This window comes from Corvus hawaiiensis, chromosome 15 (assembly GCF_020740725.1).
Source record: "Corvus hawaiiensis isolate bCorHaw1 chromosome 15, bCorHaw1.pri.cur, whole genome shotgun sequence".
NCBI classification, from domain to species: domain Eukaryota; kingdom Metazoa; phylum Chordata; class Aves; order Passeriformes; family Corvidae; genus Corvus; species Corvus hawaiiensis.
Window position 1 is genome coordinate 10,546,229 of NC_063227.1, and position 288,358 is coordinate 10,834,586.

Consider the following 288,358-nt stretch of genomic DNA (forward strand, 5'->3'; position numbering starts at 1 on the left):
AAGTTATACTTGTGCCATTTCCTTTCATACAAAACTTCTGTTGGCTCTGTGCAAACTGTGCACTTTCAATTAATTAATTCCTAATTTTGGCTTTGTTCTCATTTTGGTCCCTTCCACTCCTGAGTAATCCCCAGCAGTGTGACCCTGCCATTCCTAAAGGTAGAAGAACGTGAAACTGAAGTTTCATGTATCCTGAGGAGATGAATAAGAGGCAGGTGGTGAGAGCTGTGTTCAACTGAAAGGATGCTGAAGGACAAGGTCTTAGCCTCATGGCACAGTGGCTGTGACAGCACAGAGCTATGCACCAGTTCATGGTGCAAACAAATCCTTATTTTTGCTGGGCTGGGGTTTCCAGGCCTTCTCTCTGTTCTGCAGTGCTGCGGCTGTTGGGGCCTCCTTTAAAGCAGCTTAAGTACCTCCCTGTGACTTGTAGTGCCATATTTGCATTGTAGCACAGATGTACCCAGTGTAACATCGCATATAACTCTACAAAGACAACATCTGGTCCCATTAAATGCAGTAGAAATACTGTTATTGGTTCCAGTAGGCCTGGTAGCTCATTTATTTATTTTGCACTGTCTTCTGGAGAAAATAAAAGTCACTCATATGATTGAATGACCTGTCTGAACCAGTGAGAGCTCTGACCCATAGGTTGAGTTGCTGAGCAATAACATGGCTGCTTGAGTGACTTTCCCAGACTTCATGCTTTCTTCCAGGTCACTTTCTATTATTTTCAGAACAGAAAATTCAAAGATCTGAAATCACCTAATAGGTTGAGGGAGACAATGCCTTATAAAAATGTCATTGCTATTGACTTAGTGGAAGATTTGCTTACAATGAATTGGCAGGGAAATGATTTAATATTAAACATTGGCAACTGTAATATCCAAGTGTAATTCTGAACAATAAGAGACAAAAGAAAAAATGCATTCCCTTTTATTGCAGCAGAGGCTGTTGCTAAAGGGATAACATAGACTCAGTGTAGTAACTACTAAGTGATATGTTTGTGTTGGAAGAGTTACAGTAGAATTTTGACCAAACATGAAAAATAGATAAGGAAAAAATAATTCCATAAGCAGCTGAAACAAATCTAAAACTAATTTTTTACCCCTTAAAACATTTTATCAACAACTACTACAAATGAGTTGGTTTGCCATATATAAGGCAAAACAACTAAAAATCACTTATCTACACAAGGTCCCAAGACAAATTTGCTGAAGCCATTTAACACCTTGCTTTCTCATTGGTGTGTGCTTGAGCCTTAAGCATGAGGAATTTTGACTACTGGCTCAAACTATGGTACCAAAAATGCTCTGTCATGCTTGATAATTTCCCCACTTTCTCTCTTCTCCCTTGCATTTTGTCCCAGCCAGAGATTTATAACCCGTTGTTTCAGTTCAGCTCAAGATTGTGCTTCAGAGCAGCCAAATAGCTGTCCATAAGAAAGTAAAAATCTTAGTGCGATTCCAACCAGAGACTCTTTATCTTTAAAATATGGCATTCTGAAGCCTAATGTCCTCTGGTTTTATTAGCTCTTCTAGAGGGATGCTCAGCTGGCAAGTGCAGCATCTGCCACCAGCTCCTCACAGCTTTAACAGCTTCAGTGCAAACTTCCCAGCCAGGGCACAAATTTTACAGGGCACAATGGTGGAGGTGGGTTTTGCTGTTCCCAGCATTCCATTTCCTCCAGGATCCAGGCAAAGCAGCAGTGCCCAGGATGCAACCCTTTCCTAGGCCAAGGGGAAGTTGGTACCTCAGTCCCTGCAGAGAACAGTGGACCCTTCCTGTCTCTGGGAAACCATCCTTTTTTGAGGTAAAACATCCTTTTTCAAGGTAAACCATCTTTTTCACCCCCCTTCATGGGAAGAGGAGGGGCTGCTGTTGTGGTTCAGAGCCAATTCTTCACTTGAGCACAGCAGGTATAAACCCTGTACAGGAGCCTGTCATGCAGAGGGGACTCTGCATGGCCAGTGACACTAATTTAGCATGAGGGGAATATTTCAGCCTAAGTGGTCTCTACTGTGTATAAAACACTCAGTACCAGTGACATTTGCTTCTTCTCTTAGTAGTAAAATGTATTTATTTGTGAAGTGGATCTTAATCTATCTCAGAACAGTGTTTTTAGTCTTCCACAGTAGCATTTACAATGATTGAAAGTGTAGGCTGGAGAGGACATCTTTCTGTAGCAATGAACAAAAATAAGAATAACTTTTCAGTATTACCATATATCAATAGCCAATTATTTTTGTAAGGATGGGTTCTGGCTGGCTGCTAATGGACTGACAAAGAGATAAGTCTTCCAGGAGAGAAACCATCGTTTTAAAGACGGAGTGGCTGGCCTTTTAATTTTAAGGCATTACCAAAATCCCACCTTTCACCTTTAAAAATTGTAAATGATCACAGATTTGTTCTAAATCATTTAATTGCTCTTTTAACTGAGCCTGGATCATGCTTTGCAGGGGTTTGTCTTTCTTAGCACTGATGGTGCCGCTTAATTTCTTAATTTTTCTTGAAGAACAACACCCTCCTTGCTTGTACTCTCCCTCCCAGCTGCTTGCTGGCCATCTGTCTGCAAAGGCAATTTTAGGAATCTGCAGACAATTCACCCTTGCTCATATGCATTTCTAGAACCTGATACACATGCAGTTATGCACAGGTGCAAAGTAAAACCTATTAAATGAGATAAGATGTAAAGATGCTTTAGAAAGCTTTTTCCAGTGTTTCAGATAAAGCAGGCTCACATTTCTTGCTGTTTTTTCCTCCTGCTTTTTATTTCATCTTCACCTGTTTCATCCATCTGCCTTTTTCTCTGTGACACAGGGAGTTTTGATGACATGGATTAGGAGTCCCTTGTCTCTCTCCACTAGAGCTCCTCACTTTAAACTTCCTCTTGAAAACAAGCTTGAAAGAAAGATCACCAAATGCTCTAGAATATGCACCAAGACTTGCCTATGACTTGACTGTATTTACAAATAGCCAATGAGCTTGGGAAAAATCTAAACACCTTGTTTGTTATCCATGCTTATGGATCAAAGCTCTTTCTTGTTTTCAGATGAACGCTGCCCACTGCTTTTGATGGTGTCTGGGAGAAGAGACCAACAAAATATTCAGACATGAGGAAAAAAATGAGGAAAATTGGTGGCATTCCCAAAGTCACAAGTTGGGTCAATGGCCACGGGACCTGTTCCCACTGGTCCCTCCACTAGCCCTACATTTGGCCATATGTCTGTGATTCTGAGAGCAATGGAGAAGGAGGGATCTGCTCAAGATTGCCACATCAATTTGAATTCAGATCTGTGGGGCTATTTATTTGAACACTCCACATGTTCCCTACGCAGCAACAAGCCAGGTGCTCTGACAACTCCCAAGAAATAAGAAATGTGCCTTGAGTTCCTGTGACATTTTATATTCCAAACTTTGCCCAGTGGCTGATGGTTCCTTCCTCAAAGTGACATATTGATTGTGGGTACACATAGGGTGAGCATGATTGTGTTCAGTATTTTGAGCTCATCATCTGTTATCCCATTCCCATTGTCATCCAAGGCCCAGACACTATCAAATTGGAAGTGGTAGCGTACAAAATTATGAACAAATCAAAAAAGACTACAGCTCTGAAATGAATCAAACCACTGTTTCTACCCTTTGTAATTCCTTTGGAATAAAATTTTTTTTACAATGTATTTTTTTGTATTTTGGACTTACAGCTATGAAGGCAGGAATGAAGCACTGCAACCCAGCACCCACCAAACAGAGCAATCACTTACTAAAACACAACAAAGACAGAGGATGGGTCACCAAGGCCAGCACCTTACCTAGATCTGTGCCTCAACCCATCTTGACCACCCAAAGAACATTCCACTGGTGCAGAGGCTTATCCATAGGTATTCCAGCTTGCGTGGGAGAGGAGCATCCACAGAATCCTCTTGCATGTTTGAAGCTCTTGACTTTGGTCCTCTTGATTTGCTGGATCTTAAGCAGGGTGATGTGATTAGGAAAGTTCAAGTCCAAGCACCATGTCAGGTTCTCAGAGCATCCCCTCATTGCGTGCTTGCTGTACCCCGAGAGCAGGGTCTGAATATGTGTGTGTTTGTATGAAGATGACCACATTAAATTTAAGCAGAAATAAATGGTAATTTAACTGGCACAGATACACAAGGCTGACATAATCTCTAAAGGTTTGAGGCTGCTATTAAATTTGTTCTCCCTATTAATTTGTGAGCAAAAGGATAATGAAAAACTGGCAACTCTAAAGTTGACATAAAAAGTAAGAGATATACAGTTGGCAGGGATAATTTTATGCACTGTCAAAGTGAAAAGGCTTTGCTAAATGTATGTAGGCAAAGATACACACTGTCATCTTAATGAGTAATTAAAAGATGGACTTCTAATAATTGAATCATGACTCTTGTCACATTTGTATTTTTTTAATATCTCTAGTTTTGATTGAATCTTGTTTTGAGTTCTGATCTTAATCAGATCTGATTTAGGCCCTTGGTTCAAATAACTCAAAGTGATGAGCATGAATCTTTTTGTCCTATTACCTCCTCAGCTTCTTGTTTCTAGTGAATACAATGTTCTTTTGAAATCTCATTATTAGTTACTGCATTTAGCTAGCAAGACTGGACAAGTGAGGTAGGTAGGTGACTTGCTGACGTTAAAGGTTTGAATTTTTGAAGGGGAAGCCTTCTCTTCTTCTTCTGAACATCACTTGCTAGATTTTGGAAGTACTTCAAATGGCTGACATGGTTACCAGTTAATTCCTTTGCTGGTGGAGCTCAGGGAATCTTGGCTATGTGCATTGCTCTGTTGTGCTGGTTTTTTGTAAATTAAAAAAGAAAAGCTCTGTGAGAGAAGATCCTCTGTTCTTTAAAACTCTTTTCCTTAAACCAGCTGTCATGGTCACCCTGGAATGTGACTGTCTCTTCAGTGACACAGAGCTGTGCCTCACCAACCTGTTTAAAATTTCTCATCAAATTCCTGAAGTCCCATCAGTCAAAGCTAACAAGAGGTTGCACATTTCCAGCTCCTCTCACTGAAGTACAGAAGGCTGGGACTGGCCCAAGTCTCTCCTTCTTCACAGTCCTCAACTTTGCCCATATCATATTAACCTATTGTCTTTGCAGCTTCAATTACCCTAAATTTTCAGAGTTTTCTGGTTCTAATATATATTTTTTAAACAAAAGGAATGGGGTGATGCTTAATTCCCATTACAGTGAACAGGTTATCCTGTGTTTCCATGGAAAAAAAGTTCATTTCTCCCCTTTCTCTGCCTAAGAATTTTTAGGTGCTCAAGTCTGTCTTTAAAACCATCCATTTTTCTCTTCTTTTTAACTACAATGTGGGTTTTTTTGGGCCTCTTCAATTCCCAGTTCAAAAGAAAGCAACAATTATTTTGCTTCAAACTCATCCAGCCCTGAAGATGAGGAATTTATCACTTTTTCATTGCCAGCCTCCTCAGTTTATTCCTCCAGTTCTCTGAGAAAGCTGTTTTCTTCGCTCAACTTCACAAAGGTGGGTGAACCAGAGCGGGGAGACAGCAGACTCCCTCCCTGAAAAGCTCCCACAGCATCCATTCAAAAACACCTCTTGGGATGTAGACACACCTCCACAGGGCTTTTAAAGGTCTCAGGACAGATGGAAAGTGTTTGAAGAAGCGGGGGGATGGAGCTTGCTGGAGTGGAGGGTGCGAGGAGAGGTGCCTCCATCTGCTTTTTATAAACAAGATTTTCAAAAGGTTGGAAACATCAAAAGATTTTGAACCAGAATACCACAGAAATGCACAGGACCCAAAGGTGTGAGAAAAGGCACTAAAAATGCCTGTTGGTACCTACTTCTGTAAATGGTGGGAAAGGGAAATATGGCTTGGGAACATGGACACCCTGAGCACCTGAGAGCTGATGGAAGAGCAGACTTTACATGGGCCAAGTTGTCCAACACTTACACTGTGCAGAGTAAATACATTCCTTATTTAGCTGTTGAGATGCTCAGGGTGATTATTTAGAGGTTCAGGAACAGGTGGGAAAGCAGCAGGACCAGCACTGTTGGTGCAGGAGGTGGGTGAGCCCCAGGAGCTCCACAGAGGGACCCCACAGCCCTTTGGGGGTACACAGCTGATGGCACAGGGAGGTCATGGCAGGCTCAATCTCCCACCTGCCTTGGCTGCCAGGGTCTTGAAGAAAAATGCCTGTGCATTGAAAACTGCATCAGTTGATGTAAAATGAGCAAAATGTTCCTCCTGCTACAAAAGTGAGGTGGCAAATATCACCCAGGCAAGCTGTTGGTGGGGAAGAAACTCTGTATCCTCCAGCATGTGGGGATATAAATAAACACGGACTGTGCAGATACTTCAGATGTCTACTAATGCATCTTGTATTTATGTCTGACTTGAAGAGATACAGAGAGATTAGTAAATACTTCAAATTGACAGCATGGACATATTTTTATAGAATAAATGATGCTGGTAAGTGGAGAGACTTTTCTTCCTTCCCTTCAGGAAATGAAGAAGAGTTGTCTCCACTGATATAATTTCCAATTTTTTTTTCTCCCAGGAAAAAGAAAAAGATCTCACTGGAGATATCATATTTGTCACTGATTAGATTTCAGTGTTATTTTTTTAAAACCTCAGATCTCTTAAACCTACAGGGCACCTATGAAATACACAGTCATTTCTTCCAGGACACTCAGCAAAGACCTCTGTTAAGTTGCCTGGGCACAATTCACAGTGGATACTCCTTTTTTAGAATTGCATTTGTGATTTCTTTTTAAAATCCAAACCTTAACTCGGCAACTTCAGATCTGCCTAAAGAAGGAAACCACGAAATACCAAACCTCTACAAGCCTTTGTGCATAGTTTGGGTAGAACAAGCTCCATTTATTTGCAAACACTGAAAATATTTCAGTGGTATTGGATTTAACAGGCCAGAAACAAAGGTTCTGGAAAACCAAGCAGTCTGATCACTTGGTATTTCCTGCCAAGAAAATAGAAAATACAAAATAAAATCCCCCAAAGTTAGTCATGAAAGAGCCTCTTCTGCAACCTCATGCCTAATTTTGTGGAAGGTTTTTTTACGAAACACATTTTCTCCTTGACTTAGACCCAGTTTCCCAGAGTAGCCCGTGTTTCTTTAACCATCAGAACTAAGGGGTCCTGTTCTTTTCATGCTGAAGTCAATAGCAAATCCAATTTAATTCTGCAGGGTCCAGCTGTAAGATTATTTATAGGAAGAAACACAAAATTTGACATCTTTTATCAGGTCTTTTAGACTGTTCCTCTCTTGTTGCTAATTCTGGGTGCTTCATCGCCTTTGCCTAAACCTCCTCACAGCCTTTGGAACAAATACCCCACATACTGTGGTCCTGCCATGCCTCCTGCTTGTGCAAACATCCTTGTTAAAAACTAGGTAAGAAATTATTATATTGATTTTTTTTTTTTTTTTTGGAAACGAGATGAAGAGGAAGAGGAGAGTGAATGAATTTTAATGTTTGCCTCTCTTTATAAACATGGTTATGTGGGAATAGAAGACACACCTCCAGAACAGCTCAATGCCGTGCAGTGCTTGCTGTGGCGGGTCACGGAGTCCCACCGCAGACAATCGGGTGTCCCACGATGACATCCCCGTTTGACGGCCACACGGCGAGGGCCCAACGGTCCCGTCTCACCCAGCTCCGGGCATACGCCCGGGATACGCATTGCCCAGTAGCAGCTCTCCCGAGCACGGGGGCTGCGGGGGAGCTCAGAACGAGGGGCTCAGCAGCCGCACCCCGAGGTACCACCGGCCCCACGAGGATCTCTCCGTGTTCCTGACCCCCCCGATGGCCCCGTGCTTCTGGCACGGCGCGGGGACGCTCCAACACAGCCCCCACCCCGTCCCGTCCCCTCCGCCCCGCCCCGCCCCGCAGTGCCCCGAGGGGGCGTCCCCGCTGCCCCCCACCCCCCGGGGGCGGTCCCGCCGCCCGCTCAGGTGCCGGGATTGGGCGGAATATGCAAATGCAGCGCTGACGTCAGGCGGCTATGGCCCGGAGAGCAGAAATAGGGCCGGCCCGGCCCGCGCCGCGCACTGCCCGCGCCGGCCCCGCCGCGCTCCGCCCGCCCCCGCCCCGACCGGCCGCGCCGCCCCGGCTCCTCCCCAGGTGAGTGCCACCGGGAGCGCCCCGCAGGGTTCCGCTGCGTCTCCGCTGCGTCTCCGCTGCGTCTCCGCTGTCCCGCGCAGCGCTGCGTTCCCATCCCCGCCCGCTCGCGGCATCCGCGTCGCTTCCCTCCGCTGTCCGCTCCGCGGGCGCCTCGGGGGCCGGGCAGCCTCCCGGTGCCGCCGCCGCCCGCCGCGCCCCGCCGAGCGCGCACTCCGCGCCCGCGGGCCGGGCGGTGTAACAGGTGTGCGTCCGCCGCGGGGCCGGGAGCCGGCGGGGCGTGGGGGGGACGGGCTGCGAGCGGGGAACCTCCTCCTCACCTCACATCTCGCACCGTGGAAATGCCACCTGTGGGGTGGTATGGAGCGGACGTGACTGCCGCCCCTGGGGCGCGGGGGCCGTGCTGCCGCAGTGCCTGCCCTGTGGGGCCGCCGTCGGTTCAGGCGCGGGTCCCGCCGCGGTCGCGCGTGGGACCGGCGGTTCCCGGCTTGGCCGCTGGGTGGCGCCGTGGGCCGGGCCGCGCAGCGCCCGTCGGGGCCCGCGCAGGGCTGGGGCCGGGACCCCCGAGCCGCGCCGGGAGCCGGCCTGGGCTTGGCGATGGCATCCTCAGCTGGCCTCTCCAGTCCTCTGAAACGCTGGGAATGCTCGGCTTCCCGGCGATGCTGGCCGCTCGCTGCCCAGCGGAGGGTCACGGAAGGGCTAGAATGGGACTTCTCCGAGTTGTTATCTCGGAGCAAAGCTGTGTTTGAAACGTGTCGTGGGGGCAGCCTTGAAAACCGAGGAGTAATCTCTGCGAGGTTCAGGAGCTTCTTGGTAGTCCTGCATCCCTGTTGGTTTGATGCTCCCCAGATTTCTTCTGGAGCACTGAAGTGTCTTGGGGAATTTCATAATCAAATGAAATATTTTTAAGTAGCTTTTGCTCAAATGCAAAGTCCGCTTTGTACTTAAACATCAAAGCTGATTCTAATGAGTTCTTAATGCACCCAAACTTTCCGTATTTAACTGCAGACAGATGACTGAAATAATTATTTGGTTTCTGTATGTTTTGCTGAAAGAATGGCTTTTCTACTTAATTTTGTCGCTTGTTTTTGTAGCACTTAACAAGAAATTATGGATGTCAAAATTATTTTGCCAGCAATAGAAATGCTGTTTAGATAAGGCCAGAGCAATTGGGAAGGTTGATGGCAGGAAGTAAGGACCAGATTCTTATCTGATTTTAATAGGGCCAGTTTGTATAGAGGTAACAGTTATGTCCAAATGCTTTCTTTTTGCTATAGCAACAGTCAGAACTTCAACTAATTAAGTTCAGCCTCTTTCTGATGTGAAGCCTGTTGGAAATTATTGAAAGCTATTGCAAACCAGTAATTTCTCAAATAAGCTGCAGTTTAAGTAGCCCTGAAAACAAAACCAATAACTGCTTTTGGCAAATTCTTTAATCTCATTACAATCACCATAATCGAATTCTTAAAGCTTTTGTGTTGTGGAGAAAAAAGTCGTGGGCTCACTGCAGGATCTGGCTGTTGCATGTCATAGAAATGCTTTAAACAGTTTGTGCTGTTCTCCACTCAAATGGCCAAGATGCTTAATCCCTGTCCTTTTTCAAGGTGACCCTTTTTGCTTGAGCAGCTCCAAAACCTGTACCCTAAAACCTGTGCTTGTCTTTATCTTGCATCTGCTTGCTGGTCTTCCTCTTCCACTGGGGATACTGCACACATATGCTTTAAATTTGGGGCTCTCCCTGTGTGTTGGTGCCTGCCCAGACCCATCTGGCCTCGGCATGGGTGTTTTGCTGTTGCCATTGTTTTTGAGCTGCTTCAGATAACAGTGCATAGCCTGGTGCTGCTGTACTTGTGGAGTGTTTCTTGCTAGAGCAGTGTCAGCTGGAAAGAAAGCTGGAAGGCTGCTCTAGCTCAAAGGAGGAAACCACAACCTTCAGGTAAACTTTTTGACTTTGCATAGTATATTCTTTATCACAAAGGCCTGTATTTATTCTTTCTTTTGAGTACAACTGCTTGTTGTATGCAAACCTTTCCTGTGCAAGGTTTGATTTATCTGGGCAGCGATGTCCATACAAACTCAAATCCAGCAAATCTGTCCCTCCTGCAAGCGAGGAAAGGAAATGGATAGTAAAACTTGTCTGAGCTTACAGTGGTGGTCTGGATCTATTCAATCAATTTGAGTTTTTCTGTTGACTTCAGGGGACTTTCAACCTGCAGTCTGGTAGCCGTATTGTGTGGTGTAGCTGCAGACCGGGTTCTGCAAGGAGCCTTCCCTTCAGCTCAGGGTAAGGCAGTGCTGAGCTGTGGTTTAGGATGCCAAGTGACATGAAAATGCTGTGTGACTCCAGAATAAGCTCTCACTTGATATTTATGGTATATGTTTGTTGCTTGGATAAGGCTATTAAGATATAAAATGTATATTAATGTGTCCTCCTCTTGCTGTGACTGAGAGCAATTAGTGTACTGTCAGCGTGCAATAAAAATAAGTGACTTTTAAACTGTCTAAAGATGTTCTAGAAATTCTAGTTATAAAGCAACCAGAGTTTCTATCAGGTAGAGTTTGCCCTTTCAGTTTCATCAGTGTAACAGATCGTAATCCAAACACCTTCATGCTTTCTGTCAGTTGTTTACTAAATATACATTAAACTATTGTGTTCCCTGTTTTGTTTCAGTTCCCTGTTTTTTAATTTCAAGCAGGATATGAGTCAGAGGTCTCTAGAACTGTGATGTTATTTGCTGTGAGGGCATCAACTGAGCATACAAAATACCGCTATTAAAGAAAAAAAAAAACAAAACCCTGTGAGAAACAATGTTGCTGTGGAAGAGCAATTCATAAAGTAACAATGTACTTGTCGCTTATTGATAGAGTGACTTTGGTTTATGAAACATTTATTTGTAGTCCCAGTAACATTACATCTGAGGTTCATAATTGGAATTTAGAAAGCCTAATAAATTTTGATTTCATCCTGAATGCTTTCCATTCAGTGTGTTTACATTAGTGCTGAGAAAAGGCATTGCCTGAGCTCTGTGGGTGCTGTATACTGTGCTCAATCTAGTGATGGGGTGTCTTTGGGCAAACAAAATAACCTGAGACTGTCACTGCTGGTGTAAATGGTCATGGCTCCAAAATTAGGAGTGATGCACCAAGGCTTGGATAAACTCCGTAGCAAATACATGGCAGGAAAACACTATAAAATGAGTCTTGTCAAGACAAGATATGTCATGGTGAGTTAATTCAGCTTGGTTGAATTTTGCTATTAGCAGGTAACCCTCCTTGTTGATGTGTATGGCTCAAGCCAGGCAGCAGCCTGTCCCTCATCCTATAGAAATGCTGTCGCTTCATTAAGGGTCATTATGCATCATTAACGGTCCATTTTAGCCTTCCTCAGCCATCTCAGAAATGGTTCCAGGCTTGAATATTCCTTTGGTATTTTAATTGTAAAAAGTAATGACACAATCTTGTGTTATTTTAAGTTCAGAGAAAGGACAGCTCCTGGCTTAGCTTGCAGGGCACCAGCACAGGGCTGTGATGTGTGAAACACAGGAGTTCCATCAGACACCACTTTGAGTAACTGCATTGGTGTTCTTTCCAAATTTATTAAAAAACTACACATGACAAGAACCACTGCTCAAAGTGGATACCGATGTAGTGGAAATCCCTCCAGTTCCCTACAGGTGATGTGGGCTATGGTAGCCTGTTTCCAGGGATGTGGTGCTGCTCTTGAGTGGGGTGAGTGTGGGAGGAATTGGAAATGTCTCTGTTTGGGACAGAGGAATATGAGTGCAGAAATCACAGCCGCAGGTAGGACTCACCTCCATTATGGTTGAAGAAACATGTCAGCCCTCTTCAGCAAAGGGTTTGTTTCATGTGTTTCAAGTTTGGGTATGTTTGGTGACCATCTGGGCAGATGTCCTCATCTGGAGGACGAATGACTGTCCCTGTGTGCTGGGTGCCAGCCATCAGCCCTGGCTGACCCTGCACACCTGATTGTAGCTGAGGGGGGTGGCAGTGGCTGTGTCTGCTCAAGGGAATGTCACCTTCTGAGTCAGAGGAGAATAATGATATTTTCTGTCACATTGCTGGGAGCCTGCAGTGGTCAGAGAAGCAAAGGTGGGTGTCTGGTGTTTTCCTGAAGATCTGCTGAGGTTACAGGTGTGAGTCCCTGACCGTGAGTGACCCTGTGCTGCTGGGGCTCTGGAGAAGGGATAAAATTCACCCTTTGGCTTCCTGCAGTACTATAAGACCGTGTTTTGATATGGTTTGCTTTTGGCCACAGTAGTTACAGAAATCCCAAGACTTTGGTTCTGCAGGTGTTGTGCGGCAACAGGGTGGGAACAGCACATCCTGAGGAAGATAGTTTTGGGGTGAAATTACTACAGTATGGGAACTCATTGCCAATACACTGGAGAGTGTAGAGCTCCATTGGCATTGACTGAGTGTGGATGGACATTGTCAGCTGAAGCCTCTGTGTTACTGAACTGGAGCTGGGTTTTGTTGTAAGATGAATGTTTTATAACTGTTCTCTCTTTTTTTTTTTTTTTTTTCCCAACAGACTTGAAATGATGACATCAAGGAGCTTTTGGTGCTCTCTTGTATTGCTGGGGGTTTTCCCGTTGGTCACAAGGGGATGGATGGATGTGGACCGGAGCAGAAAGCTGTACTCGGATGCAGGGAGGTTGCATCAAGAGGTACTGTACTCCCTCTGCTGCTGCAGCTACAGTTCCTGGGTTTCTGTTCTTGGGCTGTGTTCAGGCTCTCCATACTGCAAACAGAAAGCAAGTGTGGGCTTATCCATGTATATTTGTATTAAACACCTGCTGAGCAGGTCAGTGAAAAACAGTGAAGCAGAAATTCTTACACTTCTTGTATATACTGACATCATCTGGAAGTGAAACTGGGCATCTGGCTGTTGTGGAGATGGTGTCTTTGCCCCAAAGACTTTACAGTATGCTGTGTCCTGGGGCTGCTGACACCAGTGAAGCTAAATTTAACAAGCAAACTGTCCTGGCTCTTCACTTGGGTCAGTGGACCTTTAGGTGAAACCTAAAAAAAGCTCTTTTGAAGGAAAACTGAGCCATAGGCCATTCGGAGAGAAGCAGCAAAATTACTGCCTGAAGTGTTTCCCTCCAGACTTACTGATGTGAAACCTCTCTGAAGCACAGAACAATAGAAAAGGGAGCGGCAACAGTGACTAGCGAGGGGTGATCTCCTTCCACCCCAGTGCCCGTCTCAATAGGGCTTTGGGACTGGGGCAGGGCAGCAGTGCCTCCTCAGTGCTCAGTCCTGGCTCTGGAAGTGGAGAAGCAGCTGAGCCTGTTTCCAGTGCTGAGGGGTGACAGTGTTGGCTGCTGTCACAGGGGTATGGATGGAGCAGTCCCTGTCTCAGCAGTGTTGGAGCAGGCTGTCCCAGCAGGATACTGGATTTCTGAAGCAGACCTCAACACTCCTTGTGGCACAGATGTACACTGAGATTTTCACAAGTCTGAGACATGTGAATAAAGACACAAAAACCTAGAACTGTGACTTTGAGCTGTAAATGATGAATGAATGCTGAAACAATTTTAGTTATTTAATTAGTTCCTTATTGTTGTATGTTTGCTAAATGGTTGCTCAAATGTCTGAAAGTGGGAGATGGTGCAGGAGGACAGGGAAAGGACACTTGGCAATTCTTTTAGCTGCCATTGCCTTGAACACTTATGTGCTGGCAGACACATCAGTCAGTGCCAGTCTAATGATAAGCCCTTGATGGATTCATGTTGCAATTGGATCTATTTAAGCCTTAGGATTTGGTTCTAGTTGGAGAATCCCATTTCTCCCAGTCACATCTCGTCTACAAATACCCAGTTATCTGCATTATAGTTTAAGCCAATTAAAAAGGTGCTTTTTGCTGCTTAGCAGGGCTCAAAAGTAATTTCAATGGTGTTGGATGTTCTGCAGTTCTGAGGTCTGTTTCAGGTGTATTTTGTCCTTGAGGTATCCAACCTCTGTTTTGTAAAAGAGAAGGGAAACAGTTCCCTTCCACACCTCCACTCCACAAAATAACTCCACACAGTTATTTTGCTGCTGTGTAGGCTCAGGTAGTACACTGGCACTCTGTTAAACCTGTTCTTGCAGAATCTCTGATCATTTTTGCTTTTTTATTAAAAATTATTAAATATTTTGCATTCTTGTGCAGTTAAAAAATCTTATTCTTCACTAATGCACATTAGTTTTGATTTTTTTTAAGGAAGTTGCGCTGAGGAATTAAATTCATTACTCAATTTACTTTAATGTTAATCATAGAACTATTATATTACTTGAAAGACACTAATTCATTTGATCTTTCTCTAAAGACCGTAATGTTATTGTACCAATTACTTGATCTTGCTTGAGGTGGAAGGATCTCAGCTAAAAGCATATTTACTCAGGTTTGCACAGAATTTAACAAGTGTGAATATTAAAATTATGAATGTACAAAGAATGCAGTTAAAATAGATTCAAGAACTGTAAGTTATAATTCAGATTTTTGAAAAAATATCTCTGCAATATTTCTTGTTTCCACAAGAAATAGTGTTTATACAGTGTGGCACCCAACACCAAAATTAATCTGAAAGCCATGAGCATAGCTTTCAGGTAGGGTCAGTAAAACTGAGATAAGCACCTTTTGAGAGTAAACAGAAGTTACTTTCTCTTGCAGAAAATAACTTAGCCATAATTCTTTTTTAATAATAACAGTTACTGAAACCCTTTTCTAGAGTATTGGGCTTTGTTCAATTTGGAGCTCCTTATCCGTGAGAAGTTTGTTAGGTTCCAAATTTTATGGTTTAATTAATATGTAGATCCATTAACATGCATTTAAAAAATATTGAGTCACAACTAGAAATGCTCCTAGCAATTCTCTAAAACCGCTTTAAAAATGAGCGAAGTGTTAATTTACAGGTCAAGTAATTTTGAAGTGTGCTCTGATGGAAAATTCTTGTGAACCTCATCAAAGCAAATATGTAGGTATGGGTCACTGACCTTCACTAATACTTGTTCTGATCTACATAGGAACAAGTTTACTGAATCAAAAACTTTGCTTAATTTATGTTCGGATTGCTAAATCGATTTCTTCATGGTAAGTGGGAGAATTATTGCAGTTGTGCTTTGAATTTATTAAAGAAAATAAGACTACAAGTCCTTCTGATCAGAAATCAACCCTTTAACATAACAATGGTGTGTGTTTTTCTTGATGCACAGCTTTTCGTCCCTCAAGTTTATGGGGTGTTCCTGAGAAGAGGTTTGTTTTCTGGATTACTTTTAGTCCTGATTAGAATAGTTGATAAATGTGTATATGCATTATGAAATTCCAGTTTCAATGAAAGAGCTAAAATAGAACACTTAATTAAAAAAAGGACAGCATTAGTATTTGACTGGAAAGCTGCAACTTGTCTGGTTTGTATTAATTTTGGAGAATACTGCTGTGTTCTGTGAAACTTCTCATAAGCTGTTTCCAGGGGTTGCCAGAAAGCTCTTGAAGCTTCTGGGCATTGCACATGAACTTGGGTGCATCTTCTCAGGGTTGAACCATCATGGGACTAAATCCTATTCAGTGGAATATATGCCAAAATACCAGATATATAGAGCTCACCACTCTGGGATGTTGTTTTTGGACAAGTTTTTTCCTCTGCCTTCAGCAAGTCTGATTGCATGTTCAAGTTGGAAGTTCTAGAGGTGCCTAAAATTCATGGGCAGCTCTGTGCTGGCTCAGAAGGGCTTTGGGTGGTCCATGGTACACCAGATGATGTGATCTGGGGTCACCTCTTCCTTCTAGAAAGGAATTCTCAAAAAACATAGCTTTCTGAGTCATTGTCAGTGGTAGTGAAGAAAGTTTCCAGTGTGAGCAGAAAAGAGACAAACAATCTGGATCTGAAATAACCCTGGAGTTTGGGGTTGGAGGAGAACTTGGCCAGGAGGTTCTGACGGAAAGCCTACGGTGCTCGTCCGCTCAATATCTACAAGGTAATCCACACTAGTAGCTCAGGCTGATTTTTTTTCAGCCTCCTGGGGTAATTTGCAAAGCATCTTAATAAATACTGAAATTTGACAGCCAGCTTCCCTTCTCCCATTCCCTGCTTTCTCTGTGAGAGGCTGATTTCCTGTGCATGCTGAAGCCAGGCTGGTTTTGCCATGGTTCTTGGGGCAGGCTTTGCATCTCCTTTTCTGAACCTAAAATGAACAGAGCAGTGCTGCAGGTCTTCTTCAGCCCTTCCAGCAGCAGAGTTCCTCTAACACAAGTCATCACAGAGCTGCATTTTGGAAATTTAAATTGTGTTATGTTTTCTGGGGCACTGCTGGTGGGTAGCTTGAATAATATTGTCCTGGCTTGATAGTGTGAAAGTGGAGAATAATCCTGTGTTGTGGTACATGGAGAATTGTTTTGTGCTGCATTGTTAAGTATTTGAATGTCACCAAGCTCCTGAGCAGTGACAGTAAAGACTGGCAGGTGTTCTGTGGTCTGCTCAGGTCTACAGAACTGCTCTGTGGTTTTCTAGAAATACTTAATTGCTTTAATTTGGCTTTCATGCCATGCTTTTTTTGCCACCCATCCTCCTACTTGAGAAGTCTCAGGAGACTGTGCACAGCGCCCCCTGCTCCTGTGGGGAGAATAGCTGTGTCCCTGGGCAAGGTCCTCTGTACAGAGCTCACAGGTGATGCTCCATGTGCTCATTTTTCAAGGCACCATAACTTTCTTCTTGTTGGCATTTGGCAGGTATTGGCTCTGTTGGCTATCTATTGTTATTGTTCATTATTACTTGAAGGAGAGTGTAGATTCCCATCCCTGGAAGTGTTCAAGGCCAGATTGGATAGGGCTCTATGCAACCTGGTCTAGTGGAAGGTGTTCCTGCCTGTGGCAGGGGGTTGGAATTGGATGATCTTTAGGGCCCCTTTGAATTCAAACCATTTTGTGGTTCTATGTTTCTATGGCACCTGAACTGCTTAAAATCCCCAAGTATAAATGTACTGCAAACAGCTGGATCAGACCAGCCCTTCAGTGCCCTCCTGCCCAGAATAAACCATTTCTGTGGAGTCCACTCACAGCTTCAACTTTGCTTGTCTAAGAGTATCAATTATTGCCGAAATTCCTAGTTATAGTCAGATTCTTAAATGTTGCATCACTTACTGCTGCATCTGAACACCACAGCAGGTTATTCAGAGCAGCAGAAAAGTAATATTTCCTAATCTGACAGACTAGGAAATAATTGGTTTTGGAAGGTAAAAAATTGCAAAGGCTTTTGATACAAGCTTTTTGCTTCTAATTCAAATAGAGACACAATTTCAGATGATGAGCTTGGAATAAAATAGGCACAGAGTATCAATTTTATATACAGTTGAAGATCTAATATCCTGGTATTTATTTTAATTCTTAATAGTAGTAGTATATTCTCTACCATGTGAGTGTTCTCTCTGCTTTTCAGTTTGGAGAAAGGAAAAGAATCAGATTTTAATTTAAATCTATACTATGCTACAGCCTGCTCCTGTTTCAAGCATTAGTGAAAGTACAGGGAGACAAGACTTAAGTGTATTTTTGTATCACTTTGGTATGTAGTGATAATTCACTCCTTGTTACCTGCATTTATGTGGTATCTCTAACAGCAGTAATTGCTTTTTTGTAGAGCATCCTAAATCTTAACAGGTATATTGTCTCTGTGGAGATGAGAAGCTTTTGCTCTGAGTGCTGGCTACCAGAGCATCTGCAGTTCAAGGTGCTGTGGAATGTTTTGATAATATTTGTTATGCATGTTGAACTCCTTCCTCTGTGTCCCCAACCTCCCCTCCACTTTCTTCTGTGTACTCAGAGAGCTTAATAAATGCTGTATCTTATGGGATGCTCTTGTGCTTGAAGTACTAGAAAATGTGAATGTTGGAACAAGGCAGGTACTGTATACTTGAATAACACCAGAAAATGAGAAGAACTTTGGTTTACATAAATGGTTATGGCTCAATAGTGAGTGTCAGGGATCATCAAGATGCATCTAAAGCACAATATGAAGATGAAACCCACTTGTTTGTAGTCCCCTACAGAACAAAAATCCTGCTTCCTTTATGATTTTTAAACTTCTGGTAGGATGTGGTGTGTGATACCTCGTGGTGGTTCTGCACTGCCCAGTTTGCTGGGGACTGTCACCTTCCAGCCGAGAGAAGAGGCCCCCCCTGCTGCATGGGAGCAGTTTGTGGTTTATTGGATGTTAATGACCTTGAATTTTGGGTGCGTGGGTGCTGGCCCTGGGGAGCAGAGGGACGTGGGCTCGCGGTGCCTGGCTCTGTGCTGAGCTGTGGCACAAACTGACTGCAGGGATCAAATTCCAGTAAGTTTTTCTCATGTCACAGTTGAGCAACTGTGAAAAATTGTACTGAGATGGGGAAATGCTGGTATGATTTTGAAGAAGAGAATGGGACCAGAGTAAACCATGTTGCAATTATAAAAGGAATCAAGGCAATCTTTACTTGGCTATGATGTGGCAGAGGGTTAAACTTCCTGATATTCTGTTTAGAAGCCACTCAGCCTTAAAAGACTAAATGTTGAGCATTTTTTTTCTTTCAAATGTAGCATATTCTTCCTTTGAAACAAAGGCTGTAGCATTAGTTTTTAGAGGAAGACAGTTCTATTTGAAGTACTTTTGACTGCCAAGCAGGGGAATTCTCAGTTTTTTAGATTAGCAAGGGTACATCGACAAATTTGGGATTTCTAAAAACAGCCATCCCACAAGCTTCCCCATGACAACGTGGAAATTTATGGAGCTATACCTGGGTTTCTCATCTGGAGTCCAGAAATAGTAGTGAGTAAATCAGAGATGCAGCAATTATCTCAATTAGCTACCGTATGGATGAGCAGATGATACTGTGTGATGTGAGACATCAGAATTTCTCTGTGTTTCTACTAGACGGGACAAATCTAAATTGCCAGTGTCTGTACCGATATCAAGCTTTCTCTAAACAGTAGCATGTGATCTATTTTTTTCATGCCTGATCAAAAAAAAAAAGTGGATAATCTCTGCCTGATTAACATGGGTTTTTTAAAAAAATATTCTGTATTCATGGCTGTAAACAGAAAATCCTGATTGTCAGAGTCATACATTGTGCTGATGCTCCAGTCCCCATGCAGAGTGTCTCACCAGCCCTGTACTGGGTGCCATTTCATAGAATGATTTGGGCTTGGGTTATAACTAATCTAATTCCACCCCCCTGCCATGGGTGGCACTAGACCAGGGTTGCTCCAAGCCCTGTCCAAACTGGCCTTGAACACTTCAAGGATGGGGCAGCCACAGCTTCTCTGGGCAGCCGCAGCCTGTGCCAGGGCCTCACCACCCTCACAGGGAGGAATTTATTCCTAGTATCTAATCTAAATCTACCTCTTTGCTTGACCCCTCACTGTAGATAAGGAGGAGAAGGCTCTGAAGGGAGGAAAAAAATCCATGGCATGGTAGTCTATTAGTAGGAACAGCCACTTCTTTATTAATTTGCTAAACGAGTTAGGACTGTGTATTTACAAATTGTACAGCAGTTAGGATGATCCTGAGAGCAGGTCCCTGGAGACCTGGAGTGTGCAGAGGTAACATCTGATTTATTGCGAGACCCAGCATGAGCCCAGCTGCAGGGACTGGGTTTGATTTATCTGCTTGCACTGCTGTGTCTCCCACGAAGGGTCTGGTAAGGTCAGCAATGCAGGGAACTTGTGGATCTGGAATGTTACCTGTTCTTCTGCATCTCTTAATCTGCTGCATTAATTGTTGTTTTGCCGCTGATGGTGGTGGTTTTTTAGGTTTGCTTGGTTTTTTAAAAGTTTTGGGGTCTTTTGGGAGAGTCTGCTATATTAAATTTTGGTCATAAAAAGGGGTGCCTTCTGACTAAATCTAAATCAGTATTAAAGGGCAAGAGGCTGAAACCATTGCAAGGTTATCCAATGGGTTATGGTGCTTGAGGTGCTTGAGTTTGGTATCTGCTTTGGTGATCCATGCTGAGCATCATTCTGTACTGGGATCAGAGGCCAGTAACAAACAGGGATGGGAGATGCATAGCCATGTCCAAATTTCTAAATACTGAATTCATCCCAGGAAGTGTTCAAGGCCAGGGTGGATGAGACTAGTGGAAGGTGTCCCTGCCTGTGGCAGGAGGTTTGGAATGAGATGAGCTTTATTGTTCTTCCCAACCCAAACCATTCTGTGATTCTATACAAAACAACCTGAAAGTGGTTTTTCTGCTTGCATCTGTTGCTAATGACCATTGGTAAACCTGTTTGTTGGCTACCAAGCTCTGTCTTACGTTGTGTATTCCCTCCATGGTGTTGTGTTTTAACTCTGCACAACAAAGTTCCCAATGCTCTGTGTTTGTTCTGAACGAAATCAGATTTATCACTAGTGCATCATTACTCAGGAGATAATAACATAAACTAGTTATTATGCCTTGGCATTCCTTTTGTAAGAGCAGAAAAGGGCTTTGTGCAAAACCAGTTGTTAAATCGCATCATATTGACACAGGTGTTGGTACAACACACTGCAGCTACAGGGGAGTGAAGTGTGACAGCAGGTAGTGAATTCTGTTTGATTTTGGTTTTCATCCCTCCTGTTCCAGGTAGAATTATTTATCATACTTGATGACACTGGGGTGCTTGGTCTTTTGGAGATGCAGTTTTTCTTTAGCTACATGTCTGGTGAAAGGCAGTCCTGAAGCAAACATACTACATTGATTTCCACATAATGATTAGGCACTTCAGATACAGAACAGAAGGACCTTTCATTCTGTACTCAATTGACTAACATTAAAAAGTAGGAAATAGGTGCTAAAAGTGAACCTTGACAAATAAAATTGTTGTATTGCACTAATGAAATGCCATTTAAAGCAGTACATGAGGAAGCTTTTTTAGAAGGAATGGAAAATCTAAAACAATTTTTTCCCTTCAAAGCAGATGATTTATGCTCTGATAAAATTAGATTTTTAGTTAAAGGAATTTGCAGTCATTAAATGGTGCCCATGAAATAAGTCTCATTTATAACCATCTGCTTTATGGCTTCTACAGAAAAGTATTCCTCAGGCAATGCATTCAAGAACTTTAGTGTCATTTTTATCAAAATAGTTTAGTTCTCTACTGGTAACACTATTAAAACCTTTGAAACCTCTGTGTGATTTTTTCTTTTTTTAACTTGAGATCAGTATCATCCTCTTCAAGAGAAGTCTGCCTGGAGCTGGTACCTTTTTGTGCTGTACTTTAAGCCCTACTGTGATTGCCAGATATTTTTCCTTTTTTTTGTGTACCTTCCTGAAATCTTGAGCATTCTCAGTTTCATTGGAGTTTTCTCCATGGAAGGGATGTTTTGGGGGGTGTACCAAGTGCTGCTGTTTTCCCCAGAATGAGAAGTGATGGCATGCAGCCTGACCTCATGTTCTCCCATTGCAGTTCTAACAGGCTTTTCTTCTGAACCCTTCATGTGTTTTTTGGGATAGTTTATATTCATCAGAGCTTACAATTATAAGGGGAACAGAGTAAAAGAAGGGAAACTTTGAAGACTGTCCTTTGTCTTTCACGATGTCTGTGCAGACATGGAAATAACAAAAGGGCGTTTTATGAAAGTGAGCTTACACTTGGATTTTTTTAGTAGAGTCTTGATAGTCGATTTCCTTTTGATCAATATAATAGTTGTGATTAGTTTTAGTGTTTCTAAGCTTTTGAACTGCAGAGAATTCAAACAGCTTGTTAGTGTGAGGGACTCTGGGGGACTTAAAAAGTATTCTTCCCTTTTGCATCTATTGCATGTACATAGGCCTAATAATAGCAGCTGTAGCTGAGTTTTTTTTTATCCTGTGCCCCACCTCTCTAATATTTTGAAAAGCTCAGAGAGGTCCCTGGAGTTTAACTGGCTGCACAGCTTGGAGCTCTGCTGCCTAAAGAGGATAGATGCTTTGAAGTCTGTACTAATCTTGAATGCCATTTTACATATTGCTCAAGATCACTGAGGTAGTATCCTACAGGGAATAATGACAGTATTTTTATAAGCAAATACCCATTTTGGGTTTATCCCCCTCAGCTGACTTGAAGGCTGCCAAGGAGACCATTTCTGCTATTCTGATCCTTCTCGAGTTTGGTGAAAGCTTTGTTTTGAGGAAGGCTGCTCGTGGTCGTGTGAAGGAAGGAGAAGCAGCATCTGCTGCCTGCACAGGTGGTGACAAAGGACAGTATAAACTGTCACCATGTTTGGGCCAGGACGTGGGTGATGTGAGGTGGCCCCTGGGCTGGAGGAGACCTCAGCTGTGGCTCTGTCCTGCCCTGGACTTCCCAGGAGGTTCTGGGAGGGGGCAGGAGGCAGAAAGGAGCATTTCTGTAGGCAGTAAATGGGTACCTACAGCACTGTAGTGTGTGGTGCCCAGAGCCTTCTCTTCTCCAGGCTGAGCAACCCCACCTCTCTTGGCCTATCTCCACAACAGAGGTACTCCATATGGTCTTCACAATTCCACTATTTCTAATACTGTCTGCAGGAAGTAATTCGAAAGATGGAAATTTGGACATATTTGTAATTAACCCATAAAGAATGTTACTGTGTGGAATTAAATATTTATTCCTCTGAAGTCTCACCATTAGTATAAGCAGATGGTGTCTGGGAATGCAATACCTGCTACAGTGAGGATTCTGTAACGTGATGTACCAAACAAGGAGGCAGTGGAAAAGAAATATATATGGACTGATTCTTGATAGCTATTTCAGAGATGTTTATTTCTCCAGCTGCCTGGCCGGGATCTGCTGAGGAACTGCTGCAATCACGGGACCTGAGGGTCCTTCCCCACACAGGGGAACACGAAACAACCAATGGGAACGAGGCTGAGCAGGGGCAGGGAAACCCCGTGCCTGTGCCCTCAGGGCCCCTCTCCCAGGGCTACGTGGCGGGGGGAGGGACCCTGACAAATACCTTTTGACACAGTGTCATTTTAATACAAGTTTCTATATTAGAGATGGTTCTGATGAGTTGCAAAAAATATGGCAAATTATGTAGTGTGTATGGATTGAAATGAGCCCTCAGCTTTAAGCATGGGTAGTCCAGTGGCTTTGAAATTATTCAGATATTTGAAGAAGTCTCTGCTAGAAATATCTGTAATGGCTCCTCCCTCCTCAACCCTAAATCTTTGGTGTAGTAATAATGCTCCTAACTGTTCCCTTTTTACATCAACAGAGAAAAAAAAAAAAATCCATTTTCAAGACAAATGTCCTGTTTTACAATGTAATTTATTGCACAGTGAGGAATCATTCTAGGTGTTATATTTATCCATTAAATATCTGTGGACAAACTGAAATGTGAGCTTGTAATTACTCCTCAGTTATTGTATTGAGCTTCAGAGATGCTTCCCTGGGTCAGTGACTAATGTTTTTAGGGGGGTTTGGTCATCCTGCCTTTGAGCAATTCTTATATTTAATAAAAAACACCACAAAAAATTCTCTTTTCCCTTATAGGACTCCAGAAGGTTTGAAGTTACAAGAAGAAAAGGTAGGAAAACCAGTTTTCTTTGTGTATGTGTTGGTGTTGAGTATTCTTGCAGTAACTTTTTAAAATGAGCATGAGTTCACACACTTGAAAGGTTGTGCTGCTGTGGGATTTCCAACAGTCTGTGCCTGGCGGTTGTCTGACAGTTCTTAGTGTTGCAAATTGTAGATTTTTTTTTCAATGAAAAGCTGCTCTTTTAGCACAGAATTGCATGATGGTGTTGGGTGTGCACCTCAAGGTTTGGGTGCTGGCAGGGCATCTAAATGGCTTTAAGCTGAAGGAAGATAATTTTGGTTAGATATTAGGAAGAAATTATTCCCTGTGAAGGCACTGGGGCCCTGGCACAGGCTGCCCAGAGAAGTTGTGGCTGTCCCATCTCTGGAAGTGTCCAAGGCAGGTTGGACGGGGCTTGGAGCAACCTGGGATTGTGGAAGGCATCCCTGCTCATGCCAGGGGTTGGAACTGGATGAATTTTAAGGTCCTTTCCAACTCAAACCATTCTGTGATAAACTCTGACCCTGGAGTGTTTAGGGAGAAAAAGATGCAGACAAGGCTTTCCATGCATCAGCACACCACAGATCCATCCAAAGGTGCATTGATGCTCCCAGCTCAGATCCAGCTCCTGGGAACTCTGCTGCCTCAGTAACTAATTGGCTGCTGCCAGGAGTGGCTCTTTGATGGCTCCTGGCAGCTGGGGGAGAATAGGCCATCAAAGAGGTCATTCTGGTTATCATTAATTTTGATTTTGTTCAGCAGATGTTTTCTGGATCAGGCCATTGCTTTCCTCATCTGTCTTGGTAGAATGTGAAGCGGGTGGCACTCTCCTGTTCAATGGATTAATGCATTCCCTGTTCCCTTCCAGTAGCTTCTTGAATTGCTTCAGGCATCCCATATGTTGGGAAGAGGTTATAACTACAAACGTTTTACTGCATAAGCAAAAGAAGGTCAGGTCCAAGGGTAACTTGTCATTTGGGCAAATCTCCTTTTTTTTTATGGTTGTGTTTTTGTGGTTTTTTTTTTCTTCTGTGAGGCCAAGGCAGCAGAGAAGCTTGAATGAATTAAAGATACATCTATTGCTAAAGGTGAAATCTCTTTAGATGTCCAGTGCACGTGTGTGTTTTATCAAACTTCTGCCACTCTTCATGAAGAAATCCAGTTTTATTGTGTTTCCCTCAGTCTCAAACTGAGGAAGGCTTTTGGGTGGGTCAAGGCTGCTTTGAGATGCAGAAAAGCATCTTGGCATTGTGGATGGGGACACATTTCAGTCATGCTCTGGCTGTAGTTTGTGGTGCAGTTCATTATAGGCATGGAGACTGAATCCAGTCCCGTGGATGTACCTCTAGTCCTGTTTCAGATATGAGTTCTATTTCCAAAGTTTTCTTCCCAGAGAAAGTAACCAACACATATGAGAGCTTAAAGATAGCAATTTTTGAAATCAGGATTGAGTTTACAGATCATGTGGGTGCTTGGAGACTGTTCAGAGCAATAACTGTATTCGGTGATCAGTGCCTCAAGGCACCAAATTTCCAGGCTAAGTGAGGCTGATTTCTCATTGCTTTCAGAGGATGGGTAAGACTTAACTTTCATTTGGAGGGCTAAAACCATAATTTTTTTTTCAAAAGTGAATTCAATATTATGGACTTCTGTTAGACGCTTCTTAGACCCATGGCTGGAGTGAAGGGGATGGCAACTGAGGGAGTTGAGGTGTATAGATAAATTTGGCTTGTGCCCAGCAAGGCAATAATATGTGAATTATCAAGTCTGTCTGAAGAACTGCAAACTCCTCAGAAGTCAAGAAAATGTTAACAAACATGGTAAATACCTCTTGATCACAAAAGCCTGTGGATTTGCAGAGCTACCTGGGGATTTTCAGCAATGTTTAAGTATCTTCCTCTCTGGAGTTATTCCTCAATAGTGCCTATAAAATAATTCAACTAAAGGCTCCTTCAGAAACCTCTTCAGTATTAAAATGTGCATGGAGCAGGTACCATTCCATGCCAGGAAAAAATAACGGGAGGGTCAGAATGTTTATTATGCACACAAAAGGATTTTTTATAAATTTTGTGATATGGTATGAGGTGACATTAAGATTGAGGCCTTTTTCCCCCTTAAAATGGTAATTTTTGTGGGTAATGGTTTTTACCTGAGGAAATGAGATGATTGGAAGAGATCGGGGGTTGGGGGCTTATCCTTGTTCTGTTCCCTTGGTGGAAATTTTCGCATTCTCTTGAAAAGCTGAAAAACTAAAAAATATCTTATAGAAACACCCACAAAGGTTGAGAGCTCAGCAGATTAACTCTGTATCTGCTCTTATAATCCCAGGCTCATGGATGATCCAAGGTGATTAAAAAAAGGGCTTTTGGTGAAAGGTGGGGCAATCCAGGTTTACACTTTTCAGAATTTTTCTTTATTTTGGGACAAAAGGTTTGAGTCCTTTAGATTTAAAGCAGACCCTTTTCTTTCAGAGGGAGCAAAGCCTTGATTTTTGTTAAGCATGAAAACACTTTTTTCCTATTTTACTTGTGGGTGAGTGTCGTTAGACTGGGATGCTTTTGGTTTCCAAGGTGTCAGGACTACATATACTGGAGAAATTTTGAACCTGCTCCAAAGCCCATTACAGTCAATGAATGGTTTTCCTTTGACGTCCATGGCATGAGATCAGCAGTAATTACATGATGTTTTAATTGCTGTGGTATGGAGGAGAGATGCTTCCCTGACTGCAGCTGGCAGCCACCTCTCAGTGATGTTTGGAGACTGATTTTCTTCTCAATTGAAATGAAAATGGCTGCAGAACTGTTTTGTTCCTGGGATCCCTAACTAGTGTGCAAATATTACCCTTTTTGACTAAAAATAATTTTTTAATCAAAAAACCCCTCAATCTAGGATTTGATTAGAAGCTGCAGGAATATTTTCCTAAATTCACTTGAAATTTGGCTCAGAGTTGGTCATACATATGACCCACTGTGTCATCCATCTGAATTATGCTCATTCAGTGGAAACCAGAATATTGAGTAGGGTGCCAATAGGGTAGGTTTTGTGTTGTGCTTTGAAAACAAACAAACTCCCAACCAGCCAGAAAACCTCAAAAAACACTCAAACTTGAGCATGTGATAAACAAGCACAGGATTTGAATACCACCCCTCTATATTGCTCTGTTGAACTAAGATCAGGGGGCAAGTTTGAGTAGGCAGACCTTTTTTCCACTAACTGAATATTTTCTCTTTTCCCATTTTTGTTATTTTTTCGTAATTTTTCCTACCATTAGTGCACAGGAAAGGGGAACTGAGCCAAAAGGTGAAGAACCTGCACAGTCCTATCAGCTGTCCAGGGCAGTGTAATACTGCAGGAGAGCAGACGGGGAAGAGCAAAACAGGAGTAGGGAGCTGAGAAAAGCAGCAGTTTGTGCAGATCATGTGGACACAGCAGGCATTTAGTGAAAAGGCTGAAGTGTCAGAATGGTTTGGGTTGGAAGGAACCTTAAAGCCCATCCCATTCCACCCCACCCCCGTCATGGGCAGGGACACCTTCTGCTATCCCAGGTTACTCCAAGCCCCATCCAACCTGGCCTTGAACACTTCCAGGGATGGGCAGCCACAGCTTCTCTGGGCAACAAGTGCCACGGTCTCACCACTCTCACAGGGGAGAATTCCTTTCTAAAAATCTACATAATCTGAGGAGAAGACCCTATGCAGGAAACTGGGAGACTGAAGGGTGTGTGTTAGATTGGAAGAAACACAGGGCCAAGCTTGTAGACAGCACCTGCAAACATTAGGCTGGACAGTGGCAGTGTTTAATTTTAAAGATTACACAGGGAAAAGTCACCAATGAGTGTACATGAATGTATAGTACTTACCTGTTGCTGTAAATTACACCATACAGCTTATATATGTAGAAGCCACATACATTTATGTCTATCAAATTCCCCATGTCTGGCAGAAGAGAGCCTCCAGTGGTTTCCCAATTATTTTAATGGCAAGAACACAGGAACTAATTCTGCAACTTCTGGAGCTGACAAATGTTCCCATTTCTGTTGGCACTGTGGGGCTGAAGGATGCTGAGTACTAGAACAAATTGTCTGCTGTGTAGAACTATGCCCAAGCATATGTATAGTCACATTAAGCGTAAAGAACCAGGTCTTCAGAAGATACAAACAAGCAAAGCTCTGCTGAATTAATGGACCACCTTTGCTTTTTATTAGCTGAGATTCTCACCCAAGCACTTAAAACTTTTAATTTGTTTTTATGTTGTTCACAATCATCTGTTCAACAAATTAGTGTCAAAAGATGCTTTTGAAACCATTCAGCCAAGAAATGTTCAAGCAAATTGCTTCTGCTCTGACCATATAATCTTATTAAATGAGATGCAACTCTAGATTTATTCAGACAGATGACATCACACTGCCATAAAGATACAAAGTTTAAGTATCTGGTTTGAATTAAAACTTATTTGAATTGACAGTTCTCTGAAGTTTTCACAAGCTCTGTGTTGTGGATGTACTGTTTGTATTTGTATATATTTATTGCAGATACACAATCCTCATTGTTACACTGTGATTCCTAATCGCAATGAGGAACAATAGAATATTATAGTACACCCTGAGCTTTCTCAAGTTGCCAGTGTTACTGAAAAATCTTTGCATCAATTAGCAGTGGTAGAGGATCTAGCCAACAGCTTAAGAAATATTTCATTATTCTCCACTTGACATCAGTTTTTATGTCCTACATGAAAAACTGACTCATGGTTATAAAATAATAATGCCCTTCAGAAATTCTGTTTACTTTGTCCTTCCTTTTTGCCCACTTCAAATTTTTGCCACTCCATGGAGGATGACAGGCACTCTAAAATTGGCGTAAATGATAAGTTGCTCTCCTCAAATCCTTCAGGAACACAAAGTGGTCAGCTGTAATTACTTTTGTAGTAAATCACCTATTAATTTCCCATTATGTTGGTTTTTTCCTTATTACTGGAGTCCAAAAACTTTGTGGTTTTTTTCTTATGACTTGGTCAAAACCTACCAAAAAATCAGTAGCCGTGCCTGTGTTGCTCTTTAGAAGCAACTGGCTATCTCAGTTACATCCAGATGATACGATATAAAAAGAAATATTTGTATGTATATGCTCTGTATAGTGTTGGATGTTCAGAAACACACTGGCTGTATTTCAGGACATTCCTCCAAAGTTTGAAGGACAGCTTTTACATTAAAAATACCTGTTTCGTTGAATCACAAGTTGGAATATTTTCCATGTTTTTTAGACTGGTTTTAACAGTTACTCAGTCTTTACTTTGAACAAAGTTTTTGGTCTCTGTCCATCTCAGGTGCCTTATTTTCATAGAAAGTTTTATTATCTCTGGCTTTGCCATTGACTGACAACATATGCTTTGAAATCTGTTACCCAGGGAAGGACATTTGGGTCAAAATATTAATCTGATGTTTAGTGCCTGTGTTTCTAAGCTTGTGAAACCACAGTTTCTCAGCTTTTTTTATACTTCATCCCACTTGAACAGCCTAGCCCTAGTTGGGAAGGGGCAAAGTTGTTTGCTCCCACACATCTATCAGCAGTGGTGTTTAATTATAATTTGGCATATTTTGTGCTTTCAAGTGGCAAGAATTAAAAGAGGGAGTAAAACCATGTGGTGGGGGAAGAACCTCAAATAATCAACACATTAACCAGTAGGCACAGTAGTAAATTAAACAGGAATGTGAATGCGCCTGGGCAGTCTTAACATTGCTGTTGGTATTGCACATGTGTCTGGGATGAGGAGCAGAGAATTGCAGCTTAACCAGGGAGTTTCTGGACAGCTCCTGAACCAAACAGGGCTGGTCCTGGTGGTCACATTTGGCTGACAAATGACTGTTCATGGAGATGGATTCCTTCTGAAAATGTGAATGCAGCTGTGGTTTAGCCCAGCTTTGCCATAGCCATAGCAAACTCCTTGCATGCTCAGCTCTCTGACTGGTGGAAGCAGAGTGGTTTTGCAGAGTTAAAGTTCTTGTAAATAGATCCATCAGTTTCTGTAGTTAAGTGCTTCGGGGCAGGAGGAGGAATGAATTCTCTTCATAGCAGAATGGGCATGACTGTTTAGTAAGTAAATATAATAGTGTGGCTTTGCTAGAGCAGCAGATTGATGGACCTGAAGGAGCTGAAGTGAAAACTTGAGTGGCTGTTCAGGAAGCTGTTTCCAGCAGTAGGTCGGATCAAGGAGCTTGTAGGCAAGCTTAGGAAGTGGACAGACTTCAGCTCCCAGTGTGGGAAGAGGGAGAAGATGGGGATGAACCAGAAACCTATGAGGCCTTGTGAGGACTTGGAGATACAAAATAACTTATATATGTATTCCATCCCACCATACATCATAAATAAGTATCCCCAGTGCAGAGTGCTGAAGTTGGATGTGCCTGAAGGCATCTCTTTTTCCATCTGAAATCAGAACAAACTGTGCTGATTTGGCAGCTGAAAAAACTGCTTGTGCTGTTGGCTTCCGTCATCCCTCGACTCCACAAGCTTCTCTACTTTTTCCGTTGAAACCGGGCAGTCTTTTGGAACATGCCACTTTGTCCTACAAACCTTGTTTTGGCTGCATCTTCAGCCCCCCCAAAGCACTTTTCTCCAGCTGACCCGGAGCTGTAAAGCAGGACTGGTTTGCACTGGTCTTCTAAGGTAACCTGTCTTTAAGAATAAGAGAACATGTTTTCAGACAAATGGGCTTTTCTTAAGTATCATTAGCAGCAGCCAGGTTGAAATACAGTGAGACTCGAAGTCATGTTGGATTTGATGTTTTGGTTGTTTTCAGTGGTGCATTATTCTTTCTATGAAATACTACTTTTGTGTCCAGCCACATACCTCTGGTGAAATGCTATTGTTACAGAGAGCATTGCATGATGTGGAAGCCATTCTCATATGAAGCAGACATGTGATGCTTGCACATGATATCGAAAGGTGCAAATGCACTGTAACCCCAGAGCTATAACATAAACTCATTTGTAAGGGTTGAATAAAAAACTGGCAGCAGATGTTTCTGATAATGGCAGCAAACACTCTCCAACAAATCAGTTTATTTGGCATGTCGTAGATATTAGAAAAATGAGTAAACTTGGACTTTGAGACAAAAGACCCAAAGTCCAGGATTGCTTCTGGGTCCAGTCAGGGTTTTGAGTCATGATTTTTGAACATGCTACTGGCCTACTTAATATGTATAAGAGCATGGTGTATTTTCAATTTCAGACTTAATAGATTTCCACATGCCATTTTTTCCTTAACTGAGCTTTACTTTAAGGTAGAGCAATTAGGTTAATATTTTCAGAGCTTCAACTCACTGCTCAAATATGAGCTAAAAATAAGAGAGGAATAACCATCTTTGTGTTCTCTTAGTTCAGGTACTTACTCCCAGGTGGTCATGGCCTTGGCCTGTGGAAGATGCAGGTGTTGAGCCTGTTACTGGGTTAGCCCAGCTGGGGGTGGTGGTTTATGGCAGGGGAGGCTCTAAGGGGGCTGTGGTGGTCTCTCCTGGAGGTGACCAGGGCAGTGCCTGAGACCATCAGCGATCCTTCCAGTGCTTATCTGTGGGGCTATTATATTCTTCCACCACACCAGCTCTAGCCAAACCCTGTGGGATCATAGAACCCCAGAATGGTTTGGGTTGGAAGGGACTTTAAAAGTCATCTCATTACAGCCTCCTGCCGTGGGCAGGGACACCTTCCACTATCTCATGTTTGCTTCAAGCCATGTCCAAACTGGCCTTGAACACTTCCAGGGATGGGGCACCCACAGCTTCTGTGGGCAACCTGGGTGCCAGGGCCTCACCACCGTCACAGGGAAGAATTTTTTCCTAGTAGGACATGAAGAATGAACCATTCAGGTGTTTGGTGCCATAGCCATGTCCCTGGCTGCTGCCATAGCAAGTACTCTGCTTAAATTAGTGGTTTTCAGGGGGCCCTGCTTTGCACGTAAATGGTTCTTTTGGACTTTACATTTCTAAGCAAGATTTCATTTCAGTAATTAGCATGTGTGAGTATATTTTTTAATAAGAACTTAGGAGCCTGTGAAATGGTCCAGTTGTTCTTGGTGCTTGGGAAAGAAAAATCTGCTCTGTGAAAGGTAATGTAATTACTTCTCTAAAGGAGTTTTTATTATGCACCTAACTGCACATTTACTGTACTTGATAGACCCAAATAAAACCAAAACAGAATGAATAAGCCATTTTGGTCCATTGGGTAAATAAAAGAGCTAAAGCATTTATAAATATGTATTTAGTCAGCAGAGCTGATTGGCCACTCCACAACTGCTCCAGTGTCTCAGTAATCCAAGTTTAATAGCCTTCCATAAATATTTCCTTGTTTGTCATGAGGAAGGAATTATTTATCCATGCTATGCTGCTTGCTTGTGTTTGATGAGATCTTTTGAAGAATACTAGACAAGTTTGTTGTTTTACATATAACATAATGGGCACTGTGTATTTATGAAGTAGCGTGAGAGTGATCCTCGTATTTTGTACCTGTCTCCTCCTCATTATTATGCTTGCCTCTCTCTCATAGGTGGTATGTCTTTTTGTCATTCTTTTTTGTTCTCTTTCAGTTTTAGTGAGGTTAAGATGTGCCTTCTTTCTGCTGAACTTCTGAGTTCTGTTTGATAAAGTGTCTCCAACAATGTGACAGTCATTAGGGCTGAATATCAGCCCAGATGCTTTTTCTAATTGAGGGTAAAACTATTTGACTCATTTTGTATATCATGAAACTCATCTAGTCACATGTTTTACCAGGATGAAACTAGCATATGTGAAAAGTGATTCTGGACCTATAGACTTCAAACCTGATTCCTTCCAAAGGCATAGGTTGGATTTTGGCTTTTAAATTTGTTCAGCACAGGGGACCAGCTCTGTTGAGGTTATCAAGGTATCTGTTCCTGGGGTTTGTGTACACAATAGTTGTTGCAAAAGCTGAAATCTATCTTGCGCAGCCAGCAGATAATAGCATCAAATTATGCTCTAGCTTGGAAAATAAAAAATACAAGAAAAAAGTGTTGTGTTTTCCATCTGAAGATTTGGAAATTTTTCAAAATGTCACTTCTTACAAGATTTCAATTTAGTTTCTCATTGCAACTGCAAAGTAGGTGACAGTGGCATGCAGTACCCCTGCTTCTAGTTGTTTTGCTTTTCCCATTGAAATTCTGTGATGTGAATTGCCTATAATAAGATCTTTTTCCTTTACTTTTCGTATCTGAGTGCTTTAAAGAATTAACTTTTCTCTCAGTTATTGAAGTTAGGTTTTTTTATTATCCTGGTTTTTATTCCATAGAATTATTTCTCCTTTACCCCTACTTGTTTTTCAAAAATTATTAGTTTTCCCTAAGTTATATAATAGTCATATTTAGCTTTGAACTCCTATTGCCCATTAAATGCAGAAGTTCATCAGCTGCTTTTAACAGAATCGACATTGTGGCAACCTGTATTCCCTGGGAAATAGGATCAGTGAAGCCAGAAATTGGAAGCAGCCCTATGCAGCTTCTCTGCTGTTATCAACGTGTCCAACTCTGTTGGCACCCATGGCAGTGAGGGATGATCCATTGCCAGAGACATTTTTATGGGAAAACACCAGTTTGTGAAAAGAGAGGGTGGCTGTGCTTTGAGCAGTGTCCCAGCCTGTGAGGTGCCTGTGTATGCACCCCAAGATGCTGATAGGACTTCCCTGGTGTGCAGAAGTTGGGATCCAGGCGACATCTGAACACTGTGCAACGATGAAATAACTGTGTGACCCACAGAAAATTCTGATAAATAAAGAAGTACAGTCTCCTAACTGTGTCATAATACTTTAAGCAGTGACACTCATCAGCAGACAGGATGAGCCTGAGTGGGTCTGTCAGAGAGCGGCTTATGGTCTCACTGCTCAGGTTGACTGGGCTAGTGTGCCTGTTCCCGATGCTGATTTTGGAATGAGCAGCTGGAGTCTTAGGAAAGTTGGAGAGAAGTACAGGTTTTTACATGCTTGTAAAACCAAGTTGGGTTTTGCTGTCACGATGGTGAACTGGCCAGCCAGGGCTGCAGTGTGTGTGCTGGATATAGGACTGTAACAGCTTCCAGTGGGCTGGGGGTCTCAAAACCAGTAAGGAGCAACTCCTTACTGTAAGGCAGAGGATTCATAGCCTTTACCAGTACAATAATTTATCCTGAAAGCCCTGACTGCTCCTCAGTACTACAAGGTGTCCTCATTAAAGCTAAGTCTTCACATAAAGGTAGCAGTAAAGGAGCAGAGACAGCAGAAAGCTTCTCTTTTCCTTTTGGGTGTATAATAAATGCTTCCTGCATGGGGAAGTTTGCATTTGGATGATACCTCTGAATATATTCCAAGCAGGCTGTATTAGAGACAGTGCTAAGTGATCATTTTTGGTGAGTCACAGAGTTTGTGTTATCACTGGATCATCCTAACGTGCCCTGGGAAGCATGGAGGTGCTGGTGAAGTAATTGGGCCCTGAGTGAACTTCAAAAAAATTTCTGTTTGAGACAATGCTGAGAATGACTCTTTCACCCTTTTAATGTTCACCCAATATAAATAACATCACCAGAACGAGTCCTGCCTGATCTGTTTGTCAGTGTCTTGGGGTGACTTTGTGATTGCATTGCAATTCCTTCTTCAAAGGAAGTGTGTTCATCAGGCCTTGCTTATCACATCTGAGCTGTGTTCCCTCTGATTAGATGGTCCCATCATCATTCAGACATCTTTAACTGAGCACCCTCTAATATTCTAAAACAGAAATAATAATTGCAGCCATCCGTCTTTCCTTTCACCCCTCTGCCTTTCCAGCAGGCAGAAGCGCTAATGTGATTATTTCTCAGGATGCTCTTTGTTCACTGGAGGGTGAGAGGCTGGTCTTGTTGGGAGAATGGCACTGCTGGCCTCGCTGAACGCCTCTGCACAAACACGGCTTTCTCTCTGTTTGGGAAACCTGGGGGATTACTTTCCGTTTCAAATGTCACACCAATTAATATTTGGAATTACATAACTGAAATACATTTTATTGTACTCATTTAAGAACAGGAACATGATGAAAATCGTTAGAAGTATCCAACTTATTTTCCTTTGCATTGAGGAGGTAATTTTGACTCAGTCCTCTACCGGTGGAGTTTCCATTTCACTCTCCTGATTTTGTAGCAATAATTTTCAGGCCTTCCTTAAACCAAGCCTGTTGTTCGTTCTTTCAGTCTATTCCCAGGGGACAAGAGGATTTCTGTCAAAACAGCAGAACAATTCCTTTCAGGAAGCTAACTGGAAGCAGGGAGGAGCAGGGAGGGGGCGCGTGGCTCGGTGCGCGCGTGCCCCCGTTGCTGATGTGCTGATCAGCACACGGCTGGTGTGAGCAGGGCTCTCCAGAGAGTCAGCTCCAGCGGGAGAGCCATTAATATCCAGCCGTTCTTTCAGTGGGAGCTAAGCATAGTGCACTTATTTAATTTAGACATTAAATCTCTTTCTTAGCACAAACAAACACTCCTTTGCTGGCTTAAAATTCTCCTCAGCAGCTGTGCAGATAGAGCTTTTGTCTGCAAGTCTGCTCTTTTGGGAAGGGCTCGGAGGGGGAGGTGATCACAGAAATATAGAGTTGTTAAGGTTGGAAAAAGCCTCTAGGCTTGTCAAATCTAAGCAGTAACCTGGCACTGCCATGTTCCTGGGAGCTCTCCCAAGCCATGTGCTGACCCGTGCTGGCTGGTCACTGCTGGGGTGAGGGGTCTTTGTGTCTTTGATGGCTCCAAGGGCTTTAGATCATTAAGTAGTTACAGGTGGTTGGTCAGAACTGCTCTATTGAGTTTTCAATTGAAATAAACGGGCAAACTAGATGTTTTTAGCTCACTTGAAAAATCCTATCTCCAATGTGTAAACGGGCACCCTCTAGCATTATTTACAGGTAAAGTCTATTTGAGCAATAATGAGATGAGCTAATAATTATGAAAACTGGGATTTGTGGTGATTTAAATACAGCAAAGTTGGGGTTTTGGGGTTTTTTTTGACTTCTGGTAAGAAGGAGTGAGTTCAGATTTTGCCTCTTCATGAACAGAGATGAAGTTAAGCATTGTCTAGATCTGCAGTGAAGCAAATTCCTCACTATTTGATGCTACACATGCTGCAGCAAAAATAAATGTTATTTCCCACAAATACCACCTATGTTAGTATTTCTTTTTAATTACTGGAAAGATTGCTGGTACTACCCCTGGTTTCCTACAGGCAATGCTGTTTGACAAAAAGAAGATCTGAGGTTTCCAGGAACGTATGCGTGAGCTACAGGCAAAGTTTTCTAAAGCCAAAGGGTTGGGTTTTGTTTAATAAGACTCATTTAGTCCCTGAGAGAACACACAAACTTTCTTTTTTAAGGTCAGATAAAAATCTATTTTCTGTGCTGGTTATTTATCAGGCACTAGAATATGAAGGTCATGGTTTGTAGGAAGTCTTTTACTAGGCCAACTGAGAGAAAAGGAAATCTGGGAAACTGTTGAGCACAGGAGCTATTTGTCAGGTCTAGAACGTTAATGGCAACTGTCAGATGGTGAATGCACTCCCTTTATACTCAAACAGAATTTGCTGTTTTTAAAGTTAGTGTAAACACAGTCTTTTTACACAGTCTATCAGAATCTAATGATGTGTGTTTGCCAGCTATTAGGACAAAAATGGCTTTCAGGTCTACTGTTCTTATCTCCTTTGTCTTTTTTTTGGCAGGTTTGTTTTTTTGGGTTTTTTTCTTGGTTTTTTGGTTTTGTACTTTTTTTTTGTCTTTTCTTTTTGAAGGAAAAGATTAAAGCTAACTTTGGAAAGTGTTTCCTGTGATGCCAGCTGACTGTAGGACTTGGATAAGAGTGTGATTTGGCAGCAAAGGCTTTGGGGGTACACTGTAATGGGAGGAGGGAATGACAGTGGAGTCTGAGATGGGCATATTTTCTTTCTAATTTATTTACTTTCTAGCTTACAATTTAGATTTGGTATTTTGGAATTTTCTTCGTTTTGGTGGCATGGATGTGGCCTGCCTGCTGTGAGTGTCCCCTGTGGTCCTGATAGAAGTTCATTCTGTCCTCTTGAGAGTCGGGCCAGGGTTCCCATCTATGTAAGAGTAATGTGTGCCATAAGGAGTGCTGCTGTCTTCATGCTGTCACATGAAATGGTTTAGATTGGATATTAGGAAAAATTTCTTCACTGAAAGGGTTGTCAAGGCTGCCCAGGGCAGTGGAGCCCACATTCCTGGAGAGATTTAAAAGGCATGTAGATGTGGCACTTGGGGACATGGTTAGTGGTGGGTTTGGCAGTGCTGGATCAATGGTTGGACTCAATGATCTTACAGATGTTTTCCAACCTCAACAGTTCTCTGTTTCTATGCTTCATGTTTGGATGACAGCATGGGGATTGCAGCTGAATGCCCAGTGTGTGACACAATCTCTGCATTAGCTGTCTGGGGGTATTATTTTGCCCAGAGCTAGACCTTATTTGAGAGCTAGGTTGTTAGAAATTAAAATTCATGGAGCAGATGACATTTGTCAGGGTGTGATGCTGCATTCCCAGATCCCAGCTCTCTGCCTGTGGGTGCAGCCAGGCTGGCCAGGCTGCCAGCTGGCACCGAGAGGTGAGGGTTTTAGCTGCAATTCCCTATTTGTTTCTTGCACTGAGACCTTGTTCAGGATTAAATAGGAATTCATTTTGATAGAAGAAGGTAAAAAGTAATGATCACTTCAGTGATGCATTTTTCCCCTCAAGATTTCCTTCTTCTGCATCCTCTGGTAGGAAAAAACATGAAAAGAGGGTTCACTGGTGTGCAAACATCACCAAAGCTGGTGTGATTTCAGAGATAAAATCAGCTGAAAACTAATTATCATAACATTTAACTGTCTAATACTGTCACAAGAGTCAATATCCCGTAATCTGATAGTCATGAGGTGCCTTGTTCCTTACAGAATGCTAGTGAATCCTTTAGGTCTTGCTCCCTGACAGTGGCAGTCTGTCATTGTTGCTGATCCACCTCTATCGACTCTGAGCTCTAAATAATTAAAATTGTGTGCTTATATACGAAAAAAAGGCAAGAAACGTCAGTAGCAGAATATTCTGCTACACTAGAGTGCAGCTTTTAGCACTTCCCTCTGTAATTGCTGTGTCTTAGTTTGCAAGAAAGATGTGACCCTCTGAGTGAGATGGGCTGGTATTAGTGAGATTTGCAGTCCCACAGTAGTTTGTGTAATTGCATAATTATTAGTCTGAAAAAGTGAGGGTTTTTTATATGGGGAGAAGAAAGCTCTCCTCTCTAGGTGGAACTAATGTGGAGCATATTTTTAGTGTTTCACCTGGAGGAGGAAAATGCACAGGAAGGAGCTTCTGCTGTTCTTTCTTGCTGTTGTTTGTATTTTGTTTTTAAGATCAGCAAAGTGGCTGATCATTGAAGGCCATGAGCCAAGACCCCATCCCTGACATGTCATGTCTTACTAAAGCTTTTGAGGAAGCAAACCAAAATACCATGATCTAGACTCTCTTGGTGCCTGAGAGGCTCCATCTATTCTGGTACTTCAGTAGCAGAAGCAAAGAAGAAATTTTATGAGAGTGGTTAAAAATAGTCCTATTGGTTCCTGGAGCTTAGTTAGTCTCAGTGATTTCTCTGTATGCAAACCTCGTTCAGTTGCTATTTTCTGCCTTTGTCATGATTTCAGTGAGGCAAGTGTAAAGGAAAGGTACTATCAATTGACCTAAATACAACCTGTAAGTGGAAAAGCAGGCACAGCTTTGGAAAGAGCAACAGGGAGATGCTGGCTCCTCTGGGATGCTGGTGCTCCAGTGCTTTGTCCTGTATCAGCCCTGCTTGTGCTGAGTGTATGGGTTTGTTTGCATTAATTCATCAATTAGTTGCTTTACTTTGGCAAGTCAGGGTGTAACTGATAAACCTGTTATTTGGTCTTAATGGGTTTGGATGCCCTAAGATGTATCTTGACTATCATGAGTCTAATACCTGTAGCTGAGTGACTTGGATGCAGTAATAATTTAACTTCTAGTCACACCATTTTGAAAATAACAGGAATTCTTTGTATATTTATATTGACTGTATGTATGTTCTCAGATGGGTTTCAGCATTTTATATTGAATTTTATTGACTTGGGTTTTTACCCTTAAAGTCACAGTGTTATCTTAATCACAGCAAGTAACCTTTATCATGGGTGAAATGGGGATAACACTGGGTAAACTTAGGAATGTTGCGTGGGTTGGTTGAAGTATTTTGCTCTCTTTAAAATAAAGCTGTGTGCATGTGTGCCAGCAATGTACTTTGCTTTCTGCCCAGGTTCAGTTGATGACACTTTGTGGATCAGTGACAGAGCCAGGTACAGAAAGCTGCTAAAATTACTGATGGGTTGAGGGCCACTGTGATAGTTGGGTCAGAACTTGCCTGGTATTGATGTGTGGGGTTTGAGTGTTCCTCAGCAGCATCCCTTGCAAGGTCTGCAGGACATCTCTCTCTTACTTAAGTTACTGAGAGAGGAGGGGTGGACAGGCTGTCACTCAGACTGTCATCCCCCACTGATGGATGTGTAGAAGGAAAGGCCTGTAGCAGGACCACGACTTGCCCATCAGAAGCCTGGAGTGGGGACCTCTGTGCTTGGTGAGGGCATCATCTGCTGTGCTTCTCTGGTCCTTTATCCAGTAGGGCTCCTTTCTGCAACATAGTTCAGACCGAAGTGTGCCTGATTCTGTCAGATGTTAAATATAAAATTATATGGAGACATTACATCTTTGGGAACCTCATTAAAATGTCTCTGGTTCCCGCTGCCCTTGCTCTGCAATACTGCATCGTGTGCAGGTGGGCAGTGAAAAGGATTCTTCAAGTCCCTTAAGAAAGAGCTTCAAAACTCTTCTCTGGAAGGAAACTTAAGGGCTAAAGGAAAGTTGATGGGATCCCCAATGAAAACAGCAGCAAAGTGGAAAGGCTGCCAGGGACTCTGCTTGCTGCAGGGAGGAAAACTAGGAGGGAGGTACAGGAAGGTGAGGGAGACCTCAATTTCTATCCTGCAACAGTTGGAAAGGGTGAGAGGGAAGACTGACTGGAACAAAAGCGGGAAGCAAGTACTTGGGAAGGCAAAAGCCCCAGGTCTAATCTGGTTTACCAACCTAAAACCCTGATTGACTTACTTATTCATAGAGGTGAGGCAGTGACTTCCAGGACCCTAGGAGATGGATTTGCTTTCTGCAAAAACTATTTTCTGGGCAGTTACTGGTGCTTACTGGTACTTTCCAGTGCTTTTCCTGTGTGCATATTTGTAGCCAGTGGTTTTCCTGTTGAAGAACTCAAAAGAATAAAGCTAGACATCCTTAGGTTCACTCTAAAGGGAAACACAGGGAATTTTAGAATGGCATGCCATGATAGGTATTGGCATGCTTTCAATGCTGAAAGCTTGCTCTGTGCTCTGGTCCACAGGGTATTGCTGGCCTCACTTCTGCATGGAAAACTGTCCTTCTGCCCCAAATATCCCTGGAAGCCATGGCCTCCTTACCACAACCCTGTGGCATTGCTGTGGGCCGGGTCTGCTGGCTGAGCTGCCTTCAATTCCCTCAGCCCATGCTGCTCACTCCGTGTCTCCGGCAGCAGCAGTGGGAGTTGTGTGCTTGGCTGTGTTTGCAAATTTGGCCTTTAGCTGCTTGGTCTCCCATTTTGTTGACGGCTGGAGAGATCATACAGAACATACAGAGGGATGTGGTTGTGTGCCGTGAATAATGATGAAATGCCTGGTTTGTGTTACTGCTTGAGCACGGTTTGAAAGAGAACCTTCATGGTGTTTGTGTTCAGAGACTCTCTTGAAGCAAGGGCAAGCTTAAAGGGAAAGAAAAGCTGACAGAATTTCACATCCCAGCCAGCACCTCCAGGAGCAGCACCCCTCTGTCTGTCAGACATCACTGTGCCCCTTCCAGAAACCCTCCCTGCCTTTAACAAGTAGCACTAAGGATGCTGGAGGTGAATTATCTTTAGAGGAGAACTCTGCTGTCAGAGTGGGTATGACTTTTCTGTTTAGCTGTGCTGAATTATTTTGAATAGATGTTTTGTGGTATGGACCAGCCCCCAATGACTCTGTAATACACAGCTCTGCAAAACAGCTTCTTAGAGCTCTCTCTGGGGAAGGCAGTGCTTTCCACTGAGTGAGAGATGAGATTGTAAGGGCTGCACTTACCTCCCTTAAAAACAAATAAACATTTCAACAGCCTGAGGTAACTAAGTGTTATCCTGATATTTTGTAAGAACTTTCTTTGAATAGAGGGAGACTTTGTTAATACTGTAGTACTGGAGCAATACTCTGCAGCTGACATTTGCAAAATCTCTTCCGTTTTGTATTTCATTATTTAAACAGTTCTTACTCATCCCTAGAGGTTCTGCTTTAGTAAAGGAAGAGCAGATGTGTGTACATGTGATCCAGACTCATGAAAAAAGAATATGGGTATGCACACTTGCTTTTTTCTTACAAATAGAAGATTCAGACAGAAAAAAGGGTCTTAATTTCATGGCTATCTGTAATCCTCCATTCAGTTAAACCAAGGTACCCCAAATCCTGGGAGTGCAGAAACCAGGGATCAGGAACCTATGCATGCATTTAGTGTAAATGCAGTAATGCCTGAGCCAGGCATGGCAGCAACCCACCAGCTCATCCCATTTTCTGTACTGGCTGTCCTGGATTTTGTTCCTGGTTGCTTACCTGTAGGAGGTGAGAGAAGACTGAAGCCTTTACAGATTTATCTGTGGTCATGGGGAACACAGGAAAGGGCGCATGGTGTCATCAGCAGGAATAGATCATGAGCACAGTGCTTTATTTAGAGCTAGTGAAGATTTTACCACAAATAACTCATCCTGCTCTGTCCTTCTTATCTCTCCTTAGGCCTTGCAAAATGTATTTCACGTACACAGTGTCTCCCTGCTTGAGCCAGTTATCTGCCTCTCAACAGCTACTTATTCTTCCAAAGTACTCTATTACTGCTTGGATTTGATGTTTATATATATACACAATCATTTTGCTATTGTGCTGCTTGTATGTGGATGCAAAACTGCCTTAGCTCCCTGCACTCCATCTCACTGCAGTATTGATATTACTATCCATGGTGGTAAAATTAATTAAATTATGTTCTCTACTTATGAGCTAGTTTATTACTTTAATTATTTATTGCTACTACAGCTAATTTGATATAGACAATATTGAATTCTGTTTCAGTAACTTTTCCTTTTAAAAACAAACTGCTAGTTTGAATTCATTGGCATTAAGAACCTGTTATTGATTAGTTTGGCCTCAAACTGTGTGATGAGGAAATAGTGGCTGTGTGCCATGCTAAGCCTTCAGCCCAGAATGTTAACAGCAAGCTGCAGTTATTTTTCTGGGAACATTTCTTTGGAAAGTGTATGAAGACTTGCAGGTATGTGAGGAAAGTCAAAGCCCTTCAACAATTTCTGTGGCTTGAGCTTAGCTTTATAAAAAGAATAAAGTAAAGAATGCAGAACTGAATAACTGCAATGCCTCCTCCCACTTTTGTACCTCAATCACAGTGTTCAGACATGCCCTTTACTACAGAGTTTTTTGTTGGGAATTAGTAATATCACCTGTAGTGGTGACATTCAGTCTGTTCGTCTGTGTATCTCTTCAGTTCTGCTCTCCAATTTGAAGAGCTTAATTCAAGACCATTAAAATCAATTGTAAGGCTTCCTCTTTCTCTTGTACTTTATTTCATACCATAGCTCCAATAATGACTCCCTGGCTTTTCTCTGTGTTGCTACTTTCTGCTGACTCTTCATGATTTAAAGACGAAGAGGTTAAATGGCTTCTCTTCTACCATCTCCAATTACCTGTGATAAAGCTCAAGGGTTATACTTGAGAACAGAAAACAAAGGTCTTGTTTGTAAATTAGAGTTCAAGGCCAGTTTTCAGAGTGTTCTTGATCCTGCTTTTCCATTCATCCCATAGTGACAGTCTGTATTTGGTGACCAGTCCTGCTGTGACCCTGCAAGGCTGTGTCCAGAGGTGAGGAAATGATCTTGAAGACTTCAATGTCAGTTCTTTTGCTCTACAGTAGCTTCTCTGATCACAGTCCTTCTCTTTGGAAATGAAGAAAGCCAACATGGTCCAAAGGTCAGGGGCACTTTTCAGGTGGTCAGCCACAGCATTGCCACCACATTGGGTTTGTTTACAGGCAATTTGAGTATGTGCCAGTTCAGATCTCTCCTGTGGCCAAGCCAAGGAGGTGGTGCTGCTGCCCAGACAGTGGAGGCTGGGGCTCTGCTCCACTGCATGGTCCTTGCGCTGGGTCTGCACAGCTGCAGTTTCAGGTCTTTGCCTCAAATGCAGCATGTGCTTCCCAACAGATATAAAATGCTGTGGGCCCTTGTGGTTTTCTTGTCTCCTAGAGATGCGCATCATCCTTTTTTATGTTCTTGAGCTCTTCTATGGAAAAGTGAAGGGCTCAGGGAGGCTTTTCTGTAACCTCCTTACTCTGATAAGTATCCTTTACTTATTCTGTACAACAGTGTGTTGTTTACAGCATATGCAGTGATATTAAACAGCTGCTACGTCTCAAGCCGGAGGTAACTGCAGCAGGCCTGGAGTGCCTGTGTAAGTGCACGTCAAATCCCCGTGGATGAAGGGCTCTATTAAAATGTAAAATCATTATCACTAATCTGGAAAGTGGACCAATGCATTTAACATATATGATTATAAACTTTGAAACAAGATGATTTCATCTGGTGGAGCATCTGGGAATTGTGTTTTCATTATCACGTTTTAGAGAGTGAAAAAATCTTCCCATTCTCTCAGAGGATTTTGTGGGATTAGTTGCTGCTGTTTCCTGTTGCGTATTCCTGCAAATGTTTGTATAATTATGTGCATCTCTAGTTCACTCTGCATCCTTCTGGGGGGTTTTGCATGGCTTTCCCCAGAGATGTGCTGGGATGGTTCCCTTCAGATGGCAGGGAAAATAAGGAGAAGCTTTACCCATGATCAGTTTGAAAAATGATCTGACAATGTGTGCAGGAGTTTACTGATGTGGCAAAGTACTTTCTTGTGCAATCAGTTTCGGAATAACCATACTGACTCAGAAAAATCACCTGATAAAGTGATTTACATGAATGATATTTTCAGTATGAAATGCAATAGCAACTACGCACTGGTACTTTCACTGAAGGGTTGTCTGAATTCCCTTCTAAACCCCTGACAGCAGGTCCCACTGTCTAGCCAGCAGCTCTGACCACACATTTGTGGAGGTCTCTGGTCCTGGTGATTGAAAATTTTGCTTATGAAGAAAGTGCTTCCTCAGCTGGATTTTAAGATAAGTGATACAGTCAAGTCACTATGAGAACGTGTTTTTATCAGATAAGGACAGCTCATCCCAGTATGGATTTTCAAACTATAAGGCTATTTGCTATTGTGACAAAAACTGGTCTTAGACTTTTCTATTAGAATAAAGCCCAGTAAAGACAAAACCAAAGCATCTAAATTTAAAATGAGTAAAGACTTCATCAATTTAGCTGCCTGGTTGTTGCTCCTCATTTTCAGGAACTTTACTAGAAAGGAGATGCAGAGGAGGAGAGAGAGGTAAATAGTGTGAGAATGGGAAGGGAAGGGGGTACTTGGAGATGGTGCAAATTCTACACTTGGCTGGGATCAAGCTGATGTGTTCAAGAGGTAGCAGCTTTTTGGGAGTGTGGGACCAGGCGAGTGTAAAAGTGGTGGAAATATCTTGTAATGGAAAATGCTCAAGTTCCTACCAGGGAAGGACCATGGTAGGCTTATAATTTTTTTTGCAAAAATAATCTGCTTCTGGTCAGCCAAGCATGTTTAAAGTAGATCAGTGCATAAGGCTCTTAAATCACATCCTTTCACAGGATGTTTTAAGAGTATTACAAGTTTTTCTTTAGATGTTGCCTTCCTGTTTTCAGAGGTAAGACAGGAGATACTGATGGAGGAGCAGGCAAAGCAAGGTTACTTGGGAATAAGGATACTCCAGAGAGTTTTAAAGAATGAAAGTTCAATAGGAAGTTTCTCCCTGTTCTTCTTGGATAGAAACAGTACAGTACAAGCAGAAAGAATGACACAAAAAGGACAAACTTCTAAATAATTTGAGCAATATGAGCATATAATATAATTTGAGCATATGACCTCTCATTATTTCTTGCCCACATTTGAAAGACACCTTAAGGCTGTTGGCTTTACTCCAAGGTCTCAACCAGCCTCAGGTCTCGGTGTCTTAAATCTTAATGATCTTTTCACAAAGAAGATGTGGATAAAATGGAGTCTTTTGGCAGACTTTTAAAACTTAATTATTTTACAAAGGTAAACTTAATTAACAGAATCAATTTACACCTGCAGTTGAACTGACTAACACATTCTCTTTCCTCAAATGTTTAACCACTACTAATTAATACTATTGTGCAGTCTGCTGTAGCATCCCTAACTTTGTTCAGCCATGTGGAAGCCAGGGGTTTCTTTTTTAAGAATTCAAAGTTTGGACTTAATGGTCTTGGAGGTCTTTCCCAACACAAATGATTCTGTGATTTAACTGTAACATAAATTCCAAATGCCAAATCTACACTTTTCCTTGGAGATAGGAGTGTTTAAGAAGCATTTCTTACTTTTCAGTGGGGCAGTGTAATTACCAAACCTGATTCCACCAAGCTCATCTCTGTGACTCCACATTGGGCTAATTCATTCCTCTAGAAAAACCATTTCAAATCTTGTCAAAGTCACAAACTTAAGAGCACGTACAATATGTGAAGCAATTCAATGATTTAACACTGTTTAAAACAGAGGAACTCCTGTTATGCCTCTTACTTTGTTTTTAAACCAATTCCATCAAGAGCATTTGAAATCAAGGACTTTAAACTCCTCTGTGCATCTGCATGTCTCAAGGAAGGACTGAGGATGTTGCTGAAAATTTGAATAATGACTTTGGAAACCAATAGCAACATCTGTCAGTCACTGCAGTCCCTGCGTATGGCAGCAAAGAAGGCTTTAAAATACACCTGGTGAGATAGTGCCCTTCATGACATTGCACACTGAGTTGTACTCCTCTTGATAAAGGTAATTTTTAAGGGTTTTTTTTCTGTAAGCAAAAAACAGGTGATTAAAGTCAGGTGAAGTTTTGTGCTTGTAAAGTGGCTTGATTATAACTTTAAAACGGGATGGTTAATAAAAAGATCAGAAGTAAAAGGGGATGTTAATTATACTTGGTCTTTAATATTGCAGCAGTTATGTTCAATCATTTGTGAGACAGAAGGCTGTAAAATACATCCTGTAATGAGGTTACAGTAAAACCAAACATTATCATCAATAACAAAATCTCACTATTTATTTACTGATCTCTAAATAAAGTGTGATTGGAGTAAATATGATGGGAGACGTTTAATTAAACTGAATGAAGGAGTGTTGTAAACATCACATAGCAATGAAAACAGAAAATTAATGTGTTGGCAGACCACATAGTTAAGACTCCAAAATGCATTTATAGCTATGTCCTTTTGATGAATCTTTCAGTACATCTGTGAATGCCTTCAAACTGATTCAAGGATGTCCAAGTGCCACAGTACCTTGCCCAGCCTCTGTCAGGGCTGTTGTCCTTCTTATTTTCAGTTAAAGCATTGCAAGTAAAGAATGTTTTCCATAAGGAAACCTGGCTAATACCCACAATTCCATAAAATAAAATACAGCTTGCATTGGAAGAATTAATGAGTGCATTTTCACAGATGTAAAACGGTTATGGTCTTGATGTAAATCTTTCTGAGGATTGCTTCTTTTCTCTTTTTGATATTTTCTGTAAAAACATCAAAATACATTTTAATTGATCCAATATTGGCTTATGGGGTTCTGCTCCATTCTTCTGTTTTGTTTTGAAATTGCTGGATCCAGAAATGAGGATCCTGTGCCACGGAGAGGAAACTTTGTCTACAATGCAGTTCCTGTTAGAGGTGTTATTTGGAAGAGCTGATGAAAGCCCGAAGTCTTCTGCCTTGCTGCAGTAGAGTTTGTTACTTGTATCCACCATGCAAAACTACTCCATTGCCTCTATGTAAATCCCTCCTCCCTTTATGTGTCCTTTTTTTTACTTTTTGAGGGTGATCTAGTCACTCATGCTCAGATTGCATTTTCCCACTGGACAAGCTGTTGTTGTCCTGTGGCTTTATAGAATCACCACAGAGGAGCTTCTCAAGGCACACTGATGAGTCTGACTCTCAAACACCTCTGCCTTTCGCAGTGAGAGCAAAGCTTAAATTTCTTTGCTGCTTTTCCAACCACACCAGTGCCCAATTAATGGGAATCCCATATGCCATCTACAGAGCTGTGTTCATCAAAAATGTCAAAATTCCTTATTACATACAAAATAGATGCTGGGAGTTAGGATTCATGGGAGAGGTGTCAGAACCATCAACGTACCAAGCTGGTAAGTACTGACTTTGTGCTTTTGGAGGACTTTCTCCATAAAACAAGGTGGAAAGGAGTTGAGGTTGCAACACCAAGTACACTGCACAGACAGATGAAACCAGAGACCATTAAAAGCCCTATCTCTTGAAGTGTACTTTGTGATAGAAGTACATTAAATCCCTCGCTGCACATCCCCATCTGTAATGGTGTTAATGGAGCTTTGAAATGCAGTGCACCATGACTGCAGTCCCACGGTTTTATCATCCTTTTCCCATTATTCCTACCTCTTCTCTGGGAACCGGACTCATCCTTTCTATTCTTTCTCTTTTTCCAGATACAAAGCATGCAGGATGCTGCCAGGATGGCATTGATGTGTGTGCAGGCACACTGCACTGTCCTGTGCAGCCTCACACACTCTGCAGCACGGATAGATCTTGTGACTAGCAATTGATTCCTATTTCTGTGCTCCTTTCCTGCCATTCCCCTGCACATGGGCTGAGGAAGATGTGCCACACCCCTGGGGAAGCTGGAAAGCATAGCTACTTGTTTCTCTCTCCAAGTGTATTTAAATAAGTTGGGAGCAGAGCCCTTGCACTTGACGTTTTATCAATACTGCCTTCATTAGAAGTTCACTTCAGTTCATTAAAGTTCCCTTTTTAGACATAATGTGTCACTTCTGCCCAAGTGAGAAGAAGGGTATCTATAGGAGCGGGGTTGCTGCATTATTTTGATGATGTCGATTCACAAAGAAATGGGTGATATCAGCACATTGTCTGATGCTCCCCTCCCATTGCTGGAGTTCATTCAGGTTCACATTAAAACTCCACAGGTTAAGACCCCTCAGCAATTTTGACTGGTACCAACCATCTGAGCTTGTTAACTGTGGGTTCTGTGGAGCCAAAGCATCCTTCTCTTCCCTACCCACATCTTCCATTTGACTTGCCAGAAAGCAGCTGTGGACATCACCTCACCAAGGCCAGATTTCAAATTCACTACATGTTTGTAGTGGAAGGTTTGTTTAGAGTCATGTTCTTTGCTTAAAGCCAGTCTGTGAAACTTCAACTGATGATTCCTATAGTGTCTTTTCTAATCTGCACATCAATGTGATGACACATAGGCTACTGAACTACTAAGGAAAATCCTAGGAAGATATTCAGGCTTAATTAAATGCTTCAAGATACGCTACATGTTTTTTAGGTGTAAAGGAAGATGTAGTTGCTTTTCTCTAAAGTGTAAAACAATCAAGCTGAATGTGGAAAATTGGATAAAAGCCTCTTACCAATAAAAACTTCCATATTTGCAGTGGTCTCAGGTTTCCCATTCTGTGCAAAAATGAGCTATTCGAGGTAGGTGGTTGATCATCCCAAAATGTAAAACTGAAATAGGTCCAAACTGCTGGTGATGTGTATAAATGCTTAAAGGAAGGACCCAGCTTTCCTTGCTCTCTGAATTGACTGTGCCTTGATTCATATTTATTCAGTTGTGATAGAAATTCTTGGTGGCTTCTTGAGAAACAAATACAATATTAATGTTGGCAATTAACCCAGTTGTTCTACCATGCAAAAGGTGCAATTTTCCTCTTAATGAAAAATTTAGATCTGCTTTGATCATTTGGAAAGCATGAAGTAAACTAATGAAGCAACTTCAGGACATGAATTCCAACATTCTTACTAGGTAACTACACAGCATTGCTCCTCGTAGGCCCAGAGGATCTAACTACAAACTCAAAATAGAAAATCACAGAAGAAATTGCAATTAAATATGCAATGCATTCAAAGAGCTGGAAGAAATTGTGTAAGGCTTGAAAATGTATCATTTATTCTCTTTGCTGATGGCACCAGCTCTCCAAGTAAGTAGAGAAGCTGGCTCACAAACATTTTCTAGGGCATTAATAGAGTCAAGCACAGATTCAACATATTGATAAAGCAAACTGCAACATGTGCAGAAGGATGTCTGGGTGTGCATTGTAGGAAAAGCTGTGGTGGTGATCAATAACATGCCCAGGATATGGATTCCTCTGGTGAGAAGAAAATCCTGTGTGGGCTGTCCTAGGGGTAGCTGAGATAGGTGATGAGTTGGGGGGTTAATCTACATGTTGGTTTAGCAGAAAAGTTAATGTCTTGAAAGGGAAAGGTAAATGAAAGGGCAAGTCTGGCCGAGGTGTTGCTCATGGTGCTGGCACAGAGCTGCAGCTCAGGCAGCCTGTGAGCAGCTTCAGATTCCTGGTTTGGGACTGCAGGTTGCCAAAATCCCTGTAATGAAGCCGGGCTCTGCCTTGTGTGGCTTTACATGACTCCTTCAGGCATGTATCTGCTGCATCTGTTCAGGGCAATAAAAGGATGGTAAATCGCAATGGTGCTAATTAATTGTTGTGGAAAAAGTTTGTATCACTTTCATAGAATCACAGAATCGTTAAAGGTGGAAAAGACCTTTAAGATCATCAAGTCCCACCATCAGCCCAGCACCACCACCACGGTCACCACTCAACCACGTCCCCAGGTGCCATATACACATGTTTTGTGAACACTTCTGGAGATGGTGACTGTACCACTTCCTTGTGCAATTCAATGTTTGACAATCTTTTCCATGAAGAAACTTTTCCTAATATCTAGTTTAAACTTCTCCTGGTGCAACTTGACACCATTTTTCCTCGTCCTGTCACCTGTTGCCTATTTTGTTCTGTATGTCTACAGTTCAACTGCTGAAGTAATACCAAAGTCTGCCAAGAATGAGGAGCATTCATACCCATCAGCATTTGAGGGCTGTGTTTATTTAGAAACCTTTCAGGAGATACAAATTATTGCTGCTGTGAACCTTGCAGTAGGGCTGTGAATAACTTCTTTTTGACATCTAACTGCATCAGAATTGTGAGAATTAATAAAGCAGACATGCAAGCACAGTAAAAAAGCTTTACAGGCAGCTTCCAACACTCCTGCCTTGTGAAGAGCAGCAGCATCAGATGAGCTGGGATGAGTAGATGAAGCTGTGATGGGAGGACCTGCAGTACCCAGCTGTGCTGGAAACTGAACCCAAGGTATGGTGTGACCAGGAGCCTCCAGGATCAGTCTGGGATGGAAGAGGTGCCCATGCTGAAATAAATACTGCTGTCACCTAGTCTAGAGAGAAAAGCCTCAGCAACAGAAACACAAGGCTGAGGTGACAAGATAGGACAGAGGAGCAGAGCAAGGAGGGTACAGTTCTGAAAAGGACAACCCATGCAAAGACTTTTTTTTTTATACTTCGGTATGTGCATCCATGTGTCTAATTGAAAGAGAAAGGTATTAATTACATTCAGAGAAAAGTGCCAAGATGTGTTTTGAAAAGCATTCAAATATGTTGATAAGTTCTGGAGCACTTCAAGGTGTGGCTTGTTTTTTTTCATAGCTTGGCTTGATGTGAAGAGTATCTCTGCAACGTGAAAGGAAATTGTATCTTGAAAAGGCATCTAAGCTTGTATTGGCTTGACTGTCATTTTCGTGCTAATAGGTTATTAGAGGCTGAGTTAAATTGAAGACAGGAAACCTGTAGGGTCTGTTTAAGCCATCATAAATATGAATACTGCTGTCTCTTCATGTAACTATTTTTATTAAGAAAAAAACCAGAGCCATCATTTATCTTGTAAAGACCTTACTAAAAAGAATGATCAGCATGTTGGGTTTATTTTGTGATATTTTTTGTATTCTGGAAGTTAACACACTCAGTGACGTGGTCTCACTCTCTGTGCTTACTTTGCACCAAGGTTGCTGACACGAACCTGACCGATGGAACCTGTGCTGCGGGAGGTCTGGTTGTACTCTGAACCGTGGGAGTGGGGAGGGCTCAGCCTTGGGAATCTCTCCCAGAAAACCAGCAGAGAAGCTGTGCACACCCTTCTGCAGGAGGTTTCATTTGTCCCCGTACTTTGCAGTGTCAGGACCCAGCAATGTCAGTTATATGACATTTGCCATCCACTGTCACTGGGCATAGTGGAATTGGAAAGCAGAAAAACACATCTTAAGAGACAGCTAAGTCTTACAGCATTAGTAGAAAATGTGGTATGGAGACCTGTTCTTTCAGCTGGCAAGGACAGTGTTTCTGTTTACTTCTTGTCATTAATGTTTTTTTCTTGCTTCAACATGGAAAAAAAACCCCAAAGTCTGGGCACTAGAATAGTTTGGGATGAGAGAAGCAATCCCCACGTAATGCTTTAGATCGTGATTTCCAATCTCATCACTGTGCCAAGAACCCAGTTACTATTAAGCACTGAATTTTGATGAGATGTTTATGCACAGGGCTGTGAGGTTAAGTCTGTTGTCTCAAAAAATCAGCCCTCCTTGACATTGTCTGAGTCTTGCTCCTCCACCTTCTTCTGGCACAGCCTCGAGTAACAGTTTTGATTATGTGACAGGAAAATGTGAAGGATTTAGAAGGATCTGTTCACTTTGGCTGCATACAGAAACCTCTTTACATCAAGGAAAATGTTCATTAACACCAACTACACAGCAATTAAGGGTAGTTAATATTTACATGGAATTTTGAAGGGGCATGGTGATAAATTCCTATGTGATTTTCCAGAGGTAAACTTAATGTGAAATCCATGAATAAACAACAAGCCACAAACAAGACAAAGTGAATGGGTATCAGCATTTTGCATCCTTATCCCTTCTGTCATTTATCCTTCTTACTCCTGATGTATTGCAAAGCAAAGGCAGTGGAAATTGGGATTCTACATCAAAGAAAGTTTCTTACTCTTTACTCTGATTTCTTTGCTCCATATTGACCATGCTCTGTCTCCTAGACTTTATATTAATGGATATTTGTCCATTCTTCCATAAATAGATCATGTAGGTGATAAGTAGCTCTTTGAGAGTGCAGGTCTACACACTCAGCAAGACTTGCCAGAAGCGAGACTTGCCAGAAGCAAAATCAATCTGTTAAACTTTGAATATTTCAAAGAAGTTCAGTACTGCATGTGAACGAAGATGCTGTAATGCACTCAAGCCATTTTTTTGGCTACAAAAGCATACCTGGTGAAAAAATAGCACTGCTCAAATATGCAGAATTAAAGAATGCCACCCAAAAATCAATTGTTAAAATGCCTGGTCTCATCCCTCTAATAATCCAGCTCAGATACAGAGCTTTGATAGTCTGCAAACTGTTGTAATGTGACTGGGCGGCAGAGCTTCAAGGAGAAGATTAAAGCTTCACCCATCCAGAATGCATTCCCAGTTGTCCGAATTAGTTGGGCTTTAGCAGGTCCTGGCAGTGCTAATGCCAGTGCTGCTGTCAGCGTGGCTGTGCCCGTACAGGGACCTCAGCCTGGCAGCGTGTTTCCAAGCCAGAGAATCTGCATGTCCGTGCTGTGGCATGAGTGAACCTGCTGCTGCAGCATTCAGCTCCTCCAGCGTCTGTGGTGTGAGTTCAGCAGGAGCAGGACCTGTGAGAGCATTGCTTGGATGCTGGGCCTTTGGGATGAGGTTCTGGCTTGCAGCCAGAGGGATTCCCCTCAGTGCACAGCCAAGATGATGTGCTGTAAATCTGTGAAAATCGCATGGAATTTTATTTATGGTTTCTTGAAGGCCCTGTAGGTGTTTTTTTAAGAATTATTTTACATTCTTTATTGGTCCTTAAGGTTTATTAAATATCAGCATCCTTAAGGTCCATGATGCACAGGAAACAGCTATAAGCTCTCCTGTCCTTCAGAAAAGCTGTTTCTGTTGTATTCGAAGGTACATTCCTTTCTCTCTCCACAGCCTATTGCAGTGTACTCTGGTTAGGGCTTTAGGAGAGCTAACAGGGAGAATACATTGCCATGGGTTTATGTTTTAATTTAGGTATGATAGAGGACCTTAGTCTGCAAATCTCCACTGTATTTTTTATGTGTATGTAATGTTCACTGCTTTTGTGAACACTCTTTTCAATCTTTGCTACAAGTTCTTAGCTGCACAAAATTTTAGTAATAGAATGTATTTAAATCATCTTTTGTACAAAGGGATTAATTTTATTCCTTATAATCTACTGAAAATTTATTGGAGAAGACATAAAATAATTTTGCAGACTTTTCTGAATTTCAGTGGGATAACATTTGCTTACCAAATGCACTGGTTTTCGAGCCTTTCCATACTCATCTCCCTTTCCATACAGCTGTATACATCTTCTCCCTCCCTATATCCAATTGGTTTTCAGCAGCAAGGGATTACATCATTCTATTCACATGGCTTCTGCTGTTGCTGTCTATAAATTCTTGACTGTGACACTTTGACCTGTCCCTCTGGCTTTCAGGATTCCCAGGGAGCCCAGCAGTGACCAGCTCACATAACTGTATAGATCTGCAATTAAAGCAGTTTCAAATGCAACTAAACACATCAGGAAAAGATGTGCATAAACCCTCTATGTTTTTACTGTCTGTTTTTGATGTTTCCTTGTAAGTGCAGTTGTATTCTCCTGAAATGAGTTAACCTGATCATGAAAATGCTGCAAACAAGTCTCACCCATTAACCAGAGCTGATTAAACAGTGGCAAATAGATGCCACAGGCTATCAGGTTTTTGAATACCGTGGGGAAGTGGCTGCTGCACTTAGGAGAATTTTCTTTGACAGCACAATGTTGAATTTTGGCTCAATATTTGCTTGGAAATGTCCTGATCTGGTGCAGAAAGCAGAGTCTCCCAGCTGGGATCATCTTCACTGATGAGGAAACTAATTCTCCATCCACCAGTTGTGCTGTAAGGAAATCCCTATTCTCAGTGTGGATACGTTGAATGGTTTGGGTTGGAAGGGACCTTAAAGATGATCTTGTTCCAACCTCGTGCCATGGGCAAGGACACTTTCCTCTAGACCAAGTTGCTCTAAGCGCCATCTAATCTGACCTTGAACACTTCCAGGTACAGAGCAGCCACAGCTTCTCCCTCCTAGTTCTTGTTTCCAGGGGCAGGAGCCCTGCCCAAATTACAGAGGAGATGTAACACAAAAAAGATCCTGGGAAATTAATAATTTTCTCTTCCCTCTTACCTATTTCCCTTTTTCACTGAGAAAATGCAACAGTTCTGGCAAAGGCTGGTGCAGCCTCGTCTGATGCTGATAGTGTCTGACGTAGCATTAATGTGGAGTCAGACATGAAAAACAATGCAAGTAGCATTGATTTGTTGTTTTCCAGGTTGGTTAAGTTGCTTCTGATTGAGGAAAGGGACTTAAATATATCTTGGCAGTCTGGAGGGAATACATACAACCAGGAGTTGTGTTTCCACAGATCTTAATGGTGACGCTCCCACACGACTTTCAGGGGATTCTGAAATTATTATTAAGGTTGGGACACCAATAATGCTTCCAGAAAAAAAAAAAAATGGGGTTCTTAGTTTCCCTTGGGTCTCAGTGATCCTTATAGGTCCCTTCCAAGTCAGGATATTCTATAATTCATTGTGGTAGGTTTAAATGCAGCATCTGCTATCCACATTCATGCTTTAACTCCACTGTCATCAAATTCTGCAGTTTACAAATTGCAAATTTTGATTTTTATGTGAGGCAAAATGCAGGTGAAGATGAGCAGAGGTATTAAATGCAGTCTTATATAAATAACCAGAATTCTACACTCTTTTTGAAGGCACTGCTGGTGCTGCTGTACTGCTTTCTGCCAGTATCTGAACATCGAGCTCTGCTGGGCAGGGGGTTGTGCTGAGGCCTCGTGTAAGGGCTGTGATCCCCAGGTGTTCTAAATGGGAAAGGCATTGCAAGGCTCAGGAAGGGAAAGCCTTCATAAGGTGATTCTCAGACAACCCATTTTAGAAGGAAGGGTTTCATGAGTAGAATTGTTTTGTCCCTAAAATATTGTGGATTTAAAAGCTCCAAAAATTTTAAATACAATTTTTTAAAAGGAAAAGTATAAATTTTTCTGAAGTTTCAATTTTTTTGTGCTTCATTTGAAGTGAAAAAACCCTTTTTGCCATGTAACCTGGCTACACCCTGACTCCTGGGAACATCAGTCGGATTAATGTGATGGGGCTGAGGCATGGGTGGGAATAGGTGAAGGAAGACTGAGTCCTGCTGCTGCATTGCACCTGCTGGTGCTGACGGAAGGTGGGGTGGGGAACCTTCAGTGCTGGTAAGTCTCTGTTCCCTTGAGTTGCTGCCTTGGTGTGCCTCTAGTCATTTTGAGACAGTATGGAAGAGGATTAGGAATCATGAGCAGGAGGCAATGTACCAGGCAGAGGTGGATGTCCCAGGTGAGCAAGCTCTGGTGAGACGATTCATGTGGTCTGATGTTTGGCATGACCCAGCAGGACTTTGTCAGGGGTGCAGTGTGGGTCCTGGATCCCCTCCAAGGGCTGGTGCTCACCCAAAACATGTAGCATGGGAAGGTCAAGTGTGCATTTGTTCTGTGCTCCGGGGGACAGGCAATGCCAGGCTCCTTACGGTGGCAGAGGAAAACAGAAACGGGTTGTGTGTGCTGGAAAGCATCAATTTTGCTCCCCCTAAAATACAACACTAAAATAAGCCTGGGACTGGAAGCTCACAGTTGCTGGAGGAGCAGTTGTGTATCCTGGGCTGCGCTCCCTTGTGCTCCTCAAGCAGGTGAGACAGAGCCTGGCTTGTTCGTGGTGGGGGCACATCCAAGTGGGATCAAAATACTTTGTGGAGTAATTCTGATTGTAATTGTAATGAAGGACTTCTTTTCCCCCAGGTGAGTGAGAAGTGCTTCTGTAGCAGGGATGCCTTGTTCTCTCTTGAGCATGATTTTGAGTGACTGTACCATCCATAGCCCTTGAAGAGCCCACAGGGATCATTGCAACACTATCAGCTGTTGTTGATAATGAGGCATCCATTGCTCTGCTGTTCCACATGGCTGTGAGAGGACTTGGGAAAAGATGATGGGATCCTTCAACAGAGAACAAGTTAAGGAATGTTTTAAAACCTTCATGCAGAGATACCCTTTTGTGCCTAAAGGAAGCTGCAGAAGTCCTCTGTTTGGATGTTCAAGTTGGAATACAGGATTTTGGTGGTTTTTTCCGCTGTTTTCTTGACTCGGCCTTAGGCTGTCTAGCTCAGAGAGAAAGATTTTATCAAGTTGCTCATCTTATAAATTTCTTTGAAATTTTTTGCTACTTCCACATATGCCACTCATTTTAACACTCTGTCGGTATAAGGTGGCAGCAGGGTTGCATACACTGTGTTTTCTTAGTCAGGGATAATGTAGTCCAGGCTTTTACTGAGCTTCATGGGCATGTAGTGGTTCAGGTGTTCAGAGAAGCGCTGGAAATGCCTATTTAAATTCTTCGCCAGGTACTGGAATAAAGAAGATAAATCATAAATAAACTTAAATTATGATCTGCCTTCTTTGCAGATTTCTCTCCCCACCTCATGTAGCAGAAAAATCCATGTTGTAAATCCCCTGTGAAGCGCTTTCTGCTGGCAGTTCCCGTGTCTGCGTTAAAGGGATGCTCACTGCCATATTTCAAATCTTGGACACCTTTTATTTTCCTCACACAAATGTGCTCCTGGGTGCAACTGGGAGAGAAAGACAGCAGTTTGTCTAGATGATGTGCTCTGCAAGCTCAGATAAGAATATCGTGTCCTAGAAAAGAAAAGAAAAAAAACGGTAAAAGAGGCCAGTAACTCAGGGATTCTGGTTCCTTCAGATAATATGAAGCATGCTCAGCACACCTGGGGATGGAGACCCATCTCTTGGGAAGCAGTGAAATTAAGAAGTGCTGGTGCTGCTGAAGGTAAGAAAGAGAGATTGAGGTCCTTCGGGTTTTTCTTGCATGAGGCTTCAGCTCTCCACTGAACTTCCATATTCTGTTCTGAGAGACAGAAGGGAGGAGCTGTGTCAGTGTTACCTCTTGCCACCATACCTGCTCCACTTTGTTGCTGACGTTGTCAGCTGAATCATGGCGGGGGTGTGTGTGGGGGGGGGGGGGCGTGGAAGCACCTTTTCTTGCTGCTTTCTGCTTACCAGGTTGTGTTTGAAGATTAAATTGGGACGTGTCTCTTCATCTTTGTGCCATGGACATGGATGTGCTGAATCTGCACATGGGATGTAAAAAAGAACTTTTTGACCAAAGATTCAGGCTCTGTGCTCATGCTTTATTTATTTTTTCTTTTGGCACAGCTTAGCCAGACTTGTCAGCTCAGCACAACAGGAAGGAAGCAAAAAAAATCCCTGAAAATCTGGTATTACAGCATTAACTGCAGAAAAGTGGTACTTAGAGTGGTGATGGTGTCCTGGTAAGTGCAGGGTGCTGTGAAACCAGGTGAATTTTCATTAACTCCTTTTACTTTAAGGATTCCTGTTTTCAAGTTCTCATTTGATTTCTGCAGAATTCCTCTGTTGAGAAGAGTTTTTCTGAAGAACAGGAGCTGTAGCCAGACTGTAGGCTTGGCTTGTTTCTAGGTTGTGCATTGCCCCAGTTTAATTCTGCATTTGTGGATAGTATAAGTTATATTATGCCTCTTCAGAGTCTTGCTATGACTAATTGCAGAGGGACTGATGAGACAGAGAATGGATTGGTTGAAAAAGCTGATTTGCAGGTGGGACTTCTGGCAGCCTCATTCCCAATGCCTGACCCTCATGGGATCCCTCATTTCTGTGAGTTTAGGTTTTCCACTGAAAACAGTATACTATGGGTGAGCCTGAGAATGGTGGGACAAAGCAGTCACTATTCCAGCTTTCTTTTGTTTCCATAAGAAATATTGACTGGTTTAGACTGAATGATCAATTAATACCCCGCAGCATGCACACACACTGAATTAATTTGATAATCCCTTGTGTAAAGAAGAATATTTTTTGTTAGTATACAACAAGAAGAAATCATATCCTGTAATGGTAAATGTCATGATATTGATCAAAATTGGCAACAGCATCTCCAAAACTTGTTGCCACTGCTCGATACATTTTTCCTTTCTTTTGCCTTTCATTATAAAGGTACCTTTCAAAACCCACTGCATCACTAAATTTTTCAAGGTATGGGAATTTTGTTGGTTCTTTCTTCCTTTTTCTTTTTCCTGCTGTTAGTACAAAGTGGTTTGTGCTTGACTGATCATTCCTGGTGAAATCCTGTGTGAAGCAAGCTGTTGGTGGGGCAAGGTGGGGGTACCCAGCTCAGGGAGGGGTTGCTCCATGGCGTAATGGAGCTAATGGCAATACAGCTGTGGGTACATCTGATATTAAACTACCATTATTTAAACTTTATGATGCGAGAGACTGCCAACTCTCCCACTTGCAGCATATAAATTATGTCAATTGCTCATGCACTTTTTTTAACCCTGATTTCTCTTGAATTATGGATGATAGACAGGGCCAGAATTTGCTTTTAGTGTTCCCTTGTGACTGTGTGTGTGCTGAGTGCACTGAACAATCATAATCTCAGTGTGTGCAGTCAGGGGATGTGTAATATAATTTGGGCTATGACCATATAGCTTGTACCCGTACCATTTAGGGAGTTACGACATCTGAAACTCAGAGCTATTTTGGGGCAGGGTGGGTGCTTTGATGCCAGGTTTGACCCACCGAGGCTGGAAGGTTTCATAGCTGTGAACTCTGCGTCCCTGATGGGTTTTTGAAAGCCAGTGTGATGTTCCCTTTCAAGAGAGTCCTCCGTTGTGGGGATTAGAGCCTGTCTTCCAGCCTTCATTGTGGGGAGGAATAATAGCTCCTGTCTGTAATGAAAATATTATGATTACTATGCTTTGAAGTTTTCCAGCCCAAATGTGTGGCGGTGAAGTGCATTCATCAAGTCATTCACTTAGTTGACTGAATACTCTTGTGTGGGTAGGGAATGGGTTTGCCTGGAGCAAATTAAAGCAGCACACTCCAAAGGTGATAGGGACCTGCCAAGCTGCTGGCCTTGTTGTGATTTTGATTATTGGTACTGCTCCTCTGCAAGGGAAACCTTTTAAAAGGTATCAGTGCTGTGTGTGGATATCGTAGCACTTTTGTAGAAGCAAGTCAAGGCAGTGCTGCTTTTAAGATAATTTCTGCAGCATTTATTGAATAATGTGTGTTTTAAGGTGTACAAACGGCAGGTGGTTTTAAATTATATGGGGCAGCTACAAACAGTGTCTGCACTCCTGTTGCTGCATCTGGATTCAACATTAAATTAAGACTCTTTTTTTTCTTGCTTAAATATGAAGAAAGCTTCACTCCCTGGCATATTGATTTTACAAGCATTAGCACTTTAATCAAACAGCTCTGAAGTGTTGCACTTCATTAACTGATCTTTAGGAGGAAAGTGCAAACTGTTTGCATTCGGTGAAGCCTGTCCTTGCTGATGGCACTCGAAATGCCCCGTGCTGGAAGACATTAGGCATGAGTCGTGCTTGGAGTGGAGGCAGCAGAGCTCAGAGTTGTGGAAATGGCTGGGTGGAAGAAATGAGTGTAGTCAGGTGTTGTGGCAAGTGTTACTACAGGAGAACCCACAGCACTGTCAGGCAACAGGCTGCCCAGGGCAGTGGTGGAGTCACCATCCCTGGAGGGATTTAAAAGACATGTAGATGTGGCACTTGAAGAGACAGTGTAGTGATGGACTTGGCAGTGCTGGGGGAACAGTCAGACTTGATGGCCTTGGGGGCTTTTCCAACCTAAATTTTTCTATGATTCTGTGATTTCACAGAAAAAGTCTTCTAGGCTTGTGAAGCCGTACAGAAGCAAATCCTGGTTTAGCTCAGAGGAGATGGAGATGGGATGTAAAATTCTTTTATGTGGCCAAATGAATCTTCCTGCAGATCCTTTTGCAGAATGAGGTGCTGCCGTAGAAGCTCATGCAGCAGGACCAGCCAGCAGGAGCCAGTGGGAGTCTGGGCTGGACACTGCTTCCAGCTCTGCTGCCCACTGCTGCACATCAGGCTTCTGTGGGCACTTGGCTGCCAATATTACATTTATTATACTGTAATACTATTTACACGCATAATTATGAGGTCTTATTAATAGCAAGCATTGTATAATGAACACTTTTACAAATAATGACTTCATGATGTTGCCTCATTGCTTTAAAAGTGGCTAGAACATTACCTTATTAGAGTAATGTTTAAAATCTGAAGTATGCCATCAAAGTTTCATTTCCTTTAATATTTTCCTTATCCTCCTGTTTTCTTCTTTTTCTTTCCACGCTTCTATTTTTGACATTTTGGCATATACAGACAGTCACCAATAAGATATACTTACCAAAAGTACTGTGGAAGCATTTCCAAAGTATTGAGCCGTGTCTCTTCACAGCTGCAGTCTGTCACTGGCACACATACATGTAAAATACTGTTATGAGACCATTTAATGGGTGCAGTTCATTAAGAGAGGAGAGAGGGGTGCCTTCTTTTCCCTGCCAAGAGCCATGTGGTCCCCAAGATGCTTTGTGAGCACAGACCTCTCTGAAGAAAATCCCTTAATCCTTGGGTGAGCAAATACGATAGGAACGTTCTGTGCTTTGTTGTGTGCTATGATCTAATTGAGATTTAATGCATTCTGTGATGTCCCTGCTATGGACTCCCTTTGGACCCTCTGGTACAAAACTCGGTGTTGGCAGGTTTTTTTCTGTATCCCAATTTATGCCTTCCAAGACTTTCAGGCTTTTTTTTTTTTTAATTTGCACATGTGGAATAGTTGTGCTGGGAGAGATGCCCAGGAAGGCAAGAAATGAGATCCTTGGTTTTCCTCTCAAAAAACAGTATTTGCTTTAAGAGTATTGAATTATGATTCTTTCATACTCCCATCCGTATTTGCTACTGATTGTGTTAGATACATTTGCACCTCACACAATGGTATCTACGCCCACAGCAATATTTCAGTATAAATTCAACTGGAATTGCCAGTACAAATGTGTGTAACAAATCCAGCAGGAGGAAGTTTTGGACAGCTTTTGGGGCCCAGTAGCTCTCGTCTCATAAGGGAATTCAAACCCACAAAGCTGTCTCCTGTCCCACATTGTGCCTTTCCTTGCTGATCAGGGACACACACTGGGGTTTTGACATAAAATATCCAAGAAAAATGGTCGTTCTCCTCACCCCTGAACTCCATCCCTGTGAATCCAAGCCCTGTTTCTAATGGAGAGACATTTACATGGGAAGAGATGTTGTAATTTTTAATTGTTTTATATGTTTTAGCCACTAAAGTGGGCATTGTTGAGGCAAATAAGACTTTAACTCAGTGAACTTTGGGAAACTTGACTGCAGTTCAGGATCACTCCTGCCATCACACAGAGAGCAATTTGCCTTTTTCTCATTTTCCTTTTTCATCCCCTCTCCCCTCCTTGCCAGCTGGTCATTCACTCTATTTCACTGTGAGACCCAAGGGGGTTTTTTTTTATTGACAGTCTCAGACCTCTTTCTCCCCCAAATGGGCACTGTGCATGTTCTTCCACCTGAGTAACCTGGAGGCAGTGATTTAGCGCCTGCAGGTCATGTTGGAGTCGGTAAATCACCCTCCAGGATCCCTGTGGGGACCTGCTCTGCAAAGGCAGCTCCCATTGGTGTCAGTGAGGATTATGAAAATTAATAGTTGGCAGCTCTGGTTTGTCCATTAGGTAGACACAAATATTTCCATTGAGAAATGCAAGTTTTTAAGTCAAAGCTGTGCTACATTATTTAGTGCAGAAAATTTTCAAATAACACCTTTTTCCCTTTTTTTTTTTTTTTAACATGAGTTCTATATCGTGAAAAACCTCAGCTTGTAGCAGCTCTGAAGTTGTTTGAATCTCACATGCTGGGTGTTAATGGGAACAGGAGCAGCTGAACACATGCACATCAATAGGAGACTCGGAAGCATAAAAATTGAATTCTCTCCTGCCTTTTCCTTTCCTATAGAGAAAATAGGCCCCATTAGTACAGAAAGCTTTGGCAAGGTGGTATTTACAGTCCAAGGCTGGAAAGCAGCTGCCATCCCCAGTGTGTTGTTCAGCAGAGGACTTCACTTTTCATTGCTGCCAGTAATCCTATTTACTGTGAGCACAAAATGCCAGCTGGATTTTGGCTGCTGGATGTGATGTTCTGTTATGAATGGGTTGAAGTAGTTTTGTGCTGCAGTGGGTCTGATGGAGCCACACATGGGGACGCACTGCCCCGCCATAGATGGGAACTGTCAGCCTTTTCCAAGCCATGGTGTGATGGGAAGAGCCAGGCAGGAGGGGATCAAACACAATTTTTGTCTCTAAAGCAAATGTTTTTGGAAGTGAACTTTTTTCCCCAGGCATTTCCAGTCATCCCTGCCATGCTGCTCGTGTATTTCTTTTGCAAGCTTTGGGCTCTTGTACTGCTGTACTGAGCTGCAGAATATTCCAGCACGCCAGACTGGCGGGGAGGCATTGGCAGGTCCCGGATGGGATCTGCAGAGTGGGGGGACCTGGGTGTGTTGTCAAAGGGCAGTACCAGCTGTTTCTCTGCTGATAAATTCATCACTTGAGCTCTATGTGCTTATGGAAAAGAGCTGTGTCCTTGGCATAGGATGTTCCTATTTACTATTTGTATGTATGTATGTATGTATGTATGTATTTATTTATTGCCTTTACTCCTGTAGAGTCAAATGTAGTGACTCTCACTGCTTTTTTCCTTTCTGGTCAGTCATCCAAAGAGATTGGTGGAAACACTGCCCCTCTTTCCTTTCTTTTGGTCTGATTCATCATTGCCTTGTTCCCTCCAAGCTGCCTGAGAGCTCTGTGTGCTGATCCAAAGGGACAAGTGGCAATGACAGAGACTGGAGTGACAGACCACGGAGTTTCTTGAATTGTCCCCCCTTTTTACAATGAGGAGATTTACTTCATTTTTCTAAGGCATCAAGGAAGGAGCTTGAACTATAAGCTGGTAGAAAAGCCCAGTTCCAGTGTCCTATCAAAAATATGGTGCCTACCTGTTCTTGGCTCGTGCCAGGCATCTCATCTCTCCTCTTTGAACTGGTGCCACTGGTTTTCTGGGGTTTTCATGGCATTCACCATCTCACCTGTGTTCAGATGTAACCACTGTCTTGAGCTCCCAGGTGTCTGTGCTCACCTTGTGCTCCTCTCTTGGTGTAGTTGTGCCATATCCATGTGGATCAGCCCAACAACATGCCCTGCACCAAAATGCCTTTTGTTCTGTTCCCTTTCTTAAAGGAATAAAAAGCCCCATAATGCTGCCTTTGCCCAGTGTACTCTGATGTTGATGACTGATGATTGCTCCTAATTCCAGCTTTTTATCCCAAGCTTTTCCTCTTCTGCTATTAAATGTGACCCTCTTGTTTTCTTTTGGTACCTTTGTATTTGAAGGGAAACAGTGTTCAGTTGATTTTATCAGTTGTTGCTCATTTTTATTCAGTGTACAGAGCACTTTCAAAGGGAAGGGAGTGAATACATGTACTCTTATTTTACATCGACCCTTTCAGATCCAGCTCTCCCCACGCTTTCCTGGTGTGGGTGACTGAGGAGTGCTCCCACACTCCTCAGGCTGCTGTCTTTGTTTGGCAGCAGGATAAATCCTGGATGGACTCTTTGCATGGCTGTGGATGAGCACCGATGCCATGGAAAGGAAAAAGCTCATTGTGGAGTGAGGGGAAGGGGCTCTGCCCTCCTGGGTAATTTCCCAAACCAGATGCCCAGCTGTACAAACTAAGAAAATTCTGATTAAATTAAAACTGTTTGAAACAAAAATACAGCCATTGCAGAAACCCCTAATCAGTTATGGATTTTTATGTATTTTTTTATCTCCTCTTAATTTTTCTTTTTAGATTGTGAGTCTCAACCTGAAAAACCAGTGATATATTCTACTCCTAACAATAAAAAAAAAAATCAGCTAATCTTAGCATTTTGGTACTAATGCTCCATTTCTGCACTGATACCTTCAGAGCCAGTTTTAACATTATATGAAGTTTAAAGGCTTTTCACTTTCAAAATAGCTTTTTAGTAGTTTTTTTTCATCTTACTGTGTTATCCTTTCAGTAGTTTTGGTAGCCAGTAACTCTTCCATCAGGTAAATGCACTTCAAAATGCTTTCTTCAGCACAGAGCAAATACAGAGAGAGTAAAAGGTTTGTAATGCAGGAGAAATGGCATTAATTCTGCTGTCCTTTGTAGAAGAGCACAGGGAAAAGTAACTGCTGGAGGGTAAGTGGGGATAAAAAAGATGTCTTTTTGTTGAATTTAGGAGTTTAAGATGTTGATGCATATACTTAACACTGCTTGGTGCAGGTTGGGGTGATGTGGCAGGACTGGGAAAAGACTGTGAAGGTGTACTGGGCTATTTACTTCAGGAGTAGGAAGTGATCTTGAAATCTCATATTCAGAGGAGATAAATCTTTAATCACAGTCAGGGTAATTTCCATTATTGATGCAAAAGTGAAATTCTCAGGGAGGGGGTGAGAAATAGATTTGCCCTGGGGAGAGAGCCTCAAAAGCCTGGGTATTAACAATGGCTGTTAGGTCTGACGGGCACTTGCTGACAGACTCAAGGGGTTTATCCTATATGAGATGAAGGTTTCCATGTGTTAACATTGTCTTCAGATGGAGTTAAAGAAAATGGTGTGTCCACAAAATACCGGTGTCCTGGAGTTTTATGGCGTGCTGGATTAGACAACAAATAGAAAATTAAACAAGTGGAGAATTACAAAAGTAGCACTAGGTGCACAAGACATGCATGCAGTTGCTTTAAAAATAGTGTTTCTCCTTATTTCTTAGTCTTGGAACAGAAATTCATTAACAATAACAGAGAATGGGAAAGAGGATTGCAAATTGTTATTGATCGGTGTTGGCCTGTGGAGATGTTTCGGTCTGGTTTCAAGCTCCTGGAGCATTTCCTGCTCACGCTCACTGACCAGCACTGAATTAAACCCTGGAACACTGCAGTCTCTTGTGCTAGAGCAAGGGGAACTGCTGGGGCACGTCTGGAGTCAGGAATTTGGGGGGGATGTTCGTATTTTTTTAATATACGTTGGTAACATTGCAATTAAAAGCAACTTGCTCTGCCCAGCCATGCACACACCTGAGTGCAGCTTTTGCTCCATGGCTTGGCTTGAGCAATGATCTGAGAACAACCTTTGAGTTGCTGAGCAGATGCCACCATTGAGCAGAACTGGGTTCATTTTAGGGTTATCTGCAGTCTCAGTGCAATATGTACATTTGTCTTCATGACTGTCCCATTGGAAGATGTTGAGTTTGTTTGGATTTGCTATCATTCAAATGTGTTTTGTTCCTGAGTTTTTATGAACCATAACAGACAAGCACTGCATAATGTATATAGAGAACATTGTAAAGGCACATCCTGTTCTTACTAATTTTTAAAGGCAATCCCAAGGTGGGATGCAGTCCTGGACATGCTGCCAGCAGTGTGCCTCACATGTCGGCCTTGCACCATCCCTGGAAGTGTTTAAGGCCAGGCTGGATGTGGCTTGGAGCAACCCGGTCCGGTGGAAGGTGTCCCTGCCCATGACAGGGGGGTTGTAACAAGATGATCTTTAAGGTCCGTTTCAACCCAAACCATTCTATGATTCTAGGAAAACTATTTTATAAGATATCCTTTCTTCTGTGTCCCAATGCAGATATAAAACATCTTTCTTCAGTATTTGTGTGATTGTTATTCTCCCCATAATGGACCTATTTGGCTCCTGCCTCACACTTGGGCTATATGGTAACGCTCCGGCACTCATAATCGGTGAGGCTCTAAGGCATCTAGTTGGGAAAACGTAAATGAAATGTCTTGGGGAAAAAAATGTGAAAAGACACTGTGCAGCCTCAAATGTTTCAAGCTGGAGGTTTATGCTGATTTAGGTGTGATGCAGGAGGGGCACTAATCCTTTTGCTGGGGCTGCTCCTCAGTCAAGGAAAGTGTCCATGAGTAAAATACAAGTTTTGCTTTACCCAGGAGAAAAAACCACCCAAACACAAAACACCTGCACTAATACAAATCCCATTACAACTAAATAGCTTTAATATTTTGTCCCCTTTTATTTCCAGCAAATGTCAACTTCTACAGAAAGGCATCAGTTCTCAGAAACAGACTCACAAAGTGAATCCAGTCCCTAATTTTCACGCAGAGCTGTCTGCCTTCCTTTATGTGTAGTAGTAAATGACAGAAGTGTTGCAAGTTGTACATAGATGCAACTATTGATAGATTCCATCTGGAAGCTTTTACCCTTGTAAATTAATCTGCTTGGGATGAAGGGGCAGGAGAAGGAAGTGACAGTAAAAGACTCTATAGATTCATTTTCTCAATAGACCTGAGTTGTTCTTTGAAATTACCATCCTAAAGATTTTTTTCCCCCTTCATAGTATGGTCTACCTTACTCCAGTGATGGGATCAAGCAAGGAGGGCAGATTTAGATTAGATACTTGGAAAAAAATCTTCCCTGTGAGCATGCTGAGGCCCTGACACTAGTTGCCCACAGAAGCTGTGTCTGCCCCATCCTTGGAAGTGTTCAAGGCCAGGCTGGATGGGGCTTGGAGCAACATTGCCTAGTGGAAGGTGTCCCTGCACATGGCAGGAGGTTAGAACAAGATGAGCTTTAAGGTCGGTTCCAACCTGAACCATTCTGTGATCCTGTGATTTAATTACTTTATATTGAGCTTGTAGCCACTGCCAACCTCCATCCTTTTCTATCTCATGTTTCTACCTCTTAATACAGCTTTGGGCTGAGTTTAAACAAAGCTTTAAAGATGTTCATCAAGAACATGACTTCATTTGTAAGGTTGAAGTGTGTGATATGCACCTCTTAAAGAAAAGGAAATGCTTCTGGAAGTGCTGACACTGTGGTGACACTAATGGAGGGTTCTAACCTGTCATGGTGAAACCTCCTGCAGTGGCATTTGAACAGTTTGGTGCAAGTCAGATGATTTTTTAATTTATGTAGAGCTGAATTCAAGAGTAGTGTAATAAGGAAACTGAATGGGTATTAATTATAAATATCTTCCAATTAAAAAGAGATAATCAGGATAATGTTCTTTTTTTTGATACAAACACAGTGATGAGCTGTCTTTCTGCTTCTGTTCTTGGGCCTCAATGAGCATTATAAACTGATGTCTGAATGAGAAAATAAGTAGGAAAATAGAAAGGTCTATCTATCCAATCTGAAATAACATTATGTTTGTGCATATATAAGGGTAAAATAGGCACACAATAAAAAAATTTATTTATTTTCTGATAAATGGTCTTATCACAAAGTAGTGAGTGAAAAAATAGAAACGAAGAGATTTCTGTGAGACTGAAGAATGCTCCTCAGATGGGACCTAGGTGTCTTTTGGTTTTGAACCACTGATAATACTACCAGATGTTTTTACATAGGTGTTGTAAGTGATGGCCAGGCATGTTCCCTGCCATTGCAGCATGTCTCACTACACTTAGTTTATCCATTTCACCCTCCTCCAAGTAGAAATTATCCAAATGAGGGTAAAATTGTGAAAATTGTGGAATCAGATTTTGAAAAGTAGGTGGAAGCGAGAGACTTCTGCTTGGTTCCAAGGAGCTTTGGGGGCAGCTGTGCAAAGGTCTCTGGGTTCATGGTGATGGTGGAGGAGCCAGGGGACGTGTGAGCATCTTGTGGGGGAAAGCCTTGGGTTGTGTGTCCAGGAGGAGAGGGGAGCAGGGAGCAAACCAAAGGCAACATCCATGGCCAGATTTAATGGTTAACAGCTGGGAAAGATCCAGACTGTTCAGCTTCCCTTCAGGAGCTCCACTGGTAATGTAATTGGAGAAATCGACATGAAAACAGGCAAGCCAACTATAGTTATTTTATTATTGGGTTGTAACCTCCCCCTAGTCTCTGTCACAAGAATTTCACTGAAGGAATAGCATAAAGATACATGACACAAAGGATAAAAGCCCACTGAAAACAAGGAAGGGAAGCCGGGCTGGTCCTGAGAGTAGGAGTGAAGAAATGGGACAGACACAAGATTCATGAGCAAGATTAAAGGCAGCAAGACTGATTTTGAGCAGTGACCCATGGGAATTTTATTGCCTTCCTTCCAAAGAATCTATTCATTTGATATGGAGTATCATACCAAAGGAACCAAAGTATTAATGTGATCTATTCCCTCCAGATCTGAGACTGTAAATTTTCAGCCTTTTTTTGGGCTGTGGAATACTGAGAAAATGAAAACCACAATCAAGTAAAATACATGTGAGTGCACATGTGCACGTGCATAAGCACGTTGCTACTATGCTTCACTGGGTTTCTCACAGCACTGGAAATATGGGTGCCCAAGGAAACATTGAATTAAATCACAGAATCATGGAATGGTCTGGGTTGCAAGGGACTTTAAGGCTCGTCTTGTTCCAACTCCTCTGCCGTGGCTGGGTATACCTTCCACTAGACCAGGTTGCTCCAAACAGTGTCCAGCCTGGCCCTGAACATTAATCCTTCTGATAAATGCAGGAAATATATTAATCTTCTGCTAAAATTGTGCTGTTTCTTGTCCAGCTGGTTGTGAGGACCTGCTAAGCAGCTCACAAACGCAGGGAGAGGTGTGATGCCAATGAGGACTGCACAAATTTATATTTGTGTCTATACTTGCTGCACAGGAGTAATGTAGTAAAATTGCCTTCAGTGTGCAATACCTATCAAAGATAAATTAAGATAAACATTTAATAGAGAGCAATTCTATGAATTGCCTCTTTGTCAGCTCTTTTGAGAAGAGAACAATCAGGAAAATTGTGCATGGTAAAGTTTCATGGCAAGGATCTAAATATATATGGTCTCATACCTGGGTTGGTGTTTCTTCCTCAGTAATCTCTGTGTATGTTTTACATAGTTTGGATCTTTTCATCTCTACGTGTCTTTTGTCTCTTTTTTTCCTGTTAGTACCCTCGCAGATCACAATACCATCCAAAAATAATATTTGATTAAGCTTTTGATCTCATAGTGGTTAGATGGATTTGAAATGGGGCAAAATTAGGCTAATCACACTAAGAATAGCATAGTTACTTCTGATTTTCAAATGCCTTTTCATGATATGACCTCCAATGGTTTTCAGAGTTCTAACCGATACAGAAGGTAACATTAGTTCCCATTTTCAGATGTAAAAATTGATACAGAAAATTTTTCTATAGTATTGAGTGCTTCCTTGGTGTTGTTTGCAGAATAACTGCTTGCTGTTATTGAGCTTCTGCTGAGCAACTACAATTTGTTTTCATTTGATATTAAACTGCAGAGACAGATTAAGCAGTTACCTTCATTGTGGTGTCCTTGGTGCAACTATTTGTCACAACCCTTCTTTCCAGAGTCTATTTTCCTTTCCTTTTGGGGTTGGTTTTATTTTTTAAAACTCTGTGAATCCTCCTGAAATCACATGACTGTGTGGGAAGTCTTGCTAACTTTTGTTGCGAGGAGGATTTCCGTATTATCCTGCCTTTTGTTTCATGTAGAGCCTTTAATATGGTGAAATGATTGATTCTCTGTCTTCCTCTTCCAAGGCTGATGTGTCCCTCTCCATCCTGCTCCAAAATGTGCACAAACACACAGAGTTGTCTCGTGCATCTCGAAAGAAAATAGTTTGTATCTGTAGCAATCATATGCTTGAAACATATTTTATTCTCTGTGTTATTCTCCAGGACAAGTCACCATTTTTGCTTTATAACAGAGACAATGAAATTGCTGTTGCCTTGCCCAGGTGATTTACCACGGCTTCTCTGCCTCTCCACTCTCATGTCAGGCATGCAGTGAAAAACCCAGAAGCTCAAGAGCAGACAATTATGAAATTCCTGCTTTGTTTCCTTTCTTATTGTATTGTGGCAGCAGCAACAAATGCAGCACACAATTTGCTTGCTGATCATAAGCCAGGCTCAATATGCAGCTCAACTTTGGTTGCTTCCAACCATGAGGTACTCAAGATCTACTTAAGATGTGCTATTAAGGAAGGTTTAGGAAGCTGTGCTGCAGCATCTGACTTTGTGTCATCAGCAAAAATGAGTTTTGGCAAGGGAAGTGTGTGGCTGTGTATAATCTGTGTGTGAATAGATGTATGTAAATACACACTTGAACTATACATCTGTGTGTATCACTGTCATAGAGTTTGATTTTATTTTTATTTTAATGTAACACTTGCAAGGTGCAGCATTGCCTTGGAAGGACTTGGTACAGAAGCTTCCAGTTTCAGTCATATATAATTAAAATTTCTAGTTTTAGCCCTGGCTCTGATGTAATGTCTAAACTTCTTCCTTCAGCAATAAACCTGGATGCCCAGCTGCCTGCTGGAGCTCACTGTTACTTGAGGGCAAAATTGCTTTTTACATGTAAAGGTAGTAATTTACACTTCTGCTATAAATGAGCAGTGATATGATAGAGCTGTTTGGTTTTTGAGTTTGCTATCTGTGGTGGGTTTGTCTGGTTGGTCCTAAGTGAAACCAGTACTTGTCCTGAACCCAACCTTCCTTTGGGAGTTTTGAGGAAGTAAGGAATAGGTTTGTATTTGGGAGTGAAGAAAAAAAAGCACGTGAGCCTTAGTTTGATCTGTAACACATTTAGTGGTGTGCAAAAGGTAGATGAGGTCCTTGTCTGTAAGAATTAATGAGCCGTTAGAGGATGTGCATTCTCCAGCGTGGCAGGAACATCTTAATTTCCTCATTAAAGTCTTTGAGATGCAGGCAGCCTGTTAGCCAGCCTTATGAAATTCCTGAACTCAGTTATTTCCTTCCTGTACCAAACTCTTGTCAGTTTTCCACTGGAACTCCAAATTTCTCAGGGGCAACTGGGAGCTAATTTGAAAAGTCAAGTGTGTCTATGGATGTATGAGACTGGGCTTCCTCTGTCCATCCTTCTGGCTTTAATACAGTGTAACACCTCAGACTCTAGCCGTGTTGAGTATAGTTAATCAGTGTTGAAGAGTGGCTTGTTTTGCAAGATGATAAATTTTTAACCTATGTAAATTACTTTCTTTGCAACTAATAAATTGAATAAATTATGCCTTTTCCATGCAGTACAGTGGGGCTCATAAATACTTTGTGCAGGTAGTTGGTAGTTTCACTTGATTACCTTTCCCATTTCTGTTTTTGATAATCCTTGTAAGAGTGAGGAATTCAGATACTTTTAATAGTTCTAAAAAAAAGCAGTGGAAGGCATGTTTCATGCCTGTGAGGTGCACACCAGTGTCCTGCCTGTGGGATCCACCTTGATGCAATCAAGGAAAGTCCTTTTCCCTGGCTCCTGGTGCTGCTCCAGATTAATTAGTTACTTGGATAAAGATAACAGTGCTTGTACAGTCAAACACTTCCTTTCCTCTCCATTTACACTGCTCTGTTCTGTTTCACACCCTGTTGCTGTCCTTGCTGGGCAGAGGGTCCATTGGTACAGCTGAGTGAGCTTGTGGGGAACTTCACTTCTTCAAAGGATTATGCAAAAGATAATTGCATTAAAGAGCTGCTGTCAACATTACGGGGTTCTGGCAAAGAAAACCCATGTTAGCACTCTGCTTGCAGACACACAGATTTCAGAGGACTTGGACTAGGAGAAGTACATCAGGATTCCCGAATACTTGAATATTTCCTTCCTGGCTGTTTGAGGGGTATCTTTCTTATCTCCTTACCAAACTAATCTGTTTAACCAGGAGTTGTCTGTCCGGGAACACAGAGTAAATTAAACTCTGAACAAAATGGATAAGGCATAAATATAGCCAGGGTTTCTGGGGTTTTTCCAAAGTAACCAGGATGGATGAAGGAAAGAATAAGTATTTTATATTTTTTTATAAGCTGGTTCTTTAACAAATTTTCGATGTATCATTAAAAAACTTAAAAATCCCATTCTAATAAAAAAGTTTGTCTTCAGTTATGCAAATTTTATATTAAAAATCAAAATACCAAAAATACTTGAGTCTCCTAAGAGCGTTTTTGCTGCTGTCAGGGCAGGGTGCAGCTGTCACCTGCTCAGATGTGACCTGGTGCATTAAATCAGAGCAGGCCACCTTGAATGAGGAGGCAGCAATAACCTTCAGTGAGATGCGTGACACAGTCCTTGGCTGGTGCAAGCTCTGAGAGATCAATTTTTAGTGATCAAGGCAGCCCACAAAGGTCTTTGCTGTAGTTTTACCTCAATTACATTTATACAGATAATAATAGCTCCTGAATCTTGATTTTTAAATAGCTCTCATATCAACAACAGTCTCCAAAATATGTCTTTTGAGGCACATTGAGATGGAAAAGGCGAGTGCCTGTACAGATGCAGGTCCTGCCACTGAGAGGAACAGGATGCTTGACCAGAGCTTCCTCATGTCTTCATGCTTTGGGCTGCTCTGATTTAGAGCAGGCGCTAATACAAAATATGACCTTTACAGATCTCCCTGAGGTCACAAATTTCCATTTCTGAGGATAATTTGCAAAACTTCTGGAACAATTAGTAAAGTAAGTAAAGAATAGTCAGATACTCTTTCCACGGACTGTACTTTTTGCACTGCTCAGAGATGCTTTGACCTTCTAGTTTATTACAAGTCAGGAAAAGTCAATATTTCTTAGCTTGCCAAGTTGGAGGAATTTTAATGAGTTATTGAGTCAAATAGTTAATCCTCCAATAACAGACTTTTTTTTCCCTTTTAGATTTACAGTGATAAAAACAAAGGCTTATTGGGGAGGAGGAAAAATGGGGTTTTGTTAGAAACTCTTGCTTGTCTCTGTGCACATGCTTTAACCCCTTGACCATGAGTAGATGAAACAGAGCTTCAACACGGAGGCATTTTATATTGGCATGAACTGCTGGGCAGGCAGGGGCTGTGTTGATGTTAGCAGGGAATTTAACATGATAAAATGGGATTGAAGTAGCTGGTACTGATGCTCCTCACTCCTTTTACATGGGATGAGGTGCTATGGATGAGATCTGGTCTGTGCTCCTATGCTGAACTGTTTGGCTGCTGGAAAAGTCTGTTAAGGGGAGAGCCCTGGGTGCTCCAGTTGTTGCAGGATGTGTTCCACTGAGTGCTGCAGCACATCTGGAGTAGTGCTTGCACTTGAACATCCTCTGAGAGCTGACACAACCAAAACCTTTCCAAGAGCCAAACCTGCATGTGGTAAATGTAGAGAAAAGGGATTTGCTTCCAAACCATCTTGCTGGTCCAGACTGAGTCCCTGGCTCAGGGGCAGCCAGTGTCTCTGGCTGTTGGAAGGCTGTGCAAGGCTGGCAGTGGGTTTTGCACAAGGAAATGCTTATTCCTGCTATAATTATGCCTTTTGCAATTCCGCTTTGTAATGCTCAACTTGGTGTACTCCAATTAGCATAGAATAATCTAATTTCCTGAAACTCTCTTCGTTGAGTGTAATGCTAATTATTGCTCTGAGTGGCTTTTTTGGAAGCACCCTGTCCTGTGTGAATTATAGTAATGTTCTCCGTAAGCCTTTAAATGAGGAAACTTCATAAGCAGAAAATGTTACAGCACAATGGCAGCTTCCTTACCCTTTTAATAGTATCAAACAGCAGATAGCACAGTAATATTCAGAATATCATATCCAGTGAATTCTTAAAAGTAGTAGAAAGTTATTTTTCACTATATGTCATTACTCAGAGTGTAGGAATAGGTACCGATGGTCGTTTTTACAATGACTAGCATTTTCCCATAACATTCCCTTCACTGTATTCAGTAACATTCCTTTCAGTAATGGTCTTTCTTGGGGGTTATTTTTTCAAAAGCTTTCAGCAGTTTTTTGTCTGAGCTTTCCTTGAAACCTGTGTGAATTTTAGCTTGGAGGATACTCCGCTTCCGGGTGGAAGCTTTAGACTCCCAGGGTGGGAGTTGGACTCTAAATGTGGACGGGAGCTGAGTGCTGGCACTTGGGCACTTTGCTGAGTTTTGTGGCTGGAGTAGTGTAGGGTTTCAGAATTGCTTTCTGAATGTAACTCACAGTCAAAGTGTGAGCACGAAAGTGCTCTCACTGGGTTTTATTCTAGGCTCTAGCATCGTGAAGAGCTAAAAGAACAGAGGGCCATGTGTCCACCACTTTCCAGTAAAGCACTTCGAGCACATGCTCAGTGTTGTGATAAGGGAGAGCTGGACGTCTGGGAGTGCAGATCTGAGCACTCCCTTCAAGCTGCTGCTGTTCAAAGGGGAGCATTTTTTACCTCCAAAACCTTTGTCGCTTCTGCTCCTGTCAGGGCTGTGGTGCTGCAGCAGCCACGTGTGGTCTGTTGAGGCAAATGTGGCTCACGATGGCATTTTCTGCTCTTCCCAGTGTTCTATGGACAGGATGGCCTGCATGCATCCTGTGAGAAGAAGTACTGCGGGCGGGGCAGCAAGTGTGTGGTGAACAGGGACACGAACCAGCCTGAATGCAGGTGTGTCGAGGATTGCAAGTCCAGCTACATGCCCGTCTGTGGATCTGATGGCAGGTTCTATGAAAATCACTGTCAGCTGCATCGAGCCTCGTGTCTGCAGAGGAAGAAAATCTACATTATCCACAGCAAGGACTGTTTCTTCAAAGGTAGGCCATTGTTGAAAATAAATACTTCTGTAGAGCTTTCATCACTTGTCGTAATCCTCGTAAATGGCTGAATGGTATGTTTTATTTCTAACAGCTAAATTTTTCAGGGATGATTTATTCCAGGACAGCAGAGAACATACACAATGTTTTATGCAGCTATTAAGCCCCTGAGTGCCATCACCATGCAAAATGTAATCATACCGGGAACTGGTAAATAATTAACATCACTGTATGCATTGTGTGCACTGTAGGTGTGCTGCTCAGTACTTTCAGCTGCCAGTGTAGTAACTTTTTACAATCCAATTCGTTTGAAAAGGCTTTGAACAAGACAAAGATGTTCAGAAAAAGTAGATGGTATAAACAAAATTTTGCTGCACCATTAAGAAACAAAAACCTAGTTAGGCAAATGACAGGCAAAGGAAAGGATCTGTTTAAATGAAATTAGAGGAGTGGGGACAGATGTTAAATAACTTTAAAGACAGTTCTGGTTACCAGTGGCATGCATACATCGGGAGCTCTTCTACCAGTTCAATAGCAAATTTCTTTGTCATCATTGCACCAAATCCAGTCCATGTCTTTCCCATTAATATTTTGTATGCCATGTACCATCCTGTCATCAAGAGAGACTGCAGGAGTAGGAGCGTGTGATAAAATGCCAGGGAATGGAAGAAGTTGTAAATTATTTTACTTGAAAGCTCATTGTCAAATATGACTCCATACACCTACAGGAAGATTTAGGTGGGTTGTTGCAAGTATATCCAGTGACATTTACGTGATCAAATATGAAAATAATTCCTTTATCTTCAGTTCACTTAAGCCCCCAAGGAGATTGGCTGTATACAGAGCTACCCATCACTAGTTCTTCTTTACTAACATGATGCTAGAAGAGCCTGTTTAAGAAACAGGAGCCCATTTGAAGAGTCTCATTAATATGTCCTTGTGATACCCGTTGGAGATAGAAAAGCATTGTTCTTCTTGTGTCTTGGGGAAGACTTGGAGACTGTGACAAAAATTTTTCCAGAGGTATGTAGGCACTGCTTTGCAGGGCATTGCGAAGTCTCATTTGTTTTGAAGATCTGGATGTAGAGAGGACAACACAGCTGGTCAGAGCATTGACTTGGTGAACACCCTGGGTTAATTTGTCACAGGCAGCCTCTAAATTTACCAAAGCGGGTAATTAGAATCAATAGACCTTATATGAAGTTAATCATAGAGAGGGGTCACCCAAAGGCATATTTCAAGCACACGAGCATATCAAGGCAAAGAGGAATTTTTTGCTTGTCACATTAAAAAAGAGCATTTAAAAAGGACAGTTGTGCCTTGCTCCAGCTGCTGTGCTTCTGCCTCTGGGTATCAAGTCAGATCAGGATAAGGATCAGGCTGGAAACAGTGTCCATCCCTGAGTAAGATGCCGGCGGGCTTCTGCATCATGACAAACCTTGCAAAGAAAGGGGAAGTCTTAATTTCAGAGATGCTCAGCACCCCCCCACTCGATTCAGGGGATTTTCTTCCCCTGACTACCAAAAAACAGTCTTCGGGTTTTACATTCTTGACATTACCCACCTTTTTATGACAGTGCTTCTGGCCTGGGTTTTTATTCATTCCTTATTGCATATAGTGTTAAAGAAAATGAGTTCTTATTGCAGTAATCAGCCCCTGCAGTGGCTGTATTATACCTAATGATACAATGTCACGCATGAATACCTCCCTGAGCACACCATGAAATGATGTCAGAAAGTAGGAGTTTTGTGTCCCAGTTTAAAGTAACCCTCGAACTCTTGCCAGGGAGCACTGCTTAAATCTGTTTTTCAGCAGAATAACAGCTTTATGGAAGGGAAGAAAGAAACAAGCTCACTTCTCTTCCCACGTGAATAAATAAAAATGTACTTCACACCTCTGTCTGCAGAGATAACATACAGAAAATGTTTACCTTAAGTGGGGAATAATCCCACAGAGTGGGACTCCATAGAAATACTTGGCTTCAGCCCTTTTTTCTGACATGCAGTTCCTGAGTAACCTTCTGTGTATCACTCTGTTTATTGGTACTTTAGTCTCCTATTTCTAAATCAAGAATGATAGTGGTTTCTTTTAAATCAAAATTTTCAGTCAGCAATTAAGGTACAGGTTTTTAAGCACCATTATAAGTGTAACATGAAGTGTAAGATTTTGACTGGAGAAAAATCTTAAAGGTGCAAAATCATAGAATCCCAAAATGTTTTGGGTTGGAAGGGACCTTAATGAGCCTCCTGTTCCAACCCCATTGGTGTGGTCAAGGACACCTTCCACTAGACCAGGTTGCTCAGGTGTACATCACATGTTTTCTTTCTGCTTTCGATCAAGTAGATAATTTAATTATTTGAGTACAGTCAGACAGATGAGTGGGTTGCTTCTTGGTTTTTTGTTCCAGTTGACTTGTTCAATTAAGACTTAAATTCCTGTGTAGAGCTGAGGAGCACTGCAGACTGGATGTTTGTGTGTGCTCTGCCAGTTTGCCCAGTTATCAGTGACAAACTGGATGGTCTTAAGGTATGACAGAGATCAAATACCTGATTCTACATTGTCTGAGCTAGGTCTCTCCACAGTAAATTGATAATAAAGCAAACAGCAGAGATTTGTTTTCTTTTGTGTATTTTGGGAAAGGATTTTTTAGTCTTTTAGCATAATTATCAGATATGAAGTGCTTTGTAAATACTAGTGGATAGCACATACCTCCTGTGTGAGTAGAAGCATTGCTCCAGTAGCCCAAATTTGCATTCTGTACCAGCAATAGTATTAGGAAGAGCAGAAGAGAATTTGTCCCTGGGAAAATGACTGATTTCTCCTTGGCCCGGCCTAGAATGAAGTAGCTCCTTGAAATCCCGAGAGTCCAAAACATTGAAAAAACTTACAGAAATGTGGAAGAAGCAATGAGACATCTCAGCAGGAGTTATCTCCCCAGGCTTTATCCTGCAGCCTCTGTTGCAACACAGTTCCCCATACACAAAACTATAAATGCAGTCCCTTTTCCTCAGTTGACAAAGCAAATGATAAATAGGTGGGAAACTTCACTTGGGAGTTTGAAGTCCCAAGGGAAATACTGTGAAGCAGAAGTCCTAAATCCAGACATCTCAGGAGAAATGTCAATCCCACTCATCGCCGTTCACATTCTCCTTGATCTGATTGTCTTTCCTGGTGTGAAATACAGTTTGGTTTTCCCATAGGAAAATGTTCTGTTTAGGACTTCTCTACCATGTGGCAGATTCTTTTCATTTTCTATGTTTTCACTGTTTTGTGAGTTTCCATAGTCATTTGATTTAGGTGTTGGTGAATTTTACAAGGTAAGAAACTACTTAAAGATAAAAGTGCTTTTACTGTGTGCCAGACTGGTCAAGGAAGGTTTTCTTCCCCAAAAGCTCTCCCAGTACCCATGAACACTGGAAAGATAGCTGTGCTTATAATGACAACTGTCCCACAGATGTCCAGAATGAGCACTTGGCCTGAAGATGTTCCTATTTGAATAAATGTCTTGGATAATGAGGTTATATCATTTTAGCACAGTATTTTGGACTATGCTTTGCTTTTTCATGGCACTAGTCCCCTTTTTTCCTCTTCTGTTCATTTTTCTTTCCTTTTGACTGTTTACACCCACTCTGTCTCTTCACTCACTTTTCTCTCATTATTTTTGGCCAGCAAAAGCTGTGCAGACACTGTATAATAGTTTTTCTTCCCTTTCTTCCAGAAATACCAGCAATGCACTTCCCTAGCAGTTCACATACATTAGAGAAATTCTGTTTAGAGCTGCACTTTTCCATTTTCAGGATTTAGGGAGTAGTTTTTTCCCTTCTTTCTTTCTTTCCCTACCTGCTTTTTTCTGCTTGATCAGCAATCTCAAAGCTCCTGTGCATCAGCCAAGCCCTTGCTAGAGGAAGGCAGCCATGTTTGCTTGCCCAAGCTCATTCGTTATTTTCTGTGGTTCTGACATCCTCCCTTTATCCAGGTGGATTGAGTTTTTTATAAAAATCTCAGCTTTTCTTGCCAGCCTGTACAGCAGCTTTGTGCTGCAGCTGGTCAGATTGAGTTTGTGCTCTGGCATGAATTCGATCCAACTTAGTTGACCAAATTCTTGAACTTTCCATTATGTAAGTGCACTGTACCTGTATCAATTACTTAATGTATTGTTTTTTGTCCATTCAGTCCAACTTGTACTAAAGCTTTAATTTTATGAAATCTGACAGAATTTTATGCAGAGAGACGGTGTGCTTTAAAAGCATCTTCATGTCTGGTATTCTCCTTCTTCTCTGCTGAAATGTCAGTACTAATTTTTCAATAATTTTGTCCCATTGCTTAAAATATATATGTCTTTTTTAAGCAAGTATCTGACAGTAATTTTCCTCCTTATACAAGGTCATTTCTTGCCCCATAGTAAATAATAATTTTGCACAAATTCTGTACATAATTTCAAAAGAAATCTCTGTGGAAAACCACCTGTCTTTCTCCTTTCTGTTACACAATACAGTCCCACTGTTTGGTTTGAGGCTTACACTGTTGCTCAGAACAATATTTCATGCCATTAATTTATAAATAAAGTCTTCCAAAGTGTGCATGTGCACACATGTGAGTGTGTTTGCACATTGAAAGAGCCAGAATAATGTGTTCTCTCAGGACATACATGCACAGGTAGCGTAGTAGAGGATGGAACCTGGCTCTGCATGGAGAGAGAACGAAAAGCAAAGGGCGCAGCTGAAACAAGATGTTCAGCGTGATATAAGGAGATGGCTTTCCCTTGGAGATTGGTTGAGTGCTGGAACAGGCTGCCCAGGTGCCATCTCCATCTCTGAGAGCTTTCAGAACCTGACTGGGAAACAGCCCTGAGCAACCTGGTCTGACCCTGCACTAAATGTTTTGATGGAAGCCTCTTCCAGCCCATATCATCCCATAATCTTATGATTTCTTGACCTTAGGTAATGGCATCTTTCATTTTCAACTACTCTATCTTTCTTCCAGTTCTGAAAAAGTTTTTTTCTAATTAAGGAAAATTATAATCTTCTGCATGTTGACAGAAAATTTTCTATGCTTGAATGTAAATAAATTACAAACCTGGGAAAAAAGCAAACAAGCAGGCTGATAACTCGTATCACTGCAGTAATCTCAAATGCATATGAATTCAGCCTCAGGTGGTGGTGGTTTATTTCCTCTGTACTTTATTTGTTGTCCATGTGTTAGATCTGTGCTTTGTTACTTCCAGGAGTAATTTGTTCTGCAGAATAGCATTTCAAAACATCTCTGGGAAGGTGTTGAATGTTTTGCTCATTGTGTGCTTGCAGAACAGGCAGACCCGCTCCACTGCTGGTTTGGAGGCTGGAAGGAAATCTGCTCCATTTAACACTCTCTGTCTTTCCAGCTGGAAAAAATCTGAGTGTGAACTAATGGCACTTTTCCCAGCTGGCAATTAATATTTGCTGATTTAACTTTGCAGCAGTGCTGACAGACTGCTTCAGTGGTAGTAAGCTGGGAACAGGGCTGCTGGGAGGAAGGCAGTTAATCCCTCTGAGAGGAGACTGGGGGCTTTGACATGGAGGTCAAGCCTCTAATGATCATTTCAGTGTCCAGTGTAAATATATTAGGAGTTCGAAGTGTTATAAAGAGAGATAAGTGCTATATAAAATGAAGGAATGTGTTTGCTGTCAGTAGAGCTGATACAGTTCTTATTAAACTGAATTCCAGAGGGATTCCTTTCTATTCCCACACTGCTTTTTCAGCTCCCTCCACTTAGTCTTTTGGGGAGGGATCAATTTTACCTGGCTTTTCAGGTTGACTGCTCTTAAATGTGACTGATAGCTTCACACCTAATAAACAGAGTGCATCAATCTTTGGGGTAAATTATGGAAATTCCATTGATTTATGTGAGGATGTGAACATGGGACTCCTAGTCTGCTCCTAGCTTTGGTAATAGGAATTTTCTAGGAATAGGTTTAAGATCTTGAAAAGTATTTTCCATTTTAAGAGAAAATGGAATGCTTACATTCCTGAAATTCATGGAAGGGAAATCTTGGCTCTCTAAGAGTCAGTTGTGGAACTCCCTTGTATAGGTGGGCTTTCACTAGAAATTAAATGCTGGTAACAAGAGCGGGGAAAGTTTAGGCATAAGAAAAAGAATCAAAAGTAGCAGAGATCCTAAAGAAGTCCAACAAAAAGTGATCTTTCATTACATATTAGTAACAGAAGACCTTTGCTGGGGACCTCATGGCCATAATGGGAATCCCACAGGTGGGAGGGAAAGTGGGACTGGAATACTGTGATGGACACTGAATTTGACATAGTCAATCAAAAGGTGAATTATGTGCACTGGAACTTCTCATAGCAGGGCCATTACCTGCTTCTGCTTGGCCAAAATTAAATCTCTGTTTCCCTGGTGCTGGGACTCTACATAGACCAGTGACAGAGTTTAGTTCTAGTCAGTGAAGCTGAAATGGAGGAACACACACCGTGGATGAAGCTAGTGGAAAAAGCGGTGTTATCTAATGTGATCCCTATCCAGCATTCTTGGTGTTTTTATAGCTCCAATTTGAGGCAATAGCCATTTGGGGAGTGCAGGAGTAACTGTGATGTGGCTTTTTTTTTTTTTTTTTTAATATGAAATTGTGTAGGATCTGCTTACAACGGTCATGACCATGACCCCCATGAACAGTTTAATTTGGTGACTGTTATCTGTCTCGTCTTACTTATGGGCCTGTCTATTAATCTTGTCCAGTTGCCAGTGTTGATGTGTATGGACATAATATCTCCCATAAAACCAAATGGCTTCATATTAGGTATCAGATAGTGAACAAAGGAATTAAAGGATATTTCAGCAGTAATATTAACATCTTAAAAAAGAAAAGTGAGAATTATTCTTTCTAATTTGTTTCTCCCTTATAACTTGATGATGTCGTGGTTGAACTGGAGTCACTGCAGCCCATGGTTAATGGAATGGGCAGCCTGGCTCCCTTGCTGGAGGACCACACCAGCACCCAGTACTGTGTAGTAATCCCTGCCCTCCATGAATGTAAAGTATGAGAGGAACTGCTTACATGTTGAAAATAGAAAAGCTCAGCCTAAATCTCCATGGTGTGGAGGAAGACAATGCTGGCATGAGGTGGTCTCAGTTTGAAGCACCCTAAGTTTCAGCTTGGTGTTCTTGAGGGCAGGGAAATCAGATGCAGGTGGCTTTAGGGTGGCATCTGCTCCAAGCCTGGATCTGCTAAACCTTCACTGCAGTGCTTTCAGGAAAGCTGAGAGATCATAATGAAGCTTTTTTTGATGCACAGTCTTAGCGGTTGTGGTGGGGGACAGAACAGAGGAAGGAGGATGGAGAATCAAATTAAGGAGTGTGGGAAGAGAAGCAAGGAGGTGGTTTGTATTTACCAGTGGAAGTTCCTGTGCCAACTTTGGTGCTGCTATCTGCTATGTTCATTATGTCGGGGGTGTTTGTCTTTCTATCTGTTTTTGTGTGGTCTTTGCATCTGACACATGCTTGTTGTGATTTGGTGGCAGTCTGACCTCACTGTGTCCACATTGCTTTTCTTTGCAAGTCAGGTTCATGTTTATTGTACATTAATTTGGGAGCTCGAACCATACTGAAATACTGAAGAGCCTTATGTAGGAAACATTAAAGAAAGTTTTTGCTTTTTTTAGTGTATTAAATCTAGTACTAGCTCTCACCATTCCATCAGCAATTTTCCAAAATGCTTCAAGTGGTATAAAACTGGAGAAATGCCAGCAAAGTGGGGCATAATATTACAAAGTCATGATTAAAAAGTGACACATTTACTGAGCTTCTGCATTGCTGAACCTCTCACAGTCCTGAAAAGAGCTTGGATGCTCAAAAGTTTTATCTGCTTTTTTTCCCAACTCAATTATCTTAAAGGTCTTTTCCAAACTAAAATATTCTATGAAGTGTCTACATCCATAGTTTTCCCAGTGGAAGGAAAGGCTAGCACATGCCATTGCCCAAGTAATTTCAAATGAATTAAAACAAATACTGTAACACTTTCGAAGTCACTGTCATTTCTCTAAAATTACATAAATTGAATCAATAGAAAAAAATTGCTGATTTACTTAAGGCCCCCACAAGTCACCTTTTGAGAAGTGACATGCAGCTTGATGGCAGGGGACTCTCCATAGGAAACCTCCAGCTCTGTGCTGAGACAGAGGCCAGGGAAAACCTTAATTTCACAGTAAATAAAAAAGCCCCAAACCTGAGAGAGATGGAGAGATTGCTTTAAATGAAAACTGGAAAGGTTAAAAGGTAAAGATGAGCATTAAAGATTAAGATGATTAGATCATGGTAAAGGGTGCTGGAAGCTGAATGAAGGAAAACAAATGCCTAGAATAAATTTTAGGGCTAGGGAAGATTGAGGCAGGGAGATTTAGAAGTGCTTTAAAGATAAAAAGGATTGACACTTGAGAACAGTTGATTAAAAGCTATTCAGCACAAATGCTAATTTTTCTGGGTGCTCAGTATAAAAATCCATGGAGCAAATTGAAATTCTGAGTGCCTGGGAATACCAACAGGCTGGATGGTCCGGATTCAATTAGGTGGCTGCAAGGAAAAAGCTGGTCCAGCTTCCCCCAACCTTGGCTCCTTTCCTGCCTCTCTGCTCCAGGATATAACAGGCAGTTCTTGCTAATATGCTTGAGAGGGCTGAATCCTACCAGAGATGTCCTGAAGTCATGGGAATACTAGTTAAAATGAGCACTTCACAGCATGGGGTACTGATAAAGCCCTTTGTAATTTCCCAGTTGTTTTTTTGCATGTAGTATTGAAGCTCTTCTCTCATCAGGGGCTTACAAAGTGCCAGGGGTGAGGTTATCTGTCTTTCCTCTCCTGCCTGAAATGGAACTGCTCCCACAAATAATAAAACTTGACATAGGGAAGTAATGAGTGATGTGCAGATTTATTGTGTCTGCTCATGGCTTGAAATCTCTTTGGGTAGAAACTTTTTTTTCTGCTAAAAACCCAATTAATAGAGATTAATTTCAAAAGTAAAGCACACAGTTAATTATCAGTGCAGTTGTAGGAATGGGGGACAGGGTTGTGTAGGAGCATCATAGAATCATCATTGACTGGTTTGGGTTGCAAGGGACCTTACAGTTCATCCAGTTCCAACATCCCTGCCACAGGCAGGGGCACCTTCCACTATCCCAGGTTGCTCCAAGCCCCATCCAACCTGGCCTTGAACATTTCCAGGGATGGAGCAGCTACAGCTTCTCTGGAGAACCTGTGCCAGGGCCTCACCACCTTCACAGGGATTAATTTCTTCCTAATATCCAATCTAACCCTGCTTTCTGACAGCATGAAGCCATTACTCTTTGTCCTGTCATTGCTGGGTGGTGGTGTAGGGATGGGTGCTGCGGTGGCAGGGGCCTCTGTGCCCCATCCCTTTGCCCAGAGCTGATTCAGGTTGTCCTGGTGCAGTCCAGGGGTGCAGCATTCAGCCATGGATCCCACAGTGCAGGCACCGGTTGTCCAGCTCCTTCCTGTGGATTAGCACTGCTGCTCTTGCTGGCACCTTCCTGTTGGGTCTGCTCCACTGCTGGAGTCTACATGTAAATCCCATTACCTCTAATTGCATGGGGATCAATCACAAATTAAGGAGTAAGAGGAAGGCTTCCAGGTGAGATTTAAATTGAAGGCTTTTACTGATAATATTTTGCATTTTCCATCAAAGTGTCCTAGAATGCTTTACAAAGATTAATGAATTAGACCTCACAACACCTTTGCATGCCAGGAAAATAGTAATCCACCCATTACAGAAGAGGAATTGCAGTCTAGAGGAGAGCCAGAGACTTTCTGAAGGTCACAGAAAAAGGCATCAGAACTCTTTGTTAAATCATCCCAATTCTAAGTCCCTATAAAATCCCCTGGCATGTGCTGGTTTTTCTATAGGTTTTTGCAGGGGTGGAGGAGGGATATGGTTGGGCCAGGGCTACAGAACACAGAATCCTTGTGCCCGAGCAGGGATGAAACTGGTAATGAGTGGTCCAAAGAGGAGCACCATGTCTTTAAGTGTGGGATTGTGCTGTCCTTGGCATGCAGGACAGCAGGGTCTGAAACCCGTCCAGCTGCTGTCCTGGTATAAAGAGATGACCCATGTTTGGATTTGCATCTCTGGAAGGGAAAGGAAATACTGGAATTATACAAGTGCAATTGCAGCCTCCTCATCTCATAATGGTCTTGGTTGAAAAAAAATATCCCCATGGTAATGAACCCCTGTGATGGAGTAAAACAGAGCTCAGTCTCTTCTGCTCTTTAGGTTAAAAATTGAGAAGGAATGAGCCATGCAATGGGGAGGGAGGTCACAATTGAAATGTATCTAAGTGTTTAAATATTTAAAGATAACCTTCATAGTAAAAAGTTGATTGGTGTGATGTATCCAAAGGAAGACATTTTTATTTACCTTTTGAATGAGGGTTGTTTGCAATACAAGCAGCCTGATGGGCTGAGCAAAGGCTCACCTGGAAGAGGTTTGCCATGGGGTGCATGGGGTTTGTCTCTTCCTGCAGTGACTGCAGTCTCTTGTCAGGATCTGTCAAGGCTTTCCTCTTCCTTCCTTGCTTTTAGTCTGCCACGCTGGCAGTTTAGTTCAGAGTTTTGCTGGTTTTCAAGAATGGGGGGGATTTTATTTTTCAAATTATTTCAGAGTAATATATGAAATTTTAGTGGGGTTTTATTTATTGATCCTTATTTACCTGTTCTGGCACAGCAGCTCACCAGGTGGTTTTGTGGCAGGTTTGGAGATGTTAGTGCCCTATGGTCTCTCTGCAGTGTTTAGACACGTACAAGGACCCTGAGGGCGCAGGGCAGTCTTGGGAGTCCTTGTCGAACACCAGACAATCTCCTCACTAGAGGTTTTCCAGTGGAATCCAGGATGCTGAATGCCAGTCATTGTTATAGGGTTTTTTTTCATTTAATCTAGAACAAGCCAAATACTGTGAAAACATTTGTGGTGAATATTTAGTTGTCTTGTCATATGTAAGCATTTGGCTGTATCCATGGCCCTGAAGTTCGCTGTTCATGAATATTTTAGCAAATTGGTTTAATAACAGGAATGTTGCCGGGAAGCAAATGTTCCTGAATATTTGTGGAAAAGCAGATTTAACTTTAGGTTTGCAGTTACTTGCTGTGGGAGCGTTATCTAAGCCCCATCTTAACACTCCTCTGGGAGCACCAGCATAGCCAATTAAAGCAAATCTTGTTTGGAAATGTGATTCTCATAACCTGCCCATGAGTAAACTGATATAAAGAGTTCTATCTCTGAATAAAGACTGACAGCTGGATCAGCTGTGCTCCCCCTTGGCACAGCACCTGGGTGCCTTGCAGGTAAACTGGAAGCAATAGCAGCATCTCTTGAGGGTTTGCAGGAATCTCTTGATAGTTGGTCTTTTTTTTTTTTGATCAAAGCTGTGCTGAGGGAAAGATTTAGAAATATATATTTTTGGTTGGAGCGTCCCATGTATTGTGTAAGTTTTTGAAGAGTAAGTGTACTCTGGGTTCTGCTGCGTCCTTCTGGCTTGAGTTGTAAAACAGTCTTAAAAGAAAATTGCTGCAGTGCTATTTTCATATGGCCAGTGTTCAAGTATCTATACTTGAATTCTAGAATAATATAGAACAAAAAAGAAGTGGCATGAATACCTACTCAGCTCAAGGACTTTAAGTGCTGTGAACTCGCTGTGAGCCGTGCAAAGGCTGTGGCAGTGTGGGACTGTGGGGTGGGTGTTACATTCTCAGGTGCTTCTGGGCAGGGGCTTGACGGGAAGGGAGAGATTTTGGTCCACTTAGAATCTCATCTCTATCTCAAACACTCCATTGTTTGATCTGTACAGACACATCACAGTGGTGTGTGGTGAGGGAGATGCTCTTTCCCATGGACTCGATGCCATCAGTGAGGTCAGGGATTGGATTTTTAGGAAGAAATTCTTCCCTGTGAGTGTCGTGAGGCCCTGGCACAGGCTGCCCAGAGAAGCTGTGGCTGCCCCATCCCTGGAAGTGTTCAAGGCAAGGTTGGACAGGGCTTGGAGCAACCTGGTCTAGTGGAAGGTGTCCCTGCTCATAGCAGGGAGTGGAACTGGGTGAAATGAGCCTTAAGGTCCCTTCTGATCCAAACCATTTTATGATGATTCTATTAAGTCATGCTCCCAGCACTGCACCTCTCCATCCACGGCTTCCCATTCCTTTCCCATTTGTTCCCTTCAGTGGTTACCATCAGACTTCATCCTTCACTCTCTTATAGGTATGTGAGAGATGTGCCCATTTTCTGGAGAATTTTTTCCTTAGGAATAGTTTCCCATAAGCAGAAACTCAGGGATCAGCCTATCTAAATGCAGCTGGTACAACCCTTACAGCATTTTGGAAGAGCTCTGCATCCAGCATTTAAGTGAGGTGCTCAGCACATCTGGAAAACATCTGTCTTAGATTCATAATTTGGCATTGTCATTCTTGGAGTGACTGTAAAACAGGGCCTTGTTGAAAATGCTTAATACCCCTGGACACACTGTGTTTTGTGTTAATGGGGAAATGGCTTGTTAGGTCCAAACTAACTGGCAGAAAATCTTGCTGAAGCTGTACAGTGTTGAGGAAGTAAAAGGCTGTTAAGGCTAGAATTTCAGCCTCTCTGAACCCAGGAGATTTTGGCTGTATTTTTACTGGAACAGAACTGAAAGCTAATGAAGGCATTTGGTGGCCCCACACTGGCTTTCAGCTGGCTTTTATTTTACATAATGAGTTGGGGAAAATTGAAGTGCAGTTACTCTGGGCTTACTTTAGAAATGTAAACAGATTGCAGGATTCTGTTCTGGGCTCGTCAGGTATATCTAATTCCTTTGGCTCTTTTAAAACAGAAATGCTTTGTTTTCCTTTGTGGAAGGTGGCACAGGCAGCGCATGGGGCTGCTCCAGCCACAACCAGCTCAGGAAAATCATTGGAGCCCTGCCCTCCTGAGCAGTTCTCTCCCAAATCCATCTTCTTTCTGGCCTGATGGGATTTTTGGCTTTTTTTTTTTTTTTTTTTTTAAGTCACATTGCACTACTTTCTTAAATTGATGGCAATTTCCTAATAGATCGAATTTCTTCAAATTGCTTCTTTTTATGTTTTCAGAAACACTATGTCTTTTTAAATTTTTTTTTAATTTTTTGCGTTGGGCTGAGATGTTTTTCACAATGTTATCTGAACAGACATCTCTTTTTTTATTCTCTTTCATCTTTTCAATCTTGGTGCATTTATTACTTAACACTTCCTTGCAGTCACCTTCATAAAAGATGAAGAATTGGAGAATTGTTAAAGAAATGCTTCATTATCCTGTTTGATCCTGTTACACCCATGAATGTGGATCTAGTTTGTGCTGGCATCTCATCTGTACTGCCTTGTTCACACAAGTGAAAGTCTTTGGTAACCTGAGCTCGGGGAATCCTGTCATTCTGAAGTTAGGTTCCCATGGGCAAGTGTTCTTTTGCAATAACTTAGTCTTTTTTTTTTTTACTGACACTTTACATACATAAAATGCTAACAATACTTAGAAAAGAAGCAGCATTGAATCCCCAAATCTTGTCTTCCTCTTCCTTGGAAAGGCTCCAGAGAAAGCCATCATCCCCAACAAGGAGCTGGAGAACTCTGACATTTCAAAGTAATCAGGTAGAATTACTGCATCTCCAGATATCTTTACCCTATTTAGTGACATTTCATTAACATCATCTCATAATGTTCATTGGATCAGAAAACAGCCTGGAGCCACATCTGCAAAATGCTTCATGAAATGTTTTGATCTGGGAATGTGAAATCATTGTATAGGATAAAGTATAGGCTACTTATGCAGTAATTGAATGGGATATCATACTTCTTGACTTTTTTTTTAAGCTTCTATGGTTTTCTCCTTTTTTTTTGTTCTAATTTTCTCCTCCTTTTGGTCACTGATCAGACATTTGCATACTCTCAGTGTCAGGCAGGAGGCTGCCAAGCTCTTTGAGGGGATTTCCTAACCAAGCATAAACTGGAGTCAGCCCATGTGAAGTGCAGGGACCCTGACAGATATTTTTAGCCATATTTCATGTGCCTCCGTAAAGGGGCCGGTCAGTCAGGACACAGCTCAGCATTGCTGCTGGAGCACCAGTCAGGAAAAATAAACTGCAAATGGAAGCTGGAATTTAAAAAATCAGTGCAGGGCAGAGGAGAGCATCAGCAGTAGAAGGATCAGGTTGCTCAGGGTCTTCCTCAGCTGTATTCTGCAGTGTGAAAACCCACAGTGGCTTTACCCAAATTCAGAAATATGCCTGATGTCAACAGGCATCTGCAATCAATAAATTCAGAGGAAGTTAGGAATAGGATTGTGAAAGTTTGTTGTTTTCAAAAAGGAATTACCAATATTTAGTTAAAATGCAGGAAGAGCCTTTTTAGAGGCATTGGAAATTATATTCCAGCACTGCAGATGGCTGTAGCTCACATCCTTTGGCAGGACTGTCGTGGCTTTTGAATTATAGAGTTGGAAAACCTTCTAAAAACTTGTTCAAAGAAAGGTAAAAAAATAATCTAATTTAGTGTGTTGAAGAAAATACTTAACAGTCTTGTAAAAATAATGTTCTAATTTAGAGTTTTGGTCTGTATGAGCTTTTGAGTGAGCAGGTGCTGTCTAAAGCCAAGCCAGGTGAGGTTTATCCCTCTTGAGACAGTTCAGATACTGAGGAAACAGGAGCTGTATTTATGAATTAGTTTCTCTGATAAGTCCTGCCTTTCTATGCTGCTTGAAGCTGTGCATGTTTCTAAGATACATGTTAGGACCCAAGTTCATATTTTTTTAAAGGTTTAAAACAAACAAACAAAAAAAAGAATATTATTTATATATATCTTCTACTCTGACATTAATGGTAAATACTGTGGAGTCGTCTTGGGGATCTTTTCCCACCTTAATGATTCTGTGATTCTATGTGAGGAAACTCTCAAGCACTTTGGAAGATGCTGGTCTTAACTTTCCTTCATTATTGCATTTGGCTTGATGCTTGTTACAGTAGGAAAAAACAACCCCCCAGATGTTTCATAACCAAAAGCACAGAGCAAGTAAAACATCAGCTATTGATTTATTGCTGTTATATTTCGACCATCAGTTTACAGTTATCTTTGATGAGGAAATCATGAGCTCAATGATGGAAAGAGCTTTTTGTCAGTAAGGGCTGTTTGTAGGAATTTAGTACCTGTAACAGATAGAAACTGGAAGGGGTATTTTTCCCTCTGTGCCCTTTAGTACTGTGAATTGTCCCAAAATTTTAAAAGCAGTGAGGAGCTGGAAGGATGATGGATGACACAAGCAGGTTTTTGCCAAGCCAGTGCCCCATGTGGCTCCCTGCTCCCACTGACTTCTATAAAAACTCAGTCTGCCCCAGCCCTGCACTGCTGATCCACACAGCAAAAGGTGCAGACAAATGGAAAAATAGATTTTGTTAGTGTTAAACAGGGAGAATTGTCATGTCCCCTGTTTTAGGCTGATTTACACTTTTCTGTATACTGTTTGTGTGATGAGGGATCAGCAGTTTAGATGCAAGACCGGTCTGAAGTTTTGTTCTGAGGGATCTGGAATCCTGTTCAGGGATCCAGCTGCCACACGGATACCCTGGCAGGCAGGTGGCATTAGATGTGCAGTGCAAGGCATCAAATAAAGACAAAATAGGCTGTTTCTTTTCTTCTTGGGTGTTATTGACCCATTTTTAGCAGACTGTTTGGAAGAAATTATGATTAATTGGGTATTTTAATTAGCTGCTAAATAGTTCCCTACTTGATTAATCTAATTACTTTTTCTTTATTTATGCTGTCTTCATCCAAGGGAGAGCCTGTGTCAGTGCTGATTGCAGCTTCCCAGGTCTGCCTGTGCCACTGGAGAAAAGCCCATGGGAATGGGCTCTCCCTTCTGCTCCCTTATTTTTATTTTCAGTTCCTTGTGTGCATTTATGCACCATTATTTTTTTTCTTTAGCATTTGACTTATAAGCATCAAGCTGAGTGGTGGAGACTTTACACACTAAAAAAAAGGCTCTTATGTGCAGCTTTTTTTTCACCTGGCTTTCTGCTGAAAGGCCTTATGGCACCGAGGGGGTTTTGTACTGGTTTTCTGTGGATGCTGTTCCCATATGTGGTGGTCAGATGTTCTAAACAGCAGCACCAGGAGACAGGACAGTCTTCTTACTTTTGCAGAACCAAGGGAACACTTAGACGGTGCCATGCTTGGGAGGAAAACCTTTTAATTTTAGTTTCATTAAGTAACTTCACCTCAAAACAGCACTGTAAATGAATACCTCAGTAATAAAATACATTGTTTTAAACCAAAATGAAATTAAAATAGTTAAAGACCACAAAATCAGGTTGAAAATTGAGGGGGAAATGCAGCTTATAAAAAAAGTCTTGTCTTGGGGGATTTGAGTCAATACAAGAAGGAATTCTCTACATGAATAAACCGTAGTAATTTTTAAGTAATTGCTGTTAACACTTTTGGTGACTACCTAAGCACACGCTGACATATGGTGTGTCAGCATGAAGCACTGATTTAGAGTTTGATGTTCTATACCAGTTTTCAAGCTGTTAGATATAAGCTGGAGGAAGCATTATGTAAGCAGACAGGTGGCAAGGATTCAGCAGCTTGGTCGGCAGGTGGCATTCTGGCCTGCTGCTCACCATGGAAAACCCGTGCTTTCCTCCTACCTGATTGACCTCTTTTCCCCATCTCCAGTTTTTTCTCTCTTTTGCCACTTTTTTCAGCTTCTTGTGCTGGGGGACCCCAGCAGGGGTCTTTGAGGCATTACAGCTTTTCTTAAGACAAAAGTCAAAATTTCCTTAGTTTTTGGACAAGGGAGGAGGAGGAAGACAAGGAGGCACATTCTCCTTTTATGCCAATGAAAAAGCTTCTAACAGCTGTAGGTGAGCATTGCACCTCAGCTCTGTGAATTTTGCAACTTAAAAACATCCTATTTATTGTTTCTAAAAGCATGGATGTTTTCCTTTGTGAGTTCCAAAGCTTGCATACTTCAATAACCTCGTTTATGTACCTTTCCTGTAATTTCTTGCTGCGACAGTTGCAAGTGAAGATGCTCAGAGCTGTCTTTGGAAGCTTTAGCAGCTAGCTTTTGAAAAGGAAGCTGGCACTTTTCCCAATTTTCTGCCATCTGTTTAAAACAACCTCCAGAAGTCCAAACTTCCACCCACTCTGTAAAAGTTTCCAGGTAGGAAGTCAGAGTAATATAAAGATTGGATGTAAAGTAATGCCATGTAGTGCAATGTGTGTGCAACTGCTTATTCCAGTTGGTTCCAAACCACACATGGTTTGAGCAGAGCCCCCACAGACCATGTACAAGTGTCTCAGGTCACTTTGAGTCCTTTAGATATTGCTCGTACATCCTGATTTATAGAAATGATCTACAAGAAGGTGTATCCCAGATGCTTGGAGTAGAGAAGGAAGAAGAGCCAACATGGCTTGGTTGATTCCTTCTTTCCCCTCTTGTCTTCCCTCTTCACTCCTTCTCTCCCCCTTCTTTTCACCCTGTTTTTTAATTTTTTTTTTCTGTAACTCAAGATGCTGTAGTTTTTCTGGGGAAGCTTAACAGCAGAGATGTGCTGACTGGGGAGCAACAGGAAATCCAATCTGTGATGTGAGGAGCAATTGAAGATGTCTCAGCTGGAAGCAAAGCTCCTTGCCAGGCTCAGCACAGCCAAATTTGTCAGTGCTCAGCAAGCAGCAGCAGATGTGTGGCTGGTGCTGAAAGCAGCAGGGCTGTGGGGAGCCTCAGGAGCAGCGTGCGCAGGGAAACCCAGAGTTCATCCGTAGGGTGCTGGGAAATCACCTGTGCTGATTCTGACATCAAAGTCTGCCTGTCTCTTGCCAAAGGCATGTGCTCAGAGAGCAAGGAATTCGCGTACATGCAGGAGACACACAGGGCAAGAGTGAGGTGTTATAGAAGTTGATGCTTTCATTCTTCTTCAGGAGGAGTGTATCTTTTCTATGCCCATCATCTACTGGACACACAAACCGCACCCAAAATTTTATATAAATAACCCCCATAGGACTCTCAGGTGCTGGTTTTGAGCACGTTTTAGAGACATCATGGAGTAAGAGGGGAAAAAGACAATATGAATACATAGATTTTTACGTACTGTAAGGATGTAGGGTTTTTGTTGTGCTTGGACTTTTGGGGCCTTACACAACTTTAGCAGAAGTTGGGATTTGATTTTTTGGTTTTGAGTTTTATTATGATTGGATGAAACCTTAATTATCGAAGTCCTCAACAATATTTACTGCAGTAAATATGTGAAAAAGTGAATGTAAATAGAACTTAGAAAATGAAATGCAAATATGTTTATTTGTATAAAATGTGTCCTCTTATCTTGCAGGCAAATTTACATTTTTAAGGAGCTGCTTTGAAACACCATCTGCAGAAATCCCTTAATATTAAATAAATAAATCTTTATCTTCAGACTGATTCACGTGTAGAAATAGCCAAACATATTCTTAATACAAAGTAATTCTACAGGGTCATGCACTCTGTCTAATGCTTCATCATTTTAATGGATTCTGGTTTAATTGCTCATATGCCACAGCTGAAGGCGGTTTGTCCTGGTTCTTCTGAGGACCTGTTGATATCCTGAGAAATTGCTGGGGCCATAGCCTAAGCTAAAACACATTTGCTAAGCATTTTCCCTACATTTGGAGTAGGAGTACAGCTCCAGCAAACCAAGCTGCAGGCCGGGGCTGTGGGCTGATGCTCATGGAGGAGCCCTTGGGTTTTGCACCCCAAGTCCCTGCAGCCTGAAAAAAAGTAACTGATGTGTTGTATTTTGCTCAGGAAATCAGTGCCATATGCCCAGTGAGCTCAGACAGGGTACTGATAATTCCTATTATCTCTGTAAGCCTCAGTATTACAACAGAGCTTTGCCATTTGATTCTGAAGGCTTATCCCAAATCAACCTCTATTAAAATGGAATTATTTGGTGTCGCGGGTCCAGTTTGTAACCGGGCAGAAACACCAATTTAGTGTAGTGGTTTGGTCTAAAATACTCATTACTGTTTATCTTCTGTGAGATAAGAATTAGGAGAAATGCAAAGCAGGCACCAAACTTGAAAGAATATTGTTGGGGTCTCCTCCCCCACCGTGCAGCCCTGGGAGAGGGGCCCTGAGGGCACAGGCACGGGGTTTCCCTGCCCCTGCTCAGCCTCGTTCTCCTTGGTTGGTTTGTGTTCCCTGCGCGGGCAGAAGGACCCTTGGTCCCGTGACTGGAACAGTTCCTCAGCAGAGCTCCGGCCATGCGGCTGGAGAAATAAACATCTCTCTGAAACAGCTATCAAGAATCTGTCTGTCCATATATATTTCCTTTCCACGGGACTCCTGGTTTGATATATGCGTGTTGCAGGATCCCCACTGCAACATAATGGTGGTGAATTGTGAGCAGAACGATCCCCGATCCCTAAGCGACTGATTTGTGTGAGTAAACCCTGGAAACTTTGGATTCCTCTTCTTGGTTTTGCTTTGCTATTCCATATCTAAACTATGGAGGAACGGTGGGAAGACTCTTGGCTCTCAGAGCCGCATATGGACATTTATCTTAAACTTAAAATGATTCTTGAACAACGATTTGTAAATTTTAGCTTGATTCAAGCTCAAAAAGAACTGAAACACTTCCTGGCATGGTTGTTTAAGAACTTTTTCTATGTTTCTTGGGATTTAATTCTTACGAAGGGCTTTTGGAAAACCGTTTGGACACAGGTAATATTGGAGTCAAAATATATGCCGATGGAAGAATATTTTCGTGAATATTATTTAGTTACCGAGACTGTTGAGCAATGTCAGCTGTGTCCTGGCGAAGGGAAGCCTGGCGCAGGGACCGTGCGGCCCAGGCCACGTGCGCCGAGCGCTCTGCGAGCAGCAGCGAGGCAGTTCCCGCGTGCGGGCGGAGCCACGCGAGCCGCAGTGTCGGTGGCGGAGCGAGGCGCGGCAGGAGCGGCGGGACCCGGCGGTGCCCGCCCGGCCGCGTGCAGCGCGTGGTGGAGCGAGCCCCGTGAACGCCCGACCGAGAGGGGCGGCGCGCGGGCAGCGGCTGGCGGCGATGGCGGTAGAGCGGAGCCGCGCCCAGCCGAGACACGCGCTGGAGCAGGGCGCGGGGGAGTCGTCGCTCGGGGGCCCAGCCGAGATGTGGGTGCAGCGCCCGGCATCGGCAGCGAAGCTGCGACCAGAGGAGGCGACGCACGGAGAACTGAGTGGCGCGGCCCGGCCCGGCCCACACAGCCCCGAACGCGACCCCGGGAAGAGCGCGCAGGCACCAGCAGCCCCGACAATTCCAACACGGGAGCGACCGAAGGAGAGAGCAAAGACGCAGCGAGACAGAAAACAGCAGCCACTCGGAAAAAGGAAAAGATCGTAGTACCTAAGATCTTAGGGATAGTAAAATGGTATAATGTTAAGCAAAATTATGGTTTTATAACAAGGTGTGACAACCAACAAGACATATTCGTGCATAGAACTGCTATTAAAAAGAATAACCCTGAAAAATGCATCCCAAGCTTGGGAGATGGAGAGGTGGTGGAATTTAAAATTGTACTAGGGAGAAAAGGGTTACAAGCATCGCAGGTCACTGGGCCTGATGGTGTTCCTGTAAAAGGCAGTATATATGCAAAAAATCGTAGTCATGTTAGACAATATCTCCATTGTAAGCCCTCCCTACAGTCTCCCTTTCCTAATCCCACCTTTCCCTTTTACCCTATATCCTATTACCCCCAGTGTATTCCCAATCCGTTTTTTCACCCATGGTTTCCCTCACAAAACCATGCTTTTGCCAATTGTTTCCCCAAAAATCCCTTTCCAATGCCGAGTGGGGGATGAAAAGGGGGAGGGAAGAAGTTAAACCCTCTCCTGCCTCAGTTTCCCACAAAGCATGCTCAGAGAGTCCTGTCTCCCTTCTGTCAGCCCTAAGATGTTCCACAGAATCTGATTGGACATTTAAAGACTCAGGAGGGTGGCTTGTTTTGTTTTGAAACTGTTCTTGTTATGTTTATCCAGTTGTTTTCATTCTCCTTTTATTAAAATAAAACGAGTGAGGTGTTGGGGTCCCTCCCCTGCCGTGTAGCCCTGGGAGAGGGGCCCTGAGGGCACAGACACGGGGCTTCCCTGCCCCTGCTCAGCCTCGTTCCCATTGGTTGGTTTGTGTTCCCTGCGCGGGCAGAAGGACCCTTGGTCCCGTGACTGGAACAGTTCCTCAGCAGAGCTCCGGCCATGCGGCTGGAGAAATAAACATCTCTGAAACAGCTAGCAAGAATCTGTCTGTCCATATATATTTCCTTTCCACGGGACTCCTGGTTTGATATATGCGTGTTGCAGGATCCCCACTGCAACAGAATATAAAGAAGTTTATTAACAGACCTAAAAGAAGGGAAAAAAAAAAAAAATTATACCACCTTCAGAACTCTCCTCCTCCCCCCACCTTCCTCCCTTCTCACACTGACAGTGTGAAAAGACAACCCTTAAGATGTTCAGTCTGTTTACCACTTCCATAATAACCTTGTTTAGTCCGTTTAGAAAGAGAAGTCTCTTCTTGCTCATGCTATGAAAACATCACAATGAGACAGCCGCCCACTTCCAAATATTGTTCAGTCCATTTAGGAAGAGGAGTCTCTCTGCTCGCATGTGAGTCCCTTCCCCCGACTTGCAGCTTTTCCCGCAACTGCTTTCGAGGATCCACTCTTGAAGTTTTTTGGGGTACAATTTTAAGGTTGAGCCGTTCAGAAACAAAAACAGAGGCCCTTCTCCTTCCCTGGGAGCAAAGGGTCTTCATCGTTTTCATCGTTAGGACTATCTCTGGGAGCATCTGTAGGAACTGAGGTTTTCTCCTTTCCCGTTTGGAGCAAAAGTCCTCATTGCTTCCATCTCTCCCTGTCCAAACTTCTCATGAAATTACGGCTGCGTCAGCATCTGCCTATCTCAGCTCAGGTGCTTTTGCTTACGAGTTGAACACTCCACCCCCCATATCTTCATGAAATTACAACAGGATACTCTGATATATCATAGCTTCACAACAGAATTTCAGCTTTAAGCATCTCCTCTCTCTTCCCTCAGGTTTTCAGCTGTTCACAGCAATAAAAGGGTTAATCTCACCTCGGCCTTGCAGCTTTGCAGCTGGAATGTTGAATTTTTCTTATCGCAGTGGAGAGGGGGGAGAGCCAAGCCACTCCGGCTGTCCACGGCAAGGCAGTGGGGGGGGTTCCACGGATGGAACAGGTCCATCGACTCCAGGATGGCCGTGGCCCGGCCCGGCCTGGCCCAAGCAGGGCCTGGCCGGGCCCGCTGGCCCCACACGGGGCCCGCAGCCACCTGTCCCAGCACTGGAAACAAGAGAGAGCTGTGGGGGGAGTTTGCCTATTCTTAAATGTGGATCACAGAGGCGGTCACAACTTTAAGTGGCTTAAAGAATTGTCCATATTCAAACTGGCCAGCTGATAGGTTCTGTCAGGTCCCAGAGGAAGCTGTAAGCACCCCTTAGCAAGGACATCCCTTCCGGGACTGTGCTTGCTAACCTATGACATTTGGCAGGAGTAAGTCTGGGGAGCTCTTGGCTTTCCAGTACACTGATGGGTCCTAGTAGCTGTTCCTAAATTCTTGGGGACACTTTAGTACTTCCTCAGATTGATGTATCTGTTACTCTTCCAATGGCCAAAGGTTACCACATGGAGGAAGGGCACGGGTTTGAGTCTGGTGTCCCCTGTGAAGTGAAAGCTCCTTCTGGGTTTGCTGACTGACCATCACAAGTTTGCGTTTCTCCTGGTGAGAGTTGGTTTCTGTCGGTGCCCAAATAATGGCTCTGCAGACGCTGCAGGGAATTTGGAAGCTGTGACTGTGCTCACTGCTGGCACAGGGAGTGTGAGTCACTGGGGATGAGGATGAAAGGGAGTAGTTACAGATGGTGTCTGCTTCAGTCTTTGATAGCTTGTAGTAAAATCTTACCAGCAACTCAGTTCACGTCATGTCTTAAACTGCTTGTGAAATAAATATAACTGACAGCTCTGCATGCAGCAATGCACCGTTTGTGCACAGAATATTTTTCATTTGAAGCAACCCAGAGGCAGAAATAGATGAAATGCTTGGAGCGACAGCCTGCATACCCACAGCACGTGTCACTGTGCGCAGGGATGAGTGACACATATCCTGATGGATTTGGGATGGCAGTCGCTCAGACACTTTTCTGTGCTGATAATGAAAACAGTGCCCAAATCTGATTTGAGATCTGAAAATGGGAAAAGTTATATAAGCAACTGAAGTGTATCATTTACCTCAGGAAGGCTCCTCGCTTAAATTGCCAGGGGAAAGTTAGCAAGAGAAAACACCTTTCAGTCTTCAGCTTAACCACCCTGGAACAGGAGATGCCAGGATGTGACCAGGGCTTCAGAGTGAACATTTGGTGTGCAGTTTGCCTTTAATTTGCACCAGTGTGACATAAATTCATCTTGGGGAATTCCCCTGGTAAAGCACACAGGTCTGTGTGACGAACTTATTTTCCTTTTTTTTTTTTTTTTTTTTTGACCATCTTGCATGTTTTCTTTAAAGAGAGATGAAGATGCATCCTATTCACAGCTGTCCCTTTACTCTCTTGGGTTGCAATATCATGTTACTTCATAAAGTTGCTGAGGTTGGAAAAGCCCTCCAAGATCATCAAGACCAGCTATTAACCCGGCACGGCCAAGCCCACTGCTAAACCATGACCCAAGTGCACACATCTGTTAAATGTCTTCAGGGATGGTGACTCCACCACTGCCCTGGGCAGCCTGTTCAAGGCTGAACAACCCTTTCTATGAAAAAATTTTCCCCAGTATCCAATCAAAACCTCCCCTTGTGCAACTTGAGGCCATTTCCTCTGGTCCGTTCTGTTTCCATGGATGAGGGCTCATTCTCAGTGCTTGGGGCTGGAGCTGTGTGTGCTGCTGTAGATGTGTTAATCATCGTGTTGGAGGCGGGGGTGAAGTCAATATCTGTTCATGAGAGCTTGTCATTAGCACTGGCATTATTAGAATGCCTCATTCCTTTTTCAGTAGATGTTGTTTTAGACACATAACAGAAAAAGGGAATCTATACTATGGCTAAAGTTACTCCAGAACAATGTATTTATGGCTCTTAGTACACTTTGATGGTTGTGGGTTGTTTTTTGCTGGGAAAAAATGTTCTTTCTGTTGTATTTTATGAAGAATTGGTGACATCTGGTGATCACTTATAATGAACCCTCTCAAGACTGCTGACAGAAATAAACCTTTTAGTCACAAAGATTTGTCTTACGATGTGTCTGAGAGAGTGACTGCAATTAGCATGTAATTCCTGCTTGCTGCTCAGCTCGGGAACATTCAGAACCTGTGTCAGGGCAAATACTGCTTTGAGCATATTGCAAAATGAAAAAGGTTATTCCCAGGCTCTTAGGTCTAATTGAATAAAGGCCTATCCAAATGAAAAGGGCAGCACTGATGCTCTGGTCCCTGTGAGATGAGCGCAGGGAGCTCTTGGTGATGTTGGGGGGGATGTTTGCACGATCAGAATGACTCTGTCTTCAGTTAAATGCATTTGTATTTGTGGGCAGAGGGTAGTGGCTGTTTTACTTCAGAGTTTTGTCATTTGTTTGTGAAGTCTAATAAGGCAAAAGTGAAATAATGGAAAGCTGTTTTGGACTGCTGCAGTGTATTGATGATGAATTGATCAGGTGGGGAGGTTCAATCCCTGCTCCATCCATGAATCCACACAGTGCTGAGCTTCCCAGCTGGCACTGAAGCCCTTCAAGTGTACCTGAATATGATGCCAGCAGCCAGATGGGCTTTTTTGCCTCTCCTATGAGGAAAGGCTGAGAAAATTGGGGTTGTTCAGCCTGGAGAAGAGTTGAGTTTAGAGAGATCTTAGAGCACCTTCCAGTACCTAAACAGGCCACAGGAGATCTGGAGAGGGAACTGGGACAAGGGCATGGAGTGACAGGATGAGGGGGAATGGTTTCAAACTGACGGAGGGCAGGGTTAGATTGGATATTAGGAAGAAATTCTTCTCTGTGATGCTGGTGAGGTCCTGGCAGATGTTGCCCAGAGAAGCTGTGGACTTCCCTATTAAAATGCCCTAGGGTATATTACCATGTCCCACAGCCGTAGGGAGGAGGAGGGAAGATCCAGCAGGCAGGAATTGTGCAGCAAGATTGATTTATTTAATTATTTTACAAACTCTTTTATAGACTTTTTTCTTCATAGTTTAATTGGACAAGGATCAGCCACCCCTTGGGGGTGATTGGCTAAAATCCTAAAACATCTATTGTCAAAATATTTTTCTACTGTACCATAAACAAGACTTTTCAAGGTTGCAGGTGGTTTGGTTGTTTACATAACTCTGTGAGAGAGAAAAGTCTCTCACGGACTTAGAAAATAGCAAGAAAATCCTTGCTAGCAGCATTTTTGTATCTACAACTCCCCCTTTTCGTTTTATAAGATAACAACTCTACTATTAATCCTAAATAGAAATTTACATCAGTGATTAATTCTAAATATGTCCTTAAGGCTTTAACTATCTGACTCCATAACAAGAAATTTAAAGTTCAGTCTCTGCTTGTGGAAGGACCTGATGGTTGACATCTTGGTCATCATCAGAAGAGTCATTAGGCTGATGATCTACATTCTGGTCGCCATTTGGATGGTTGGTGCTCTGGTCATCATTTGGAGGTTGCCTGTTCTGCCTCTGGTGCTGTAGGTCAGGGTGAACACATTTTGCAGGTAGCCACCGTACCCCAGTATCTGTGGAAACACAAGCATACCCACGACCCCAAATGATAAGCTCATGTGGGCCTTCCCACTGGTTAATAAGTAAATTCCGTACCCAGACTTTTGCCCGGGGCATTTGTGTCTCACCTGCAGACTGCAATGAGAGAAAATGATTCAGAATAACAGGATTATTTGAATTTTGTGATACTGTAAGGTGATTAATTGTATACAAAGCTTTTGCTAGTCGGATTCAGTAACCAAATTCAAAGGTTCCTGTGAGAATCATTGAAAAGCCATGATAACAACCCTTAATTCAACTAACTGAGCAGAGTCTGACTCAGATTGGTGTGTTAATCAACCACCGCAAAGGCAGTGTAGGATACTGTGTGCCCTTACACACAGTGACCCCTGCTAAAAATTTGTCCCAATCCGTACCTCCCAAGCTGCCAACATGTCCTGTCCCCAAAGGTTAAGGGAAGTGGTAGCAACATAAGGCCTAATTGTTGCTGTGTACCCCTCTGAGTCCTTCACCATCACAGGCCGTTCGCTCAAATAGCTCTGTGTGGTTCCTCCTAATCCTGCAATGGCTGATCCCACGCGGCCATGAGGGAGGCCACGCAGAGAAGGAGATGATAGTTACATCAGCACCCGTATCAATCAAACCTCGAAGCTGAATCCGGGGCATTTGGCAGGATCAGGGTTCATGTCATCTGTGGCCTTTGGTCAGAGATGTCTGCAGTCCAGAAGGCCTGCGGAAGTCCCGTAGATCCACTGCCATTATCTTTGTCAGTTTGTTGTTCTATCCTGGGGACACAAGACTTAAAAGGCACTAATTTAGCAAGGCAGGTCTTTTCAGGAATAGTTACAGGGGGTTTTTGCATGGAGACCATAGCACAAATCTGACCTTTAAAGTCAGCATCAATAACTCCTGAGTGCACTAAGATTCCTTGATGGGCAACATCAGGTTTTCCCACCAGCATTGCACTGGATCCCTGGGCTAAGGGTCCATATGCATCCAAGGGAACCTTATAAATACCGCTAGAGTCTAAGACGACTGCGGCTGCGGTGTGGACGTCAAAACCGTCTGACCCCTGGCTGCTGTCTCTAGGGTGGCTGGGTAGGCCTGTGCCTGTACCTGTGCCACTCTCTGGGGGAGCGACTACATCAGAGAGCAATTCCCCCTTCTTGCACCCTGGTGGAAGTTTCCCAACAACGGCCAACCATTGGCATGAGTCAGGAATCTACAATAGTCCGAGCAATGCCCTGGCCTGCCACACCTCTTGCACTGGGGGACTGGTGTGTTCTCTTTTTGGCTCGGCTTAGGCCGCTTCCGCTTTTTTGCGTGTTTGGGTTGCTTTGGTTCATGATCAGAAGATGCATGAACAGGCTGCAGAAACGCAGCCAAAGCAGACCTTTTCTGGTTCCCAGATCCCATCTTAGCGCAGGCCTTGACCATGTCTGTTACCTCAGGTTCTCCTGGCAAGGCATCTGTGATTTTTCTGCACTCTTCGTTTGCATTATCTCTCACTAACTGCCTTAACAACATCTGCCTTAACCCGTCATCCTCAACCTGCTTCTCGAGAGAAGCAGCGACTTTCTCTGCAAAAGAGAGGAATGACTCTGATTTCCCTTGAACTATTTCAGTATATCGCTTTCTGGGTGCAGACAACTCTATGGTTTTCAGCAGGGCAGCCATGCCAACCAGTTGAGCTTGCTGCAGGACACTAGAGGACAAAGTACCCTGTAGGCTGGGATCAGAGAAAGGGCCAGTCCCCATCAAAGCATATGTTCCCGCTGTCCGTCTAGGATCGGCAGCAGGGAGCTGCATATTTGCTAATGCAGCCTTGCCGGCCAGCTTTCTCCAGGTTTTCTCAAAAACTGTAAATTGTATAGGTTGAAATAGGATTTGACCTAAGTGTCTGATATCAAATGGAGCAAGCAAATCTGTATTTATCACCCTTACTATCTGCATAACCTCAGCAGAACCTAGCCCATGTTGTGCCACCTTGGATTGCAAATCCTGTGCAACCTTCCAAGCAATTACCTCATGCTTGTCATGCTCCCCTGAATTTGGGAGAACCTTATACACTGGGAAAGCTTGGATCTCCCCTTTTGAGGAGTCACTACCATCCTGAACTGCTTGCACAGCCTGTGGATGGGGTGTAACAGCTTCCCGATTACCCCCAGAATCCTCAAATCTATTTGGAATTCCCAGGGTCTCCAATAATTTCCAATCTCCCTCCTCCAACGCTCGCATTTTAACTGACTCTAAGAAGCGACTGTAGTGGGTCGGACGCACTGTTACCGTGCAGTCTGAAAGGTCCAGGGGCGAGACCGGCACAGCCTTTTCCTTCACCACCTGGCTACGGCAGCTTTACGCCCCAGGGCCAAAACCTCGTCTGCCTCACTTCCCAGTGAGGAATCATCAGGTACAGGCAACTCTGAGGCGCTGGGAGCAAACAGAGGTGGGCGGGGAGGGGCACATTGGCGAGGTTGGCTAGAGGCAGAACAGACAGCACAGACTACAGCTGGCTGCGCTGCAGTTTGAACAGGAGCCTCTTTTCGGGATGCCGTCTCCGACCAAACTGGTGCTGGAGCTGCTGGAGCTGCTACAGCCATCTCCAGGGCTGCAGCCGCGCTCAGCGCTGCGCTTGTCTCTTGCTCCACGGCAGCCTTCAGCGCCGTCGCTGGTCCCCGCACTGCAGCCGTGCCTGGCCCCGCGCTTGTCTCTTGCACCATGCCGGCACCCAGCGCCGCCGCTGGCCCTTGCTCTGCGGCCGTGTTCAGCGCTACCACCAGCCGGGGCATGGCTGCCACGTCCGCCGCTTCTATCACTGGTCCCGGTTCCACAGGCAGCTGGAGTGCCAGCGCTGCGCCGGTCACTGACATCGCAGCCGCCGCTGCCGCCTCTGGGTTTTCCCATGGCAGCGCTACTTCCGGGTTCGCCGCTGGCTGCACCGCTTCCTAGTTCAGAGCCGCGTGTCCCGCGGGCGGCACGGGCGGTGGGGGTGACACGGGCCCGACGCACTCTGCACGGCAGGGTGCCTCTGGCATCTGCAGCAGCTGCTTTTGCAAGCTGAGCAGTTCCTCCAGCTGCCATGATATGTTTGGTAACTCTGTCAGCAAAGGCAGATACTGTATTAATAGGTCGACAGCTCGGTTCTGCAGCCGTGCAGAACAGTCCAGCGCCATAGAGGGCAATGGACCACACCCAGGCAGTCTCGGTGCAGTCGTGCCTGGTGTTACGCCGGCTAATGCCGGTGTAGATCCGGGCGTTCCTGGCGCAGCCGATGCATGTGCAGACGGGCTAGGAGCCACTCTGGGGGTCCAATTTGCTAAGCCGCTAATTCGCAGCCCTGGATAAGCCGCGGCCGCTGCTGAGCCGAGCAGCAAGGCAGGCTGTGCGCCCTCCTGCTGCCCCAACACCCCTGCCTCTGCCGGCGTGGATTCCCTGGGGGCCGCGGAGTCCTGCGACTGTGCAGGGTGAGGCGGCGCAGGCTCTGCCCGTGAAGCTGGGGGGGGGGTTTTTTGGATCCAGCACCACTCACCCCTGAAGCCCGGTCAGCAGGGTCCTGTTCGGACATCCCTCCATCACTCATCACCGAAATAGGTGAGCCAGCTTTGCTGCCACAGTCAAGGTCTGTCAGCAGCATAAATAACGAATGCCAAGTTGAGAATAATTCTAACGCTCCTGGGTTCCCAGACGGGAGCTCGTGCCGGACAGCACAGCCAAGTTCCTGCTACAATCCAAAGTCCAGGGCAGTATCTCTGTCCATGGAAATCCCTTTTAAGGTAGCCCAAGCTAATAATTCCCAAAGTGAGTTTTCAGGAATGGAGGTTTGCAATATGCTAAACACACCTTTCCAGACCAGTACGACAGCGTCGTTCTGTGAGCCGCTGTTCGCCATTTCTCAGTTCTGTCGGACCTCCCGGTCCCGGGGGGGAAGGGGAACAGCGTACCTCTAGAGAAATTCGGCTTGGCTCGCAGCGTGCAGGACACATCAGAGAGTGCAGATCACGTCGGGCAGCACCAAATATTACCACAGGCCTGGTTCCTACGGTATATCACCGTGTCCCACAGCCATAGGGAGCCAGAGAAGATCCAGCAGGCAGGCATTGTGCAGCAAGATTGATTTATTTAATTATTTTACAAACTCTTTTATAGACTTTTTTCTTCATAGTCTAATTGGACAAGGATCAGCCACCCCTTGGGGGTGATTGGCTAAAATCCTAAAACATCCATTGTCAAAATATTTGTCTACTATACTATAAACAAGACTTTTCAAGGTTGCAGGTGTTTCATTGTTTACATAACTCTGCTACCTCTTCTGTGAGAGAGAAAAGTCTCTCACAGACTTAGAAAATAGCAAGAAAATCCTTGCTAGCAGCATTTTTGTATCCACACTTCCCATGCCTGGAAGTGCTGCAGTCAAGATTGAATGGGGCTTGGAGCAACCTGGGATAGTGGAAGGTATCCCTGGCCCTGGCAGGGGTGTTGGAACCAGATGGTCTTTAAAAGTCCCTTCCAACCCAAACTATTATATAATTTTATAAACAGGATGGTTTGCATCAATTGTCTCATCTGTTGATTTTCTTAATCAACACCCTAATTGTTAATACCTTTCTTGGTACTCTTTGATGTGGGGAAGGTTGGGTTGCCATGGGTTGCTCTGTGAATCTGAACAGTAAGGTAGCCCTGGGGTGTTATTAATATCTTTTAAAGGAAAGAAGCATGTTGGCTTGATTGTAGAACTTTGCCTGGTTTTACTGATAGTGAAACCATCTCTATTCATACCATGTTGCCTTTGTTTGCAAAACAAAGTAAAGATTCAAAATTCTTTTCATTTTAGAGCACTTGACCTGTTTGGTGGTTTGTGATAGCTTTTTTTTTTAAATTTGCAGATGTTTTAATTCAGTGAAGTTCATGCATATGTCTGAAGTCTGATTATATTTTTATTTTCTAAATAGTAACCTTGCTCATAAAAAACTATCCTTTTGTTTTAAAAAAACTTTGAAGAGAATTATGGGCTAATTAAAATTTTACATTGAAAATTCAGAGTCTGCTCTGAAGGACTCCTTGTCTCTCGATGTTCTCTGCCTTGGAGCTGTCCTATGATTTTAAACAAACAAAAATAAGCATTCAGGAAATGGGAGAATAGCCCTCAAGGAAATTCCACCCATTTTGTGCAAAGCTAGTTTTGTTGAAGAGATTTGGACACTTTAATTCTTTGAATGCAAGTGCTAAAGCTGGGTAAAAATAGATATATCTCATGCATATGATACATCTTTCAAGGAACATGGTTTTAACTCAACTTTGCTCTTAGTGTTTTGAATTTTGTTCTGTGTTTCAGGGGAGAAATGGCAGTTTTCATGTGCTTCGTGTAGTGCCAACCTGCAGCTGCTTTCACTAAATTGAAAACTCTGAAAAAATCTTGGGTTGGATTTATTTTTAAGAACGATCTCTCCAGATTATCTGAATTGAGCACATGTAAAGCCTGCGTGCATAATCGCTGGAGAAAGTGTGGCTTCTTGTGAATAAAATGAGTTCTGAAACACAGAAGGAATGGCCACAGTAGCATTTCTTTTATTTATTTGATCAAGTACAATCTTCTCTTGCTGTTCAGTTTTATAGTCATTTTGAAAATAGCATCTTTCTAATCATGTCCGGAGAAGTGCTCTCCCTTCCCATCTGCGTGACTTTCTCTTTACAATCCCATGAACAGATAATCAATGGAAGAGGCTCAGTGTTAGCCCTGCCTGACCCTCCATTGTTTTCTGGTGCCACAGGTAGATGAAGTTATTGATAATATCTCCGGATCAAGTGGAAAACAAAGCAGTAGCTGGCTCCTTGCAGGCACAGGGTAATGCACACACTGATATGGAAACCATATCCCCATCAGCCTTTTATCTCACTGGTTTGCCAGGAGAGATACCAGTGCAAGGAACAGCTTGGAAACAACAGTCCCTCAATAACTTGTGCTCTGCTCTGTGCAGGGAGATGGGACTCAGAGTGGTGTGGCCTTGGTTTGTGGTTCTCAGTGGCCAGATACAGAGAATTCTAGAATGGTTTGGGTTGGAAGGGACCTCAAAGAGCATTCAGTTCCATCCCCTCTTCCATGGGCAGGGACACCTTTCACTAGACCAGGTGGCTCCAAGCCCCACCCAACTTGGCCTGGATCTGTTCCAGGGATGGGGCATCCACAGCTTCTCTGGGTAAGGTGCCAGTGCCTCACTACTGTTCAAGTAAATGTCTTCCTAATATTGTGGATCATTCACAGCTGGTTTTCAATAGCTGGGCACCGATGCATTGTGGTCTCTGCTAGTTGCCCATGCTTTCAAACTTGTTATGAACTTTCTGACTAATTTCAACCAAATTGCAAACAGTGGTGCAGAGCTGGATGGCGGTTTTCATGAACTTTGAGACCCTGTTGTGGTTGTCTGTGGGAGGTCAAAACTGGAGCTGAAATTTTGTGAGACACTGGAGAACTGATATAAGAGAGACCATTATATGTGAAAAGATTTGGAGATTAGCTCAGTATGTTCCAGTATGCTCTGGGAACAATTTCTTCTTTGTGCCATTGCACAGGAGGAGCCAGCCACCTTAGGTGCCAGGAATTGGAAGAGGGATGGAAGGCCTCTGTTCTCTTGGATTGTCCCCAGGGAAGGTCAGCATTTATTGTGTACTGGTCCTAGATTCCAGTTTCTGCGGTAGCTGTTGCTGCACAGCTGCTTTGTTGGGTTACGTTTCCAGCCCTGAGAGGAGGAGTGATGGATGTTGGGGCACAGGGAGTTCAAAAGACAAATAGAAGCCAAGTCCTGGCCCTCCTGACCTACAGATGTTTTGCTCCTTGTTCCCTCTCACCTCTCTATAATTTTGGTCTAGATCTGGTGGGCACACTTTTGTCATGTCAGCAGCAGTAGCTGAGGAAATATGGGTGCTCTCTTTTTTAAAGGCATAGAAGGATTGAACCTTTTAAAATTATTTTACTTTATCTCTTTTCCAAAAGATCAGTGCCTGAGCCAGGCTCCTCTGTCCCTGGTGACAGCCTCAGCATGGGTCCCCACCTCCCATTTGATTATTAAATTGAATTATTTCCTGCTTTATCTTCGAAAGCAAAACTGTATTATCACCTTCTGAATGTATTTGCAGACCATAACCATTTCCATTCTTCTGCAGGATACAATGCAGCAAACCTTAATCAGACAACTGTAAAGCTTGGATTTATGGTGTTTCACTCTTTAAGATTTTCATATGAATTAATATTTTTGAGAATGTCTTTCAGGTTTCCCTTCTGCATTTTATTGTTCATTTTAGCACCTTTTTTTGTCCTGCTGCTATGTAATCTTTTTTTGTACTCTTAATCATCGAACCACAAAATTGTTTGGATGAGAAGGGACCTGTAAAGACCATCCAGTTCCAACCCCCTGCCATGGGCAGGGACACCTCCCACTAGACCAGGTTTCTCCAAGCCCTGTCCAACCTGGCCTGGAACACTTCCAGGGATGGGTCATCCCCAGCTTCTCTGGGCAACCTGTGCCAGTGTTAAGACCTCAATCATCACTCAAGCAGCACAGAGCTTTGTCAGCCTGTGACATGGGCAGTTCATCCTCAACAGATGTTGAGGATGTTGCTCTGTCTTCTCTCAAAAGGCCGACATTATTTTTGGGTTTTTGATGAGATCATCTGTCTGTACCAGGGATATCAGTTGCTTGATTCCTCTGAGCCCCAGAGAAACAGCATTTTGGTTACCTATTTAGAAAATGGATATATCTTAAAAAAATATTTTTATATTCTGTATTTTTAACACTTTTCCTGTTCAGGAAAGAGAGAGATGCCAAGTCCTCTGGAAACTGTGACTGCATGAAGTGTGTTTTTCTGAGGATTTCATGGAGGCACTGGAAGTCCTATGTGACATTGGCCTTCGCTCTTCCTTGGGCCCAGTGTTCACTGCCTGTGCCAGCAGCTTCCTTGTAGTGAGACAGGGTCATTTCAAAGCTTGCCAGGTTCTGGGTCCTTTGTACTTGCCCTCTAACAAGCTCTTGCTTTCTGCCCTGGAAGTCAGCATCCGATTTCCTCTAATGACAGATTTGTTTCAGAGGTCGGAAAGGGCAGCTGTGAGTTACTATATGGCTCCTTATTCATTGCCTGTATAAAAGAGATGCTCTTGAATTGGAAATAAAGGTGAAAAAGCAGCAGACTTTTCTGAAGACTTTTTTAGTATGAGGACTAGATCCTCCTGATCTTGCTTTGCTTCATTTCTGGCATCTGTAAAATCCTCTGCTCTAGCATGAATGTGCCAGCAACAGAGCGAGGTGGATGCTGGGCCATGTCAGGGGGATGCTCTATTTTTTCATGGTGGCTGGTTGCACCAGGGAAAGCCCAACATCCCTGGGGATAATTGGGAGGAAAAAGTCTCTATAAAAAGACTGCCAGAAGTTTGTTACCCTGCAAGACTGGAGCATTTTTTTAGTAAGTTTTATTCTAGCTATTGTGCTGGGAAATGTCTGTCTTAGTCCACACAGATCATCTGAATCCCTACGTGTCTTAACTTCCTGGATTAATGTGAACAGATATTTAATTGAACTGGGTGTTTTTCTTCTTCTGTTAATTTAATGTTTTATTTGTAAGCAGTGCGAAAAAGCTCTGCAGGAAGTATCCAGCCACCAGAGAGTGTCGCTGGCAATATTAGTTACTTCTGTCGTGCTTTGTTCTATACTCCCAACCATGTTTTCCAAAACTTTGTTATCTTACCTGCAATTTTGCCCTTCTTGATGGTCCTGTTGTTTTATCTATGCTGTTTTCTGCAGACCAAATTATGAACTTGAGTTATCTCTATTTCTCAGTCAGCCTAGTGTGATCTGGGGACTGTGAGAGAGAAGGTTGCACTCTAATGTGTTTGGCACCCTGTCTGGCTCTGAACCTCATCAGGAGCCATCATCACAGGAAAGGGTTTTTTTACTGGGGGATGCTTTGATTTGTTTTATGCTTTCCACATCTCCAGCACCTTGAAAGGGCATTTGACAGCATCCCACCTTTCTCCTAAACCACCAGAAATGACTCAACCCATGAGTTGTGCTTTTTCCACTTCAAAAAATCATGACCATCTAAAACCAAAGGCATCTCTCTGAGAAGGTCCTGATGATTTGAAGATACCCCAAAGCTCAGGCTGGGGGAAGCAGGGCCTGTGTATGTGGACATGAGTGTGGTGGTGGGTCCCAGTGCCATGTTGTGGCCCCAATTGCAACCTCCTCCTCCTCAGGACATGAGCCTGTTGAGCAGTGTTGAGGAGGGTGGTGGAGAAGAGTGGAATTGAAACTGAGCAATGTACACACCTGCTTACTTGAGTATCAAAGATAGGAATGGTTACACTGACAGGCACCCCCCGCTGAGCCATTGCCTTTGTGCTGTGCTCAGAGTCAAATAAAAACCTGGTTTATGTTTTGGGGACTGTGCAGAGAACATAGCTTGTCATTGCAAACACAGCTCTACGGACTGCATTTTACAGACTAGCATGTTTGCTGTGTCTGAATAATTGCACTAAAAAGGAATCAATAACCTATAGATTTTACAGAAGTAAAGGATGTGTCCTGTCTGCTCCAAGTAGCCATGGCTTGGGTGGACATTGAAGTATTGCACGTCTTACAGGTAGGCTGGATAGAGTCACTGAAGGACTTGCTTTATATTTAGTTTTAATTTAAGTCTGATTCTGTGACCTATTAGCTCCATGAAGTTATTTAGGAGTTACAATCACCAGTATTTTGGTAAGAATATAGAGACAGTAATCATGGTATGAATAAGGCCATTTCTCATTATTTCTATTGACTTCAATGTGCTTATATTATCATTTCAAGATACTAATTTGAATTTAATACTGTTTAGAAAACAAATACATGTCCAAATTGGCTCCAGAAGTGATTAATTTAATTTTGTGCCTTTCAAGATGTTTTTAACAGCTGATGTATGATTGTGGTGGGAGATTGCCAAAACAGACGCTATTTGTTTCAAGTCAAAGAAGCAGAAACTCTTCGTCTAAAACAAGACAGGATTTTTTTCCAATATTTAGAAAGATTATTTTTAATATATTTTAATGAAAGGAAATTTCTTTTGGCTCTGCATTTAAAGCAAGTGTCAACCATAAATAGTTCTTCTGCCAATACATCCATTTCCAGGTATTGCCAGCATTCAGGTTAGGAGGGTTTAAGGCTGGAGGGGTGATAGTGTGACCATCACCCCATGGCATGAGTAGAGCTACCTGCTGGAATGAGTTGGAAGGGATGGATCCCTGCTGACGAACACTATTTACACATTGTAAAGGAAAAGAAAATAATGAAGCAAACAAATCCAAACCAGGTGGTGGGAATGTTTTGAAAGCTGTTGGCTCTGACTTCTTAGATGCCTTTTTTCCCCTTCAGAAAATACTATTATTTCCTTTGTAATACAGCATTAAGGGAAGAGCAATACAGTTCCATTCCTAGGATTTTTATTTTCTGATTTGGAATGTGTTTTTCTGAGAGCATAAGCTTTTCCATGCAGTGGATGCTCACTTGCAAAAGAAGATGTATGTCCCAAGTTTCACACCTATTAGGGACCTGGCTGACACAATTTAGGGCACGATTTTTGACCATAAGGTTGCCAGTGCTGAATTGGCCAGCAAGCAGCTCACCTATGTCCTCCTGTCTCAGACCCACTGAGAGTCTGGACTGCTGCACTGTGTCCTTGTGTGTGCATTATATACATAAATTTATATCAAGGTATTACATAATATGCATGCCCTGCTGAGATGGTTGAATTTGGGGCCATGTGCTGCCACCAAGGTCAGGATAGTTTAGATTTAAGAATTCCTGACTTCTAGGTCCTGGTGCTCCCCAACCCCAGTTCTGGCCTTAGCGGATAGAAGGAATAATGGAATTTAATGGTCTGAATCATGATGTGTGTTTGAGTGACATTTAGTTAAGCTTCATATTTAAACTTCTAAGGAATAAAAATAATCCCAGCCATATAGATCAATGTATGTTCCAGGTTCTATCTAAGAGATGCAGCCGATTATTTCATTTTATTAAGTTTTATAGTCAAAACCTTCAACTGCAGTCTCATAATGCAAGGCAGTCTCCTAAAGGCTGTGAAAAAGTGCTGTTAAAAGGTGGCCTCAACTCCTTTTCCCCTCTACCTCTTGACACAATTTTAGGATATTTTCAAGCTTATAGGCAGTGTATTTAGAAAAGCTGAGGTACAGATAAGCAATAGCTGATAATGTCGGAGCCAAGGGATTAGTTTCATGCTCGATGCTGAGGACTGCTCCCATTTTTTGTTTACTAGTGCAACGTCCACAAGGCTTGACACTGTCTCACAGCAGTGCCATCATGGTGGAATGATGGAGGATGTTGCTGGTGACATCCTTCTTTAGAAAGTGTCCTGATTTGTCAACCTTCTTAGTGCCAAGGCTCCTGCAATTGTACTTTGTCAGCATTTCACTCCTTGAAGGAAATACTGTAGCTGCAGTCTTTCCTTTTATGACTCTGTCCCATCTGCAGGTACTTCTGCCAGGTGTTGTTTTAAATGTGCCATTATCACCATCTTGAACGGTGCTATTTGGTTTTTATCTGAGGTAATCATTGCATCCCTCCCTCGCAGAGGAACAACCAAGGGAGCATGAGGGAAGGGAAGTACCGTGGAATGTGGCATTAGCCAAATGTGTGTTAACTACACCTCCCTCAATTACAAATATATATCCATGGAAAAAGTGTGCTCGTGGAGCATAACCCCTTCTCAGATAAAGCTTTCCTTAATGGCTTTTGAGGAGTTAACAAATTAAAACTGGGAAAACAAATTTATTTCTGTGTCTCTCTGGTTTCTAATAATGGGTTGGTTTTTTTTAAAGTGCAGGCTTAGCTTTCTTAAAGCGTTTTTTAACCTAGAATCAAAGAATCACAGAATGTTTTGGATAGGAAGGGACCTTAAAGATCATCTCATTCCAACACCCTGCCATGGGTAGGGAACCTGAAAGACCATGGAGAACTCCTACCTGACATGAAAATTGAATTCTTTTTTAGGATGTAATGAATTAAATTTTGACATTTGAATATCAATAAGAAGGCAATTATGCCATAATGTGCCATGAGACAAAAGATCCCGAAAAAGCCTTGCAGGGAAAGGCTGTTCATTAGTAGGAGGAGACCATGCATGGCTTTCCATAGTCAGGGCAGGGTTTGGGAGGCTCTGGGATTGGCTTCTTGTGAAGCTTCAAATGCCCATGGTTTCCTGTAATAGTTTCCTCAAGTCTGGATGTATGGAGGGAACAGCAGATTTTTTTTTTTAAAGGGAGTGAATGAACTGGAAGTCAAAGGGACTAAATAAGATTTTCAAAGACATGGAAAAAAGGTGATCTAAGGAGTGGCACAGCCAGAGAACGGTCTGGGTTCTTTGTGTGTCATAGGAAACAATGTTCAGAATTTAACGAGCATTATTAAAGATGCTGCTCCTCTGACATTTGCTGGTTTGCTCAGGGCCTTGGGTGTGTTGTGTTTTCCATGGATGTGGGAAGTAAGTGGTGGGCACATTGATTTGCAAGGAAACAACTGTGTGGGAATGCATTTCTGTAGTTTCTCACTGTGTCTGTGGTACAAACATCTCCAACTGCATAGGTGGCATTGCTGGTGACCTTCGGCACCCCTTAGCAGAGATCCAGATGTGTAATCTTTCTATTTCTTTTTTATAAAAGCCAGTGGACACTGCTGCTGCAAATCTACTCACAAATACCACCATCACATTTCATGTATGGGTCACTTGCACCATCTTTGAAATATGAATTAGACCAACGGGCTGTTGGCTGGCATATTTGGGATGCCAGGATACTGCCTTATGTGAGATAGCAATATATTTTTTTCACAGCTGAAAATAAATTTATCTGACAGCCATACATATATTTACTTCAGTGATTGCAGCTCAAAACATTTTGTGGTTTTACAAATTCTAGCATATGAAGCATCAAATTTTAGAATATTAGTTTTAAAAGTTTCAGATATTTGGCTGCCATTGTATTAAAAATAATAAAACTCAAGAGGTTGCTTTACTTGCTTGGATAAGTTTGAGCTGAGAGCTTTGTCCCATTAACTTGACTGGCCACTGCTTAGCAGAGGGCATCAGCCAGCAGAGGGAATGGTTAATTTGTTTTCATTCTGTTGATGTGGATGCAGACAAAGCTGTCAAATATTGGTCTGAATGTTGTGTTGTTTTTCTTACAGACGTCATTCCAGCTCAGGGAGATGAAGTTACCAAACTTGTATCTTATACGCGTTGGAAATTAAACACAGAAAATGGAGTGAGTGAGTGAGTGAGTGAGTTATTAGCTGCAAGAAAGAGATCTTGAAATAAATAAGCACAGATCTTGATTCCAGTCATCTTCTCTGTGCTGCAAATGAAGAGCAGCAAGTCCAGCAAACTCAGTGATATTCCCTCATGGTAAAACTGGGGTGAGGAGAGTGGGATCTGTAAAAAGGGCAGACAGGGGGAGAAAAACGTGATCACCCTGTAATTGCAGCATGAATATGTTAACTTTCATTTCCTTTAAAGGCAAAGTGATAAAGACATGGGAGACTTTTGGTGCTGTTTTGATTGCCTGCTGTGGTTTTGAGATGCATAAAAGCTGGGCAGGGCTGTAAGTTGATGGGGGGCAATGGTGTGCAAGTTGATTTCATCGCCTCCACATGCTTTGGCTAAATTCCAATTAAAGCTTGAACATTGATTTCTATTTTTACTTTTTTTACTTAGCAGAAGAAACCTAGAAGGATACATCTTAGTTTGTACATCACAAAACCACATGGTGTATGAGAAAGACCTGACATGACTGAGGGACTGGCCCAGCATTAGGTTCTTTGGCTCACCCTCCAGTGCAGGAACTTCCACTTGTTTTCTGTGTGGTGCTAAACACAAGGAGAGAAGCATTTGTACAAGACCATGTATGAGCTGATTTGACTCTCATTATCATTGAAGCTTTGCAGGGTGTGTTAGCAAGAGACCCAGATGATATGGGGAGGTTTTCACTGAGAAAACCAGCATGTTATCGACAAGCCTTATTATCTTACAGAACCTGCCATGAGGGAAAGGCTTCCTTAAATAAAACTTAACTACATCACTTCCTCAGAGCACTTGGTATCCAGACCTTTGCTGTCATTGTAATGCCAGCACAGGCGCTCAGCAATGCAATAACTTATTCATGCCTCATGCTGCAGGCTGAGCTTCATTAGTCTCCTGAAGAAAAAAGAAAATCACTTTGGGTACCCAGTTTGTGGAAGTGCAAGGCATAAGCATCAATTCCTGCCTCAGAGCCCTCAACAAATAGAATTTATGTCAATAAAACTGTGTTGAACCCAACTTACTGTTATCTAACTGATTTTTTGAGCAAAGAGCAGCTAAAGCTGTGCAGCATTGTAGCAATTTGCTCGGTTGCAATATTGAATTTTAATCTCCACTGTAATAAACCTCAGAGTTTTATCCTCTCCAGGGGTTTGAGTTTCATTTGGGTCCTGTGCTGTTTGGACACAGATAGGTGGGATTTTTGTGGCAATGAAGGTTGGCTGTAAACTGGGAATAAGCCCAAACCCTTTTGACACTTTAGGGTTACTGTGAGCATAAGGGCATGAAGTCATGTCAGTTCATCAGAGCCCTGGGAGCCAAAGGATGCATCATTTGGATCTGTCACTTGTGTTATAGTCAATGCATTTGAAATAAATATTGAGTGCTGTGAATGTGGAGCAGAGAATGAAATGAAAAGTTTTCCTGGGATGTGAAACAAATTCATAGTTGGGAGTCTGCTGCAGTGCTGTTTGGGCAGGAAGGGGTATAGATGGAAAATATTTTGAAGGCTGTCCTGTAAATGGCTTAAACTCCTTCTTTTGGGAGAATCTAGAGATGTGCTTTCATCTTCTTCCATCTTTCTTTTCTAACCCCCAAACCCTCTCTGATGCTGGGGATGTGTTGCCATTTCTCATCCATATGAGAGGTGGAAATTTGGGGAGCCCCTTTCTTTAGGGAGGTCTACCCTATTGAGGCAGAGCATGAGCTGAAGGCCTGCAAGATGGGGACAGAAGTGGCAGCGCCAGTTGTGTTGTGCCTGGGCAGGCACCTCCCTTGGGGCCATTGCTCCTGTTGTCCCAGCTCTTAAACTGTGCTCATTCCCTCTCAGTGTAGTGCTCTCATGGATCAAAACACAGTGATTTGTCATTCATGCTTTACCCTGGAATATGTCACTCTCAGTGCTGAAAATCTTCAGGAAAAACATGTTTTCATCCCCTTATTTCTGCAGTAAGAAGCTTCCCTCTGTACTTTAGTGACATATGTAATGAAAATCCCACTGCCAACAGTTGGTGTGGGGATATTGTTATCTTGACAGGCCTCCAGCAGATCTACTCCAGAACTGGTACCCTGAACCGCAGAAAGGTTATTTGACTTGTCAGTAGCAAAGCACTTCCAGTGCTCAGATAACTGTCCCATTCATCATCCATCATAATAGTGCTTAAGAGAATATACTAAAAAAAAATCCCACAAAGGAAGAGGAGAGGAATTCATCCCCAAAATTCAGCCTGTAGCACTTTTATTTATTCATTCTGTTGCTTGATCTGCTATATTTGCTGTTCATAACGTGGATTTAGAGTAGAAATACAAATCTTGTTGTTTCTGTTGCCTGAGTTCCGAAGGGAGAGGACAAGAAGCAATGATGTGGATTTGTGGTGTAAATGGGAAGTTAGACTAGATGAATTTGTGTTTTTCTCTTTGTTGGAGTGCTGAGAGTTGAAAATGCTGCAGCTGCCTTGTATAGGCAGGTCAAGGTGCATTCAGAGCTTGCGTTGAATGCTCTGGTTGATTGGGCAGGTTGGTGCAGTAGGAATTGGAATCCTCATCTGCACTGTTTGTCACATGGAAAGAATTGAGTTTATCACTTTACGTTGCTGGGACACTGTGTCATTAAGTGGCACAATTTGACTCTCCGTAATGGGAGACTGTATTGGTTTCTGGAGTGCCGTATGTGTATGACGCTCTATATATGTGTGATTATAACAAACAAAAAATCCAACTATTCTTTTGCAAACCATTGGATCTACTAAATGGAGTACTTTTGACCTCATTAAATTCTGGAGATGTAGGTAGACTCTCATGTCTACATGTGCAGGTTGTAAATGTTTACCTTTAATCTGTTGTTTCTGGACTAATTTAAGAGTTTTCTGTGTGAAGTTTCTTACTCCTTTTTAATGCTTTCTTTCCCCATTAGAAGTGCTTTCTCTCCCTTGTGCATGTTTTCCTCTTCAGAAGTTAACATTTCATAATTGCAGTAACGCCCTTAGGGTGTATGTTACGGTCTACTAATGAGATGCCTGAGAGGTCTCCTAATGACATCTGAATAACAGGCACAGCACATCGTTATCAGACCATTACACACATCCTTAACAATAATAAATACTCCTGCTTACTGTAATTACATGTGTTGTCCTTTAGTGCTCAGCAAGAGGATATGGGAGACTCCACAGTTCAAGTGCAAGGTGGGAAAGTGCTGTAAATCAGCAGTGTTTTACAGAGGATTTCTCTGAAAGCCTGAGGATGTGGAAGGACACACAATCTGGGGAGAATTAGGGTGTTTTCCTCTTGCTTTTGGATTGAAAATGTCACCAGAACTATTTCCCTGTGTGTGCACATACCCTCTGCTCTCCCTGTTGTAAACATCACACACCTTCTGAGTAGGGATGTTCCTGAGAGAACAGGTAACCACAGGCAGTGGGCTCAGAATTGCTTAAAAAACTCTGCGATAGAGGATGAAGCTGTCCTGTGGTCTCGCGATAGAAGCATGAGTGTCTCCAAGAAGGCATCAAGGAAAACCTGTGTACACAAATACCCAAGGAAAAGAAAAAATGTTCTTGATTGCATCCATCACCAAGGATGGTGTGCAGTAGCCTTTGTAATACACCTTGCTGGCCACTTTTCCTGTGCATACTCCAGGCAGATAAGAAACCAGACAGTAAAAATGAAAAATACCTTTACCAGGGAGTCAGGTTCATGAAATCCCAAGCACTGAGTGATAGTGAAGCATTCCTTCTGACAGCAGAGCCAGTGAATTGTTGGGAAAGGTAAGTGTTTCAGAGCAGAACAGATTCAGCAAAATTTACATTAGTGCCAAAGGACTTCAACGTTTATTAAAGCTTCCAAATAACACATTTGCTATCTAGAAGTATTTGATAGATGTACCAGTCAGCCATAAAAAAGCGAGCATTGGTTACTTCCCAGAGGAATCCAGACAATTTTGCTTTCTCTAATAGGAATAAGGTAGAGGTTTGTAAAATGTCAAACTGCAGCTTGCATAGCATCACCAACTGAAGGAGGCACAATGAGCAAACATCCTGTTTATCTAACAAAAGCCTGTTTGGTTTGGTTAATTTTAATTAAAGGGTGTCTGCATTAAAGTACTGAAGGCATTTTCCATATAGAAATGAGGAATAAGAGTTGGCTACAGTGAAAGGCAGGCCTGGCTTCCTGCACACTTGGACCGATGGACCAAGACTCTTCCTCACAGAACAGCTGAAGTGAAGAGTGAGTGAAGCTAATCATCACTGTATAGTAATTAACTCTTCTAGTTCATGATGTCAAGTGGTTTTGTCATATATGGTTTCAGGTGCTTCAAATGGCCAGAAAGACTTCATTTATTTGTTTCAGTCCTGCAGATTGCTCAGGAAGATTTGGCTTCACTATAAACAAAGCAGCACTCCCCAGACACTAATGGTCTGACAGGTTAATTCTCCTCATTTAAATATAACAATCTCAGGTGCAACAAATTAAGCTAAAGCACAGCATCAGGTGTAAACTGGTGCTTACAGCAGAAGAATTGCAAAAGATATTACTGGCTTTCAAAGAACTCCTCTTCTTGATGTATTTGGTTTGGTTTTTGCGTTGTCTCTGGCCATGTGCATCAAGCCAAGGGTGATAGCTCTTAACTTTTTGTCCATCTCCTGCTTTCACTGCCTCTGTACTTGAGGCAGTAATCCATCACTGATGCAGCATCTGATGCTGCTGTGTGTGCAGATAGAAGGGTCCCAGCAGATCTGTTGAGCTGTGTTTATGCTATTGTCTGTGTTTTGGCAGCACTTGCCAGGAGCTCTCTGAAAGCACGGCGAGAGCCTTATCTCAGAGCCTTCAAATGGACTGGATAGACATGGACAGGGAGAAGTCTGTAGATTAGGACAGACTGCTCCCCAACACCCCAAAATTCCCTGCTGACCTACAGCTGTCCCACAAATAGTCCTTCATAGCCCATCACAGTGAAACCACACTGACAGAGCCTTCCTGCTATTGCTGGTGGCCCAAAGGGTCTGCCCATGGAAAGCAACCCATCACCCAACCATCCTTACAGCAAAAGCATGAGGAAATATGTAAAATTAATACCATCTAGTTAATTCTCACTAAAAGCAGAGTATTTAGTTTTACCACTCTATACAGACTGAGTGTGGAGGTTCCTTGAGTGTCCCATTGTGCTGCTGTGGAGCAGCACACAGAACATCAGGGCTCTGGGATGGATGACTTGACCCCAGGAAGTACAGATCACACAAATGGAGATGTCAGTCATACACAATAGGTTTGCCTTTAGTTACCTTTGATTTGCTGAAGTGATGAAACAGAAATTCAAGTCTGGATTTATAGAGAACACCCCTGTTTTCAGGAGTGCTGCTCAGCTGTTACTATCTGGGAGTGTGTCTTTTCACAAATAGGTATTTTTATTTTTTTGTTATGTTGTTTTGTTTTCCATGTTGGAAAGCGGTATTATACAGTATCCCTTATGAGTCCAATTGAGAATCCCCAGCACCCACCTTGCACCTTCCCAGTCATCTCTCTTGTCTTATTTTCTTCTCTTTCTTACCGTTTACAAAAACCTCACTGTTTTCCCAGGCTCTTTCAATTGAGTGTTTCTCAATCACTGAAGCAACTCATTACACTGGTTTTTTTGGGTTGGGATCTTAAGTAATTAGACATGCTTAAGCTAATTTTGTTGTTATTGTTAAAAGACCTGTATAAGGGACATTTTTCTCTCCTGCTCCCATTCTCCCTTGTCTGCACCTTACAATGCAGCATCACTAATTTAGTTTAATAGCTTTTAAAAAGCAGAACAATACAATCTGAAGACAAAACATAATTTAGAGAGAGTACACAACAGTCACAGAGAGTTGAGTGTGTAGGTAAGATCACGTCTCTGTGTGGAGTAATAGATTTATAGCAGAGCAGGCTGTGTTGTGAGTAAATTAATCATTAGAAACAGCCAGTTTTCAGTATAGGACTCATGAATAATTCACTCAGGATTTCTGTTATATTTACACTCACCTAATAGTTGAGACAAGCAGTATAGGAGTTACTCATAAGTTGTTTGCCTTGACTGCATGGTGTTCCTTCATCTGCATTGATGTTCATGACATTGTTTCTTCCCTCTGGTTTGACAATAATTTTTAAATTTTTAACAGAAAAGTAAGGGCTAATACTCAGCAGGCAGCAAATATAATCAGAATAGCCTTGTTTGCTTTTATGCTTTCCCAGCCCAGGCATTGCTGTTAGTTACATCTTTATGCTAAATAGTGTTTGGGAGTGCTGTCTGAGTGGATCTTTGGGAGAGATGTTCTGGTGGAATGAGAGCAATCATCCACCAAATCACCTAGAAATCCCTGGCTTGGGAATGTGTTTGGGCTCTTTGTGGGCAGTGCAGCCTCACCTTGTAGTACCAGGGAGGGTCTTGAGCCAGCCCAGGGGGTAGGCACTGACTTGTGGAAAAGCCACCCACTGCTGACGAGAAGCCAAAGCTTCTTGCAAACATGGCCACAGTCATTTTGTTGCCAACCATGGGATGATAAAATTCCCAGAAAATATAGAAAACCCAGTCATTTAGAATGTGATCTGCCTTAGTGAGAGCCATTGTATCCCACAGCTCCTCATGAGAAGAGCACAACAGCAGAGTAGACCTGAGATGGTGACATGTGGAATATGAGACTTACGGTTTGATGTACCAGATATATGCGTAACAAAATTCAGTGGATGGAAATTGAAGCTAAACAAATTAAAAATAAATTATGTTTGCCCACTGAGACTAAGCAATCATTTGAAAAATTGCTCTTAGATGCTTAAATCAGGCCTGGGAGCCTTCCTGGGTGGTGTGCTATAGAGCAAACAAATTATGGAGCTGCTGCAGGGAAAATCGTGTTGAATTCGGTGCAGGAGGTCAGAGTGTGCACATAATCCCTCCTGGCTTTAAAAATCTATAAATCTGTGGCACACTGCCTAGGTGGTGATAGGTGCTTGATAAATTACATTTATCATGTGTTTTCCCACCTGCAGGCTTCCTTTTGCCCCCCTTCCTGGGGCTGCTCCTACTCCCTTCCAGGCAGGACACAAATCTAGAACTTGCCTTTGGACTTGGCAAACCAAGTTGTAATTCTTGGGCTTCCCAAGAAAGGCTGCAAATCTGTCCACCTCTTCCTGTGCATTTGGGGCTGAGGCATACTATTCATTTAGCTTTATGCAGTTTGGAAGGTAATTGTTTAAGATAGGAGTAGAGTTTTTGTTTATAGACCTGGGAATTAATATTCTCATGCTGTACGTTTTTAATATATTTTTAAAACTCACAGAGTAATAGATGGGTGCTTTTTCTTGTAATAAAATGAAATATTGAAACAAATATACACTGAGGCAAGCTTTAACTCTTCCAGATTGTAAATGTCTATTGTTTAGTAGTATCTACTTCATGGCATATATTCCATTCCATTTCTGTGATAAATTTGGTGAGCTCCCAATTGCTGCTAAATTATATATGGATACCTGATAAATGTACATCTTATTAGCTGAAACACATCCCTAAGATAAGCAAGTTAGTTTGGATTTTTATTGTTAATTGAATTTTTTCAGCAGAGGCAGCTGAAGGATGTTCATGAATTTGCATGATGTTAAACATCTGCTCCTCTTAGTGGGAACTTAACCAGAGTTTCATTTAACCTGTAAATTCAGATCAGGAATAAAACAGGTACTCAGCCTTTGAGGGGTTTGGCTGTGTGTAAAGGAGGCAGGCAGGTAGTGCTGTGAGAGAACAGGATGTAATTAGCAGCGTTGCCTAAATGTCACATCTGTGGTGTGTGGCTTCCTTTGTGCACAGTGATGGTCTTCAGTGATGTTTGGAGGCAGAACGCTCCCTGTTTTATTATCAGGTGTTATAGGAAGACTGCAGTGGGGTTACTTGCAGTGTAATTGCTGCAGAACACAGCCTGGTATTTTATAGGAAGCTTTCTCTGAATGATCAGAAGTTAAATGGTTGTTATCACGAATTTTTATAGATTAAGATTTGGGTTAATTTCTCTTCATCCTAAATTGGTTTGCTCAGACCTTGTATAGAATCGTGGAATCATTAAGGTTGGAAAGGACCTCCAAGATCATAAAGTCCAACCGTCAACTAAATATCACCATTACCACTCTCCCATTGCAAAGTGCTACATCTGCTCATTTTTTAAAAACTTTCAGGGATGGTGACTCTGCCACTTTCCTGAGCAGCCTTTTCCAAGGCTTAACCACTCTTTCAATGGAGAATTTTTTCCTAATATCCAACCTGTAGTACTTACAACCTATAAAAATCAGAGTTGGGAAGATTCAAAACTCACAGATAGCTCTAAATTGGAAGAAATTGTCAATTCCAAAAAGGTTTCTTGATGTTCTCCTCCTGCAGCTGCACTTGCTCAGAGGAGTCTGTTCATGTAAACTATTGAGAAAAGCAGTTATTTGCTTCTTTGCAACTACACAGGAAAATTAGGAGGCAAGTCTAGCCAACTTCTCCATGCATGTGCAGAAACAAGCAATTAAAGGAAGAAGAAGACAGATAGAAAGAGACAGATAAAAAATTTGCATGGCAGAATGGGGATTTGCAAGGAGACCCCTGAAGAACTGAAGTCATCTTTAATTTTCCTGTCCCCATGTAAACCTGTTCTGTCATGTCAAACAGGCCATGAGGCAATAGATCATTGGGGTAAAGAGTTCACATAATGTCTCACTCAGGTTCAGCAGTCTGATGTTTTGGGACCACATTTCCACTGTTCAGCATGCCAACACTTTCATTTTGTATGCAGGAAAATGGGCTGGTGCTGATGAGGAATTTTGCCATAAATGGCACATGAATTAAGGAGCCACACTCAGAAATAAATTCATAACATTTTAGTTTAGTAATTTTCTGATCCTTCTAACAGTGCCAGATAAAGCCTGAGTGAAGCACAGTAAAGGATGGGCTGTTTTGAAAACAGAACTTTTCTCCAACCCCTTTAATTTTTTCTAGAAATGTTATTTTCAGTAACCATATCTTTTTTGCCCTATGGATATGGATGAGAAAACAAAGCTTAGTGCTCTCATCTCCTGCACTGAATTTCTTCCTGGAGCTTGAAAACTGCCATAGGAACAGCTGAAAATAGTCAGCATGGTCTGAGAGGAACTGTCAAATAAAATTACACCCCCAATGCTTCCTGCCTTGGAAATTACACTCTTCAGCCTGCTCCAAACTGCTCTTTGTTACCACATTTGGTGGTGGTGAAGGGTTGCCCTGAAAATTAGTGCCACTGGAGTTCCCTCTTCAGTGGTGGGTTATTTGTACTGGGTTGTTATCATCCATGGGGACAGTGAGCAGGAGCACTGTCCTGCTGTGGTGGGTGGATTTCAGGCAGGTGATGGTGGGATCCAGGAGCCAAACAGGGCTGGGAGCTCTGCATGGGATGCCTGGTTGTTATGTCCTATCTCACTTGCAGTGATAACACACTGAGTCTAATCCTTTGTTGGGATTGGCAACACATTTACAGATTTTCAAGGTCTGGAGGCCAGATGTGAGAGCATATGGACTGGGTTCCCGTGCTCCAGCTGTGTGGAGATGCCACTCAGGGAAACTTCTGCAGAGTTTTTGAAGAGTCACAAGAAGTTTGAATCTCTGTGTATGCCTCTTTGTGTGTGTCTTAATAATCGCACACTCTCAGCCTGGATGCTAATGGCTGCACAGCTTCTCTCACTGGTTTTAGGAAGAGCTGCAGGTGCCACCAGCCATTCTTGCAGCCTGTGTAGTTTAGCTCAGAAATAGCTCAGGAACTGGTTGGACTCAAATCCTCTGAAGACTTCTGTGTGTGTTTAGGCTCACATCTACTCTCAGGTGATCTGCACACCAAGGTCTCAGAAATTGGTGCTCTGTAGGTGTTATCAAATTATTTTTGATATTTAAAGAAGTACTGACATTTCGAGTAATCATTGCATTGTAAGGCACCTTGCACAGTAATATTTCACTGGGAAATTAGTTTCCCCATCAAAGCAAGCTCTGCACTTCCTCAGTTTATTTTTATTTTGTACCCTACATTCCTTTGAAGGACACTTTCATCTCCAGCCTTGCTGCTCCTCCATTATCTGCTTTTAGTCAGAACTGGGTTGAAGATTGCTGTGGGATCCAAGTGCAAAATGCTGCAGCAATTCACAGAAACCAGGAGTAAAATTTTTAAAGAGGACAATTATTGAGGGAGCTGGATTAATGATCTGTCATCACAATTTAGCCACATTCACCACTGACCTTTTACAGGGAGGATGCTCTTGATAAATGTAGTTCATTACTGAGTTCTGACATAAAAACGGAATGGCATTCTGTGTTTCTTGGCAAGCTGATCAATATTTTATCTGCCAAAGCATGCAGAAGTGCTAAACAGGATGAATTACGTCGCTGCTGCAAAACAGAGCAAGAAGCAGCATTGCTTGGAGTGAGCAGAGCATTTAAATGTGACAGTTATTTGCCACATTTTAGCAATCAGACCTTCATATGCTGGATTTTTCTTTTACTCATCTTCTGTCTTACTGTTTTTCTTTCCCTGTCTCCTTTTTTGTTGTTGTTGTTTTTTGGGGGTTTGTCGGGTTTTTTTTTTTGTTATTGTTGGTTTTAATTCAAACAGTTCCAGGCTTCACTGGGTTTGAAAATGCTCTAAACTGATAAGAAGGGCTTGTTTCTTTGGAGATCTTCCCCAGCATGAAGGGGGAAATAATGGACTACAATTGGAGAATCAGTTTAGGGCATGACAGAATAGCAGTTTTAGCTCATCCAGAATTTGCATGGGAGTCTCTCTGTGTGTTGCTTCCCCAGTTGTGGGGTGGGGATGGTGCCTGAGTACACGCAGGGGGTCAGCTGGCAGTACCACACAGGCACCTGGAACGCATGTGGTGGCATTTCTGATATTCAGAAACAGGGAAGGGAAGGAACCCTTCAAAACCCATCTCTGAAGAGCAGTGATGGTCAGCTAAAATCATAGAATCAGAAAATCCTGAGTTAGAAGGAACCCACAAGGATCATCAAGTCCAGCTCCTGGCCCTGCACAGGATAACCCCAGAAATCCCACCCTGTGCCTGAGAGCATTGACCAAATGCTCCTTGGGTTCTGTCAGGTTTGGTGCTGTGACCATTCCCTGGGGAGCCTGTTCCAGTGCCCAGCCACCCTCTGGGGGAAGAACCTTTTCCTAATATCCAACCTAAACCTCCCAACGCGGGTTGCAATGGTGAGCAGAATCCAAGTCCCCAGGTGTTGCAGTGGGGGACCCCAACACCCAGGAAGCCCTAACAAGGAAACCAAGCTGAGAGACATCCATTAGCAGGACCTACCAAGGAGAGCAGCCTGAGATGAGATAAACTGCTAATGATGAGCAAAGGAAACTGGGTTTTTTTGTTCTTTATGTTGCAAAGGAAGCTGTTGGGGGCAGTCAGCAGAGAGAGAGAAGAATGGGAATAAGTGAGAGGGCACACAGACAGCTTTTCTGACATTCTTTTTGCTTAACAGTCATGTTTATAATACCTGGAAGAACAGAACAAGAGGTGGCAGAAGCCTAAAGAGACAGTATTTAGTAGATAAAGTTGGTAGATCCTTGGCACAGCATAAGAAGATTACACATGTCAGGACAGCAGGAGAGGGTGGAAGGGAAGGAGAGAAAATACAAAGCTTTGAGCTCCAGGACCTGTAAACCAGCTCAGTGCCAGCAGTCTCTAGGAAACATAGGTTAAAAGATGGAATAATAATGCCTAGTAAATGAGGGGGAGGATCTTTGCTACAGAAGAATCTTGCTGTCTTTGGCATTGGCTTCCTGTATGTTTCACGTTGCCTGAATATGTCTCCTCCCTAACTTGGCTGAGCAGGCAGTGTCTTTTCTAGGATGCCCCCAGCATCCATGTCTGGTCACTGCAGTGTCTTAATTTGTTTGAAATAAATAGCATTAGATCTGTGTTGTGCAGCAACACATCAGCTCAGATGTCCCAAGCATAGATAATTTCTGAGCTAACACTTTGGCCAGACTTAGGATAAAGTTACAGTTTCAGGTCAGAGTACTTCCTTTCACCTGGAGTAATTTTCCCTCTGTTCTTCCACTACAGTAAGAATAAGTATATAAATTATACATATATATTTATATGCATATATATATTACAGTTGTAGTGCATTTTTCTATAGATCTTTTAGTTCAGTCAAAGAAGCAAATTATCAATCTCACACCCTGGGACAGAACTTTATTGCTTTTACTCGTTGCATGCTGCTAAACAGCTCAGCATTGCTGGTCTGACCAACTGCTTGTGCGTCACTGCAGCCCTCAGATGTCTGGGATGCCAGGGAAAACGTGCAAAGGTGTGAGACCCATTCAGTCTGTCACATCCACACTGTGGAGAGAGGCTTGGGATCCACTTCCAACAGAGCTGGAGAGTGGTTTTCTCCAGAGGAAAGTGAAGGTAATGAGATTTTGGGCCAGTTTTGACAGGGACCAGAAGCACCTTCTGACTTTCTGCCTGCAGCATATGTTAACTACATGTGAAATTGGACTTATTTTTTAAATAAGAGACATAATTGTCTTACTGCTGGTTTTCTTTGATGTGTTCATCATGGACTGGCCTCACCTGTGCAAGATGGGGGTCTGCTGCATCCGTGATCCTGAACACAGCAACAGTGTGATGGGGAAAAACGTATTGTGTGTTTATAGCAGGATTTGGGAACTGCTGCCAGTGGCTGTCACCAGCTGTGTCCTTCTGTGCTTTCCTTTATTTCACTCTTAGTGCCCATCACACTTGCCTGGAAGCTGCAGCATGGCTGTAACCCACTGAACATCCCCAAGTGCACACATTTACCTTGGGCTGGCTTGCAGCCCAGATCAGTGTGTACTTTTTCAAGAAAAGCAGTTTTGTGGTAGCTTTGTTTTCTGAGCGTGGAAAAATCCAGGAGGGTTGTAATTTAGTGAAAGGAGTTCACTGTCTCCTGGCTCACACCATGCTTGAGGGAGCTGGGGGATTCAGCCTGAGAAAAGGAGGCGCAGGGGGTCCTTCTCACTCTCTGTAACTACTTGAAAGGTGATTGTAGCCAAGAGATCTCTTCACCCAAGTAGTAAATGAGAGGATGAGATGAAATGGCTTCAAGTTGTACCAGGGAGGCTTAGGTTGAGTATTAAGAAAAAATTCTTCACTGAAAGGATTGACTCCAGTCTGCCCAGGATAGTGGTGGAGTCACGATCCCTGCAAGTGTGAAAAAAACCCCATGTAGATGTGACACTTGGGGACATGGTTTAGTGCTGGGATTGAGGGAGGAAGGCTGGGAAAGCCCTGCCCAGGTAACAGCAAATATGTGCAAAGATAGTCCCAGGTGCTGAAAACAAAACTTCTGGAGGGTGTAAAGGAAGAATTTCTTTGGTGTGTGCTTGCAGGGAGCACCGTGTAAGTGGGTTAGCCCACCCAGGTGTCACCGTGCATGTTGCCTGTAGCTGTGCTGGTGCTCACTAATGGAAACCCCAAAGCAGAAACAGAAGTGGAAGCAAATTAAATCGCTTTCCCTATCTTCATTAGCCCTAGATACTTTTCTGGGATTAACTTTTAACTGAAAATAAAACTCCAGCTCAGAGAAGAAATATTAGTGCAGTAGCTGAAACAGTATTTGCAACAGAATAGCTTGATTAAATGGATACAGTAATAAGTTTTACTCTTAAATAAGCTGGTGATTGAATGAAAAAAAATTCATACTGCCTTCACAAACCATCAAATGACATGGTTGGGAAAAAGAAGTCAAGAATAATAAACACAACTAATAGTAGCTGAATAGCCTTGTTTTTTCTGTAAAACAAGACTGATCCCATGTGGGACCCAATGCTTTTTGGAGGTTGTTTAGAGGGAAAGAAAAATTTATCAGCTACTTAATATCCCTGAGCAGCAAGAAACTCTCCAAACTAGATGGAACTGAATTCAGGATAGGAAATAAGCCTTGTCTTGCAGTTCTTGTTCATTTAGCAGGAGGGCACTGACCTGAGCATGAGCACATGTTCAACCTGTGTCTTCTCTCACCTTCTCAAGTCACGGTGCTTTTGAAGTTGTGAGCACAAAATATGAAGGGTGAAAAAAAAAAAACTTGACAGTAAATGGGTTTGCTATCAGAGAAATGCCTCCCACCTGGAATTTTAATTGGGTTTCGGTTGGAGTGGGACCAAGAGGTCCAAAATGTTGCAGCTCAGCAAGAAAAGGACAGGAACATTAGTTGTCAGTGTGCCAGAGTCTTTGTTATTTTTCAGAGGAATAATGTTTAGAATCTTTGGGGAGCTGATCTACAAGGGCATTATCCCTTAAACTGAGGCGGGACCATGTTCTCTTAGATTTAAGATAAAGTCTTAGATTTAATCCAACAGGATCAGTGATGGGATTTTAAAAAGTTTGTTTTAAAACCAGTATTGCAGAGAATAAGGCTATTTACATTATAGGGAAATTACATTATGGACATAAGGACATCTGAGGGGAGCAGCTGAACGTGTTGATGCTGTTGGTGGGATATGGTTGATACCCATAGAGTGTGGGACAGTTGGAGCCTGAGGGTGCTCCAGGGTCTGCTCCAGGGTCTGCTCCAAGGCTCCTGCAAGGCACCAGCCGCTGTGCTCTGCACTAAAGCAAACAGATTTGCACAAAAAGACAGTTGCCATTTCTCATTCTGCTGAACTCTGCCAGACAACAGATGAGCAGAAAAGGGTCATAATATCTTACAGCACTCCATGCATGTGAATGTGTTTCATTGAGAAGAGCTGTGGGAGAGCTGGATGTTGCAGGCACAGCATGAGTTTTCAGGGTCAGGAGGGTTCAATCTGATTTCTTCAGCCAAGCCAGAATCACTTCAGGGAGAGTGGCTTGAGGGCTTTTCCCTGATAGTAACCTTTTTCCCCTGTTCAGGGGCTGAGGACAGTGTTTAATTCAGCCTGCAGTGGGGTGATGAGAGCAGGCACCAGTGACACCCCAGCTGCAGGGGCTCCCTGCAGCCCTGCACTTCTCACTGTCCTTCCTCTGACCTCCACCACCCCAGGCTGCCTCTAAGGGTTCCTTGAGATCAGCCCCATTTTCGGCATAGGGTGACACTCTGAGGTACCATTTACATTAGTGGAACTTTCTAAACATCAGCTTGTGCAGGTTTATTTTTTACTTTATAGGATAAATTTATTCATATAGAAAAGCATAAAGCCAATTTAATATTTGTGGGAGTTACAAACCTGAGTGTGGAAGTCTGTAACTGAAGTCCTATAAAATCTGGAAGGTAAAATGCTGGAGAGTATCCCTGACAGCAGGAATTAGAAAATCTGCCAGCTATTACAAAAGGTATCGACTACAGGAGCTCCTCAAGTGCAGAGCTGAGTGGGGCTGAATATGCAGACAGATGTGCCTAATTTTTCCCCTTAGGACCTCAGTCCTTTGAAAAGATCAAGGTAAATGCATGTGCTTCAGTAATGCTGTCTTATCTCTCAGGTGACACCTGCACAATGGCAGACTACAGCCGGCTCAAGAGCATCCTGCTGGACCTGCAGGCTCACCGGCAGAGCCCGTCAAGCAGCTTGGCCAAGGACAGAGTAGCCCAGAAGCGCTTCCTAATTGAAGAGCTGTTTAAGCACTTGGATCTAAACAGTGACGGGCATCTCAGCAGCTCTGAACTTACTCAGGTGGGTTTATTGTTCAGTGAAAATGGAATTATGAAGTGGATTTTCATTCGAAGTGTGAATTGAATGTAATACAGCAGCACTCGTGTGGGAATGGTCATTTGTACCTGTCCAGTCAGCAGCAGGTAAAGGAGGAAAATCTAACACAGTCAGTGAGTCTCTCTCTGCATCTCCCAGGAGTCAGTGTTGTCTCAAACGTTTGAAGCTCATCTCCAAACAAAAACCATGGCAGTTTTCCAGCCCCATCCATACTTCTCAAAATAGATACTAATCCTTGCTCTGCTAACTGACATCTGAAGTATTTCCGGTTAGCTGGCTCGGGGAGAATGAATTTAGATTTTTTAGGTGCATGTAAGTTAGGCAGAAATCTCTTAATTCTTCCTCCCTGCCTTCTGGACTGGGCATTAGCACAGAGTTATGTGACAGCAAAGTTGGAATGTTTTTCAACAGGTTTATTGTCCCAAAATCCCTGGGCAAATGCTGAAATGTTGATTAGCAGAACTTGACAGAAAAGGTGAGAGTTTGAAAAAACTGTGTCTTGGTTTGAAAGACAGGTGTCTGCCAAGGAAGGCAGGAGTCTCCCTTGAAATGGAAAACAAAATGCAACCCCCTTCCCTCTGAATTATTATAATTTCGAAATTAAGGGGCTTTCAGGCAAAGATATGAGGAACAGGAATAACAGTTCTTTATTAATATATGTATGTATGTATATATATATATGTATATAACCAGTCAAACAAAACAACAACAACTCTGGCAGTAACAGCAATCACAAACCCAGTCCCAGCCTTCTTGGCTGTCAGGCCCTTTCCCCTCGGGTGCAGTTCCGCTCGCAGCCGGCAGGGGCGCTGGCGGCTCCCGGTGAGCAGGGCAGGTGCGATGGTTCCCCCGCGGCTGCAGGGGGCGCTCCGGAGCGAGCTCGGGGAGCACGCGGCACCGGTGCCCTGGGATCCCGGGAAGGGATGGAACAAAGGCTTCACAAACCCCTGGGCAGCCGATCCCGGTGTCCGGCCAGACCCTCGGGAACAGCAGGCTGGAATGGCAGGGACGAGCGCAAATCCCGGGTGGCAGACTAGATGGATCGAACTCTGGAGCTGCAGCGGGAACCCTGGGGGGTCTTGACAGGCAGGATGTGCGGAGCCACAGAGTAGCGAGGGCTCGAACGCAGCAGCGGGGGCAGGGAAAGGTGGGTTTGGGAATCCCGGGGTTTCTCCGGTAGAAAGAAGGCAGCAGAAAGCCTGCAGTGCTGACGAGATGGCAGCAGCCTCTCTCTCAGTCTGAACACCGGAGCACCCACCGCCCACACACCCAGGTGAAAGAGAGTAGCTTGTTGGACCACACCCTCAGTGGCTAGCTCCTTTGTCCTCCACAAGTACCCAGCAATTTGTCGCCCTGGCAACACATATGGGAAAATTCCTCAAGAGGGGAAAAAAAAAAAAACCAAACCAGAAGGGGAACTTCCAAAAAACCCCAACAAACTGTTATTTCTAATTGCAGGCATGCTATGCTGTTGGATTCATCTCATTGGTAAAGTGAACCAAACAGCCATCCCAGGCACTCGATCTGGGTACTCTGTGTCTTCAACTTGCTCTTTGCACATGCAGACCTGTGAAAACAGTCCTGTAAAATGTCTTTTCCATTTCATTATATCATCCAGGAAAAGAATTAGAAGCAAATGCCTTTTAAGAGCCTTTTGGAAGCCGGTCCTATCTGGAACCTATTCCAGTTTCCAAAGCCGTCCCATCACAAAATTATGGAATGGTTTGGGTGGGAAGGGACCTTAAAAAGCTCATCTCATTCCAACCCCTGCCATAGGCAAGGACACCTTCCACTAGACCAGGTTGTTCAGAGTAAGTTCACCCTTGAGTGTCTCATCCGCACTCTCACTTCCCAGGGAACACAGAGCATGTTGCAGGCACGAGCCTGCAGCTCCCTGAGCTCACTCCTTTCCAGGACAGTTTGTGCTGCATTTTAGTCCTCAGGCTGTTGACAGGATGCTCGATACTTTCCACACAATGCAAAGTGTCAGTGTAAATTTCCTTATTATCTTGGGGCTATGAATATATCCAATATTACCTCTGAAGGCAGTATTTTTTTCATAAAGACATGGTAGCTATAAGAAAACACCTTTATCTGAATTCAAAGCCAGCTTTTACATAGTGACATCTAAGTGTCTGTTCTACTCTTAAATTTTTTTGCCCTTTTTACATGAAACTTATTTCACTGTGATTTTAAAACTCTCATGGAAATAAAGGTTTGGCACCCTGGAAGCCATTGTCATTGCAAAGGAGCACAGACTCAGTGTTGTAAGGTCTGCCTCAGAGTTCCTCAGGGCTTTGTTTGCAGAGGTGCCTAGAGCCCAGGTCTCTCTCACAAGTGCAAACACAGACCTTGGCTACTCTTATTTTAATTCTTCTCACTGTTACCAAATCAGTAAATGTGCCTGAACATCTGGAGCCCACTACAGTTTGATGGACCAGAATAAGTTCAGCCTCAGATAAGAGCCCTCTCACCCAACCATTCTCCACACAATCTGACCACCAGCATGGCTGGTTTGACAGTGGGATCACCTCTCAAAAGACAAAATATTGCCTATTAATGCACAATTTAGATAAGCCATGAGTGCTTTCAATCCTGAGCTGAGTGGCTCTGGTCTTGGGCCCCTTGGTGGCAGCATGGCTGAGTCCCAGCTGGGCTGGGGACACATCTGTGGGGCTGCTCTGCACTCTCACAGCAGCAGGATTCACAGTTAATGTGTAGCCTGCCAGTTGTTTATTTTTCTCTTTAACAAGATGATTTTTATGTGCTCTTACAAGACCAGTTTATCCACCCAGGTTTCAAGAGACATTTTTTTAGGTAATGAGCAATTTTTAATTGCCCAGGTTATAGTCTTAACAGAACTTTTCTTGCCTCATTAGGTAGATTTGTGATTGATTTGCATTAGCTCTCTATTTTGAAGCTCTCTGCAACTTTAAATTTCCTCCAAAGATGGGAATTTCATTGCCCATGGGCAGAGGAAGCTGAGCTGAACATGATGCAGTGACATCTTGTTCCCTCTGACTGCTGGATGAGCTGGTGCTGTGCCTTTGCTTTGTTTTATTTAAAAGAAAAATAGTCTCTCGAGCACTATAACCTTGTCTGCAAGCAAAAATTCAAGGCAGGTAACTTGCACTGCTGCAGTAAAAAGTAATTTTTAAGACCTGGAGGTGGATCTTTAGGAGGCTCATTGCAGAGGGATTCACCCCAAAGGAGAATCTCTCCAGAGGGAATGGTCCTTCATCGATGCAGCACCCATTTGTTTGTCCTCCACAACAGAATTGCTTTGAGCAAAAATATGGCAACAGATGGCCCATCCCCTACTATTTAGAGTCGTTTTGCCTCCTGTCTACTGGTAGACCCTATCCAGTATTCTCCCTCTGGACCCAACGGTGAAATTCCCATGTGGTTTTGCAACCATGGATATATAAGGCTGTTAACAATGGTGGTAATTGGAATGTTATTTCCATTTAAATATTTAATGTATTTTAAAGTCAGATTCATAAATCTCCTACGTGTGTCACAGCTGAAGTGTTTTCCACTGGTTTTTTTTCCTGACGTTAAATCAAAAGGACTGGTAAAAACTTGTCAGTCTTATGAAAAGTTAATCAATTTTCAATACAAAGGGTAGACAGAGGGAAATTTCCATCTTTAGAGGATTGATCTTGGAAGTTATGGTTGATCTCACTTTTATTGAGTATTTTTTACTTGCTAGGTGAAGGGTCATTTTTTTAGCATTATTACTTTAAATTGCTTCAATATAATGGGTCAAGACTAGAATAGTAAATAAAAGAGTCCTTGGCCTACAGGAAAAAGCTTTCCTGTCTGGAAGATGCAACACTGCAGCAATTTTCTTCATGTTCTATGATAAATTCAGAGAACCCAAATGAAGTGTTGAGAAAACAAAAGAAACAAACTGTCAGGGGCTGAAAAAGCACATTAGTGTTGAGTACACCATCCACTGTTGCCTGTTCTAGTCCTAAAAGCAGGGAATACAATTTTGTCCTTACTTACAGAGGAGAAGGAGAAGCAGATTTTCCTTTTTCCGTGTTGAATATTTATTTTTCCGTCCATTTTCAAAGTGAAAATGCATTTCTGTGCTACTGGTGAAGGAAGGGGCTCTTCAGTCCATGGTCCATGACATGCTGCAGGAATACAAATATCTTGATAGAAAGCAAATATGTAATGATAGATATGATAATATGTATCTGTATATGTCTATATATCTCTATATCTATAGATAGATAGATAGATAGATAGGTAGAGATCTCCCAAAAAGGTCATGTCATGGAAAATCTGCCAGGTGAGCCACGCCAGCAGTGTGTAGGATTACATTAAATGTATGGTTACCCGTTCTCTTTGCTATAGCTAATGAAGAAGGAGGACCTGGAAGATGATTTACTGGGTTGTACACTTGAAGACCTTCTCCAGTTTGATGATTACAACAACGACGGCCACCTGACTCTGCAGGAGCTCTACACGGCCTTCCGTGAGTCCCTGCTTTGGTCTGTCCTGGGTGTTTGAAGCATGTGAATATCTGTGAGGGCACTGTTGTCTTCCCACACATGGTCAGCAAAGATGATCCCTTTTTTGTCTTTAATGCCATGAAAATACTTTGGAAGGCTTATTTCCAAAGGTGTCTGTGCTCCACAGGCTAAGCATGAAGCAGGAGGTTGGTACAGGTGTGTCAAGTTTATTGTTTTCTTCTGTGTTTTGTTGTGCTTCTTGTTGATGGCAAGGGAGAAATGGTGGCCTGGCCAGGTCTGTAGAGTATATGGTTTGCGTAAAGAAACAGGATGGAAACCTGTCCAAAGGTCCTGTGGTAATATGAGTTAGTTTGCTTTGGAGAAGGTGTTTTACTGAATATTTTGCTTGGGAATTATGTTTTCTGCATTTTGTTTCCATGTTAATAAGTATATTACAGTGTGCAATCGTGATACAAATCTCAGCATCCTATGCAAGGATCTGGGCATCACAGAGCTACTTAAACAGTGGGATATAATAAATACTTGTGTTATCCCATTTGTCTTCATAAATTTATGTTCTCGCTTTCAGTTAAGCATTTGTTGAAATCCTTCCCAGGACAAGGCCCACACTGTCTCCTTCATCTGGGTGATAGAAAGTTGTATTGATGCCTGTTCCTTTGTGATACTAAAGAAAAAGGGAAATGGGCAGGGTTATTCAGTAATCAGGATAGTGAGCTACAGAGAACGTGGGTGTGGTTAAGACATTAAAACTGAAGCAGGATTCAACCATTGACTCTGTTGAGTGCAGGGAAAGGGCCAATAACCAGCTGGTTACCTCTTAAGCAGGATTCATTTTAAAGATGGTAATGTCTGTTTTCTTGATTTACAGCTTTTCATTTACAGAAACCCAACTTTAGGTAATAATCACAGAATGGTTTGGGTTAGAAGGGACCTTAAAGGTCATCTAGTTTGATCCCCCGGCCATGGACAGGGACACCTTCCACTAGACCAGGTTGCTTCAAGCCCCATCCAACCTGGCCTTGAACACTTCCAGGGATGAGGCAGCCACAGCTTCTCTGAGCACCCTGTGCTAGGGCCTCACACCCTCACAAGGAAGAATTTCTTCATAAAATATCCAATCTAACCTGCCCTCTGTCAGTTTGAAGCCATTCCCCCTTGTCCTGTCATACCATGCCCTTGTCAAAAGTCCCTCTTCAACTCTCCTGTAGGCCCCCTTTAAATACTGGAAGGCTATTTAAAGTGCTTTAAGATTAGCCCTAGTTGTCAGCTTGGACCTGTTTGAATCACACATGCATTTAATTCAACACAGCGCACTCAAACCAGCAGATATACAGTAAAACATAAAATCTCATACATTAAGAAGGCCTAAAGTGTAGTAAACCAGCTATAAAGGTTTGACATGCAGTTATTTGGGAGCATATTTGGATCAATGGGTTCTCAAAGTCACATCAACTTGAACCTAAATTCTAAAATTCCAAGAATTATTTATATGGGTTTTTGATTCAGTGAATTTTAAGTAGGCAATGAAAATAAGACAAGTACAAAATATTAGCCAATTAACAGCTATTATATTGATAAACCGCAAAACTATCATAACAAAACCCAAGGTGTAGCAATGACTGTTTGTCAAAGGGATTTTGTATCTGAACAGAATTTCTCACCATCTGTAGCTGAAAACCAGACTGACTTCTCCATTTTAAGTTCTCCCAGAATCTCCACTTTTATCAAGAGCAGATAATGGCTCACCAGCTTTTAATTTAAAAGCTAAGTTCATTGCTTTGAAATTTTGGGGAACCTGGAAGCGAATTTAGTGCCTGGTTGAAGTATATTTTTTCCCTTTACTTTATTAAATGATGTAGGAAAAAATCTCAAAAATACATCAAACACTTAAGGGCACACTTCGGTTTATGAAAATTTTGTTTATAAGATGTTTGCTTTGTTATGAGTCAGAATTTGGATTGCAGCAGTAGTTTAAAGGTGCAGCAGTAGTTTAAAGGTACAGCATCCTGCACATTTCTCCTATTTTTTGCCCATTAGAGAGATCCTTTTATTGCTTCAAGTTCACCCAAGCCATGAATTGTGGCTGCCACAGGCTGGCAGCAAGATATGGGCACGGCTGCTCAGCAAGCTGAGTAACATAATTACCAGAATTCAGTGACGTGAGAAAGTCTCAATCTAATTTATCCTCTCAAAAACTCTGTCACATCTGTTTTGGTGCTCTGTGCTGTGATGGAGTGTCACAGTGTCGGAAAGGTTTGGAAATGACCTTGATAATGTGAAGAGCTTCCCAATTTGACATTCTTGTGCTGCGTTAGAAGTTGCATTTCATTTTAGAGAGTTTTGTGTCTTTGTTGTAACTCACAGAGCCACAAAATGGTCTCTTTCACTCCATGTGTATCTGTTGCTTTCCCTTAATCCATCCTCTCTCTCTAAGACCCTCAGGGACCCAAAGGGTATTTTTCTTCCCCATCACACTGGTCATCTGTAAATGAATGAAAAGTGCATGGATGATAGAAATCCAATGTCTTACATTTTCTGAAATGTGGTTTTATCAGTACAAGCACTACATCTAATAGGTGCTATTTTCAATCATAACTTCTAACCATGCTAATCATTTTCATACACATTTTAATGCACAATTTTGGATTATGGACAGAAACAGTGGCCTTCCTTCTAAACCTATGATCTTTCTTCTGATTTTCTGAAAGTTCTTTTGTTCCTTAATCCCAAGAATAGAACTGTTAAGATGATTCTTGCATCTATGAGGATGACTAGAAATGTCTGTTAACACAGGATTAAAGTTTCAGCTTTTCAAATTGCCTTAATCATACACAAGTAATGCATGAGACAGATGAAACACACTCCTGGCAGCTCTGGTAAGAGCCACTTGTAGGTGTCTTCTAATTCCTCATTAATAAATTTTTATTAGATAAGGAGTCTCAGGACCATAATTAAAAAAATAATTTTTGCTGTGATGATCTTGAGATTTTTCACATGCCAGAAATAGAGTACTAGAAAGATTATTTGTCTGTTGTCTTTTCTGTAAGTTGTCACAAAGATTCAATAAATGACTAATGAATGAAAGGCTTAGTTATCATAAGAGCTAAAGCAGTGCATGCATCTAATTAATCAGCATGGAGATAGTCTGGTGAGTTGGCAAGCACATCACCCAGCTGAGTCATACCTTTAAGAATGCTCAGATGGGTGGTTTTTGGATATAACTTCTGGAACTGTATCTGACTGGAAGTCATTAGAATTAGGCATGTCACTTCTGGCATTCCTGTTGTCTTCCCTAATGGGAAAGTGGCAGGTTGGCAATGAAAGCCCAGCTTAAGAAAAAAAAAATCTATGTAATCTTCTAGATCTGTGTTGCAGTGGGGATCCTGCAACACGCATATATCAAACCAGGAGTCCCGTGGAAAGGAAATATATACGGACAGACAGATTCTTGATAGCTGTTTCAGAGATGTTTATTTCTCCAGCCGCATGGCCGGAGCTCTGCCCAGGAACTGTTCCAGTCACGGGACCAAGGGTCCTTCTGCCCGCGCAGGGAACACAAACCAACCAATGGGAACGAGGCTGAGCAGGGACAGGGAAGCCCCGTGTCTGTGCCCTCAGGGCCCCTCTCCCAGGGCTCCATGGCAGGGGAGGGACCCCAACACCTCACCCGTTTTATTTTAATAAAAGGAGAATGAAAACAACTGGATAAACATAACAAGAACAGTTTCAAAACAAAACAAGCCACCCTCCTGAGCCTTTAAATGTCCAATCAGATTCTGTGGAACATCTTAGGGCTGACAGAAGGGAGACAGGACTCTCCGGGCACGCTTTGTGGGGAAACTGAGGCAGGAGAGGGTTTAACTTCTTCCCTCCCCCTTTTCATCCCCCACTCGGCATTGGAAAGGGATTTTTGGGGAAACAATTGGCAAAAGCATGGTTTTGTGAGGGAAACCATGGATGAAAAAACGGATTGGGAATACACTGGGGGTAATAGGACATAGGGTAAAAGGGAAAGGTGGGATTAGGAAAGGGAAACTGTAGGGGGGGCTTACAATAGAGATACTGTCTAACATGACTACGATTTTTTGCATATATACTGCCTTTTACAGGAACACCATCAGGCCCAGTGACCTGCGATGCTTGTAACCCTTTTCTCCCTACTACAATATTAAATTCCACCACCTCTCCATCTCCCAAGCTTGGGATGCATTTTTCAGGGTTATTCTTTTTAATAGCAGTTCTATGCACGAATATGTCTTGCTGGTTGTCACACCTTGTTATAAAACCATAATTTTGCTTAACATTATACCATTTTACTATCCCTAAGGTCTTAGTTGCTATGATCTTTTCCTTTTTCCGAGTGGCTGCTGTTTTCTGTCTCGCTGCGTCTTTGCTGTCTCTTTCGGTCGCTCCCATGTTGGAATTGTCGGGGCTGCTCGTGCCTGCGCGCTCTTCCCGGGGTTGCGTTCGGGGCCGTGCGGGCCGGGCTGGGCCGTGCCGCTCAGTTCTCCGTGCGTCGCCTCCTCTGGTCGCAGCTTCGCTGCCGCTGCCGGGCGCTGCACCCACGTCTCGGCCGGGCCCCCGAGCGACGACTCCCCCGCGCCCCGCTCCAGCGCGTGTCTCGGCTGGGCGCGGCTCCGTTCCACTGCCACCGCCGCCAGCCGCCGCCCGCGCGCCGCCCCTCTCGGTCGGGCGTTCACGGGGCTCGCTCCACCACGCGCTGTGCTGCGCCGTGCGGGTCCCACCGGGTCCCGCTGCTCCCGCCGCTCCCCGCTCCGCCGCGCCTCGCTCCGCCACCGACACTGCGGCTCGCGTGGCTCCGCCCGCGCGCGGGAACTGCCTCGCTGCTGCTCTCAGAGCGCTCGGTGCACGTGGCCTGGGCCGCACGGTCCCTGCGCCAGGCTTCCCTTCGCCAGGACACAGCTGACATTGCTCAACAGTCTCGGTAACTAAATAATATTCACGAAAATATTCTTCCATCGGCATATATTTTGACTCCAGTATTAACTGTGTCCAAACGGTTTTCCAAAAGCCCTTGGTAAGAATTAAATCCCAAGAAACATAGAAAAAGTTCTTAAACAACCATGCCAGGAAGTGTTTCAGTTCTTTTTGAGCTTGAATCAAGCTAAAATTTACAAATCGTTGTTCAAGAATCATTTTAAGTTTAAGATAAATGTCCATATGCGGCTCTGAGAGCCAAGAGTCTTCCCACCGTTCCTCCATAGTTTAGATATGGAATAGCAAAGCAAAACCAAGAAGAGGAATCCAAAGTTTCCAGGGTTTACTCACACAAATCAGTCGCTTAGGGATCGGGGATCGTTCTGCTCTCAAATCTCCACCATTTGTTGCAGTGGGGATCCTGCAACACGCATATATCAAACCAGGCGTCCCGTGGAAAGGAAATATATACGGACAGACAGATTCTTGCTAGCTGTTTCAGAGATGTTTATTTCTCCAGCCGCATGGCCGGAGCTCTGCCCAGGAACTGTTCCAGTCACGGGACCAAGGGTCCTTCTGCCCACGCAGGGAACACAAACCAACCAATGGGAACGAGGCTGAGCAGGGACAGGGAAGCCCCGTGTCTGTGCCCTCAGGGCCCCTCTCCCAGGGCTCCATGGCAGGGGAGGGACCCCAACAGATCTGTATCATCATCATCATCAATAAGGACAGGTCAGTTTGTAATACAGATAAATCAGGGAGAGGGAAAAGATGCATTCCATCAAAATGCCTTTATCCTGTCAACATTGTTTAGCTAATAAGGAGTCATTAAACCAACAATAAAATCCCCTTAAATTCTAGCTCATGGCCCATTAAAGTACTGTCCTGATGTTGTATCTGGACCAAAACAACCTACAAAGGAAGTTTGAAAGAAAAATACTGAATTGTTATTTTTCAGTGCAGTCATTATGTGCCATGGTCTATTGCATGTAAGTTACATGTAGACAGAAAATTGCTGTTTCTCTAAGATGAGAGACATGTCATCTATGGGTATATTGCTATCTAAAGAACACAAGTGGTTTTTAGTAGGGACATTTTTCATGCAGGAATGAATGCGGCAGCTGCAGGATTAATGTGCTCTTAACTCCGATTAAGGAGTACATGATGATGTTTTTCTTTCCTCCTTGATTCTGTTTTAGGTCAGATCTTCCTTTTTTTAACACGTCCTTAATATTAACCAAAAAAAGCACAAGGAAGAAATATGAAAATGAGACATATACACTTTCAGCAGGAGGTCAGGGAAATGCTGGATAGCAGCCAGGGAGGGTGGATGGTGCCAGCCCTGGGGCTCTCCCAGCACCGCCACCAGGGACTGGGAGACCAGAGTGAATTTGAATGAACTGGGTGAAAAAATGAATTGAGGGTCTGGGCTGGGCACAGGTGTCAGGTAAATCACTGCCAGTGCAGAGAAGTAGTGTTGGACTGGCTCCAGATTTACTGCAGTGATCCTAAAATCTCCAGGAGCTGTATTCCCCACAGACGTGTGGTGTGGAGGAGGGAGAAATCCATTCCTGCTCCTCCACCATCCTCCAGAGGCTCATTAGAAGTGTGTAGTATAAGACAGATGTATTTTTGAGTTGTGCATGTTTCTGGTTCACTAGAAACTACTTTAGGGCAGAGCTTTTAATTGTCCCAAAATTGTGGGGATTGGTGCTGACCAGGAAAAAGCAAAGCTCTATGTTGAGAAACAGGGAATGAAACATAAAAAGGGGCTTGCAGGGTCAAGTGGGAGAGGAATATGTTGAGTGAAGAAGAAGCTTTCAGCAGTGTGTCTGTTCTTGGTAGATATAGCAGCATATCCAACTCTATGATCTCATAATAAACAAAGTGATAATGGTAAATAAATACTGTTTGAGGAAAACAAATACCCCTATTTGCTGTCTATGTGTGTGTGTATATATATGCATTCCACATACAAGTGGCAAGCCAGCTGTTCCAGCAGTAATTGCACCTGTAAAATCCAAGTGTTCATTCACAAATTCATGAAGCTGTTCTTGATGGCACAGCACCTAGGGTCAGGTATTTGTTGCTGTTTCCTTCCAACTGGATTGGTCAAGCCCAGATAATTATATTGGACAAGTATATTGTGAGGTAAAATGTTTTGCTTGCAGTGTTTTCTTAAGCAATGTTGTAGCAACAGTTACCTACAGAATCAAATCATAGTCCTGACGTATTGACAGTTCGTGCCCCATGCTCTGCCTCTCCCACTGTAATCTCCCTGGCTTGTGATTTTTCTTTCATGTTGCTGCAGATATTGGTACAAACTTGGAAATAATTCATGAGCTTACCAGCATTGATTGCTTCTCCTGTGAGCGATGTGATATCCAAACTTCAAACACGGCTGAGCAAGCAGGGGAGCGACGGCCTCTGCTTTTGGTTTGAGGCAGTGTTAGAGGAGCTACTCAGGAAAGAAATGAGGTTTCCTTTAGTTGGCCAAAGCAGTCCATTCTTGATTGCCTTGGGGAATAGTGTGCAGATGTGCTACTGAGGATGAAGGCAACTTATGGGGCATTTAGTAGTAGTAGTAATAATATTGTTGTTATTATTTTTACTGTTATTATTATCATTAATAGTATATTAATACTAATTTAGTCATGCAATCTTACAGCAGAAACAAAAAGATTAAAAAATCAAGGAAAAAAGCAGAAATTGAAAACTATTCAGCTTGATTCCTGCAGGAAGTGCCAAGTGGCTGAACAGGGATGACAGAGGAACCCAACAAGCACCTAAGTCACTCCAACAGCATTTTGTCACTAGCATTCCCACAGCTGAGCCATGGGCCCATGCTGGGTTTTTAGGCATTTTGAGCATGGAGCTGGTGTGTGTGTTGGAGGCAGACACAGCAGCTCAGCACAGGAGAGAGTGCCCAAAGGCTCATGAGTGGGCAAGACTGAGCTCCAGGCACACGCTCGAGGATGGAGGTGCCTTTGATCAGCTCCTGAGATCTCCCTACTCCATATGTTTTGACTTTAGATCATTTTCAGAAGCACCTAACTCCTTGCCTCACTCATAAATGCAGTGTCAGATGCCTGGCTTGAGCACTAGGAATGATCCTGCTGCACCTGGAAATGTAATTTTTGTCTGGTAGGATGCCTCAGCTGGGGATATCACAGTGAGTTCATCTGTACTGCATTTTAGTGGGCAGCTATTTCTTGAATGTGGAAAATTTTCTTGCTTGGGGTTTCTTTTTTTTCCTCCCTTGCTATCAAAGAAACACACTGCAAAGAAAAAAATTGATTTCTTTTTCTGTCTGAGCTCTTCTAAAGCTCTTCTCATTGTGAGAACCTTTTGCACTTCAAGTCTAAAATATATCTCAGGGCTCCATCAAAGTGCCCTGCATTGTTTGCAGTTCCACAAAACAGCCGTCAGAATCAGGTTGGTTGTGTAGTCTCAATTTTTTTGCTGTATTTTGAACAAAGCAAAAGGTATCATCTCAGAAGAAGAAAAAAAATCAGAATTAATTTGTAGGAAGAAAGACAAGTTTAATCTAAGCAAAAAGGCTTCAAAAGCTAAAATGTGGTTCCAGAGAAAAAGTTAAAAGTGCTCAGATCAGGAATAATTATGTTGTATGTGGATGCATGCTTGCCAGTGGAGAGAGGGACATGGTTTTGCCTTGGGCTAAGAAGAGAAATGTTTCCATGTTCAGGCCAGACATTAATTCATTTAACCAGGGCTGCTGCTCAGCTTTGTAGCCTACCCACTTTATATATTTGGCATTATAGCTTCAATTAAGAGAGTCTCCTCAAATAAAATTTTAGCAGAATTAATGGTAAACAAAAATGTGATTAGAATGATTGTGGTTTCATGTCAAGAGTAGAGGCCAGATTTTTTTCATGGAAAGCCAGGGAGGGTGCCTGACATTGGTTTGGCTGTTTCCATGTCAGAACCCACACACAAAAGTGTCAACTGCCAAACTCCAGTATTTTTTCAAATAGGGAAGCACAGAATGGTTTGGGTTGGGAGGGACCTTAACCTCATCTTGTCCTAACCCCGTGCCACAGGGACATTTTCCAGTAGAAAAGGTTGCTCCAAGCCCCGTCCAACTTTGAGCATTTCCAGGGATGGGGCATCCACAGCTTCTCTGGGCAACCTGTGTGTACTAGTTTGAAAACAAACCAGTGGGAGGCACCAAGTCAGAATAACAGCTTAATAGGGAAATTTTTAAAAAAGGCAGAAAACACTGGGTTAAACTGACAGAGTCAGGATACAACCTGACACCCTGTTAGTCAGGGTGGTGGTAGCAGTCTGATAAAATGGTGGCTGCAGTCCTCCTGAAGTGATGGATGTGGTTCTATTGAAGTGGTGATCCTGTAGAAGGGGCTGCTCTTCCTCAGAAGGTCCAATGGTGGCTATGTAACTCCTGTCCCCTGGGAACCCAGTGGAAAGGGTGTCTGTGGTGTTGGGAATCTCAGATTATACCCAGGATGGAATGCTTGGTTCCTCCCCCTGGGTGGAGCATCTTACAATGGGATGATGAGTCATGAGGCCAGGCGTTGATGGGCTCATTAACAGAAAGTCTGGGGGGAGGAGGCAAGGAAACACTGCCCCACCTGGTTTCAACAGCTCATGAGGATGGTAATAGAATACACTGCAACCCAGGACACTGTGCCAGGGCCTCACCATGCTCACAGGGAAGAATTTCTTCCTAATATCTAATCTAAACCCAGGATCTTTCAGTTTAAAGCTGTTCCCCATTGTTCATATCTCTCATTTCCAAAGGTACCATCTATAAAATGTCAACAGGTTTAATATGCAAGAACTGAGTAAGAGAAAGTGATTTAATTACAAGTTGTTATTGGAAATCTATTGTCTACAAATTGCAAAGAAAACTCACTAGAAGACAATGTACTGTTGATCTTAAAATGTTTTTCAGGGTGCATTGATTTGTTAATCTTGGTTTTAAATGCAAGAAATTGCCATGTGGAATAGTGCTTCAGAAGTGATGTAGTACAAACCATGTCGAATGTCTACACACACTGTTGCAGGACGAGAATATTTAAATATTTATAAGTATTTATGACTGACTCACTGGCGCATAAACCAGGCAAATACCATTTCTCAAAAAATTATTTGATCTGCACCAGCAATGTTCACTGAAGCAATTTCACATGCACAAATAATAGTATTTTGGGTTACTTGCAAACACAAAATTATGTCAGTGAAGAGCAAATAGAAATATTGGTGAAATCATAGAATGGCTGACAGTCCTAGACACACATTGAGTCACCATCAACCATTTAACAAACGTGTAGATGGGGCACCTGAGGACATGGTTCAAAGGTGGCCTTGGAAGTGCTGGAGTAACAGCTGGGCTTCATGATTTTTGGGGGCTTTTCCAACCTAAGTGATTCTATGATTCTCTGTGCGCCTTCATGTCATATAGCTAGGGTCTAAAAAGTATAATTTTCATTTTCTATGAGCTGGGAATGAAGAATTGCAGGAGTTCCTATGGCTTCCTTATGGTGTTGCAAAACCAGAGGCCATTTCTGAATGAAAATTGGACCCAAACTTTGTGTTGGTTTTTTGGTTTTTTTTTTTACTTTTTAGTCTTATTCTGTCTTTCTGAGGAATTGTTGAAGCAAATGTAATATTTTCATGAAGCAAAAATGTCTTTTTCTTAAAAATGGGCAAAATTACACTTAAATGCCTAAGACTTTACATGAAGTCGTGATATGGTAGCATCCTGAGCAAGCTTTCCTAGATCTTGTTTTATTACATACAGTCCAGAACATTTCAGCTGCAGTTTTCCTCTTCTTTCTTATTTTTCCTCCCTGTATTTCCAAGTGGGTAATTGCTAGAGTTTTATTTTCTTTTCAAAATCTGCCTTCATCTGAGGAGAGCTGCTGTGGATGGTCTCTTTGTCTTTTCAGGCATCTCATGGATGCTTTGAATTGCTTCTCCATTTAAGTGTTCTTCATCTTTTCTTCCACTGGTTGAGCAGATTCATAGCTTTTAAGGCCAAAAATTTTCTATGATATATCAAAAATAAAAAATTACCTAACACAGCCTCAGTCCCACCAGAGTTAGTGCAGAGGGTAAAACTTCCTTTATTACCCTTCCCCTCCCATATTACCTTTCCTCACCATCCAGGCAGGGATCATGCTGCTGTTCTGTGATTTGTCACTTACTGACCCTTTTCCCAGGATTAGTGACCTCATCTGGTTTAGTTTTTGTAGTTCTGCCCTGCTTTCCTTGTTCCTGGTCGTATGGTGACTGTTTTATATATAATTGCATACATGGTTATATTAAAATGCTACATTATGCTCAGATGCAGGTTACTGGCTAACCCCAAAAGCTCAGCACAACAGTCCTGCCTCCCACTCCATCACTCTCAGGTGTCTAAAGTGTCAGCTGGAATTTCTGTGTTCATTCCAGATCTCAGTGGAGATGTTGAACAGATTTGGGCCTTGGATGGCTCTAGGAACAGCCCTGTTTGCATGGATCCCTCTGAGAAATGGTTTTAGAGATCTGTCCATCAGCCAGTTCTTAGTTCACTTAGGACAGACTTTATTGGCACTGTACAGCACTACAGAGCTGCAGTGCTAATTTTGTATTTAAAATGCCAGAGCAGCCATCAGAAAATTATCGAGTACAGTACATATCCCCAGTGTAGTGATACAATTTATGGAGAGCCACAGCTGAGATATTTTTATTTCATGTTCTTCACAGGAGAAAGTCTCCTTGACAAATCCAGGATGCCCAGATAGAAACTTTAAAAAAAAAATAGCAGTAGAAAATTGAATAAGCTGAACTCAAAGGTTGGTTCTGCTTTAATACTTCCAAAAAGAATAAAAAAGGGTGCTAGCCTTTAGAAAAAAGTAAAAAGCTTCAGAGATGCTTCAGTGGCATCAGGATTTGAGGTGAAACTCAGCTGTTGTTAATATCTGTCTTTAGCACCACCATAAAAAACTCATTCTCAAGATTCTTGATGATCAAAACTTCAGAAAGAATATCAAGAGCCATCGATAGACTTAAATAAGGGGGAGCTCAGCCCTGCTGTGCCTCCCAAGCACTGTTCCTGCTGTCAGCTTTTCCATCTGCAATATATAAAATTCAGCTGCAGAATTTTTGTTTCTCTTTTTGCAAACAAGTACAGGCACTACTGAACTCATGCTTTATGCCACAATTAGATTCCTGTAGCTTTCATCACAGTCCAGACACTGATATTCCAGCAGTATTATTAGAAACTTGCTGCTTAGAGAAGTAATTTGTGACCATGATTTAATAGAAGAAAAAAAAAAAAAGAAATATGCTAAGTATATGTCTCTTTATAATTTGTCATTCTGTTCATCATACAAACCTGAATAATGTACTAGTAAGGATCACAGGTCCTGTCCTGGACACTGAAGCACTTGGAACAGTGTCCTGCTCTGTGGCCAGCTGAAGCCCAGCATTGATTAGTAGCACCATATATCAGAGCCCCAAAAACTGCTGAGGCAGGGGGAGTGCAAAGGGTGATGGAACAGGGAGTGGGAATGATGATGATTACACAGCAAAGCCCCAAAAAAGAGTGGGGTGAAAAGAGAATGAAAATATCCTCACCCTGGGATTTCATAGGGTATATATGCATCTTTTAAATATGAAATTAAATGAAAGAATTGAGAGCTTGAAAGACCAGAGTAACATTTCAAATACCCTTTCACACTGTATTTTGACATGAACTGTGTTTCACAGGGTTCTCCCACATCCTGATTTCCTGTAGTGTCAGGGCAGGGCTCTGGACTGATGGAGTGGCTGTTGGAAATGCTTTCAGGTACAGACTGATTTTGAAGTTTTTCCTGAAAGACGCTGCCCAGACAGACTCTTCCTGTGGTTTTGTTCTCCTGTCTGGCTCTGTGACCTGGTTCTCTATGTCATTCATGCTTCACTGTAAACATGGAGAAAATTCAGATTTCTCCGGTTGTTTGGGGCTACCACAAGTAGAGTCATCCATCACACCCCTTTGCTGAAGCTCTGCATGCAGCCAGGGTGCTGTCCTGCTGTCCACAATGTACGAGCAAAAAAAAACCCAAGTTAGTTTGACCCTGATCTGTGAAAACCCAAGAGCTGTCACTGGTCCGGACGCTGTATGGCCAAGGTCAGGCACTGTTTGTTTTTCATAGAATCATAGAATCATTAAGGTTGGAAAATGCCTCCAAGATCATCAGATCCAACCTTTACAGCAATACGTGCATATATTTAATACATATATATGCATATGTTAATATAACGTCTCACAGATATTTGATAGCTCTTACAATTAGACTCGTAAAAATTTTGCTTCACAAATGTCTCCCTTTTACATTCTGCTCACTCCCGAAAGGCTGTTGATCTAAGGAACCCATTGCTGCTGTGGGGAGAAGACATCATTTCTGCAGGAAAATTCAGGAGATGTGCATGGAGCCCTTAGCAAGCTGATGAGAGGAAATGCGTCTTGCTACTGCTGGTCTGTGTGGAATGTTGTTGTTGGTATTTAACCTGTCCATTAGCACATCCTGTAACAAAATTGGGAGCTAGAGGAAAAGCATTTGTTAATGTTTGTGTGGTGAAACAGAATGAGATGCTGTGTCACCTGCTACTCAGCATCTTCCCAAGAACCTGGTGGTTTACACACCTGGGAAAGGGTTCCTCTAGAGGATGACTATTGTGGGTATAAGTTCACGTATAAACTTAAAATTTCCTGCAGTTTACAACAGTGGACTTAAAAAAATAACCATTGTCCAGGACCTAATTTGCAGGACAGGAATCTCATTTCTTTATTATTCTTAGAATGCTGATGTGTTTTTCTTTAGTCTGCTAGTTCTGCAGCAAGACGCTTTGGTTTCCTGTTGAGGACACCTTGGCTGGGGTGGGAGGCATGGACCTCCCATCCTCCTGCAGCAGGGAAATCCAGATTCATCTACAAACTAAACCAGCTGGAACCAAAATTCCTTTTTCTGTCCTAAATACCCAAACAAGAACTTGTCAGTCCTGACATCTGTAGCTGATATGCAGGCATCACTAGATAGGGTTTACACTCCTGTAGGACCTGGGGGCAAAGTTCTGAAAGAACAAGTGATAGCATCTGGTTGCATTTGGTCATTATGGATAGTGGAGGCAGTTGCCTTCAGTCTCTTCTCTTCAGGGGACTGCAGTTCATTGTAGCAACAACAACAACAAAAAAAACCTGTGCCAGATTCTCCCACAGTAAACAGCATAAAAGTCTGCCCTGTCTATCCTTAATTCCTGTAACATTGACAGCCACCAAATTCATCTCCAGCCTTTGGAACAGTCCATATGGTAATTTACAGGCTTAAGAAGGTATAAAATGGACATATGTTTTGGCTGTTTTAGCACATCTCCACTTACTCTAATTCTAATTATTATTGGGTTTTTCACCATTAATGTATATTCAGTGCAGTATTAAGCACAAAGAATACAAGTGTGTCTCCTAGGTAGACTGGCTTGGAGTCTGCTCAGAGGCGTAATGTGTCTTCTGGCAGGTCTAGAGAGTTGTGTGGCTTTTAATGCAATTTGCTAAGCAATCATCTGCTAAAATATGAGATGTATATGAGGCTAAATTTGTTACAGAATTGCTATTATCCTCCTTATTTTAAGATGTATTTTTATGAACCCATTCAGTCCAAGATGCGCTCATGGAAAGACTCCAATATGTTAATCGGTATTTATTGAGTACCTCAGTGTAATGGGATGAACAGACACTGTGGATTGTAATTAATACATTGACATGCAGTGACTGTAGGTGAATGGAAGATGAAAGCAGTTTAGAATGGACAGAGTGTGCATTCATCTTGCAGTGCTACATGGACACCCACCGAGTCAAAGAGCTCTCAAAAAGAATGGAAATGCATTTTCTTTGCCAAGCGGGAGTTTTTTGGCAATTGCAAAACATACTGACACGGCAGAAATACAGTGTGGGCGCTGGGGGTGCTGCTAATGCATGAACTCCTCTGGAGAGCAGCACATCCCTCCGGCATTATCCATGAAGGAGAGGGATGCTTAGGACATAAAAGAACAAACTTGGCTGCTGCCATCCAGGTGAGCACAGCTGGTGTCTCCTCCTTCTCCCCCCTTCCACCTTTCCCTTATCCTGCACCCTCTCTGACTTGAATTCGGTGAAAACAAGTGCATTGAGGGAGGGCTTTGGCTCAGAAAATATGGTTTTTTCCTTTCTCAATCATGGTGAGCGTAACCCACTTACTGCTGTGATGCATTAGCACAGGTGGCCTCTGAACACAATGCATTAAACAAATTATATGAGCTGCAAATAATGCGGTTTGTATTCCAGCACATAAACAGGGCTTCAGCAAACACATAAACCAATGGCAAAAATCTACTTTTCAGATTTCACTTTTCAAGCCCTGTAGTGAGGCACTAATACAATTATGTCAAAAGTCTGTTGAGCAGATAGAAGTAATGAACTGTTGGATTCCTGCTCTGTGAGAGCTCTTTAACAGCGGACGTTGAGGAATGAAAGATTTCCCCTGCACCAGGCATCATGTGTCCAAGAGCTTTACAAGTAGCAAAAAAGAGAGTGGCAGGTTAGCTTCATTCTTCTGGCTCTTGGGAGGGGATCAGCAGCTCTGAGGCATCACTGATCAGCACTCCTTTTGTTAAACGTTAGGCAAGAGAAGACTTGGCAGGTGTAATTTCCTTTAAGGAGAAAGCAGGAGGGAAGGGAAAAAGAAGGCTGCGAGACTTCGTACCACACTGTACTGAGCCATCACCTTCATCCTCCTGTGCAGTCACTCTGAGGGGCAGATCTTCCATCAGGTTCTGCAAGCACCCCGTGAAACAAAAAGTGCTTTAGTAAGTGTTAGTGATCCACTAATTTACTATAATGAAAGAAACTTTGAAGAAATCAACAGGGCCAGTGGCAAAGCAATTTCATTACACGTCTCATGTCAGCCCACTGGATAATTTACTCTGAGGAATAGATACAAGTTGCTCATAGAATAGGTTGAAATATCTTATGAAGCAGTTATACGACTTGTGGGGATGTTTGACTTCCTATGGTTATTATTGCTTTTGTTATTAGATTTTGCGGACGATGCCCCATAGGAATTGGATTGTGAGGCCCAGCTAATTTAAAATTCCAGCATCAAAAGCTGTCAGATAAAGTCCATTTTAAGTTGCTTGAAATAACAGATTTATTTCAGTGCAGTGGAGGTGACTGGTGCTGAGCTCTGGAAGTAGCCCATGAAATAACTGCAGTTGTTGTAACACCTGTATGGAGACAGTGGAAGTGCTGTCTGAGCCTTACTCTTTCTCTTTTTATTTTCTTGTGAAAAATTACCTAATAAAGTGTCAGAGTAACCAAGATGATTTTGCTGTGCTGAAATTTTACCTAATTGGTCTCCTGGGTGGTTCTGCTGTTGGAGCCTGGGTGAGCCCCAGGTTGCGCAGGGACTGTGCAGCTGATGTGCAGCAAACCCAGCAGTGTCTGACTTTGAAGTGTGTTACTTCTTGTAAATCCGTTACGTATCAGGTTTGTGTTTTAAATACAAATTCTGCACACTCTGAGAGTCTTTGCCTATTCCAGTGGTAAGCTGGAATAACAGCTTGCCCAGAGTAGCCGTGGATGTCCAATCCCTGAAGTGTTCAAGGCCAGGTTGGATGGGGCTTGGAGCAACCTGGTCTGGTGGAAATTGTCCCTGCCTGTAACTTTAATCATTTTTTAAGAGCTCATTTACTTGTAAGTGGAATTGTTCCTGGGTCACAATTCACCTACCTATAAATATTTGCAGTCTCTTTTGACCCATTTCTTCTGCCCACTCCATAAAATCAACAAGACATCAATCACCAGTGCAGTCTGCCTTAAAAATAAATAAATAAACCAGTAACAGCCCTGCAGGAAAAACAGCCCAAGGAGGAACAGAAGCTGCTAATTTACATTTTTTTGACTCCCTTCCTACCCTCAGCAGGTTAATACAGTGCAGGAGCTGGGATTCCACATGGCATTCCATCCCATCTTGCAGCCTGCTGGTTCCATCTTGCAGCCTGCTGGTTTCCTGTGCCTGCTCACTGCCGTCCAGGGCCACAGAAGGTGACTGCCCGTGGCCACCAGCATCTCCACCCCCATCTTTACATGCCTGGCTTCCTCTTCTCAATTAGACTATTTTTTTCCATACCTGCCTCTTTCTACTCTGATGGAAATAAAGGGAAAGGTTTTCAGATTAAGGCACAAGAGGAACATGAACAATTCCTATTTTGGCAAATTATGGTATTTCTAAGCCTTGTCCTTGTGTAACTCATGAAAAGGTTGACTATAGTGTCCAAGAGATATTTTCTTTGTTGCTCGGAAATTGTTCTGGATCAACAGCAGATGGGTCTCAGCCGTCAGGGGCTATAACATCTCTCTTCAATTCACAGACACTGAAAAGCTGGAAGAGTCAAGGGTAACTTTTGTCTCTTATCTCACAGATCTCTTTTTAACTAGAGTAAGAAAGAAACCATTTTTTCACCATTTTAAATCCTTCTAAACATACCTATTGCAGGACTTGCCATGTCCTCCTCCTCTGGTCGTGGGCTGTCTCTGATGTCCCTGTGGTGTCCAGTGCAGAAGGAAATACATTGGCACTGCATATGAAAAGGTTACACGTTTGCTCATTCCTGTGCTACAAACTTCTTAGACATGTCCACATCACACTTAGATGTGGAAATAATGGTGGGATTTTGTCCAATTGAATTGGGTGTTGCAAGCTCTGCTGGTTTCTAAGGAGGGATTCCGATGGGAGATATCCCTGCTCCAGTGGATGGACAGCATCTCCCTTTTGTGTCAATACTTCAGGAGTTTCTTTTCTCAGAATTAGCTGGGCAACACATCAAGGACTATATCCAGATTTCACATTATGTGATTTTCTTACAACTGTTCATCCCATAGGTAGCCTGTCCCATGCTGGTGGAGGTTGGTGTCAGCCACGTGGAAATGCCCCTGCCAAAAACAGGGTCTTTCTGGTCAGAGTATTGATTTGTGTGATCTGTAGCCATGGGAGTGGTGCTTCCTGGCAGGAATATGTGTCCTCACAAGGTGAAGGAGAGAATAATCCATATATTCAATAAAGTCTTCAGGATTTTGTATGCTTGAACACTGGTACAATGTCAACATCACAATCTCATCGGATCACAGGGTTTTAGTTAAATAAAATGACAAGAAATTCCTTTGGACTTTACCCATCACCTGAAGAAATTGGTTAGAGTCTGAGTTTGTAGAGCAAACACATTGAAATGAATTTGAAGAACTTCTGGAAATAGCAAGACCTGCATGGGTAACTTGCTTGCAATTTCTATTATTAAGATTTAATTTCTAAAATTGCAAACTATGACTGGGAATTATTTATTACATTACCCAAGAAATTTCTTGGTCTTCCTATCTTTGTGAATTACTTTTTCAATTTTTTTTTTTTATTCAGTGCAGCAAAGGGATCAACCACTTCTCTGTCATAGCTACTTTCACATTTCCACTGAGCCTAATGCCTTCCTAGAATTGAGAGTAGTCAGTCTCTGTAAAATGCAATTTAGGCTTCCCTTTGTGCCACAGGACAGCAGGACCGGACAAGGGGGTGCGTTTGGGTGCCCAGTCAGTCTGACTGAAGCTCTCAGTTTTCAGGCAAGTGTTTGTTGTGTGGGTTTTTAATAGTATTCAACTTTTTGCTTTTCTGCCCTCCAGAGATGAATTTAGAAGCCATAAAGATGCCCTTCCTGCAGCCAGCACCAAACGGGCGGTTGTTAGGATCTGTCAGTGGAGTCGAGCAGGGCTAGTGCCTGAGGATGGCCCTGGCCCAGGGAGCTCCCGCTGTGACCAGGGATGCGCAGTGCCAGCCATGGCCATGGCAGACACAGATCCCCTCACAAGGACATTGCCGCTCACTGCTGCAAAGGGTTTTCATGCTGAGCATCGCAGTTTTTTCCCCTCTTGGCTAAAGCCCAACTGCCTTCTACTTCAAATGAAACTTTTGAAGAATACTTCATTTTCACTGTGCCTCAGAGTGACTTCTCCCCAGAATCTGACCTTGCTGTCTCCACCTGAAGCTGCTGTGAGAGCTGGGTGTCCAGGGGAATCGCTGCCACCAGCCACTATTTATCTCTCTCTAAAGTGAGACAGCCACACTCATGTATCACACACAGGGACTGGAGTGACTTTAAAGCCAAGATGACTGTAATGCTGAGGAGTAATTTGCAAAGTGGGTAAACTATCATGCTCTGGATTTTTAAAAGCAGTGTATTTGCTGTAGGTGGTTCCTCTCAAAGACCCCTTTCACCAGATACTGAAAGAAACCCTAGGACAGAGGTGCCAGATTTTCCAATTATTTAAATGCCATCATTTCATTGCAATAAAGGTTAGAGGACCCTGGACCATGAAAGAAATTTTTTACAAGAGACGATATTGTTTCATTTTTATAGAAAAGAATAAACTGTTTACCATGTGTTGGTAACAAAGCAGCTCTGCTGATGGGGGAGGATACAGACTAAGTTTATAACCATCTTCCTGAGCATGCAGAAAAAGGAGTGTTGGGTCCTGGATGGACACCAAGAGTTAGGGCATGTCTCTCTGATTGGGAACATTGAGGGGGATGTGGGGACTGCTGCCTCCAGACAACACCTGCAGGAAAGGACAGGAGCAGCCTCATGGGACAGGTTAGAGCAAGGAGAGGATGGTTGGTCACGTGGAAGAAGGCAAAGAGGCAGGTCCTGGTTTTCATAACTAAGCAAGACTCGGTTGGACCAGAGCTGTAGCACAAGGTGAGCTGATGGCACACCTGCACTGGGTACTCGTGGCAGCTGGCTGCAGCCACTAAGGAGTTGCCTTGTTCCCCTGACTGCTGCAGGGTAATATTTGTGGTATCTGGGAACAGCTGTATTGCCCTCTTCTGAAGCTAAATCTGCTGTAACAGTGGCAGGAGCAGATGAAGAAAGGATCTGTGAAAAAAACCTCTGAGGCAGAATTGAGTAACTCTGCCCTGCAGAATATGGAACTGTCCAGCCTGACTATCTCCCAGAAAAATAGCATCTCTTGCAGAACATGGTAAGAAAGAGAATGCAGTAGCATCTGTGATCCAAGGCTCTGTGTCCTTAAATCAGTGAACCTGGATTTATAGAAGTGAACCACCTGTCATTTCCCTTGTAGGGGATTTTTTTTAAAAGCAGCAACATTCCTTTACATCACCTACCATGTCAGGGCAGTACAAACAATGGGCCTTTTTCCATCATGTTACCTGGCTGGAAACAGCAAATAAGGACATATGGAAAAGTTTTTATTTTTTTCTGAGCAAGCTCTCCTACAGGAGGTGGGAAGGAGCCCTCATCTCCAACTTGATGGGCTGTCTGGAAAGGTTCAGTCTGGGATCTGATGGCACTATTTCAGTATTGATCATTTTCATGCATTTGGCAGGTAGCTATTTGCTTCATCTCTCCTTCCCACAGCCCCTAAAATTGTTGGGTCTGTGTACTAGTTTCAGTCACGTTTCATGAGAGGCAAAAGTTTTAAACATGCCAAATATCATTAAAAGCAACTGAAAAGGAAGCAAAAAATTGCATTTTTGTCCCAGCCGAGGGGAACACTGAAGAATAAGCTCACTGCCTGGGGACACATGGGAGAACACACTGGTGAGAAGGTCCTGCCAAACCTCCCACGGGCAGAGAGCTTCCTTGAGAGCTCACATTATCTTAGATGCCAAAGTCAACCTACCTTGGGCTGCTGCTGGATAAAACAAAACTGCTTCAGTTCCAGTGCTGAGAGATGCTCTTTCATATGCATAAACAGATGCTCAGATGGTTGTTGTTAAGTTACCTTCTCCCTGTATTAATTTGTAATAGCAGTAAGAGCAGAATGACTTCTCTATAACCCATGTTTTACTTTCCCTGGTAGGGGATGTTTTTTTCACAGGATATTTATTAATCATCTGCTCTTATTTCTTGAAAGATTTTTGAAAATAAGGGTTTGATCAGTTCACCCAGTCCAGATTAAACATGTCTCACCACAGCTGTGTTTCAAACCATTCAGCTCTGCTTTGCTCATTGTTGAGCATTCAGATTCCAAGAGGTTACAAATGGCCAGGGAGGAAGATTCATCTCCCTTTAAGCTGTCTCTTCACTTACAGAAGCCAATAGGCTGAACAGCACCCTTGCTGGCTGAAAACATAAAGTCCCATTTAATTCTTTTGCTCTCCCTACTTCCAGACTTTGTAATATAAAGTAATTAATCCTGATGCAGCCTGTGTGGCAGCTTGCAGCCTTGTTGATATTGCTCTGTTGCTCCAAGCAGAGGGAACTTGCATTGTTGCTTAACAAATTGACTGCTTATAATGGTTTAGAGAAATAATTTCTCTTTTAGTCTATTCCTTTCTTGGTGGCATCAAAAGCTTTCAGTAGTCAGCTCTCTATTACACCTGTGGGCAAGCAGAAATATGTTAAGAGAGGACATAGGGTTTATCTTTACTGCATTTGCATAAAATACAATTCAAACTATTTTGTTTTTCTGTATTTTCTCTCCTCAAAGGGAAAAATTAAACAGACACGGTTATGTTAAACTGGTGCATGTTGTAACATGCCAAAGTCTTTCACACCACAGAATCCTCAGGGCAAGAATTGTGCCCTGGTTGTTCACATGGTGAAGAGAAAACTGGGAGTTGGGAAAACCAGTTGACTTCTGGGTATTGTTGTATTAAGCTAAACTATGCACTGCAGTCCAATGCTATCCTGTGTTCTTGGAAGATGATTGAAATTTTTGAGTCATCTAAATTTGTTCAGTGCTAAGTGCTGTGTGACAGCACATTCACAATTTCTGCATCATCTCATGCAGGAAGTAAAGAACAAAAGTTGGAAATCTGGTTCCATGAACCTTTTGGATAGATTCAGCCTGGCTGGACTAACTGAAATGAGTACAAAACAGTTCTTATTTCATTACTTCTTTTTGGTTAATACGACACTTAAATACAGGCGTGGGATGTTCTGGCAGCTTGAAGTTAAGCTAAAACCAGTTATTTTGAGTGATTTCAGGTAGAACAACTTCCTGTGGTTTTCCCAGGATCCATTTTATGCGTGCTTGCATAAAGATTGGGTCTGTGTGCCTATTTTGGTAAAGAATGCACACAGTGGGGGTGTGGGCTGTCTGAAGCACAAGGAAATACAAGAATGTTTTCCATTCTTTCTTAATTACATTACTTCTACAATTCCAGTGGCAGTAGATTGTTTCCTCTATCTTTTGTTTCACTTTGCCCATTATCTCATCAAAAAATACAGCAGCTTTCCGATCAAGGTTTTGTGGCTTCAATTAATCATAATATATAAGGTATATATTTCACAAGAAAAAGTAAATACTTACCGGTTGTGCTTGGACATCCAAGTTAAGGGGATGGTGAGAACCTGCAGGGTGTGACGTGCCCTGAGGCTGAGGTGGGATTTCTTTTGCCACATCTTTTATCACATGTTTCAGATGCACTGTTCTGCTCTGGTGGCAGGTAACATGTGACCTATGGACCTGTGCAGCTTCTTTTGTAGATTTTTATATTTCTAATAAATTTTTGTAGTTGCTTCAGTCAGAGGACCGAGGATGAAGGATTGCTTGTGTCTGCGTAGAAACCAGAGAGAATAAGCACATACAACTGATTTAAATAGGCCTATGGTGACAATTTAATTAGGCATTCAGGCCATTGTTGCCATTTTTTATTTACTTATTTAGTGTCTAACACCTCTTTAGAAAGCCTTGGTACTTTACTGCTTCATTAAATGCTGCAGTCTCCTCCCAGCTCCCTCCCATCTCTATTTAGATAGATTGGATGGATCCTGTTAGCTTTCTCCTGGTGATGATGGGGACCAAAAAGTCATTTAAACATATTTGGCAGGCAATATATCTTAATGCTACCCAGTAATAATTCAACAGAAAAAAAATATATCTCATGACTGCAGGCTAAATGAAATTAGAGCTTTGGGCTCCCTGGGGGCCAGAATCCTCTTGTCATACTTGATGTATATGAGATGGGCATTTGAGCTGTGTAATCATGTGTAAGATGGAGAAATGATGTTCAGGGTTCTTCACTGGAGAGACGTGGTCTGAATGCCTTTTCAGGTGGGCAAAAATGCAGAAAGCCTTGCAGAAAGAGGTACCTCAGTGACCCAGAGTGCTGATGGCTGTGTGCAAACCCTCCAGGAGATGCCAGCCACACCCAGCAAACTGTAAAATCTGCTTTTCCAGCAATGAAAGTAAAGGAAAGAAACCAAGAGCAAATAGGGATGACAGGCAAGAGTGTTTCCATACTAGGAAAAAATCAAACGTTGTTCGTCACCGCTGTTGCAGGGGGAGCACATGAGGTATAAACAGGGCACAGATATTTTTATTACTGGGCCATCAAACCCTGCCCAGGGAGATTTAAGGCATTATTGCTGGAGGTAGCAGTCAGTGTAGTCAAAGAAGTGTCTAACCTCAGTGAAGAAATTATCTAAGCTTCTTCCTATAATAAAGTTTATTTTCCCAGCATTAAATAAAAGGGGAGGATGTGTGTCTGGGGTGGAAGCCATGCCATTCCCAGCACGCTCCGTGCTGCTGCCTGCTGTCACCAAGCTTTTGTTTTAGCTGTGAACTTTCCATAGCAGCAACTTCTTCTGGGTTGCATTTATTTATCTGAGCCACACAAATCCTGGGCTTTTATTACCCAGCTTGTGGTTTATGCATAGTTCAGGCTGGCTGCCTGTGCCCAGCCGGGCACAGAAGGGACTGACTGCCCGAAGCACTAGGGACTCCTTGGCAAGATATATTAAAGGGTGATAACCTTATGTGCATCAGAATTTTAGCTTGGCGCCCCAGTTTTGTGTGTCAGGTGTATTCCAGGCAGCCCAGAAGCAGAATGAACATCACAGGCTTGGGTTCTTCAGACAGGTGTTGCCCTGGATCAGGGCCGGCATCCATCTGCCCATCCTCATAGCCTCTAGCCCAAAGAGCATCACTTGATGCACTGATGATGTTTTGACGTGTTTAAATGCAAAGGGACGTGTAACATCCCTGGACTGGCAATGCTGTTGGAGTCAGTGGAGTTTTTGTAGTGTGCAGCCAGTGTCTGTCTGGAATGGACATAGGGCTGCCATGCTCACCATGACCAATAGATGGGAAGCATCTGTGGCCACCACACAGCTGTCACGAGCAGTGATGTCAGGTGGTCTCTTCCATGCTATGTTTTGCTGCTGTGAACTAATTTCCAGTTTCATACTGTCAACATGTGTTCTCCTCCTTCCATTAAACTCTCACCCCATCACCCTGTTCTCCTGGCTTCAGCAATTATTTGGTTGCTGTTTAAGGATTTGATCCACTTTTTAAAAGCTCTGTGACAGAAAATCCTGACTCTTTCCAGGCATCAGATCTGATGTCATATTCTGCAAGACTTCTTTTACAAGTATTTGTGTGGTTGTAAAAAAAATCTACAAAAACAACATGAAGAAAACCACACAAGCAAAACCTTGAAATTAAAACGACTGCAGAAGAGAACAAGGGTGCTAGAGAAGAGATCTCAGCTCTGTTGTCATTTTAGAAACGTCATTATCCAGTTATGGGGTTTGATATTGCTATTGATTTCACATAGAAGATACTCAAGTGCTACAGGCATGCGAATCGTATAAAACCCAAAGACAGGTCACTGTAAAAATATGGTAAGATTCTGGTTACAGCTTACATTTTTGGTGAAAAATGCCACTAACAGAATTCTGCAATGAAATTGTTCCTTAAATGAATTATTATTCCAGAATTTTCTGATTAATATAAATCCCCTGTTATGTCATACTCCAATTAAATTAGACAGGATATTATTTTATGTGAGATTGTAATTAACTAAACTGGAATTTGGCCAACTAGTCATAATTTATACCTGGACAGTGAGAAGATGTATGAGGTTTTTAATATTTATAGTTCATTGAGAACTACCCAAGTTTCACATTCATCCAGATGATGATATTTTGCCTTTCATTCACTGTTAATACTGTAGGACTGATTTAGGACTCCTTTGTGACTCCTACCTTTAAACTTTACCTTTTTTCAAATATTTCTGTGTCTGTGAAATGTAGACATTTGTTTAACGTGCTAACATTTCAGCCAAGTTAATTTTTTTGGGGTGGTAAAAATAAAAAGGTAATGGCCCTGGCACAGGCTGCCCAGAGAAGCTGTGGCTGTGCCATCCCTGGACTTGTTCAATGACAGCTTGCATAGAGCTTGGAGCAACCTGGGATAGTGGAAGGTGTCCCTGCCCATGGCGGGCGGGTTGGAATGAGATCATCTTTAGGGTCCCTTCCAATCCAAGGATTCTGTGTCTTGCACATCTGAGATCATGGTGTGCACCTATCTGAGTATGCAATGGAGCCGTGCAGGGAACTGGCCCAGCAGAGAGAGTGCTTTGTGTCAGGGAGAGAAAAAAAGATACCTGGAATCAATACTTTCTGATTTAGGCTTCTATTTTATAGGATTAAAAATGTTTCATGAGTGACCCAGAGGAAAAATGTAGACTGGAGGCAAAGTAGAAATTATTACTGTATCTAATAACTTCCAGATGTCCAGCAATATTTTGAGTAAAAGGGTGAAGTGCCAGTTTCCAAGCATTATATATTATCAGTTTCAAAGTGGGGATTTGTTTTTGGCTGGTTGCTTGATTGTGGGGTTTTTCTTTAGTTGATGCAAACACAGCCTTTGCTGGAAAACTTTTAAAATATCTGCCTTTTTTCTTAGGGATTAATAGCTTATAAATGATATTTTTAGTAGCCGTGAAATGGGAAGAACATAGTGTATTTTGCAACGTAGTTTTAAATATTCTAGTCACAGGTTTAACACTTACAAAAACCAAATCTTCTATATAGGAGTATAAATTGCTGCACAAGGTATTTGGACGATTCTGTTCTTACAGCCTGGCAAGCTATTTATGGAGCTTTACAGGACTTAATGGATTTTTCATGGACTTAACATTAATAACAGCCTAACATAGTTCAAAGTTGCCCATCCTCATGGTATTTTATTTCTTCGCTGGCTCTGCAGGGATTTGCTTGGCAGTTTGGGTGCTCGGGGGCCGTGATGAGGGAGGACCTCTCCATTGTGGCAGTGGAAGGAAAAAATTCTTGAAAACTCTTAACGTTTGCATGAGTTTCCTGATTGTATAAAAGTAGCCCTTTGTGTAGGCCTGGAATAGGATAACCTGTGTGGGAAGGCCTGTCATTTCATTGTAAGACAGTAGTAAACATGACAGGTCAAAGCCATGAGATCTGTTGAGCACAGCAACTCATTACTGTCAACAGCAAAGTCATGGAATCACAGAACTGCTTGGGTTGGAAAGGACCTTTAAAGCTCATCTCATTCCAACCCCCCTGTCACGGGCAGGGATACCTTCCACTATCCCAGGTTACTCCAAGCCCCATCCAACCTGGCCTTGTCATTTTATAACCTTGCAAAAAAAAGAAAAATTAACCAAGACAATACTCAAAAATTAACAACAGAAAAACCCTCCAAAATGTAAAACTTGTCAGCATGTATTTGTTTAGATCCCAGTGAATAAAAACCTATTGATTCTTTCTCTGTCTTTAATAAAAGCAAATCCCTTTTCTCACCTGGCAGCTGTCAGCAATGGGAACTTCACCCTTCAGATTATCGTTTATTGAATCTTGAAGAAATTGAATTGTTCATTGTGTGTGTCAGCTGTAGTTTACTAGAACACTTCTGTCCCTCCAGGAATGGGCTGATTGCTGTAAACAGAGAATTGATTTAGTCCTAAATTTTAGATATTCAGATGCAGCCCTGGAGCATGTGTCTTCTTCCTTTCTTTTTAACATTATTGTGGAGTATTTATTATTAGGAGTATATAGCATGAACTGCCCATCACCCATAAACCAGATCTAATTTAAAAGATTGAAATATATTTTTTAATTTGAAAAAATTAGGGTTTTTTTACAAATATGGCTTGCCTTAGCCTTCGCCCTTTTGTCTCCTAATATCCATACCTCTTTATGCAAATGTACAGTTCATGTCTTCTTGTTTCGTCATGCAACCCAAACATCCAAACTTCTTCTCAGTCTAAAAGGTCAGAGATCTTTTCAGAAGAGACAGATTTCATTTTTCACCTCTTTCTTTTGTCAGACTCAGCTGGGGGTTCCTTGAGCGCCACGTTTGAGTGTCATTGTGTAGTGGGGTTTATTTCTGATGCACAGCAGCAGAATTCACATATACTTGGCATCGCTGGCTCTGACTCCTGTCACGCCTTTTCTGGAGACTGTCCCATCCGTCATGTGAGCTGGTGTGTATTTACTCGTGAGCACATCCCTTGATCACTTGACAGATGCTACAAGTGTACACCACTTAGAGGATCCGAGTGTTCCCAGTTCATCACTGCACAGATGTTCACTCTCTTCCCAGGTGGTCTGACCTGCAGAAAACACCACAGTTAATAACTATAAATATCTTAAAATTCATTACCTGATGTAATTAGTGGAATTGTTAGTTCCTTCTGTGCATGGCACAAATGTGAACTATTTCCAGCAGGGTGATCACATCCACTGCACTACACACAGCACTGGGCTGTTTGTAATGCCTTGATTCAGTGGAAGATAGTATTTAGTAAGCAGCATGTGGGGTTCTTCTGCAAATATTTTACATGAAAGAAAATGACTGTGAAGCTGCAGGAAAGGAAGCTTAGAAGCATTCTTATATCAGAACTGAAAACTAGATAAAGATTCAAATCCTGTCTCATTCAACATTACACCATCCTTTTTTACTCTTTAACAATTGTGGGAGATAAATGTTGTGGCAGTATATGTTGCATAGTGCTAAAAATCTTTTAAGATTAAGAGAAGGTGGTTAGTAGAAGTCCCAGCAGGAACATATTCTTCCCAAGTTGCAAAGGGATTTATGAGGATGAGGGGAAGCTGCAGAACTGGATGCTCTGTGCATCAATTAAAGGGCTCAGTATGTGTTCCTGGGAGCTGCAAAAGGGCCAGGTGGTGCCTCACAGGACATTGGCAGAGACTTCTTTCTTGGAAAATGAGAATAGTTACACATTTCTTTTGGAGAAGTTCAGCCTGTGGCTTCCAGTAGGACATTGAACAGGGGATTGACAGTTTAGGAAAGATGTTTTCTGACATCTAAGAACAGGTTAGTGTGCAGGGACCCTCTGTTTTGGAGAGAAGCATCATGTGATTTTGTACATGGTGCTGTAACAGCCCGTACCTGGTAAATAATAAGACAGCAATAGAGTCAGAGTCTGTCACATGCCTTCGTTGAACTATCAGTGTTGAGTTTTTGTCTGTGCTAGTCAGGAATATCTAATACAGGGCTGAGCAGGGGAGAGAGAAAACATAATCTTGAAGAGATGGGGTTAAATGATAGTGGCTGGCGTTGGACAGGGTATTCTGAGAGTAGCGCTCCCCTTGGGTTTTTTTGGATAGTGTTACTTGGTTTATTGGTGTGTGCTGAATTGGACTGCACTGTATTCCTCACTGGCACAGGACTGAAGACCAAAGACTCCTACTCTGAGATGACTGGTAAGATCTCAGCTCTTCTGAGATTTCTTTTTCCATCTCCCAGCCTTGTTTTTCCTCCTGGCCTACTTTGGACACCAAAAATAGTTACTGTGATTGGGAAAAAAAGTGGTTTAAGCCTCTTTTGTTGAATCAGGAAGCAGATTGATTGTGTTATGTGAGGATCAGCAATGGAAGTGATAAGTTCTGGGTTTCTGGATGTCTGAATTAATACTTAGGATGCTCTATAGCCAGCTGCAGCACAGTAATTTGTCCATGGATGTGTGTGTGTGTATATATATATTTGTGTGTGTACATTTTTATGGTATTTTAAAAATTCATAATGTTAATACAGCAATCCTCCATATTATTCCAAGTCAGCCTGTTTAAACCTTCTACACAAACATGGATCTATTTGCAAGTGTCTGTATCACATGTTCTGTTAGAAACATTTGGTGATGCAGAGGCAAGAGCACTCTCTAGCAATCTGGAGACAGACCCAAAGCACTCTCTAGAAATCTGGTGGCATTGTCATTTCATAAACGAAGTGTTGTAGAACTTGTAGAAAGAAATTGCTTTTTTCTTTGGTAAGGAATTCTTTTCCAGGTAAGAATTGCAAGCTGTTTTCTCCTCTTCATCCCAGCCCTGATGCTGAGAGCCTGCAGTGTAACCCACAGCTGCTTCCTCCCTACTCATTCATTCCAGGACAGTACCACTGCCATAGGACCCTGTGTGTTTTTCTTATCTCATAAGAAACATTGTCATTTAGGGTAAATATTATGCTGTTGCTAATGGGTTTAAAATTCATTTCAAGTTTTCCAATTACATATTTCATTTATTTCATGAATGTGAAATGACACTGCGGAGAGCAGAGCTGTTCACGGGCATGCACTGAGCTGGAGAAGGTTTTACTTCTCCATTTTCCATGTAAACCCACAAATTTAATTATTGAAATGAAAGTTGTTCTTCTTTACTGTGAGGCTGAGATCGTGATGTGTACCTACCACTACTGTTTTATGTAGAAGGTAAAAAAACAGATGGTCCCTAATGGCCTATCCAAGTTCTGACCTTAGGTGATGGCTGGTGATGTGTCTGGGAGTTGTTTTGGAGACAGGAATACTCTGCAATGAACAACCTTGGTGTTCTTCTCAAGATCATGGATTTATGTCCATTTTTTCTTGCAACCTGCCTGGCTCTGCCTGCCAAGCTGTTTCTTACTGTAGTTTTGAAAACCAGAACATCTTGCTGGTCTTCACTCTTTGCTCCATGGAGAGTTAGAGGACAACACCACGTGATACAGATCATGTTGTCACATGCATTTAAACATTCAAAAAGATATAAATACCTGATGGGAGTTCAGAAGTGTGAGAGCAGATTTTAAGTGGCTTCTCAGTGGGTGATGGAGAACTGCTTGGGTGTCCCTGAAGTTTCATAAAAATCAAAGTGATGTTAAAAAATAAATAGCCAAATGAGAATAAATAGCCAGATCTAGGAAAAAAAAAAAAGAAGGACCATCCTGATTTGTAATTCTGCATCGAGTGAAGCCACAAAATTCTGCCCATTTTTTAGCTGTTGTCGATTTATGGAAAGTTTATCAAATCCTGTTTAGGGCCTTAATATATGGATCTTCTGCTGTGGTACACTTGAAAACAGACCCAAAGTTGTAGGTGTGTGAGTGCAGTTCACAGATGAAATTTGCAAACCAGGTGTAGGTTCTAGGGGTACAAACCCGGGGACAAGCAAGGAAAATGCCCAGGATGTCTTTATCCCAGCCCATGATGAAGAGCTGTGCCATCTTCAAATATGAAATCCTGGTGTTCAGGGGTTTATTCTGCAGACTGAAGAGAGGAATCTGATTTCTTTGTTCAGTGATCAGAAGGAAAAAAAATGCATGTCAGAAAAATGTGTTCACATCTTTATTTTTCATTTGTGCATGAAAAGGATCAATGAGAACAAATGCTTGCTGCAAACATTACAGGTGATAAATTATTTTGGATATCTTTTCTCAAAGCATAGGGAGCACTCAAGTGCAGCAAACTATCTCAGTGTCTCAGGCACTAATAAAATCTCAACACAATTCTTAAACCCACAACTCTTCACCAATCTAAGATACATAGAAAGATAATTTAACTTATTTCATCTCAAGCTGAGAGTTTTACCTTTTTAAAATGGCAAACTGATTTACAAGGTTTTTCCTCTAAGTCCCTTAAAGTAAATTACCTGTCACAAGGGTTGTGGATCCCTGTCTGCATGTTTGAATAAAATGTGTAACAGATTTATAGCATTAATAATGGGGCTGTCATGGAAAGCTCTCAATTTGCAACAGGAGGAGTGGAGAGATGGCAGTTTGGTTATTTAGCACCCTGCTTGTCTTTCTTCTGAAGTTCTGAGAAGGACTCAGTTGCTGATTATTTAAGTTATGCATCCTTTTTTCTGATGGGACCTCTCCAACAGGCTTTTAGAGTGCTCCCTCCCCAAATCCATGAGTGTCCATAGCTGCCCAAATCTCAGTCCCTACATCTGGTGGTAGGTGCTGAGCATGTGGAGCACAATGCTCAGCAGATGAGGTGAGGGTGAATATTTTTACTTTCATCAGTGAAAGATGACTGAATTCTTCATCAACAAAAATCTACAGATTAACCAACTGATTCATGTTGACAACATTTGATACCATTCCTGCAGGAATAGCAATATTAAAATTGCTATTTTAGAACCTCTATTTAATAAATTTCAGTATCATTGGGGTAACATCATGTCTCTGCAGAAATTCATATACTCACGTGTACATCTGTGAAATTAGACTGGTGCACTTAAAATAAAATCCTGAACTTTATAAGCAATTTCAGCTGTGCTCTGTTGTAATAATATTTCTGTATCAGACAGGGAAGAGTGTCTCCACAAAATAGAAGTAGCTGCTCTTCTATCCATTCGTAGGCTGTTGTTTTATCTAAATGCTTGTTGCAGAGCCCCAGTGAGACAGCCTATATATCTTACTCATCTGAGAGGAGTTTACATTTCATTCTCATTTATCTGTAAACAATGCACACAGCTCTATGGCAAGGGAGAGATGGATGGAGTCGCTGATGGGAAATGTATTGCATATCTGAAACGCATGCAGAGACCTTTGGATACATCTCCTCTTTTTTAACCAGGTAAGTTTGCTCCAAGCTTGGACAAAAGCATTGTTCTCTCTTGGTGAAGCAGTGGGTCCTAATGTGAATGGAGCTGCCTGTGGAAAGGGGAACACAAGGTCTCAGAGCTTGTCAGCAGCTTCCATGAGTCCATAACTAAGCTGTGTCTTCTTGAAGCTGTCCAAAGAGAGCACAGTCTTTGGGTTGAGGGAGTCAGGTCTTTCCATCCTCTGAGAATGAACATCCTTTATTCCATCTTTGGCAATTCTCTTTGCTCAACTTCAAAGCAAAGAGAAGTAGTTCCTGGTGGCTCATTTCTCCAGTGGGTTGAGGTCCCTTTGTAAATCTCATAAAATCTCTTCTTAAAATCTCTTCTAATTCCTTCAGTTCAATAAAATCTGGCTTGTAGTAATTTAAAATTCAAAAGCCTTCAAAGGCTGAGAGGAGCATGCACATCTGAAGGACATGGCAGAGTTATTACAGTTAAGATGACCTTTCCAACATTTCATTGCTACACTGAGGAGTGGAAGAGCCGCTACTGCAAGACTTTTCTTCCGAAGAGTGGGAAAAGCTGCCTGGGGCAAAAACCTGCCATGGGGAGTGAAGATGAGTGCTCTCCTCCAGTATCAGTGATTTTTATACCAGTATAGGCAGTATAAACTTGAGAGCTTTTGCCAGTAGGGCTGATGGGGTAAAAAATTACACTCTGAACTGGATAGTGCAGACCAGTCTGAGGATACTGCTGTGCCTTCCTGCTTCTTTTGCTGTCTAAAGAAAATTGAATTCTAAGTGAACTAAGTTCACTAATTCTAAGTGAACATCTTTCTGTGCTGGACAGGGACTTAATTGGAGAGTCACATATTTATTACGTATCTTGTACAATGTGGTAGTTAAACAAAAAAAGAGAAAGATAAAATGACAGACAACCTGGAAATCATTAAAGTACTCCAGAAAAAATAAATGGAATACCAACATTAATATTTTTGTTTCAACAGTATTAATAGTCCCAAAGTACTATTTCTGTATCATGCTATTTATTGAAATACCAGTGCTGTGTGTTTTGGTTTATTTGCGAACCTTGTGCCATCTGGATCTCAATCAAGAAAAAACCACTTGCAGTGGAGTAAGAAATAAGGCGTGCATAGAGTATTAAATTTCCACAACAATTTATATTGCATTATTTTTAATTACATTAGCTTTCCTGCCACATAATTATTTTGCAAATATATTCCGAAGCAAAAGATACGTAGATGTGTTCACACTGTTATCTTCCATCCCAAAATGTAACAGTGCCTTTTGGTATGTTTTGTATGTGCATAACTTAACTGGGAAATTAGTTAAAACTTTAAAATCAAACCATAATTTGAATAACCATGTATGTTCTTTGGCGACCTGAGGTTGCTTCACTCCTGCTGTGGGCATTGCTGGATTCATGCTGTGGTGCAGATTTCACTTGGAGGGCTGTACTGACCAGGAAACTTCTATTTTCCTAAGAAAATAAGCAGATGGGACCTCAAATGAATGCAATAGGCAGGTCACTTCCACTGCTGTTGTAAAAAGGCAACAGTGAGGGGGGCTGATGATGTACCTCAGTTAAAAATGCAAAACTGTAGACAAAGAGATACCTGATGTGGACTTGGCCTTGTGAGGAATCAATCTGCTGATTTATTCTCTGTTACACCAACTTTCAGTGCACGTTTGTCACAAGGAGATTTTATTCAAATATCATGTTTTAGGTAGCATGTAGGTAACATCTGTGCATGTTACCTTGCAGTAATGTAAAATGAAGAGATAACTATAAAATGTGAAGCTTGCTTGGGCAATGTCTACATTAAATTACTATAATTTAAAATTAGACTATTCTAGTCTATAAGAGCCACACACAAAGCTGTCAATTTAATTATATTACCTTATTGTCATTCAAGTAGCATGTACAATCCCTTCCAACAAGTGTGACATTAATAGTGTGACATTAATAGTGTAACTACAGTAAAAAAGGAAATCATTGCTAAGATTTGATGTCGTTTTCCTATTGATCCTTCATTAGATGTTTTCAGGGGTCTGCTGCTAACCCAGGTGGAAGTGCTGGTCAGAGGAAATAAACTGCTTAGAGTCTGGGAAATCAAAATTGTATGTAACATCGACAGAGCCTAAGGAGGTTCTGAGTAACCTTTTCTCTCTGTTTCCAGCAGTCTAATACATGGCACTATAATGTAGAGAAGGACATAAACTAGTCCCTTAATCAGTGCTCAGCTATGATTCAAGGATTTTGACAGAAAAGTGGATATTTAGGACTGTTAAGCTGGGAACATCAAGCAGTGAGAGGCATTGTACTCCTGGAAGTGTGACCTTGCCCATATTTCAAGGAAAACCTTAACTTTAATAATTTTAGAGTTCTAATGCTGCTAGTTAATTAAATATTATTGATCCCTGCTGTGGGTCTTGATACAGTGCTGTAAAAGTAATACCATGCTTTGTCCTGTTTTCCATATGGGAGAGGATTTTGAGATGTTTTCCTTACTGAACCATTATCTGCACTTCCCTTTCCCATCCTGTGCTGCCCCTGGGTGCTATTTTCCTGCAGTTAATTTGGAGTTTTACTCCATTTTTGCTCAGTGTGCACTTTTCCCAGTCTTTCTTGGGCTGTGCAAGCCGGTGTCTGGCTTTTTTGTGTGCAAACAACTAGAGAGAGTTTATCCTTCTCTGATACGGATTGAGTATGTCTATAAGAAACATCCACAGCCTTCTTGTGGGATGCAAAACACCAGTGCATCACACTGGCACCATCAGTGTTTACTCAAATGCTGTGGGATCTTGCATCCCTTTTTGTTACAAAATCATTTTATTCATGGCTGTGTAATTAAGAAAAATACACTCCAAAAAGCTGTAATTTACCTATCAAGTAATGTGCAATATTTGTTCCTGGATTTGGGGTTTCTCTGTGTTCATGCAGACTAAATGAAAATAAATCTGTAATATCCAGCAGGGTGCTTATGCTGAATTGCTGCTGTATGTATATTGCTGGAATTTAAACACGATGCAAGAACCATAACCAGAAAGTTGGAGGTGTACTCTGCTTAAGCAGCAGTCTTCTAATTAGATCTCTGAGCCTTGGAGTAACCTTTTCTGCGGTTTGTTGCCTTTTACAAGGAAGATCTTTAAAACCTTCCTTCATAATCTAAGTGCTGAATGTGCTACAGAGGGCTATGACACAGCAGTAAAAACCACACTATAATATTTGTAATATTAAATTTATTGTGTTCGATAGCATTTATCACTGTCACAGTGATTATCTGCTTCTAATTAGGAAAGAGCAGGGAAACCTCTCAGCACTGGTCACCACAGCAGGCGGGAGGTGGCAGGGGGAGGAGATCTGGTTAACCTTCTGTCTAAACCCCACCAGCAGAAATAACACTGTTCTGCTCAATCCATATGGTTCTCTCCTGACACCTGCAAGATTCCAACTTACAGAAACTCATTAACATGCATTTTTTAAATTTCTGGTGCAAATTGCCGTGAAGTGCCCTTCATCTGTTAAGAACAGCAAGTGTGTGCATCTTGTTGCTCAAGCTGTGCAACATCCTCACCCTCCAAACCTGATGTGGGATGCAGCTGGGCTTCCCTGTGTGCTGTGAGATTGTCGGGTGCTCTGTGCCCCCTGGTCCTGGGGAGGAGCACGAGGCATTGTCACACAAGGCAGTTGTTGTCACACGAGGCAGTCACTGCATAAGTCAGTCACACTCAGAATGAAGATGCAATGTGCATTGCTGGTGACTAAGTGGAAATTTTGGGTGATTGCAACCTGGTGTTCTCAAAATCAGGGACCAGAGCTATCTCTCACCCCTCTGTCCGATCTCCACATGTCCGTGGAGGTCCAGCCAGCACTGAATGACATGGTGTGATGCCACTGACTTGCTAAGTAGAATTAAAAACAGCACTTTTCTTCATCCTGTAATTTACATAAAGTTATTCAGGCACAGAAACTGTCTCTGATTATTTTTCATTGCAGTGAGTGAGAACACTGATCAGGACAGGTTCCACCCTTCCGGGGTAGAAGGTTTTTTGTAATATTTTTATACCTTAAATAACCCCAGCATTGATGCATTGGACTCAGCACATTTGTGTTTTGCCAGGATAGGTATTTCATTGAGGGCTGGTATAAGCTGTAGCAGCAAAGCTCATTTTATGGCCCTGTAAATGGCATACAGACAAGGCAGATTTGCTGCTGTGGCTTATCACAGCTGGACTACTATCAGCAGCCTTTTCCTAGCAGGCACCTATCTTCAATTTCAACTTTGTCCCTCAGGCTCCTGTATAACCAGAAGACTTTTGAAAATCTGGGAATAACTTGCTGAAGGCCTTTTATCCATTACTGTTTTTAAGCATTTAATATTTAAATACCATTTTATCATCCTAATATTATTGTTATTGCCTACACATCCTGCTGTTCCCTGGGGTCTTTATGAAACTGACTAGGAGGACCCAATGTCCATCCACTCTGCTTTCACCCTGATGCTGGTCCTGGGTGCATCACCCAGCACAGTGATGCTGATACATCAACAAATGCCCAGTTTAAATGTTCCTTCAGCACAGGGCAGGAAAAAACGCAAAGCAAGATATATCCAGCTCTTCCAATGACTGTCAAGGAATGAAATACAATTTATATTTCTCTGGGGTAGTACTGCAAGTTGCATTGCTGTATGAAAATGCCAACAAGGCTACAACATACCATTAGTAATGAGAATGGAATAAATTACCTCCAGATGAAATTTTTGATTGAATTGCAATCTAATATCTCACTAATATATTACAATAATATTAGGATGATTAAAATATGTTTAAAACCTAAGTCATCTGAAATACTAAGATCTAGTGCTGGGTAAAAGGCCCATAATGTATATATGTCCTTTTGATTCTCAAAAATGGGCAGGTAATTTGGTGTTGTTTGGCTCTGTGGTGTCATAAAGCTCCTCTCTGATGTGTGCGTGAAGTGTTTGTTGTCAGTTTTAAATGTTTCTTCCCAACAACAGCAGTACTGGGGGACACCTTAGGTACAGTCATTAGCTGTGATATATTTTGCATAAGTCTACCAGAATACACAGGTAATGGTCACATGGAAAAACCTTAGTTCCTTCCCAGTTTCCTCTGGGAGAGGACTGGGTACTCAGCATCAGAGCTAAAATCCTTTGGAGTGAGTGAGAGGGTTTTGTTGGTGTTAGTGAATTAGTTAAACTAGTTTATGTGCATTGATGACTCTCCCTGAGTGACTTACCTGAGCAGCAGGGGATGTAGTTAGCCAGCAGGTTGACTCCAGTGTGGTGGAGATACTTTTGTTGGCCCTGGAGATTTGATGACTCGCTTAAACAGCCCTGCCCTATGGTTTTGTAGAGCTCAGCTCATATGATCACCCATCATGCTAATTACTGGCAGGTAAAGGATTTGCTGGGAAAGCTTCAGGTAGGAAAAATATCACACTGGCCCATTGAACCTGCTTTGTGCTTGGTACGTTGTCAGCTTCTTGTTAGCAGAAATGCAACTGCCTTTGAAGTCAGTGATTTTATATGTGAAATATGTAATATTTTATATTTATGTAGGTCCTGAAATGGACTTTCCTGCTTGACTTCAGCAGGAGTAAAGGGCACAACTTCAACTGCATCCCTCAGGAAACTCAAGGACAATATACTGTGCTAGTAGCACAGCTTGGAGAATACTGGTCTCTTCCCACCCTCCACCTTCCTTCTTTACATTTTACCTCTGCACTGTAACCAAATAGACCATCTTCCATTGAGTAGTCCAGAAAAACAAGAAAAACTGTTCATCGTTTGACTTTCCCAGTGCTATGAGGTTCAGTCCTTAGGCCAAGAAGCACAACAACCTTCTGTTGCCACAATCTATTATAAAATTTATTGTGCCTTAATTGATCTTTAATCGTCCCAGCTTGGTTAGCTCTTATTTATTGCTGAGTAACTCGTACTCCAGAACCCATTGAAATAAAACCTATTCCAGGAGAGAAATTGCTGACTGAAGACTCCTGCTCCCAGTCACAGGAGAAGCAGCACACTCAGAATCCCATTAGATGAATGCCTGTGAAGGAAGAGCCAGCCTTCTGTGAATGGAAAGATAAAATGCAGTCATAATTTAAGTCGTTTGATATAGTAAACAGTTAGAATGTGTTTTGCAAATTCCTTACTGTAGGAGTGAATCACTCCCAAGTCAGTCATTGCACAAAAAGGCAAAGCAAAAGTGTTTATTGTGCATTTCCATCTGGGAATTGAACAGGTTTAGGGGGAAGCGCCTAAACTGACATGTGCTTCAGGAGTGTGTAACCATGTGTGCATCTATAGATACAGGAATTCACACATTCATGTACCGGGAACATCAGAGGCTACCAGTTCAAGAACTTGAAAATCATTGTATGCCAGATTTGCAGTAAGAAATAAGTTAAATAAATTGGATTGTGAGCAGGGGTAGTAGCTCCAACCCCCTGGTTGTCAACAGACTTTGAATCCTTGTTCAGATCACTGAAGCTGCCTCTGTTGGAGCTGGAGGGTCAGCAGGAGGCTTCAGATCCAAGAGGAGAGCAGTGGGTACTGTGGTCCAGCTGCCTCCTTGATGATCACAGAATTGCAGAATGTTGTGGGTTGGAGGGGAACTTAAGGCTCATCTCATTCCAAACCCCTGCCATTGACAGGGATACCTTCCACTAGACCAGGTTGCTCCAAGCCCTGCCCAACCTGGTCTTGAACACGTCCAGGGATGGGGCAGCCATAGTTTCTCTGGGAAACATATGCCAGGGCCTCAGCACCCTCACAGGGAAGAATTTCTTCTAAGTATCTCAATAACACCTAAATCCACCCTCCTTCAGTTTAAAGCCATTCCCCCTTATCCTGTCATTCCAGGCCCTTGTCCAAAGTCCCTCTCCAGCTCTCTTGTAGCTCCCTCTAGGCACTGGAAGGGGCTCTAAGGTCTTCTGGAGACTTCTCCAGGTTGAAGAACCCCAGCTCTCTCAGCCTGTGATGGCTTTAGTGGAATGGACAGAGCATTGGTCATGGAGAGAGGACATGCAGAACTCGAGATGGGAGGAGAGGACTTCATAGGAGGGAGATAGGGACAAGGCTTTGAAATTATAATATGGTTTCAGAAGGAGCCATGAAAGGGCAAATGAGGCAAGAAAAGAGGAGAGTTTGGGAAAAAGATGAAGCTTTCCACTCCTGCCCACCCACTGTGGGACTGTGGCTGCCCTTGTGCCTTGTGCATGAGGCTGCGAGCAGAATCCACTCATTGCTTCCCATAGAGACTTTATTTCCAGTTCCACCTTTGCCAATCCAAATCCATTGGAGCTGAAATGCTCCATGCCAGGAACCTGCTGAAAATGAATTTTTAGTTTTTATTTGCTTTCTGGAAACTGTGAAAAATTGCTCAGCAGCTTGTGGTAACAAGATTAGAAAAATGCCCAGTGTTTAGTTCCTGCTACGGAAAAAAAATCTTATTAGTACTACAGTGTGAAGGTTTAATATGGGATGTTTCGCAGTATTGGATTTAAACATGCCAGTTGGTCTACACTTGGAGTCAGGTATCTCACTTCAGCTTAAAGCTGGGTTTAAAAATGAGCTGAAGGGACCCACTTTTGTGCTGTCCTGATGTCCTCGGTCTGCACTGCATAAACAGCAGAGAGCCCTGCCAGCTGGAGAGCCTGACCTTTAGGATTACAATTAACTCCTTGACCCTCTGCCTTTTATTTCAGCTTTTCTAGTGAGCAAGAAGTTTCAAGGCTTTAATTTGTAAAAAGCCTGGGAGCTAAGGAACACAACAGGGAAGAAAAGAAAGAATTGTGGCTTTGTCCTCTGAGGGGGAGGCTGACCTTTGTGTCCTATCAAATTTAGTCCTAAATATGTTTTACCTTTATTTTAAAATGCCCTTCAGCTGGCACAGGAGCTCCTCATGCTCTGAGCTAATACATTCAACAACACGAGCTGTTCAAGGTGAGAATTGAATCTTGTTGCCCCTTGACAGAGATGGAATAATAGTGTAATGCAACAGAACATTTTTGAAATGCTAATACTTGCCACCTGCAACTTAATTTTTTTTTTTCTTATTGCCTTTTTTATGACATTTCACAGTCCCATAGTCTCAATAGATGGATCTGCATCATAAAAATGACACAGCGATGATTTAAGGAGGATAGTCAGGCTGAGTGAAACGGATGGAGTGCTTTAAGAGTGTCAGTTTAGCACCTATTACACAGGGTCAATGTTCATTTTCAATACATCATTAAAGCATCCTGCTAAATCACTCAGAAAATGTTCGTGTTCTCCTTTTGAGCCGCCATGTTAGATTACAGGGATAATGAAGTGTAACTGCACATAAATGGCAGTATTGCACAAGCATATTTTATTGTTTTCAGGGCCACTGTTTTAGGTTGTTCTGAATATGAAACATTAAAAAATCCACAATGAAATACTGGGTACCTCCTTAGGTGATAGTTCCCATACTTACGTTTGCAGTCAGCTACCAGCTCCATCAAATTTGATAATCTAGTGAAGTAATTTTCCCACTCTATCAGTTTTACAATATACAATGTTCACTAAACTATTATCAATAAAATCAAAACTACCCTCAGCCTAGTAGCTAGTTCTTAAATTACATTACAGAAGATGTATTTCTGTTATTTTGAGAAGAACCTGGGAAGCCCAGTTATTTTAATAGAAGTTACTTTGCCAAGGTAATTTCAAGGGCAGGATGATCTTTGCTGTCTCTAGGTGGTATTACCAGAGCAGAGGCTCAGTGATGCCTCTGTCTCAATTAAAGTTTTGATTATCAGGTTAAAGTTAAAAGTCAAGCTACGGAAAACAGGAATCATGACTTACAGACATAAAATGTTAAATCTTTCGATAAATCATTGTAATGCTGACCCTTTCCATGATACATGCTGGTGAACACTTGGTATGAACCTGGATTCCATGGATAGCATATACAAATACTGAAAATATTTACTTCTGTTGTACTGAAACAGAGAGCACAAAGCTGGCTTCACCCTAGCAGGGAGAGAAAAAAATGTCAGCTCCCCTCAGGGCTATAAAATATTTATTTACTTTTATTGCATTTTGTAATGGAAAACATGGCTTTTATTTACAGAAAGGTGATGTAAGTGTGTCCTGAGGCACCCGTTTATCCCACCTAATCCAGGACATCTGACTGAGGGGTTTAAATTAATACCTTGATTACTTTGGGCTTTCTCTACCTCCACAAGTCAGAGACAGGTACCTCCAACTTTTTCTGTGTTCATTATGGAGGACACCTCCAGTTTCAAAGTCCTGACTTGTAGATCACATCTATTACGAGTCACTTACTCTGTTGTTTTGGATAGTGTCATTTTGGTGTATTATAAATGATAACAGATGAAGGCAGAGTGAGCTGGGATATGGAAAAGGGAGTTTTGAGGATATTGTTATGGGCAGCTGCGGGAGCAGGCTGAGGAAGAGGCAAGAGCTGTGGAGGGGCACAGACTTGGACAAGATCTGGCTGGTAATTGGGCTGTATTTTCAGGAGAGCATTGTTTTGCCCATTTTCTTCTGGTTGTCTTTTCCTTACATAGAGCTTCAGTTGTGGGGGTCATATAATTTTTCTAACGTTGTTCTGCTCCATTCCAGGTTAGTGCAGAGATCCTCTATGTCAGCAGACAGAAAGGACCCACACAGGCAGAGCCATGAGAGGCTTTGTGGAGAGTAAGAATCACGATGGGAAAGGCTCAAGGGTGGATGTGGAGCGGATGAATGGAGCTGAAGGTGGCACTCATCATTGTGACATGGAGCTGGAGAGGGTGGAGGAGCCTTCCAAGTCAGCTAACGATGCAGGCATTGCAGGATTTTTAATGCTTCAGTTGGGAAATTCCTACCATTAATGAGAAATTTGTCTTAATGACAGGCTTACTTTAGAAAATGTTCAAAGCTAATAACTATACTCAATAATGATAGTGAATGTTATTGAGTTTTCCCCCTTCACCTGTAAAGGATTGTAAAAGACTTTTATCCTACTGCCAATAAAGTGTTCAGCAAGCCATATTCTCTGCTGCTCAGCTCCTCCAGACCCTTCCTAGCTGGACTTGCAGGGAAATGTTGATTGGGAAGGTGCTGGTTTGCAAAACAAGGAATAGTTTTGCAAAGAAAGGGTACTTGAGGAAATGCTTTTTCCCAGTACAAGTGAAACAAGTGTGATCTGCAATGGGAACTTTTTACGTGAAGAGCAGAGGATCATGTTCCTGATCTTTGTTCCCAAGAGCTGTAGGTGTTTAAGCACATGGTATTCATTATTTTTTTCCATGTGTTTGAGCATCCTTTCAGGAAAGGGATCAACGTTCTTCTGCTCTTTTTCTAGGATCAGGTCCCAGCCATGGTTCAAGGTTGGCACAAGTCCCCTGTCCCCTCTTTCCCCCACCTTCTGATCTGTGAGGAATAAGCCCTTCAGCATGAACTGGGGTTGGGGAGCTCCCTGCAGTCCAGGTGGGGTGAACCTTCATTTGGGTCTAAGGAAGGACATTACATTTGAATTTGTGGAGTAAATTACTTTCCACAAAGTCAGTAGAAGGGGTCTCCTGAGCTGTGGAATTTGGTCCTGATTCAGAAACAATTTCTTGTCTTTTCAATTTTTTTTCTAGCCTTCCCTTCAGAAACAAGGCAGTACTCTTTCCATATTCTTGACTTGAGTTAATTGCCTGAAAAAAATATTTTTTTAGATCTGTTTGTTTTATTTTGTGAAGCTGCTCTGAGTTCTGAAGTCTGCCCGTATTTCCTTATTATAGCACTATCTTACTCCTTGGAAGTGTGACAATATATCAGTATTATCAGGTCTCCAATTCTTTAACTTTTTGAAAGCTTCAGTGGACAGTTTCAGTATTTTCCTCATAAGTTAAGAGGAAATGTCCTTTATTTATGCCCTACCCTCAACCTTTCTGGTCTTGGGCTGGTTCTAGGCCTGTAGTATCTGTTTGATAGAGCAGTGACACTGCTCCTTGCTGTGACCACGTATAGATAGCAATCAAAAAGAGAAGTCACAAGGTTTTGTTTGTTTTCTTATGGCATAATAGCTTTTCTTTGACTTTCTTGCTGTGTACTGACTGGTGGTCTTACAGGTTTCTGTTCAAAATAGATTAATAAATTGACACGTCCTGCCGAGAGCTGCACAAATGCCTCAGTCAGCAGCTGATCCCACCACAGGGTCTGTGCTTAGGGCTGGTTATTTCACCTTTGCCTGCACTGAGCAGCACCTGATTTCTGCACCTGCAGCTTCTTTGTCACACAAGACTTCTGGAAGACAGCTCTAATCTTCTTCATGGTTTAATCAATGGCCACTCTTCAGGAAGCCCCTTGGCCTCGAGTTGTGCCAGGAGAGGTTTAGATTAGTTATTAGGAGAAAATTCTTCATGGAAAGGGTTGTCAAGCCCTGGGACAGGCTTCCCAGGAAAGTGGTGGGGTCACCATTCCTGAAAGGGTTCAAAATACATGTGAATAGGGTACTTGAGGACATGGTTTAGTGGTGAATATGTGGTGGTGCTGGGTTGACATTTGGACTTGATGATCTCAGAGGTCTTTTCCAATCTTAACAATTATATGATTCTAGACCTTAGTGGTTTTCTGTTGCATGGAGAAGGGACATCACTTGCCCCAAGTCCAGCAAGTCCAGCTCCACATTTCTCCCCACAACCTCATGGATGGCTGTCCCCAGGACAGCACTGGCCATGGCTCAAATCATGATTTATGAAGCCAAGGACCCCAAGGGAGCTGCAGCACCTCTGTGGGAATTGGCACAGCCGTAATGGTGGATACAGGGATAGCCCTGTCCCACAAAACTGGTTGTTGAAGCACCTGGAGCACAGGAGCTCCTGTGATAAATTCCAAGAATTTTAAGTATTACCTTGAGACTTACTACACCATCTGATTTAAGGGTTCTGGTATTTTACTGACAGGTCAAAGACAAAACGTGTTCTGTAAAGCAGCACTGCACTTGCTCAGAAATGCTGTAGCTGAAGCTTTTTAAAGGATTATTATTCAGCCTGTTGTAGACAACACTGTACGCACATAATACCCTCTAACCGTAGCTCTCAAACATCTCCAAACCTTTGAACCAATAATTTGTGTGATGCATCTTGTTATTTCTGTGGATAAGCTTGTTCCACAAATGATCTTGAGGTGAATTAGTCATAAAAAACTACTGTAGCTCATTTAGTACAAACAAAGGAGCCTGAGCATTGGCATAATTTCATTGTAGAGGCTCAGACATGGTCTGATGGTGTGGAAAAAGCAGCCCTTGTACCTGTGGGTGACCATAGCTCTTCTCCAGTGAAACCCAACTGAACTGAAATGTTTTGGCCTGAGCCATATACATCCCTGCATCTGAATGTTACACCACTGTAAAACAAGATACTAGGGGATAAAATTTTAAAGGTTGGTCATAAAAAGGTAATAAATGGGGATATACAAAAGGGTGATGGGAAACTTCATTTATTTCCCTGAGTTACAGATGACCCCATAACTCATGAGTGTTAGAGCAAGGCGGAGTTATGAAAGTCATGAAAGGTCATCAATAACAAGTGGAAATAAATGAGTTAGTCTATTGTATTTTCTGTTTGTGTGCATCACTCAGTGATAAATGTGGCAGTGGTGTTGGGATGATGAGGCTGGGAGGGAGCCCAGGAGAAGCAGAGCACCCCGCAGCAGTGCTGCTGGGACCCCACCCTCCCTAGGACACAGGGCCATCTTCTCAATGAGAAATGGGATTGAAGGAAACCTTCTAGCTGAAGTAGAAATTAGGCAAGAAAGGTGCCAGCACAACAAAGAAGGTGATTTGTTGTCCTCATCCTATGGACAATGTTGCCGTGGGTGGCACATCCTGTTTTCCGCTTGGGGGGGGGAGCTTGTCTACAGAGCGCATAGAAAAGCTGAGCAAGGATCAAAAGATTCCAGCAATACCAGCTCAGATGACTTACAGTGTAATGTAACATCATGAAGGTGCAGAAAGTCTTAAGCTGACATTTCTTGTTCTGTTAGGCTGTAAATTCAGTGGTTGTGTATTTTAGCCTGGCCCCCAGTCTCCTCTCGGGCTGTTCTTTCAGGTTCGATGGTAACTGTCCCCACTCTGCCCTTGTGCAAACCCCCACAGAAGCCATGGCCAAAACAGGGCATGACGATCACTGAGAACTCACACCTTGCTCACATTTCAAGAGGAGCAACCCAAGGAGGCAGCTGTGTTTACATAGCTCTTCCACCCATAATGGGATTTTAAAGTAATCTCAGAGAGGATGGAAAAGTAACCTTGGGAAACAAGGCATGTGTCTGGTTCTGGTTCAGATATACTTTGTAACTGCAGCTAAATAACGTCTGTCTCTGCTTCACCTCACCATCTGTAAAGCAAGGATTTTTATGTTCTTTCCATAAAGGAATATTACTGGGGAGAGAAAAAAAAAAACAACTATGAATTGTGCAGATATTCTTGTCCTGATGAGCCAGCCACAGAGCAGTACTCAAATGGAAAGTCACTAGAGGAAGCTAAAGGAACAGTATTTTGATGAGTCAGTTAAAGAGCCAACAGTCTTCCTTGCTGAGAGAGTATTGAACTTCAAAATTTGGTTAGAAGGCACTGTTTTGCTGACAGTACTGTCTTTCAAAGGACATGCAAAATCAAGACCTGACCATCTGTAGTCATTTAAGATTCACCCATAACATTTTTTGTAATAGAAGGGTTGTTAACCTTGACATCCTGGGCAAATGCCAGCTTCTCCCACTCAGTGTCAGTCATCAAGCATAAACAACTCCCATCCTCTTCTCTCATGAAATACTCTTTTGAGTTCTTGGGCACTGGATGCTGTTCACACCTCGAGCAAGTGCAGGTTTGTGTCTCCCACTGCAAGTTGCAGCAAACCATAAGATTCAGTGATATATATGATCCACATAGTCCTGAAGTGAGGCCACTTCAGACTTGAAGTCTCCCCAAGACTGTGTCCACAAGAGACTGTCCCATGGAGGTTTCTCCTCCCCTGCATAAGTAGTGCTCTGTCAGATGTGACAGCCAGACTTCTCCTCGGAGTGGTCTTCAAGGATGTACAGGACTGACGTGACGTGCCTTACATTAATGGGAGATTAGGAAGAAGGGATCTCCTCGCTTTTTACATCCAACCTCTGTAACCCTGCAGAAGATAATGATGCTTTACCCTTAAACACATAACAAATTCTGGTGAGCAGTTAACCCCTTCAGGTATTGCAAAGGGAAGAAGGTACAAAACATAGGTTAACCAAGTGTCCACACCACAGTAAGCAGCATCACAAAAGATCAGCATTTCTGTGTCTCTCTGCATGAGAATATTGGGAAGCACTGTTGCACCTGTGTTAGTGTCCTTGGCTTTTCTCCTTCCTTCAATCACTATTATTCGTAACTTGGAAAGAGAGGCTCCATTCAGCCTGGAAGGAGCAGTTCTGCTGCAGTTTATGAATGTTTCGTTTGCTCAAACATCTGAAATATATTACTCTGAGTCATTGAGAGCCTTTTTTCACAGTATGTCCCTGACTTCATCCTTGATGTTTCCTATATTCACATTGCTCTTGATTTACACTGAGAGTTGATGATTTGCAGTACATTAAGTGAGACAGTCATGCCTTTGGCAGGGGGATATAAAATTACAGGCACAGCTTTGGGTGGGGCAAAGAACAGCAATGCCTGTGGAAGTCAACCTTTGGTGCACACCTTGAGGTACCACTGATGCTTTTCATTTTCAGGAATAGGTACAGTTAGGCTTCTGCTCCAACCTATCTGGTGAGGTTTATCAAGCATTACCACAACCCTGCTGGTCTGTAAGCCTGTGTAATCCAAGCACTGTTTTGCAGAATGTCTGAGGGATTTTTCCTGAAAAGTTCATCTTGTCCATGGTTGGAGGTGAGGTTTTCCTGACTCATGGCAGGAGCACTGTCATCTCCTTCTTGTAATGAAATGGGGGTGGAAAATGACATCCTCCTTAATCTGACCTGGACTAAAAAGTGGTGTCTCTTGGCTTTTGGCACTAGCTGGAAGCATTTTCACTTACAGGATGCCCTTTTTATAGGATCAGAAGCAATCTTTTCTATTCCATGTGTTAGCATTTTGCTGCCTTGCTCAATGTAGTCTTAATAAGGGGAATGGAGAAAATAGCAGAAAAGACAGAGAAATTAGGGTTTTGGCAAAAGATGAAGCATAAGTGTAAGACAAATGAAAGAATATTTATGTCACCTGTTTAAATAGCACAATCTAGCTAATGCTGGTTAAATCCCTTTCACCTAGGATTAACCACAGACAGGAACATTCACTCATGCACCTGGGGTCTTGCCAGAGAGAAAAATCCCAAATACTTGTAGCTGAGTTGGTCACCAGAGTGAAAAGACATGAAAGCCGAATTCAGCAAGAATATATAAACAATTCTTCCCACACTAATTTGTGACTTTTTTGGGGGTTTGTCAGTACAGCTCAGGAGCAGGGAGACAAGGTTTGCTCTGCTCAACACAAGTTATTTTCCCTAGCTATGCCTTGATTTCCCATTCCATCTTCTGGCTTTGTTGCATATTTTCATTCATGAGCTGCATTTCTAAAATATTTTTCATATATTTTTGAACACAGCTTTGCCCTGTGAAGCCCTGACCTTTGATGTCTGTGGCTCACATGTAAAATCCAAACCAGACCTTGTCAGGCATCATGTGTGGCACTGTAAGAGCATTGGGACTAATGAAATAATAGCTCCATAAATTACCATTAATTGTTTACCCAAATTAATAATAACACAGTTGAGCCAATTAAGAATGTAGAATTTAAGATTACTTTGAAGGTATATTAGCCACAAAGGACTGTACATCAATAAAAATACAGCAGAAGGCTTTTCACTGCATACCCTGCAGGTATGTGTTATATCTTAGTGAATGAATATCATGTTATGTTTGTGAAAATCATTTCATTAGCAAGGCCGTGATTTACACAATGGATAATAAATACTGGCATCTACAAGCCAACCACTGCTCTTATTAATATTTGTATTGGCTGAGGGTTTTGCATTGGAAATTTTTAACTTTGGCGTTACCATAGTGAGCAGTAACTACACTTTAATGTTGATTTCAGTAGTTTTCTTGCCACCAAGGTTTTACTTAAATAAGATATTACAAAAGCAATTGAGCCATCAGTGCTGATGTTCTGTCCAAGGTAGTGGCTCTTTATGATGTATTAATTTGTATCTGACTTTTGGTGAGTAAATTAATATATTGTGGATGTTGTTTCTGTGTCTCTGCATAAACGCAGCACAAAGGAAGGCCTGGTTGGAGCAGGTGAGGAATGCTCATGTTCAGGCAGGAACCATCTCTGAGGATGGACACCATTTAACCATTTCTGTGATACGGTTGTTGTGATGTGCACATGGCCATGCATTCTGAGAGAATTTCTGGACTCTTCTTCACATTAAGCATGCATTATTTCTTGGAAAAACAGAGCATCTGGTCAACAATATTTGTGATGAGTGCTGTGCTAAAGATCTTAAAAAGAAACTGTCCCCAGACTTGATGTGATGAATATTGTTATTTGGGGTGTTTGGCATATGGTGGCTATGCTGGCAAATAACTTAGCATTAAACAGTTTCATTTGGCCCACTGGGTTTCTGGTCTGTTTTAAATTAAATATATATTTAAAGATTGTGTTTCTATTTAATTTATAGACTTAATCAACAGTAATTCATTATATGTAGTGCACTGTGCATTCCTCAAATGTTCAGTTCGTTGAGCTGATTTTAATTTGTGATCATTAAATGTAAACAATTATGTATCTACTGCAATCAGCCTAAAAAGTCAGTATTAACAGCTCTCACCAAAATGGTGAGATCTAGGATCCTATTCTTTCAGTACAAGAGAAATCTCTGTGCTGTGGTCTTTAATGACTTGTACAGGGAGAAGGTGGTGGGTAACACAGAGCCATTTAATGTCACACACAAAGAGATAATGAGATACAATTGATGGCAATTGAGAAGGGAAAAATTAAAAAGTAGGAAAAAATTAAAAGACCATTTTCATAGGAAGAAGGAATGGAAATATGCCCATTAGAGAGAAGTTGTAGCTGCCCAATCGCTGGAAATGTTCAAGATCAAGTTGGATGGAGCTTGGAGCAACCTGGTCTAGTGAAAGGTGTCCCTGCACGGGACAGGGAGGGTGGAACTGGATGCCCTTTAAGGTCCCTTCCAACCCAAGCCATTCTGTGGTTCTTTTAAATACTGTTGGTTGGAAGAGTTGATGAAACACATGTTGAAGGAGGCTGGTGGTCTGGAGAGCAGAGGTGGGCTGAGCACTGGAGGGGTGGGCACAGCCCAGGTGGGGCCAAGTTCTGAGTTGCAAACTCAGGTACAGATTGCACAGACTCAGGGAAAAGCTTCTTGGGTTTTGGCAGAGAAATTCCTTTGGTGAGAAGTGGTGGAGGTTATCCCTGCAGAGGCAGGAGCAGTACCAGGCCATGCTTTGTTCTGTCAGCCTCTGCTGGACCTGGGAGACATCAAATCCAGAGGTGATGCAAGAGCTGTGCTGTGGCTGTGGGGAAGGGAGATGGGGACCAGCTCTCCACGGGATGACTGGTGAGGACTGTCAGTCAGAGTTACAGTCAGTGAGGTGGGGTGACTGAGGCTCGGCAGGAATGGGAGATTTTGGACAGGTTGGAGCTGGGAGCAGGCTGAGCAGAAACGAGGCAGAAGGGCTAGAAAGTCCTTTATGGCAAATAATCCCTCTCTGAGGCCGCATAACTCAGCTAAAGCAAACATGTCAAAGGTGCTCACGAGCATTTCTGAAGACAATTTAATGGTGAAGGGTGTTACAGAAAAATCCAGGGAGCAATGAATCGTTTCTGCCTTCAGTGCTGCATTTGAATAGTTGAAAATAAGGTTGAGGATATAAGATAAGAAAAATAAAATTGTTGAATAGCTGCTCTCTAAATAAGTCCTGTCTGTTCTGTGCAAACCTGGTGTACGCCAACAGAATGAGAAGGGTGCTGGGCAACCCAGGTGATGGAGGCTGTCACCACTCCCCACTTCTGCAGCTGCTTCCCGTCACAATCAGAATGTTCTTCTAGTGCCAGGGGGTTTTATATGACATAAGACTTATAAGCCTGAATGATAAAGAACAGCTTCCATAAATCATTTTGTTCTGCAGATGTAAAAGTTTCAAGACGCTGTTGTTGGGTGGGTACACAAAGTACAACTGGCCATATTTTGCCAGCATATCTTGCTTTTCAATATGCTTTTTAATATGGTAGTCTGGGTGATTTTTTTTTTTCCTGTTACTTTCAAGGATGCAGCATTTATCATTTTTTTATTGGAATTCAAGTTTCTTACAGCAGAAGCTTCAAATCTCAGCTTCAAAGTATTTTTGTGTAATTAAATTTCAGTTTTATATGTGGATTTTATCTGGGAACCTCAGAGGGGCTTTAATGAGAAATCCAACATGCTTGTGGGTATTTGTGTGATCCCTATTATTATGGTTCTAAGAAATCTTTTCAGACACCTTATTCCTAGAATGTCCTGGAGAGGTATTTTGTATGGGGGAAACTGAGGCAGAGTAGGGTTCAACTGTCTAGGCACAGATTAAATCTGCTTCTCCTGCTATGACTACAGCTTGGCACGCTCTCTGGAGCTCCCTGCAGAGATTTCCACTCCACCGAAGAAGCCACCTTGGTGTCTGTACTTACCCATTCCTTGCTGGTCCCTTCCAAATCTTTTGTTGTCCATCTTGATTCCAAATCCTGTTCCAACGCCCCAGCTGCCTGCCCAGCATTGCACTGGAGCTCTGATGAATGACCCAGGTAAAGGGTCTTCTCTGCAAGGGCTTTTGCAGAGAAGGGTTTAAGCAGGACAAAACCTGCCCACAACTAACAGTGCGCTGTTTCCTGCTGATTGCAGGAAACCAGGAATTTTCTTTAGGAACTGTTCTTTGCTTTCTGCTTTCCCTGCACCATCCTCTCTAGAAAGAAATATTATTGAATTACCTGGTTCTTTGCAACTCACTGCTGTTCACCTGCTCATTCCTGACTTTCTCCTAAACTTCAGTCAGGTGGTTCTGAATAGGGAAGGACATAGTGAGAATGCTGATGCTGAAGTTTTTACCAACTCATGTGTTTCGAATATGCAAGATGTTATCTGGATAATGTTGCTGCAGAGCAACCTTGCTGTAACCTTGCAGGATCCCCACTAGCCAAATTTGTGCTGTTTGTGCCATCTCCAGATTGGTAGATCATTGCAGCACACATTAAACTGGTCACCTTCCAGGGCAGGAGCAGCAGCACCTCAGGATGAGAAGAAATGCATCACAGATGATTTGGGTTGGAAGAGTCCTCAAAGATCATCCAGTTCCAAACCCCTGCCATGGGCAGGGACACCTTCCACTAGACCAGGTTACTCCAAGTCCCATCCAACCTGAAGCATCTCAGGTTCTGTCTCGGAATTGGCATGAGCACAGAAGAGCAGAATCCTTGCATTTATTAAGCATCCTGAATGCAGCTGAAGTCAGAAAAGATGCAAAATCCAGATAATCACCACAGCTAAATTTGCAGTCATCCATAGAAAGCAATGAAAGCTTCATGAAAAACATTACTAATGCTTATTTACAACTCCAAAGGTGTGCTCTCCCTGATTTGGTTGTTTATGAGTGCAGTAAATGTGGGAATATGAAAGAAATATGTATACTTGATTTTAAATGCTTGGGATTTTTTTTACAAACCCTTAATCTGAGGTTTAGAAGAAGTGCATGGTTAGTTTCTAGGATCCTTGTTTCCTGGTTCATTCATGTTTCTGTGTATCACATTCATTGCATAATGCTGGCCAGGAACTCAAAGGAAAATGGACAGAGAATGAAAGATTGGAGCAGTTTGATACGGCCATTTTTGATGACTCAGGGGTTTTAAATTATATGTGAATATTTCTTGAACCCCAGATATCCCGTAGCCTGACTTGTCTCTATTTTTGAAGTAATTTACGTACACATCTTAGTGGTTCCCACAAGTCATGCTGAACTTAATGTTCTGACAGTATTCCCATGATAAACCCTAGGGGTTTATAGACAATCCATAAAAATTCACTCCAGGGAGAAACTTGGCATGCCACATCCTCCACCAGAAGCTATCTTCTTCTGCCTTAAATCAGGTATAAATCAGTTCAGCTGTTGTAACTTAGAAGAGTTACAAAAATAAGTTTAGTGGTTTCATATGTTTTTTTTCATTCTGAAACTCTGAAATACTGTAGTTTAAATATAGATAGTGGCTGTTCAAAGTCTCTTTGCTTTGACAGAACCTGCCAGAGTTCTCAGTCTCAAAGACACGGAATTTCTGGATTGGGAGAAACTTTTTAACTCCTAAAAATGCTGAAGTATACCTTCTGAAAGAGACAACTGTTGCTTTTGTGGCAATCAAACAACTGATGTGAAACAGTTAATTGTGTCTTACAGTTCCAGTAGGATAGACAATGTGAATCTCAGAGCAGCTGCAACACCTCACATCTGTCCCCAAAAACTCATAATGTTCTTTATTTTTTGGTGGGGTCAGTGAGAGATTTTAATTCTGCTCTCCCACAATTATTTGGAGAGAGGCAGAGGAGGACTTTGTAGTGTGATTTTGACTTTTTAAGAAAAAGAGACAAGTCTTTTGAGTCTCATGTTAAACTCATGTGAACAGGTTGCCCAGAGAGGCTGTGGCTGCCCCATACCTGGAAGTGTTCAAGGCCGGGTTGGACAAGGCTTGAAACAACCTAGCCTAGTGGAAGGTGTCCCTGCCGAGGGCAGGGAGGGTGGTGATGCCTTAGGTTTTAACTTTTATATTTTTCAAATCCTGTACTACTTAGTATGTAACTGAAACTTCATATAGCCTGTTAGGTGCTGTTCTCTCATGCTGGTTAGACAAAGCAAACCCTCTCTGGGCCTGAACTCAAGGGCACCTTGTTGTCCCAGGCCCCAAAATATGTAAACTAAAGCCTCTAACAGGGGACGCAAACTTGAGGTAATTACATCATTAACTGAAGTTGAAACATAGATTTAGAAGAAACATAAAGATTTTAGTTATAGGCTAGCTGTGTTGAAATTAGTTAGAATAGGAACGAATTTGGGCCCAGCTAGAGTTAATTAAAATAGTTAAGAGAGCTGGACCTGAAATGGGTTTTAAGATGTTAGTAACTGATTACCAAATAAGTGATGATCTGTCATTTGTATGTTTGCCTAGCTGTGCTTAGAACGAGGAATAGAAACATTGCTAAGTTGGTGTAGGGATCAAGGACAATTACCAATTTCCTCCCAGTGGGAACCCATTCAAAAGTCATGCAAGAGGAAACTTAGAGGTCACTAAAGTAATTAGGATTGTTAAAGGTCAGAGAGGCGAAAAGGTCAAAATGAGGAAGATGAGTTACTTCATCTTTTTTGGGACCACTGACCCAATTCAAGACCACCGACTCAATTCAGGACACACACTACGCATGCTTAATGACATTTAAGCTCATTTCCATATGAAGCACATAATGGCAGGTGTTAATGTTATGAATATACATTTGTATTTTGGATATTCATCATATTTGGAAATAAAAAGTGTCGTGTTTGCTTGGATCGGGGCCCTGCGTCTTAGGGAACTATCCCACGCAGTGCCTGGCACCAAATAAAACATACACTTTCTAACTCTAAACTGTTAGAGAGTTTTTGTCCGTCTCAGGTGGATATCGATATTAGATCGATATTCATGTTTTGGTAAATCAAAGTTAAAATTGGAGAATTAACCCTGATGTGCAAATGGACCAAACTTACAACAGTGTAAAGAACTCGTGACCCAGGGTCCATCTTGGGTGGAGGCTTTTGACTCCCAGGGTGTACCTTTGAAGGCCCTTCAAATAAATACCTACTTTTATTCTCTTATTTTTGTCCAGTCTCTGTTTTCAGGTTAGCCACCCCAAGGCATCAGTGGAATGAGATGAACTTTAAAGTCCCTTCCAACCAAAATCATTCTGGGATTTTGTGACTCCCAGAAGGAATTCTGAGAGCCTCTTAGACCATTAACAATTTTACTTTTCAGATTAATAAATTGGCTGGGGAAATGCATGGCTGCTACAAACTCAGCAGGACACTCTTGGTACAACATGGGAATATTTTATCAGATATTAATCATATCAACATTGCTCTCAATCTGTGGGAAACAGGAATTTAAAATAAAAACAAATGCTTTCATGTAAACTATTCTCTAAAATAGACTACTTATGCCTATTTACATAATGAATCTATCACTACCCTCAGGATATTAGATAATTAAGCACTGAACAACTTATATTTATTCATGTACTTTCAAGAATGAATTAATTATCCCTTCCTGAACAAACTCAATGTTCTCCCTCTGATTAGTAGCAGGAGGACAGTGATGGGATTTTGTGATGGAAAGTGTGTTGCTTGTTTTCTTTAAAAAAAAAAAGGAAAACAAATTGATCATTAGGATAAAGTACGTAAAAAAGCTGTGTTTGGTTAAAAGTCAATATAAACAGTTTTTAGCAAATTTATTAGCAAAGTGAATATGCTTGATAGAAATTCATATGGGAGAGCTGGACTTCTTTTCTTAAATATATATGATCTTTGGAAGGACTTTGTGTATAAGTTAGAAAATTGTTTAAGCAGCTGTTTGAACAGAGTTTGGCTCTCCAGATGTGACATTTCCAGTGCAGGTGGCTCAGAATTACTCAAATTAAGATTCTCTCTAGTCAGTTCTTGGGAGCAGATCACCAAGCCAGGCAGGGTGACGCAGGGTCCCAGGTGGGCTCAGGAGGGGATTGAAGCACCCTCTCAAACATGTTGCAATCCGGTTTAAACCCAGAAGAGCAAAGAAAATGAAGTCTCTGTGTATAAACTGGAAACACATTAGAAGGTTCAAAATATACCCAAAAAACATGATTAAAACCAAACGAGGTTAGATGTTGGTGCCAAAAAATTGGTATGTTTTATTTAATAGTAAAAGAGACAAAGAGAAAGAAAGAGAAAAGAAGGAGAGAAAGAGAGAAAGAAGTGTGTATGGGGGGTGAGGGGACAGGGAGAGACCGGAAGCATGTCACCCTTCCAGAGGTCCCAACGATGTCTCATTGCTCCCCTCCATCTGGTTTTCTGGATGGTGAGGGTGCCCCGTCGCCACGCTGCACCACACGCCACCACACGCTGAAGAGTACAGAATCCCCTGGATTAACATACTCTTTGGGCAGGTGGGAACACCCACGTGCCTCCCTTGCAGGGGCTAGTTTGTCACTGTCCCTTGCAACACTGAGGGTCTGTTGCATCGTCTCTGGTGCAGGGTCTGGGGACCCCTTTGATGGGCCATGACACCTCCTCTGCTGTCCTTCACATGGATGCAGCTTTTTCCCCGGGTGAAGGGGCCCTCAGCTGGGCTCCTCTGCACATCGGAGGTTCGCTGCCTCAAACCAGACGCTTTTCCAACACACACCCAAAGCCTCTCCTCCCCCACCTTTTGGCACGAGGGTCTATGTGAGCCTGGCAGCTGGTAGCCCTGGGGCCGTGATCTCCACTCATGAGTGTTAAGGTTGTGCTTTCTGAATGTCCCCAGCCCTGCGTTGTTACTTTATCTTATCTTCATCAGCGAGAGGTTATGGGCCTCTCAGCTCCCCATTCAAGATGTGGTAGTCTTCTCTGCAGCTTTTGTAATACACTTTTAGAAGTCCTTCATGAAAATGTTTAAGTCATAAACTATAATATTTCAATCACTGACATACCAGCCTCCAAATCTGAGGTTCAGGAGATCTGAATTGATCCTCAGATGCTCTCAAATCCAACTGTTGGAAATGATGCTCATCTTCCCCTGGGGCATTTCCTCACTCTTCCAGGGGGGAACATGCAGGTATTTCATAGAAACAGGACAGTGTGGTCTGTGTGAAGTCCTAATCCCCTTAGAAGATGACCCAAACTCTACAGTAAATATTTTTTTTCAAGTTACGCTTTATTTTATGCTGCATATTCTCATTATATAAATAATCAACTACTCTGAGCAACCTGGTCTAGTGGAAGTTGTTCCTGCCTGTGGGAGGGGGTGGGCAAGATGAGCTTTGAAGGTCTATTCCAACCCAAACCATTCTATGGAATGTCATTAGTAGCATATTATGGACACAATTGATGAAGAAAAGTAAAAAGTATAATAATATTTAATTATTTCAACAGTTGCTTTTCTCTTATATTTGTTCTAAGTCACGGTCACATGGACTAGATAGGGATGAGAGGTGGGGTCTTTTCCTCTACCACCACACCAGAGCCGGGTGTCGTGAGGACTTGCACACATTTGTTTTGAATTCTACAACAAGACAGGGCATAGCTTCAAATGTAAGGTTGGGACCTACCTCGGGGAGTCATAGCCTGTGGCCATCAAGAGTAATGACAGAAGAGTGCTTCAGGTACTAAATTCTGCTAGAAATATAATTATGCCTTTTTATGACTTAGAAAACAGCATTACTAATTTAGTGAGAATTTACAATAAAATGCTTTCTGAAATAGCCCACACTAGGTCCTGAGGATTTATAAATTACATTAAGAACCTGAATTACTGCAGTTGCAAAATAAAGCTGAGATATGAACATTTCTACTTAGCTTTAGAAATCATTTTACTGTTCACATTAATTAAGCTTGCAGTCCTTAGAGGTATGTCTTTTTGAGGGACACCAAGCTCCTGAGATGTCCCACAGTGGCAGCTGGTGGGTCACACCAAGGGTGGCCAGAGACAGAGCCAGTTCCTGGTGGTGTTTTTCACAGGTTATAAAGCTGGAAACCTCATCCCAATCACCTGCACTGAACTGATGTGGGAGCTGTAGGAATTCTCTGGGTTCATTAATTGTGAACAACTTTAATCATGTTCATTAACAACTCTAAGGTCACTAATTAATAACATAAACAATTTTAGTAGCATGACTGGCTTTCCTCTAATTCTAAGTTGGCGTTCAGAAAATGGAGTTTTTTTGGCTGGGTGATGGATAATCCTTCCACCTGACTCAGGGCAGGTGAGAAGATGGCAAATGTGTCTAGGTAAGACCAACTTACTGAACCTTAATAACCAGCAAAATGTGATGTCATGGCAATGTTTCTTCTGCAGATAGTCCTAAAAACAGGCGGTGGGAGAGGTTTGCAAAGGCATGCAAACCCAGGCTGTTTTGTGTACTGAGGTTGTTATTAATTAATTTATTTTTTCTATAAAGTAGGGTAGAAAATAAATCAAATCCTAATATGAGTAATTTTTAAGCACATTATACAGTGTTTTACAGATTCAGACCCAGTGCGAACCACCCTTCCTTGCTTTTAGCCTCTCCCTGCTGTGATTAACCAGATGACATCCCATCCCAGTGTGTCCCCAGCAGTATCACCAGAGTCCCTCCGTGGCTGGCCAAACTTCACCTTCAATTGCATGTTTAGAAATACATCTCACGTATAACACGGTCATTTTAAAATCAATTAGCTGCAGTTGGCTCAGCTTTAAGAGGGTCTAAAATTTCTCCAAACTCTATGTAAAGCCAGATACATCTCATCAAAATTATTGGGGAAAAGGGTAATTATAAAAGGTATATCCTGTTTTTAACTGTGTTCTATTAATTGTTTTTATTTTCTTGATTCAGTTAGCTCCTCACCTGAGAATGTGTTCAGCTAGAGAACTCTTTTATCTGTTGAAACAAATGGTAAAATCACCACTGACCTTCATGGCCACAAGGCAGTAAACAGATTTTACTAATGTAATGCAGTGCATAAACACAGCTGCAGGACTTGGGGAATTAAGTAGACACTAAAGTTTCCATCCTATTAAATCAACCCTGACTTGAACTATTGCTGGAGAAACACGATGTATTTAGAGCTGTGTTACCCATGCTTCAGTTCACAAACAACAGGTCTCTCTGCAATAATTTGGGGAAGAATCAGTGCTGGAGACTTTCTTTGAAAGTCGTTCTTCTATTGAACATCAAACAAGGGTATGTTTTGGTTCATTGTCTCCCTTCTGAGGATGAGTTACAGGATTAAAAAAGTATTGCCTTGTCTCATAAGCAGGATCTAAGTGACAGAGTAGATTAAATAACCAGAGTAGATTAAATGTTATGTGGAAATTCTCCCCTGTGAGGATGGCGAGGCCCTGCCATAGGATTCCCACAGAAGCTGTGGATGTCCCATCCCTGGAAATGTTCCAGACCAGACTGGATGGGGCACTGAGCAACCTGGTCTAGCAGAAGGTGTCCCTGACCACAGCAAGGGATTGGAGTGAGGATGATCTTTCAGGTCCCTTCCAACCCAAACCATTCTTTAATTCTACAATACTCTGTTTTGTTGCAGTGGGGATCCTGCAACATACATATACCAAACCCCCAGGAGTCCCGTGGAAAGGAAATATATATGGACAGACAGATTCTTGCTAGATGTTTCAGAGATGTTTATTTCTCCAGCCGCATGGCCGGAGCTCTGCCGAGGAACTGTTCCAGTCACGGGACCAAGGGTCCTTCTGCCCGCGCAGGGAACACAAACCAACCAACGGGAACGAGGCTGAGCAGGGGCAGGGAAGCCCCGTGTCTGTGCCCTCAGGGCCCCTCTCCCAGGGCTACACGGCGGGGGGAGGGACCCCAACACTGTTTCAGCAAGGCAAGATAGCCATGAACAACTGTAATAATGATTAAAGGTGGCAACAACACATTAAAATATGTATTTTCTTTAGATTTAAGGGAAGAGATATAATTAATAATATTAACCACTATTTAAAGTGTGAAATCTGTTTCTGTAGGTAGTGCAGCACGAGCAAAGGCAGGTGTCCAACATCGCTATGTAAATTATCTCCATGCGGTGCTATGTCAATGAAGTTTTCTCCATAGATGTTCATTCCAGGTTGCTCCCTGTAATGACCTCAATTACACATGTCTTCGTTGTGAAATTATGATTGCCTTTGGTGGGCTGCAAATGACAGCAGAGAAAAAGATTTCTGTGATAAACCAGCACAACAGGTAATACCTGCTGCATTAGTATGCAGAGCTTGTGAAGCTGCTGTGTAACTCCAGCTTAGCACCTTAAATAACATTGGAGAAGGGAAGGGACAGAGGAAAATGTTCAGCAGTATCTTTATATTTTTTCACAAGAAAAGGAATTATTAAGACTTCACATTCTCGCGTGTCACCGTGGGACCTGGTATTGCAAGAAATTTAATGTAAGAACATCAGGATGGTGACAGCTGAGTCACCAGAGGTGCTCAGTGCTTCAGGCTGAATATCGTACCAGGCAGGAAAGGTGGGAGAGGCAGGACAAGAGTGATCCCTCTGCAGAATAACCCCTTGGCACTAACCCCTGGCACACAGGGAGGGATCCCTCACCCTCCTGAATGAGGCAGATGGGTCTGAAGGTGGCACTGTCCTAATTCCTGAACCACAGTGTTCAGGCACTGAGCTGCTGCCATCACCAATGGAGAGTTTGTGGTGTCTTGGTTGCCTTTCATTGACCTTAATTTTGTTCCACATTTGGTGTCTTTCATCTGTGTGATCAGGGATTACTTCTGGTCCTCTGATGCATAGGCACATGCTTACACCAATTCCTTCTTAAAGAGGATCATTGCAAAGGCTTTACCCCCGTCTGGAACCATTAAAAGTTGAATGAAAAATGATAGCATCCCATTCTCTGATGATACCATCTCTCTCTGATGGCAAAATAGTTGGCAGGAACTTAGTATTTTCAGCTGGAATAAGCTTCAGCTGAAATCCCAGAGAAGAGTATCAGGTTTGACACAACTTGATAACTATGGTCAGCAAGGACTGATACTGGTCGAATCCATGGAATGTAGAAAAATGGTTTGTATGCATCATCCTGCAGAGTTTCCAAATGAACATAACATTGCTTGATTTTAGGATCAAATTCTATTCCAGCTTGTGTTCTGCAAATGAGCACCCTTTGAATACTGCCCTATTTGTTCTGTACAGTTTTATACCCATGGTAAAAATCCTTTTATTTCCTAAAGATTTTTAAAAAGAAAATGAACAGTGTTCAATACTTAATCTAGAAGCTCTACACAAAATCATTATGGTGACTTGAATAATTTTTACACCTAAACCAATAGCAGCAGTGTGTCTAAACTCTATAACTTAATACAAGATTCTGGGTTTTTTTAAAGATTTTTAAAAAGCTCAGGCCTCACATCATCTTAGGGAATCCTGTTTCCTCCCCAATACACCTGCTTGTATAAGGAAATCTTTTCTATTGAAAACAATAAAGCAATAACTGAAACCATACAAAATAATTCTGTATTAGTAGAAAGGCTTTTAGATGTTAATAAGAGTCCCTCAAATGTACTGGTAATAAGATGCTCTCAAATATACTCCATAGAAATAATCTAAAAAGGAGTGCATTTGTATTGTAAAAGTGGTCTGTGCTAATTACATGCTTTAACATAAAAAACTCATCTCTTGCCATCGTATGGTTCATCCAAGAATGGCAGTTGTGCAAGGTGTCTTCTTAATTAGAAGTTAATGTATTTTTCATTATTGTGCTTCTAAAAAGGAAAAGCCAAAGCCTTTTTAGCAGTTGTTTGGAAGATGGGCAGGAAGCCTTAAATTACACTGCAAGAGAGCACTGAAAAAACATTGCTGAAGAAGGAGCTTATGGGAGCCCAGTATGAGCCAGGGAACTCAAGGCACCATGAAAAACAGTAGAGGGAATTAAGGAAAACAGCAGTAAGATTAAAAAAACAATTCTCTTGTATGAGTGGCCCTCTATTTCATTTCTCCTAAAGAAGAGATGTCCTCATTAGCCCTACTGCATGCTACAAATTATTGTAATTATCAGTTCTTTGTCCTGTCAAGTGCACTGCAAATATTTTTTTCATTAAAAGAAGCTCTTCATTATGTAGAAAATAACTACATTACTAGCCCCTATGTGCTGTTTACATGCTTCAGGCAGCTGGATGAGGGTGGTGGGATGGACTCTTCATCCCTGAAGTGTTCAAGGCCAGGTTGGATGAGGCTTGGTGCGGCCTGGTCTGGTGAAAGGTGTCCCTGCCCATGACAGGGAGGTTGCAACAAGATAGTCATTAATGTCCCTTCCAACCCAAACCATTCAGTGGTTCCCTGGGACATCTCTATTCCTATGGGCCTCTGCCCCTGCGTTGCCACATCCCTGATCTCTTCCAGCAGGTACCTGAAGGCAGTGTGATTTAGTCTTCCTGGCTTAGCTGCTAACCTGCTCAGTGATCTTGATCAGGGTAATGTTCTCCTTCCCAATATTCCCTCATCTCCCCTTTTGATTTTTAAGGTTTGATGGTCAGACTGTGTCAGTCTTCTCATGTAATGCCACTGGGAGCCACCATAACACAAATAGTAGCACCATGTTGGTCAAACATTCCTAATTTTCATCAACCATCTATCAGAACTATAGTTACTTTTTATTTAAAAGAGCTTGTACTCTTCCTGAAATAGCACTGGGAATTTTGAGTGGGAGAAATGCTCACTGCTGGCAGACACAGCAATGCTATATGGACCTTGCAGCCCAAAGTCAGGCTCAGATCCACAGTAGTGAATATACTTTGTGACACATTAGCTTCTCACTTAGGTGGAAGAAGCAGAAGAGAAGGGGTACAGAACTGTTGGAGTACATTTTCACAAGCAGGTTTTGCACTAATTCTTCAGGATCAGTTGCTATGCCAGAGCCCTGAGTCTGTCCAGGCTGCCCAAGGCTGCTGAAGTAGACTGAATATTTTAGTGACAGATTTAAGAGGTTTGCTACTCAAGAGATGTTAAAACAATTTTTCAATTGGACAATATGTGAAGAGATGGAAAATTGTGCTTGCAAATGTCGATACTGGAGTTTTTTTCATTTTTGTTCCATGTATGTAACATTCAGAACTTGTATGGGGTGTAAGGACAGAGTTGTGAGGTAAGTGGACAGGATGAAGAGTAACTTTACTAGTTGATGGGAGTAACCTAAACCCCATGTGTGGTTTTATGGTGTCAGCACTGCTTGAAGTGGTTCTTCCCAAAGCACATGGCCTTGGGTGAGGTAGTGTCTGTCTCTTTGATCTATGTTTTACTGCTGTTATTGCCAGTGGACATGAGGAAGGAGGAGCCTTGGTGCTGGGAGAGGTTATTTCATTCCCCAGCCCAGGTTTTGGAATTGGCTGAAGCAAAGTAACACCAGCTGTGAACACTCCCCATTCCTCTCAATGGGCCATTACCTTGAATTTTCATCATTTATATGCAATATAGTTTTCTTATTGCAGAGCTTGGGAATGAGATGAAGCAAAAACCATCATGTGAATTACAAAGCTGTGGCTACAAGAGCTTGGACAATGTGGCCTGATTGCCCAGTCACTGTCTCACTGCTGCCAAAATACTCCATAATGGCAATCTGCACCCAGGGTAGTTTTGGTATCACATCTGACCTTTCTGTGTGGCCACACATGGCAAAAGATGCAGCCACATCTGGTGGTGTTGGCCAGAAGGAAACTATGTGACATAGTGTTGTTTCAGAGTGGTAAGGTTTTCAGTAAGGTCTCCTGCCTCAGGAGTTTCTTTTGTGTGGCACATGTAAGTCAAAATAACTGGGGTTTTTATTTAAATAAAATATTAGAAAGCATTTATTTTTTAGGACATCTGTATCTCAGGTGCCATATGTGACTGTGTTTGGTAAACAAGTTTTCATGCTTGGTGACTTCCAGTGTTTGGGCAATTTAAAAACTGGTTTTATCTACATTTCAGTGGCAGCAGTCTGACCTTAATTCTTCTTTTTCAAGGAACAGACCTATTCTTGTACCTTTTCAAAGGACTTTGGCAGGAGTGTTCTAGAGAAACAAGCCCAGATGACCTCAAGCCAGAGAGCCTTTGCTTGTCCTCCTGTTACTGACTGCTTTGTATAAACTACTGCAGCCAGGCTGGCCAGCGAACCGTCTTAGTGCCCTCATGCCACAGCTAAGATGCATCAGGAAATGGATGCAGCGAGTTTGATTGAGACAGATTCAATTTGTCTCTTACTTGGCTTTACTGTTTATGGGGTTTTTTTGTACAGCATAGGTACCCCATCTCCTTGCCAAAATCCTCCAAAGTTACTCCTGAAATGAGAAAGGAAGGCAGAGAGGGGAGAAGAGGAATAGCTTCCCTTTGTGGTATTTGATGTTATCCCTGTTATTTTGCCTTTTGCAGAGGTGGTTCGGCTGAGCCTGCCAGAGGACCAGAGGGTCACTGTGACCACCATCACCGTTGGCCTCAGCGCCGTCCTGACCTGCAGCATCCGTGGGGCGCTGCAGCCTCCCATTGTTTGGAAACGCAACGGCGTCATCCTCAACTTCCTCGACCTGGAGGACATCAACGTACGTCCTGAGCCACTCCTGTTATTGTCTGATCGGGGCATTGAGTATGACCTCATTTAACTGATGGCAGATATAAGGGTGCAACTTTTATCTTATTATTATGGAAAGTGGAAGATGGTGTGCTATTTAGATTATGTGTGAATATGTCTCAGGAATAAAAGCAAAGCAACGTGCATGCAGAGGAGAGCAGGAGTACTTGGAATATATGAAATTATGCTCCTTTCATTGGTGCAACCTGTGGGCCAGAGACATCGAAACTCAGGGGAAAACAGCTCTGCAGACCATTCACTCCTCAGGGGTGTCTTTCCCAGTACAACAAAACAAGTTCATCAAGAACATGAAACAAAACATTTATGGTTGGCAATGAATCTCTCCTTTCTCTAAACCAAATAATCCATTTTTATCTCCGATCCTCCTGTTTCACTTGCCTTTGAGCCAATTCTCTTCTCTCATTCCTTGGCTGTTATTTCTGACAAGCAGTTTAAAAATGGAATTATTCGGCAAGGTGTGGCAATGCCCTCGCAGGAAGAAAGATGAATCTCTTTTAAGTCACAGTGCTGGTCTGATCTGTGACTCATAGTTGATAGTAAAGACAATACCTGAATGATGATATAAACTTATTTATTTAATAACATTTAATTACTGAGAGAGTGCAAAGTAGTGTACAAAAAATATGGTCTGTATTTCATTTCTCTTTGCATTAAAGTACATGGTAAATCAGGTTTTATTTTAATTACACTACGGTAAGAGTTGATTTATATTTTTTTCAGATCTTGTTAATTTGATAACCACTCAGTTCAGAGTTGTTACAGTCAATACTATAGCTCCCTAAATTGTTGTGTATCCAGGATTGCTGAAATGGGAAAAATCTTTGGTTTATTATTCTGCAGTAAAATATGAAAATTACAGCACATGGGACAGAAATACACACAGCATCTCAGTACTTTATTTGTTGACTCCTCCTTAGCAGGAAAATCATGTGCACCATGTATAGGTAATTACTGTGTGCACAAACTCAGTAATTAAAACCTTCTAAACATCTTTTTCTTTTCATCACAGCAAGTATTACCCTTTTAAAATATTTTGTATTTCTTGTCACTGCTTCGAGCTTGACATGGAAATGCAGCAGAGCCTCTGGAGGCTCAAGAGCAGTCTTAGGATTTGTTGAAAAAATAAATAAAAATAATGAAAATTCCAGGTATTTACCTTACATTTATGAAATTTTGGTTATGATGACATTAATCTTAAAGAATTAAAGTTCCTGTGTGAACTGGACGCAAAATGACAGTCCAAGAATCAAAGTAGAAGCACATTATTGAAGGACTGATAACACTTGGCTCTGATGGTTCATTTGCAACTCCTACTATTTTAAACAGAATGTTGAATATGTTTTCAGACTGAAATGCCAATTCCTCACATAATTTAGCACTGGCCCAAGTGGATTTCTGGTTTGCTTACAAGTAATTCTGTTTCTTATTGGTGATTCTGTGTTAAGAGGCAGGGTTATGTCTTTGCGCATGAGCTGACTGGTTCCTGAATGATTGAACACCCCCATGGAGTGTAATACAGCAGGAAAAAAAATCTTTTTTTGATCTGTTTCAACTAGTATACCACTGAGAAACTATATCAAAAGAGCACTCTGAGATTGTTACAAGGAGAAAAAACAAGATTTATGCCTCAATTTTAATGTGTCACATACCAGTTCATGACCTCTATCGCCTTGTCATATAACACCTACTACTAGTGAACATCAACTTTTTTTAGTCTAATGAAACCTCCACACCTTTTTCATCTTTAATTAAACTGTGTAAATTTTTTTATGTTCTGTATATACACTGCCATCTGTATTCTGGTCTGGTTGCTTGAGGAGGCACAATTTGGGGATTGCCATTTTTTGGTTTTCCTCTTCTGTGGTGGGCGTTATGTAGGATGCTTGACCTCAGGCATGTCTACTCTTCTGGCTACTGAGGATGGGCACTTGCATGTCTGAAGCACTTGGTGGCAGCAAGGACAGTCCTTCAGCTGCTAAATCCAGCCTTTTATTTATCATGGTCTGGGTTGGAAGGGACCTTAAAACTCATCTCATTCCAACCCCCCTGCCATGGGCAGGGACACCTTCCTCTAGACCAGGATGCAAAAAACTTCATGCAGCCTTGTCCAGTGTCCATTCCACCTTTCAGGAATGGGGCATCCACAGCTTTTATGGGAGCCGTGTCAGTGCCTCACCACCCTCACAGAGATTTTTTTCCTAATATCTAATCTAATCCTACTCTCTCTTAATCATTCCCCACTGTTCTGTCACTACATGCCCTTGTTAAAAGTCCCTCTCCACCTTTCTTGTAGGTTCCCTTCAGGTACTGGAAGGACACAATTAGGTCACCTTTAATCCTTCTGTTTTTCAGGCTGAAGAATCCCAATTCTCTCAGCCTTTCTTCATAGCAGAGGTGCTCCATCCCTCTATTAATCGTGGTCTTTTCTTAAACACCTAACAGCTCAGGTCAGGGGGTGGCAGCAGACAGTTCAAAGCTTCAGCCTTACATGGGTACAGAAACTCACATAAAACAATAATCTATTTAAAGGCATTGACAGCAGAAAGTAAAGGCAGTGTGCTTCTTAATGTACTTGAAGGCAGTTAATTAAATTACTTCAGTTTTCCTTTAGTACGCCTCAAGCAGAAACTCGATTGCATTTCTACTTTTCACAATAAGGTTGGCAATTTGGCTAATTGGAAGTGCAACAGGAGATTAATTGTACCTTTTTAACTTCAAGAAAATCCTCCCTGCTCTTGACACAATGGTAATCACATACAGAACTACAGGATAGTCACACACTTGGAAAAATCCTGGTATTATATTTCAATTAAACTCTTTCTCTTCTAAATGCTAATTCAGGAAGTCAGATGAAATTAGAAGCTCAAGTCTGAAAAAAACAGAATCATGCCAACTAAGTGTGAAAGCAGCACAGGAAAGGCTACTACTGAAGTGTCCTTTGTTGCTTTATTCTCTCCAGATTCATGACAAATGTGATCTGAGAAGGTAACCTCTATTCCAGGGTAATACTGGGAGTGACAGACAATCAACAAAAACCTAGATAATACCAAATGTGCATAGAACTGAAAGATTGAAGATTACTATAAAGCCTAGTTGTTTAACTGCATTAGTTAAATCATTTTTATGTGATATCTTGATTGGCAACAAAATATTTATAATTTTTCATTGCTCTCTTAATCAGAAGCTTTCATAAACAACTAGTAATAATTTGTCTTGTCCTGTCTGTGGGAGCTCTGTTAATGAGTTGTCACGTAGCTATTGCAAAAGAGCCATCCTAATGGTACATGTAATTAAACAATTTCTCTTGCAAACATTTAAGATTGCTTTTAGCATAAAAATATTATTTCTCCATAAATTACCCATCCATATTATTTATCCATTAGAAGTCCCTTTGCAGTTCCACTTTATTAAAGTCACATCAACTTTTCTCATGCAGAAAATAACTATAATGTAGCTGAAACTGATAAAATTGTTATAGCTATAAATTGATTTCTGACTACAAAAGTGAAGTGGTAAAAATGTGTCATCTTTCAAAATAATATACTTTTGCCTCCTAGGGACAAGCGATATGTTTTCTCAAGTATGTGATTAGGAAAGCATTCCTCAATTTGAAAATAAAATAAACTCCTCACGGAGTCAAATGTATATAATATTTATAGGGTAGTGTTTCACATGACTTGACATTATTTCCAGAGAAACATGTGTAAATGTAAAATTTATAAATATAATTTGTTCCTTCAGAAGCATGATGAAAGAGAAGATTACCATAAGAAAACAAATATGGTGTAGAGGTAGATAAGAATTTGGTGAATTACCAAGTGTAATGCAGGTAGCTATAGCATAAGCTCTTTAGTGTCTTTCATTACTCATTTCATTTTAATCTGTACACTTTAACTCACACTGGCATCGGATCATTAGTTCAAAAATAGGCTTTACGTAACCAATTGCGTAAAGACAGAGTTCTTCATTTCTGCTGATGTCAGGTAGGATGGCGTGGCCTTGCTCTCTCAAAACATCCCACCCAGGGACAGGCACGGAACTCCAGACCTTGATTTCTGGTATTCCACATCCACCTGGGAAATCACCTCCATGTACATCTCATGGCCCTTACAAGAGCTGTGCCTACCTGCCTTGATACACATTTCATGTATATTCATGAAAATGTCCATTTTACATGTATAGTATTTGAAACCCACAGCAAACAGCCAACCTTTAAAGTGCAAGTCACTGGGATTAGTTTTCTCATTAAAACAGTCTGTATGAAGGCAATATTTTCATGTTGATGTTTTTAATGTAGATTCTCTGTTAAATAATAAAAAGATCATGTGTGAATATCCCCATTAATTCCCTGCTAATAGAATTTGGGCCATTAAAATGATCAAACCCTGGGCCGTCCTAGATACTGCAGTGATGCAGTGATGGGAGCAAGGTACAAAAAGTTGCATATTTAGAACCAAGTTTTTTCTCTTTCAAATCAAAGTTTAAGAAATTGCTTATAGTTTCTTAAGGTTTTTATAGGCTCTAAAATAGAGGTTAAGTGCAAAATTACTACTGACAGTATATTCTGAATATATAGTCTCACATTTTGTCATAATGAAGATTACAGAAATTGTATCCACTTGTATTTTTAGAGGAATGCACCTACTATTAATTCTCCTTGTCATGTTATCTCTGAGTTTCTCAGGATATAAATCTCACACATTTTTCACATGTATTGTAATTACACAACTATATAAAAAGTTCATTCCATATGTGCAAGGCAAAAACTTTTTTTGACTCTCCATCAGTCTTATGTTGTGTTAAATTCTTTGAGCAGAAAAACAAGAAAAGATAAATTAATACCCCATCAGGCTGTATTTGCAATAGCATTCTGGCATTTGCTTAAGGCTGAATTTCTCTCCTTGTAAATGACTAAAGTGATATGTAAAACCAAGAACAAACAATATTAATGAAGCATAAGTTCTCAGCTGGTCTCTAGAAATGAATTATTAAAAGCATCAAAGAAAGTGATTTAAGGACCCATGATTAATTTAGTTTTTATTATTTTTATATGAATCACGCATGAATATATTGTAAAAAAGATCAGAGACATTTGATTAGTGAGGAGAACTCATTTCCAAAGTGATAGCCATTATTGTAGATTTTGCATAATAATAATCTCATTAAATGCTTGGGTACATTTCATTTTAAAATCCTGTAAACATTATCAGAGAGAGATTTCTAGGACACTGAGGATCAGGCAAGCTTTTTTAGTCTGAACTAGTTAATACATCTTAGTTGCTTTCCTGGTGATTGTGAGATCAGGATGGTGTTTTTCTTCATCTGGAAGTGTTCAAGGCCAGGTTGGATGGGGCTTGGAGCAACGTGGTCTAGTGGCAGGTGACCCTGCTCATGGCAGGAGGTTGGAATGAAATGTGCTTTAAGGTCCTTCCAAGCCAAACTATTATGGGATTCTAGTGGAAAACCTGTGACACCAGCAAGCCCCTTTGCCAGGACTAGTTTCATCAGTAGGCACTGAAACCACATGGAGAAGGTCTCCAGCTTGCCTGGGCTTGGGAAAGGGCTGAAATGGAAGGGGTTAAAAATTAAGTGAATTATTATTAGTAATAGGTGTAGTAATAGTATTTGGAAAGCAAATCTCCCAGGAGAAGAACCACTCAGGGAACTTCATTCCCTCTGCCATTATTTCTGCTATGAACACTTTTAAACCATCATGGTGGGAGGTATCAACTGTCTTTGGTGCTCCCCCCCAGTATTTATTAGGAGCATTCAGTATCTAACTTGGATGGTTTAAAATCACTGGGATTAAATGGCTTGGTCCAAGGAGTGTGTACCTCATAGTGTCATACTGTGGGGTGACTGGTGCCAGTGTGCCCTCCCTGAGAGCTGGGGATGTGAGGAATCTCTGGCTTCATGTCACTGGGATTAACTTTTCTGTTTCTTCTTCCTATTTGTAGTTTTAAGTCAAGTTTGTGATTTTTTCTCAAGCAACTGGAACTTAACCTAACAAATAATAAGCGTCTATGCTCATTCCTCTTCAAACTTCCTGAAAACCAAGAAACTGACAAAAATTTAAAGGGTTTTAAATGTTGGAACAACCCCAAGGCACGTTAGAAAGCTTCATGAAAATGCATCTGAAACAGGCAAAAGGTGGGTGGCAGTGCCCTGCACCCTGTGGCATCACAGCCAGCTCAGCACCCAGGGTTAATGTGGCTTCTCTCTGCCAGCTCCTTCCTAGGTGTCAGAGCAGGAGATTTGTAGTGTTACAATCACATGTTGGAATTCACTTGAGACAGAATGTGAACAAGATTTACAAGCAATATGCAACGTTTTACACATCTCTGAGCGCAGTGTCTCTGAACCGCGGCAGAGTGCATGACCAGGGAATGCATTAGAATGGGAATGGGATAAATAAATATGAAAAATCTTGTGTTTGGAGAGACCAATGCCTTGGGTAATCAGTAGTGATGGAAAGGAAAGTAAATACTATACCAAAAAAAAAAGGTATATATCCATTTTCTAGGATCTGCTTTGTTATTTTTTTAGAGCAACTTTTTTTATATATATATTTTATAGATTACCAAGCTGTTATCAATGTAAAATGCAGGGTGGTGCATTTTTTTAATCTTGAAAAGTTAAAACATATTCTGAGGTCATTTAATCAATCCTTTGGTTGAAGAGTAAGTGCAAGACATGAAAGAAGCTCCTGACGGGCAGAGAGCTTTTTATTTGAAAAAGGGAGAGAAAAGGTGATATGAACTGCTGGAGAAGTCAATTTATCAGCTGCCACTAGTTGACCTTATCAATTATGAGAAATTATAAGCATAGCTTTCTGAATTTTTTATTAGAAGAATTATTTTATAATGAAATTCATAAGGTAGAGGTGATGAACACCCTGCCCTTATCTGGCTGTCTTGATGCAGGGCTCATGATTCTGTGGGGTTAGATGGGTACTCCCTCTAGTTTCATCACTTCTCTTTCTTCCTCTTCACAAGAAAATGGTGAGACACCCCATCCCTGAGCACCCACATCCATTCCAGAGACACCCCATCCCAGGAAGTGTTCAAGGCCAGGTTGGATGGGGCTTGGAGCAACCTGGTCTGGTGAAAGGTGTCCTTGCCAATGGCAGGGGGGATTGGACCATATGAGCTTACAGGTCCCTTCTAACCCAAACCTTTCTATGATTCTGTGGTAATTCACCTTCTGTGGTAAATGAGGAAAACCGTGTCTCAGGACTTGCTTTTTTTGCCTTTCTACTGATTGCCTGTTCTTCTTCATGGGATGGTACATTTAAATGACTTTTCAATTCACTGTGGGGCATTACTGGGGTCGAGTAGGGCAGTAACAGCTCCCTGGGGTGTGCAGCACTTGCTGAGCCTCCTGGACAGCCCTGAAATACTCAGTTTTAAAGCTGGGATAGAAGAATTATGTTGCATCAGTTTTATAGATGTTTTTGTTCTGTTTTGACTGCTTTCGTGTTCATGGTGACTTGGAGAACTGGCTTAACAAGCAAAAGCTATATGAACTAAGTCAAAATATGTGAAAATGTTTCCTCTGCTTTTTTCCATTGTGAATTCTTCCCATTTCCTCTGCCCACTCGATCCACATCCCAGCAAACTGGAGCATGCAGCCCAGCAGCTGTCAGTGCTCACTCACACCCTGTTAGCACAGGGCAATGGCCTGTGAGCAGCTGAGCAGCTCCTCAGAGCTCCCAAAGGCAGTGCAGTGGAGGGGGGGTGCGGGGGGGTAGTGGGACACATCCCAAATACATCTCACAGGTTCCAACTGCAACGCAGCACTCCTGACTGCAAGATGTGAAGTTAGAGGCTATTAAGGAATCAAAGACTCATCATTTCCTAATGCTCCAGGGCTTGGGTTTTTACAGCACTTCCAAATAAACTCTTATGAAATACACACAGAAAGTGCTTGGGCATAAGAATGCATCCATAGATATAATGTAACAGTGAAATCCTAATGTACTAACTATATCCACAGGGATACACAAGGAGAAACCATGAGCTGCAATAAACACAGAAAGTCATTAATTTGTTGGAGAATTCAGTCTACTTTTTTTGGCAACAAAAGGTTCAGTATCATACATTTAAAGACACAATCACTTTTTCCTTCCCACACCTAACACTTTTAATAATATTATAGTTATATATGAATTTACTGTGTGTGCAGGTTCTAATTCAGGTTGATAATTCCCTTCTATGCTTAACAGGGTGATAATGGTGTTAACCTAAATCATCTTTTATAACTTTCTTTAAGCATTAGAAGTCAGAAAATAGTTTTTAAAAGTCATAAACTGCTTTTACCAATATAAGCCCCTCTTTTCAAGAAAAACACATTTGGAAAGGAAGTGAATAATACAGTAGTGTTGCATCTGTTTGGTTGTGCAAGGGTCTTTGCTTATATTAATACATTTGTATGCATTGGAAAAAAGCAGATCATCCTTAAAAACACAATTAGAGAGCACAAACCAAGCATTCAGAATATTTTTCTTTGACATTTTAAAGGAAGCAACATACTTAAATAGAGATTATATTGTCCTGTTTTTCCACAATTTCTTATAAATCATTCCATTAAAGTAGCCATCCTGCTTTTATTGATCTAAACTCAATTTTAGTTTCTTTTAACCTCCAAAAACTGTTATTAAGTCCCCTCCAGTGCAAGCATTTTCTCTATCTCATGCAAGTACCATTTGAACAGGGTTGGTGTCTTTTCTATTAGCAGTTATTCATGCATCTTTGCTTTCCATCAGGAAAGATCTAACTGACCAGAAAACAGGCAAATGCTTGAAATGGGGATTTTTGAGTAGATATTTGTAATAATGTAATGGATAACTTAACCAACTTATCCCATAGTATACATGCCTGACACCAAGGTGACAGTAATATCTGAGATGCTTTTGATTATAGATAATGGATTTCAGATCATCTATGGATTTACTCCGATTCTTTTTAATTGTTCATACATTTGCCCATTGGGGCAGCACAGCCAGCAGAACCAGGTTATGATTGTGGATATGTCTGCACCCTCTCAGGTGAACGTCTGTGCTCTGAGAAGGGTTGCGCCCTATCAGTAAACTCCATATTTCTCAGTGCTCACTTTCAATCTGCCTTAAAGCATGTCTAAAAACTAGGCAAGTTCTTAAAATTCTCTCCCCTCTGCCAATGCTGACCTGCCACTGAGAGATGAGGCATGAAGACTCTTCTTAGTGCCAGACAGAAGATTTTGGAGAAGATTCAAGAGCTGACAGAAGTAGTGCCAGATCAATCCGTACTGCAAGAGATGAGCTGTTTTGTACTTCTCTTGAAGGGTGCCAGCTGGCAGTGCACGTCTGCTGCAGAATTGCAGCTTCCTTCAAAAAATTTTCAAAGTGTGGTGTCTGGAAAGGAAGGTTCAAACTGCAAAGCACGTGCATCCTGAAGAGGCAGGAAATGTGAGATGTAAGGAGGCCCAAAAGGTCTGGGGGTTAGAAGTCAGCCCATCCAGTGATCAAACAACTCATGCTTATAATCTCTGAGCACCTGGCAGGGGTTGGCAGCAGCAGGTGGATGTGGATGGTTCCTTATAGTGCCAGAGCTGCCATGGGTGCAGCAGGGAAGGAGCAGTGTCAGAAGCTCTGTTTGTGGATTCCCTTCCTCCAGCACAAAGAAATCAGGACAGGAGTTCTTGACTCTGAGCCAGCAGACCAAAGTGATGTTTCTGTTCAGTCTGTCCCCCGTGGTGGGTTCTGCCATGGCAGGGGAGGCAATGAGCTGTCAACTCCTCACCACACACACTGCTGCATGTCCCAGACACAAGGGTGGCAGCAGGCAGGACCTCCTGGAAGGGCTTCCCCTGCACACCCTTCTGGCTGCACACTGGAGTTTTGAAAATGAGTCCTGTGTTTTCATAAGCAGAACGACTCTCCAACATTCACCCTGTCGTACTGGGTTTGTGCCACCCTGACTCAGTTGAATTTTCCCGTAATATTGCAGTGAAATTACTCAAAGAGTTCAATTTAGCATACTTGACATGTGGGGATGATTACAGAAAAATCATTCTTTCAGCTCATGAACTGTTTTTAAATGTATCCTCCACAGTTTGCATAGAAACACAAACACTCTGAAGCTGCAGAAAGTCTAAATGTTGGTGGAGTAATAAGAGAAGCTGCTTCATATAGCCATCACTGCTGCAGTTCTGTTAACTATAATCTGGTAAAAAAATATTGAAATTAATAAATAAATAATTAATTGAAATAAATTCCTAAGCAGGGTGCTTGTACAACTTACTAAAGTGCCAAAAATGTGTCTACTAACTCAATCCTTCCCATCTGTAATCAAAAATAGAAACAATGCAAGAGCAAGTCTAGGAAGATGAAGGGGATGAAGACAGATACTTGTTAAGCAGTTGCAGATCTAAACAAGTTTGTTTGAGAAAAGGCTTTTTGTCTTCTTCCTTGTCTTCTGCCTAGGATATTGTCTAAGTGACAAAGAGCTTCAGTTCTTTCTTATCAAGTCTCAAGGCTGCAGTGGATTTTCTGAGAACCAGCACAGATAAAGGAAACCTTAACGTACCCAAACGTTAGCATTTTACACATCTGAGGTTAACAGGTAGATACTAAATTCCCCCATAAATGAAACAGCTGGAAATGGCCATCTTTTTTATGTGCAAAGAGCGCCTTGTTAGCAACGAGCACAAAAGTTCATATTCTCAGATGAGTCACTTTGCCTTACTCTTAAATTGCTGCTCATTTTCTTCCTGCGTGTTGATTTATGAACTTTATAACCTACTGTTCAAAATTCAAGCTGTGTCCCCAGGATGCATTGCTATCAAAACCACTGAACGGGTAGTCTCCATTCATGTAGTGTTTAAAATATTGTTACTAAATAATAAGGCACCTTTCCTGTCTTTTGTTCCATTCAGGATTTTGGAGAAGACAATTCCCTCTACATCACCAAGGTAACAACTATTCACATGGGCAATTACACCTGTCATGCCTATGGCTATGAAGAGCTGTATCAGACCCACATCCTTCAGGTGAATGGTTAGTAAATGGCCTATATGACATTCCATGAAAACGTTTTCTAAGAAAAGTTGTGTGTTAACCTCATTCACACAGAGATGTGTAAAGTCACAGCCCAAATTATCTGTGCACGAGAGCAAATGCAGCTCGGGGTTCGCTCACTCGCGCTGTCACACAGGCAGTCAAAAATAAAAGTATCAAGGGGGCATGTGTATAATTACCTGGGCTTCAGAAGGTATCCTCACTGTAAAACAAGCTGTCAGTGACATTTCCATAGAGTTAAGAGCAGTGTTTCCAAGCATCTCTTGAAGTAATTGCTACTTTCGTCAACAGAAGTGTTGCCTCAATAATTTCTTCTTCCCGAAAATCATTTCTGTTGCGTGAAATAGCCCAGGATATTTAAATAAATATGGCAGTATTTCCAAAACCAGCTAACTCCCAGCTATATATCCAGAATATTACCTGGTTGTACTGAGCTTGGTTTGCTGCGGGCTATTTACACTGGCTCACTGGGTTGCAAAATGAGGGGAAACCATTTCACAGATGAGAGAATCACACAGTCCATATTCCAGCATTCTCGTTCACATCCGTCCCCTGGACCACATTTGTGCCTGGTGGAACTTCTATTCAGGTGCTCACTGTCTTTCTCCTGACCTCAAACTCACTCAGTCAGATTTAGTTTAAAATTACATTAGATTAAGCCAGCATTTCATCAAGGGACCAGCCCACAGAATATCCACCTCCCTACCAGCAACCAGCATTTTCCAACTTTAGACCCATTTTTACATGTGCTGATGATGCCCAGCAGTGTCTCCAGAACAGGGGACAGGGTCACCCATTACTAACTCTGGGTACATTCTGATGTACTCTGGTATGAAAGTATTTATTTTTAAGGAAAATTCAGTTACTTTATTACAGAGTATATGTATTATAAAGAAAATTAATATTTAGTCCTTTCTCTAGGTGTGTGCAGACCTGCACAAAGGAGAGCTTTCAGCTGGTAAGAGCTGAAAATTAACACACAAGTTAATAGCGAGAGGAAAAAGAGTAAAGAGGGATATTTATGCACTTTAAGAAGAGCTGTGGTTGACATGAGGTTTTGTTTTGACTGCAGCTCAGGTCTGCTGGACGTGTGTAAGTGCTCCCCCCCACTACAGTGAGTACCTGAAGGAGAGCATGAAGTATCTGGTTGATCTGAATGAAAGCTGACTTAATGTCTCTCCATAATAATTTGTCATCTTTTGAGAGAGTAAACTGTAAATCTCAGCAGTGTGGATAACTTTGTGCATGCTGCAGCTGAGAAAATAGGTTTCCTTCCTCAAAGTGCTGTTTGTTTGATGAATGGCAGTTGAAAGAAAAGCCAGCTAACAACTTAATCCTATGTCTATTATGTGATGTATTATGACGCCTGAATGGAGTTTAGTTGGCAGACAACAATATAGACTTTATCATCACTAAGACTAGAGGGCCCAAAGGCTTTGAAACTTAAACCAGAACGAGAGGAAAGCTGAATGGAGTGTGGGGAGGAGGAGATCTGTTCCACACTCACGCCTGCCACTTAGATTTAACTTGTTGTTGAAAGACCACATTTTCTTTTTAAGTGGAAGTTTCATACCATAGCTGCATGGGGGTTTTCTTACTAAAAGAAAAATGCTGTTATACAAAAACCACTGTCTATGTGGGCTTTTTAATGTGTTATATAGTCACTAAATACAGAATAAAATGCCTTGCATTCTGGTATCAACTCAGGCTTGCTAGAAAACATTGCAGGGTCTAGAAATCTTTGTCTTACAGCATCTGATATTCCCATGTGAGCCATTAGGCTTTGCAAAGCTGGGTTTTTGCAGTTCTTGATGTGGCTGGCTGGCTGCCCACATCACTAAATTTCCTCCTTTTCTGCCTGTGGCACAGTTTCCTCCAGCAACTGATGCAGGGGTGACAGCCCTGATGGGAGGACAACATTGTTTGCCTTCAAATGCATTGGAGGGTTTCCCAAGGCAGAGCCCTTCACAAGGAAACCTCGGGTTTTAGTAACTGAAAGAACAAATTGAGGAATTTTTCTTGACAAGAGTAGAGAGAAGAAACTGAGCCAAACTGAGTTAAGATGCTGAGAATCTAAGTGTAGTTGATGGGCTCTGTTCAGCACTGGGGCTTTTCTCTGTCTGTCTGTATCAAACTAAAAACTCCATCGTCAGCATGGGAGGGTTTTGTTGCTTTCCTGTGTTGGACTAAAATGGTAAGAGAATGTGACAGAACCAAATCAGCCAGAACTTGGGTGTATTTGCTTGCCTGTCTCCTCTAGGGAGGCACTGATCTACTTTCAACATCAAAAGCATGGTGGGTTTTTATTTTATGAAAATTATCAGAATTTTTCTTTTCACACCTCCCAAGTTTGTCTGTTGGGAGAGAACAGAGAAAGAAGAACCAACTGGAAGTAAACAGGTTTATCCCTAACTCTTCCCAAGCTTGCTGTGTCTGTACAAGCAGGTTCTAATTTTTAGACTGTTCTTCAGTTAATTCAGTGTTTTCAAAGCTGCAGTAACTCTTCCAGCATCCTAAGATCCTTTTTTGTACCACCTGGGCCCTGTTTTACTTTTCCCACTGAGAAACAACAGTCCAGCTCTTAAAAGAATCTGATCCTACTTACATGTGCTCTCTTAATCTGCTTTTATCCAACATATTAGATGCTCTTTATTTTTTTCTTTGCCTCTTTTTAGAACATGACACTAGCTTCTTACATTGATTAGGTAATAAAGAAAATAAGGAAATATAAGCTTAAATAGAAAGTTTGCAGCCCAATATTCACAACATTAAAAGGTTCTGAGATTTGGAGCTCTACTACCGCTCAACTGCTGAATGCTATGCAGTGTTTCCCTTTGTACCAGCTGGTTCAGGATATCCCAAATAAGATGGTTAGATCCAGATGCTTATTTTGGCAAGCAGAGGTGAGAATCCTCTTAGGCAGAAAATGTGAAGATCACCAGGTGAATGCCCTGACGTGCTGGCTCACATCTGGGCAAGAAGCATGAAGCACATGTGAAATGCAGCCTGTTTGATGTGAGAGGTTTGGTTGAGTTCATCAGTCTTAGGACTCACAGTTACTAGTAAAATTTGAGTCAGTGTATTTATACAGCTTGCCCTTAAAATCTTCTTTGGAGGAAAAGAAAGTGCTGAAAGGCAATATTTAAACAGTTTAAGAACAAAAAGTTCATCTTGCATTCTGGTATCTTTGATCAGGAGAAGCCAAGAACAGTAGGAAAATTATGTTCTCTCCCATGTATGGATATTGCTTGGGAAATGTGTACAGCATACACTAGCTGTAGAGAGGAAGCAGTTTATCACTTTCAAGAGGAAAGAAGAGGTGCTGAGGATAAAGGATCTCATAAAATAGTAATCAACTATGAAAATTGATAGTTGGCAAATCAAGAGACTGCTGAGTGTAGGGCATCATTTTCCTTGGTCCTTGCACTCAGGAAAACAGCAGAATAAATCAGAATATTGTATTCCTTGAAAACAGTTTTAAAAAAGCTGTTTGATCCTCAGCCCAATTATAAGAGTCCAATCAGACAAATTTTCCAGTAAGCAAGATGTTACAAACATGGATGTTTCGTTAATGTGGCTTTTCAGGAGAAAACATAAATGCTGCAAACTCCTTTCATATCATAAATGGAAAGAGTAAAACATCTCAAGTAAATGATTAATCTGTTAATTATTGCTACACCCTGGAATATAGAGCTCCTACAGCAGCAATGAATGTCTTTGGGCCTTGGTGCCACCATCTGTGCTCATCGTGTGCTTTATCACCTGAGCTGTTTTATAGTAATGAATTGGTCTGCTCACAAGTGAGGTGCTGCTCAGTATGCAGTAGTAGGCAATCTACCCAATCTCATGCTTGTTTCAATGCCCTTTTTTTCCTACTTTGCTTAAGATAATGGCGTTTTTATATTGCCCTTGGCTGCAGACACAGTAATGGTTAGCAGTGATATATATTCACCAAGGGAAAAAGCAAAGGGTAATCCATATATCCCAAAGTCTGGAACTGAAATCTGTGCAAGTTTAATGTGCTTACCTGGAATGTATTAATTTGTAGCAAGGACAATAAAAATACATTCTGCAGTTTGCTGTTATCACAAAGCATTTGCATGCAATAATTTACCTGTGCAGTGTATTATGTAAGACAAGGGAGAAGAAATAAAAAGTTTAAAAATAGAAGGAGAAGGAAAATGATAAGAGAGGAGGAATGGAGGTGCAGCACATCTTTTTTGTAGGTGAAAACAAACAGTTTCCTTATTAATCACTCTCGAAAAGACACCTTGCTATAATTTTAAGTTAATTTTCATACAGAGCCTTGATTCAGTGTCTAGGACCTGTGAGCTACCTTTGGCAGTATAAATCTATTCTGTTTTCAGCCCTGAAGGTAAAATAGGTGGTTTATTCATGTGCAGACTATCAAGGTGTGAGGTAAAAACCTGAGAGATGAAAGTACAGTCTGTTTGGTGAAGAGGTGCCCTGATTCTGGGGAGCTGATGGCCGTGGCCATCCTGGGAAGCGCTGACACAGGTGCCCAGATGAACAGGAAAACCTAAAGCAAACAATAATAAGTAAGTAACAACCCATAATGTTTTTGAGAGCATTAAATAGGTGATGATTGGGATGGGCTCTGTCTCTGAGAGCTGGCAGGTGAGAAGAAGACACTTGGCTTGGAGTAAAATTGCTCTGATGCCTTTGGCCATGTGAGATCTCTGCCAAGTCAGTTGATTTCACCAGGATTTGAGAATCAGACCTCCTTGGATATTGTAAATCTTCTTCCTCTACATTTGTAGGAGGCACACTGTCTTTCTAAATAAATCATGTAGGCTTTCAATGGAGCTCACTTACTAAATCATTTCATTCAAAAAATGTTACTAGTAGCAAGCAAATCATAGGTAAGACAAGCATTGAGTGCAGGACCTTCATAAAATTCTGTCAAAGTAGACAAAAATTACTACCTTTATCCTATCATCCCTGGAGACACTCAGAGAAATTTAAATTAATTTTCTAAGGTACTGATGAAATGAGGAGCTCCTGACTCTCAGTCTTATTCTGCTGAATTGCTGGGGCACTGACTCCTAAATAGAACAGGGATGGTTCCAACAGCTGCCAGCATCTCTGGCAGCAGGTCCCTTCCCCTGCTTGCCTTCCCCTTGATCTGGCACCTCCTGAAGTCAGGAGGAACTGCAAACCCAACAGTAATGGGGGAAAGAGAAGATAAAATGCTCCTAAATGCTTTTATTTAGAAATTGAAAACTCAATAAAACAAACCTCGTCTTTTTGGTAACCCCCTGATTAAAAAGTTCTTGCATGATATTTCCTTCACTGCCCTACACCTTACAACATCTTTTCTTCTCAAGGAAATAGAAGACAGGGAGCTAAACCCACAGGTCCAGTGCAGAGGTGCAGTTCAAAGCCATTCCTTTACTAGAAGTCCCTCTTTTTTTCCCTCTGCAGTTGGCTGTAGGCATTTTCTCTCAGATTACACTTCAACAATCTCTCGCTTTTAAAGCTATAAACCTTGAGTAGACTTGAGGGCTTTCTGTCATGGCTGATTCCAAGCTGACAACTCAGCCCTGGTTCACGCTTGGCAGTTGGTGCAGAAAACAGAAGTGAAATACATCTCTCTCTGGTAAGGCCCATAAAAAAATAGATACAGAAAGATGGGCAGTGTATGCTAGTGAATGCATTTATTTAAACTATCCCCACATGGATATATAGACATATAACAAGCTGCAAACCCAGATTTCATTTTATTCTAAAGCAATTGTTAAGACAATTTAATTTTGATAATCATGGAGCCTAATGATGCACTATATAAAAACAGAGCAGTGAGTTAGATACCTTAAGCCAGTGATTTCCAGAAGTTTATTGTTAAATCATTCAGGCTTTCTTAAAGCCAAACACAACCCACAAATTTTCCTGTCTTTCACCAATGCCACTAACAGTTATTCATTTTTCTTGGGGAAGAAGTTGGGCTCCCCACATATCACATCCACATTGGACTCTGCCCATGGTTTTACAAAACTGTGCAGCTTTCGGCAGCTACATCATGAATCCCAAAATCTCCTAATCTGGTACAAAAGTTGGCTGCTTCATTGTGAAATATAGATACCATCAGCCACAGTATGAGACATCCTCACATTTCCTTTTATTTTTCCCTCGAGGTGAAAAACTCTCACTGGTATCTTTCACTGATGTTGCAATATTGCAAATATTTTTGAAAGTACATGAGTAAATTGTTAAGAAATAGTTAATGGGTGGTATTAAGCCTTGTTGGTTTGAGCAGTGAAGGCAACATGATTGAAAATCAATTAACATCTCTGAAATTGTAATATAATTAGTAGTTCTGCCAATTGAGTGTATTAAATAGTTCAGAAGGGCCTTCGTGAAACGAGGTAAGTCATGTTTTGAAAACCTCTCAGTGAAAAGAAGTAATTGATAAACAGTTCATTTGTTCAGAATAAGAGCTAGTGAATACACAGGCTACTTCCTGATGGATATTCAGTTAAATACTGAATATTAAGTTACTTCTCGTAGGCAAGAACTCAAATTCCCTCCTAGATTCAGTGAAGATCTGAAGTTTATACTTTAATTCTTAAATATGTGAGTACCCACCTTAGGTCTTAATCCAACTATTAAATTCAGTTAATTACTCAATGAAAGCAAGAACAGTCTAAATGCAAAATTGGATCTCAAGGTTGCTCCCTGGCATTGGTATATTAGTTTACTCTTTTCTGTTACAGAATTACAGGATCACAGATTGGTTTGGGTTGGAAAGAATCTTAGACACTGTCTCATTCCAATCCCCTGCCATGGGCAGGGACACCTTCCACTAGACCAGGTTGCTCCAAGCCCTGTCCAACCTGGCCTTGAACACTTGCATGGATGTGGCATCCTCACCTTCTCTCATATGCCAGTGCTTGGAAAATTACTGTTTTCTGTTTTCTGCCCCCAAAGTCAAGCTGTAGAGAAATCATTCTTGTAGCTTGCACTGATAGCCAGACGGAGCTTATCTTGCTGGTTCTCAGCTCAGAGCCCCTCGTGGGACTGCAGGACAGCAGCAGCTCTCAAGCCCTGGCATGGGCGTTTCAAGTCCCCAATTCCTTGTTTCCCACAGTGCCGCCAGTGATCCGCGTCTACCCCGAAACGCAAGCGCAGGAGCCGGGCGTGTCAGCAAGCCTGAAATGTCACGCTGAAGGCATCCCTAATCCCCGAATTACCTGGCTAAAGAACGGCATTGATATCATGCCAAAACTATCCAAACAACTATCGCTCCTCGGTAAGAACAGAATTTTGATTAATTAAAGTATTGTAGACAGGGATTACGGAGGATTATTTTGCACTTTAAACCAGAAGTTCTTGTACTTTGCTAAGCCACAGTTGTTGGAAATCATGTTATAAAACCCCTTTTTTTCCCTTTTATCTCTTTCTCCTGTGAATTTCCCAGGAAATGCACTATTGATTGATGTAAGTGGTAATGGCATTCTGTTCAAAGACAGCCTGCCTGTTTCTTCACTGCCTTGCTTCTTGTGTACGGCACAGCAGAAAAGAAATGCATCAGATTATTTGAAGAGAAATTTATTAAATTATTTGTTCAGGTCTAAGCCCACACTGGATGCAAGTCAGCTGAGAATCAGTCTGCCATTCAGCCCTGCTGAAGGAATCGGGCTCTTAATTCCTCTTGGTCCATGTTCAAATGAGGGTGCAACAGGCACAGCAAAAGGCAAAAGTATTTATTTGCAGTTTTCTGTGTAAAAATATTAACCCCATCCTCAACACATGCCCCAGTCTGGCTTTGGTGGATTGTAGCCCTCAGCCTGTGTTGGTAGCACAGGTATCCCTGCATGTCACATACAATATCTCAATATGTTCCAAAGGTTTTAGGCAGTGGTCTCACTGCAAAAAGCAAAACAGTAAGAAGAACTGTAGAGAGACCCCTTTAAAGCGAAGGTTTTGGTGATCTGATGAAAAACAGTTTGCAAAATTGAAATTAATTTCTCTTCACTAAAGCCAAAGCCTTTTTCTAACAAGAATAAGAAATAAATGAAATGTAATTTATTGTTTGACGTGGGATTGTTCTTTGTTCTCTTCTGGTGTGGAGTGTGTACGTGCTGATGGAAAGGACAAGACATCGGCTCCCATAAGACTCCCCAAAAACCTCTAGTTAAATAGGGGGAAACACAGTGGGGTGGAACCACCCAGTTGAGCCATCACCGGGCAGCTATGGCACTGGAAGACAACTAAGGCAGGGAAAGCAATTAGCAGCAGTGAGGAGCACTTTTTATGAGTGTCTCTCTTACAGCAAACGGAAGTGAACTTCATATCAGTAGTGTTCGGTATGAAGACACTGGTGCCTACACCTGCATTGCTAAAAATGAGGTGGGAGTGGATGAGGACATATCTTCCCTTTTCATCGAAGATTCAGCGAGAAAGACCCGTAAGCTCAATTTTCCATGTATCTATTTCTTTAAATAGTGTTTGAATATAATGATATACATGTAATTTGATAGTTCAGGCTATTGCATGCAGTCAGTTGGATCCTACATAAGGTAATGACAGTTCAGACTGCACTTTGATCAGAAGATTGGACACTTTTTGGGATAGGAATCATGCAGACAAGGTAAAATCTTGTCCAGGAAGATGGTGCCTTTCATGTGCCAGAAGTATACCAGGTGTGTGATGGGTAACAGCATTATTAGAGTAACAAATTGGCAATAGTTTCAGATATCAGGGAATCCAAAATGTAATATTTTGTCAAATTTTATAAATCTCATTGATTTCTGTGCAAGACTTCTTTTGAAGACAGTTACCAGTCAAAGTTCTCGAATATTTAGACGTCTGAAAAATGTTGTGATTAAACTATTTATTTTACCTGTTTTTGCATCACTGACTGGCAAAAGAGGTTTCCCTCAGTGTGAAATTATCTTCCACCTGGAAGACAAATACTCTCCCAGCTACTCTTCCCACATCTCCTATAGGAGTGCAGCTGTGTTATCTTGACCACACTGACCCCAAACCACAATCGCTGGAGGAGGTGATCAGTTGCCCCAGTAGAAAAGTTTCCAGAGGCCTGATCCTTCCTAGTTCTGCCATCTTAACTGCTTAGGAGATTGCCTGGGTTTATTGGTGATGCTAAAAGTCTAGGTGCAAATGGGATTTTTGCTGCTTTTCTGGCTGCAAATATAGAGCGAGAATTGGTAGCTAAGTTACCCATAAATATGGGCTCTCAAGGAGAATCTTTGGAAAATATATTCTATTTCTCATTAACTAGATTTATGTACTCTTGTTAATATTGGTCGTTTTCCCTTGAATACTTGAGCAAGGGAAATTGCAGTATGTTGAGAAATAATTGGATCTATCTGGAACAGAAATTCAAATGCAGGTGTACTTTCAGAGCTTATGTGAATCCTGAAAGAGAATGCAGTTGCATGAAGTTCCAAGAAAAAGCGCAGCCAAGGGTGTAGCTGCTGTAGCTGCCAGTCTCAGGCTTCTTCTGAAAGATGTTGGTGGACCTGGCAGTGCTGGGTTAATGGTTGGACTCAGTGATCTTAGAGCGTTTTTCCAACCTTAATGATTCTATAATTCCATGTTGTGTTTCCTCATTGAACCTGCACAGAAAATCACAGGCTGTACCATACCTCCAGCTGCATTTGAAGGTAACAGCTTCTCTTTAGTAGGTCACTGATGTTTGAACAGCTGCCTTCATTTCAGGAAGGATTTTTCCCATGTCAAAGTTTCTGAATTGTCTCTAGAAGGAGCAAATGTGTTTAGAACTCTCTGTCTTTCCTGGTATTTTATTTGAATGAATGTTACAAAATTTTCACCAATTAAACAGTTCATGTAAACATGAGTATTTATTCAGTTACTTGCTACAATGAAAGTTTTGACATTGTTTTGTTGTTTTTTTTTCTTTTCCTGATTATTTTCTGGCTTTCCCAATATTCTGATGCTGCAGTTGCAAACATACTGTGGCGAGAGGAAGGTACTGCAGTAAAGTTCTTTTGTCGTAGTGATAATGTGCTTGTCTGCTTTAATAATTCTGTGATGGGCCATTCTCCACTGACTTGCCACTAACCCTATCAACTTTCACAGTTACTAGATTAAGTACAGACCAGACATTTAAAAGCTAAATTCTTCAAATTAGAGATGTCACTCTTGTACCTATAACTTCTTGCATTTTCCCACTATGAAATAATAGATTACCATAAAATATATAAAAATATGAATTTTTATATACTGCCAGAAGTGTGATCAGCCTGAGATTCTCGAGCTGCATTAGCAATCACACAAGTGTCAGAAGTGCTCCCAAATTACCATAATTGAACAAGTAAGGCATAAATTCAATATACTGCATTTTATGCAAGCAATTCAAGCTCTTCCTCTTCAGTAGCATGTATTGATGTTTTCTAGGTAAGCAACAGAAATTTTGTTCTTGACTGTTAGGCAAAACAGAAATCCAAACCACAACAGGTTTTCTTCCCTCTATCTTTTGAATCGATGCAGGGTAAAGGTTGCCCAGTTTCTCCTTGTTTTAATTGGCAGTTAAGATCTCTAGTTTGATCAAAGTTACAGTGTGCCCTCCACAAGGTCAACAACTGTTTATCTTGGAAGCCAAAGTAGGAAAAAACCCATCCTGAGCATCTAATTGACTCAACGATATTACGGAGGCACTTGAATGAAAAATCCCGATTTTGTACATGCTTGTGCTGTCGCAATTTCCAAAACACCCAGTAAGAAGCATCATGCAACAGCCCCAGGGGCTCTCACACAGGTTGTCCATCTGCCTCTGTAGGTGTGGAGCCCAGGTATGTGGAGGGGACCCTGTGACATTGGGCTCCTGGAGGGCTGTGAGCAGGACATCCACTCACTGGAGGAAGGTTCTGGGGTTGAAACCCAGGTGTAAAACAGTTCTTGTGTCTGCCAGCTGCGTATGAGGCAGCTGAGACCTTGGTGTCCTTCCAGCTGTGTGGGAAAGTTTGCTGTGCAGTGAAAAATTGTTCTCGGCCACATCCCCCTGCCCCCTGCAAACACCCGAACTCCCTCACGCTGCTTGTCCAAGAAGGGCTTCAGGCTCACTCTGCTTTTAGAGGGTGCAAAAGGCCCCTTTGTAAGTAGTGCCTCCAGGTACCCAAAACAATAGCTGGGCTTCCTGCCCTCAGCATGAAGCTTTCTGGGTAGCTTGGGCTTGGCGCAAAGGATTTCAGGGGCAGAAGGAAGGTGCCAGGGTGTGGTGACCGAAGCAGCCTGGTCCAGGTGTGCAAACACCTGGTGCACGCTGTTGGTGCCACTGTTGGCCACAGACACACAGCAAGTACACTAGTTTATTTCTAAGGTCCCTTCCAACCCAAGCTAAATGCAGCTCGCTGGACGTCAGAGAGGTGGTGCAGTCACCTAGGATAGCTCCCCAGCACTTCTTCCCAAATACCCCACCTGCAGGTGTCTGGTGCAGGGCTGTGAGGAGTCTTCACTGCTGACATTCCTGTAAATGGCATTATTGGCACTAAGAATTGCTATTTCTACTTGGAAATGAAATCTCTAATGCATCTCTCATCAGTCCAGCATCACCTGCATGGTGCTCCATGGCTGTTTATATACAGTGTCCCTTACGCTCCTTTTTAAAGAAAGCAGTTGGATAATCCTTCCAGATGTAGAAGTAGAGTAATATTTAAAGAACAGCTGAGAAGTTGGTTGCAGAAAGTCTTCTTATAATTTTGCTAAATAAATGGACTTACTGCTTATCAACCTTGCACATTTTAAATAAAAGTATGAGCAATGTTGAGGCAAAACATGGCCAGTAAAACAGATTTGCTGTTGATGTTCCTAAACGATTCAGTATCTGTAGATCAGGTTTATTACCCTGCTTTTCTTGTTCTGTAGTATTTCATGGACACATTCATTCTAGAACATACTTCAGCATGTGAAATCTTGGCACAGAGAAAGCTGGAAGACAGGAATGGTATTTTTGGTTTTACATTTTAATGTATTCTTTCAATTCCTTACTATGTGCAAGTAGCAATATTAACAAATGCATTGGTAGATTTGAGCTCCTTTAAAATGATCACAACCTCATCCCCCCAAGGTTTGGAGTAATTAAAACCTTGGGGAAATACCTAAACAAAATATGGTACAGAAAAAACTTTTGCTGCAAGTCAAACTTTTAACGTAAGTATTTGGTCATTTTAAAAGTCAGTCTGTCAGTTTGTTCTCAAAACCTTTCAGACCACGCACAAGCAAAGCCTCAAGAAATGAGTGCACATAGGGCAACCAGCCAGTTAAACCTGGGGCTGGAAGCATGTGCAGTATTTACCTATACAAATAGTTTTTAATTTTGTCCAGAGAAAACCATGAGTCGCCCAAATGTAAAGCAGAGATTTGTTTTCATGCCAGTGTTCATTTCTGTAGCGAGCACTGCTTGCTTAATACCCGGAGAAAAGGAGCATTTCATGCCAGCAGGCAATCAGCAGTTATGTGAATGTATGGACTTAAAAAACTGAAAGCCTTTTCATTACCAAATTTAATTTCTAAAATACTTGCAAGTATTTAGATTAAGTTGAGGAAAATTATTTAATTATCAGATTAGAAGAGAGTATTCCATGGTGAAAAATTTGCCCTTTGATCTCAAAGGAGGGATGTATAGATGTACACTGATGGAGACGCTGTATTTTTGAAATAAGCTCTTGTTGATATCAGGTGTCCTCCTGAAGTTTTTTTTGTTAGAGCCAACTTATCTGGAGTGGATCAAATAAGAACTGGTATGTTTAGGAAATCCTCATTCTTAATTTTTTTTTTTAATATTAGGGTTTTTTGCTATACAGATGAGGTATGCTGCCTTTCATAATGCCTTTAGTTTTTGAACTAGTTGTGTCATCTAACCTGAAATGTCCTCAATTCAAAAGAAAAAGAAAAAACCTCCTGATTCTCCTCATTAGTCCCCCAGTTCCCAGTTTAATACCTGCCTCACTACTGTAAAAAACAAAATACCCCATTGCCCACCTCTGTACTGAAATAATTCCCAATGCCCAGCACTAAGTAGGTGCAGCAGTATAATCAAAAATTGAGTCTGTTTTACTGATGTCCATGAGATTGTTTAGGATGTACCCCAACCAAGATTTGGCAAATGTTTCATGAGTCACAATAAAACACCTAGCTTGTCTAGTAAAAAACCTGCTTGGTCTAAATATCAGTGTGAAGATCAATCTCTGGGAAAAAAGGTGGTTTAATTTAAATTGACAAGCTTTTTTTAAAAAAGAGAGTACCTGAATGCTCTCAATAATTTGTAGTATATTTTAATCAGTCTGCAGAAAAACTTGGACTCATTTTACTGCAAGATAAGTAGTGAAACTTGCCAAGTCTCTGACTCTAAACCTGCTGGGGTAAAAATTTTAATCGAAGTATATTTGTGGGTAATTAAGGTCTTACTTCCTAAATACACCCTCATTGTAATAAGATCATCAGACAAAATCACGCTACTCTTGTGCATGAAAATAATAAGTACCTTCACAGTAGTCATAATTGATTGCCTGCCTCTTTTCACTTCTTAGGATTAAAATCCTTTACCCATGGAATATGTACATTCATTCCAGGCCAGGGTCAAATTCTGCCCTCTGACGTGTTCACTCAATTCCCACTAAAGCAGGTGGGAGTTGTGTGGATGCTGGGAGCACAGGTTTTGGTCCAAAGTGCCTGAATGAAATGTTTTACCAATATACTTGGGGAAAAAATTACCCTTAGTCCATGAAATAACTCTTGATGGAGCTTTGTTAGCTTTTTTCCTACATGCATGATCCTGCTCTGTGGCATCACATTTGAGGATCACAGTTCTTGTACCCACCTGATGCCCTAACTGGGGGATTTCTGTGCTATAGTTTAGACACTCAATTTGAACCTTGTCAGTACAGCAAACACCACATGCTGACACATTATACTCTGAAGCGACTTACTTGGCATCAAAAGAAGGGGGCTTAGCACCAAAAAAACCCTTCTAGCCTTACTAAATACGTGTTTTACAAATTTTCCAAAAATGCATTTGTCCAAATTATCCATATTTTTACTGTCAAGTTTCCTGTGATGATTTAGATCTCAATCCTGCAAACAGTTAAGAAATGTGAGAAACTCTGTCTCTGTGAGCAGCATTTAGAGGTGCCACCACAGGACCAGAAAAGGGTATTTTTAACACTGAACACTGTTCAGAGCCATAGAATGGGGACTTTATTTCTCCATGGGAAAATGGAATTAATTAGAAGATACAAATTATAGTATCACCATATTGTTGGCAGATAAAGTACGCTATCAACACTACTAGGGGTGACAGTGGTCATTGCAAACATTTACTGGTGGTGGTATGAAAAAATAGAATGAATGGATCTTTGAAACTAGAGTGTTTGAAAAGATCCTGAATATTTCTTAAAGATCTTGTCACTGCTATTCCATGTAGCATGACAGAAGTGATAAAATACAATCTCCTGAAGGCAAAGCAGTGACAATCAGCCAGTTTTCCAAATCTCTTGAAATGCCCCAGTTGGATAAATGAGGGCTAATGCGATGCTGAACTACTCCATATTTGTGAATTACAGTTTGCAAGATTTCAAAAATGTATTTATTTTGGTGGCTGTAGTTAGTTCTTTCACATAGTTTAAGAAAACAGAGAAATCTATATATTTTCATTCATGGAAACAGATGCTAAACACTTCTATTTAACATCACAGTTACCAGCGGTCAAGTTGCTTGTGACAGGATGACCTTCACTTTAACTAAAGCTTTTCTTTCAGTTCTCAAATTATTGTCAAGCTGTTTTTCATGAACTCATAGGAAAAAAACAAATTCATAATCTGAGGAGGGGTAGCAGTGCAACAGAGGGGTTTCTTGGGATCAAATCCTGCTTTGGTACCTATTAACAAGACCCAGCCATAGTTATTTGGGTACAACCACCGCCACCAAGGCAATGCATTTTTGAATGTGTCTGTACCTCTTCACTCCTTGAAGCCCTTGTTGTGACATAAAATTTGATTTTGTGAATGCTCCAGCTGCATCCAAATGACCAACTTTTATGTAAGGCAGATTTTGTTTGTCGGGAGAGGAGGATGCGTTCTTAAAAGAAGTCCTAACAGCTAGGGATACATACCAAAAAAAATACAACTCCTTCTTCTTTATCCCTCTTTAAGGCCTGAGTGTTGGGAATATGTTCTATGTCTTTTCTGATGATGGGATCACAGTCCTTCAGCCAAACGAATGTGAAATCCGGAGACATATGAGGCCTGAAGAGAGGATTTTCACAAGTTATGTAAGTCCTAAACCCAGCAGCTACAGCTGACAGCTGGGAAACTTTCTCTTAATCTCTTCAAAGGTTGTTATTGCTAAAGGACCCGTTTGCCACAGGGGTGTTGGAGCTTGGTGGGCTTCATGCAGCATCCCTGAGGTATAGCATCTTCTCTTGAAAATCAAGGGATCCACGTAACTTCTAAGGCTGACTCAGAAATGGAGGATTTACTGACACACTGAAGAGAATTTGGCTAGTTATCACATGAGCAAAGACTTTCATTTGTCCTGTTTGATCTGTTTACTTATCCATGCCCCAAATTTGTAACTGGGCTTTGGGGAAGGTACAAAAGTCAATAGCACAGAGATGTGCACATCATTCACTGGTGCTCCTTCTACTGATGCCTCCATAGGCAAAGAAGTGAGCTACTTTGGGCTACTTTCTGCTCTTTGGAAGTAGTTTGCCATGTTAAACTGCAGCAGGGAGGCAAATAAGAATGCCCAGAAAATGGTTGTGCCATGGAGGTCCTCTGCATCGTCTGCCACTGAAAGGGAGACTGCACTGTCTGTGTTTGCTGTTGGCACTTTTCTGTCAGCACTGAGTTTACCTAACCCTTGCTGTAGGAAATCACGAGGAAAATTTTTTCAGGTGTCAGGAATGTCAAGCACTGGCTCAACATGGCCAGTGGGATAACACGTGCCTGGAGGCTCTGTGAGGTCAGTGTTCTCAGTTACCTGTGTTATGTACTCCTGCACAGGAACGCACATCAGGTATATCTTCATGACACTGTTGGTTCTTGAAAAGTACGGGTGCTGAAATACGTCCAGAAATGCTTTTTTAGTCACTCCTTTACTTAGTTTCTAATTTTTAAAAGGGAAAGTTGAGAATGTGGCTCAAGAATGTGGCTCTTCTGAAGAAAAGGGCTCAGTCTTGATTTCAGTTTTGGGAGGAATCAAAGGGGAGAATCACTCTCACAACCCCTGCAGGTTGGGTCAAGCTCTGCTGCTATGGGTCAAGATCATCTTACACATCTGTAGTAAATATTTTCTAAATCTCAGTAAATTCATGGTTGATACTGATTTTTTTTTTTCCACTAGATTTTAATATACCTTAGAAGAAGTCCAGACTGATGCTCACCCCGAGGCTAATCCTTAACATGGACTTAATATTATTAAGCCACACCCAAGCTGTTGCTTTACAAAGACAGAAATCCTGTGTTTCTTTTCCAAAGAACTGTAAATATTGAAGAGGTGGTTCTGGAAAAACAGATTGAAAAGAACAAAAGAGAGAAGGCACTTAAGGAAATAATGTCAGCACGTTGGTGCACATAAGAGGGATTTTTAATATCACTTGGCTGCTCTTCAGAGACACCTCTGGGGGATTCCTACAGATCTCATAGGGCCCTTCCCTTGGTCCAGGGAGGATTGACATTTATTTCCTCCCTTTTCCCTTTTACTATCTTGAGCGTTTGCTACATAGACAGTGACACAAGCCCAACTTTAGGAATGGATCTACAAAAAAGGTTTCTTCATTTGCTCTTAGAGGGCACAAAAGCAGGTGGAGCAGCTGCAGCTGAGCCCTGTAGCAGAAAGACTGGTGACCTTTCCCTGCTCCCCTTGGCTTGGGTGGATGCTGTGTTGTTAGAGCTGAGGATGAGGAGGACAGTGTGGAGGCTGGCAGGTGCCTGACTGCATGAATGGCTGCTGGAAGCCCAAGCCTGAGCTTTTGTATCATCTTCTAGCTTGTTGTAGCATAGATTCCCAGCCTGGCCGGAGGGACAGAAAAGAAAATGCAACCAAGTTATTGAGTCTTGTATCTTCAACCCTTGCTCGTGGTCTCCACCAAGACACTCAGCCAGCAGAGCTGTTCTGCTTAGAGGTGACAGCTTTTTATCCATAATTGTTGCACATGGTGTGGGTCCCTTACAGCTCAGGATATTCTATTCTATTCTATTCTATTCTATTCTATTCTATTCTATTCCTCCAATACAGACACAGTGTTGACACTGCTTTTTGTTGTACCTCCTCTTTCCCTGAGCAAGCTCTGATGCAGCTCCAATCACATTTCCCTTAGGGAAGTTGGGCCATTATTTAAAATTAACCAACAGAAGATCTAAAATCAGCAGTTCTGCTCACTGAAATATATATGTGTTCATTCTTGTTTTACCCCATTTCCTCCCCACAGCCTGGTCCCACACAAATGCTCTTTCAAATAAAGCATCTCGACAGAAGGAAGATCGATGAGGAGTAGCCAACATGCAGAGAGCTGTTGGTGAGACCACAAGGGACTCTTCAAACTCAGGGTAGCTGTACCAGTTCTGCACAGGACTCAGTGAGTGGAATATCAGAGACAAAATATGGCATCAGGCAGCTGTGAACAGAATTTGGCCCAAAGCGGCAGAACTTGGTTCCTTTTGAACAGGGGAAGTTTCTGTAGCTGTAGGATCGTGCTTGTTTTGCTTCTGTTTGCTTCAGCATAGGTGTTTTAGAGCATGCTCTCCTGCACAGAAAATGAAGACTTTATGAAAAATATAAAGCAGTGAGTCAATTAATGTAAATCACTGTTTTTTCAAAGCCTAGGGTGATATTTCTGTTGCTAATAAACACTGACAGCACTGCAAGTCTTGATGAACCACAGCATGCTTCAAAAGATCAATCCATAGGCTCTGTGGTTATTTAAATTCAATATAAGTTTGCAGGAGGTCCAGCTGCTTAATGTCATTGCATAGAGCCAGGCTGAAGTGTGGTACCTGATAAATTAATTATTCCATGTTTTCCAGGAAAGAAAGGGAAGAAATATCATCCTAATGGAATCCCCAGGGATTTTTTCCTGCGGTTTTCAAGGCTAAGCTTCTTGCTGCTCCAGGCCCTGAAATTGTAAAAATTAAACCTTTTCTTTTTTAACCCCTCAGGAGGAGATCTGTCCTAGAGTGGAAGGTGAAGACACTCAGTCCTGCCTCTGGGCTTCAGCAGTCAATGTCAGAGACAAGTACATTTATGTGACACAGCCAAAGCAGAACAGAGTAATGATAATTGATATCCAGACTCAGAAAGCCATACAGGTACTTACAAGTGAACACATTATTTGCTGATGGCAAAAGACTTGATATAGGACAAAAAAAACAGATCTTTGCCTGGTGGATCTGCTGGGCAAAGATCTGCTGATCACTAAAGAGCTGGGCCTGTGTTGCTTTCGCCAGTGGGATCACATGGGGTTCACTGTTCTGTAACCTCATTGGCAGGAAAAGAGGTTCTATAACCTCTCCTCTATGGGTGGGAGATCACAGTCTCAAGGCTGCATCTGCAGCCGAGCTTACAGTGAATCTGGTAAAATAACATTGGGATGAATTCCTGGCTTAGCTACCTGACCTGGGTTATAAGCAGGTTGGGAATAATGAGCTGGTGTGGGTACAATTCAGACAGAAACTGGCCCTTGATCTACTGGCTATAAGTAACAGTATAAGATGGAGTGATGTCTACACAGAAAATGGCACCAAACAGCCAAATTTTTCAACTGCTGCTGGTCCCCCACTTGATTTGAAGGCAAAGCTGCACAAGGAACATAATAGTGGTGCATGGGACTGCCTGCAGTGAGCTGATGTAGTATTTGTCATGTGCATTTGGGTCACTGTGTAAATAACTCTCTCCGGGTTTTTTTAAGTCCTTGGATGTGGACCCATTACCAACCAAATTACATTATGACAAGTCCCACGACCAAGTGTGGGTGCTCAGCTGGGGGGACATGAGGCAATCATCACCCACACTGCAGGTAAGTCCTTACACTTTGGAGCCTTTGCTCTTCCTGGGCTCAGCATCACTGGTTACAGACTGGTGGCCGGTGGGTCGCAGGTATTTAACAGCATTTAATGGTCTGGATATAAAGCTGCTGTTTCATTTGCATATCCAGTGTGTTTTATGCATCCCTCCTCTGTCCATCCTCACATATTTTTCCTGCTGTTTAATTTGTTTTTGAGCAATGACTGTGCCGCAGGCTGACAGCAGGGCTGCTTTGTGCCAAGGTCTGTTTTGTTTTAAGACTGGTGACAGAGCCAAGTGCCATAAAGTTGTACAGCAAGGGCTGGCAGCTGGCTGTGAGCAGGACAAGCCTGCTGTGCTCTACAGCACTGGTAAGGCACCTTGAATCCTGTGTTCAGCCTTCACTACGAGACGGACATTGAGGTGCTGGAATGTGTCCAGAGAAGGGCAGGAGAGCTGGGGAAGGGTCTGGAGCACAAGTCTGATGAGGAGCAGCTGAGGGAGCTCAGGGGAGACCTTATCAGTCTCTACAGTTCCCTGAAGGGAGGTTGGAGCCAGGTAGAAGTCAGTCTCTTCTCCCACGTAACAAGTTATAGGACAAGAGGAAATGACCAAAAGTTATGCCAGGGGAGGTTTAGGTTGGTATTAGGAAAAATTTCTTCACTGATAACTTTGTCAAGCCCTGGAACAGGATGCCAAGGGCAGTGGTGGAGTCACTGTCCCTGGAAGGATTGAAAAGACATGTAGATGTGGCACTTGGGGACATAGTTCAGGAGTGGGCTTGGCAGTGCTGGGGAAATAGTTGGACTCAATGATCTTTGAAGGCTTTTCAATCCTTAACAATTCTGTGATTCTGTGATTCTCTCACAGTAAAATGTAAAAAGGGGCTCTCTAGGGTATGAAAAAAAAACCAAACCATCAGAAGTAAAACCTGGGGGACAAATTGTGTTACTGGGTGTTAGTGATTCCACTACAGGGGTGCCAGTGATATCCCTGGAGCTCCTCCATGCTCAGCACCATCAGACCCACAGTGATATTGGGACACAGCACTACACATGAGTTTGGATAACTAAATTAGCTTCCACGTCCAGATGACCTTGGCAGATTTACTGTTCTATTGACAGTACAGAGAACATGGAGAGTAGTCATCTAGTGGGGCATTTTGCTGCTGCTCTATGTTGTATGACAAAGTTGACATGATTTGATCAATACAGACATCCCCTTCTCTGGTAGTTGTTTTCTGGCACTTCCTGCCCAACCTTTCTGGAAACAGGTGTCATGTGAATATTCCTTCTGCCAGAAGTGTTTGCTGGTAAGTCTACATTAAAGCATTCCCCAGCAGGCAGAGAAGAAGGGGGGCTGTGCTTTCTGACCTAAAAACCAACAAATTGGAATCTACATTAGTTGTGGGGCTACCCAAGGCTGCCTCTGGAGATGCTGCCCCATGAAGACCAGATGAGCCATCCCCACCATCCACATGCTCCATCCAGTGCTGTCAATAATAAAGACTGGACCAGCTACTCATCATGGGCTATTTCAGGAAAAGATGCCAAAACCAGAATGGAGGCAAATAAATGAAGGTTTCCAGGGCAGCAGCACCAGGTTGTCTCACCTGGGGATGCGAATTTCCTGTACCGGGTATAAGGAGACAAAATGGGCCCTCTTTACCCTTTCTGACTTAATTTCTTCCATCCAGCTGTGAGAAGTTTCTGTAATTAAAGGAGAGATGGCCCAAGCATGTCATTATTAGGAAGAACACACCATCTGCACAGCTGGAAACTTGTTAGAAGGCTCCAAGTCTCAGATAGTCCTTTCTGTTATCTTTATGATGTGCAGTTACACACATAGAGATGAGATTAGCATCAGCAGATCCTTTATTTTTTCTGACTTTTTTCCCAAAAGGTGGGCAGTAGCTAATTGGGCAAAGTTCCTTCTTAAAACCTGCAGTGTTTGGTTGCACAGATGCAGTAAAATATTTTTTTTTACAAAGATGCTGCTGCAGAAGTTGATCTAAATTTCCACTCATTCTCTGGAAGTCAGGGATTTATCAAACTGCCTGTGCAACCAGCTAATGGGATGCTGTTGTTTGGCCATTACTGACTAGTTGGAAGCAAATATCTGGCCTTCCTAATTGGAAGAAATCTAAATGGCATGACCAGAACAGCTGTCTGTCTAAACCTTTTAGGGGTTTAGTATATCTTTAATGAATTATGTAGCTGTAAATTCAAAGCAATGACTGCTGCATATTGGAGCAGCAGAAGGTCCTAATGAATGGACTAAAGTCATCTTGGACCCAGCAAACAATTCAAGTGTTTAACATTTTAATTTTTGAAAACTTTTCCTTTCCGGAGCAGTGGAGGAGCTGAGTTCCCCTGTCCATGGAGATGTGTGCTGTGCTGGAGGACAGGACCAGGGGACAGCCAAAGGGCGCTTCTCCACTCCTCCCTGGACTTTATATCGATGGATGAACAGTTTCTCTCCTTCAAAGTGATAATTAACTGCTGTGAGTTAGTGTTCGATCCTTCAGGGTGGTAAATTATCACTGTGCATTTATGTGAGATTAATAAATATTACCATGAAGTAAATGTTTACTTTAGACAGTGAGGGATAAATTATTATGGTCCTAGTGTTGTCATACAGCTTCAGTTCCTGTTGACTGCTCTTTCTCAAGATGTAAACAACTTATGAAAGTCAAGTTGTGTACTTACCTTACAAATGTCAAGCCCCAAATACTATTTGCTAGCACACCTTTTGAAGACAACTACACCAAACAGTGTTTTGAAGTCATTAATCAATTTGAGTCTACTACATCCTGGAAAGAGCCACTCGGTACCGTGCATGTAATCTGTATTTACCTTTCTGCCTTACTCAGTGCTTATCCTGTGCTCAACCTTGTGTGTATTTATTGTAGGTAATTCCAGAGGCGAGCGCAGGGGAGAATCCACATGTTATCCGCACACCCTTTGAAGGAGTGGATGATTTTTTTATACCACCTACAAATCTTATTATTAATCATGTTAGGTGAGAAATTATTTTAATGAATAATAATGGTGACCATGCTGCTCCTTTCTCATCACCTTAAAGGACTGTACAGATATAAAGGGAGGGAGGGAGGGAGGGAGGGAGGGAGGGAGGAAGGAAGGAAGGAAAGAAGGAAGGAAGGAAGGAAGGAAGGAAGGAAGGAAGGAAGGAAGGAAGGAAGGAAGGAAGGAATCTTAACTATGTTTATCCCCATGTTCACACATGAAATGATGAAATGGAGAAGTGGTTGAGGAAATTGCCAGTAGTTATTCAGCTAATCAATAAAAGAGCAAGAAACAATCCTGGACTTCCCTTAGACCATACATGAGCATTCACATCTCACCTTGGTCAGCCTTCCCTCCTTGCAGCTTATGGCACACTGCCCTGGCTTCCTTGTGCCAGGAATTTGATGGCCCAAAAATCACCTTCCTTGCCAGAAAACCATTATGGATCTGGGCAGAAACCCGTGTCAAGGATATATTGCTTGAAGTGGTAAAAGTGTACTCTGCCTGAAGCACAAGGTGTGTTTCTTCCACATTTCCAACTTGTTCAAGTATTGGATCTCTGCATGGGATGTATGGTTGGAGCAGAAAAATTGTATGCACTGCACATAAAAAAAAAAACCCAAACAAACAACTCCATGAACCATCAGTTTTAAATGTGATGTAGTGGTTAATGAGGTTGTGTAACTAACATACTAATAACCTGGAGTAATACTGGCTGCTTCCCAGCAGGCAGAGGAAGCCTCCCATTAACATTATCAAAATTCTGTCCATGTTACAACATAACAACTGTTTAACCATCTTCTGTCCTCTATATAGTTTAACTAAGTTAAACACTCCAAAAACATAATGTAACTCCTTACAGTCATCTTAGGTTTCCTGCAGGAAACACCAAGAGAGAGGGGTTACACTTAAATGATTATATGTTGAATCTGTTCCAAAATAAATAACTTTGCCTGCTGAAACACAAAATAATGATGCATGCCTCATGGCTGTCATTTGTAATTTCTCTCTGCTTCATATTTCCAGTTTTCTTTCACAATTTCATTGTGACTAATAGTAGTGCCAGGAGGTAGATGACTCTGCTGAATGTTAAAGCCTGGGCTGAGAAGGTGAGAATTGCATTCAAAGACAGGAAGGTGGAACAGTTACACTTTTTTGTTTATTTAATTGTCCTTTTGCTGCAGTGTGATTAGTTAGCTGAAATAATAAATATGGATTATTGTCTATAGTTTTCCATGTGCAAAGCTGCAAATGCTGTGCCTTATTTGCTGTTGCATTTGTTCAGGGTCAGATCATCGTCTGTTCTCTCTCACCCTCAGCACAGAAAAATAACTTTTTGCAGGCTAATGAGATTCATTGAGATGATGTTCTAAATTCTCCACTCAGAAACAATAAATGGCAGTACCAGCATTTCCCAGGAAGGTGAACATTTAAGTAATTTCTTCCATGAGCCACGTAATATTTGTATGCAAATATTCCTGCATATGTATTTCAGCTACCTCTTATTTCAGATGGATATCTAGAAATGCATCCATTTTTATTAGTTCCAAGGGTAGACTGTTGTCTATTTAGAGCTCTCTTAAGTGTAAGGTTTGCTTTGAGATTTCAGATCACAGATTTCATGCGAGGGATGAGCCTCTTCTGCAACTGTGGGCGCATAAAATATATCCTGACCCACTTCTTTAAATGAAAGTTTATGATAAAACCATTTCTTAACTTCTTCAGGCATTTGGCCAAGTATTAAGGAAGTCTTGGGGAAAAAAAAGCTGTAAGGGAAGGCACTTTTTAAAGTGTACTTAAAATGCATTCATCCAGGAGAAATACAAGTGTCATATCTGATTTCCACACACACAGTGTGCTACGACTTTCCACTGCAGATACTTTGTGAAGTCTCTAATGGATGTGAGTATAATGGGGAGATGAAAAGCTTAGCCCAGTGATTTTCATGGGATCACACACTACAGTGGCTCATTCTTTAGAAGTTAAATCATTGCTGAGTGTCTCACTGACAGATGGATTAAGAATAAAGAAATAAACCTAGTGTTTCAAGCAAAATATGTATTATCTGCACACAAGCACGTTGTCCTCCACATTTCACAAGGCAATTTTACATCTTTTGCGGAAGAGATACAACACTAAGCACTCACTTAATTTCCTTCTGTCTACATTGAACGGATGAAAAAATACTCGATGTAAAATTAGTTTTTGTAAGTCGGTATCAGTGACCTGTGAATCCAGGGGAACACAAACAGGCTGTTTCTAAGGGCTCCCTCTCAAATTAAGTAGAAACCTTTCTTCGCTATTCTTGACCTTTTCTTGTCTTCAGCAAAGGTCAGATGTGCTGTAGCATATATCTTTTACAGAACATTTATTCTCTGCTCACTGTCTTTTGCCTTGTCTTGAGACAGAAAATAAAGACCCCTTATCTTCAGGGCACCCTGGTTATGTTCCTCAAGAAATGTTTTACACCTTCCCTGGGCTGGCAGGATGGTGTTTGAGAGTCTGGTCTGCACTTCAGCCTTGCCATCTCCTGCAGTGGTTCCCAGGCACCACGGGTACCAAACACACACCACAGCTTCCCTCTGGTGCTGTCAGTTAAGAGATGAGGTTAGACATGGTCTTCATTCAGTGGTTATACATTATATTGTACACAGCCATATTTATTATGTAGAGGTACTCTCTGGCCCCAACCTGGCAGCAATATGCTTTATTTTGAATGCTTTTCTATTTTGAGATTGAAGGCTTGAGTATATATTGAATTTCATGACTGCAATCTCAGACAGATTAAATACAAACCTGGTCAGTGTTAGCCTACTGAACACCCAAACCTTGATATCATTTCTATAGTAAACTGGTCTTCCCAATAGAAGATTTCAGCTTTTAAAGATTCAAACAGCTAAGCACATAGTCGAATTTCCAGGATCAGGTTGCTAATTTGAACTGAAATATATCCCTCATTCTAGGGTGTTTTAGAAGCACTAAAACAAGACATTTCTTACAAAAAGAGACAGCATTATTGCACATGCTTCCAAAACCAACAGAATAAAAGCTTTCCGATTCTGCTGACTTTGCTCAAGCATGTAACCATGTCCGCAGAGGTGACTTCAGTGTCTTGTTTTCTGTTTCAGGTTTGGCTTCATTTTTAACCAGTCAAAACATGCAGTTCACAAGATTGACCTGGAAACCGTGACTCACATCAAGACCATCAACCTCAAAGCCCACAGCTGCGTGCCACAGGCCATGGCGTACACACACCTGGGTGGCTACTACTTCGTGCAGTGCAGGAGGAACCACTCGGTGGCCTCGTCACTGCAGCTCGTCATCGACAGTGTCACCGACACCGTCATTGGCCCCAACGGTGATGTGTCGGGCACACCCCACGTGTCACCTGACGGACAGTACCTGGTCAGTGCAGATGAAGGCAGCGGCAGGATCAGAGTCCAGGCTCTAACTGTCCGAGGGGAAATCAAGTTGATTTATGACTTGAAAACAAACATACGTGTATCTGATCTGACATTTCAACCCTCTTTCACTGACGGCAATCAGTACTATATATATGCTACTTCACATTTGCAAACAGATGTGCTTTTTGTAGAGCTGTCAACAGGGAGAATGAATGTACTGAAGAATTTAAAGGACCCTATCACATCCAAAGACTGGCCCTGGAGCAGCTACAACAGAATTATGAAAGACAGTGGATTATTTGGACAGTATCTCATTACACCAGCTAAAGATTCATTGTTTGTTATAAATGGGAGGCAAAATACATTACGCTGTGAGGTTTCAGGTATAAGGAGGGGTAACACAGTGGTCTGGGTTGGGGAGGTATGAAAGTGTAGTAGCAGTGGGGCTTTCAGCAGGCAAAGACCAGTTGGACCTTTACACTGCAGCAAATGAGCAGTAGCATTGTACATTTTTACACTGGGAAAACAAAAAAAGACAAAAAATCCCTGTATAGGCTTCATGGTACAACACTGGTCTACTTGCAAGTTTTATAATATAAGGTATGCTCTGCTAATAGGAAGTGGTTTTGAAGGGATATTTTTCATTTGTGGGTGTGATTTGTGGTTATGAGAAAAATGCTGGGAAGTGAATAATATCTCCACTGAGATATCATATAAGCCACGAAACCTAGTGATTCTGTAGAACAAAACAGATTTTGACTTTCCATACTGAGGAGCTTTTATGTTATGTCCAAGCATCAGTTTTCTTCCCTGTATCCCTTGCCTGTTGGCTGCACTGACTACCCCACCCCAGCACAGGGAGACTGCAGCAGCGAGGACTGCAATGAATATTCATCTTTGGATGATGAGGGGAACTAAACATCAGAACAGTTTTCAACCCAGAGAAACCTAGGAGAGTGATTTAATGAAAACTGATCAGTTTTCTCTGCAGGATGGCTTTGGGAGGATTCGCAGATGTGATTTCAGAAGGAGGCATCACAGAAATAGTAACTGTCAGCTCGCTTGCTTCTGCGCTTCATTTTGCTCTTGGTCCTACTGAAGGCAATGGGATGAGTCCACCCTCTTCCAGTGCATATTTGTGTGATTGTATTTGAGAAATTTGCCATGAAATATCCAGGCCATTACCCATCCAGGCCTGGGTAGAAGCCAGAAAATACTGATGGGGGGTCAGAGTTTATGTAAACGATTTTATTGAGAAGGTGGCATTAGTCTTTCAACAGCTCCTGAGTATGGTCAGTTTGGGCACAATATGCAAAATCTACTCTTTGGAGGCAATTAGTTATGGTTATTCCCACAGAAGACAGCAACACTTCTAGAAATCATTGGTTACTCTCATTAAACATTTAGGAGCACTGAAATCACTTGGTTTTTCTTAAAATAACAGAGGTTATTTTTAATAGAAAACTCACTAATTTTCTAGTCATAGCCTTAATTTGCCTATTTATTTTCAGAAATACCAGGAAACAATTTTTCTTTGTGGTTTTTTTCCCTTTCTGTTTATAGTACACTTGTTTATAGTCAATTATCTTTTAGTTATGAGCAAAGACATTCATGTAAAAGCAGCTGAATTATCCAAGAATGCAACAGCTGGCATTGAGAAATTTCAGTCAAGTTCCCATAAAAACATACAGCCATTTATTTGCACACTTGGAAGATATAAAAACTTTTCTAGTTGCATTCTTCTAACTTTCTTTTTCCATCACCATGACGTAATGAAGGCAAAAGCCACTGTGACAGCAGAGCCAGGGAAGTGGTGCCATCCGAGCAGTTGTAACCACCACTTGAAAAATGGGGTCTTGAGGTGGCTGAAAGCTCTCTGCAGGTAAATATCAGTAGCATTGGAGCCACCCATTGGCCTCCGGAAAGACCCAGCATGGTTTGCCGAGGACCTTGTTGCCCAGAGTCTGTAGAAAGCTGCCCTTGAACGCATACAGTGATAGGTAGTGGTGTTGTAATCATTTTCCTCCACAGATACTTTAAGTCACCCATTTCACAACACACACAGAGGGATTTTAAGCAAGAAGAATTCAGAATAACACTGACAGTCTTTGCTTTAAATGTTTAACTTTATCAGAAGAGCAGCATTTTAGCATGGCTGTAGACCTGAGGTATTTTAAACCATTTCAGTTCTATAGAGAATATAAAAATCTGTTCTGACAGACGAAGGAGGGGAGCTGAATCCTATGAATTCATTAAACGTGAAGTCCTTGAAATTGTCCTTCAACACCCATATGCTGAATCCTACATTTCTTTCACTTACGAGCCATAGGGGTTAGAAGAGACTCTTCCATCATTGCAACACAGACATGTGAAACAGATGGGCATAGCCTTCCTTTAGCAATGCATGGTGTCCATGATTTTGTACTCATCCCATTAGGAAACATATTCCATGTCAAAGAAAGGAGAAGACCAGCTTTGTAAGTACCTTTAAATATGCACAGCTCCTTTCTTGAACAAAGCTGTATCCATACATTGCAGCCATCCTAGATGTGTTTTACCAAGGCCAAACACTGCTTTCGTGTTACCTTTTATGACTTCTTGAGTATTTTATTATGGTAAGTTTTCCCTGTAGAGACGTTCATTGTGTCATAGATCAAGCAAATATTACTTTTTTAAGAATATTAAAAAAAAAAATCCCTGTATATATCTGTTCAGGTATATATTCTTGAGGCTGGTTTATATATAGGCTGTGAAAGATGTGTAACAGACCTCACTTTTTCCTGTTTGTTGCAAAATATTGGAATAGCGTTCACTTGAAAAAATCCCACTTGGACCTTCCAAAGATGTTCCCTTTATTCCCTTTCCTGCCCAAGTTCTGGTGATGTGTTTTTCTAAATTATCCTAATGGTTATATATCATACTTAGAAAATGAAGTATAATTTAGATTGTCCACACTACTTGTGAACAGTTCCAATGACAGTCAAATCTGACATTAAAGTGCTGCACATTTGTTACTCTGATTTTTTTTTTTTTTATGACACAGAAATTTTATATACACTCAAAAAAATGTTTAAACTGATATTTGCCTTTCAGCTGTCAAAAAGAGACTATATTTCCTTGTGGGCAGTTTCTTCCCCTATCCTTTTGGTTTTCCACCAATTCACACTTAATTCCTAGTTAATAAATTATTAATTAATCATGATGATTAATTGAAATTGATCTAAATTGAATTAATGACCTTTTCATTATCCTATACACTCATATGTCAGGGTGTTCTGACACTAGAATAATGGGAAAAATAAGTCTCCAATGCAAAGATCAGATGCATTTGCCATTCATCACTGAGGTTAAACAGCAGTATGATAGAAATACTGGTTTGTCTTAGTATTTCCCTCAATATTTTCACTTTCTGAATGGAAGTGCCTGTTCAGAAACCAACCACTTTTAAACTGGAAGCAAAACTCACAAGTCCCTTCTTTGGAATCTGTGAAAGTTAATGTATTCTTATCATTAAATACTTTATTTTTTTATACCACTAAAAAAAAATCAACTAAAGTACCAAAGTATTTTGGTGGGCTTGTCTGCAGGATGGGTGGGAGATAGGAACTGGCAGTGTGGGTCAGTCCCCCCTGCAAAAGAGCCTTCATGAGAGGCTGTTGAAGGCCTTGGCCCGTTTTGCTGGATTGACCTCCATGAACACAGCTTTGCCCAAGAGGAACACCAGTCCTGATGACCTGTTGACAGGTACTTACTTACTTGATTTATACCATGATTAGGTCTTAATTGCCAGAGTGCCTGGTAGTGTGCTGGGTGCTGTGTAAAACAGATAAAAAGGTCAAGATCTCAATTCTGTAAGGAGATTAATGGCTAATTCCCTGTATGACCCTACAGCAGGTCAACAAAATGAACAGGAACACAGGAACAGAGGCTGGGGAGACATGTGTGCAATAACCTATTCATAAAAGATGTGGGCATGCCATAATGCCTTTGTATTTTTTTCCCTAAGATCCCCTTTGTCCCTCCCTGTATCAGGCTTTGTGACCATCTCTTGGGTAACAGGTATAGCTGTTACCCTTCACTGAACCCCTAGGACCCAGAGATTTCCCCATCTGCCATGTACTCTTATTATTCACCACCTCATCCTCAGATAATTGTTTTCTTAGAAAACCTGGGGGTAAATCCTGCTTTTCTCAATGAAGTGCATTCTGCAAGGCAAGCAGCAGCACTGGCTTTCTGTATTGGATTACAATTCCCACTCTGCTTCCCATCTGAAACCTGCACTGATCATCTGACTCACTGCTTTAAACATTTTCTCATCGGCTAACAAAGCAAAGAAAAAAAAAAAGCCCCTATAGTATGGTTAAGTTATGGGAAACGGAGATCAGTGTTACAATTGGCACTTTCAGTGCTGCTATTTGCTCACTAGAGCTCATTTCCCCCTGCCTGGCAAGCCTCACCTCCAACCTACACAAGTGCATCTCCTCTGCCAGCCATGGGCTTCCACAACTGGTACCAGCAGCTGCTGTTTCTAGAGTTAATCATCAGAGAATGGTTTGGGTTGGAGGAGACTTTAAGTTCATCTCGTTTCAAGCCCTACCACGGGCAGGGACACCTTCCACTAGACCAGGTTGCTGCAAGCCCCTTCCAACCTGGCCTTGAGCACATCCAGTGATGGAGCATGCACAATCCACATTTCACACATTTCACCCTTTGTGCATCTGCAGCACAAGGCACTCCAGACATGATGTGGGCACAACTCCTGCCCATCACTGTGGTGTCCCACTGCTGCCAACTGCTTCTACAGCAAGAGATTTTTTTTCTTTTCTTTTCTTTCCTTGTTGACTTTTGGAAGTAGACTGAAATAAAACACAGGGAAATCTCTCCATCTGGAGACCAGGAAGACTCATGTTTCTTTCACACATGAGATGGTGTGATTGTGTGTGGTGTTGAAGACCAGACAAATTCCCAGCCAAGCAGTGCAAGCCCAGGAATGGACTGCTCCTCTCTGCTAGTGGAGGAAAAACACACCTGAAATGTCACCCTTTTTTAACCTGCCTCCAACAAGAGGGCTGGGGGTTAGTTTGGTTGGATTTTTAACTCTTGTTTCTAAAAGAATAAGATAGCAAGTCTATAAAGATTTTTTTAATAAGCCTGAAAACAGAGAACAGTGACAGGCAGGCAGGAATCTTACATCTATTCACATCTGCTAGGAATCAGGATGCCCCGAAAATGCAAAGGTGCTGACCTGGGGGTCATGCACAAGTGATGGGGGCTGAGCTGAGCTTGGGCTGGGGCCATCTGATGAAGGGGCTGACAGACCTGACATTATTCATTTATTTTTTTATCCCGTGCAATGTGAGCTGGCTGTGTAGCCCAGCTTAATGCATTGGCCAAAATACCCTCAATTCTGAACCCCCTGACTTCCCAGTACACTGAGGTGAGATTTACAGCCTGTACAGGCAGAGCAGGATGGTTTGGGCAGGACCAGTGCAACTTGTTAAGTTCTTGACCCAATCTACTCTCTGCACCAGCTGAATTAATGCCCATAACTCAGTTCCGTGGCAGCAAAAGGTCATCACCATGCAGCCCAGGGGGAAGATGTAGCAGTGTTAATGACCCTCGGTGCCTTGGCACACGATGCTTAGGTGACTTACATTCCTCACAGACGTGACTGGCTACTAAAGAAGCTCTCTACCTTTGGGGTTTTTTCCCTTGTGATTTTATTTGTCCCTTATTCCTGAAATTCATGAGAAAAGATGAAAATTCAGTGGCACAAAAGGCTCTTGCATGTCTTATCTTGAGTTTAGGAAATATGGGGATTATGGGTCTTATTTTCCAAATGCTTGTAGCTGAAAACAAAACGCATAAAAAAAAAAAAAAATTTTTTTCCAGTTCACAATACTAACTTTAGAAGAAAAAAATTTTTAAAAAAAGAGTTCTGCTGTGGTGCTTCTACCAAGCAAATCCCACATCCCAGAGGCTTGTTTAATTAAGCACTTCGGCACTAACCCTTGGCAGTCTATGGTGTCTTTGACACTTGTCCAAAGCCATCAGATTAAGGCAGTGAGCACAGCGAGAGCAGAGAGCCAGCTGTGCCTCGTAAACAAGACAAGGACTAAATCAAACGAGCAGCCCATCCCAATTTGCAAAGGTCAGACCACTGGCATTTCCAGAAGTGTACCTCCCGTTCTCAGCACAGGTTTCTCCCACTGTTGGACACGGGTAATGCCATGTATGGCCCAATGACCACGTCGCTCCTGCGCCATCGGATGCCCAGCCCTGGAGCTGTGCGCTCTTCAGCTACTCTTTAATTAGAAGAGAGTATAGACACGGCTGGCACTGCAATCACCTGTAGACATGGAAGAGCAGGGCGTGGAGTTATCTGGAGAGGAGTTTTCTTTACTGCAAGGAGTATTGCAGAGGGAGAGTTTTTAATGTTTTATTTAAGGCTATAGTAAACTCAACGTTAATGGGCTTTCACAAACTGGAGTTTCTGTGGAGGAAAGCTCATCATTTCTGCAGAGGATTTGCTTGGGGGCTGGCAAAGCCTGAGCCGAGCTGGGTCAGGCAGGAGAACCAGTCTGGCATCTCCCTTTTCTTCTTCTTTAAATAAGGCATGGCTAGGAATTTGGGGTGGTAGGGGTTTTTGAACAACTGTACTATTTCCTACTTTTAATCCTCATCCTATTCGGCACAGCTGCTCCTGCAGGCCAGCACCTCCTGTATCTGTCGAAGCTGTTCTGACCATTAACAATGAATTTTCCACAGCTGGAAATCAGCCCTATTTTGCAGACTCTTCCATGTGAGCTGCTGTGTTATATTTATCTGTATTTGGAGTGTCGCATTGGGTTTCACTCTTAGTTTCACATTGAGTCCAACATAATTACTTTAAAATACAGTGTCAAAGATGTTGATGTCTCAAGAATTGATGGACCACAAAGAGAGCCTAACTACTGGCTTATTATCATAGAATCATAGTATGATTTGGGTTGGAAGGGACCTTAAAGCTCATCTCATTCCAGCCCCATGCCATAGGCAAGGACACCTTCCACTAGAAAAGATTCCTCCAAGCCCTGTCCAGCCTGGCCCTGATGGGGCACCCAAAACTTCTCTGGGCAACCCTCTCCTCACCCCTTTCTTCCTAGTGACTGTTCTGAAATGGTCCATTTCCTGCCAGACAGCTCAGCTTCAGCTTGCTGTCTTTATCCAGCCCATCAGCACATCAAACCCCAGTGCAACAGCATCGCGTGCTGTGTCAAGCACAGCTGAGCTCCTCCAGGAAGGTGTCCTGCACTGGCTCAGACAGCAAGTGCCAGCCAGTCCTGCTCCCTCAGCACTTTTCCCGTTCCCAAGCTTGCACAGCACAACGTCAGGTCTGTGTAAAACACAACTTCAGCTTTGAAGCTGGCTGGCTCTGGCATCCTACCATTAGCACATAGGATGCCAGCCTTGTCCCACAGCCAAAATTACTCAGTATTTTCTCTCAGTAAAATTATTTCAGTCCACTAGATACATTAGCTTGTTTATGATTTGTTAAGTATATTTTATTCTCTCAAAGCAAGGTATTTTCTCAAGCCTTAAAACTCTTAATGTGATTTTTTAAATTTATTTTTCATATCTTCATTTTTCCCTATTTTCTATTTTTTTAATGGAGGAACGGGATGCATTCACATGAAAAGGGTTTGGCATTGCCCTTTCTTCCCTCACATGTGGACCACACTGGCAAAAACCCCCAGGGGTAGCAATTTCTAACACCAACAGGGCAGATAGAACATCAAGCCCAACCATTCCCCCACTCTGCCACCACTAAACTATATCCTTAAGTGCCACATCTAAATGTCTGTTAAATCCCTCCAGGAATGGTGTCTCCACCACTGCCTTGGGCAGCCTCTTCCAGGGCTTGACAACCCTTTCCATTAAGAAATTTTCCCTACCATCCAATCTAAACTTTCCCTGGTGCAACCAGCTATCACCATTCCTAGCACTGGTCCCTCCACAGCTTGTTCTGGTGTCAGAGCTTCTCCTAAAAGCAATAGGGCTGAACTAGATGAGCTCCCAGTGTTCTCAAGCATATTGTACTACTGCTCTGTGGGTTTATATTTAAGATTAGCTGGACATGTCTGTGTATTTAATTTATAACTATAATTTTTGTCTGGGAAAAATTAGTCTGTCTTTACATGGAGCTATTGTAATGCTGAGACACAGATTGCTAATTGTCAAAATGTCTAATAGCATCTTTGTAATAGTCCTAAGGCAAAAAATTTTGACAAGCACTATTTGCTGAAACAAATTCCATTTAATTAAGATATGAAATCTGGGTTGAAACACAGCCTAGCTTATCAACAATATTAACTGCAGCAGATACTGTTAGAGGTTATGTTTTGCGTTAAGGCTAAGTGGTAAAGGACAGGACCTTTTGGAAAAATTTCTGGTTTCCCTGTATAACAAGGTTAAGCTGGCTCATTTTCTTGAGCAGTATTTTACTTTAGAAGCACAAATCAGTGTTGATGAGAACACCCAACTTGACAACTTTGGAGGCTGAAATCCTCTTTGTATCCCAAAAACTCCTTTCACCAGCACAGGCAGTTCTGTGTGCCCTGCCCCAAGGTCTGGAGAGCCTTGAACCCCACAGAGGTGCATGTGGGAGCACAGGGTCTGTGTCAGCAGGACCATCACCACTTCTGAGTTCTTCTCAAAACAGGTTGGAGGTTAAAAACCATCCCTCCTTGAAGCACATCAGCAGAAACCATGGGTTTCATCCCAGGGATGCAGAGGTTGCTGTTCACCACTCGTCAACTGAGACTCGTTAATGCGTGGAGGGGTTGTGTGAAGAGCCGGCAGCTCAAGGTCTGCAGCATCCCATATGGCAGTAAAATTATTCAAGGAGAAATTATGCAGATAGTCAACAAGTTCAAGCTGCAATGAATTATGCTGAAAACATCAGCACAAGTAACAGTCAATTTGTGTTAACGGTCAGCGAGCACAGTTCACTTGTTTTCTCCTGTTTGAGGCCCTGGGGGCTCAGGGATATTGGGATGCTCTAACAAACACCCTATAGCTACAGCTCTTACAATGTTCTGTGACAGCACTTGTAAGTTAGCAGGACAAAAATGTCTGGTAGTAACAGCCATCATGCAAAGGACACAGCACTTCATCCACCAGTTTTCCAGATGTACCAGAGGGCAAGTGTGGGAGGAAAAAGGGCAGCAGGGAAGGTGCTGCTTTAATTACTGCAGTTTCAGCTACAGGCTGACTCCTAACATGCTACAAGGGGGAATTGCTTCCAACAAACAGGGGGCAGGGTTAGATTAGTTATTAGGAAGAAATAACCACCTGTGAGGGTGGCAAGGAACTGGCATAGGGTGCCCAGAGAAACTGGGAATATGCTGTCCCTGGAGGGACTGAAAAAGCATGCAGATGTGGCACCTGGCGACATGGTTTAGTGGTGGTCTTGGCAGTGCTGGGTTAATGGTTGGACTGGATGATCTTAGAAGTCTTTTTCAACCTAAATGATTATGTGATTCTATGACTCTGAATGAAGCACATATTTTAGAAATAATAACCAGGTTTGTGTCAAACCTCCTTAAAAACACCACCAAAGCAGGAGGGAGGCTGATACAGTCATCACACATCAGGCAAGGATACAGAAGCGATTTGTGATTATTTAGATCCTTGCAGCAATAAAATCAAACCCTCCGTCTGTGGTTTCCAAGTGTTTCTTTGAGTCAGCCAAGCAAATCCCTGAATTATCATCTGCAGCAAACAGAAAACAGACACACTTTTAAGCCAGGCTGTAAATATCACCGAAAGCACACCTTGACCAGTAAATTAGGGGCTGTGGTGGCAATGGTGTTAATGCAAGCTGGGAAGGAAAGGCTCACTAGGGGAAAATAATGTATTTGTGGTGTTGAAGGAGAGAGGCAGCTAATGGATGCTGGTTGTGTAGCGCAACTGACTCATGAAACCCCCTCAGATCATTGTCAAGAACCTCACAATTGATGGGCAGAATTGACAGATGGAAAGATTTACACTTCTTTTCACACCTCCCTGGGAAGGCTGGGATGATCCAGAGCATGCTGTGAGTTTGCTGAAAACTCAATGTCAGAAAAAGCAGTCAGTCACCCAGCCCTGGGTCCAGGCTGCCAGTTCTCAGATCATCAATAAAGTGGAATATGGCATCTTCAGGAGTTTGCTGTCCTTTCACCTCAAAGCAAAAATATTTGCTCAATGAACTTTATGACTGGCTGGAGCTGTGTCTGGAGCTGGAAGCTGAAGGAGCACATGAGCTCCAGCACCAAGGGGGAAACCTGGGATCCTGCTCTGCATGAGGCATATGGTGGTCTCAAAGACACATCTGTCACCAGGAAGGGTGTGTGTATGTGTGTGACTGAAACCCAAAGGTGGTCCATAGGTACCCCAGGACAGGGAAACTGGCTCCACTTCAGCAGAGTGAGTCTCACTACAGTGATGTGTTGTATAAACACATGAAAAGGAGTAGGAAAAAATAAGGAAAGTTTAGTACAGAATTTACAGAATTTAATGGAATATACAATGCTGTCAACTCTAGTAATATTGGCATTTCAATTCATTAAAAGTCCAGACAAATTAGATGTTTGTATTCATTTAAAATAATTTCTCCTCTTTGACCTAGCTTAATTTATCATATTATGTCTTTCTGCAGTGCTTAGCCAAGCTGCTGTTTAAATGAACCCAAAGGAATATACGAGCAAAATATTAAGTAGTTGTCATTAACAACAAGGTCCATTAAAATCCAGCACCACAGCTTCCGTACAGCTATTTTTCCAAGCCAAACACAAACTATTCTCCTACAAATGTAGGATTTGTGTTTCTTGCTGTATTAAAGCCAAAACACCTTCTGACAGTGTTTTCACAAATAACGCATGAATCTGAACCGTAGTCACTGCAAAGAAAAAGAAGCAGCAAAGGGGAAGTGTTGTCTCTCAATATAAGCAAATCCTTATTCAAATAATATTTACTCTTTGTTTCCTAATAAAAACCTCCCATGTTTCTGCTATTTCATATATACATTTTCAGATTTTCATGTGGTTTTTATGAGTAGCTACATTTTGGTGGTGAAAAGAAGCTGGATAATCAGCAAACATCTACCCAAACATTCAAATAGTTTTGGAAATTAATTTTTGTTTATGTCAGTCCTGGGTCCAACACAGGGTAGCATTTAGGCACTCACTCAGAGTTACAGGTAGCCCATGAGTAAGCTTCTCTCATAACTGCGTTATTCATGTCTCCATCATCAGAAAAAGATAGTGTCAGTGAAGGCTATATAAATTATATTTATCCAGCAGGCTTAACCAAAGACATTAGAATCTTGCTAAGGATACATAAATGTGGTTGTCAGATGGGGAGAGGGATAAGGAGAAAATGCAGGACTTCCCCAACATCTGGAGCAAATCAGGGACAGAATGGAATTAACTGGTTAAGACAATGCAAATATTAATTATAGCTAACATAACCTCAAAAGATCCTTTCCAGGATGTTCCCCTGGTAGATGCCAGCAAAAGCCATTAGTGTAGTTTAATAATAGCATAGATTAGATAGATAGATAGATTGATTGATAGATAATCAAGTGGCTCTCCAAAGATGATATGGATTTTTGTTACATTTAGCAGGCAGGATATGCCATGCAGCAAAAATATTCTTTCCTCTATTTCTCCTACAGCACCAAAGTCTGTGGCAAGGCATTTCTGCTGTTTTAGCTCTACCTTATTAAAAGCTTTTTACAGAAGACTTAATTTAAATGTACACTTCTGCTGTTCCTGGCCATGGTTCCCAGGTGAGCAGGTTGACTCGTAATGTCACAACTACCATCTGTTGACTGTCTGGGGTGTTCAGGGGGATCTTTCCATGTGGTCTGATTTGATTTCTGCCTGAAATCCATGATTTTCCTTCGGATGACATCCAGAAAAAACCTGCAATTTTTCATTTTGAAATACGGTTTGCAGCTTGCTACATGCTAGCTGGAGAGCTGAGAGATCCTTGGGGAAATGAGTGACATCAGCATGAGCCATTTGTCATAATGACTCAGAAAATTACAGGATAAGATGTACATATTAGCATGACAATAGGAGGAGGGCTCACTTGTTCTCCCCATCAAGCAAGTGGGACTTTCTGCCCCAAACCTACTCCCCTCTCACCCCACACTGAGCATGGTTTGTGGAGCAACGCCAGTGATGGACCCAGCCTCCTTCACCGCAATTCAAGCTGAGCTGAGAATAGGAGAGAGGTGGCACTTTTTCAGCTTGAAAGAAGGAAGGTCAGTTATGTGTAGAGAGGACAATTAGTTAAATATTAATAAATAAAATTTTATCCATCAGCTAAGCCTACAAAGGCTGGACTAGTCTTGGAGCATTCCTTTTGCTCTGTGCTGCAAAGTCTCTGCAGGTACCCAGCAGGAGATGGACCTTGTGATAAGGGGCACATCAGAGATGTCCCAGCAAAGGGCTCTCCAGGGCCAGCTGGCCTGCTGGGAGCAGCAGGACTCTGCCTGGTGACAGGTGAGCAGGCCGAGGCACAGGGATGCACAGCAAAATATCGATAAATAAAAGCCACAGCCCAGGGAGTTCTCCCTGGTAAGGCTGTTGCAGCCCATCTCTAGATATGTCTGTGTGTGAGTAGAAGTTTCTCTTCTTGTTCAGTAGCAGCTCAGAGCTCAGAAAGGGACCTCTGCCATACTGCCTTGTAATGTAATAATATATGTGTGATATCTGAAGATCAAGACCATTTCTCTATTAAATTAGATAACAAATAATTAGATAATTTTAATTGACTCTATGAATCTTCTAGAGAGTAAACTGCTTACAGGCAGCTAATGCAATATACTTGCTTTATAAGCAGAGAGCAACATCTGTTACCATGAAGAGTCTGCAGCAGGCATAAGGATTCTGTGCACACCCAGCCATAGTTAGAGTAAATGTATCATTAAGTTGGTATCCTTTCCTATTCAAAGCACACTTTTCAAGATTTATGTACTGCAGCCAATGAGATAGAAGGAGAATCAACTTGTGCTCAACTCATCTTGCATGCAGCCCCTGTCCCATGGCACGATAACTTTAATAAAAAGGGTAAGACAGAGCATGGAAGTTAGGTCACTCCTACATGTGGCAAGGGAAATACAGCTTCAGCCCCACACACATCCAAAGGAATGGCAAAACAGAAGCTGTGCTGAAAGGGTATCCTAAAGGTCACAAAATCAAGCCCTAAAAAATCAAGCCTCTTCATCAGTCTTCCTCCCATACTCACTGCTGACAGGGATGAAATTACAGGGAGCATCCCAGGCCTGTAGGCAAAAACATGAGTTAATATGACTTCTAAAAGTTCTTCAATATCTTAACTGTGTCTGTGAGAACTTCAGTTTTTCCAAAGATTTGTAAACACAAAAATTAGGCAAATAGGAGTGACAGAAAGGGATGTTCTTCATAAAAAGTTCTACTCTACCATGGGCGTGACATTATTATTCTAGATCCAAAGGGTGCCATGAAAGATCAGCAAATACATTTTCAGTTGGGAAAAAGAATGTATTAAAGGGCACATGTTAATCCACTTTACCTTTTTCAAAGTTACCATGACACCGCATTGTGTCCAGAAGTGACCAGTGATTTCTTAGGTGCCCTCATGGTTTGAATGGTGAAGAAACCTGGTTTTTGGCAGATGGATGCCTTATTGCCATTGACACAGCTTGCCTAGATTTCTAACTGATCTGGCAGAGCAGTCTAAAAATAAAACCAAATCAGCCAAGCAATGCTATTGTGCATTTTAGCAGTAATGGAAAACCACATTGTCCCTTCAGGCAGATGAGCACAGCACTAAAGATATCGCCTGATGTCATTTATGTGAAAGTTACATTTTTATTATAAATTAATCTACCATGTCAGTCACACATGCAAACCCTGCCAATGGTCATCACAAAGCAAAAAATGAGCCTTACTTGCTTCTCAATTTTGCAGTTGCTGACTTCTCCTGTTTAAGAGGAATTCAACAAGATAAGATTAATGGGCAGGAGTTTGGTAATAATTGTGGGAAAAAGGGACAGCACCAAGCAGGAGCACGGGGCTGAACCATCCATGTATTTGCTGTGCATGAAACTGCTGGAAGGTCCATGGCAGGTTAATTGGGAAGAATCTTGTACCTGCACTTTCACTGCCATCATGGGCTCTTACAATCCCCTTTTTCTTCTTTGTAGACTCTGGGTCAAGTTCCAGTGAGGGTCACTGAGTGTATGGATGGTTTGTGTCAACACCTTCAACTTTGTGTCAATGTCTTCCCCTCAAGAAGATTAAAGGTTTTGGGAAGAACAAACTTGAACATCATGAAGCAAAGATAAGTAAGTCAACACAGGAGTCACATCACAGTCAGCTACCCAACAAAGCTCCTTCCTAAGGTGTACGTGGTGGAAAAATCCAGCAGACACTGGATTTACCCTTCAGTACAGAACTTCTAGAGAGTTACCCTTCATGTAAAGCTCTAGATAAGATGCAATCCAAGTTCTTCGGCTGCTGGAAAGTGTCACCTGCTCTATGTAAGGACACAGAGATCCTGACATAAGGATGGCCAAGGAATGATCATGACAATGCTAGTACAAGGTCACTGTGATTGCTATACACCAACATTGGAGCCAACTGCATCTTAAGCATGCAGCACAAGGGCCTGCGATGGCCAAGGGACCAGGGAATGATGCACTGAAACCTTGGAAGTTGTAGCCCTGATTATGGACCAGAGCCCTTGGTCATATTTCAGTGTTATACCCAGAAATGAGCTATAAAAACTCTTTTTTTACCTCCTGAAGATTATTCCATGCTAGACCAGAATTAGTAGAAATTCCTAGGGTTTTCAGCACCAAGGAACCAATCCCTGTATATTTTCCCCCTTTTCCTGATGGATGGGAAGACCCTGTGGTGTCCTGTGTTCTGCTCCAGGCAAGTACTCACAGAAGGAAATGGAGAAACTGTGCAAGATTCACTTTGACTCTGAAAATTCATTTTGACTCATTTTGAAAACTTAGAATTTTCAAAGTAAAATTCTGTTCACATCTCAATGTGGAGCTCAAGGTCAGCATTTGTCGATGTTCTTTATATAAGAAACAGGCTATTTTTAATCACATTGTTATTAGAATCATCGAATGGTTTGGGTCGGAAGGGACCTTGAAGGTCATCCCATTTGAACACCCCCCCCCCTCCATGGACAGGGACACCTTTCACTAAACCAGGTTGCTCCAAGCCCCATCCAATCTGGTCTTGAACACTTCCAGGCATGGGGCATCCACAGCTTCTCTGAGCGAAATATGCCTCTTTTCCAGAAAACCGAATCAAGAAAAATTCACAGAAAGCCTACAACTGTAAACACTCTGAGGGATGGCAGCCACTTCTGTTACTGAGTATGAGGCTTATGCATAGATGTTGATCTGTACTTTGCTGTGTGATCCAGGAAGAGCCCCAAGGGAAGGGAACCTGAGTCATTTTAGAAGATGTGCATCCACAGTCCTACGCACAGGCCCATCTGTACTGTCATTGCACCTGAACTTGTCCAGCTTTAAATAGTCCATATATTAACCCTGTGATCATAATGCTCTGACTGTGAAAACTGGTTTGAATATGGGGCTTTATGCTCCAGATTTGGCTCCATTATCTGTGGTTGGGTCAAGTGGTATAGAAATACATGTAAAAGAACTGCCTCAAAACAGCTTTCAGACTCATGGGCCATTCAGAACAGTGCATACGATTCCCATATGTGCAGAAAACCCTGTTTGAGTTGTGACACAAACCGCTCTGTGGGGGGAAGGAGGGAGCAGCTTAAGATGCACTTAAAATTTGATAACTGGATTAGGCACAAGAGAGAATTTCCTGAGGGGGCAAGAATCCACATCTTCTCTACTGAGAAAGATTTCTAGACCAATCTCATTTATCATGCATTCATTTTTTGAGTAAATATTCATAATATGTAAGTGCTAGTGTCACTTTAATATTCTGATTAACATGGAACATCGTTTCATCTGTCTAGATAATGGTGAAAGTCATACTAATTGAAGTAATGTTGTGTGTCAAATGACACAGAGCTGATTTACTTAAGACTTGAATGTCTGCTCCAATTAAATTCCAAAGTACATTGCACTGAAGTTCCTTTTTCTGTTTTTTTTTTTTAATTAAATAGAATACATAAAAATTGCGAGTTGCAAAGCAATTCTGCCAAAGTTCACTTATACCATCTCTCGACATATCCACTGACCTTCAGCCAGCCATTTCCAAAGCAGAAAGAAGCCTGCAAAACTCCTAAGAGTTATCCCCTGCTCCTGTAATAAATTCATATCTATTTGCAAATGCAAGCTCAGAGAGCTGCCTAGTTCAGATCTCAGGCTTTTCTGTACACTGCTCAATTGTTACAGTAAGCATCCCTTCAAGAGAGAAGGAAACCTCACGTGGAATAAAAGATGTGAGAGATATAAAGTTCATATGGTTGAGTGAAATCAGATCATTGTGTCTAAATTGCTTTTTAAATGCTGTTGTGTGTGTTTATAATCCATCTTTACAAGGCACACAAAAAAGCACCCATCAGGTGGGCTACCATTGAAAGCCTGACCTTATTAATACACACTCTGTCATTTGCACTAACACTACCGGAATATATTGTACCAGCCACCCCAATATTATTGCACTTCAGAAGCATATTTGAAAAGTAGTTTACGTGACAATCAAACACCCATTTCAGTCCAAGTGAATGCAATGAATAACGAAACACAAGGAAACGTTAGCTGCCACTAACAGTAAAAACAGAATTACTTTGGCCACATCAGTTTTGAATGAATTGAAATAGAACAAAATATTCAATGGTTGCATAGATATTACTTGAGAATAAATGGAGGGAAGCATGAAAGTCTGTAATCCCAGTTCTTTTGATTGTTAAATAGCAAAATTACTAGTCCAGGTGCCTGCACGCTGCTTGTACTCAAGTCTATAAAAATTCATTGCGGGAACTGTAGGAAACCAGTCTCTGATTCAAAGCACTTCAGCCCAAGGTATAACCCCACACCCAAACCTAAACCTACTCATACAACATGAGCTGAGCACTTGTTCGCATTGCAGTGATTTTTAAGGGGAATTTAGATGCAGTCTTCAGCACTTTGCTAAATCAGCCCTTAGCAGATCTTCTGGATTTCCAGTCTGTAGTGCCAAATCCCAAGAAAGGGTTTATGCAGTATCTACAATGTCTAAGTGCAAAGAGAGGATGCGGGAATGTGGTATCTGGATCCTGTGGGGCTCGGCTAGGAGCCACCACCACCCCCGTGCCCACAGCTCCAGCTCTGGGTTCTCTGTGGCTGCTGTCCAGCTGCTCCTCAGCATTTAGTACCACTTTAAATTCTTCTGGTGAGCCAGAAGATCCTGAGAAGGAACAAGTAAATATTTAATCTACTGTCTGAGTTTTAACAGGTAGTTCTGGGGAGAGCTATTGAAGTTTTATTTGGAAAGATGATTTGTGCTCCGAATATCAGAACATGGTACTCCCACAGGGATATTCAGAGAAGCAAACTCTCCCCAGAAATACTCGAATTACCAACATCTCAACTGGGTTTTTAATGACTCTTGTCTAAACTGAGAGGACTTTGTCAGTATTCATGCAATGGACCAGGTGGGGGAGCTGCAACGGTATCACTGCCTTTTCAAAGCCAGGAATGAAGTTGATTTGCACCGTTCAGTCACCAATAGCAATATCAAATACTTTTAATCGATAGTAGCTGACAGCACTGGAATAGCTTTGGTGATGCAGACATGCAGCCAAGCACAGGCTCTGTCAGAGCATCAGTTATCGGCATGGCCACAACTGCACTGCACTCCTACCGGCTCAGCTTCAGCCATGTAAACCTTCCAAAGGACAGAGGAGAAGAAAGTCAAGCCTGCACTTCCTTATTTTTAGTTAAGTTATTTCCTTGGGTTACTTTAATTGAGTAATTTGTATTTAATTTCCTGTTCAAGGGGAAAAAGGATCAGGAGAAACAGATGTTGCCCCCTGCAGTCCACAGAACAAAGAGAGCCATGAAAACTCATCTGTCCATCTGATTGCTTTTGTATTAAGTAACACAGATGCTGGGAAGGTGGAGAGAACTGAGGTATGTCAAAACACTAATTTCTGCTTTGGGGTTTCACCCCATTCTACTCTGAATTAGCTAAAATAAGATGGAAAATAAGGTAGTAAACCTACCTTCTCTTTCAGCCTTTGAATAGACAGCAAACATCTGGTTTTGTCTTTTTTTCTAACATGAGAGGGAAGTGCAACTAGGGACTTTTTGTAATAACACACTGATTTGTCTGAAGAATGTTTAAGCAAAGGTTTATTTATGTGCTTCGTCAGTACAGGATTCATGTTTCTGTTTCTTGTAGAGGTTCAAAGTCATAACAGCTAAAAAAGGTGCAGAAAAGATTTAACACAGACTGACATAAATGTAAGTTTTTGCCACACTGTTTGAAAACTTGTCAAATGGTGCAGTATTGTGATGTATCCTCTGTGCAGCGCTGTAGGGGTTGCAAATGCAAAAATTGCCTTGGGTTGCAAAGCAGAAGGAACAGGAATGCGTCTGCATGAGATGGGGCAGGGAGGGAGGAAAGAGAGGGGAAATTCTTCAGATCTGCTTAGTTTTAGCCATTTTGTCAGATTTGTCAAACACAATAATAGATTCAAAAGATGTAGAATTCTGTAGAAACATATATAGAGGTTACATGGGGAATGGCCTCTTCTGAACATGAAAATCTATTAATCTATTTCTACAGCTCTCTGGCCATGATCAAATGAGTTTAAGATTATCCAAATGGGATTGTGGTAACTGTCCTTTGATTTCAAGTCCAGTCATTGTGTAGTGAGGACAGTGGAGAGCCTGAAGGCTGAGTCTAGAGGGAACATTGAAGGCTGATCCTGGAGCAGAGAAGCCTTAACCATCATTTTGGGTCAGCACAGCGTCGCTCTCCCAGCTTTGCTTGGAGCTTCCCCGCTGCAATTTCTTCACCAACTCAGCCATGTCTGTTTCAGAGACCACTGTCAGCAAGTTTGGTTGAGACCCTCAAGATCACAAAATCATGGAATCACTAGGTTGGAAAAGAAATTTAGGATCATCAAGTCAGACCATTAAGATCTCTTGACTGAAACATTTTCACTGAGAAATATTCTGACTATTTCTGCTGCACTTTTCCAGCTGGAGGACATGTCAATCCTACACCTTGTCTATGTAAAGATCTTTTTATCTACTTGGATTTCACCAGCCTGAGAGCAGAGTGAGCTGTACTTACCCCCAGCTCCATGGGATCAGGGATGCTCAGACCCAGAGGTCTGCAGAGGATTTTCTGCTGAGAAAGAAGAGAATACACCTAGAGGAGCAGTCTGCAGGGATTAATGGGAAGGAGAGAAGTCATAACCTTGCCCTGGGAAAGTGTGCAAGCATCACATTTTTAGGGAAGAGATTGTTCTGCTGGAGGAAAATGATGCTGTTTTCTTCAATAAAAAATGTATTTCAAATTACTAAAATATGTGAACCATTGTCTTATATTCCACTAGCTCCAAACCATAAAAATTTATAGCTGAAGCCAACTCCACATCAGGTTGACGCTGGTGAAGGACACTAGACCATGACTTGTTATGTAAATAAGCCTATAAAATCTTGAGATTTTACATGAAAATCAGATCTGCAACAACCATTCTGCCTTAGCTCTCTAGATTGTTTAATTTGTATGTACATGATTATGCAGTGTTATTATACAGAGAAGGCAGTTTACAAACCTTTACGTGATCAATCAGTTAAATAAATAAAGCATCTCTGGTGATGCTGTACTAACTCTTTAGGCAGTGCCTCATCCTTCTGTCATTAACATAATCAGCTTGAATAATGTTTTCACAGCAATTACCACCAGTGGGTCAATGTCTGCTATTAGCAACCTTTCCTCCATGGATCATGAACATAATAAAGCATGACGGCCCCAGAAGACACCGAGTGTCAGAAGACTTTCTCTAGTATTGCTGCCAGGCTGCTTTAATGTGGCACATATAGGGACAATAGATTGTCAAGGATCACTCAATGCAACAACAATTTACAGTCTCAGTGGGAGTTTTCTTGCTTTGAGAAGTTCAACAAGTGTTATAAATCTATAAATTATATCAGATGTAAGAGGAAACCACATACGCAAAAGTGGTTTGGCACAAATAAAAGTTTTCCCTGCTTTGAAATGGCTTTTTCAATCTGGATTTTCTTTCCCCAAGTTGTTACCTCTTGGCATTAGATCACATGGGGTCGAGCTGGCACCAACATTCACGCTTTAAAGCAATTTGTTGCAGAAGAAATGCCAGTGAAATGTTTTAGAAAAAGCAGTACTTGGTCACTAAACTTAATTAAAAGCTATGTGATTTAAACCTAAACACCCGGAGGTTACCTGGGGATTCTGAAGGTTAATTGCAATTGTTACTGTATCACTTTCCAAACTCAGATTTTCATTCCTCGTATGCTATAAATCTTGCAAAGTCAGGTTAGAGAACTCTACATGTAACACATGCATCTTGCTAATTCAAATATACGAAAGTGTTCTACAGACACTCAGCAGCTTCCAATAGCTGGAAAACCCCTATCATAGACTGGTGGAACTGATATTGCAGACTTCATGCCAAAACTCGGGGGACATGAGGGCAAGTGTGGGAGCAGAATCCATCCATCACTCCCAATGAGCACACCAGAGTTTTCACTGGTCCAGCAGAAAGGTGTCAAAGCAATAGGGTGACTGGAAAATGTAATGCTGCAAAATCTTTGGTTGTGAATAAAATAGACAATTTTCTCTTAAATACATTGATGAGGTTTTTATTTTCTTGTGCAAAATACATGTACAGGTAAATCTGTCCACAGAAGTAAGAATCAGAAAATAAAAACAGTTCCACAGGTATAGGTTACCCTTACATCCAGCCCAGTGGTTTGAATTTGTGACTGGCTGCTTTGCAATAATTTCCTCACTTCCTTTCAGCATCAGCCCTTGCAGAGTGAAGCCGTCAGCTTCTCCAGGTTGGAGAAGGGACCTGGGGCTTTCTGCAGGTGAAAGGATTGCAAGAGCCAGTTCAGCCTGCATGGTGGGCACTATTTCCTTGGTAGCAATAATGTAAAAATGTAAATAAAAAAGCTAAGGGGGGGGAAAAAAAAAACAAACCAAACAAGAACATGGGTAATATCTGAAGTTTTGATTTGAAAATATATTTTCCCTTATTTTTAAAATTCTTTTCTACCGCCATTTTGAAGTAACAACCAATGAAGTCTCATGTTTGGTATTATAATATACAGCAAATTATTGTATTTAGTCTGCAGAATTTAACATGATTTTTGTGAGCGGGAATTTGAAAAGCAAACTCCACCTCTGTCTCCTCTTTTTGGAAACATTTCAGCTATTCCCAGTTTCAATTATTTTCAATTCCACCAGTGTGATCAGCATATTTAAAATTCAATCAGCTTTCTCATTTAAAACATTTCATGTGTGTGTCACACTAACAATCAACAAGAGTCCCAAATTTAACATCTGTTCCTAATAGCAAAGAGGTTTAATTTGAGAAATGAAAAAAATATAACGTAATTACCAGGCATTCAATCACAATGAATAATGTGTCTGTTACCAGCATTCTGTTCTGTCAGCAAAAACTCTGGAGATGCAGAGTGGCAGAAAAATGGAATTGCTGGAAACTGGGGGGAAAACATCGAAGTACTGAAATGGGAGAAAGATGCTGCTGCGCCTTCCCTGCAGATCATTCCCGGGAGCACAGGGGTCGCTGCTGGCAGATGCACACTAGCCAGCTTGTGAGTATCAGTGATGCTCTGCTGTCTTCATCTCTTCACACCATCCCTCTGCCCTGCTTGATTTCTGAAAACAGGATGGATTCATCACCACAGATGGGTAGAGTGGGTGATACCATGCCCAGCCTGCTTTGTGTGTGTCCCCCCCAGAGCAGTGTTTGTAAAACCACTAATAGATAGCCATTTTACAAACTTAAAATAATATTTGTTTCATCTGATTTGTTTCCTGTTACTCAGGTTGAATGCTAGGAAAAATTTAATCACAGAAAGAGTGGTTAAGCATTGGAACAGACTCCACACGAAAGTGGTGGAGTGGAGTCACCCTCCCTGGTAACGTTCAAAAAATGAGTAGATGTCACATGCTCTCTCCTGCGAACCTTACTGATACAATTTTCACTGAAGGCAAAAAAAATCACTGCTTCCAGCTCATCAGATTATACCCAGAAAAAAAAATTACATATTTTATAAAAACATCTTCAGAGGATTTGCTATATATTGAGGAAGTAGAGAAAATGAGAGAAGAAAATTTGGGACACCTTCCAAATTAATTGCCATTCTACTGATGGCAGATTAAAGCAGTGAGCTGTCAGATTGGTATCTAGAAGTGACTTTTTTTTTTCCAAAATGCTGTTTTGTTGAGTTCAAGACAGGCATGTTTTGTTTGTCCCTTGGAAATACAGAAATGAGATCACGTATTACTTTAATCCTAAGAATTAGGGCTTAGGAGGTGACATGAGAGTGACTGGATTCTCTCTGGGACTGAACACATCTTGTAGCTCTCACTCAGTAAGCATCCAGCTTTGATATTAATATAAATTTTTATATATTGGCATTAATAAACTAAATCCCCTGCAATGCTGTCATCAGCCAAGGCTGTCCCTGGCCCAGATATTGCCTCCAAGTATACCTAGAAATGCAGATAGCCACCAATGTAGAGATACTAATATTTTTCCAATACTGCTCGGACCTATATTTTAGCACATTTTCAGGCACAGGAAAAGAAATGGAAATAAAACAGCAATTATTTTGAAAAATTGTGATGTACAAAATACATATTTACTCCTTTTTGCCTCAGAAGTAGAAAAGTACTTCACTACTTATATTTTTGGGCAATGCTCCATTTGGTTCATTAATTTAGATGTATGATTTTGCACTTCGGATCTGCTCAGTTAGATGCACAACAAAATTTTAATTATTTCAAAATGATTTAAATGGAATAATAAATCTAGTGTTTGATGTAACATGGCTGCCTGACCCAAAGAAATATGTGGGTAATTATCATGTTTCCCAAGTGAATTTTTTTGTTCCTCAAATCAGTCACTCATTAGCGGCCACACTCAAAATGATCACTCAGAGTAATTACGATGTTTTGCTGCATTGTTTCGGACAAGAACAAAATAATCCTCTTAATGAAAATAAATGTACAAATTTTTTCTCCTAGGCCAAAATGCAAACGTAGTTGCTCTGATGGTTACGAGCATAATAAACAGAAGTGACTTAAAAAATACAAAGGTTAGGAACTTGCAGTACTTATTTTCTAAACAAGAAAACTTGGTATCAACCCTGGGCGCAAGCAGTGTGGGCAGACTCAGGAGAAACCAATGCATTCTCTTCCCAGTGGAAAACCAGGGTACCCAGCCTGAGCTGTCCCACACTGCAGAGAGCTATGCTGGGCTTATTTGCCTATAATTAATCTGTTGTCTTTGAATTAATGTGATTTTTTGAAAGTATCTGCAATTCCATTATTGCAGAACACTTAACAAGGTCACAACAAAGGAAGGTAAACATAGATCAGTCTAGTAATTAAAGGGTCTAGCCATGAATGAGGACTTTTGATTAGAAGAGGAAAGATTGGTGTACCTTAGGGATGCTTTTAAAACTTTTCTGTATAATAATTCCTGTGTGATACACCACCATTCCAAATCCCATTTTTTCATTGTAGCTCAACCTTCTAACATCCAATGTTAGGCAGCAAAGTCCTCTTTAAAGGCCAATGACCTAAATTAATAATAACCAGCAGTAATAATATTGATTTATCATCTCTGAAGCAATATTTTTCACAGGTGTCTAGTAAAACTTTGAGCGATCTCCTGTATCTGGACAGTTTTACTCTCAATGCTGTTACCCAAGTGCAGGTTTCAGTTGCTCTCAGGGCTCTAATCTATGTTTTCTCTTTGACTGCTCTGGGAAAATTAAATAAAAAATAGGTTGCTGAGGCATGAAAAAGGATAAAGAAAGCCAAGAAGAAGACATGAGACAAAAGCTCTGCCCCAAATCCTGCCTCATTTCATAAATCCTTGATTATATGTGGAGAGGGTGACATAACCTCAAAAAAATTTCCTCAGACTTCTATAGTATTTCAGATAAAAAGAAATATTCGTTCTCACTTTCCTTTTAGTCTGAATATTGTTTTTTTATTTACTGCATGTTCTTTCTAAAAAATAATACAACTTTACTTGAATACTATGGCGTTTTTTCATTCTTTAATTGCATAATATAAATTTGTGTGTAAACACAAAAAGAAAGGGAAAGAGCTGCTCTGCACACAGCCCTGCCTCTTTTTACTGGGCTTCCTGTATGGTTAAATTGAAAATGTTAAAAAGTGCACAATAAAAATAAATATACATTAGTCATTACCTTCAAATAACTTCCATATATGCATAAGTATATATATATATGTGTGTGTGTGTATAAATACACACACATATATATATATGTGTGTGTGTAAATGACAATTTTATCTGTCTATATACAAAGAGTAATGTATCCTAACTACAGCCTCTTTAGTGGAAAACTTTTCCAAAACATAACAAGTAAATCACTTACATAAAACCTGGAGATACTATCTTCTGTGACAACCTGGAGCTGCTTGGAATGACACATAGCTGATTCTCTCTGGAGAACTGCACAGCCAAAACCAGCACAGACATTCCCAGTTTGGCCTCTTAACCCAAGGAAGAGCTAACCAAGGGATATGGAAAAAATCATTATGATTAGGGTTATTTTGCTGGAATTTCATAGGATGCCTCATCCCTGGAAATGTTCAAGGACAACTTGGATGGGTCTTGGAGAAACCTGGTCTAGTGGAAGGTGTCCCTACCCATGGCATTGGGGATTGGAACAAGATACGCTTGCAGTGCCTTCCAACCCAAACCATTCTGTGATTCTATTAAATACATGATTATAAATGTCTCCCAAAAAAAATTCCCCCTAATTCTTTTAGGTTTACTGCTTGTCTTCAAGGGTATAGAGCATGACCTAATTACAGCAGCAATTTAATGACAGTTTTTTAATGACAGTTTTAAAAACTTAGTGGGTGGAAATAAAAAGGTTGGGTTTGTAACTATTGACCATAAGTTGGTTTACTGCAGATTCCTCTATGAAGCTGTCCCTGGCTGGCAGTGAAGTCTGTGAGCTCCTGCACCATGTCCCCACTTGGCCTGGACCTTAAAACCAAACCTCTGCCCACGGCCCAACGCTGCTACTGCTGTGGAGGATGACATTGCCCCAGCATGAGTTTCACATCTCTTTGCTATTCCACATCTTTTTTGAGCACTTTCAGGTAGCGGCGAGTTGTGCTGATCTTACTCTTATCAGCAGTCGCCAGGGCTTGGTATGGTAACTTTGAATTAGCACAATGAGTAATTCTACCAGTCCGTTGGAAGAGCTTTCAGCAATAGCTGCTGTATGAAATTATGCATTTCCCATTGCTGTCAGCAGTTCTTTTATTTACCATGATTTTTCTATCCTTTATTCCCAGCCCTAATACTGACCTTTAACTCACCGGTTCCATTCTATCCTTTCCACAGTCCCCAGAAATCCCCATTACTCTGTGTGGGTGCTGTGTGAGAGCAGGTACCTCTGCTCTCACTCCCCAGCTCCTGGGCTTTAGGTCAAATCTAATTTTTGCATGTCTGCATACACCAGAAGTACTGATCCATGGGAGCAGCTGCTCATCCCTGCAGGACTGCAGGAAAATGCCCCCAGGGTGTAAAGGAGAGATTGGAAATATGGACATGCACAAAATCATAGAATCACAGAATCTCCTGAATTGGAAGGGATCCACAAGTATTGTTGAGTCCAGCTCCTGACTGTACTAGTTTGAAAACAAACCAGTGGGAGGCACCAAGTCAGAATAACAATTTAATGGGGAAATTAAAGAAAAGGAAAAAAAGAGAACACTGGTTGAAACTGACAGAGTCAAGGTACAACCTGACACCCTGTTGTAGCAGTCTGGTAGAATGGTGGCTGCAGTCCTCTGAAGCAGTGATCCTGTAGTAAAAGAGTCTGCTCTTCCTCAGGAGGTCCAGTGGTGGCTGGGTAGCTCCTGTCCTCTGGAAATCCAGTGGGAAAGGTTGTCTCTGGTGGTCAGAGTCCCAGCTTATATCCACGATGGGATGCTTGGTTCCTCCCTCTGGGTGGAGCATCTCACAATGGGGTAATGAGTCATGAGGCCAAGTGTTGATTAGGCTCATTAACAGAAGATAGTCCGGAGGGAGTTATCTCTGAGTCAGGCGGCAGGACAATGATGGGCAATTAACAGAAAGACAGTCTGGGTGGAGGAGGCAAGGAAACACTGCCCCACCTGATTTTAACAGCTCATGAGGATGGTAATAGAATACACTGCAACCCAGGACACTGACCCAGCCCAGAGCCCCAGAAATCCCACCCTGTGACTGAGAGCATTGTCCAAATGCTCCTTGAGCTCTGTAAGGCTTGGTACTGTGAGCACTGCCCTGGGGAGCCTGTTCCAGTGCCCAGCCACCCTCTGGGGGAATAACTTTCTCCTAATATCCAACCTGAACCTTCCCTGATACAGTTTCATGCCATTCCCTCAGGAACACCAATGTCATGTAGACAAAATTAAAATATTTACAATGGCAAATGCAAGCTGGGGAACTCAACTTGGTCCAGTCCTGCCTCTCAGGGCATCCTGTCTCAGCTGGTGCAAGAAGCCCTGGTCATACAGTCATTTGCAGCAGCACTGTTTGCTGCAAGTAAACCCACATGTCTACACCATCATTTAAATGAGTTTATCAGACACATTCGCATTCACTCGCTCCATGATGGTGCCAGTGCATTATGGTTATGAGATGTCACATCAGGGGGTTTGGGGATGACAAGCACCAGCATTTGCCCCTACCTGCTCACCTCACAGATGGAAACATGGAAACAGAGGGCAGAGACCACAACAGCTTTGGCTCCTCTTTCACCATGACACATTTTGATGGGAATGTCTGGTTCTTTAATTATTTCATTATACATGATACAGCATCACTTGTGTGTGAGCTGTTTCAACTAATGTGATTTTGCTATGGAGAATGCAAGAGAAGGTGTTTCATTAATGTGCTTGCCTTGAACAGCAATCAACATGATGAACTCACCACACACAACCAGGAAAAAACAAATTGAATCATTCCTGCAGCTTTTATTTGTCTGCTTTCCATCCAGGTTCACAGAAATCACATTTCATATTAAATCCCAACCACATAGTGGACATAAATTTATACAAAGGTATTAAATCGTTTCTATTTATAAAATAATTTTCAGTAAGATTATAGATTCCTTGCTTGGATTGACTGCAAATTCACCATCCTGTGACTTGATAAAAATGCATTATGAAAGGAAGAAGGCAGGAAGGCAGCCTGTATTTTCCAGGCAGAAAAAAAGGATCCAGCTTGCCCTGCTGAATGTCCTTTGAGCAGAGTCACTGCTTTAGCAGATAGCTGCACCTTTGCTGCGTGCTCAGATAAGCCCAACTCCAGAATGCCACATTTTCCATTCCACATTTCCATTTAAAATTCCTGTTTCATATGTTTTTCTGAGACCAGTTACTTGCAATCTGGATCTTAATGCAAATATTTAAAGCTTAAGACAGAACCAGGAACAGCTATCTTGAGAATTGATAAAGCATTAGAAAGCCTTTTGTCTTCCCAACTTACCATTTCACATTTGATTCAGCACAGTAGTAATGGTGCATGGGCTGGTGTCTGTGTCCTCATTTGTAGGTTAAGGGGTCTGGTGTCCAGTCGGGACGGCCGGACGTAGACGGTGACGGATGGAGACGAGAGATCTCTATAGGCAGGTCTTGGGACACAGTCGGTTTATTGTAAAGGGCGTGGGTATTGGGGCACTGCTCAGAGCTGGTAGACTCAGCTCTGAGCAGGCCCAAGAGAGCAAGAGAGTGAACGGGTGAGAGAGAGAGAGAGAGAGTGTAAGAGCAAGAGTGGAAGTAAGAGCAGGAGTAAGGAAAGGAATGGAAGTAAGGAATGAATAGAAGAGAATGTCTGAAGTCCTGGTTACAATACAATAAATCATCTTCTGTACTGAATATTCTAATTGTCACTAACCAATCTAATACAAGATACAAATCCTATAGCATTTACATACAGCCTATAAGAGTTCTTATATTACCATAGAGTGTTACATCTTAACTTCTAAAAACTACTCTTTGGACCCCTTCTGCTGAGCTAGTAGGGTCTGCTCTGACCCTTGGACCTGTTTGCAAGCAGAGGGTATTGTTCCATCAAGAGGGGATTACTTCAGTGGCCATACCATTGTTTTCTAGTTGTTCAGTAACTAAGACCTGGTATTTCAAAAGTGGCTTTCATTTCGATGTTGCCTGTAGTTTTCATATTCCCAAAATCTTTTGTCAGGCAATCATATTTCCAAGGCTTTCCTGTTTCATCTTCCCCAACACTCATTAATGAAAATAAGGACAACAAGAACGAACAGCTGAAACAAATTTCACACAAAAATGCAATTTTTAGTGAATGAAAACATTCCCCAGTGCTCAGCCACAGAGGACTGTGAGTGCCAGGGAGGGCTGAGCTGAAGGTGAGGACTGCAGTGACCCCCCAGCTTGCCCGGGGACCAGTGGGACATGGGGAAGTGGCGCTGGGCAGAAAAGCACAGCAGTAGCACCACCACCAAATATATTCAAATTTTTGTGTGTGTGTATACTTTATATAGGTATCTATATAACCTTTCTGTATATATACAGAACAGATCCAATCCAGGATTTCTCTTCTTTATACAGTATCAGAATGCCCAGACCTCGGGGACTCACAGGAGGACACATAGACCCAGTATTGCCCTATACTCTCCCCATGTGATCTTCTGGCATTTAACTTAAAACCAAAGGGCATGCATGAACCCTTTCCCAAGTGTTTGTATCCTTCAGTTGTAATGGTGGGCATTCCTTGTTGCTGTATGGATAGCTAATCTTTCTGGAATCTATAAATATAACATTTCAGATTTATAAGAATTTCAAGAGGACATTCTTGTGCTGTATTTTCCATTTCACCGTTGCAGAGTTAATGGCAAAATGCCCTTAATGTCCCTTTATGGGGATAACCAGAGATATGTACCATAGCAAATCTACCTCTAATATAATGAAATGTTTGAATTGAATTAAATGAGATTCTGTTGATATCTTTTGCTGGAAAATCAACCTCTTTATTCTTAAATTGACCTATCCTTCAGTCTCTGAACACCTAATTATTAATTCCCTGGTGTCTGCTAATAGGTTTGAAACCAAAGGAACATGAATTAGAAAGGTTTAAATTCCTTCACACTGATTTTTTTTAAAGTCCTTTCTGGCTTCTTGACCCTAGCTGTGCCTGTGCACTCTGTGTGTATGTGATTGTGTATGTGTGCTCTGCAGAGACCTGCACACACACATGTGCTGTGGGATTTGTACCCATAAATACATGGGACCCAGCTTGGAAATGGCAGTACCACAATGATGTTCATTCAGCCAGTGCTACATTTTGGTTTGGTGATTGTATTCTCCAGGTTTGTTAAAATAATGTCTAAATACTGCATTTTCTTGGGATTCAACAATTAGAAAACTGGCAGACTCTAATTCTTACTGGCCTGTATGTGATTGTAGCATGACAGGGGCTGTGCCATAGGGGATGGGAAACGGAACCACTTGTGATTATTCTGATGGTGTGGTTTGGGGTTGGTAGCAGGTATAACAAGTACCCAGTGCTGTACTTTATCTTCTCATATTTTAACCCTTAGTGCCAAAAGGTCACTTGCTTCTGAGCGGTCACTAGCTCCAACAAGGAGCAACATCTTTGCCAGTGTCACTACCCCTCCCCTTTGGCCCAATCAGATCTTGCCAAATAAATCATTAAAAAAATTACTTTAACATTCCAGTCATACCCATCTCCTCATCTGGTTTCAGTAATGCCATCTAGGTGGAATTTATGCTCAGTGTAATCAATCCAGAGTGTTTCCTTCCTTGATTAATTCTCTGTCTGATATTTTGATTTGGTGTTAATTCTGCTTCCTCTTTTAATCCTGCCATTTTGTCATTGGGGGGTGACTACACAGCCGGTAATAAAGCCCGTGCATTGCAGCTGCCCATGGGTGTGGCTGCCCACTCCTGTGCCCTACTCACTGTGTCAGCCCTGGCGTCACTGCCCTTCCCCAAACAACACTAGGTCAGGGATCCCACCACTACAGATGCAATTTCTTCTCCCTTTCCAATATTTAAGTATTGCCTCCAAGAAGGAGCTTCCAGTCTATTCTCTCCTTTGTTCATTGCCTGCATGGCATATTTTAATTCAGATTTTAAATAGATACCTCATCAGAGAAATACAGAAATCATGTATTACAAAGGCTCCCAGCAACACTGGTACCTCTCAGACCCACTGTCTTGGGGTGATTTTGTGACGTGTATTCCCTATCGCTGCCCCATGCCCAGGAATTAATTTTGTGCCTTTCTATGCCTTTAATCTGAGCCTGAGAGGGGGGAGGGGAAAACTGAGCAAAACTTTTTCAAAGCAGTTTGCAGCTTGTTCAAGGTCACACAGAGATTTTTTTTTCCAACTGCGGCAGGAGAGTGAGAGGGAAGGGAAGCACCCCGCTTGCTTTTCTTTCCAGCCAGCTTTCGGCAGTTTTTTCCTCAGCTCCTTTTCCTTTGGAAAGTTGAACTTTTGTTTTCCTGGGACTTTGGGTTTTTTTCCCTTTTCTCTCTGCTAGACGGTTTCAACATCAGAATACACCAGGAGGAATTTCCACCAAGGCCTTGGCCCTGGAGGTGGGCCCACCACCCCATCCCAGCTCCAAGGAGGGGGAGAGAGAGATCTACGGAAGGAGTCTGAAATTTTCCCAGGTTTCTCTCAGAAGATCAAGAAGTTTTATTATTTAGCATCATTATCCCTTTTCCTGTGTGTTTGTTAAAGAAATAATTTTTATCTCTTTCACTTTCCTTCAAGGAAAATTTACTTTTTTCCTGAACCTGGTGGGGGAGGGATGGTTCTGCCTTCTCTCAGAGGATATTTCTAGATTTGGCCAAACCAGCACACACACACACACACACACAAGAAACAGTGGGTTTATCTCTGCACAATGGTGCATGAGAAATACTTCTCTGCTCAAATAAAGAGATACAGGTGAAAACCAAAAGATATAAAAAAGGTAGCGCTTCTAACACCCAGTGAGATAACAACAGTGTCATTCATGCTCACAGATATGTTGGAAGGATTTGAAAAAATCCTCCAATTTGTCTCTTCTTCTGACAAACAGGATGCTCATCACCAGTTGCAGCTGTGGGTAATGCCATGACTGTGGATCCAGACCTCAGCACCATGTGCAGAGGGCCAGTTACCCAATGTGGTATTGCACCTTCAGAGTGAAAACAACTTCTCTCTATTTCTTGCTGTATGGTACAATCAGCTGCAAGACCTTAATTTTTCCATATTGGTCATCTTGGTTATAATTTCCAGAAAGCCTTTAAAAAAAAAGCACTCCTGTACTTTCTGAGCATTATCCTCTATATACATAAAGATACACTGTAGATCTTTCCAGCCATCGCTCCAGCCATGAATCCAATATTAACTGAAGCAATCCCTGTTTTAAATCCCCTTTTTTTAACACTGATCTTAGGAGTCACAAGGTGAATGTGCAGTCTGACATCTCACTCTGTGCATCACTGTAGCAAAACAGGATGGGGCAAGTCAGTTCTCTCCCTCTGGGATTCATGAGGCAGATGGATGGACCATTGCTGTTTAGTCATTTCTGGGCAAAACTTTGTTATAAATCTTCCACAGCAATGAGGGGAGAATGAGGGAGACAGGGATCTCCATGTCTCTTCAGCCACTGTTAGCAGCCTGTGAGGTGAGAAAATAGACATATTTTAAACTGATCCCCGACCATGGGCTTCAGGTAATATTTTTTCTCAGGAAATCATTGAATCATTGAATGGTTTGGGTTGGAAGGGTCCCTAAAGCTCATCCAGTTCCAATCCCCCCTGCCCATTGGGCAGGGACACCTTCCACTATCCAGGTTGCTCCAAGCCCCATCCAACCTGGCCTTGAACACTCCCAGGGATGGGGCATCCACAGCTGCTCTGGGCCAGGGCCTCGCCATCCATGGCAGCTGGTGAGGGGTCAGTAGCTCTGACCGAGGAAGCTGTGACCGGTACGGAGAGATGGTCCCGTGGAGGATCATCTTCCCGAGGCCCGGTGTCTTCCCTCAGCTGCTAGCTAGGAGGGCCAGTGCAGAAGCTGTCAGGTCTTTAGTGATTATCAGCCCATGATTTCAGCTCGGCTCTGCAGGGCAGCCTCCAGGCCAGACCAGGGAGAGACGAGAGGCCCATGTAGCTGTTCCGCACGAGGTAGCTTTATTGATCCGTACTCCAGTGAAGGGGAGGCCAGGGACGAGCATCTCTCTGCCCTCTCAGGGGCAGGGGGCTAGCTCTTATAGGGATACAGGGGGTGGGTGTCCGAGGGTAAGGGCCAATGGGTTACAGAGGATCTGCATAGGGTCTCCCAGAGGATTCTGGGTCTGTCTTCTTCTCGACATAACTGAAAGTGGTTGCCTTTCCAGGGGAGTTCTGCTGGGAGATTGAGCAATCTCCTTATCTCAGCAGACATCCCTCCAGGGCAGTGGCTGGGCATACCCTACAACCACCCTCACAGGAAGAAACTCTTCCCCATATCTAACCTAAATCTCTCCTCGGTCAGTCTGAAGCCATTCCCCCTTGTCCTATCACTACATGTCCTTATAAAAAAATTATGCAGGCAAGGTTCTCTGGTGGTGCTGAGGTCCTGGTGCAGTCTCATTTCTCCCCTCCAAGTGCCAGCATACAGCCCTGAGCTGGCCCAGTGTGTTCATACATCATCCAGATAATTTTGACACCAAACCCAAGATGAGTTCAGTCCCACATCAGAGCCACACACAATATATGGTGCATCACACTTTGAAGAATAAAATCTTGATCCCCATTGGTTTTAACTAAAAACAGTGTGAGTGGGTCTTGCAGGTCTGCTGCCAAAGCCTTTCTGTAACAAACAAGATTTAAAGTAACCAAATTAGTGTCTCCATCACTGGCAGGATTTATTCAAAATAGGAACATTTTTATGTACTCAATATTGTCTCGCACAAGGCATGCTGGATAATTTTTATCGGATGATCAGCAGGCAGTAATATTTTGATGCTCTGATGCTACAGAAATAAAGACGTCACAAAAAGCACACTGTACAGTTTTTATCTTGAGAAAATCTAATGCAATATGCCACTTCAAATTTTAGTTAAGTGGTCTTACACCATAAAGAACAGTCAGTATTTTGCTCTGCATAGCAGAAGCAATCTTCCAGGTACAACCTTTCCCAGTTGTACTTCATCTTATCTTGTTAAACATAGCGTTATAAGACAAAGATTATTAGCACAAAGAGCTTTAAAATCTTGAAAGTTTGGATGCTTGAGGAATACAACAGCCCCTAAAGACACTAAGCATCACCAGGATGAAAAGCAGAACAGACCTTCCTTGCTGTGTCAACAAGTATTTTAAATCCTTGTTGAAAAGCTGCACTATTACATTATGAGGGAAAGTATCCGAGGAAGTAAATATTCTCTGATTTCCCCTGGTACAAGGGCATGCTGCCTGTGGATTGCTGAGATATTTCAAAATCACTTGGCATTCAGACAGGAGCTGATGAACAGCTCATGACATATAATGAGGAAAAAAAAATCACCAATTAGAGAGCTGGGAAACCTTCTGGCAGGAAAATGGGCTTTTCCTGTTATCTTACAAATGATCCCTCACACTAAGAGAGTTAAAGAAGATGGCTCAGGACACGCACGCAGCTTGTAGCAGTGCCCTTCTGTTGCTCAGAGATTATCTATATCAAACACAAAATATTAAAGTAACGATTCCCTGGACTCTAGGGAGGAACACTTCATCTCACTTTGCTTGGAAAGAGAAATCTTCTCTTATTTCATAGCTCAATTATAGAGAGTGGTCAGTGACACAGTGGTGAAAAGGACAGAGGGAAAAGAGGGGAAAGGGAAAGGTCACAGCGTTCATGGAATGAATTCATGTCTTGGTACTAAAGAGTTTTTCCAGATGGGCATTTTGTCACAGACCTTCCTGTTCATAATGAGAGAAAATAAAGTTGTGGCTGACCAGTTAATACTGCTGGGGCAGGGATACAGTTACAGAAATAAAACCTAGTCCATTAAAAAGAAAAACCAAAAACCACAACCTGATGGCCAACTAAAACCTAATATCTACTGGTATTGCTGTCATAAACAGCTATTAGAGGTAAAAAGGAATGGAGATTTATGTTGCTAATCACTTCATTAACTGCCCTTCACTCCTCTACAGTGGGGCAGCAATACTGCTCCTTGCAAAAGTCACATGGAAGCAGTTAACCTTACCTGAACCATCATTTTTTGTGTGTTAGCTGCCCTTAATGTCATAAAATTAAATTAAATTAATTAAATACAAACTTCTAACACAGCAGCATAAGAATCAATTTTGCTTTAAAATGATTACACAGACCCGATGCTGAGCTTATATAAGCAAAACCATTACCAAGTTTTGCACTTTTCGTTCTCAGCCTCACCCACTGTGAGGGCTTGTGGCTCCCTATCCACTCACAGTCCCATAGCTGGGCCAGGGTGATGGATCCAGGTCCCCGCATCCATCACCCTGGATGGATCTGGCCTGGGGTGCCCAGAGTACCAGGGACAGCCACAGACCTGCCCAGGAAACTTGGAAATATTCATGCAAAGACATTTCTGAAGCCAAACTTCGGCAGCAAAAGTTTGCTTCCAAGGGTTATGGTCAGTCAAGGAATGAAGGGTTACCAGGAGTGCATCCCTTCTGCACTCGAAGAAGTATCTTGACATGAAACAGTCACAAGAAAATCTATGCAGATTTGAGAAATTATTTAAAGCTAACCAGTGCTTTTAAAAGCAACTTTTTTTGGTAGATAATTCACATAAAATAAGTAAGATGGGATTTGTCAAACAAATTTTGCACTCAACGGAAACTGCTGAAGAGCTTCCATAGGTTACCAAGCTGTTTTTAGGCTCAGGATGTCTTATGAATATTTCTCTAAGCTGCCAGCTTTCCAAGCAGCTGTACTAGAGCATTGTCCCTCTAGGTGAGAGATGAATTTACACAGCATATTTAGATAGTAAGAGTTGGGAGCGTTTATATAAAACAAACAACACAAATATTTAAACAAATACACAGTCTGTGGCTTTATGAAAAGATCATGACTGCATAATGAATTCTTACCAGGCTCTGCAAATTCCTGCATGGTTTAAGCCCATGTTTTCAGAGTGTGACATTTTAAAAAAGAGGAGAAAAAGTACTGGGGGCAAGGCTGAGAAGATTGTCTTTCATGATGTTGTTGCCTTGGCACTGCAGGCAGCCAAGATGACTTGATGGGTTATTGGGTAGGCTCCTACCCTGTTCCTCAGCATTGTCCAGGCACCTGCAGCCCCCACTGGCCACCAGAAGGGAAAGGCTTCCCACATCCTGAAGAGCTCAGAGGCCAAATGCTGAAACACATCCAGCATTACAGCGAGCATATCTTCTCTCCTATCTTTCACTTCTCATCATCCTGAAATACTGAGATTAATGACTTTGCAAAGTCTGCCCAAGCACTCTCCTCTAAATGTTCCACTTGACGACTCCCTGTTTCCTCAGCCACTTCCACATGACCCAGTCGCTGGGACAGTAAGCCCCATTTTGATCTGAAATTCTTCATATTAATAATGCCATATATTACATTTGACAGCCTCTAACTGATTCTCTGACTTGTATGTCACAAAAACTTCTGGCAGTGTTATTGGCTTTCCCTTTTTTATTAACTGCTCTGACTGGCAGTGAAATCCCCAGCAGAAGTGGATGCTCTTGGGGGAATTTTTCAAAGGTTAGATCCTCTCATGCTGATGCAACATTTTTGTCATTATTCAAGAAGACAGATTAATCACTTAGGCCTATATCCTAATCACAGTGAGGGAAAAAAGTCAGTCAGGTTTTTAATAAAGGTTTAAGCATTTAAATACACTTCACAAATTTAGTCCCTGGTAATCAAGCACTGGAAGAGGGAGAACAGCAAAGGGAGGAAATGAGACAAAGGAGCAGATGTTCATTACAAGACCAAAGACAATGGAATCAGGAATGGAAAACTTCACTGGTGAGATGTACGAGACCATTTTTTTCTTAACAAGGAGGTAGAGACTAGGACAGAGTTCTGACCCTTGAAGTGCAGTAAAAAAGTCGTAATTCACAGCTTTTGAGGACAATGAAGCTAAAGCCTAAATCACTCACAGATGGTTTCTCTATGTTATACTTCCAAACAGGTCCACAGCTTCCTCAAAACACATAATACTGTACTGTATTCCTATAGCCAAGGAAAAACACATGGGCCAAGAAAATATATTCAAACTGTCCAGAAAACTTGCATTTTCTCCATGTCTTCACTCTACACTTGAGGCTGAAATCTGTCATGTGTAGTGAAACCTCGTTGATTCAAACCTTAAGTAATATCCCTCAGATGGACAGGGAGGGAACGGGTATCTTGGAACAGATCTCTCCACCCTAGGTTATAGTGTCCAAAAGGTGCTTGTCCTTCTTACCTCCTGCTGTCAAAGGGCAACCCCTCCTTTCCTTCACTCTCTGCTTCACAAGGCCAGAGGGAGGAGCCCATCTCCTTTTCTCCAGTTCCCTTCCAATCCAGCTACGGATCATGCTCACGGTCTGCTGTGCAGAGCAGTCCCAAACTCTTCGGCTCTTTGAGAGCAGCCTTCTCCCCTAACAAGTTTATCTTTCATCATACTGAATGATGTCAGCTCAGAAACTGTGCAAAGGTGTATTTTGGCAGGTAAAGTCTATTTCCTTGTTGCTCAGTCATGGTGGAGCTCATCTGTTCAAATCAGCTCCCAGATTGTTTACAACCCTGTGACAGAGTCCAGAAGTCAATATGAAGTCTGATTATTATGGTTGAATGACTCAGCTCTTTGGGCAAGTCAGCTGTCAGTCACTGGAAAACCCTGATGTTACTTCAGGCCTCCATGTGAATTCCAGATGAATGAGCAGAGCTGCTCTCATGTGGCTTGCAGGCTGCACTGGTTAAGGCCATGTACAATTCCCTAAATACCATTGCTTTATCCACCCCTATTCTCAGTTTTGTTGCATGACTCTTAGTTCAAATGACATTTGGCTGAAAAAATTTAGTCCAGTTCATGCACAAAAATGCTCGAGGCAGCATCCTGTAATAAGATAAATCGCAGAATCATTAAGGTTGGAGAAGACCTCCATGATCATCAAATCCAACCTTTGACCAAACACTCCCATGTCCACTAAATCATACTGTAAAGTGTTCCATCTACTTGTTTTTTGAACATTAGGGGGGGGGGGAGGGAGGGGAGGGGAGGGGAAGGGAGGGGAAGGGGAAGGGGAAGGGGAAGGGGAAGGGGAAGGGGAAGGGGAAGGGGAAGGGGAAGGGGAAGGGGAAGGGGAAGGGGAAGGGGAAGGGGAAGGGAAGGGAAGATTCTCTTCAATGACACAGCTCAGAATGGAATTTCTGAGGAAGGAAGGCCTTTGCACTGTTCTAACATGTATGAAAACACAGAAGGGTACTTGCCTTTGTAAACTAACTAAAATCACAAGAAAAATGTTGGGACTTTGCTTAAATTCCAATCTTTTAATTCTATCACATAACAAAGCTGACATGGTTTGTCTTCTTTCCAGGCATTAAAGCAGTAGCCAGCAATTTAAGTCAATCATTCAGTACTTGTCAGATTAGTGTAAATCCTTTCCTAACATGCAAGACAGAACAAGATTAAAATTAATAAAAATAAATGGGAGGTTGCACAGAGCTGCACTTAAGAGACTGTATTTAGTGTTTAAAGGCCTGATACAGATTCTATTGAAATGTTCTTATTAACTTCATTAGATGTTGCATCATACTCTTGGACTACAGCAAGACTGTGCAAAAATGGACATAAAAGAGCAGTTCAGCTGTCTCTGATGACTGCTCAGAACAGACTGCCTGTTGGCATATTATGGGAAAGTGTACATTTTAGGGGAATTGATAACTCTTTTCAATTTATAGATTATTTCCTAAAAAGAAGAATTTATCACATTCAATTGAAAATTAAAATCTTAGTGCCTTTTCATCCGAAGAAATGAGAAAATGCATTTGCTCTTTATTCTGCAAATCTCCTTATTTCAGGAGACAGTACCTTTTAAGTGCTGCTGTACATTTGTCATGGTGAAGGCATTTCTTTTCAGCTTCCCAAGTATATGCTGTTCTGGAGAAAAGCCTCTGCTATTGTCCTGGATCTATTTTGTACTTGGTACAAGGAGAAATGCATTTCCACTATTACCTGAGGAACTGAAGGTATTTTGCTTCAATAGTTAATTCTCTCCTTTCCTAAAGCACACTTTGTCCCTGTACAGACTCTCACTCTAATATGCAGAATTTAGAGAGCAGGATCTGTCCATCACAGATTGATTCTCACAATTTCCATAGTGAGAAAATTTCAAGCCAAGATTTACCCTATGCACAGCCACACTTCGAGATTTAATTGTAAAACACAGCCAAGTATTCAGACTAGATAATAATTTATTTGCTTAAAAACATTCAAGAGAAGAAGTTGAATTTATTCTTGACATTCCCCCCTGTAGATAATAGCTCATGTAAACATGGCATGAATAGTCAATGTTCAAGCCTTAAAATTTGGACGGTCAGTTAGTTACAGAAATCATGCGATATTACTGCTTTTGCTTCATGACATATGTAACTAAGCAACAAATCATGAATTCAAATATTAAATTTATTACATTCTGCCCTTTTCACAGGGATAAGTGATACAGAGATTTCAGCTTAGCAGGAGGTGATGGGTCATGCTGTCCTGAAGGCAGAAAATCAGAGAAAATTGTCAACTCAAAATCCAAATGATGCTGCCTGTTCTGGATTAGAATTTACATAATGAGCATTATTGTCCTGGAAAGGCTCAATTTCTCAGTTATTCAAAAAAAATTTATTCAAAATACCAAGAATAGGGTCAAGCCTGAATTTTGATGAAGATGCAGAAAGACCTACTTGACCATGGCCAACACTCATTGCTGGTTGTAAATTAGCAGAACATCTAAAGAATTCATAATAATTGCTGTAGTTAGTTGTGATCAGAATGGGATGTGGTAACACAATGAGCTGGAAAAGCAGGGCAAAACAATGAGGTCTCTTCAAAAGAGCTGGAAGAGACATTGGTCATTTAAAGCAAAAATTGAAGACTTCTAAGAGAAAAAATGGCAGAATAACACCTTAGAGTAAGAGGTATTAAGGTACTAAAGGGAGTAACCTTTAAAGCCTGCCTACAAAACAGATCCCTGAAGTCCTGAATCATAATAGTAGAGGGAAGGAAGCATTGAAATACATGAACATTACCTCAGAGATTTCCCAGGGATGACGGGGAGAGCAGAAGTTCCTTGCTAAACTATTCACTTCTGAACTTCTAAGTAGCATGGAGTGCAAGAGGAAAGGAGGAAAGAAGGATAATAGGAGGGGAAATAAATCTCTTCCTTTAAATACATTTAGTGGTGTAGCAATAGGGGTAGGATTACACTCAATTTTATCTGAATGGATAACACAGGCCAGGATATTATCTGTAGTTTTCTTAAATTCTCCTCTGAAACACAGCTTTAGCATTTCTATCTGCAACAGCAGTTTGCTCCCTAACTGTGGCATTTCCCACAGCACTCCACTGCTTAGGTTAACCCTCAGCAAAATGGTACATGCACAGCATGGTACAGCACAGAAAAAAAGTGGTTTAATTCCAGGGGGAGATTGAACTAGTGAATAGGGTGGCAGGAGTCCTGAGCTGGTTAATTTGGGGAAAATTATATGAACCACTTGTGTAAAACTGCAGGGATCCATCAGTAACACATGTAAGCTGCGGCTGTTGTTAACCAGACAGAAGAGACAGAGGAGATTGCAGGAAGACCTACCTAAAAAATCAGCTATTTGCTTTCACATACTTTGTGCAGTCCTTGTGAAGCTGAGAAACCATTCACTGCTTTGCAATAGCAGGTTGTAGGTGTAATCTAGTCCAGACAGGTTACAACTCCTGGCTGCTCCAACTTGCTGTCCTGGTCTAAAATTCACAAGACCCACCATCACAGGGATGCAGAAATGGATGACCCAGTGAAATTTTGGAGCTGTTTGATTTGAATTTGCCAGACATTCACTTCAGTGACTGCCCCATGGCAGGGTTATGCCTCCTGAATATCTCATCTTGCTTCATGTTCACGTCTCCTTCTGAAGTTGCTGTCCAGATACTGCACTGAGACTATTTTATGCAATATAGTAACATAGTGCCAAACATGGGATAGAGAAACAAATGAAAATTAGTTCTATTTTTATGGCAAACTTCCTACTGGTGCTTAATTAACAATATTATAACAGCTAATCACTTGGTGGCTCCTACCTCCACTTACTTTCTCAGTGACACAAGAGCATGCGACAGGGGTGACTGGCTGTGCCTTGTCTGCTTGCAATAATCTGTCACTTCACGAAGGGCTGTAGTGCCATTAACTGGGTTAATTGGGTTCAGAATTGTTGCCAATCCAGACATCTGTGCTCAGCTGCTGACACTTAAGAAGAAAAAAGAAGCTGAACACAAGTTCCTTGAAATCCTGATGATGAGAATCTTGCCCCCAGACAGCTTTTACATCCCAAAGGATTCCTGGAGAGACAGAGGGTGTACAGGGGAGAGCCCTCCTTTCTGGGAAGATGTGCCTAGTTTCAAAAGTTATCTCCAGAAACACAGTTTCCAGAATATGAACCCTTAATTTCTTGCAACAGATGTGGGAAAAATTCTATTTAAGTAAGACTAGAAATGCAAATGTGCTTTGGCAAAGGGAAAATATCAAGGGAATTCTTTTAGCCAGCAAAACATTTATTTTCAAGTAATATTCACTACTGGAGTTGTCTAAATTCCTCTGTAATGCCTTTCTCAGAAAAAAAAAATACTGGGAAGGAGGTTATTGCTTTCTGGATTGGAGAAGAAGAAATGCTATTACCTTCTTCCCAGAGGAGGTGGGCATAGGCTGAGGAAGATTTAATGGCTATGGGTAACAGAAGAGTTACAGGTAAATGGTAATTTAATATCATGAACGCATTGAATTAGACAGCATTTTGTGAAAACTCACAACTAAAAAGATTTTTATGAGTGAAATTGAGAGGTTTGGGCTTTTTCTTTCCTCATAGCTAAAATTTAATGTATAACTGTTCTCTGTGATTGATGTTACATTTTAGATGAGGGGTTTTTGTTTGGGGTTTTTATGTGCTCTAGAGAGTGACACTGAGTTATTTCATGGGATTAGTTATTTAAGTGATGTGAGCAGGTTGCTTGTCAAGACCAGCAGAAGCTACAGCAGAGCAGCATCTGCTAACTGCAGAGATTTCAGATGATGTAGTCAGCAAGAGCAGCTTATTAAATGTATAATAACCTCAGGAAACTTACAAAGGGAATCAAAATTCTGTAACACAGGGAAGCAAAGTTCCTGAGTACCAGCATATTCCTGTAAGATTCTGAGGTGACATGAGATTATTATAAAATACTTAGTGAACAAATTTCTAATTGAACACATGAGTAGAGAAAAAGAATTTAGGGCGGTGTATTTTTCTGAGAAGAATTTCAAAGTTTGGCTTAACCACGCCAATCATTGTGGCACTGCCAGCCTCCTGGGGTGGGAATCAGATTCTTGTCTTTCATTGCAGACCATGTTTTCCAGTCACTAAACTATCACCATTTGAATCTGTACATTGCTTCTGGAGATCTTTTTTGGCTTTTTGTTATCTCCTATGCTTGTATCCCCCCAGCATCAAAATATTCCCACTTTACTCAGACCCTGCTTTGATTTCAGACATGATCCTCCTGACTTTACCCTGCAGACCTTTCTCTCTGCATCTGCTCTCACAGAGAAATCTGAGCATCCCTGCCTCCAGCCTTCCCCTTTCATTTAATGGGTTGCTACCAGTCTGCAATGTAAAATAATAATGGTTTTGGCAATTCTTAAGCTGTGTACTTCTACAAAATACACATGTTCACCTGCACCATCTTCCTACAAACACACCACTTCCAGTAGAGTCAGACTTTGGCTGGATGGTACGTACAAGGTGCGTCCCCAGAGCAACACAAATCTTGATCTCCAGAAAGTTCTGTGTGCTGGTTAAATACAGGATATGTGCGTGGGTGATGGAAATCTCAGCAGAGAGTGGAAGAAATTAAAAACAGCTGCAAGCAAGTGAGTGCTCTACCAAGGGCAGCTTCATCAAGGTTATCTGCTGGGGGAGTTCTTGCTGTCAAGCAAGAGACTCCTCATTTCCATCAGGTTACCAACATTCCCTTGCTTCTCCAACCCAACTTTACTTCTGTTATTGAGTCCTGCTGCATTCTGATCATATTTTACCATTACAAAGTGAGTGTTGCTCCTGCCTCCCAAACTCCTCATGCCTATTTGAGAGCACAGGGCAAGATTCTGAGGAGGATGGCAATGACATTTGGGTTATGCCATTCTCCGGGTAGGTGAATCATAGAATCATTAAGGTTGGAAAGGACCTCAAAGATCATCAAGTTCAACCTTTGACCAAATACCACTCTGCCCACTAAACCGTATCACAAATTGCCATCTCTACTCATTTTTTGAACACCTGTAGGAATGGTGACTCCCCCATTTTCCTCAGGAGCTTGTTCCAATGCTTAATCAGTCTTTCAGTGTAGAAATTTCTCCTGATATCCAGCCTGAACCGCCACTCCCAAATGATTGTGCGGAGCCTTCTGTTAGCACAGGGGTCAGAAGGCACACAATGAGCACAATGTACCACCAAAGCTGTGGGAACAAGGCATACAGGGCAGCACAGCACACGAGCAACAGGGGAAAACATGAAGCATGAAACTTGCATGGAGTATTAGCAAAACTTGGATCTCAGCCTCCATTCCAGTCTTTGGATATCTTCAAAAATTCCATCCCTCATGAAATTCCAGTGCTGAAATTGATGAGGGACTGCAAGCAAAATTAAAACAGTACTTCAGCCCAGACTTCATAACATTATGCTTATTAGCCAGTTTTCTGATTTGGGGACATAGGCGCTGTCTTAGAGGGTGTTTGACCCTTTTTCTCCAATAGCAAGGAAAAAGTTTTTTCATTTCCTTTTGTGAAGAAACATATACAAGCTAGGCAAGAGGAAGGTGTCTGCTCATGTAAAATGTAGGAAGATAAAATGGAAGTTTCACCATACCCTTTCAAAGTACCTTAATACATACACAACACGCAGACTATTTCACCTGCAGAATTCATTCCACATTTCCATGCTTTCTGTTCAAAACATGTGAAATATGTTGGTTTTATTACTAGGATGTTGTCATTTATAGGTATGGCTTCAGTCATTCATTTAGCAAAAAAACTCTTTGTCCAGCCAAAGAGAATAATTTCATCTCTGTCCAGCTGGGGAATAGCTACTGATGCTGTTTGGCTGCAGCTGAAACTCGGGGCAGAGAGTGCCACTAATCTTTTATTTTCATCTTATTCCTTCCAACCCACAAAGTTAAACAAATTCTTTTAAATTAAACAACATAAAGAGTTCATTCAGTAGCAGAAACTGGAAGAAAATCTTGCTTTTGCACAGGAGACACTATTCCAGAAGGAAAGCAGCAAAAAGGACATTTACTATTCAATTATAGACCCGTTCACATGCCAACAAAGGTACTGCAAAATTCTGCCCTGGATTTCCATGTGAAAGGGGTTACTAAGTGCCTCAGGGTGCTGCAAATATAATATAGACTGGCTTGCTGGGGTCTTTAATTCAAGCCAGATCAGATCTCACTGCAGTGAAATAGTAGAGATTTTATCATAAAATATACACCACACCCTCTCCCTGGATTTATAGGGCGTTTGAAAAAAATCTTACATGTGCTGGATTGTAATGATGGTGAATTTTCATTGTCTTGCTCCAAATCCTGAGGTCAGCCAGCAAGAGTATCACAGGAACAAGAGACAGGCTTTGGCTTGCTTCTCCAGAGGGTTTGGTTTTCCACACACATTACCAGAATGCACACATGATTTAAAAAAAAAAAAAAAAAAGCAAACATTTGGTTTAAGCTGAAAAGAGAAAAAAATATTTGGCTTTATAATTTTGGGCTCCTTCTCACTGCAAACTCTCTAGTCAAAGGAAAAAATATCGTCAAAAGGTAGCAAATTAGTTGGAAAGGGCAGATTCTGACCTGGTAAAATTGGCGTGGCTATTTAGGGAGCAAGATTTCATTAGAGTTGCTGTAGCAGCAATTGGAACAGTTTGACTAAAGCTAATGAATGATTATGACAGAAATAAAGCTATATGCCATCAAAAGCTATAGGAACAGAAGCTTCACAGGTTTATGAGCAAAATCCCTCTGGAAGTACTCTGATCTCCCTGGAAGATACCACATTCGTTTCAAAGAGTTCTCCTGGGTATTCACTGAGTGCTGACAACAATACAAAACCAAGTGCCCTCTCCACTGCAGAGCTCCTCATGGATTTTCTTCTCTTAAAGGCACACTTAGTTATTAAGTGCTTTATTATATATAAAAGTACTTGGCACTTGTGTGGCACCACTCATCCCAGGGCACTGGGAAGCTCCTCCTGATGCTGCATTAACTTTATCAAAGACGTATTAGATAGTCCTGTGGCTGAGTAAAATGAGCCAGAGACATGAAAGGACTTTACTTTCCAGGGACCAAGCAGGGAAGCATCTGATGGGCAGAGCTCCCAGAGCCCAAACAAACCTCAGACACATGAGCAGGGGGGACCTGCAGAGCTCCCCCACCATGAGGTGCCCCCATGGCAAGAAGTTGTTGCAATGTTACAGTGCGGATACTGTAACACGCATATCAAACAAGGAGGCCGTGGAAAAGAAATATATATGGACTGATCCTTGGTAGATGTTTCAGAGAGATGTTTATTTCTCCAGCCGCCTGGCCGGGATCTGCCGAGGAACTGCTGCAATCACGGGACCCGAGGGTCCTTCTGCCCGCGCAGGGAACACAAACCAACCAATGGGAACGAGGCTGAGCAGGGGCAGGGAAACCCCGTGTCTGTGCCCTCAGGGCCCCTCTCCCAGGGCTACACGGCGGGGGGAGGGACCCCAACATTGCCAAGTATCTTCTGGGTCCAGCTGAGCTCCTGCTACACTGTGGGGTGCCTCTCCAAGGCATAAAATCAAAGCTCTTGTCTGGGGGGGGGGTGGTGTTCTCAACTCAGACTCTGTCTGAGGCCAGAAGAGTTTTCAGGAGCTGTGTAACTATATATCTATATATACATATACATATACATATATATATACACACACACACCTCTTTATTGCATTATATAATGCCCAGCACAACTTCTCTCACGGGGTTTTCCCTCAAGTCTGAGACGGAGAAAAAGATTGCCTTCAGGTCAATAGAGCGAATTTTAAACAATTCTCAGCCAAATTAGCATGCCCCCAGCCAGCCCATGCATCACAAGAGCAAGGAGGAAGGAGAGTTCCTGTCTCACCTCCAGCTCCCAGCCCCTCTTGCTTTTGCTCTGTCCTTAAAGTCAGAGCTCTCATTTCCAAAGGTACATGCAGACCTATAGCTCTTTGAGGGAGAACAGCACTGATTTTAGGTTGTTGGACATGTTGAGTTGTGACCCTTGGACTGACCTGCTCCATCACTGGGCAGAGTTTAATCATGGGATGGATCTTCAAATGACAGACATGAAGCTGCAGCAGAAGGTGAAACAATTTTTTTCTTTGTTAGAGATTTCTGTATAGTATTTGTCCAGCATAAAAATCTAAACCAACAACAAAACCTGTCCTTTAAATAGTTTGACTGATATTAATGGAGTTAAATGGAATATAATTTGATTCTGGGCTTTTTGAAGCTAACCCCAGAAGAGCCCCCAAAGCCTCCTAGGATTGCTTAAGGATGTAATAAATTATGACTTGAATTTAAAAGTAAATTTCTTCCCAATTTTGCCAGAACTGGACAGTCAGATCCTGGGCCAGCCAAACCACAGGGAGCCATGGCGGGTGACCAGGACAAAACAGTACAGCAGAGAATATGTAGAGCTTCACTCTGCTATCTGCTATAGGAAATAGCAGATAAAGCGTGTTTTATGTTTTCCAAACATTTCTGCTAACAGCTCTATAAATTAATTTTCTCTGTTTGTTCAGATGTATCAGTCTGATGGCGAGTGTTTGAAATGTGCCTAAGCATCAAAAACATGTATTTTGACATAAACTTTGTTTCCAGCAGAAAAACTGCAAAATATTTAATACATTGGAGACCTTCATATGTTGAGGCAGTGTGCTAATTGTGCTGTGGTGGCTCTAACTCACTCCTGAAAAATTACCTTCAGACTGCTTTCGTCAGATAGACACAAAACCAAAGAGTGTTGGCTCTCTGGTGTTGGTGCAGAGGGCACAGAGAGCACAGTACACTCAACTATTTACTGATTGCTGTATTAAATCTCATTTAATCTGCATTGCAGCTGATGTCCCACTTGAACCAAAGCCATCAGCCAGCTGAGTGCTATGTCTGTGCTATATTGAAGTTTGTCAGGGGCCTGGAGTGACAGGGCAAGGGGTAATGGCTTCACAGTGACAGAGGGCAGTGTTAGATTAGAGATTAGGAAGGAATTCTTCCCTTTGAGGATGGTGAGGCCCTGGCACAGGTTACTCAGAGAAGCTGTGGCTGCCCCATCACGAAAGTGTTCAAGTCCAGGTTGGATGGGGCTTGGAGGAACCTGGGATAGTGGAAGGTGTCCCTGCCCATGGCAGGGCGTTGGAATTAAATAAGCTTTAAGGTCCTTTCCAACCCAAACTGTTCTGTGATTCTATGTTTGCTTACCCCAGACCTGGACAAATACTGATTTAGATTCAGAAGCATGAGATTTTAAATCTCCCTCCAGAAAGTTTTTCTAACTGTTAACCCTAATAACAATGGTTATTTCTCTTTGCCATATCAGATAGGTAATCACTCTATCAGGTTCAAGTCCTCAGTCTAAATTCTGCACATGGCATTTCCACTTAGCATTTAGACTAAAGACTCAGCACTGATAGAGGGATTAGACATTTTCCATTGCCATGGTTCATATTCTAATATATTTGAGTTTATAAAGTGATTTCCTTTGCATGCTTTTGGGTTGTTGCCTTCCAGTTTCAGCATAAGTTGCTCAGTACCTGCACAAAAAGATGGGGAAAATGGCATTTCCCACCCAATGTATAGTAAAATGTATTTTACTCTTGAGCAGGAAATTGAGAAGACACGCTTTTTTGCATTATTCATTCAGCTTCAGTAGCCACTGCAAGCACATGCAGGTATGGGAGGGGGATCCTACCACCCATTTATCTGTTTGTCTTGCCATTGGTCCAACATGGCTCACCAGTGAATGCCATTTTGGAAGTGACAACTGATAATTTCTGAGTTTCAACTCTCATCTCTTTTGTTCAAAAGGAAGGCAATAACCTTAGAAGAGGTCCATAATGTAATAATTTCTACAGAAAGATTGAATTCATGCAAGAGCATGAACAAGCCCTAAAGATGAGAATGTAAAATTACAATGATGTTCATATGGGGAATTGTATGCTGGTGATCTGCAACATTTTATACAGAGAGATTACAGTTTGGTTATCAATTATAATGTCCTTCCTTTCTGAATTAAAATTTTTGCACAATTATTACCAAGAAAATAAAAATTTAATAATCACAGCACCTTCCAAACACTTGTTTTCATTTTCGTCCCTGCAGTTACTTCCCAGGCTTCTCTCTCTGCTTCTCTAACATTCACTCCTACACTTTTCATTTCTTTAAGGTCACTGTGGAGTAACTGACTACAATATGTTTGGCACAGTCTGGAGTAACAGGGGTCACACCATTAGACTGTCATTTTCTTAATTTCTTAATTTCTTAAAACTTAAAAACAGCCTAAAAATAAGAAGTAGTAGCATTTGGGGAAGTTTTCAACATATGTCTACATGAGCAAATTTTAAACATATGGGCCATCAAATGCATTCAAGATGTGTTGAAGCCCATCTAGTGATCCCCAGCCAGATATTACGTAAGATTTCATAAGGTGAAGGACATAGATGCCTTTTTCAGTCTCATGACTAGTCCACAGACACTTAATCTGCAGAAGAAGATAGAATTCATCCTCAGTTAAAGGGTTTTTTTTCATTTATTGCCTGGGAATTTCTACGGTAAGAAATTCACCTTTGGGATTTCTCATCTTTGGTTCTTGTACTAAATAATATCCTTTTGCTGTTAAAGAAAGAAAAAAGGAACTATCAAAATATGTATTTAAAATACGTGTTTAATTTAACTTCATACAGGACATGTAGGAGAGCTGGTTCATCGATCCTCTCTTAAGAATGAAAGCAATAGTAGGTATTGTTGGTTATATTATCCCAATGGGAGACAGAAATAAACCTCAATGCAGAAACCTAAATCACAACTTGCAATTTAATAAAACAAAACAGAACCAGAAGGAAGTATCTTCTATTTCTCTAGAAATATTGTCATGGGTTAGCAAGCATAGTCCTGGAAGTGATGTTCATGCAAAGGAGTGCTGACAGCTTCTTCTGTGACCTGACAGAACCTATCAGCTGGCCAGTTTGAATATGGACAATTCTTTAAGCCACTGAAAGCTGTGACCGCCTCTGTGATCCACACTTAAGAATAGAAACCCTGAGGCAGAGGCTCTGTCTCGTTTCTGGCACTGGGACGGGTGGCTGTGGGCCCCATGCAGGGGCTGGTGGGTCTGGCCCAGGCCCTGCTCAGGCCGGGCCAGGCCGGGCCACAGCCATCCTGGAGCCGACGGACCTGTTCCACCCGCGGAACCCCCCCCCCAGCCCTGCTGTGGGCAGACGGAGTAGCCTGGCTCCCCCTCTCCAGTGCAGCCAAGATTCAGCTGAAAGCTGCCCACCGATGTGTGGCAAAGGATCAGGTGACCAACAGCAATAAGCGAAATTCCAGCTGCAAGGCCTAGGTGAGATTAACCCTTTTAGTGCTGTGAAGAGCTGAAAACCTGAGGGAAGAGAAAGAGGAGATGCTTAAAGCTGAAATTCTGTTGTAAAGCTATGATATATCAGAGTACCCATTGTAATTTCATGAAGATTTGGGGGGTGGAGTGTTCAACTCGTAAGCAAAAGCACCTACGCTGAGATAGGCAGATGCTGACGCAGCTGTAATTTCATGAGAAGTTTGGACAGGGAGAGATGGACCAGATGAGGACTTTTGCTCCAAATGGGAAAGGAGAAAACCTCAGTTCCTACAGATGCTCCCAGAGATAGTCTTAAAGATGAAGATGAGGAAGACCCTTTGCTCCCAGGGAAGGAGAAGGGCCTCTGTTCTTAGAGATGAAATGCTCCCAGAGATGGGTGAAGAGAACTTTCGTTTCTGAATGGCTCAACCTTAAAATTGTACCCCAAAAACCTTCAAGAGTGGACCCTCGAAAGCAGTTGTTGGAAAGCTGCAAGTCGGGGGAAGGGACTCACATGCGAGCAGAGAGACTCCTCTTCCTGAATGGACTGAACTGAGTTATTTGGAAGTGGGCGGCTGTCTCGTTGTGATAATGTTTTCATAGCATGGGCAAGAGAGACTCCTCATCCTAAATGGACTGAACAAGGTTATTATGGAAGTGGTAAACAGACTGAACATCTCAAGGGTTGTCTTTTTACATTGTCACTTGGAGAAGGGAGAAAGGTGGGGAGAGGAGAAGAGTTCTGAAGGTGTGGTATAATTTTTTTCCTTCTTTTAGGTCTGTTAATAAACTTCTTCATATTCTTTCAAGTTTGGTGCCTGCTTTGCACTTCTCCTAATTCTTATCTCACAGAAGGTAAACAGTAATGAGTATTTTGGGCCAAACCACTACACTAAATTGGTGTCTCTGCCCAGTTACAAACCAAACCCACTACAAATATCCAATGTAAAAATTGCAACAGTGACAATTAATAACTATAAAGGAATAATTGATGATAGTAGATCTTTTGTGATGTCAAAAATATTTTATATAAAGCTGGAGCATTTTTTCCTCTAAGGACAAAAGGGCTTCCTGTTGTCTTAAGTATTAGAGTGAATCAAGAAAATTTTTTGTTTGAACAGTTGAACTAGTGGGTAGCTTGTAAGAGCATAACCCTGCCCCTTGGCTGTAACTTAAATAAAGCTGTCCATCTTAACTTACGCAACAGGTACTCACCAAGAGAGCTGCAAACAGCCAGGCTAGCACTGTCAATTCATTGTCATTTGTAGGTTATTAATAACTAACTCAGAGAAGCTGCTTAGCCTTAACATTTCAGTTATTGACTTTAAAATAGAGAGATTTTCCCTTTTAGGGTCACTCCATTCCTCTATTTTCATTTTGCCTTTGTCCTAGGACTTGCAGTTCCTAGGACAAAGAAGCAGGTAAATGCATCCTCTGCTGCAGTGGATATTATCTTGCCCTTCAGCTCAGCTCAGCTCCAAGTGCTCCCTATGATCACTTCAAAAATGTCAGCTGTGTTTATGTCAGCTCCAGTCAAACAAGTGAAGGAACAAAATTCTCTGTTTCTCCAAAAGCGCACTGAGATGCACTACTGGAAACCTGATTCTGCCCAGTAAAGACTCACAAACCAGTTCCAAAACCTGACTGTGGGAAGAGCAGTTGTGGAGTCTCCCTCACTGGAGATATTCCAGAAACATCTGGCTGCAATCCTGTGCAGTGTGCCCCAGGAAGGCCCTGCCTGAGCAGGGAGGTTGAACCAGATGACCCACTGTGGTCCCTTCTACCATGACCCATTCTGTGTTTCTGCGAGTATGCCTCTCTGGGGTGGATAAAGCTGGGTCCCCTCCTGAACATCAGAAAGAATACTGGAGGGGGTTTGAGGGCAGTGACCAGGCATAGGAGTTTAAAAGAAAAAAAAAAGAGAAAGAGGGAAAAGAAGACTTTTTTAAAAGGAAACATCATCATGCTGGAAGGAACCTAGTGCTCCAAGGGTAGCAATTCCTTGCAAGCATCTCCCTCTGCAAGCACCTCCTATATATCCACACCAGCCTTAGAAATAAAAGAATCTTTCAGCAAATAGCAATGCAATTTTTGCAAGGTTATCTTCCCCAGGGAGAACAGCTGGGGCTCGATATACTTCACTGAGCTTTTGCTTTACAAGCTTCATTAACACTTACAGAGAGCGCATAAAAGTTTGTATTTCACCTCTGACAACCTGCTCATGGGCATTGCTGGTCCTTGCCAGGGTGAGAAGAGGAAACAGCTGAGCTGGCAGCCGAAGACTCCTCAGTGCTCCCACGGAATGAGATGAAGAGCACAGGCAGCAGACAGACCAGGATGAACATGTGGGCTTTCCAATACCACTTGCGAAGGACAAACTGAACAATCTCTTAAGAGATTGTCTTAAGATGAGGAGCAAAAGTGAAAGGTCAGTTGGATAGTGAGATAAACATTAAGCAACATTCAAAATAAATAAGGAGGGAGAAAGAATGAGAAGCAGCAGCAACTTTAAACAGGTTGCCATGGTAGAAGCAATGTGCTGGGAGAAATAGCGTAAGGAGTTGTTGGTCAGAGCTCTGTGGTGTTCCCTTTAGCAGCAATATTATTCAGCCCATTCCTGAGGTCCAAGACCTTTGATTTATCTTCAATTTTAAGCCATCTCTTTGGAATCACATTGGCTGGGCACCACGCCTCTGGCACAGCCAGGCATTCCTGCTCACCTTCTGCCTGCAGACACAGATGAAGCTCCTCATTCATGGTACCATCAGCATCATCCCCAGAGGGCAGGTTTCACATGTGCCAAGTCCCTGTAGCAATAGTCCGGTTTTGGGTCTTGTTGTGGGTCTTGTTCTGTGTCACTAAAGGGCCCTGCTGGTCCAGCCCTGTTTTCACACACAGAGGGGCTGACTGATTTCCATGTCCTGTGTGCTACACTTGTGAAAGAGGTGAGACCTGTTCTATCCCTTGCCCTTTAGTGCAATGAAATGCATTGTGCTCTCAGATTGAAATCTGAGCTGCCTCTGCATCCTTTCTGGAGCAGTTCCCACTTTGCCCGGTCAGCTCTGGACGCAGCAGGCTGCGGGGGCCAGCCTCCGGAATCCGGGAGACCAGAGGTCTGGCTCGTGGGTCCTTCCACAGGACCGCGGCAATAGAGGCAGGTGGTGGAAGAAGGAGGCAGGCTCAATTGTGGATGAAATCCGGAAGGTTTATTGTGTCTCCGAACAGGGGACCTCGCCCCCCGGGGATGTTCAGAAATGAGCAACCCTGAACGCGCCTGCCAGGGGTTTTATGGGGGGGTGGTGACAGGGGAGGGATGACAACGGCATTGAATCAGGGAAGGAGAAGGATGGGTCTGCGGGATGAGGGACACACAAGGGAACCTATCTTGGGAAAGGAAGGGAGGGATCCTCCCTCCAAGACCAATCACTCGACGCCCCTGCCAGAACTTTCTAGAAGCTTGGGAGGGGTGCCGGAGCGATTGGCAGGGGTCTGGGAGGAGACAAATAGGGAAAGCAGGGTTATGAACACGAAACCAGGGGGTTATAAACTGGGATGGTACAGTAACACGAAACCCAAAGGGGAGACCCGGACTGAACCAAACAAGACACACTCCCACACTGAGCCCTGGCTGAATTTAAACTTTTTATTTTTGTCTGCTTATTTAGATGTTCTCTTATCCATTTACCATGTTTTATCTTACCCACTCTGTGTGTGAGAGGGAGGCTTGGCTGAAGGACATTTACACAGGATCTGTCACGCATATCTGAGTCCAGCCCGTCAGTAAGTCCCTGGCCGGCAGCCTTCAGGAGTCTCTGCAACATCCCCATCACAGCCCTGTGCAAAGCCAGGCACAGGGGAACTCCCCCCTCCATCCCAGGCAGTGAGTCCCTGGCTTCTGTCAATGTTCAATGGGAAGATTAATATACAGAGGAGGTATTTATAAGAGTAACGTAACAAATATCACAGTCAGTAATACAGTTCTTTCCCAGCAGAACTCTCCACTGTGGAGAGGCTGAGAAAGAAAAGCAGAGGATGTGACCCTTAGTAGAGGAAGCTCTTTAGAAAGTCAGATTTAATTGAAGCCCTCAGAAGCCCTTAATTTTTGAGAAGTGGGCCACATTTTCCTAACACTGAAAACAAAGAGCTATGTAGTGGAAGCATATAAAACTCAAGAAAAGGACGGTAATATATAGTAACGGCAAGTAGCTGTTGAATTCCTTGGAAAAGCAGAACCAGAAGGATGTTTTTCTCTGGGATCACCTTTTCCAGACTGCCTGATTGATCTGTTATTATAATTTAAACAGCTACAGCCTCTGGACATTACTACAACTCACACCAAGTGTTTTGAACACCACATGGTCCACAAATACATCTAAAATACTCAGCTGGACTAAGGCAAATTTTTTTGCAAAACCAGACGAACAAATAAAACATTTAAGGCAGGAAAGCCACAGAGTGTTGGAGGATAAGGAAGACCTATCTGGCCTCAGGATTTCCACATTACAAAGTAATTGCTGGCCAAATTAGAGATGGAACCTCCTTGGTTCTGCAGGCAGCAGTCATAGGGAGACATGTTGCCTTGCACAGCACTAGTTCCACACCATCCCTGCTACAGCCAAATTGGATCCTTATATCATTAGTTAGATTATTTAGATTAATGATTACACCTGAGCAATGAAGAAAAGCAAGGATGGCTACCCCAACCACTCCCAAATCATTTGCCTGTCCTTGCTGGAACCAGATTCTGGGTGTGGCACAACTGGATTTCAACCAGTGAACACTGCCCACAGATGATCTTTTTCTATTCTCACCTATATTCAGAGCAATTTATCCCTCATCACTCCATTACTACCACTTTTTCGACTTTTGGCACCTTGATGCAATGAATTTTTCCATGTGCCAACCAAGACAGTGCCCAGCTTGGCTCTTCTCCAGCCTTTAACGTAACACAGAGGAGTTTAATAAAAACCAACAGCCTTCAGTGAAACACCACCTCCCACAAACCCCCCAGTGATTCTCTCTGCAGTGAACTCAAAACACAAACAAACAAAAACCTATATGGCAGGACAAACCACGTTCCTTATTCTTTGAATGTGCTTCATATTATAAATCACCCATGAAGGTGATAAATGTGCACTTAAAACAAACTACATGCTCTGCTCAACAGGGCTATTCAGCATAACAAAGCTGCCAGAGGGCAGCTGAGCTAAAATAAATGTATTGCTCTTATTGGCATTTTTGTGGTCTAGATGTGTGTGCAGCAGGCAGGTTTCCCAACCCACCACGTGATTTCTGCTTTACCCTGCAAAGTCTTTCTGCCACATTGACCTGAAGAAGTGCAGAGGGCAAAGGGCTGGGCAGGTGCCAGGCAGGTACATCCCAACAGTGACAGTGATGGGATGGGTGTTGTGTTTGGCACACAGACTGGTTCCAGGCGGTTAGTGACGTTTTTCATTCTGTCATACCAACTCCCTTCCTAACACCTTCATCTCATTATCTGGAAGGTTACATTTTACAGGAAAGATCATTATCTGATTCTGTCAGCTGCTGTTTGATTTCTGTGTGTTGTTCCAGTGAGATTTTTCTTATAACAATGACTTTGCTAATGGCCATCCCCCTGTGCCGCCCATTTATAACACCTTTGCTATTATACCTCCTAGACGAGACCTGACACTCACAACAAACATTATTGAATTAAACCTCAGCTGTAAAGTAAGCAAACCTTATTATACCCAATTTTACAGCTGGGTAAACTTACATATTGGAGACATTTAAATGACTTTCCACAGCATTATGGAAAGAGCCAGTGAAAGCACAGAGCCTAGAAAAGTCCAGCTCTCAGTCACTTGCTGCAGGCCCCACTTTGAGAAAACAAATTTATTAAGCATGTGTTTAATGTTAAGCTTATGAACAAGGGGGCATTAACCCATTACAAAGCTTACTTCCTTCAACATGCCAAAAACCTGCTGCCAGCCAGCAACAGCAGGATATTAGTCATGTCTTCCACTGTCTCCATGGTCAGAAGGCAGCAGTGACTTACCACTTCGCAATAGAAGGATGTGATATTCACAGCTTGTGACACAAAGTGGAGAAAAGCACACTGAGTCAGGGGACATTTGGGGCCCATTTGACCCCAAAACTTATAGGAAAGCTACAGTAAAGCAAGCAACGTGATA

The 288,358-nt window shown here is 42.1% G+C and overlaps 1 protein-coding gene across 6 annotated transcripts; it reads left to right on the forward strand.

Annotated features, from left to right (window-relative positions):
- Nucleotides 1-8,089: 8,089 nt before the first annotated feature.
- Nucleotides 8,090-236,262, forward strand: FSTL4 (follistatin like 4). Of its 6 annotated transcripts, none has more exons than XM_048319875.1 (16): nt 8,090-8,130; nt 12,680-12,815; nt 23,585-23,618; nt 74,059-74,307; nt 128,862-129,052; nt 133,454-133,574; nt 196,339-196,505; nt 207,470-207,590; nt 214,720-214,881; nt 215,905-216,039; nt 217,558-217,584; nt 222,764-222,882; nt 225,770-225,919; nt 226,519-226,626; nt 229,525-229,634; nt 232,768-236,262. In XM_048319875.1, exons 2-16 carry the CDS (start codon nt 12,687-12,689, stop codon nt 233,468-233,470), a joined length of 2,526 nt encoding a protein of 841 aa, XP_048175832.1. In that variant the 5' UTR covers nt 8,090-8,130; nt 12,680-12,686; the 3' UTR covers nt 233,471-236,262. The 6 variants fall into 6 exon arrangements, with proteins under 6 accessions (XP_048175832.1, XP_048175836.1, XP_048175838.1 ...); XM_048319877.1 differs by lacking the exon at nt 8,090-8,130 and adding an exon at nt 8,351-8,371; XM_048319876.1 differs by lacking the exon at nt 8,090-8,130 and adding an exon at nt 9,958-10,063.
- The last annotated feature ends 52,096 nt before the right edge of the window (nt 236,263-288,358 follow it).

Bases quoted from the DNA above. Each gene is read 5' to 3' on its own strand.
- FSTL4 (XM_048319875.1), top strand. From the start codon at position 12,687: ATGATGACATCAAGGAGCTTTTGGTGCTCTCTTGTATTGCTGGGGGTT. The intron at 133,575-196,338 runs GTGAGTCCCTGC...TGCCTTTTGCAG, and splicing joins GGAGCTCTACACGGCCTTCC to AGGTGGTTCGGCTGAGCCTG. The intron at 216,040-217,557 runs GTAAGCTCAATT...CTGATGCTGCAG, and splicing joins AGATTCAGCGAGAAAGACCC to TTGCAAACATACTGTGGCGA.